Below are 270,460 nucleotides of genomic sequence, written 5' to 3'. Positions count from 1 at the left end.
AAGCTTTAACATCCGAAACACGTTTTAGTGATATCAGACAAAAAAGCATAGTCAATTTTGCAGAAAGTAGCTTAAGAGAAAGGAAAGCAATATCCAGCCAGGCAGAGAACAATTTAAGCACTAAATTAACATCCCACATATATTTTATATTTAGGAGGGGGCGTGGCTGGGCCGGGCAAGATGGCGGCCGCTTAGCACACCGGCTCCCGAGGGGCCTGTTAATTATCCGCAAAAGCAAACCCCATCCCTTGGCCATCCTTCGGAGTGCCATGCATCGGGGTCACTGGAACAGAGAATAGTCGGCAGAGGGGACTCAGGAGGTGAGCTGTGGAGCGTCTCAACCGGGGCCCAGGGAGAAACTGGAGCCGGGGGCTCGAGTGCAGATCCCTCCGGTGACGCCGCAGAGACGAAGGGGGGCAGAGCCGGCCACGCAACCCCATTTGATGGGGGAAGGAGGCGCGTGGCTCCAGGTGGAGGAGCAGGGGGCGCGATCGGCCCTTACGAGCTGGGGGAGCGGTGCTACGCTCTGACGGAATGGTGGAGGTAGTCAGCGCTGGGCCTGCGAGACCCAGATTTTTTTTACCAGAGAGGAAGAGCGGGGGCCCTCCGACACCTCGGGCCCTCCTGACTCCCACGAGCACCGGGGTGAGAAGAGTCGGGCACCCGGAAAGAGCCCCCTATGAATCAGACTTCACCGTGAGGCCTAGACTCAGCAACAAATTGAGAACAGCAGATGGGGCATACCAACAAGACACTGGAGAGGACATTAGGCTCTCTGCAAAGATAATAGGGGCCCAGTGGACGATGAGTTTGCCAAGAGCGAATCAGAGTGGGGCCTAGCGCTACACCTGGCGCCAATTCTTGGAAGAGGTCACATCCGGGCCTGGAGGGCACCCGGGAAGAGCCCCCTATGAATCCAACTTCATCGTGAGGCCTAGACACAGCAACAAAGTGAGAACAGCAGACGGGGCACACCAACGAGATTCTGGAGAAGACATTAGGCTCTCTGCAAAGATAATAGGGGCCCAGTGGACGATGAGTTGGTCGAGCGCGAAGCGGAGCGGGGCCTAGCGCTGCGCCTGGTGCCAATTCTTGGAAGAAGTCATATCCGGGCCTGGAGGGCCTCAACAAAGGGACAGTGCAAACACGTTTTGTATGAACCCCTCGGGAGGAGAGCTGCAGAGCGTCACGACTGGGGCCCAGGAAGAAAAAGGAGCCGGGGCTCAAGTGCTGGTCTCCCTGGTGACGGTGAGGAGACGCTGCGACGCAGAACTGAGGAGGGGCAGCGCCGGCTGCGCGGCCCCCTACATAGGGGGAGAGGGTGCATCGCCCAGAGCGGAGGAGCGGCAGACACAGTTGGGACCTGCAGACTGGGGTAGCGGCGTGCTGCGCTCCGCCCGAGCAGTGGAGCTGGAGTCCTGCCCGGGTGGACCATGCAAACGATGCTGGGCCTGCCGGACACGAACTTTTCTTCGGCGAAGAAGAGCAGAGACCCCCCCATACATCTCGGACCCTGCTAGATCCCTCGAGCACCGGGGTAAGGGGAACTGGACACCCGGGAGGGGCCCTCTATAAAGCCGACTTCACTGCGAGGCCTAGATTCAGATACAAGTTAAGAACAGCAGGAGGGGCACACCGACAAGCCATTGGAGAAGACATTAGGCTCTATTCCAGGCAGGGGGGCCCTGTCGACGATGAGTTCATCGAGTACGAAGTAAAGTTGGGCCTAAGGCTACACCTGGCGTCAATTCCTGGAAGGGGGCATGCACGCTGGGACAGTGCAAACCCGAGAACATGCTCTACATGAAAAACTGGGGTAGCCAGCGGAGGACTTACCGGGCACCACCGTGCTAGTAAAAGAACCTGAACTGAAGGCACCGGATCTAGAGAAAGAAGGGTCCTGCAGGGGTGCGGCTCTGGCCTCGGGCACTGTTAAGATCCCGGGCTCCGAGCCACTCTGGGCTGATGACCTCTAAGGGCCGGCGCGGGAGTAAAGCGATGGAGCGCATCACTAACGCTGATCACGGTGGAGGGGACCTGCAGGACCTCACGCAAACCAAAGTACAAGATACCCTAGACAAAATACTGGGGGCAATTGAGGACACAAAAGCAACCTTGAAGGATGACATCAATCAGGTGGTGGTGGAAATGGGCCTCCTGCGAGCGGATCACCAGAAGCTAGCCGATAGAGTCAAGGAAACGGAGACCACACTTGCGGACAATACACTGAGACAAAAAGACCTATAAGCCTCGGTACTGAGCCTCACGGACAGAGTGATGCGCTTGGAGCGCAGGGCAGAAGATGCGGAGGGAAGGAATAGAAGGAACAATGTAAGAGTGGTGGGGCTCCCGGAAGGAGCAGAAGGCACCAATATGCTAGAATTTGTTGAGGAATGGCTGCGCACCGTGGTAGCACCGGGACAATTGACACCATTCTTTACGTTGGAGAGGGCACACTGATTCCCCTCCAGACCCCTGGCGCCGGGAAGACCGCCCACGCAGTGGTCGCCAGGTTGCTCCACTACAAAGACAGAGACATTCTACTCCAGAGAGCCAGAGAGGCGGGACCATTTAAGGTGGCAAATGGAAAAGTAACTCTTTTTCCAGATTTTACCATGGACATCCAACTTAGGACAGCGTCATTCATGGCAGTGAAGAGAGCCCTTAGAAAGGAAGGGATCCAATACTCCCTCCTTTTTCCAGCAAGATTGAGAGTGATCGCAGAGGACAAGACCACTTTTTTCCAGAATCCAGAAGAGGCATGGGAGTGGATAGAGACCCGGGGAGGACGAGCAGGGCGGGCTACGAAATCGGACAACACTGAGAGAACAACGCAGGGAGCTTCCCGGGGGCGGCGTCGCCGGACCCGCCTCCGATCCTGACCGACAAAATCTCAAAGGGAGTCTGAGAGGACGGAGGCCTTGAGGGTGGCGGCTGCTATGGGCAGAGAAGCTTCCCCTGTAGGGAGCAATGAGAGAGACTCAGATGGCACGACAGCTTCATCAGCGGAGGGCTCCGGCTGCTAACAGCAGATGACTTGGGGTAACTGCATTCGACCCGGTCTGGTGATGGGGCACACGGAGTACTTAGAAGGCCCCGACGGGCATAAAAAACCGGCTTCTCGTCCACTCTGTTAGACTGGCGAGAACTATATTCACTTTGATGACAAAGTTGCACTGTTGCACTGGTTATTTGGGCTACCTACAGTTTAGGAGGCGCCCTGGGGAGGGGGAGTTGGGATTTTCACTTTTAAGTTTTGATGGCACCTGAGGACAAAAGATTATTACTGAGCAACCAAGAATAACGGATAGAGGGATGTGGAGTACCGGGGGTGGTAGGTTAGGCCGACCCTCTTTGATGCTTTTAAATGACAGACTATAGTTTTCTAACGTGGAACATTAGAGGGATGTGGTCACCAGCTAAAAGACACAGAATACTATCTTATCTAAAGAGGAGAGGCATACATGTAGCGATGTTATAGGAAACCCACCTGACAGCAGCGGAAGTGGAAAAGCTAAGGCGTAGATGGAGAGGGCAGGTATTCGCTACTAAATACTCCGCATATGCGAGGGGGGCACTGGTTTGGGTGCGGGCAGGTGTCCCCTTTGAGGTGGTCTCTACTGACATTGATCAGGATGGTAGGTTTGTATTGGTGGAGGGAAACTCCACGGGACCCCATTGGTGCTGGGAAGTATTTACACCCCCAATCAAGAAGAGATTCCTTCCCTTTATGCAATGATTGTCGAGCCGTCTCACACGTCAGCAGCACAGCGAAATATTAGTATAACGAACATAGATTTGGACCGATCCATCCCGCCATTACCCGGAGCAGCGGTCCATAAAGTAGCCCAAAAACTAAGGGAACGGATGCATGACTGGGAACTGATTGACGTCTGGCGCGAACAACATCCAGAGGACAGGGATTACTCATATTATTCAGGGCTACACCACATATACACCAGGATTGACAGAGTGGTGTGCTCAGCTGCCCTAGCACGGGGAATGACCCACTCTGAATACTTGGGATGCACAATATTTGACCACAATCCCCTATTACTCAACGGGAGACTAACGGAGGATAGGCCCCCCATACCGATATTGAGATTAACACCTGCCGCACTTGAAGACCAAGCATACAAGGAGGCGCAACATTCATTCCTGACAGACCACATTAAAATTAATAAAGGATCAGCCACTACTAGACATATAGAGTGGGAAACACTTAAAGTAGTGACGAGAGGTTACTGTATAGGGCAAACGGTGGGGATTAAACACACCCTAGAGCGCGAACTAACCAAACTAGAGGCAACCATACATGAGGCAGAAAAGGCAGGGAGCCGAGGCACGCTGAACCAGGAAGAATATAAGCAGGCAAGGAGGACCCACTCCCAGGTAGAAGAACAGTTGAGATGGCACTGCACACAGAAATATTTAACATCGATACAAACTGAAGAGGGTAGGGCAGGTAAGCTGTTAGCCTGTCTGGTAAGACCGGGAGGGGAGGGATCCCCCATCATGAGCATACGCGATATGAAAGGCGAGCATAGATTCAGACCAGGCCCTATAAACGACGCCTTCAGGGACTATTATACATACTTGTACCGGAGCCCCAACCAGATAGAGGAAGGGCAACTCGATACATTTCTACGACCGCTCCCACTGACTGTACTGGCGCATGAAGGGAGGGACGAGCTGGGGGGACCGGTGACAATAGATGAAGTTAGGGAGGCTATCACACAGCTGGCCCCTGGGAAGACACCTGGCACAGATGGTCTCCCAATGGATTTTTACAAAACATACACAACACTGTTGGCGCCCCAGCTGGTGGAACTATATGCGGGAGCACTGCGCGCCGGACGACTGCCGGACTCTCTTAGAGAGGCACTGGTGGTGCTCCTACCCAAATTTAAATCAGGCGAGGCATCAGTCACTGATTTTCGCCCACTATCCATGCTGAATAGCGATTTCAAAATCCTCAGTAAAGTCCTGGCTAATCGATTGCTCCAGCATGTTCCAGGGCTAATCCACGCGGACCAGAATGGGTTTGTCCCAGGCCGTAGTACGTCACTGAACCTCAGACGCCTCTTTGCCATATTGCAGATGCCAATTACGGAACGACCCCCAACTGGTGCGTTAATAGCTATCGACTTTGAGAAGGCTTTTGACTCAGTCAGATGGGACTATTTACGAACAGTGATGCTTAAGATGGGGCATGGGGAAAACTGGGTAAGATGGGTGGACCTGTTATATACATCCCCACTGGCACGAGTAAGAACTGGGAAGGCTATCTCAGAACCCTATCCAATACACAGAGGCACCAGGCAGGGTTGTCCATTGTCACCATTATTATTTGCCCTGGCTATTGAACCCTTGGCGGCACAATTTCGACTGGAAGGAGCGAGCAGGGGGGTAGAATGGGGACAAACTGAGCACATAATCTCACTTTATGCTGACGATGTCCTGATTTATCTTAGGGTCGGGGAGACGGGACTGCCCTGGGCACTACAAATATTGGATTGCTTCGGGAATATGTTGGGCTTCGACTTAACAGGAGCAAAACGTTTATCTTCCCTATCACAACAGGGTTGGCACGCCCATCCTCATGCCCTCAGGATATGGTGTGGGCCCCACAAACCATCAAATATTTGGGAGTACAGGTGTACCACGATGTTAAGGATCTTCGAGATGGGAACCTGGGAAGGGCACTCTCTTCCCTTCGGGCCTCGGTCAGGTTCTGGCTGACGTTGAAACTACCGATAATGGCCAGGATATCACTATCTAAGATGGTCATGCTGCCCGCCTCCTTTACTATTTTGTTAACCTCCCGGTGACGATCCCAGCATCGTGGTTTAGGGAGTTGAATACCTTGCTCAGGGAACTGGTATGGGACGGAGGCCGAAAGCGCACAGCGCTAGCAATACTCTGCAGGCCAACTCTAGAGGGTGAATTTGGTGTCCCAGACTTCGAGTCCTACTACTTGACGTGCCAGTTACTGTGGGTCACCAGGTGGATGGCAGGAGGAAGCCGACTGGACAGATGTGTCATGAGCAGCGAAACGAGTCGAGATGACATCATAGCACAGATGATACACCGGAAGGTAGAACCACAGGAAAAAAGTAGAATGACGAAGGTGGCTCTGGTCTGCTGGAGGAGATGCACGCGAAGGGTGGGCGTAGGACCGGTTTATTCGCCTGGAATACCATTATCGGTACTCCTGTTGGAATCGAAGGGCGGGGACTGGAAGGGAAACGGACTAGGCACATGGGCGAAAGCAGGAGTAGAGACAATTGGGGACCTCTTTAACAACGGGGTTTTGAGGACATTCACGGAACTGATGGAAAATGGGGGGGTACCGAGTGGACAGTTTCTCCTATACCAGAGACTAACACATAATTTAATGAAACACTGGGGCACGGTAAACGCGGAACCGGCCACTCACCAAGTACTGCACCTAGTGCTGACAGCAGGAGATGACGCTCACTTAATAACGAAGTTATACAAAACACAGGTCGAAAGCGTACTGGACCCACTACAACCTCAAAGGGAGAGATGGGAGAGGGCCTTGGGTAGGGATCTCACGGACTCTGAATGGCGGAAGGGAATGGCATACCCGCAGGGCGTATCAAGGAACACATGACTAAGATATACCCAATTCAACTACTTACACAGGACGTACCTTACCCCACATAGATTGACTTTAATATACAGAGGAACTCCCAAGGTATGCCCTAATGTAATGAGGTGGATGCTGACTTTGACCACATGGTGTGGCACTGCCCTGACATTCAGAGGGGCTGGGGAGAGGTGGTATCCGAACTGAAAGAGTTGCTCGAGATCGAGGTGAACCAGACGCCGGCTGTGTGCCTCCTAGGCCTGAAAACAGGATTAGTAGTGGGGAAGATAAAGGAACGCTTCCTGGATCTAGCACTGGTGCTATTTAGAAAATTAATAGCAATTGGTCACCTAGGAGCCCTTCCCTGAGTGAATGGAGACGCGATGGGCTGAAATGGGCCAGAGCAGAGCTACAAGCCCTTAAATGTGAAGAAGCGAGGGGCATACGACTAACAGCCATTGCTCCAACATGGGAAGAAATATTGATGAAGTGGGAACAAATAGTCAGGGGAGAGGAAGGAGCGGAGAAGGCGACAGTGGACAAATGAGACCTGATAATGTGAAACAGAGGACACGTGTTACGGGTTGGGACAAGCGAGTAGAAAGGGAAGGAAAGGCCCACAACAAAAGGGTGAGACATAATAAGGAATCAGACCAAGATATAGGCCCCCTCAGACCCCTCACCAGCCCGGAGAGTAACACGACACACTGAGGAGACCCCAGACATGCACCAAGAGACAACACAGGGATGTAGACGGTAAGGAGAACTGGGCATCCCCCCTGGTACGAACCTGCCCCACATCCTACAGTAACTATCCTTAGCATGCTCCCACGCGCGCCATCATGTTAATAGGTTGTTAAGAGTTTGGTTAAGATAAATGGAAAGAGAGGGAGGGAGGGATAGCATATTACAAGACAGAGGTTGCTGGAGAAGCTACACTCAAGCACATGACAGAGAAAGCGTAACAACGAAACGCACTCATAGAGACAAGGTAACATAGATAAGATAAATGCCGAATACAAACGTGCACTGTGGAAACATGAAATGTTGGCAAATGATGCAACAAGAAACTGTTGAGTCATATTATTGTTTGTACTTAACCCACGATAAAATGCGAATAAAAAAATATTTTAAAAAAATATATATATGTTATATTTAGGAGATGGAGGAAAAACACATCTTACTCCTTTTAGAAGTTGACAAATGAGAGGATGCTCACCAATCGGCCTGCCATTGACTCTATAGTGTTCAGCTGAAATGGCTGATCTGTAAGTATTGATAGTGCGATAGGCCTTACCCTGGGAGGCCAAGGAAGCAAGAAAATTCACAACCAACACTACATCAGCTGAAAAGGGATCTGAATTCCTGTCCATACACCAGCTGCACCAAGTGGCCCATTCAGATTTAAAGGCCCTGGTGGTACCAGGGGCTCTAGACTGTTGGATGAGTTTGAGAGCATCCTCTGAAATTCCTGGAGTTCTCCAGGACAATCCAAAATCTCCCAAGCAATGAGAAACAAGGAGTTGTCGAGGACCATGTGGTGTTGACGACCTTGGGGATCCAACAGTAAGTTGGGGACATGAGGAAGTCAGACCAGACGGGCAGCTGTTAATTCCAACAAAGTTGGATACCAAGGCTGTGCTTGCCAAAAGGGAGAACCAGAGTAGACTGCTGCCTGCAAGCTTGTGCAAGGACTCGAGGAATCAGAAGGAAAGGAGGAAAAGCGTAAAGAAGAGATGACGGCCAGACCTGAAGGAAAGCATCTGTGGCAAGAGCGTGCGGATCCGGTCTCAAACTGAAAAAGGAAGGAAGGTGGGAATTGAGACGAGAGCAAAAAGATCTATGGACATGTTGCCAAAGATGGAAATAAGATGATTGAACACTGAAGAGTGCAGCTGCTAATCACTGGAATCCTGAAGATGTCTGGAGTACCAGTCTGCGACTGTATTCAGATTCCCTGGCAGGTAAAGTGCCCTGACAGAGATGTTTCGAGGGAGACAATGGGGCTCATTACAACATTGGCGGTAAAAGCCGCTTACCGCCGTGCAGAAGACCGCCAACACACTGCAGCGGCCGTGGAATTCCGCCACAGCTATTATGACCCACATCTCGAAATCCGACAAAATTCAGACACCCACACAAGTCAGCCACACCAAAGGTCAGTGATAAACTGGCGAAAACAAAACCTCCACCGTCACGCCAACAGAAATACGCCCACACTATCACGACACACGAATCCACGCGGCGGTCTTTCAACCGCGGTATTCCATTGGCGGTACACACCTCCGCGCTCAAAATACCCACACTTCTTCAAAACACCGCCACATTGGACAATTCCAAATACACACACCTGATACACATACACACACTACTCCCACACACCCAATACAATATAAAACACACACCCACATCACCCACAAACCCCTACGACCACTATTACAGAGAGACGGCCAGAGAGAGACACCACCATCCACAAACTAGCATCCACAAGCATTCAACACCATCACCCACACAACCTCCACGCACAAAACACCACACACCACTACATATCACCCCACTTATCGCACACACACTACCCAACACAGCACCTACACCACCCCATGGCATGGCAAAGACACCCCAGGTTCCGGAGGAGGAGCTCAGGGTCATGGTGGAGGAAATCGTCCGGGTAGAGCCACAGCTATTTGGAGCACAGGTGCAGCATACCTCCATTGCAAGGAAGTTGGAGCTATGGCGAAGAATAGTCGACAGGGTCAACGCAGTGGGACAACACCCAAGAAATCGGGACGACATCAGGAAGAGGTGGAACGACCTACGGGGGAAGGTGCGTTCCGTGGTCTCAAGACACCACCTGGCGGTTCAGCGGACTGGCGGCGGACCCCCACCTCCTCCCCCACAACTAACAACATGGGAGGAGCAGGTCTTGAAGATTCTGCATCCTGAGGGCCTCGCAGGAGTCGGTGGAGGAATGGACTCTGGTAAGACAAATCTTAACTATTACATCCCCCACCCTACCTGCATGCCATCACATACCCCCACCCTCACCCTCACCCCCATCACTCCAACTCCTCACAAATGTCCCAATATCACAAACCACCCATCCCAACACCAAGCCCTGCATGCAACACCAAAGCATGGACACCCATCACTAAAGCATGCCCGCTGCACATACCCATAACACCCCCCTAAACCATCATCACACAAGCCCCCACACAGGAATGCCAGCACTGGGGTACACGGTCACCCACCCATTGCACACCATGACACACACAGATGCAATAATCATGCTTTTCCACCCCTTCAGGACCACTACCCAACGTCACCAGACAGGAGGGTCCAGACATCTCCACCCCACGCACAGAAGAGGCCCACAGTGATGACAGCAGCTCTGTCCACCTGGATCTAGATGACCAGCCCGGACCATCGTGGGCCTCGGGACAGTCGGTTCCCCTCACACAGGCACAGGCCACCACAGACGTTCCACCCTCTGGTAACACCTGCACAGCACTCACCCAGCGGGCCCATACCTCCATCCCCAGGACACGTCAATCAGCTGTGTGTCCACCACTACAGGGAACCCAGGATAACCCACCCCCCCAACAACAGCAGGGACTTGGGGGCAGTGGTAGTGGGCACACGGTCCAGGGGACGGAGGCCCAGGAACACAGGGGAACTGGGAGGGCTGCTGTGTGACAGGGGGCGGACAGGCCAAGGGAACCCACTCTCCACGAGGCCCTCTCCTCCATCATGGGAGCATACCACCACTCCCAGGAAATGATGGCAACGGGCCTGGCCAAGTTTCAGGAGACCCAGCGCATGCAGGAGGAGCAGTATTTGGGGTTCAGGGAGGAACTCAGAACCATCAGCTCCGCCCTGGGCACTATCGTAGTGGTGCTGAAGGAAATACTCAACGCCGGGAGGGACACTGTGGCACTCCAAGGGGCCCCTGACACTAGCAAACCCCCTGCAGATGGAGAACCACCCCGCAAGCGGTCCCTGAGATCCAGGAACAAGACAGAGCACTTTGCCAAGACCCCCGCCAAGAAATGAGACCACCCTGATTGTCAACCCATTGTCACACTTTCTCACCCTGTCCATATTGGAGCTGCCCCAGCTCCACTTCCTTTGCCCATATGGGCAATGCACCCATGAGACAAATAGACTGGACTCTGCCATGGACACTTCTCTGCCATCACCCCTCACCATTTAACTTTCCCCTCCAATATTTTTCATGTAAATAAACACACCTAAAACACCAGAAGATCTGGAATCTGTCTGTGATTTTGAAATAGTGTATTTGCAATTACAGTGACAAAATGTCCAGGAAATAGTAATGTCAACATACCTCTAGTCCATGAGGAATTTAAGCAGATGACACACGTTGGGACCCACGCCTGTGAAACCGTAAGGGAAAGTGACAACTTAGTGACCATACACGGGGTGAAATCGACAGACAGGAGAGAGGTAGAAGTGTAAAAGTACTTGTAGTAGGCAGGAATGTATTCTCACCTGTGTTTCACTGGAAATATTGCTGGATGACTGAGTCCCTGTTGTCAATGTCTTCTTCCTCTGCTTCCTCCTCATCACTGTCCACAGGCTCCACAGCTGCCACAACACCGCCATCTGGACCATCCTCCTGCAGAAAAGGCACCTGTCGTCGCAAAGCCAAGTTATGAAGCATACAGCAGGCCACGATGATCTGGCACACCTTCTTTGGTGAGTAGAATAGGGATCCACCTGTCATATGGAGGCACCTAAACCTGGCCTTCATGAGGCCGAAGGTGCATTCGATCACCCTCCTTGTCCGCCCATGGGCCTCATTGTAGCGTTCCTCTGCACTGGTCCTGGGATTCCTCACTGGGGTCAGTAGCCATGACAGGTTGGGGTAACCAGAGTCACCTAATAGCCACACCCGGTGCCTCTGTAGTTGACCCATCACATAAGGGATACTGCTATTCCGCATGATGTAGGCGTCATGCACTGAGCCAGGGAACATGGCATTCACATGGGAGATGTACTGGTCTGCCAAACATACCATCTGTACATTCATGGAATGATAACTCTTCCGGTTCCTGTACACCTGTTCACTCCTGTGGGGGGGGGACCAAAGCCACATGGGCCCCATCAATGGCACCTATGATGTTGGCTATGTGTCCAAGGGCATAGAAGTCACCTTTCACTGTAGGCAAGTCCTCCACCCGAGGGAAAACGATGTAGCTCCGCATGTGTTTCAGCAGGGCAGACAACACTCTGGACAACACGTTGGAAAACATAGGCTGGGACATCCCTGATGCCATGGCCACAGTTGTTTGAAAAGACCCACTTGCAAGGAAATGGAGCACTGATAGCACCTGCACTTGAGGGGGTATTCCTGTGGGATGGCGGATTGCTGACATCAGGTCTGGCTCCAACTGGGTACACAGTTCCTGGATAGTGGCACGGTCAAACCTGTAGGTGATGATCAAATTTCTATCCTCCATTGTCGACAGGTCCACCAGCGGTCGGTACACCGGAGGATTCCGCCATCTCCTCACATGTCCCAGCGGACGGTGCCTATGAAGGACAACAGCGAGCACAGAGTCAAACAACTCAGAGGTATGTACCCACAGTCTAGACAGAACACGATTCATACACAAAATCTGGCCTGTATGTGTGTTGAGAGTAGGCCTAGGTATGTGTGACGCAGTTAGTAATTAGGCCATGTGGGACCCTGAAATGACGGCTGCCTGACCTCTAAAGCGGGACAATGGGATGTGAGGTAACTGCGCTGGAGTTGTACACCGTCACAGTAGGTGGTCGAAGACCGCGGCGCAATGCTGCATTGGTTAACATTGGACCCTATGGGTCCCAGGAGCCAATGACGATGTACGCCGGCGGTGGTGGTACGCACCGCCACTGACGTGACTGACATTTTCTATCTGTTGAATCACTCGATACCTGATCTTCGACAGGAGAGGACCTACACTGCAAGAGCTGCTGTGACCTCGGTCTGGGAGAGACAATGGCTTGTGCATCTGGGGAAAGAACCCCTGCCTTCACATAGGAGGAGTTGGAGAAGCTCGTCGACGGGGTCCTCCCCCAGTACACGCTACTCTACGGTCCTCCAGACCAACAGGTAAGTACACAGGGAGCATGCTGTATGGGCTATGCCTGTGTGGAGAGGGCTGGTTGTAAGAAGGAAGGGGGCAGAGTTCTGCGTGCATGAAAGACAGTGTGTGCATGTGCCACATGGCAAGGGTAGGGATGGGGGCCACTCACTTTGACAGTGAAGTTGGTAATGACTTCTCTTCTTCCCCTGTACATTTCATGTAGGTCAGTACCCACCAGAAGAAGGATATTTGGCGTGCCATTGCCAAGGACGTCCGGACCCTGGGGGTCCACCACAGACGGAGCACCCACTGCCGGAAGAGATGGGAGGACATTCGTCGCTGGAGCAAGAAGACGGCGGAGGCTCAGCTGGGGATGGGGTGCCCGTCGAACCATGACCCCCCTGATGTTCCGGATCCTGGCGGTGGCCTACCCTCAGTTGGATGGGCGCTTGAGGGCATCACAGCAGACACAAGGGGGTGAGTACACTCTAATTCTGATGACTTTGCGCGCAGTGGAGGGGTCTGGGTGGGGGAGGAGGGCTGTGGGGTTCCCTAGGCCAGGGTGAGTTCCGTAGGCTAGGCTCCTTCGTGAGGCATGGCCCTGTGGCCCCCCCCCCACCTCTGTAGAGTGCCAAGTACAGCTATCCATGCACCTGTGTCATCTATGTGTGCAGATGTCGTCCATAGCCTTGTAGGCCATTTCTCAGGAATTGCACTGTAGAGCCCAAGAGTGCGATGTAGTGCAGGGGGCTGCTGTGTCTGTCTTGTCCGCCAACGGTAGTGGTAATGCATGCACTCAACATGTCTTTCTTATGTCCCCCCCCCCTTTTTTTGCGGTCTCCCTGTTCTTGTGTGCATTAGCATCATCAGGCGGAGGTGCAGTGGCACCAGAGCACGAGGGAGCTGCATCCCACATGGGCATGGACGCCCACACTACGGACTCAGAATACACCAGTGGGACGGAGGGTGAGGGGAGCACCACAGCAGTCACAGGATCTGCAACCAGCGACACGGACTCGTCCTCCGATGGGAGCTCCCTTGTGGTGGCGGCAACATCTGTGCCCCCCACTTCAACAGGTACAGCCGCCACCCCCCCACCAGCACCGCCCTCCCAGCAGCCCCTCAGCCTTTGCCCCGTGTCCGCTCACCCAGGAGGGTGGGCATCACCTTCGCCCCAGGCACCTCAGCCCCTGCCCCTGTCACCTTTGCTGCCCTCAGTGAGGAGGCCATTGACCTCCTCAGGTCCCTCACTGTTGGGCAGTCTACCATTTTGAATGCCATCCAGGGTGTAGAAAGGGAGTTGCAACACACAAGGGCATTCCTGGAGGGCATTCATTCTGGTCAGGCTGCTCTTCATCGAACCGTTCAAACTCTGGCCTCAGCACTGATGGCAGCCATTGTCCCCGTGTCTAGCCTCCCCCCTCCAACTTCCTCCACCCAGACCCAATCCCCTGTACCTCTGCCTATCCCAAGCACACCATCAGACCAGCCTGCACACACCTCAACACACAAGGGAAGCTCTGGCAAACATAAGCACCACACATCCCACAGGCACTCACACAAGCATCAGACACATACAGACACACCAACATCCACTGCCTCCACTGTGTCCCCCTCCTCCTCATCTCCCTCCTCCCTTCCAGTCTCGTACACACTCACATCTGCATGCACTACCTCTACAGCCACTACGTCCTGCACCAGCACACCCACCAGCACACCCCGCTCACGTGCAGTCGCCACCCCCACTACCATCCACACGTCCCCTGTGTCCTCTCCCAGTGTGTCTGTGACGCCCCCTCCCAAGATACACAAATGCAGGCACACACCCACCCAACATACATCTACCTCACGACAGCCTCCAGCGCATGCACCTGCACCCAAAGCCACAAAAGTTACACCTCCTACAACCACCTCCCCTTCCTCCACTCCCAAACCTTCTCCAGCTACCCGTCCCAGTGTCTCCAAACAACTTTTCCTTTCCACCCTTAACCTATTTCCCACCACCCCCTGTCCAACTCATAGGTCCCGTACTAGCACCTCAGCCACAAAATCACCGGGACCAGTGGTGCCTGTTGTCACAGGTATGTGGAGTGCACCGACCACCAGGCCAGCCAGTGTATCTTGGAGCCAGAGCACAGCCAGTCCCCCCGTGAAGCACCAGAAGTTGGCCAGTGCCCGGCGGGAGAGGGGGAAGACTCCAGCCACTCAAGCCGCTCACAGGGTTCCCGGGGGGTGTGTGGACTCAGCTGTGACTCCTCCCAAGGTGGGGAAGGGGCAGAAGAAACCCACAAAGTCTGGGAGGAGCAACACGGCATAGAAGACCGCCATCATTCCCGCTGGGCAGGAGGGCCCCGTCACCCCCATCATCGCTGCCCAGGGGGGCCCCGCCAGCCCCATCATCGCTGCCCAGGAGGGCCCCGCCAGCCCCATCGTCACTGCCCAGGAGGGCCCCGCCAGCCCCATCGTCGCTGCCCAGGAGGGCCCCGCCAGCCACAGCCCAGCTGCCCAGGAGGGACCCACCAGCCCCAGCCCAGCTGGGCAATGAAGGACTGCCAGCCCCAGCCCAGCTGGGCAATGAAGGACCGCCAACTCAAGGACCACTGAAAAGGGCAAGGACCGCCAAGGCAAGCACCGCTGAACAGGGCAAGGACCACCAAGGCAAGCACCGCTGAACAGGGCAAGGTCCGCCAAGGCAAGCACCGCTGAACAGGGCAAGGACCGCCAAGACAAGCACCGCTGAACAGAGCAAGCACCGCTGAACAGGGCAAGGACCGCCAAGGCAAGCACAGCTGAACAGGGCAAGCACCGCCAAGGCAAGCACCGCTGAACAGGGCAAGGACCACCAAGGCAAGCACCGCTGAACAGGGCAAGCACCGCTGAACAGGGCAAGGACCGCCAAGGCAAGCACCGCTGAACAGGGCAAGGACCGCCAAGGCAAGCACTGCTGAATAGGGCAAGCACCGCTGAACAGGGCAAGCACCGCCAACTCAAGCACCGCTGAACAGGGCAAGCACCGCCAACTCAAGCACCGCTAGTCTATGAGCGGCAGGGGCAGTGACGCAACAGGGACCGTCACAGGGTGAGTGATGCACTCTGGGCACCAGTCCCTCTCCAGAACTAGTGGAGACCTGCATCCACTCCATCTGTCCTGCACAGGATACAGCACTCTGGGCACCAGTCCCCCTCCAGAACCAGTGGAGACCTGCATCCACTCAGTCTGTCCTTGGCAGGATGAAGCACTCTGGGCACCAGTCCCCCTCCAGAACCAGTGGAGACCTGCATCCACTCCGTCTGTCCTTGGCAGGATGAAGCACTCTGGGCACCAGTCCCCCTCCAGAACCAGTGGAGACTGTTATCCACTTGAGAGACTGTGGCTTTGCACTCCCCAGGATGTTACAGTGGGCAAACCACCCACTGGAGAGACTTGAGAGACTGTGGCTTTGCACTCCCCAGGATGTTACAGTGGGCAAACCACCCACTGGAGAGACTTGAGAGACTGGGGCTTTGCACTCCCCAGGATTGATCAGTGGGCAACCTACCCACTGTAGAAACTTGAGAGACTGTGGCTTTGCACTCCCCAGGATACATCAATGGGCATGGAGCCCCCTCGTGGATCTGGCGTTGTGCACTCATCCGGCTGAGGTGCCCACCCTTCCCTTCCCCCTGAGGTGCCTGTTGTATTTCTATCTGATGCCCCTGCAGTGTTCTCTCCGTCATGTACGGGTATCTTGTGTGGGCCTCGCCCATGCATTTTGGGCCCAGTGGTCCACGGACTATGAATGGTGCAATACCTGGACTACTATTCGTGGTGTATATTTTGTTAATAGTGCGTATATGTATATATTTGCTTACTCTATTTTGATATATTACAATGGTTACACTCATTTCCTTTTGTCTTTGCATTCTTCCAGGGGGGTTTGTGGGGTTTTACTGTAATGTTTGGATATGCATTAGTGTGTGTGTTGTAGTGGGTGAGGGTGGGGGTTGGGGTGTTGCGTGTGTGTGTCCCTGTTTTTTGCCTCCCCCCTCCCCTATGTCGTAGATGCAGTACTCACCGTGGTGTTCGCCGCTGGCATTGGTGCTCCTGGTACAGGAGCAGGAAGACTAGTGCAGGAAGAATATGGAGTTCCAGCTCCATGGTGTCGTTGTTCCTCGTGGAGTGTGTAGAGGTGAGCGTTTTCCCTTCGAAATGCCTGTTTCTGCCGTGTTTTTATCCGCGGTGAATCCGCCCCGGAAAAGGTGGCGGATTGGCATGTCATAATAGTGTGGGCGGTACATTGTCTCCCGCCTGTCTGTTGGCGGTGACCGCCGCGCTGTTTGTTTGTACCACCGTGGCGGTCTGAGTGTTAAAGTGGCTGTCTTTGTTGGCGGTTTCCGCCACGGTTGTAACTGCAAAATTTTTACCGCCGGCCTGTTGGCAGTCTTACCGCCGCTTTAACACCATCCACCAAGGTTGTAATGACAACCAATATTCCCAAAGATGCTTTGCCAGGGTAGATAAAATCTTGGACCTGGTGCCTTCTAGATGATTGATGTACCTGACAGCGATTAGGTTGTCCATCCTTAGAAGAATGGTGCAACTTACTTTGGCCCTCATTACAACCCTGGCGGTCGGTGTTGAAGTGGTGGTAAAACTGCCAACAGGCCAGCGGTAAAAAAAATTGGATCACGACCACGGTGGAAACTACTGGCAACACAGACAGCCACTTTAACACTCTGACCACCACAGCGGTAGCAACAAACACCGTGGCGGTAACCACCAACAGACAGGCGGAAATCAATGTACCGCCAATCCCAACACAACCCCCCCATCCGCCAGCTTTTCCGGGGTGGTAGCAACGCCATCAAAAGCACGGCGGAAACAGTACTTGGAAGGGAAACCACTCACCTCTCAACACTCAACGAAGAACCAGGATGCCATGGAGCCCGAGCTGCAGGTCCTGCCCATGCTGGTTTACCCCCTCATCTACCAGGAGTACGAACGGCTGCAGCGGCGATGACCACGGTGAGTACTGCACATAGTGCATAGGGGAGGGGGGGAGGAAAAAGAGAGTGACACACACAAGCAACACCCCCACCCTCGCCCACAACACCATGCACACAAACACATGCATCAACATTACATTTACACCCCGTAACCCCCTGGAAGAATGCAAAGACAAAAGGAATAGAATCAAATCAGTGATATTTTTGAAATAGTCAGATATACGTAATCATTTGAAAAACAGTATTTACAGAAATATACAATATGTACATTGTCCACTCAAAATGTTCGTGGGTCACTGGGCCAAAACTCATAGGCCAAGCACACACTTGACTCCTGCCTCAATACAGAGAGAACACTGCAGGGGCATCAGGTCGAAAACACACAGGCACATCAGGGGGACGGGGAGGGGGGGTACCTCAGCCGGAAGATGGAATAATGCCACTGCTCCTGGAGGGGGCTCCATGCCCACAGCGATGCCCTGGGGAGTGCAAAGCCACAGTCTCTCTAGTGGGTGGTTTGCACACTTCTTGGTCCTATGGAGTACAAGGCCACAGTCTCTCTAATGGGTGGTTTGCCCACTGCTTGGTCCTGGGGAGTGCAAGACCACAGTCTTTCTAGTGGGTGGTTTGCCTACTGCTTGCTCCTGGGGTGTGCAAGGTCTCTCAAGTGGATGCATATCTCCAGTGGTTCTGGAGGGGGCTTTGTGCCCAGTGTGCTTCATCCTGCCAAGGATGGGGTGAGTGGATGCATATCTCCACTGGTTCTGGAGGGGGCTTTGTGCCCAGTGATGCAACACTTGGGGTGTGGCAGTTCACAGTCCCTCACCTGGGTGTCTGAGGCACGTGATTTGCAGGGACCAGGTTGCATGATAGTCCATGGAGGCAGGGCTAGAATCCATCTGGTGGCGGCTATGGCTGCAAACTGGTGCTAGTGCCCAGTGTGTTTTATCCTGCCAAGGATAGGGTGAGTGGATGCCTTTCTCAACTGGTTCTGGAGGGGGCTTTGTGCCCAGTGTGCCTCATCCTGCCAAGGATGGGTTGAGTAGATGCATATCTCCACTGGTTCTGGAGGGGGCTTTGTGCCCAGTGTGCTTCATCCTGCCAAGGATAGGGTGAGTGGATGCATATCTCCACTGGTTCTGGAGGGGGCTTTGTGCCCAGTGTGCTTCATCCTGCCAAGGATAGGGTGAGTGGATGCATATCTCCACTGGTTCTGGAGGGGGCTTTGGGCCCAAAAATGCAACACTTGGGGTGTGGCAGTTCACAGTCCCTCACCTGGGTGTCTGAGGCACGAGATTTGCAGGGACCAGGTTGCATGATAGTCCATGAAGGCAGGGCTAGACTCCATCCGGCGGCGGCTACGGCTGCAAACTGATGGTAATGCCGGTGCTGGTGGGGGTGCTGCCAGTGGTGGAGTGAGGCTCCAGCCCATCTCCTGCAGCCTCGGACGACTGCCCACTGGGGCTGCTGCTGCTGACAGTAGTGGTGCTTGTAGCTGTGCAGGTGGCAGTGCAGGTGGCGGTGCTTGCGGTGGTGCTAGCGGCGGGGCTGCTGGCAGTGCTGCCTGCGGTGCATGTGGCGGTGCTGGCGGTTGTGCTGGTAGCCACCAGGCCTTCACCTGCAGCCTCAGATGGCTGAAGTGCCTTGCCTGGTGTTTTGTGCCCCTTCCTCACCTTGGCAGGTGGTGGTGTCACCTTGGGTCTGGCAGCTGGAGTCTTTGAGGTGGGCTTGCTGGGTGGTTGTGGCCCCTTTCCTTGCTGGATGCTGTCCCCCTCTTCACCTTGCCAGGTTCCGGAATGCTTTTGGTCTTCGCAGGTGTTGGTGGCACACTGGCTGGGCTGAAGGGTGCCCCCTTTGAGCCTCTGATAGCTGCAGGAACCACAGCAGACGTTGACTTGGTGGCTGAGGTGCTGGGCTGGGTTCTGGCCACCCGGGCCCGAGGGGAAGGGGTAGGGAAGAGGTCAAAGTTTGCCAGGAAAAGCTTCTTAGGGACACTGGGGCAGGAAGAGGGTGAGGGTTTGGGAGTGAAGGAAGAGGGAGTGGTTGTAGGAGGTGTCTGTCTGCTGAATTTGGGTGCATGGGCTGGATGCTGTTGTGAGGTGGTTGCTGTTGAGTGGGTGGGTGCTTGTGTTTGTGTACTCATTACAACCCTGGCGGTCGGTGTTGAAGTGGTGGTAAAACCGCCAACAGGCCAGCGGTAAAAAAAATTGGATCACGACCACGGTGGAAACTACTGGCAACACAGACAGCCACTTTAACACTCTGACCACCACAGCGGTAGCAACAAACACTGTGGCGGTAACCACCAACAGACAGGTGAAAATCAATGTACCGCCAATCCCAACACAACCCGCCCATCCGCCAGCTTTTCCGGGGTGGTAGCAACGCCATCAAAAGCACGGCGGAAACAGTACTTGGAAGGGAAACCACTCACCTCTCAACACTCAACGAAGAACCAGGATGCCATGGAGCCCGAGCTGCAGGTCCTGCCCATGCTGGTTTACCCCCTCATCTACCAGGAGTACGAACGGCTGCAGCGGCGATGACCACGGTGAGTACTGCACATAGTGCACAGGGGAGGGGGGGAGGAAAAAGAGAGTGACACACACAAGCAACACCCCCAACCTCGCCCACAACACCATGCACACAAACACATGCATCAACATTACATTTACACCCCGTAACCCCCTGGAAGAATGCAAAGACAAAAGGAATAGAATCAAATCAGTGATATTTTTTAAATAGTCAGATATACGTAATCATTTGAAAAACAGTATTTACAGAAATATACAATATGTACATTGTCCACTCAAAATGTTCGTGGGTCACTGGGCCAAAACTCATAGGCCAAGCACACACTTGACTCCTGCCTCAATACAGAGAGAACACTGCAGGGGCATCAGGTCGAAAACACACAGGCACATCAGGGGGATGGGGAAGGGGGGGCACCTCAGCCGGAAGATGGAATAATGCCACTGCTCCTGGAGGGGGCTCCATGCCCACAGCGATGCCCTGGGGAGTGCAAAGCCACAGTCTCTCTAGTGGGTGGTTTGCACACTTCTTGGTCCTATGGAGTACAAGGCCACAGTCTCTCTAATGGGTGGTTTGCCCACTGCTTGGTCCTGGGGAGTGCAAGACCACAGTCTTTCTAGTGGGTGGTTTGCCTACTGCTTGCTCCTGGGGTGTGCAAGGTCTCTCAAGGGGATGCATATCTCCAGTGGTTCTGGAGGGGGCTTTGTGCCCAGTGTGCTTCATCCTGCCAAGGATGGGGTGAGTGGATGCAAAGCTCCACTGGTTCTGGAGGGGGCTTTGTGCCCAGTGATGCAACACTTGGGGTGTGGCAGTTCACAGTCCCTCACCTGGGTGTCTGAGGCACGAGATTTGCAGGGACCAGGTTGCATGATAGTCCATGAAGGTAGGGCTAGACTCCATCTGGCGGCGGCTACGGCTGCAAACTGATGGTAATGCCGGTGCTGGTGGGGGTGCTGCCAGTGGTGGAGTGAGGCTCCAGCCCATCTCCTGCAGCCTCGGACGACTGCCCACTGGGGCTGCTGCTGCTGACAGTAGTGGTGCTTGTAGCTGTGCAGGTGGCAGTGCAGGTGGCGGTGCTTGCGGTGGTGCTAGCGGCGGGGCTGCTGGCAGTGCTGCCTGCGGTGCATGTGGCGGTGCTGGCGGTTGTGCTGGTAGCCACCAGGCCTTCACCTGCAGCCTCAGATGGCTGAAGTGCCTTGCCTGGTGTTTTGTGCCCCTTCCTCACCTTGGCAGGTGGTGGTGTCACCTTGGGTCTGGCAGCTGGAGTCTTTGAGGTGGGCTTGCTGGGTGGTTGTGGCCCCTTTCCTTGCTGGATGCTGTCCCCCTCTTCACCTTGCCAGGTTCGGAATGCTTTTGGCCTTCGCAGGTGTTGGTGGCACACTGGCTGGGCTGAAGGGTGCCCCCTTTGAGCCTCTGATAGCTGCAGGAACCACAGCAGACGTTGACTTGGTGGCTGAGGTGCTGGGCTGGGTTCTGGCCACCCGGGCCCGAGGGGAAGGGGTAGGGAAGAGGTCAAAGTTTGCCAGGAAAAGCTTCTTAGGGACACTGGGGCAGGAAGAGGGTGAGGGTTTGGGAGTGGAGGAAGAGGGAGTGGTTGTAGGAGGTGTCTGTCTGCTGAATTTGGGTGCAGGTGCATGGGCTGGATGCTGTTGTGAGGTGGTTGCTGTTGAGTGGGTGGGTGCTTGTGTTTGTGTACTTTGGGAGGAGGGGTCACAGACACAGTGGGAGAGGACACAAGGGGACGTGTACATGGATGTGGCGGTGGTGGCTGCCAGTGAGGGATGTGTTGTGATGGGCGTGCTGGTGATGGGGTAGTGGATGAGGATGTAGTGCATGCAGGTGTGAGTGAAGACGATACTGGGAGGGAGGTGGAAGACGAGGAGGGGGACACAGTGGAGGCAGTGGATATTGGTGTATCTGCATGGGGATGGTGTTTGTCTGAGTGCCTGTGAGATGAAGTGTGGTGCTTGTGTTTGCCTGAGCCACTTTTGTGTGTTGATTTGGGTGAATGCTGGTCTGAAGGTGTGCTTGTGTCCCTGATCGTCCTGGATTTGTGGGGTTTCCTAGGGTCCCTGTAGTGGTGGACACACTGCTGATTGACGTGTCCTAGGGACAGTGGCATGAGCCCGCTGGGTAGGTGCTGTGGTGGTGTTTCCTGAGGGGAGAGGCTCTGTGGTGGGTTGGGATGTGGCAGGGTACCCGACTGTCCAGAGGTCCCTGATGGGCCAGGTTGGTCATCGTGATCCAGGCGTGCAGAGCTGCTGTCGTCACTGTGGGCCTGGATGTTGCTGGCAAGTCCTCTCTGGTGACGTTGAGTAGGGACCCAGTGGGGATCAAATGCAATGTTATTGTATCTGCGTGTGCCATCTTGTGCATGGGTGTGTTGCCCTGTATGATTGTGATTTCCCTGTCACCTTTGCCTTGTGTGTGTGGTGATTTTGTGGGCTAAGTGATTCTTTGTACTGGGCATACTGTGGAGATGGGTGTCCATGCAGGTCTGATGGGGGTCCATGGATTGTTGTGGTATGCAGGGCTTGGTATTAGGATGGGTGGGTTGTGATAGTGGGGTATGTGTGCGGTGGTGGAGTGATGAGAGTGAGGGTGGGGGTATGTGATGGCATGCAGGTTGGGGGTTGATAGTAGTACAGATTTGACTTACCAGAGTCCAGTCCTCCTGCTAGTCCTGCGAGGCCCTCAGGATGAATGATCACCAAGACTTGCTCCTCCCATGTTGTTAGTTGTGGGAGAGGAGGTGGGGATCCTCCGCCAGTCCTCTGTACTGCTACCTGGTGTCTTGCAACCACGGAACGCACCTTTCCCCGTAGGTCATTCCACCTCTTCCTGATGTCATCCCTTGTTCTGGGGTGCTGTCCCATGGTGTTGACCCTGTCCACGATTCTCCGCCATAGCTCCATCTTCCTAGCAATGGGCGTCTGCTGCACCTGTGATCTGAATAGCTGTGGCTCTATCCGGATGATTTCCTCCACCATGACCCTTAGCTCCTCCTCTGAAAACCTGGGATGTCTTTGGGGTGCCATTGATGTGGTGTGAGTGATATGTGCGAGGGTGTGTGGGATGCTGTGTTGGGGTGTGTGGTGTGAGGTGCGTGGATGGTGTATGGGTGATGGTGTTTTGTGGCTCAGATTTAGTGAGTGCTCCTGGATTGTCTCTCTCTGTTTGCTATCTTTGTTTTCGCTGTAAGGGGTTGTGGGTAACGTGGGTGTGTGCTTTATATTGGATTGTGTGTGTGTGGGGGGTGTGTATGTGTGTCAGGTGTGTGTATTTTGAATTGTCCAATGTGGTGTTGTTTTGTAAGTGTGTGTGTATTTTGAGCGCGGCGGTGTGTACCGCCAATAGTTTACCGCGGTTGAAAGACCGCTGCGGTGATTAGTGGGTTGTGATACTGTGGGCGTATTCCTGTTGGCATAACAGTTTGGGTTTTGCTTTCACCAGTTTATCACTGACCTTTGGTCTGGCAGACTTGTGTGGGTGTGTGTATAGTGGCGGATTTCTCAGTGTGGGTCATAATACCTGTAGCGAATACCGCCGCGGTCATGGTATGTTGGCGGCCGTCAGCAAAGCGGTAGGCGGCATTTACCGCCAGGGTTGTAATGAGGGCCTTTGTCTTTTGTAAAGGAGCAGATGGCAAAGGAACCTACAAGCATCTCTAAAACTGTTTATGTGCAAGAAGGACTCCTTCTCAGACCATGCACCTCCAGTCCAGAACAGACCACATCTTGCACCCCAACCAGTCTGACTTGCAACGGATTCTAATACAAGATCTGGGGTGGCAGAGAAGATAGTTCTCCCGTTCCAGGTGTCTAGGTGTGTCAGCCACCACAGTAGTTCTTCTCTGGACTCGGGGTCTAGAACAAGTGGATCGGAACAGGCAAGACCCTTGTGAAGATGGCAAATCTTCAAACGCTGGAGGGCACGATAATGCAGCGGACCTGGGAAGATAGCTTGAATTGAGGAAGCGAGAAGCCCCACCATACGAGGTAGAGTTCTGAGAGAGATGTGAGGAAGAGATAGAGATTGACAAATTTCCTTCTTGAGTAGGGAGACCTTGTGCTGGGGAAGTTGAAGAATAGAAAGAGTAGTGTCTATGAGAAAACCGAGGAATTCCAGTTTTTGAACTGGAACAATGGCAGATTGCTGAAAATTGATGAGAAATCCTAACTTGAGGAGAAGATCTTGACAAAAATGCAACTGGGAAAGGAAAAGATCTCGGTCTTGTGCCATCAGGAGAAAATCATCTAGATAGAGGATCAGACGGGCACCTTAGGATCGGAGGAAAGCTGCTACAGGCTTGAGAAACTTGGTGAAACACCAAGGGGCCGAAGAGAGGCCGAAAGGAGGAACTTTGTATTGGTAAAAAGAGTATCCCCATTGAAATTGGAGATATTTCCTGTGAGAGTGATGAATTGGTACCATAAGGTAAGCATCTTGAAGATCTAATCTGACTAACCAATCGTTTTGCAGTAAAATATCCCTGAGATGGAGGATAGTCTCCATCTTGAAATGGCGATACATTACAAAATTGTTGACATTTTTGAGGTTCAGGACTAGCCGAAACTTCTGGTTTTTCTTTTGGACCAAGAAAATGGTGCTGAGAAAACCCGAAGAGTCGAACTTAACTGGTTCTTTGGCCTGTTTGGAGAGGAGGGATTGAATCTCGTTGTGAAGAAGCTGGTGTTGCTCTTGAGAGAAAACAAGGGGAACAGGGAAAAGGGACTGAAATGGGGGGTGATAAAATTCTAAGAGGTAACCTTGAATCAATTGAATAACCCAGGGATCTGAAGTGAGAAGCAACCATGAATTTAGAAACAAGGCCAGTCTGCCTCCTACTGGAGGAAGGCCAGAATTGAATACCCTTACCGGAAAATTGTTCTCCTTTATTGGAATAACCTCTGTTCTGGTACCCTCTTGAGCGACAGGGGTAGAAACGTGGCTTGTATCCTGAGTAGGCATCAGGCTGGGTCTGCTGATTGTAGGAGTCTTGGTTGGTTGACCCCTGAAGGAGCGGCCGGCAAAGTGACTCCTACCTTTGCCGGCCTTGGAGAAAACCTGTGACGAAAAAATATTTTTGAGAGAAAGATGAGCTTTATCCAAGGTAGCAAAGGTGGAGCCATATTTGCCCAGCTCTTTTATGAAGGAATCTCCAAATAATGAGCCTTTAGCCGAAGGACCCTCTTTCTTTGGAGGCCAACAACACCAATTTGGGGTCAATCTTTAGAAGAAGACTCTTCCTTCTTTCAATGGATAATTGGGTGTTCACTTACCCAAGCCTACAAATAGCACGTTGTGCCCAATTGGAAAGAACCACAGGGTCTATTGGAGATAGATCCATTTTGGCCTCTTCTGCTAAATCAAAAATCCTAGTTAGAGGACCCACCAAATCCATAAGCTTATCCTGGCAACCGGACCAGGCTCTATCCACACCTTTCTTAGGGTATTTTCTGAATTTATTAAAAAACATGAGCATGTTTGGGTCAATAACCGGGGTAGCAGTAACCTTACTGGGTAATGAAGGACGGGGATACTCAGATTTTAATTTATTTCTGGTAACCTCGTCAAGAGAGTGACGTAAATAAAATGAAAAGTAGTCTGCAACATGGTCAGCGGGAAACCATTCCTTAGAGTTAGGAAGTACCATGAAGGTTCACCAGAATGGTCTACTAAAATCTGACACTCAGGGTGAGCGACACCACCGTCAGTAGGAGAAATTTTCTGCCTTTTCTCCAGAGGCCCTGATCAGTATAGGGAAAGGTGCGGAAGACATTGTGACGCGAAGGGTTAATTAGCTTGAGAAGTGTCGATGAGCGTGATGCCTGCTGAAACCCCGAACAACGTGGAAAAGTTCATGATGTTATTTTCAAGCTTGTTTGTGTTGGAAAGTCCGTCTCAACCTTGAGAACGAGAGTGCAAGGAGAAGATGCAATGAAAACAAAGGCTGGGGAAGTGCAGAGCAGCCAAGAGACAAGTGCTGATAACATAGCTAGAAAATGCCAGAAAGAGATAGAATCCAAGCTTCGAGTTATTTAAGCACTGAAGTGCGGGTGAGGGATTTGAAGCTCGCAGATGGGGTTGTGAAAGCTGCCATGGACCAGCGCTGCCTCCCTGTTTTTCTGTTCAGAGACCGTGTCGCTTGAGGGGGAGGGAGGTCCAAGCAGGCAGTAGAGGGCTTCCCAGCATTTCGTGGACTAAGTTAAGTTCCACAGACGGATGAAAGGCCTTTGTTTCTCTGCTCTATTATTATGATTGATTATTATGCTTGCACTGTGTTTATAATCTAAACTATTCAGCTTGTTTATAGTTTGCTTTCTGAACATCGTAGTGTGAGCTTGCTGCAGTAATTGAAACATGCATTTTGGTATGCAGTTAATCAAAGCTAATCTAAAGTATTCAGCTTGTTTATATTTTGCTTTCTGAACATCGTAGTGTGAGCTTGCTGCAGTAATTGAAACATGCATTTTGGTGTGTAGTAAATCAAAGCTTATCTGAAGTATTCAGCTCATTTATATTTTGCTTCCTGAACATCGTAGTGTGTGATGCATTTTGGTATACAGTTAATCAAAGCTTATGAAGTCAATGAACTCTTTGCTTATATATATGCATAGATGCTCTTTGTAGTGTACTCATATATAAATAGATGCTTTTCATTGCTATTCTTATTCTACTATTGTTGATGTGCTAAATACATATATTCACCTGAAATTCTAGTAAAGCTAAATTGTATTCATAATTGGCGTGTGGTCCTTCATTTGGCGTCCTTATTGACTTATACTGAACAGGTGTCAACCAGTCACCTGGATAAGACATTTTGGTACCAGAAGTAGGGTATAAGTCAATAATGCCTCTTTGGGGACGTAAGAAAAATGGGACAGAGAGCGGAAGACAGTATGGGGCAGAAGCCAGATCCATTCCCGGGTGGTTAGCAACTGACCTATTCTCTGGTGTGGCAGGACTCCTGAACCAGTGGGCAGCGCAGGTTTTATGGGAAGCACTAGCTGAGAAAGTGACTCCTCTCTTAGTGGAAGATGCGGTCGAGAGTGTGACACTAAGAGGGGCGAAGCTGGAGCTGAAAGCGGCAGGGCAAGTGGGATGGCTTTTCCTGTCTGCGCTCCGTATGGTATACAGGAAGACAAAACTGCGGGATGAGGTTGCAGCCTTGCAGGAAAGGCAGTTACTTATGAAAGAGACCATAGAAAGTGCAGTGACTCGGGGTGATCAAATGGAGGCAAGGTGCACCGCATTAGCAGTACGAGTAGCAAAACAGAAGAGTAGGCAGAAGCCTAAAATGCCCTCAACTGTGCAAGTGAGGGCACTGGTACGCAAACAGAAGAGTAGGCAGAAACCTAAAATGCCCTCAGCTGTGCAAGTGAGGGCACTGGTACGCAAACAGAAGAGTAGGCAGAAGCCTAAAATACCCTCAACTGTGCAAGTGAGGGCATTGGTACGCAAAGAAAATTGGGATCTATATACTTGGGATGGAACAGTCTCAGATAATGATGACTGGAATTGGGAGGATGAGGTGGAAGTATGTGTAACAGAACTAGGTGGAGTTGAAAGTGGAGAAGGAAGTGTAGGTGAAGTTGAAGGTGGAAGAGGAAGTGTAATGGAGGTTCGCCCACTCGTGCAAAACAAATCAAAGGGAGTGAATGGTGGGCAAATACAGAATTCTCGTTTGGTGAGAGATTATACGCAGAGTGAGTTGTTGGAGATAACCCGTATGTTTAGGCAGATGCCCGCAGAGCCTTTGTTTAAATGGTTGGTGAGATTGTGGGACACTGGAGCAAAAGATGCATTACAGAATCCTTTTACGTTAGGTCCCATCACAGAAGGAGACCTGTTTGAGCTGGAAATGATAGTACAGGATGATGTAGATGATGTAGTGATGTGGAGCCTATGGCAGAGGCAGGGAAAAAAAAGAGGGTACCACAAGGATTTTGGTCAAAGAGATTAACACCATCCATAGGCAATTACTCCTCGTTAGGAAAAGAACTAGCAGGGGCATATTGGGCATAAGTGGAAACATAATGCATAACTCATGATCGGCCGGTCACCTTAAGAACATGGGTCCCCTTACTAGGTTGGACAACAGAAGGAGGGGTTGGCACTAAAGTAGGCAGGGCACAGGAGTTTACCATCGTGAAGTGGAAATGGTATCTGCAGCAGAGGGCAAAACCGGGACCAGCAGGAGTGTCGAAGTTACAAGAAGATACACTAGGGGTAGTGGACTTGCAGGCAATGGCCCCTGCACCAGAGCCCTCTGAAATGGAATCCTCACCATTTAAGACAGCCCCGCCTTTTGAACGACTCACTGAAGAAGAACAGCAAAATGCATGGTTCAAAGATGGCACCGCCCGGTACTATCAAGAAAAAAGACAATGGCAAACAGTCGCATTCCAGCCTGCTACAGAAACAATGTTGCTGCGAGGAGGGGATAATGGATCAAGCCAGCTTGCAGAACTGCAGGGGGTAGCAGCAGTGATCGAACAAGCCCCAATCGGAGAGAAAACATTTGTGTACACTGACAGTTGGGCCACTTACCAAGGACTAGTAAGCTGGGCCCAACTTGGCGCAAGGATGGATGGAAAATTAAAGGCACCCCCATTTCGGGAGGCGAGCACCTATGGGAAGAGATGTGGGAGAAAGGGCAAAAATTTCAAATCTTATGTGGGTCATGTGGATGCCCATTGCCCATCGGATACCTCACTTGCATCTCTATTCAACAACACCGCAGATCAAATGGCAAAAACACGAACGGTGGTCATCAATGAGGAAGCTGTAGGTGCTTTAGCAAACAGGGCCCATGCAACATCCGGACATCTAGGAGAGAATGGCACTTATGCATGGGCACAGCAACAACAAAGTCCAGTTACTAAAGAACAAGTGCAACAAGCAGTAAAGGAGTGCCCCACATGCAACCAGATTAGACAAATGCCCCTGCAAAAGAAGCCTAGCAGCCATATCAGAAGAGGAACTGCAGCTGCTATGGTGTGGCAATTGGACTATATGGGGTTGCAACCAAAAGGAGGAGGAAAAAGCTAAGTATTGACCATGGTGGACACCTACTCTGGCCTTATGTTGGGTATGCCCTGTAAGTCTGCAGATCAAAAGTCCACTTTGCGAGGGCTAAACTACCTGATAAAACATTATGGGGCACCTGATGAGATCCAAACAGATAGGGGCACACACTTTTCAGGGAAAACAGTGCAGGGCTGGGCGCAGGAACAGGGTATTTGGTGGATTTTGCAACTTAGTTATTATCCACAAGCTGCAGGCATGATTAAGAGATATAACGGATTGGTGAAAGAACGGCTAAAAAAGTTATCAGCACATGACAGACTTGCACAATTGATTTGTGAACAAGCGTACACCCCCCACTTTGAACAAAGATCTGCCCTCCCGATAACATCCAGAGAGGTGAGGGAGGATTTGGAAGCACAGGAAGAAAAGTATGGATGAATCATCAAGGGAAAAAGCCAGAGGGAGGAGAGATATTGAGTCAAGGGGTGGGGAGTACGTATATTGTACTTTTAAAGAACTCTAATGTACCTGTATTTGTACCTGCAGTGAGACTTACCCCACGGTCATAAACGATGACATCTGCGTCGATGACGTGGTTCCTGTTTGCGGTCAGACCGAATGTAGCAGAGAATGTCGTTACGGACCTTCAAGTCACTTGTGCATCTCAAGCCGCTAACGTAACTGATGACCAGAGAAATGTTTCACTTTGCAACATGAAGGTACCTGGAGGCAAGTGGATGGCTGCCAAAGCTGTGAACTGGAAGGTAACTGGACAGCAAATCCGACATGCCAACGGACTGAACGAGTTGCAGGGGACGCCAGCAACAGTACAGGCTTTGAATTATACGCTAAACATGATATGTAAATATTGTGATACCATTGTACTTTTTACACCAGCACAGGCATACCCGTGTAAACCTTATGATTGCTCTGACAAACAGATTCCTTTACCATGACATATGGCGGTTGTTACAATGAACAATGGAACCAAAGGAGTTCGATACTCCAAACCACCAGCTTTCATGTTTTATGTAACCGAAAGACGCATGGTCAGCAACTTAGGCAACGTTTCCATAGTTCGATATAGAATAGGATGTAAGCAAGCTCTGCATTCAAGCATAATTAACCGTATTTTATTACAGATAAATATTGCCAAGGGGAATGTCTCAAAGTATGATCCATTATGTGCACCAAGGACACCACAGTTAAGGCCCTTGCCAAAATTACGCATTAGAAGCGATCCAGGGTCCTTGATAGCTGCGGCCACCGGAATCGGGGTAGGGGCCCTGAGTTCTTTTGATGTTGAAGCCATTAGGAATAAGCTATCTTCTACAGGATATAGTACAGGAGAGACCATAAAAGTAATCTCTCAATGGGGGCCCACACGCTCACAAGAAGTATGGAAAGTCCTGTGTGGGTTGTATCGCGATTGGCAATGGCATAATTTCACTTATGAACAATTCGGAAAAAAGCTTTTAAAACACACAAACAGTGACTAAGGGCATCCAGTGCATCCTATGGCAAAGAATGGTTAATCAACAGTATGCAGACTTTAAAGCAGAATGGGGACAGCTTCAGGGTGAATATTGGAGACAACAATTGCATTTGCCTGAAGAAATATGGGTAAAGCCCATACAGTTTCACTATGAGGAAGAAATGTGTTATGCTCTTTTTGATATAGCAAGAAGTGATCTTCCTCCTGACATATGGTGCCCCTTTATATTGCTCCCCATAGTGATAAGTAAAAGAATGGTGGATTCCTCACACTGACAAAAAGTAGATTGATTAAACAAATCACACTGTAGATCCCACTAGATGTGCAGATTGGTCTAAGGGGTGGGTATGTACCCACACTGGACGGGTGCTAGATCCATGTCTTCACACAATACCGGGAGAATGTGAATGGTTACGTTATTCTATTAAATGGCACAGACTTATATCAGATAGGGACAGAGAGCATATGTTATGTCACTAATCATCCCTTACTTATTAACGGATTTATACAAACCACCGGAGAGCAAGTAATGTGTATGTGCAATATTACCAGCATTATTGACATAAGCACTCACATCTTGTACCGACCGACGAAGTTCACCATAACCACATTACAGATGCAAATGCGTGTGCAGTTAGAGTGGAACATCTCGCTTGTTGTTAAGCTACCCAGATTAGAGGCAATCAGGTACTACACACAAGTTACCGTTGCTAAATTTGATATGGCAGCTAAATACACCAAGGATACAGCCATACAGATGACCATAAACGCTAAACAGCTTATGCACACTGCTTCATGCATCCAGCAAATAACTGAGCATCATTGGTATGACATCTTCTTAGGCTGGGCACTAGGAGCTATGAAGACGCTAAATATAGTGTTACAGCCACTAATTTGGTTATTGATTGTTTGTGTTACGCTAATGACTATACTATGTAGACTACATGTATGCACAAACAGCTTACTAAGATGCAGGCGCTTAGAATAACGCTGACAAATAATCGTAGCAACATAGCTAGTGGAATGTCAAAGTAAATGATATCTGTTTCGCATGCATCGCACTCATCTAAGGGGTGGAGTGATCAGTATAGGGAAAGGTGCAGAAGACATTGTGACGCGAAGGGTTAATTAGCTTGAGCAATTTAGATGAGCATGATGCCTGCTGAAACCCCCGAACAACGTGGAAAAGTTCATGATGTTATTTTCAAGCTTGTTTGTGTAGGAAACTCCGTCTCAACCTTGAGAACGAGAGTGCAGGGAGAAGATGGAATGAAAACAAAGGCTGGGGAAGGGCAGAGCAGCCAAGAGACAAGTGCTGATAACATAGCTAGACAATGCCAGAAAGAGATAGAATCCAAACTTCGAGTTATTTAAGCACTGAAGTGCGGGTGAGGGATTTGAAGCTCACAGATGGGGTTGTGAATGCTGCCATGGCCCAGCGCTGCCTCCCTGTTTTGCTGTTCAGAGACCGTGACGCTTGAGGGGGAGAGAGGTCCAAGCAGGTGGTAGAGGGCTTCCCAGCATTTCGAGGACTAAATTAACTTCCACACAAGGATGAAAGGCCTTTGTTTCTCTGCTCTATTATTATGATTGATTATTATGCTTGCACTGTGTTTATAATCTGAAGTATTCAGCTCATTTATATTTTGCTTTCTGAACATCGTAGTGTGAGCTTGCTGCAGTAATTGAAACATGCATTTTGGTATGCAGTTAATCAAAGCTAATCTGAAGTATTCAGCTTGTTTATATTTTGCTTTCTGAACATCGTAGTGTGAGCCTGCTGCAGTAATTGAAACATGCATTTTGGTGTGTAGTAAATCAAAGTTTATCTGAAGTATTCAACTCGTTTATATTTTGCTTCCTGAACATCGTAGTGTGATGCATTTTGGTATACAGTTAATCAAAGCTTATATCTGTCAACGAACTCTTTGCCTATATATATGCATAGATGCTCTTTGTAGTGTACTCATATATAAATAGATGCTTCCCATTGCTATTCTTATTCTACTATTGTTGATGTGCTAAATACATATATTCACCTGAAATTCTAGTAAAGCTAAATTGTATTCATAATTGGCGTGTGGTCCTTCATTGAGCGTCCTTATTGGCTTATACCGAACAGGTGTCAACCAGTCACCTGGATAAGAAAGGCCCATAAACATATGGATCTGTAGATCTGTCCAAATCATCTGTATGATTAAGAGAGTCATCATCATCATCAGTGTCTCTTAATTGGGTAATGTGGAGGGGGAAGGAAAAGGGTCGCGATTTAGAAACCTCCCAGGTGGGAGGACAAAAAGAGACAGAAACGCCTTTGGAGGGCCCAGGAAGGGTGGCCGCATGTTTCTTGACTTTCGCAGAAGGCGCATCACTGGCAGAAATCATTTTGGAGAAGGAAGCTTCTAAATTTTTTGAAATGTCTAACATTGAAACAGATACCGCCTGTTGAACAGAGTCTTTTATAAAAGACTTTAAAGTTTCCTTAAAAAATTGAGAATCGGCTTCCTCAGACATACTGAAAGGAAGAAAATATAGCAAAAAAATACAAAAAATGATGAAAAAAACTGGTAAGTTAATTTAGTCCAGCAAACAGGGGGTTAAAACAAATCTAAGAGAGAGGGGAGTGGCCTTGAAGAGGTAGGCGTGTCCAAAAACTAAACAGAATCCTACCGCTACACAGGAGGAGGCGGTTACCTCAGTTTGTGAATCTCAAGACTGTTATCTTCATAAACCACAATAAGAAAGTCCAGATGCAAAGCAGATTGTTAACGGAAGCCAAGCTAACACTACTAGCAATAGTCCTGAAGTATATGTTGTTCTTTCCAGTCATTTAAACGTTATAGCAAATGGGAAAAAAAATTACTTCTTCAAACCACCTGAAGACGTGTAACTGTGGCTCGACACGTGGGAAGGAACATCGATACAACAGACTTAGAACATGTGGCTCCTGTGTAGATTACCGTTCGGCAAGAACAGTCTACAAAAGAGCAACATCATACCATGCAGGTCGATAAATTTATAAAATAGTAGTACAAGAAGACGACAGAATGGCAAGAAATAATGGAGCAGCCTGATAAACCACACAAAACAATGCAATCGCCAGACCATCAACACGAACAGGAGGAACACAACACAGAACTCCAAGGACACATGTAGAAGAGTAAACTTCATTCTACTGAAAAACAATGTACGTTTATATATGTTATTGTTTAGTTGACGCAAATACAATCAATACAATTTTATTTTTTTAATGTTCCATGACACTTTGGGAAAGAGTAGTAAATGCACCATGCTGCTCCCATGTTACCTTGGGTATATTACTACTTCTCTCCACCAGGTGAAAAGACTGTCAGCATTGAGCTGCTGCAGAGAGAAAACATGGCATCCACCATGCACTCCAACTCAGTGCAAATGCCACTGACCAAGGAGCCAGTGGCATAGCGAACTCAAGTGAGAGCTATCCTGGGCCAGCAACCAATCCCTGAGGTCTGTAAAGGGGAGAGAACACTGGTTCCACATACCACCAGAGAATGCCGATGCCAAAGGGTCAATCCCCTTCCAAGAAAAGGACTAGCATCCATCCAGCAAGATGAGAGATAGGGCCCAAACCTGGACCCAGGTGCAACACCTGTCACGGTAAGGAGCACAGCCAGTACAAGAGAAACCGATGTGAGGGGCACAAAGTGACATTAAGAGAAATCCTAATCTTTAAATAATCCTGCTAAAATTACTCAACTTCCCTTTTCAGCACAGACAAGGAAGTGTAATTTCTTATTGAGGCACAGCTGGCAGCTTTTTAGACAGGTTACGAGTGACATTTCTATTGTTTCAGTTTGCATGAGTGACATTTGGCAGCCAATGTGTGATATTTTCTTGCAAGTGGATCCATGTTTTTTGCATTTGGAACGGTCAAGATTTTGGTAGCCACGTACATCCTTCTCACTCTTTCATATAAAATGCTAATTACAGTTTGCACATGTGCCCATCGATTTGCGCGCTGTGCAGAGAGGCCAAGGATAGGATGAGTATGTAGTCTGAATGTTTGTATGCCCCATTAACAGGCACTGTGAGAAACTTGCACAGCTTTCAAGTCCAGCCACAAAGCATTCAATCTTGTCCACCTGTGCGCGGCCACCCTTGACCTGAGCAGAGAAATATGGTGATATTGCATTCTAGTGCGGCAATGCGGGGGGCACACTCCAAAGTGCATTATATTAACCCCAGATGTGTGGCACTTGGCAGGACTGAATGGGGGAAACCAATGAAAAGGGCCTTAAAAACCACTGCATTATTATCATCTTCAGAACTCCATTTGCTTGACCAAAGTTATACTACAATAGGCAGAGAAATGACATTTCAGTTACTTTGCAGTGTTCTGAAATGTCTGACATCCATCTGATCAATACAGAGCCTCATTCTCCACACAACAGTGAAGGTAGGGTTATGTGGTAGGAAATTTCTACTTTGATAGTATTCACTTAGACTCAAAAGTACATTTCATATTATTATTAGGCTCTGTATCTTCTAAATTCTTACTGCCAAACGGTTTTCAGGACTAGGTTACCTGTTTCTTGGAAAAACCTGTCACTTTTAGCCCTTTTCTCTCTGTTTGCTGCACATGGTGGGCAGCATATTTTTAGGTCGAGCATAACAGCGTGCAACCGCTGCTTTTCAACATGTTGTAATCTATTATGAGGGCTTTAACCACACCCATCTCACGCCCATCCTTTCATTCATTATTGGGCCTGCCTTTCAAAAATCCCTTGGTGTTGTTGGTAAATGCTTTAAGTTTGTCACCCTTGAGGCTAGTTTATTACCATTTTGCAGACTGACCCTGTTACATGGATTATTGCACCATTGGCTGTATGCTTTAGTGTGAGCGCGCTCTGTTTTTCTTTTGTCTCTCCTGCTTCACGTCGCGCTCCATGACGGCTATGTGGCTCTGAAGTGTCATGCAGCACGAACTCGATCGGAGGTATGGGAGTTGATCGTTTCCAGGTGTTTGGTGTCGGGCTGTTTATTGAACAGATGGTGTCTGCTGCTCTTTGTGAAAAGCCTCTATTTTACGCTCAGGTTGGCGTTGTCTCTTCTGCCCCCTCGCTCCAGTCTTCTCATACATGCAGCACCTTAAACCTTGTGCATAATGCTGCCTCATAGTTGGCGTCGCTTCTGGGCGCTACACAGGAGGACATGAGCCAGGATCATCTCTGATTACTCAAGTAAGGGTGGCGGCAGAGTTAGTCTCTGCAAGGGATAGCGATTTACTGGTTGCCCTTTTCTAATGATGCCATCTCGTTTGCCGAACATGCGTTTAAGCGTAAACTTTTAAACCATTTCTCTTTTGTATAATACTCCGCATTTTAGTGCAGGTCAAAAGGAAAATATACGCATTTCCTGCATAACTCCTCTTCAGGGGTAGTAAGCGCCATATAAAGCCAACTCTCTTCCATGAATGCGGCTCCTGTCATGCGTTTCAGTGGACGTTTGGGCACCAGCCGTCTGTGCATATTTTGTGGTATATGTAGGTATGTTACTTCTCTGCAAGCTTCTCCCCCTCAGTGCAATTACTTTTAAGCCGGGGGCTAAACGATCCCTTTTCACATTTCTAGACTAGGCTATCAAAAGCATTCCGTGGCAAATTGTGTCATTTTAATCATGAGCTTTTAGTCCAATCGAGCTGTATTTTCTGAGATGTAAAACAGATGGAACATATTAGGCAAAATGGCATTATATTGAAGATGCATTTATGTAGTGCTTCGTACCGCCGACAAGGCGTTAGAGCACATTCTGTGAAAGGGTAGCACGCTGCTTCATATGTGGATAGCAACTACACTGTTAAAATTAAATTGCATTTAGATAGCTCTTACTAGTACCCCTGACTAGGCATTGAATGTCATACAGAATGTACAGACTGTCCAAGGCATAGCGGTATGCAAAATCATCACTCCACTGCATACAAAAAAAACGAAAGTAAAAATAATGCAATTTTCATCGCCAAGAGCTTTAACTTTCACAAATGCGACACCAATTGCTTGTTTTTGTGTGCAGCAACTCAATGCTGGCGACCTTTCCAACAAAGACTGTATAGTGACATCTTGTGGAGACAAATGGTATAGTACCCAGGGAACACGGAAGCGGCATACTGCATGTACCTCTTTAACTTTAATTACCGACCCTTTCTGGTTCTCACAGGATGCGGTGCTTTCATGATTTGACTCCGAAAGGTTCTATTGGTAGAAAGTATGGTTTTATGGCTAGATCTGAACGGATGCAGAGGTCATAAACTGACAGTAGGATTAAATCGCCGTCTTCCCAGAATCACATTGTACTGATCATTGTCAATTTGACATATTTTGGGAGGTCTTATTTCTCCTCATAAATAGTTTTACGATTAACCTACTCATAATAGTGCATGGATTGTATTGTTTTTATATTAGATTTGCTGTCTCAAACCATAGACCACCTGTGTTGCGGAAATAATAAATATTATAAATGTACCAAGGTTACCAAACTAAACAATAAATTGCATCAAATCCAATATGATTTAATTTGCTATCATTCATATTCCACCACCTCACTCTACATCGAATAAATGTAACAGATAATTTAGCAGGCTAAACAGTGATAACTCAGCAAACCGAGTACGAGAGTAACTGCATTTTATTTTGCTTCGACTCCCGCTGGATTTATTTGCCATTTTTCATCGAGAAACAGTCGAACTCATTCTTCACTCAAGTTTAAAATCCTGCGGAGTGTTTACCACTTGGTTAATCACAATAAACCCAACATCTTTATGGATACTTGTCCATGGACATCATTTAAGGGCCGCAGCCGCGAGCCCTGGCTTGCCTTTTGCGACCCCTGGTGCTGTCTTTGCGACCCCTGGCCTTAAAGGTGGCAAATTCAATGCCAGTAACACAGTAGCAGTTCGTCCTTAGGGACATCAGTTGAGGCGCCACTTTTTGTTTTCTGTCAGTATTTCTATTGCACTAATAGTGCACTATAATGCTATATTATTCACAATGTATTAATAAAAATGGAGTACAATTAGCTGGAATATGCCATTCCATGGCAGTTTAAGTAAGCAAAAAATGTTTTTAAAGGATGTTGTGTGTGTGTGTGCGCTTGTGGGTGAGAATGTGTTTATGTGAGTGTGCATTTATGTGTAAGTATGTGTGCATGAGTGAAGTGGAGGTCAAAGGGTGTGTGTTGTCACTTCCGCTGCCGCTCGCATTTCGGTCAGTTGACGTCCATGTACATGTCCTTGGATTCTGCAAATGGGACTGCCATAGGATAAATCCTACAACAGTTCGACTCAGACTATCATATTTGCAAATCCCAGGACGCTGACTGAGATAAAAAAAATTGCTTCACGTCAGTACTACACACAGTGTAATGGAATGGCAAAGCATTAACCAAATGGGTTAAACCTATGCAGTGACGTAAAAACTCTGTGCACAAATGTGCTTTAGTAATATTATACTGTCTAAACCTGCTAATTACCCATTTAATAGCTTTACAAACATAGAATATAGATTTTAACACAAGGGCTTACCAATAGTTTTACCACAAAATTGTATTGAAGTCATGAAACAGATGATCCTAAATTTCTCATTTTCTTTGACTTTAACTGAACCACTCTGGTAAACACTGTTTTTGAAGCAAGCAAAGAAAAATTAAAGATTTATCTAGAAGTCAATGATCAGGATGAACAAGTCATTTACCCTCGGTAACGCTCTTTCTGGTAAAGACCTTACCTAGCCACAGATTCCTCACCTTTTGAGCATTCCCCAGCCCTGAGACTGGATCCCGAAACCCCACTGACTCCCTTCCACTCAGGAAACATGTAGGGCCTACATATAGGCGCCACTCCCATGTACAGAAGTCAGTAGTTTTGAGACTGTCCACACCCAGACTCGGAGCCCCAAAAGCAAACTGGTAGACAACATGCAGATTCCCGAACCTGGGACCTTACTGAAGGATAGAGTCCAGTTTCAGAATTGTGAGGAGGGGAACATCGGTGAGGCATCTGCAGCTAGACCGTCTCCACCATAAAGAACTTAACAGAAGGCAAGTAACTTGTTCTTCTGATGGCAACTTCTAACTGCAGATTCCTCACCTTTTGAATCAATACCAAACCAATACATATTCAGAGGTGGTTCTGAGAATGGAATCAAACTAGAAAGTACTACAGGACTGAGTGGGCAAAAGGCATTCTAAATGAACCTGAATGTCCAGGCAAAATTGCTTTGTGAACTCATGGAGGGACACTCATGTAGCCCATCTGGCAAATATCCAGAACAGGGACACTGCATGCAAATGCCCTGGTAACAGCTTTGGTCCTGGTGGAAAGGGCACACTCTCCTTCTGAATGCTCCTTTTAGGCTGATGCATAGCAGATCTTAATGCAGACCATAATCCAATGAAGGAGGTTTTTCTTCTTTTGTCACTCCAGAGAAACGCAGAAAGCGCTGATCATCCACCTGATGGACTTTGGTATGATCAATGTAGAAGCTTCCTGCTTCTTGAGGTTTTAAGTCTCCCCTCCTCCTTAGATGGGTGAGGCAGAGCACAAAACGCCAGATGGGTGATGGTTTGACCTATGTGGAACGGCGACACAACATTTGGCAGGAAGGATGGCTGTGTCCGCAGAACCTGTTTGTCTGGGAAGTGACACAAAGAGACTCAAGCTCACATAGCGAGCCGAGGTGATGGCGATGAAGAACAGCCTTGATAGCAAATCTTGATTGTAAGGTGCCATAAAGGACAGCTGTGAAGCAGTTGTATGGAATGTCACATCAAATAAGTCAGGACTAGATTAAGGTCCTGTTGTGCATGACTAAGGGAGAAGGGGGAAACATATGTTGCAGTCCTTACAAAAACAGCTTCACAAATGGTGACTTGAAAAATTAAGGCTGATTTTGCAACAATAAACATTTCGCTATGCACAATGCAAAGCCTTGCTGGGTAAGACATAGAACAAATAACACAATGTCAGATAACTTGGCCTGGCGAGGTTAATCTGGTGTGTGACGCATTCAGCCACAAATTTCTCCCAATGACAGGAGTATACAGTTTTTGTTGACAGATGCCAAGCTGCCAAAATGGCATCAACCACCTCAGGAGGAAGGGTTCAGCTGTCGCAGTTCACTCTCCAAGCATTAAGTTGGAAACTACAAAAGGTTCAGGTGCAGGACCCTACACTGTTGCTGCAACAGTTGCTGCAAGAGCAGGTCCTCACGGATTGGCATCCTAATTGGAGTACATATGCTCAAGCCCATGAGTCCTGGATACCATCCTCTCCTTGCCCAATCTGAGTATTAGGATAATTTGAGTCTTGTCTGTCCTGATCTTCCTGAGAACAAGCGACAGAAGTGCTAGAGGTGCAAAGGCCTACAGGAGTCCAGAGTTCCTCTCAAGGCTGAATGAGTTTTCAAGTGAGAGAAGCCTTGGAAACTCCAATGCACTAAAATACTGACACTGTGCATTTGGCCATGGCAAAAAGATCAAGCCAAGGTTCTCCCATTTCAAAGAAGTACCTTCCACTTGTGATATGCTAGGGGTCGATGGCTGAGCTCATCCACTCTGCCACTGGAGGATCCTGCCAGGTGGTTCACCACCAGGAAATTTACTTGGTGGTTCAGCCATTTCCAGAGATGCATGGCCTCCCGGCACAGGGTTCGTAACCCCAGAGCACCCTGTTTGTTGCAGTACCACATGGCAGTAGTGTTGTCCATGGCAACCTGTACAATCCTCTCTTTGATGGATGAAAGGAAGGCTTTCAGTGGCAAGCAGGTGACACCCAGCTCCAGAAGACTTATCTAGGGCCAGGACTCCACCAGAGACCAGAGGTCTCTGATCTCCACCTCTTCCAAATGGCTGTTCGTACCTACAAGCAATGCATCGGTCACCGCTGTCAGTTCCAAGCGGGGAAGGAGAGAGAGCTCTGTCCCTGACAGTCTAGGTCCAGCACCCACCACTGCTGATCTTTTGCAGTCTCTTGAAAAATCTGAACTTGGCCAGAAAGGTCTCCTTCATGTTGGGTCCACTGGGATGTCAGTTCTTACTTCAGAGTGTGTAAATGCCACCTGGCATGCAGGAGGCCATCAGTCCCAGTAGCATCCTAGTTGACCTCACTTAAATCCAAGACTGAGGCTGAAAGATTGGGATCATAGCCTGGATGACTTAGAATCCTTTCCTGTGGAAAGGCTCAAAACCAAACTGTTTACAGAATGGCTTTGATCAAGGGGAGCGTCTGGGGAGTGAGGCACTACTCCAGCAGGTTGATAGCAAACCCCAAAGATGACAAGAGGTGTGCCAGAATCTGGAGATAGTTGACCAGTGCCTGGGGCAAGCCCGCCTTAACAGCCTGTGGTCAAGGTGCGGAAAGACTGCACCCTTGACCTCTGAGCATGTGCTCCCAATACTTTTATGAAAGCCAATGAGCATTGGAGAGACTGAAGGGGAGCACAGCAAACTGAAACGGTTCTGTCCATGAACTGCAGGTAGCACGGATGGGCTGGCAGGATGGAGACATGGAAATAGGCATCCTGCAGTCCAATGCCACCATCCAACCTCCAAGGCTGAGGGCAGACAAGACCTGGGCCAGTGTGAGCATTTTAAACTTCTCTTTCCAGAAGAAGACATTGACAGGACGCAGGCCTAAAATACCCTGGTCCTTCTTGGTACCGGAAAGTAGCAGGACTGGCACCCGCACCCTCTCAACAGCACATTTAGCCAAAAGGACTTGTGCTTCCTGCTGCAAAATGGAGAGATGGTGCTCCATCAGTTACAGAGGGATTGGTGGAAGGTGTGGCGGCCAGAAGAGAGAAAGCGTAAAGAGTAGCCCCTGCGAGCAATCTGTACCACTCACCTGCCCAATATAATTGCTTGCCAGGCCAGTAAGAATCATTGGATTCTGTCTCCCATGGATGGCTGTCTCCCTGTAGGGGCATGCTAAAGAGCTTTCGCAGGTGGGGCTGCAGGAAAGGCAATGGGCAGGGTGGCACATTGACTTTGGTCGCCGGGGCGGTGCAGCAGTGGGTACCACAGCCTCTACTGCAAAATGCTGGGTTCCCGATGGGGGGCTCGGCATGTGGGGGATGAGGGGGCACCTCGTCCAAAGTTGTGAAAGGAGCAATGAAACTATTGCTGCTGGGGAGGAAGCGCAGTAGAAAGTCCCAGATAGCGGGCAGTAGCCCTGCTCTCCTTAAAACGCTCAAGAATGGAATCAGATGTCCTCTATCAGATGAGTCCCATCAAAGTGCATGTCTATCAGGGAGGACTGGACATCGCCAGGGAACCCAGTGAGTCGCAGCCATGCATGGTAGTGAATGGCAGTGCTAGTGCCAATGGCCTGCCTGATGAAATTGGTGGTGTCCAAGCTACAACAAACTGTGAACTTGATGGAATCATGGCCATTTTGAATTGCCTGAGAGCACAGTGTGAAGGTCTTCAGGCACACCAGGGAGGACTTGCACCACCAAAATCCCAGAGGTTGTGTGAGCAGCGTCTCAACAAATAGCTGGTGTTAACAGAACAGAGTATTAAGCTGGTAGAAGAAAAGACATGTTTGCAGACTATATGCACTTGCTTAGATTCCCTTTCAGAGGGAGTGGTGAAAATGTGTTGGGATTATGGAGGTTGGTGAAGGACTGTACGACTAGACTTTCTGGTGAGGGGTGCTTCAAAAGTAAAGCCAGGAGTAGGGCAACTGTGCCAGGCAATTTGTCGATGTACTGGGGGCCAGAATAAGGTCTGGGCAAGAGGATGTAGTAGATTAACTTGAAGATTGAGGACGCTGTATTATGTGAGGATATTTTGTAATCTCAAATCTCTAAATGTTTGGGTAATCGAGATTGTTGTACATAGAGTTTGGTGGCTTTAGCCTATGATTGTCACCCTTTCTGTGTGTTCCCATGAAGGGATTGGTGACTGTTTTTATGTATATTTTATAGGTGCTGATTAAGTTCCTAGGAAGGAACAAAACATGTTGGCTGGGTTGATTTGTAAAGGAATATGAATAAAGGAACCTATTAAATCAACACTGAAGTGCTAGATGAAAATCTTTTTTGACAGATTGGAGTCCTCAAATGCTGTGATAGGGGAAACAGCTCAACAAAGAGCTTATACTTTGATCAACAAATGATCTAAGATTGGGATGAGATCTCCTCTGGATTCATTATGAATACTTGGTTGTTAGAAGTCGCAACTTGAGGACTGGGCACTGTGATTACAATATTAACATTGAACTGACCAGTGCCTCATTAAATGGAAGAAGGGGCTCAAAAGATGTGTGCCCTGGTTAAAAGATTGCAATCAATGCATTTGTTTTAACCTCCAAGGTGGTCATCTGGAGGTAGAGTGCTTTGGCTGCCCTACGCATCACCATGGTGTAGGGAGCTGATTCTTCTGTGCTGGTCCATGAAGCGGGAAAAACCTTCTCCAGGTAGGTATCAAGGCCACAAGCCTCTTGTAAGTCCTCCTGGTTGGGATGACCAAACAGTCATTATCCTAATCAATCCCGAAAAATGAATGCAGAGAGTGTTTTTGACCTTGTGGTAACTCAAGTGAGGGAAGCAACGCCTCAGGAGAATTTAGGAGCGACATTGGTCGAACTATCTTTGGAGAGAACAGTGGGGGAAGACACCTCCTCAGGTGGCATCAGCTTAGACTTGGTGTGGGTCTTGGCATTAAAAGTGAAGTCAAAACAAGAGCTGGAGGCAAGATAGGTCTGGAGGACCTAGCTGGCACAGAGGGAGAACCCACCAGCAGTATCCCAGGTGGAAGGCCAATCAGTTCCTTTGGTCTGAAGAAGTACCAGAGGAAGTCGACAGGGGACCAAAGAGCCGGAGCATGGCTATATATAACTCTTCAATCTGATGCGGAGTGGCTGAAGGCCCTGGAAATTCAGGTGTGCCAGGTAAAGCTGCAGATCAGCTCTGAAGCTGGCCAACTTCGGGAGCAAGATTAAGAAGAGTGGTGTAGCCCCCGTGCTTGCTCAGGGAAATGCGACTGGTGCGAGGAAGCAAAATCCCACTTCAATTTCTTGTGCTTCTTACACCTACTTGAGACTTGGAGCACCACAAAGACCAACCTCTGGAGCGGCTCTGTCGACTCCGGGAAAGGGACCAATATTGAACCTTGGACATGGAAAGGGATTTGGAATGGTCCTAGCACGCAGTCTTTATATTCTGGTTGATTTAAAGGTTCATCTCACATTCTCTAATGGCCTTTGAGGTCATCGACACTCAGTCACCTCAGGCCTTGCAGTCGTGTTTCGACCCCAGGCACGCCTGGTGGGGATCCATCACAGCCATTTGTTTGTGACAGCCCTTAGAGGGCTTGAAACCTTTCCTTTTAGACAGTGACATCCCTAGCAGACAGGAGAAAATGAGAAAATATTGAGGTAAGGGTCCCCGAGAGACAAAAAGTAGCTCCACATCTGAAAGGAACTGATGTCAGTGCATGGAGTGCGAACTATATAGCCCCATGCATCATTTTAGGAGTGAAACAGTGCCAGTGCAAAGTCGCACAACTCGTACTTTTGGTGAGCAGAGGTATTGCTGACCGGTTTCTGAATCTAGTGTGACGTCTGGAGAATATTAAAAAAAGATCAAGAATCTGCAGCTAGAAGTCTTTATCCAAAAATCTATTTTATATGTCACATGACTACTGTGGATATTATCACTCAAGAGCCATTCTACTAAATGTAATTTCAAGAAAGAAATATGAGGCACTTGCATCATGATATGCACTTAAAACTTGCCTAGGACATGTCCTCTCTCAGATCAGTTTTGATTCAATAAAGTACTGACGGAAATAAGTACCAACCTCTGTTATCTAGGAATTACATTTAATGATCTAGGTATTCTCAATAAAACACTTCAATTTATCTACGAATTAGAACATTCTCTATTCTTTCTTATTCCTCTTCAAAGAATTTGGAGCCAATGTGTTCCGCCCTGGTTTTATTTATTGGTTAATAAGAAAACAAGTTACTTACCTGTAACTACAGTTATCCAGTATTGGTATCTTTCATAAATTCACATGCTTGAATCATCCCCGTCGTCGAAGTGGGAGTCCCACGGTATCTAAAATAGCAATAAATAATAAATAAAATGTTTTGCCATAGGCTATAATGGAGCCAGCACTTGCTCACATAGCCTATCCATGTCCTTTTGTGAAAGGACCCAAACCTGCCTGCTGTCCAATCAGGCACCAGCACCCTCTAGAACCTTCTCCAGATAAGCTCCCTTCCTCAGATTTTCCAGCACGAGAGTGAAAAGTTAGAACCTGAGAGGAAATGCGAGCATCAAAGGGGAGGAGGGTGGGTTGCATGTGAATTTATGAACGATACCAATACTGGATAACTGTAGTTACAGGTAAGTAACTTGTTTTCTTATCCAGTATTGGATCTTTCATAAATTCACAGGCTTGAATCTGAATAGACAGCAGTATGGTTGATAAACATTGTATCCAGCGTGGGTGGAGGGTGCGAGCATGAAGACCCTCTATCTCCAATATAAATAATAATAATAATAATAATCATAGTAAGCTCATACATTTCTGATTGTGAGTTACGAAGGAATACAGATACTTTAAGTACGTGTACATAAATACTAACATTCATGCTGTATATACAGATATAAATATATATATATATATATATATATATATATATACACACACATCCATAAATACATACATACACCTTACATATTCACATGGAAGCATAATAGAAACATGGTTATTTGCATTTCAAACCATATGACTATAACTAAAGAAAGGTCTCACCTTAATGAAAGAGATGGCGTAGCACAGCTTGTCCTACTAGAGAGTCTGTTCTTTGTGATCACTCCAAACAATAGTGCTGCGTAAAGGAGTTTGTAGTTTTCCATGTCGCAGCCTGGCAAATTTTATCAAGGGCAATACCTTGAAACAAAGCAGCCGATGTGGAGACTGCTCTTGTGGAGTGGGCTCTCGGGCGCCTAGTCAAGGGTTTTCCTGCCTTGGTGTGACAAAATTGGATTGTCGAAGAAATCCATCGGGCTATAGTGGCCTTGGTTACTCCTGTTCCCTGTCGTCCCAGAGAATAAGATACTAGGAGTTGGTCTGATTTTCTGATGTGTTTGGTACTTTGCAGATAACATTTTAGACATTGTTTGATGTCCAAAGAGTGGAGAGTTTTCTCTGCTATCGTAGTAGGGTTTGGAAAAAAGTTTTGTAGAATAACGGGTTCATTGAGGTGGAATGAAGATGGAACCTTCGGAATATATTTGGGATTGGTTCGGAGCATAACGAAGTCTTCAGAGAAAACTAAAAAGGGTTTGTTAGTAGTGAACGCCCGTATATCACTGACTCTCCTGGTAGAGGTGAGAGCGAGCAAGGTTGACACTTTCCAGATGATGTACTTGAGCTCCGCCCTATGAATGGGCTCAAAAGGAGCTTTCATGAGTTGGGAGAGGACAATATTAAGATGCCACTCTGGCGGAGGTAAGCGTACCAGAGGAAAGGTGCGGAACAGCCCTTTCATAAACTGTTTGATGACTCTGGATGAGCCGATAGATGGCATGTCAGCCGAACGTCTGTAAGAGGCTATAGCTGCTAGGTGAATCTTAACTGATGCATGGGAAAGACCAGCTTTGGAGAGGGAGAGCAGGTAAGAAAGAATTTGCTCAGGATTAATCTGAAATGGGTGAAAAGTATTCTGAGAGCACCAAACATAGAATCTCTTCCATTTGAGTTTGTATGTCTTGTTCGTGCTCTCTGCTCGTGCCTTAGATAATATGTCTACATTCTTGATCAGTGTTCATATCTTGGAACCCTCTGTACTCAGGAGCCAAGCATGCAAGTGTAGTGAAGTTGGGTCAGGATGTAAGATGAGATCCTGATTCTTTGTTAGAAGATTGTGGTTGCAAGGGAGGCGGACTGGATTGGCTACTGACCGGAGTAGGAGCTCCATTTACCAGTACTGCCTCGGCCACTTGGGGGCTATGAGAATGATCCTGCAGCATTCTGTCTTCATTTTCCCTTGGAGCCTGGGAATCAGTGGAATGGGGGGAAAAGCGTATGCACAGATCCCGGACCATCTTATCAAAAGAGCCTTTCCCCATGACCCCGGGAGTGGGTATCGACTGGCGTAAAACTGGCATTTGGCGTTCAGATTGGTGGCGAACAAGTCTAGGATCGGCCGACCCCATTGTTGGAAGATGTCCTCGAGTATGGTCTGGTTGAGTTCCTACTCGTGACAGTTGTTGTCTGTCCTGCTAAGAGAGTCCGCCAGACCATTGTTGACACCAGCCAGGTGCTCCGCCCTGAGGCGGACGTTGTTCAGTGTGAGCCAGTTCCAGAGAGACTGAGCTTCTCTTGAGAGGGAGAGGGATCTTGTTCCTCCCTGCTTGTTGATGTAGAACATGCTTGTTGTGTTGTCTGTTCTGACTAACACTCATGATCCTGCGATGCGTGGCAGAAAAGCTTTGAGCGTGAGATGAATCGCTTTCAGCTCTAACAGGTTTATGTGCATCTCTTTTTGGGGCTTGGACCATCTGCCTTGAATGCGCATGTCCTGTAAGTGGCCTCCCCATCCTTCCAAGGAGGCGTCCGTGGTGATGACGAAATCTGTTATTGGTGCCAGAAAAGTTAGACAGTGGGAGAGGTGGTTGATGTGAGACCACCATTCTAACGCCTGCCGAATCTTTGGTGTGATAGTTATTAAGTCGTCGAAGGATCCTTGCGACTGGGTCCATTGAAGTTGCAGTTCTTCTTGCAGCGGCCTCATTTTGAGTCTTGCTAGCCATACTAGGACTATGGCTGAGGAAATCATGCCCAGAAGCGATTTGAATAGTCGTACTGAAACAAACTTTCTTGTGGAGATTGTGACAGCCAATTGGGTCAGCTTCTGCTGCCTTGCTAGGGTAAGATATGCCTTGTTTTGGATAGTGTCTAATTCTGCTCCCAGGAAAACTCTCCTGCATGCGGGAAGCACGACTGACTTCTGTAGGTTCACTGTTAGACCCAAACCGTTGAATAGTTTTAGGCAGGCGTTTGTAGCTTTGGAAGCTAGTAGAGATGACAGAGCTTTTATGAGCCAGTCGTCCAGGTATGGGAACACCTGGAAACCCTTGCTTCTGAGGAAGGCTGCGACTGGGACAAGGCATTTTGTGAAGATTCTCGGAGCTGATCTGAGGCCAAATGGTAGGACTCTGAACTGATAATGGGCACCGGCTACTGTAAAACAGAGATATTTGCGATGCTTTTGGTGTATTGGAATGTGGAAGTAGGCGTCCTGGAGATCTAGAGTTGTCATAAAATCTCCAGGATTCAGGAGGTGAACTTGTTGAGTTTCCTGAGGTCTAGTATAGGACGCCACTCTCCTGACTTCTTCCTTATGAGGAAAAACCGTGAGTAGAATCCGAGACCCCGTTGTTGCAGAGGAACTGCCTCTATAGCCCCTTTGGCCAGAAGGCTGAATACTTCCGCTTGAAGCAGACGAAGATGGAGAGACCTGCCTGATGTTGGTGGGTGAAGCAGTGGCTTTTGTGTGAATTCCAGGGTATGACCTCTTGTCACTATATCCAGCACCCATCTGTCTGATGTTATTTTCTTCCACTCTTGGATGAAGTTGGAAATGTTTGCTCCTATTTGCTGATATTGTGGGCATTGGGGGAGCATAGCCGGTGCCTGTAGAAGATCATTGTTTTCTGGGTTGATCTCTGGATTGCGAACCCTGCCTTCGTTTACCTCCTTGTCTGGTATAGGAGGCAGTCAATGATTGCCTGTACTGCTGGTGGTATGAAGGCCTGCACTGGGATTGCTGGTATTGTCTATGGAAGGAACCTCGAAATGAGGTGAAACCTCTTCCTCTAGCCCCTCGAAAGGGATGTTTCCGGTACTGCAGGGTACCCAGGGACTTGGCGGTGTCCCTGTCCGTCTTGATGGCTTGAAGTGCGTCATCCACATGTTTGCCAAATAAAGATTTGCCATCGTAAGGCATGTCTAGGATTCGGGACTGCACTTCTGGTCTAAAAGATGTGGCCTTGAGCCAGCCTTGCCGTCGTAAGACCGCAGCACCCGCTAGTTGGCAGAAACCAGTAGAAGTTATGTCAAGAGCGCAGTCGATAATTTCTTCCGACGTACGCTCACCTTCCTGTAGGATCTTTCGTGCCTCTGCCTGTTTATTTTCAGGGATGAGGTCCAGGAAAGGTTGCATGTCGGACCACATTTGGCAGTCATATCGGCCTAGAATCGCTAAAGAATTTGCTGCCCTGACAGTGATTGCAGACATGGAGGAGAATCTCTTGCCTATATTGTCCAGTCTGCGACCTTCCTTGTCTGGAGGAGTAGAGATAGGCGTCAATGGATTTTTGGAGCGCCTTTGAGCAGCCTGTGAGATGACTGAGTCAGGCTTTGGATGGCCAGTAAGGCATGCCGGAGAATCTTGGGTTGCCTTGTATTTCTTATCCAGTTTTTGTGGAACTGAAGGAACCATAGCCGGGTTTCGCATAATCTTTGTGCCCTCGCTCCATATGAAATCAATAATCGGAATGAACCGTACCGACTTCCGTGATTGCTCCATGAAATCATGTAGGAAACATTCCGATTGGGAGACAGATGTTGGAAGGTGAAAACGTACCGCGGCTCTGTCCATAAGATTATGGAAACCACCTATGTCCTCGGGCAGAAAATCAGAGGGGCGAGGAGGTGGTGGAGAAGGAGTGGGAGCCAAGTAATCATCCCATTCCTCTATAGGATGTTGTGCAGTGGAAATTTCTCCTTCTTCTTGTTCCTCTTCCCCTGAAGTGGAACCTTCATCCCTGGGGGGTGCAGCTAACACCGAGTGGGATGTCAATCTTGGAGTAGCTGGAGGAGGAGGAGCATTAACTGGTGTCACCGGAGAGATTGGCGCTGGTGGTTGATCTTCCGCTGGGAACCTTCTCCTATAATCCTGAAGCATGGATTGTAAATCCTGGATTAAGGAGGAAGGCATTTGTACAGTATCTCTGTGTTGAGGCTCTCGTGTTTCAAAATATTGTTCCTGATGAGAGTAGTATGGTTGGTATTGTTCATACTCATCCTCTTCATCCTCATCTTGGTACTTGACATGGAGCTGCGAGGGGCTATGTGCATCTCCGAAAGGACCTTCGTCAGATTCCTCCCAGTCAAGAAGATGACTGGGTACTAAAGCCGACACCTTGTTTGGAGATGTGTCAGTTGGATAAATGTCCGGTGCAGGTAGAGATCTGATCCTGACCATGGCTCGGAGATCCGGAGACCTGGAAGAGGTAGGAGTGGCCTCATTCTGTCTACTAGGCACCAGTGCTGTCGATGGCGTGAAAGTTGATGCAGCCGTGGATGGTACAGATTTTTCCGTCGACGGTGGTCTTGTCGACGATGGTGTCGCCGACGATGGTTTCGCCGACGGTAGTGTCGTCGTCGGTAGCTTCTTTGACGGTGTCCCCGTCGATGGCGAAAGCGCCGATGACAATGGCGTCGCTGACGTTATAGTCGACGGGGCAGTCGTCAACGGTGTTGCAACCGACGATGTTTTTACTATACTCGTGGACGGAGTTTTGAGAGGGGATCGGATCCCTTACCGTCGATGTTAAGGTCGTCGACGCTGACGACGGTCTCGTCGACGATGTAGTGGAGACGGTAGTTGTTGGTACCGTCGTCGTCGTCACGGTTGTTGACGGTGTTGTCGTCGTCGATCTAATTTTTAGAGTCATTTTTCCAGAAGTGGAAGGCTCTGAGGAAGGAGATAGACGGTAGGACTCCTTCTTTTGAAGAGGAGAGGAAGGCTCAGAGGAGACTGAAGTCTGTACGCCCTTCCCATGATGTGATTTCTGCCTCTTCCTGGATTTTTCTGTGTGGCCTAGGTCCTCAGATCTGGACCTTTTGTGTGGCCTCTCTGACCCACTCTCCTCACCTGAAGTACAGGATTTGGCCTGTAACCATGTCAGGAGCCTGCCCTCACGGTCTCGGAGGGTCTTTGTGGAGAAGGTGCGACATATTTTGCAGTCCTTAACCTGGTGTTGTGGGTAGAGACAATACAAACAGTCTTTATGTGGGTCATCCACATGGAGCCTTTTCTTTCCACAGGTCTTGCAAGGGCGGAAAAGGCCTTTCCTAGAAGAATCCGACATATTTTCTACTCTTTTGAGAGAAAAAGTTCTGAAGTAGAAGAAAAACTGAGCAGAGCTCAGGGAGACTCCCTTCACACGACGTGTGGTAGAAAATCTGAGGAAGGGAGCTTCTCTGGAGAAGGTTCTAGAGGGTGCTGGTGCCTGATTGGACAGCAGGCATGTTTGGGTCCTTTCACAAAAGGACATGGATAGGCTATGTGAGCAAGTGCTGGCTCCATTATAGCCTATGGCGAAAAAAAATATTTATTATTTATTGCTATTTTATGTACCGTGGGACTCCCACTTCGACGGCGGGGATGATTCAAGCATGTGAATTTATGAAAGATCTAATACTGGATAAATTACCGTTTCGACCGGAAATGCTATTTATAGTAACAACACAACAGTACATAACAGTAATGTTAGTTTGGGTTGAACACAGAATTGTTGTAGGTACATAGTGCATACTTAAAAATACGGTAATGGTCGTGCTGTGCTGAGACCAGAAGTGTGGTGCTGGGAGTGGCAGCTTAGCACTGAAAAGTGGTAGTTCTGAGTAGGAATCTGCATTGTGGTGCTGGGGGTTGTGCATCAGTGCTGAGGGAAGTAGTGTGGTGGCATAACACTGTTGCTGAATGGTACTGGGGTGGTAGCGTTTGGGTGGTAATTGGCAATGTTGTGGCAGGAAGCACTGCAGTGAGGGTGGGACGTTGGTGCTAAAGCAGTAGTGGGCATGGTGAGGTAGGAGCTGTGCTGATGTTGGGGCCACTAAGACAGTGAAGTAAGATATTTCCATTACAGGTAATATAGTGCTAACTACTGACTTGTGGCTGTTAATTGGCCCAAAATTTTGATTTGGAAATGGGGAACAGGGGAGGGAGAAAGATTTCAGTGACCTCTTCTACAATAAAAGGGTGCTCCAGCTCAGACTAGCCCTTGCCATGGAGGCAATTAGTTAGTTAAAGTTGGACCAGCTGTGTGAAGCCGTTTGTCCCCTTTTCACTCTACAAGTAACAACCAGCCTTCATTTCAAGGATAGAGAGACCCCTGTCAGGATGGTGCATTGGCTGACTACACCCATCGGCAAAGGGATGTCTGACAGGCTCCCAGGATCCTCTTTCCTCCCTTCCGAAGATCGCCCAGGAAGGGCACACCAATAAGGCACCGGAGCAGAGGCAAAGTGTTTCCTCATTTTCACGGGTCCACACCCAGGTGCAAATGAGGGAACGCACCCTTGAAATGTCACTGATGCTACATGTGCACCACCAATATCTGTACCAAAGTGCATCATAGGTGCAAAAAACAGGTGCAGGTTCCAGTTTAAGGGTTTTAGAGAGGAAGGACGCACAATAGTAGGAGAGAGAGGAGTTTTTTCAGCAGGTGGCCGAGTTGAAGCAACTTGGGCAGATTACACAGAAATCGAATGGCTGATAAAGAGGCATGACAAAAGACATATATCTAGGGATTTGAGAATTTAGAGAAGGAAAGGGTCATAGGTAAGCACAACAGGGGGTAGCAGCAGTGATTAGGGATCAGGGGAGCTCATAATGACTGTGCAGGGAGCATATGGAGCCACCGAGCAGGTTGCCGGACATGGACCACAAGAATTTTGTATAGTGGGTTTCTGATAGATGAGATTCTACATGAAAAGTAAGCAGTAAGTTCATTGCCTTCTGGAGGCTAACCTTGCAGTGCTGGGGGGAGACAAAAGGGATTTCATAGAGTGAAAGGCTCTGTGGGTGAGATTTGAGAAATTTAATGGGGTTAGAGTTATATCTTGTGACATGTCAAATGAAAATCTATTCTATGTACTTTTATTTTCATTGTACTGCTCCTGACAAGCTATGGAATGTAGAATGTGGCCGGAGGGAGGATTCCATGAGGGGGAGACTGAGGACAGTTGATGAAGGCTGCGGTCAGGGGTCTTTGTTTGGTGACTTAATAAACAGCTTCAACATATTTCCAAGGAGTGCTTTTTACTTATTTGGAAAAGTGGCTACGAAGGATGGGATATGGAGATTAAGCACCCTATGGTTGGAACTGGCGAAACCTGTATGAATATATTGGACCCCTGACTCATTTCTGAAGACATCGGTGAAGTGAGCAGTGTGCTCGCAGCATTTGTGGCAAGTATTTCACAAGAAAAGAAGATTGGGCTACTGACTAATGGAACGCAGTTTATTGCTGATGTGTGCGAAGGGTCAAGTTGGAGAGCGACCGTGCCGTGGTTGTTTACACATTCCAAGTAGTGTGGAAGTTTGAAATGTGCTGCAGCAAATTCAAGTAAAACTGTAATTTACAAAGGAAAGTGATCATTGTTGCCCTGAATGACTGCTATGATTTCCAGCAAAAACATATTATAACCTAGTTTATGGTTATTGAACAGTCAGTACCTCGGAGGGAGCTTGCGCTGTGAGCACATGAAGCATAACAGAAAAACAGTTGGAGGAGGAAAAAGTGAATCCATAACTCCACAATTCAGACTTAGAATAGAAAATCATCAAAACAATTAAAAAACAAATACAATACTAAACATGGTACTAAACAACAACAGTGGAAAGTGGGGGAATAAGGTTTATGTTAAAAATCCTGTAAGGGTTTTTTGTCCGAATATGCAAGGCACTAAATTTTCCAGTCCTTTTGATACTGCCAAAGTGAAAAACAATGTGGTTACGTTAACAAATGGTCAGTGTTGGAGTATGGACAGGATTGTCCAACAGCCATCAGCCCTCGTGAGGAGTGTAGAAAATTCCATGGAGAATGGCGCGTGAGGAGATTCAGCAGAGACGTGACGTCGGTACAGAGAGTACCAATAGAACTTCTTTTAAAACATCGATGTAGTGTATGTCAAATTATCTATTGAATGTATATATTTAAGATATCAATGTAGGTATGTCAAATTATTATTGAATGTATATATTTTTGATCACTTTGTATATATTGTGTGTGGAAGGGAAGATGTGTTGTAATTTAGTTGTAATATTTTAAGGTAGCAACATGTAATTACATATAGGCAGATTTTGTTAGATTAGAGGTTATGACATAATTAAATATAAGTGGTACGTTCCCCCCTCACCTTCCCTTTAGAATGGAATGTTCTGACTGGTAGGTAGAGGAGGTCACAATAGAATGTTGGGAGAGAGAGCTGAGAGAAGAGGAGATGTGAAGAGCTGATGAGGAGAAGAGGAGATGAGAATAAAGTGTGATTCTAAAGAACCATATTTTTTTGTGATTGTTTTGATGATTTTCTATTCTAAGTCTGAATTGTGGAGTTATGGCATCACATTTTCCTCCTCCACCTAACCATGAAGGGAAGAATTTGGTACTTGGTTTCCTGCACTTTAGAGCAGAAAATGGAGAAATTTTTGTAACTGAATTTGGAGAAGAATGGTACGCCCATAACATGTCTCGAATAGCATTTTCAATGATTATTTGGTTTACACTAGCTAACTGGATGCACTCTTTAATCATGCGGTTGGTCCTTTCGACTAAACCATTTGCCCTGGGACAATATAGAGCTGTAGTGAGGTGGTGTATGTTTAAAGAGTTAAGAAAATAAATCTTTAATTTTTGATGAAGTTAATTGAACTCCATTGTCAGTGATCAAGGTGGCGGGTATTCCTTCCATAGCAAAAGCATATTTAAGGAAACTTATAACTGATTCAGTGGTGATTTGGCTTACCATATTTACATTAATCCAATGCAAGTAATAATCAATCAGTACTAAAGCAAAACGTTTGACAACACCTTTCATGTTGATAGGCACTATGATGTCTAATGCCAATTTTGTCCAAGGCTTGTCTGGTACAGCCACAGGATATATAGGAGTTTTACGAATAATTTTAGTTTTGTCACTGCAAGCACATTTAATGCAATTTTTGACTTCATTTTCTATCATAGAGTCCACATTAGGAAACCAATATCTTTGTCTAACACGAGCTTTTGTGAGGCTCCTGCCTAAATGGCCTTCATGAGCCAGATTGATAATTTTGTGTATCAAACCTGCTGGTGGTATTATCTTATCATTTCTTAAAACAAAATTTCAGTTTTCATTTATTTCATGTCTAACCTCCCAATAGTTTTTTAGTGTTTAGTCCAGAGATGAAAATGCTAGCTCGGACGCAAATGGGATAGAGGAGGATGAGTATACAGATACTTTAAAAGCTTTGGAAGATAATTTTGGAAAAAAAATAAGTGTAGTGGTAGAAAGACAATTTTTTTTCGTGAGCTCAACTGCAGGGTGAAACTATTGAGCAGTATGTTGCAGTGCTGAGAAGATTGTCCATTTCATGCAAGTTTAAAGATATACGTGATGAAATAAGGGATCAATTAATTAATAGAACCAATAATGTTACAATTCAAGAGAAATTGTTAGATTTGAAGGATCCCACTTTAGAAAAAACCATAGAGATAGCCAGACGTATGGAAGACACTTCCCGATATGTAAAAGAATTGAGCAGCAATGCATTCAAGGTCAAAATAGAGCAAAGTGAAAGTGCGGCTGTGAATGTGGTTAAAAGACCTGCACGCACTAGTAGTAAGATAGAGTTGGGAAATGGCTTGATGAGATCACAGGACGGAGATAGAAGAAAGACATGTTATAGGTGTGGAAGTGCAAGACACACTGCAGAAGCAAGTAATTGCCCTGCTGGCAATGCAAAGTGTTTTAAGTGTAAGAAGATGGAACACTTTGCCAGAGCGTGTAAGATGGGTACAAGCATGTATGTGAAAAAAGGTGTGACCCCAAAGGTACATAAAGTACGGAATGTTCCATTAGCATTACGAGAAAAATTGAAGGAGGAGTTGAAGCGTTTATGTGATGCTGGTGTGATTGAGCCTATTGAAGCCTCCGAGTGGCTGAGCCCTATAGTTATAGCAAGGAAACCCAATGGCAAGATTCGCATGTGTGTGGACTTGCGTGATCTTAATGAGTGTATATGGGTTGACCGGCATCCTCTTCCTTGCATTAATGAAATGTTGATGTCCGTGAAAAATGCTGGATATTTCACTACGTTAGATTTATCAAATGCTTATAATCAAATACAACTGCATTCGGATTCCAAGCATCTTACATCTTTTGTAACTCCAGAAGGGGCTTATAGATTTACTTGCATGCCTTTTGGCTTAGCATCAGCTTCGGCAGTGTTCCAAAGGGTCATGCAGAGGATATTGCAGGTCATGACAAATGTGATTGTTTTCTAAGACGACATATTAGTGTGGGAAAAAAATGAAAAACTGCATGACGGAGTGCTAGCGACGGTTTTGAAAAGATTAGAACAGGCTGGTCTTATTGGTTTGGATAAATGCAAGTTTGGGGTGAAAGAGGTTGAATACTTAGGACACACACTGACAAGTGAAGGGATTAAACCCAAGTGCAATTTGGTGGAAGCGATTGAAGAAGCACCAGTTCCTCAAGATAAAGAACAACTGCGTTCTTTTTGGGGGCTTGCAGAATATTATTCGAAGTTTGTGGATCATTTTTCTGAAAGGGTCCATGTATTGCGAGCACTTATGAAAAAGGGAATTATATTTAATTGGACACAGGAATGCCAACGGGCGTTTGAGGATATTAAGGGCTCTATTGTAAAAGCGGTAGTGTTAAAACCTTTTGATCCTGCTGATAAAACAATAATCATAACAGATGCCAGCAATTACGGTCTAGGTGTTAATGCAGAAGTGTGATGGTCGGGAAAGAGCAGTGGCATTTGCTTCTCGTACACTCAAAGGTGCTGAAAGCACATACTCTACCATAGAAAAGGAAGCATTGGCTTGTTGGTGGGATATACAACACTTTAGAACATTTGTGTGGGGTATGGAGTTTGAATTGCGCACAGATCACAAGCCTTTAATTGATTTGTTTTCTAGGAGGGGAGCTAGCAGAGCTACTCCACGCATAGCTAAGTGAAAATATCGACTTCAAGAGTTTGTGTTTACCATAAAGTACATGCCAGGGACAAAGAATGTGAACGCCGACTGATGGTCGAGGCTACCATTGGATGGGGAAGAGTATCCTGAGGACGAGGAATGGATGGTGGCAGAAATAGCTGAAGTGAGCAATGGTGCCGTCAGTGAGGAGGAATGGAAACAGGCCGTATCACACAATACCGATTTGAGTTTGCTTACAAGGGCGTTGTTATCTAAGCAGGGTTGGAAGATGTCGGAAGATTTGTGTGTTTTCAAAAATGTGTGGGATGAATTGTCTGTCTCCAATGGTATTGTGAGGTGTGAAAGGTTAGTGGTACCCAAAAGTTTACGTCATAGGCTAATGGAGTTACTACATGTGGGGCATGGAGGAATGTCGGCCATGAAGCGAAAAGCTCAGACTGATTTTTGGTGGCCAGGCACGGATATACAGATTAAACGTTTTGTCAGGAACTGTATTCCATGTGCGTGTAGTGACAAGTCGCACACATCACAGGACACACCTTTGAATTTCATTCCATTTCCTGATCGAGAGTGGGAAAAAGTAGCCATAGACATTTGTGGTCCTTTTGAGTGTTTAGGTACTAATGACAGGTTTGCAATAGTAATGATGGATTACCACTCTAAGTGGCCAGATAGGCGTTCATGAGGGATATAAAGTCATCCAATGTGATTACATTTTGTGAGGAGGTTTTTAGAAGGGAAGTATGTCTAGGCATTATTTTGTCTGACAATGGCCCTCAATTTGTTTCTGAGGAATTTGAGTCATTTCTTAGCAAGTGGGGTATTAAGCATCACAAGACACCTGTCTATCATACCAGGGGGAATGGTTTGGTGGAGCGTTTCAATAGGGTGTTGGGAGAGTGTATACAACTAGCTATGTCTGCAAACCTGTGTTGGAAAAAACAAGTGAAGGATATGTTATGGGATTACAGAATTACACCACATTCTGTAACTGGGGAAATGGCATTCAAGTTGATGAAAGGTAGAGTGCCGTGCCTGCAAGGATGGAAAGGACAAATCGACAGGGGTTGAAGGAAAAAACAATGAAAGAAAAGGTTAGGAAGTACCAAGACCACTATGTGCAAAGACATAATGAAAAGTTGCTAAAAGGGAGAAGGAGGTGTGAAAAGGGAATGTATGCCCGAGTGCGTGAAGGGGGTATGTTTAAAAAGGGATTTTCCAAATGGTCAGATCCTAAAGAGGTGCTCGAAACCAAAGGAAACTTGGTGAGATTGTCAGATGGAAAGGTGTGGAATATGAGGAAGGTTACTTTGTGCAGCGAGATTGAAATGAGACAATGGTTTGGAACAAAAAAAAAAAAAAAACTGCAACCGAGGTCACTGAAAATAGAACATCTAATCGCGTTAAGATAAAGCCGAAGAGATTTTGTGATTATGAGTGTACTTAAGTATGTTTCATTGATTGGTTAGAAAGAGCATCCTTAACATGCATTATATGGTCCTGTATATATTTTGTTTTGTTAAGTATTGATGTTATATTTTTTTATTTTCATTTTTTTCCCGTTGTTATGTTTAGGAAAGGGGATGTGTTATATCTTGTGACATGTCAAATGACAATCTATTCTATGTACTTTTATTTTCATTGTACTGCTCCTGACAAGCTATGGAATGTAGAATGTGACCGGAGGGAGGATTCCATGAGGGGGAGACTGAGGACAGTTGATGAAGGCTGCAGTCAGGAGTCTTTGTTTGGTGACTTAATAAACAGCTTCAACATATTTCCAAGGAGTGCTTTTTACTTATTTGGAAAAGTTAGTACATCGATTTGGTCGAGCCAAAGGCAGACGTTGATTTGGTGGAGTCAAGGACATTAAGAGTCACATTATAGATGTCAAGATACACCCGTATGTGGGAATTCCTCCGTCAATTTTGGGCACATCTGTGTTTTAAGGGCATAGATTGCCAATGTGATCTAGGGGTACATTCAAAACAGAGATGATATTGAGAACTGAAGATGGACATCCCTAAATTGTTATTGAGCTATGGAGTCAATTTGTCAGGAATTTAGTTTAAAGAAATAGTGCACTGCTCTCCATTTCTGTGCATGACCCAAACATTGACTACACATCCGACAGATATTACTGTTTTCCGCATACAATGCGATGAGCCAATGAAAGAAATAAGCTTAACAGGGTAGTTCTAATAAGTAACAAACTAAAACACTTCCAGTCAAGACCAAACAAGCATGGAAGGTACAACATACATTGTTCCCTCCTTTGTTGCTTGGTGTAAAAATGGCGACTGAGGAAAGAGAGGGGTGGGGAGCAGGATAGTGGAAATACTTACCTGTGTCCTGACTCGGTAAGTAAAGAACCTCTTTCAGTCTCTTGAAGCCGCAGCATCTTTTTCGAAGGGGCGTTTTTGGAGCAAACCACTGGGGAAGCAGGGAGAGCCCGATGGTGTGTAGGAAACTAAATCTATCTTCTTTAAGATGCAACACAGAATCAACGAAAGGCAAAAGACTGTATCACGCCGCAAGTGAAATGTTAGTGAAGAAACGTGTCAAGAACTTGTACCGTGGCGCAGCAGTCTTGTTACGTTTCACAAAAACACTGACGGACTGACAAGCAGTTAAAATACCAACTTGTTTTCAAGTGTTTTATTAGAAATGGCGAACATTCCCTTATGAAAGCATTATAAATGCTTTGCTGCAACAATGTACTTTGCTAGAAAGTCCTTCACTTTAGCGATGTGCATCATTTCTTTGATTGTGGTGTCCCGGTTTCTTAACTGGACCACTCCATTTTCAAGGGTGGTGTCGCTGATCAGAATGGTAAAGAGGACTCCCATCTCATCATACCTGCAGACAGAGAGAAACAGAATGAGTGACACACACCGGCAAGTGACATGGACGAATGCATTATCCTTGGATGTTACTTCACTTTCTCAATCTACTCGATTAATGGGCAATAATTCAGCAGGGATGCTGATAGCGTTTAGTTTCAAACCACATTTCCAACACTGCACTCGGAGGAGTTTCTGTAACTAAGGAGAAAAACATAATGACCTTTTAACTTTTGTAAGTGAGATCTGTACTCAGGGGATTCCCATGTAAGAACACTACTGCTGCAGTCTAAACTGGATGATGGCAGAGTGAAAGGAACCAGCTGCACACAAGAAATTACATTCAACAGTGTAATGGGTGTAAGAAAGGATGAACTGTGAGATACAAAGTTAATGGGAGGAGGAGGCTTTCTAGACAAAATTATACTCACAGAGGTGGACCTCATCACCAACTACAGTGTCCTGTTAAGTTAAAAAGCAAAAATATTTTTCCTTTTACTACCACCAGCTACCTAGAGCATTGACAGCCAATGCCAGCCAGTGCTGTGATAATAAGAGTCACTATAGACGAGGCCAAAATAAGTCAGATAGGCTTAGCACAAAGACAGCCAACACACGCAGACCAAGTACTTACACTTCACCTACTTTGAATGTAAACATGCACTGGGAAAGCCAAAAAGGTCTGGCATTCATGTGGTAGTGCTCGCAAACAGAGGCATACACAAGTGCAATGATGGTGGTACTGAAGGTGGTGGTAATGATGGTGTTAATTGGGTTACTTGTATATGGGGTGGCGGTAATGGTGCAGGTGGTAATGAAAATGGCACTGCTAATGGTAGCAGAGATGTTGGTCTTAATATAGATAGTAAAGTTGTTGCTGGTAATAGGTCGCATAGAACATGACAAAAAACTTTTAAAAAGTGTACTATATTAATGAAATTACAAACTAGAGATCAGGGTATGCATACAAAGAGGTTTGATGATGGAGTGTACTTTTCAGATGCTAAAAGGCTCCCATGTATTGCAATGCAAGATCTCAACAGGATGCAGAAGTATCAACCCCATCCAATCCCCCACAATCCCAATCGGACCAGGCGGTGGGTGTTGTCTCCAACCGGCACTTTGTCAGCTTGTGATGCAGATTGGGCAAACATGCATCCTATTGTGGCCTGGGCCACTACGAGCCTTTTGTGAAGAGCTTTGCTCCTCACTATTTAAAGTGAAGTAGCATGGAACATGACGCAGTGGCCAGGTTTGGTGGCCACCATCTTCAATCTTGCAAGAGTCGGAAGCTCTCGCAAGACTTGATTTAGTTGCACATGTATGAATGGAAGCCACTCCTGAAGTCAACCATTAGTCTATAAGGTTCTGCACTTGAGGAGAAGAGAAGAGAAGGAGAGTGTCCTGAATGCTGCTGTAAACTTGAATTAAGGATAACTATTGTTTGCAAGTTAATCCGTATTCTAAACAAATACATGCGAAACACCCAGAGTTATTGTCGAGAGAACCCTGAACTGCCTTGAAGGTTAGTTGCAATTAAGCTTTGACTGGTTGAAAAGACCCTTGAACATTACGCCTTTTGTTCCTCTAACTTAATATATACTCGTATCAGGTAATTTGATAACATTGATTAATAAAGAGGGGGCATTCATAACACATTTCAAGCAAGATACAAAGAGGGCTGGCTTAAGTGGAACTAACCAGCCTTTCAAATCTTAAAGTGCCATTTCTTATGGAAAGGAATGAACACAAGAGAGAACAGTTATTGTGAAATATGTAACTGGTTGAGAAACATAGCACTCCAAAATGCAAGTTATGTGAATGCATGAAAGAAGGTTTGAAGAAAGTTTGTGTATTTGGAGCTACCTTTGTACACTGAATTGCAAATGGCTAACATGGGTATTATGTCCTGACATGGATCACCAATAGTGATGCTCAGTTTCCAAGAACGGGGTGAGTTCATGTGCATCCCATTTCTACCTATGCTCCACACACATTCAACCACAGTTCCAAGGCTTCACACTTCTGTAAATATTGTTGGATAGCACAAGTGGAAAGAAGCAAAAGTGACCATCTAACTGCAGGATCTACTCCCCAGCGTCCCGAAACCTACCCCTTTCTACTTGCCACAATCCACCAGTGATCCTGGCTGCTAGAACAAGTTGTGGGTGGCAACGTGTTACACTCTTTGGTTATGTAAGCATCGGTGTCTCACAAGAATGATACACAAAACAGCCAATATGGATGAAGCCAAAACCTACTCTGTGTATATTTCAATAACTGTTAGCTATGCTGACATGACACTGGATTCAAACTAGCCTGGCTGATGTGGGGCGAGACTCCAAAACCGGTCCCAGGATGCTTGTTTCTGGTCCACAGACGACCTGGCCTGATGGTTCGGGCTGGACTGTTCCCATAGGGAGCAGAGTCAAGACTGATTTGCATATGGCTGGGTCCAAACTTGGGGGGGCATGGTGAGCAAAAGAACGATGGATTTAACCCAAATCCGGGACTGGGGGTGAGTGTGTGAAAGGTTTCAGCGCTTCGTTCATCATCCTCTTGTGTTACTATAATCCCATCACCTTAGCAACTGCTGTAAACAAATATTCACTAACTTTCAATTCTGAATTAAAAAAAGAGCATGATTATAAGACTATAGATAAAAGTACAGACAAAGCTGCACTGCATGCAGCTATTCCAAGGTCTATGTACCACCTCTCCTGTCCTGCCTGGGCTGGATTGATGCAGTCATGCCAGTGTCTTATGTGGAGCTCTCCTTAGTAAGCAGAGGGGGAGCAGCAGAAGGTGACTTTGGTGCTTGGCATGCCTATTCCAGCAGGTGGAACCTTAACAAAGGCAGATATAAGAAGGGATTGACTGAAGGCAAAGCTACAGGATTGTACATTCTAAAAACAGCAGACATCCACGTTCAAGATGGAAGTAAATACCCCGGCAGCATGATTCTTAATTACAAAGAGCCGACAGACTACCCACTAGCCAAAAATGCAATCATAGACTTTGGGGTATTCGGCCACTTTTGCACCTTCACATACATTTTCACTGGTGCTGAAGACCAGGTCCTAGAGGGCCAAATATGACTTACACAGAAGTATGACTACCAGAGGTCTTTGTTATTCCATGCTTGATTGTGAATGATAAACATGAATCAAGGCACTTCAAACTCACCAAAATACTCTAGATAGCCATATAGTAGGATGTGTTATAAAGGAGGTAAATCAGGGACAGGCAGGTGAGTCACCCTGCTGCAATTAACACTTTGTTGGGGGCATGGCCAAACAGATGAACATGGCGGATGCATTTTGGATCGCTTTGTCAAGCCACAATGAAATCGCCGACTCCTTGGGATTAAGAGACCAGGTGGAGTACACTGAGGTGGCACAAATACCCACATGTTGACATCGGGCAATGGCAGCTGCCTCGCCAGCCGGTGCAGTGACATTAGGACCCAGAGACACCATGGTCTGTCAGGCGTCTGGGGCAGAGGCCGCTTCCCTGAAGGATACATGGATTTGGGCCCAGCCGGCGCTCGACCCGCTGACCAGCATGCCCATAGCGTATCATAGCGTAGCATAGCGGCAGACACTACCGGAGGGGACGAAGCAACAGATCCTACCCTACATCACAGCCATGACAATGCACAGATCAGCAGAGCACGGGGCCGCCGTCCTAGCGCCTGTGAGAGAAGACGAGCCTCGCGCTGCCCTTCCTCCATATAACTGAAGCAGGCCAGAGAGCTGGCAGGAGGCCGATGGTCCCATGAGGACAGCCCACAGGGGCAGCATGCAGACCCCACGACTGAACATGCACAGCTCCCGGTGAGGCCTGCCGAGGAGTGAAGCATGCCTGATCCACTTGCAGGTCGAGGCTGGGGGCTGCGGTGCGACATGGAGATCCAGCTGCAGGTGGGAGAGCGGTGAGATAGATCCCTGAAATGGTGGGGGCTTGTAGCAGGTGATGCTCAGGCCCGCACCTTGCGGTGGTGTGGGGGCTGCGACACCGGTCCCTCCCCCCCCCCCATCGCTTTGTTGGAGCACACCAGACACCCGGAACGACCCTCTTGTTATAACCTGGGAGCCGCCTGCCCCGAAAGAGGGGCAAGAATGAGAGATCTAGCTTCTGCGGCCGCTTGGGGTCCCAGACCTGAATGAATGGCTGCGCCCAGGCCATGCAGGAGGGATGAGTTGGGCACGTGATGGCTGCCCCCTTGCCGAAAGACCTCCATCGGCTCACATGTCGTGGCTGGTTGGAAGGTGGCGGCGAACCCACTGGGAGGGGGGCCAGACAAGCGGAGCCGGTACTGGGCTAGGCCCGCTGTTGAACACCTCTGGTGGGAGACATGAAAAGACACATGCCCCCGCCACCATTAATGGAGTGAGGGACGTGGGTCTGGGAGACCTGGAACAGCTGACCCCAGCGGGAGCCTGCGGATGGCGGGATCCCTTGGCCCCAGCCACACAACGTTCAACTGACCTGGGACACAATACAGTGGCCGCCTCCACAATGAGCTGGCAGACGTCCTTGATGCCCCCTGGAGATCATAGAGCACCCTAAACATCAATGAGCCACAGAGGCGTCCCTGATGGTAGGGAACTGGGGCCGCAACATTGAAGTGGACCGGGGGTGCACTGAGGCCTGAGAACTGGCACCTCTATACTGACGATAACACCCATCTTACCTATAGGATAAAGGCTGAAACAGAGAGAGAAGGCACCCCAACACCACCACACTTCTCATGGGAAACAAAGTGAGTGAGAGCTGGAGCACAGAGGGATAAAGAACCCAATAACCTGACGGCACCGCCTGCAGGACACTGCCACAGAGAGATGGCTAGAGACAAACCCTCCACAGCAACCTCGCAAATCAAAATAGAAAAGTTTGGCAAGCAGGCTCAGCCTGATGGAGTGGGGGGGCAACAGGAAACACAAGGACGTCAAAAGAAAACCCTCCGAACTCGGCAATACTGCAAGCCATCAAGGACCTTTAGGACACGCCAGCGGGAAGCATGGGTAAACGTAAAATTTACCTCTTTTTAATCCGCCAAGTCCTGAGAAATACCACACAACAAGTTACGGAATTAGAAAGTCCCACAACACTCGTTTAGGAATCCTGCAGCAACATGTCAACCTCCTGGAGGCCCGCCTGGGAGACGTGGAGGGACAGTCCTGCTGCAATAACCTTTACATCGTAGGCATCCCTGAAGGACTGGAGTGATCCTCACCCATACCCTTCTTTACAAACTGGCTTAAAAAGTTGAATGCCCAAGACGGCTCTCTCAAACTGTTTTGTGGTGGAGCTGGCTCATCGCGCCCTGGCGGTGAAACCTCCTTAAGGAGCTCCTCCCTGGCCCTTCATTGCCAAGTTGTTGAACTTTGCTGATCACAATGCAATCCTCTGGGTGGCAAGAGAGGTTGGCTCCCTGAAGTATCAGTCGGCCCCCGTGATGGTGTTCCCTGATTATACTCAAAAAGTTCAGCAGCAACGGCGATCGTTCTTGGAGGTGAAAAGAAAGCTCAGAGCTATGAATATGAAATATATGTTGCTCTTCCCATCTAGACTAAAATTCCTCTTTCAAGACAGATTCTTCTTTTTCCATTCCCCCAAGGAGGATTGCGATTGGGTTGAGGAGCGCCCCAACCTCCGCAAATGAAGGGATCCTAACAGAAACGGTAGAGATGAACCGGGTTGGGGGGGGTAAGGAGACAAACAGTGGCCCAAGAAACCTGACGGGGATGGCGGACAAACCCAAGGAAAAGGCAGCGCCGTAGAGAGGGCTCTATCACTGGATTTGGCGGGGGCTCTGAGATACACATTGCCTCCTAAGTCTTAGATGGCGCACAGCTGCATGACTCGCAGGCCATTCCCTGACTCAGCCTTACAAACAGGCTAAGATGCAATCTTCATTATACTGCTACATGCTAATACCCCTACACAAGGTGCAGGCACACTCTTCTATAACACTTGGCCCATGTTAACCCAGCACTTTGACAGCCACTACATGTAGGAGGGGGGAGGCCTGGGGGAATGGAGGTATTGCTAGAGATGGAAGAGAGACACTCCAAAGGCGCATGACATGCACTTCCAATTGGTCAAGTATGGCGAGGGTAACATGGTTGGGGTGATGTTTCCTAGTTATAAATTATTTCACATGCCCTGATTCACTGATTCCCAAACAGAAGTAACAAACAGGATGATACAGACCCTCTGGACCCGTCTCATACTTAACTCACATAACGACCATGACACCCCACATGAGAGGAAGCACTAATATGACAGAGCCGAATTCCATCTCATTCCTATCTTGGAACGTAAATGGCCTGCTCAACAGGCTTAAATGAGGAGCAGTACTAAAATCAGCCCATCACCATGGGGCAGATGTCCTCTTGGTACAAGAGACACACTTAATGGGCAATAAATGCCCTTTCTTGGCTCGTCAAGGTTATAGCCAGGTCTACCATGCAGGATTCCACCAAGGTTAAAGAGGGGTAGCAATCTTAATTCACAGGCAGCTCCCCATGATCGTGTCCAAAGTGTAGCATGATAAAAGGGGCAGATACAGGGCATTCACCAGTTCCTTGGGGGTCTTCCTGCTCTCCGTTGTTAGTGTTACTCCCCCCCTTCTGTCCACATCGTCTCTGTCCACCTTGGGAGCACTCCAAAGTGAGATGCCACAGACATTCTGGGTGATGGGTGTGGATTTCAATGGGGTAAGTGACCTTGGCTTGGTCCGCTCTGGTTGCATACAGGGGAATGGCCCCACCCTACTATCGATATTCCTGGTTTACACAATGGCAATAGACATTTGGAGGGCTCACCATCCCCAAGAACAAGGTTACTCCTTTTACTCCGGGGCACACTACTCCTTCTCCAGATTGGATTATTTCATTGTTCCTCAACGTGAGGGCCATTGAGTGAAAAATACACGCATGATGGCATGGGCCGCTCAGACCACTTACCCCTGTTGATAGAGATGGAGTGACAGCCATACACTGGAAGGTAAATGGGTGGCTCCTACATGACGACGAATTCTGGGAAGCATGTAGAGCAATGGGCCAGGAATTCTCCTACACAAATCTGGGAACTGTTGACTCCTATTGGGTCATCTGGGAGGTGCAAAAGGCCACTCTAAGGGGAGGCATTATCAGTTTCACCAAGGGACGGCGAATTTGCCTCCATCATAAAATCAAGGACCTTGAAACAAGGGTGGTCTACCTATAAAACAATACTTAGACTCGCACTACAACAAGACTCTCCGGGAACCCCTCCATGCGCTATCGATTTTAAAGCAGGAACTCACTCAAGTAGTGAGGGAGGAGTGGATGGCAACCAAGAGCTGCGTTTACCAGTGGGGCTATAAGTCCGGTAGAACGCTACGCTGGCTCTAAACACTATGACAATCCGGCTCCCCCGTAGCATTCCTGGAAAAGAAAGATGGCACTCGGGTCATGGGTATAAGCCAGATAGCAGGGAAATTTGCGACCTATGCTCAACTCTATGCCTCTGAACTAGACAGCCTGCCTGATGACTTAGAGCAGTTTGTCACTGATGTACTATTGAAACAACTCCCACCCAAGGCCTGTGACTCCTTTGAAACAGAGGTGACTGATGAGGTGCGGGGGGAGGGGTAGCGGAAATTCAGGCCGGGAAGGTGCCCGGGGCCAACTGATTTCCAGCAGAATTCTGGCATCTGTTGTGACCCACCTCCGGTCCCCTATTGCTCAAAATATTCATAGAAGCTCTAGATCAGGGAGAACTCCCCCAACCGACCTCCGCACAGCAGAGATAGTGGTCATATCGAAGCCATGTCTACCAGGCACTCGCTGCAAGGAATTTAGGCCAATCTCCTTAATTAATTCAGAGGCAAAGATATGGGCCAAAGAACTAGTGGAAAGGTTGGTGAAAGTCATTCCCCTTGTGGTCCACCCAGATCAAACTGACCTTATGGCCAGAGCCACCAGACACAAATTCAGAGGGTTTATAATGCCGTACAAATGAGAAAGGACTTTCCAGGCCACCAGGCATTTTTGCTGGTGGACTTGCAGAAGGCATTTGACACAGTGGGGTAGGACTACTTGTTTGCCCTGCTCCATCTATATGGTTTTGGCCCTCACTTTATCGACTACATCTGCATCTTATATTTCCGCTTAAGAGCCTGGTGCGAGTTGGAGGTGCAGTGTCCGAGTGGCTTGAGGTTGATCTGGGAACCCACCAGGGCTGCCCTGTATCTCAGCTCCTGTTCGTGCTAGCCACTGAACCTTTGGCAGCGTGGGTGAGAGTGGATGCATTATACTGTAGCCTCCAGTGGTCTGAGGAGATGACGGACAGCCGATGTCCTGATGTTCCTGGATGATCCGGACTGAACAGGTCCACAAGCACTTCAAATACAACAGAATGTAGTCACTTAATCGGGACTATGCAAGAACAAAGCCAAACTGTCTATCCCTCCGACTGACAGCTACCCCCACCTTGCACGGTGGGATTTAAATACCTAGGGATCTTTGTCATCTCAAACAAAACTACTACGTTTAAACTTAATTTGAACATAAACTACTGGTTCTCCATACCATTGTCCTTGATGGTCTGCATAGCCACCTTTAAAATGGTAGCCCTCCCGAAACTGCTATATCAACTTCAAACTTCCCCTTCACAATTAACAGTTACTTCTTTGCGAAAGTCAATGGAATGTTGCAAAATCTGCTATGGAATGGCGAGACCCCACCAGTTTCTCTTGACAAATGTTTTCGACCAGGGTTTACGGGAGGCCATGCCACACCTAATATATGTTCCTACTATAGAGCGGCACACTTACAAGTCATAAATGAGTGGTGGTTCGAGGGCTTTGATGACCCAGTGTATGTCTTAGAGGGCTGGCTCCTAGGCCGCACTAATCTGCGCCACTGGCTCTACGGAGGAGCCGCCCGAGTCAAACACCCTCCGCTACCGACACAGTGCTCACGGTGTGGAGGGAGGTGGTGCGAGGAATGGGTTGGGCCTCCAAACGCACACTTGAGACCCCATTGTGGCATGGGACCAGACTCCCTCATGTCGCTGCTTTGAATGGATTTGTAGCATGGGACCTTATGGGAGTGTCAACACTTGAAGATGTCATGCGGAATGGGGTCTTGAAATCCTTTACGGATCTCCAGGATGAATACCATCTCCACCACTCCCAATTCTTTTGTTACCTCCAATTGCACCAGGCCCTAAAGCAATAATTACCAATGGACGGGAATGTCCCCGAATAATTCCTTCTGGAAGCTCAATTACTCCTAACCAATATAAAGAAGCACAAATTGTCGGACACCCATCGAATGCTGACCCGAAATGCACAAGACTGTAAGGCCCGGGTGAGGGTTGCATGGGAGGCAGACCTGGGGCCACTTGATGACGACGACTGGCTAGACGTGAAGGCAGTCCTGCATAAGGAGTTGATGGCCTCCCAATTCAGGCTTACTCCATTGAAAATCCTACACCACATACAATACACTTGCACTAGGCTACACCAAATAGGACCGATAAACACAGATCACTGCTTGAGATGCGAGCAGGAAGGAGGTGACCTGTTACATACCCTCTGGCAGTGCCCGTCCATCCAAAATTACTGATCGTGCATCCTGAGCACCATAGGAGAGGTGTTGGGTTGGCCAATCTCCAGGATCCCTAAACTAGTCTGAAGACATATTTTGACTCACACAGGGTTAATAGGTACCAGAAAGCATTGTTATGGTTGGACCAGGTGTTAGCTAAAATAGACATTCTCCAGCACTGGAAGTCAACCTCCGCCCGCCACTCACTAAGTGGACTACCAGCATGGACCATTGCACGGCCCTTGAACGGACGATTTATTAGGGTCGGGGTTGCTCACAAAAACACAGGAAGATATGGCAGGGGTAGGTCGAGCACAGAGGTATCTCACTAGATCCCTGCCCTGCTCCACCATGGGCTTTAAACAGACACTATCGGGCAAACACAAGGGAGCATGAGGGGAGCCAACAGAATCCCAGTACATAATTCTGCTCCCAAGTAATTGTGTGATGAGAAATGAATTGGCAACAGGTGGAGAAGCCGTTTGTTACAACTTCAGGGGGGGCTGGGAGGTGGTGTAACTTTACCCTATGTTCCTTTATGTACTTGTAAACTGAATGTGTGGATGTTTACCGCAAAAAACAAAGGGGGTTATTACAACTTTGGAGGAGGTGTAAGTCCGTCCCAAAAGTGACGGTAAAGTGGCGGATATACCACCAGCCGTATTACGAGTTCCATAGGATATAATGGACTTGTAATACGGCTGGTGGTATATCCGTCACTTTACAGTCACTTTTGGGATGGATTAACACCTCCTCCAAAGTTGTAATAACCCCCTCAGTGTTTTAAAACACTTTGGGGGTGATTCTAAGTCTGGCGGGCGGCGAAGGCCGCCCGCCAGACTTCCCCCTCCAAAATACCGCTCCGCGGTCGAAAGACCGCTGAGGGTATTTTGGGTTTTGCACTGGGCTGGCGGGCGACCGCCAAAAGGCCACCCGCCAGCCCAGTGCAAAACTACCTTCCCACGAGTGGGAAGGTGCGACGGGTGCAGTGGCACCCGTCGCGAATTTCACTGTCTGCAATGCAGACAGTGAAATTCTTTGTGGGGCCCTCTTACGGGGGCCCCTGCAGTGCCCATGACATTGGCATGGGCACTGCAGGGGTCCCCAGGGGCCCCACAACAACCCATACCGCCATCCTGTTCCTGGCGGGCGAACCGCCAGGAACAGGATGGCGGTATGGGCTGTCAGAATCCCCATGGCGGCGCAGCGAGCTGCGCCGCCATGGAGGATTCAAATGGGCAGCGGAAAACCGGCGGGAGACCGCCGGTTTTCCACTTCTGACCGCGGTCAAACCGCCGCGGTCAGAATGCCCAGCGGGGCACCGCCAGCCTGTTGGTGGTGCCCCCGTCATTTTAGCCCTGGCGGTCTTGGACCGCCAGGGTTAAAATGACCCCCTTTGTCTACTTTCCACTTTTGATTACATCAGGAAGGTGCAGCTGCTCAGTACTTGCTCATCTACTGATTAACTTAAAGAAAAAGACTTAAAAGCATGTTTGTTTTACAACAGTGGTTAAAATGGACATGCATTAGCCAGATGAACTATTCCGTCATCCCACATAGAGTTGGGTGCCAAGATCTTTTCTCTCTTTTGTCATGCGCTTGTAACTAAACTTCACTCGCACTTCATGTGGCCCCATGGCTGCAGGAAAAGATGTCCTGCAAGTTTGGGACATTTTTCTGGTAATGCTTATTGAGCCGCTAAATGGCAGATGTGAAGCATGCCCTCAGATGAACTTTAAATGGGCTCTTCCAGATGCATGGCCTTTGGGGACATACATTCAAACCTGGATACATGTTAGTTTACAAATGGCCTTGTAAAAAAACACAAGCATTGCCCGCCCATTACCTTTCAGGACAGGAGAATATAGTAGGTTTTGCTCAGTACCATTCTAGGCCTGCTTTTCTTACTTTCAATGGGCGGACTTTTTTTTCTGGGAACAGACATAATTCAAAAGTAGGTAGGTAAGATTTGATTGTATAATTTATATTAAAAATCAATACAATATCATAAATAACACCACAACTTAATTGATCCCAGAAGTATAAATGGCATTTCCAATCATTCATTAACCATTGTTAAAATTCCCGGTAATAGTAATATGTACACGGCACCTAGAACAGTTTATTTAAGCAGGGCCTTAAGGCGAGGCCCCACCCGTGAGCAAAATTTGGTTAGACACCCAAAAGATGTATAGGAACTCCCATTAAAACAGAATTGTGTAATGTCTTTGAGTGTCCTTATACCCACTTGAAGGAACAGGTTTCAAAAATGTTTTCCTCATGCCCAGTACTGAGGGGCATAGACAAAAGATATGCTCTACTGTTTCTGGAGATAAAGTACACAAGCAACAGTCTATTATTGTCCCCAGGTTTGTTTCAAGATCCCTCACACTACAATAAGAGAATATGCTGAAACCTGAAACGTAAAAAGGCTTTTTTGCCCATGCATTTAAGGTGGAGTCTACATACAATTGCCTCTTATTATTGAAAGTTGCAAACGTATAATGAAAATGCGTTAACTTTGTTACAGTGAGGAGATCGCTTTCATACGATATTGCTTTCATCTTCTTTTTGATGAGTAATTTCCGGGTAAAATTAGGTATTTCTGCTAAGGTTTTTATTGTTGGAAGCTGGAGATTTCCAGATAAAAATTGCAGTTCCACATCCATTGCAATCAGTCGGGCTCCTGTGTGCAATTCAAGATCTTCTCTAATTAGACCCTTTCCAAAGATGCAGTGATTTGACAGTCACATAAATAATTAATTGGATTTATATAATTTGAAACTGTTAGCTGAGTTTAGCAGAATTCTAGTCTAACCATTGTGTGAGTGCTCGAAGATCGTAAGTTAAAAAATATTCTTAAAATCTGAATTAAGTCGATGTTAAAAATGTCCATGACTTGTTTATTGAATACAATTGCCCCATATAAAATGACAGGATACACTTTCAATATTAGCACTGTTACGGGTGGACCCATAGCAGCCCCCCAGTATAAATGTGTAAAATGTGCACTGGCTGTAGCAATGGATTTAAGTCTGTTCCTAAATGCAAATGCAACAACCGTACACGCTTAAGGTCATATGTCACACCTAGGTATGTAAGTTCCATGGGCTGTTCAACTGCATTCTGCTACTGCAGGGTATATCTTGACTAATGGTTTCCAAATTACATTATTTTTGTTTTGATATAGTTAATTTGCAATATATTCTCTGCACTAAACTCTTCCAATCATTTTAGCTGTTTTGGAGGTCAACATGACTCATTGAGATTAAAACAAGATCATCATCAAACATTAAATGTGAGCATTTCTAGTTGCCAAATTTAGAGGCAGTCCACCACTGTAACTGAGCAATGGAGTTAGGTCAGCAATGTAAAGTGCAAACCTCAACGGTTCCAATATACAGCCTTGTTTGAGTCCGTTATAGATTGGCGTCAGACTATCGCCTATTTAACTACACTTGGATCCAAGTGGCAGTATGGAGGTCAACAGATAATTGTAAGAAAGGACTGCTGATTTCCCTTTGAGGCAATGTTTGCCATAGTCTATACCTTAAAACCCTACTGAAAGCAATGGAAAAGGCTATTCAAGTAAATCTACGTTTTTCATCAGAAAGAGTAAAAGGGTCAAAATTCTGATCTCCAGATGAGGTCCATGATGTTTCAGAAACACTCCCATAAAGAGATTCAATAAAAAAATCCCATTTACGATACAGTATAAGATGGTGTTGAAACTACATTGCTGTAGGCCCAGTGCTATCAGTGGCCAGAATTTGTGATTATTCTTGGTTTCAATTGCCATGTATAATGCAACCCAACAGTTAGCCCAATATTTTCCTCATATTTGGCAGGTCCAATTTTTGTTCTCTTGTTTTAGTCTTTATATGTATTCAGAGCTAGCCTTCAATTTCTTCATGATTCGCAGTCGTTTCCTAAATGCCAATTTTCATTAATAATCAGCCTGTCAATGAGATTGCATCTTTGAAAAAAAGGCAGCCCACAGTAAATTCCATTTCGCACACCAGTTTACACCTTGCAGAGGTCACTATCTTCAAGTTGCTTCCAGTTATTATGCAGATTAATATCCATGGCTTGAGAAATAGACAGAGGTTCATGGTCGCTCTCAGGTTGGTTAACAATATGAAAGTCTGAACATAAATGAAAAATTGACACATGAATCAGAGTATAATCAATGACTGTGGTGTTATCTGCCTATTTAAATGTAAATTCTGCAGGTTGATCTGTGCAAAATCTACTTAATTTTTGAAAAGCCCAAGTTCCATAGTGCACTGTGGATGTGGTTCCCACTGAACGAGATAGTTGCTTGCTGCTGTGGAATATGATAGTTATCATCTTGTTCTTCTAAGCCAGAGTGGTTACTATCTAAAAGCAAGTTTATATTAAAATCTCCGGTTAAAAGAAGGAAGTCTTACAGAAAGTCAATTATTATTTCCAATTGTGATAAAAATTGTATTATATGATTTCTGCCTTTATAGATTTCTGAGTATATAAATGTTCACCAATGTAAAATATCTATTATCATTGAATCTGAAGGAAATTGCCACAAAGAATTTTGATGCCTGAATAGTTTTGACTCTTGACTTTTAAATCATCCCTTGCTAGTGTTGCAAGTCCTCCACTTGCTCTGCCTCTAGTTGACTTGAATACTGCCAATCAAACATGCAATAATTTGAAAAAAGTAGCTGGAGTACACCCAGTTTTCTGGTAGGCAGATAATACGGAACATGATCAAAAACTGATTAGATCATTTCCATTCATTCTGAGCTGTCTGCTCAGAAGGGCTATATTCCATTAACACAATTTTAAGGACTCCTGGGGTCAAATGTTTGGGTCGACTGCATGTTAGGAAGATGGCAAAAGGCAAGCAGGCACTCCGCTAAGAGTTTTCCAAGTTGGCCAAGCCCTTCTGTGTGCAATTCCATCCAAGAAGATAACTTCTCTTGCAAATGAACTTCCATTAGCAATTTTTATCTTTAAATTATCCATAGCGTTTGATTTGACCAGATTTTTTTTTCCTGTGGTCTCTTCTAACAGTATCTCTGTTGAAGTAGGTACACTGCCTGTAAGAAGCACGTTTCTCAAGATACATAGATATTCCTCCTGCTTGACCAATCTGAGCATGATACCCCACTCAGAAAAATGATTTCCCTTAGACCAGATCAAGTTTGTGATCTCCATGTTGTATCAACAGAAGAGCATAGATTTTGCTTAAATACTATGCTCAAATCCCCAGAAGTGACTCATTTCAGATCTACAAAGGTAGATAACAGTCGTAGAATATTTTGACGGTTCAAGATGTCATATTTGCCTTTAGATTGATATGGAGGACAAAAGTAAATTTGGGGCCTGACTGTGGCAGGTTTACAGCACTCATTCGAATTGTTTTTCACAAGCCCACAGTTTGAATTAAATTCATTTTCTGCATTGTTGATACCCATGCAGAGATGATCCTGGAGGACCTAATAGACTGTACAGAAATACGATCTGAAATGGACTCTAGTTGTTGGGTCAGTACTCTTGAGTCCTCAATCATGTGACCCTCTTGGATTGATGGTGTGATTTTTAGATTGCTAACTAATTTCTTAACTTCCTTGGCTATTCCCAAAAGGATAATTATTCCTGGAGAATATGATGTCTTGTCTGAGGCAACTTGTAGAACTGGGCCTACTTCTGAAGCTATTTCCTAAAACAACTGAGTAAGGATGGGCAACACATTTCTTATTACGGATGGTGACACATTCCAGTACCAATTATAGAGGGTATCTCACGTTTATGGTTAACTACTTCCTCACTCTTTTAGTTGGAGATAATCTTTCACTTCACATTCTCTAAAACAAATAAAGAACACTTTAACAGAAGGGTTGTTAATCATTGGCTTATTTTCTAAATTTGATTTCTTACTTCGTTTTCTCAGCTTTTTAAGGGTCCGCTTAATTATATATTTTTCAAACTCCTCATCATTCTGTCCATTTCTTAGGTCAGTTTCATCTGTATGTGTCTACAATAGGTCTTCCACATTTGCCTGCTTCATATCTGGGGGAGTATTGGTAGATTTTAATGTATTAAGGTCCTGCTCAGTTGACCTTAGCAGAGTTGTTGCTGTGATGTTTATTACTTATTACAGTAAGTGGAGCGTTATTTGATTTGATGTGACTAACATAGTTTCTGCTTAAACTTCCCTTTTTCTGCCATGGGCTTATCGAACTTCCTCCAATATAATCTAATGACTGAAACATTTGAGTTAAATGACCTTCTATCTTGTTTGGGAATAACTGTAATAAGTCAATAATGTCCTCTATTCTCAACAGTGATTTCAAGGTCTCTAAGAGGTAATCCAAGCTTTTTTATGGATGCCCTGAGGGAAAACAAGGGTTGCTTCTTTCAGTTAGAACGTTTGACACTGTTGCTATATCCTTAAGAATGATTGTTTGTTTATTGAGTATAACAGATTGACTTATTAGGGAACCCAAAATGTTTTTCAAAGTTTTACTAACAGTGCCCATTGCTTCTAGAACAAGTAAAGTGAGTGATGTATTGTTGTCATCAGACTCCCGAAGATTTAATTACGCCTTTGCCAGACACATATTAATTTAGTCACTTTATTTGACAAAATTATCAACTTTCAATAGAATGTCTGATCTCTCCAAAGGGTTGTTTGAAAAATGTAACCGCGAGGACGGGATTCTGGAGGCTCCTAATGATTCTCTGCTATAAATTGAGTCTGTTTCATAGTCGGAAAGTAAGCACTGACCAGTAGCTGCCACATGGTTAATTTGTGTTGTAGTTAATATAGCATTATTAGGTAACTTCGGATTGATACTAGTACATCTATACTGGTTGCTTTTCCTACAATAAATGGATGATTGTCTATTAGACTTTTTCTGCAAGTTCAGCAGGTTGAGACCATGTTCACAGAAAAACACTCCTCTACAGAACTTTGCTTTAAAACATTTTGTGTTTTGGGGCAGCCGTAAACAATAGGACTAGGATTTGATCATGTGCTTCTTCCATGTCAGGGTGAATATCAGCAATTGTGTACCCTTTCTGTGTTTTTCTGGCTGAATAATTTTAAAAATTTTACATTTACACAAGAATCCAACGCCGGATAAAAAGATCTGGTTTTCATTACGAGCTCCTCCGGTTAAAGACAAAGACCTTCACGTAGGCAACGCAAAATTTAATGTACAAACCTCTTAATGACAGAGAAATGATGGATAGATAAGTTACGGCAAGCTAAATTAAATGCTAGGTTCGTGAAGAAGCTAATTAAATCCATTATCTTAATATATCTTGTGTATCAAAACAGAGTCTGTTCCAGTACAACACCAGAGGATAATGGTGCTCTTTTTAAAAGTGTACTATGCACTGTACATTTGTTGAACCACTCAACCCCCGCCCCACTCATTCCTGCCCACCTCCGGGCCGCCTTCACATGATAGACCTCCTACTAGCACACCTTTGGCTCAACCCCCTGCCCCAGCCCTGCCCTTGATTTGACCTCAATGGTATTACATCTTCCCAACCCGCCAGCCCTGTGCCACACTCCGCATTCTCACTGGTGAGTCTCTGCCACAAGCGTCAGCAGTAGGCAGGCAGAAGACCCCCTTAGCAAAGATGCTGACTGAACCTTGGGCAAATGCCAGCAGATAAGAACGCCAAGGCCGACCTTAGAGCAGCAGAAAGGCAGACAGGCTGCAAGGCCTGAGTGCACCTGTGCTACAATCCTCCTCAGCAGTCTCCGTTGTATGTAGTGGGAATGGCTCTGTTCTCATAGTAGGTCACAGAATGTTTAGAAAAACATTTCTAAATATTACAATACTGAGGAAGTGGACAGTTTTTCAAAACTCCTTTATTAATTAACAATTCATCTTCAGAGTTTGTGCCTAATTATAAGTTTGGCAGTCTGACTTTTGGACTGCCATGGTGGTGGTCCTTTCAAACAGCACCTGACCAACAGTCGTAGGACCGCCATATTACGAGTTCTAAACAGGGCTGGAGTGACTGGCAGGCGGAGGCCTCGGGCAGTACAATGGAGCTACTGCAGGCCATGCTCTCCTACCTGTCGGCACGATGGGTACCCTGTTTCCCATGCACCATGCCATGCATGGGACACAGTGCACCTCTTAACCCCAAATTCTTTGGGGGGCCCTGCCTTCCTCTCCCCCTCCATGTGGCCGTATTCCCTGGGGTCCCCCGTTTTGGGCTCCTCACCTGCCGGACCACGAAGCTTTCCAGGGTGGTGGATTTTTCAATGAAAACTTGGCAGTCCAGCAGGTTGTAATAGCTATGGCGGTCCCGATGCCATGATCGGAAAACACTGACCGCCGCGGAATCCGCCAAACTGACTAACAGTCAGTATGGCAGGGCCGGGGGACCGCTGACAGTCTTTTGGCGATCCCATAGCCAAACTCTTAATACAGCGACTGGATCGCCAGAGTTGCGGTGGTTGGACTGCCACTGCCAACATGGCGGTCCACGGACCGCCAAACTTGTAATGAGGCTCATAGTCTGCAGCTTCCAAGACTCAATCCAGAGTGCTGGTGGATCATGTTAGTTTTCATGAAGGGCAAAAAGGCTTGTAACCTTCTAGCATCAAGAACGAGATGTATATTCCCTTCTGCCCAAAGCTTTGTATTGGTGATTCAAATATACAGATGAAAACAATTGAAGGTATGACATGGTATTGCTATGACATGACTAAAGAACAGGAATCATCTCTTGTCAACCTCAAATTTGAAAGGAATGAGGCTTAGTGCAGATGAGGCTTTTTCTAGATGACAGGTGTGTTTAGGGAGCTATAACACATGTGCCAGCTGCTAGAAAGAATACTAAAAGAGTGGAATTTGTTTTTGACCCCTAAACATTTGTGGTTAGAAATCTAGTACAAAAAACACATTTTACCCCATACATTTTAGTATATACTTTCAATTATTACTTAGAATAAAGCTGTTCCAGAGAGGTATGCGTTGTTTCCAAATATCCAGGCCATACAGAAACTCTATTTTCCAACAGTTCTCTGAACAGACCTTGACAAACCTGTCATGAGAGAAAGAAAAAGTGCATAAGCTTTATTTTCCTTTAATCTTGATAGTGTCCACAAACCGAGATAAACAACATTGCATATTCAAAGCCCAAGATACAACCTCAGATGTGAAATCACATTGTTCAGATAGAAATAAACTTACTTAGAAAATTAACTTTGTGCCCAAGATCCAAAAAACGAAGGGATCCTGTATAACACTCCCTGGGCCCAGGTGCAGGTAAACAACACTCTATTCACACACCCTTTCTCATCGGGAGGAGCATCCATTAGAAATGTCTACTATCACCCTCCTTTATGTCCTGGCCATCAAGCCCCAAGCCAAAGACAGTGAGATACTGAAGACTGTATCTCGCTATACAAAAACTATATGCGCCTTCATCTTCGATATCCCAAATGGTTGGGACACAGACTGATGAAAATTCTAGACTTATATGGAGTGGCCTCGGGGCTCTTATTCAAATGGGGAAATCACCTCTTGTGCCAGGGCAATGCAAAATTTGATAAGGCACTGGCAATCTAAACCACGTGTCCAAAGAGACTATTTTATTATTCTTGCGTACACAAATAAAACAAATTCACGTAAATGCTGGGAACTTAATATGGCCCCTCGAATTGAGAAGATGCTGAAAGACATGCAGGTTTGGGGCACACTGCTCCTCTCAATACTGTGGTGAGATGCCTTATTTAAAATGACCATCCTCCCTAAAATGATTTATGTACTCCAAAATTACCCTAAGAGATGAATTCCTTTACAACGAAACACGCCCACATATATTAATTCCTCTGGGATAGCAAACAGGTAACAGTGTCATTTGAGAAATGCGTACAAAAAAAAAAAGACAGTGACATAGGTCTGGGTGCAGCTGACAATCAAGTGTATTACTATGTAGCCCAACTCCTTATTACCAATGATTGGACTGATATAACCTTACCCATCACCCAGAATGTGAACTCCTAGAAGGCAATACTTTAATAGGCTTTTTGTTCAACTCTATATTTTCGAGCATACTTCACCCAAGTACTAGGGTAAGCGTGGACTGCTAATGCAAAGCTCTGCAATTGATATTCCGGGACTGCAAGCCCACACATAAAACTCCATTATGGCAAGGTACATAGTTAGCACACAGTTCAGTAGATAGACTTCCAGGCCTGGGGCCTGAATGGAACATGTGGGGAGAGGACTACCTGGAACTGTTCAAAACTCTGAAATAGGTCTCTGTACTTCATATCTCCCAATCCTATCTATATCTAGAACTACGGCATGCCTTAGGATCACACAGACTAGACTTGCAGCTACTCCGCAAATTAACCTAATAGGAGGCAAAATTGACACTGGAGCTCCAAGGTAGGAAATTATTATCCTGAATTTGCAGATCGCTGGTAATAAACACCCAAAACCCCTTTAAGGACCACTGCATACATTGGGAGCTAGCCGAAGATGAGTAGAGAGAGGCAAACATGGCTCCCAATGAGGCTGTAACATCTGTCTCCCTAAGCCTTACACAGTGTAAATAATTAAATCATTTCATACAATACACTACAGTTTAGAGGGGCTATGGTAGATGGACAAAAGCCTTAATGGAAACTGCTTGAGATGTCACACCGGAGTGGCGACCTACCTACATGTAATATGGGACTGGCCTATAATCTGAGAATATTGGACAAAAGTTCAACCTATGCAAAAAATAGCAATGGGCTGGGCATTGACTCTTACTTGGAAATTGGTGCTCCAGGAGAGTATGGATGCACTGGGTGGCCCTCCAAGCTCCTGTACTATTTTTTTAATTTTTTTAATTGTGGTGCTTTCACAAAAGTATATTCATCAAGAATGGCTTATTCTAGTATAATATGTTCTGGATAGGGACTACCTTAGTGGTCTACCAGACCTTATATCATCACAAAAAGAATTGAAATAAGAGACAAGATGGAAGACCTATTGCTCATTCATCCTTTTACTGATTTTGGTTGGTTAGTGGCTGTGAAACTCTGCATGTAAGGAAAGATTAACTCTTTGTCATCCTTAGCATCATGTATTAACCAGAGAGCTGATCCTTAAAGCCCTACTGGTTCTGAATGCCATTGGCTAGTGAGGGGAATTCCTACACCCAAAATGGTCACCATATCAATGTGATGACACAGTGGCCATCTTAGATGAGGGCATTCCCCTCAATCTCAGGGATGAACCTACACTTAACTGAGCACAACTGTTTTATTTCAGTTGTCCGACTATAAAGAGAGAGTTTGCACTCTAAAGCTATAACTTGTCTAATAATAAATTGGAACATTTATAGCTAGAATGGAATGACTGCAAGGAGGAGTCAAAGTCAGGTGTCCTCTTGGCCACAGTAAGGCGAAGGGTATAACAAACTCCTAAATTTGTTAACATCGAGGGGGTATACTCTAAGTGGGGAAGGCCCTGACTTCTGCTCCAATTTCATCACATAGGGGTATTACCTACTATCATCTTCATCAGACCCAATTTTTGGAATGTGATGAAATCCAACTCCCTAAAACAGTTTGCTTTTTAAGCTCCAATGTGGGATAACCTTTCACTACAATTCCAAGGGATATCTGTGAAACAGTGTTGGCTTCAGGATGTTGTAACTGGTGCTGCTGTACTGGTTGTCATGTCGAGGGGGCACCCTTTTTGTGACAGGCTGAGGCAAGACAAGAGCAGCCTGCAGAAATCTGGGTGTGCCCAGACGTTTTTAAGGGATATTAACAACCGCATGATAACTCTGGTGGTCAGTGTACTTGATAAAGAGATGATTTTTCAAGTAACAGTTTTAACTCATGATGAAGTAGCATAGATAGTTAATGTTCACCCTGCAACGCACTACGTATAACACGGAGAACAAAGATTTTTATTTTATGTAGATGCAGTGGTCTACTGCTTTTGTCACAGAGATCCTTTTGACACTTGGAATTTTTAAGTTACAATACCTCTAATACAACACATTGAGCTGTGAACTGGTATCACAGCGCTGCAAGCAAACTGCAATGCAGAGAACCTTATTGTTTCTTCCTCAATCTTTAGTTATTCTAAGGTTGCTAAAAAGGGTTAATTTCAGTAGTACAATATTATTAGCATGGCACCCCCAAACATTGTGTTGCATTTCAAAATCTAAGGCTATGGGACAGATTTATTAACACTTTGTACCAGGTTTGCATCACTTATGTAATGCAGACCGGAAACAACGTGTTTTGGGATTTACTTTGAAGAGCAAATCTTGAATTTCTTTCAACAGAAGCACTAAAATATAATGTAGCACTAAAGGCTCCTCTGTGCCAAGGACGCGTACCGTGGGTGGTACATGGATTTTCCCATGTTTCCACCAATGGATTTTGATGCTAAACCCTATCCACTAACATCAGTTTATCGGGATTTGCATTAAAAGTTAAGCCTCCTCGAGGAAAACAAAGATTTATTTTCTCAAAACCTTCCCACCTTAGCATATGTGCTGCACCACACAGCACACATACAATGTGGCAAAGTATTAAACTTTGTCAAACCGCAGATTTTTGTGGTACTCTTCCAGTATAAAAACCTATGCTTGAGATCATGTCCACAACCTTGCACTGTAGAAGCAAGGCAGCCTATAGTCCTCCAGGGTTAGAGGAGTTCGTAACAGCACCATATCTCACTAGTAATAATGCTGTACTGCTCTCTCCTTTGCACTCAATGCAGCAACTTTGGTTATTGCTCTGCGTGAAAACTTAATAAATCTGCCCCTCCATTTCCCAAGGTCAAGCACTTGAAACATATAATACCTACCAGTATAGATGACATGTAACTCCTACAACTTGTGACCCTTACTGTCTTAATTGACATTTCCTATACATTCTTACACACCTGTATGACTCATTGACCCTGTATAATGTTTGTGATATAAAGAGCTCTGACACTGGGATGAGTAGCGCTATAAATTACATAAATATGACAGAGGGCTAATTCGAGATGAGGAACACCTCTGGGTAGGGGCACTGATCAAAATCACTGAAAGAGGTAATGGAGGGGTGCACTATAAACGCTAAGGTCAGCCCTGTTTGAAAAAAACAAAGAATAAGAAATTTATTCTTTGTCTCCTCTTATAATAAAAGGAAAGTTGGTGCCTTTGCTAGATTTAAAATTGTCATGGTCTATAAAACTTTGACATTATCTCATAGTTACGACAGAGTATTTCCGTACTAATTTGTGACTTATGACTTATGTATACAATCCTCCCATCAAGGTATATGGCTTTAAAATTCAGCATCTCCTCAGGTCTCCCTTTCTTAAGCATGTTATAGATTCTTTAACCTCCCTCAAAACATGAATTTGCACAGTCTATTACTGGAGGCCTCCCTTCCAATCAGTGGGACTCAACTACTCCCTTCTCTCCCCACATAGGCACAGTCCCGATCAGCGGTCAAAGTGCATTAAAAAAGTATGGAGATTGTGATGATGCATGCAGTGGGGGCGGGGTCAGTGAGCATGGGGGCGAGGCCAAAGGTGTGGCTAAAATATATAGTGACAGAAAGCACTGTAAATATGATAGTCTTTATTTTAAGCTTGCATTACCCACAGTATAAGATAGACTATTACAAAATATACAAAAAGGTTTAAGATAAAATGGTGCTTCCAAAATTTTGATTTTAGTAATACCCAGACTGTAGCTAATGCATTTTTCTATTACTGTCCCTTCAACACCTCCAGGTGCAGTAAGTGCTATATACATACAATTACAATTAAAAGCAAGCACTTCCCAGCTCAGTTGTTAACTCCTTGCACTACCACTTAAAGAATACATTTTTGTCATCACACCATTTCAATTAATTTGATCAATTAAAGCCAGTACGACTCTCAAGCACCATTTACATTTGCAGATTACCCTTTACATTTGCAGATTACCCTTCACATTTGCAGATTAACTCATATTGCACATTTGCATATCTTTCAGGCAAGCAGACACCCTGGCAGGAAGGATTGTTTAGCTGTCTGCCTGGCTTTGGTTTCACAGCACAAGAGACTCTCTGAATGACACTTCAGTTGAGAATTTTAAACTATCGGAATTACCCGTCCTGGAAAGTTTGTCTTTTTACAAAAAGTAGGGGAACGGTTTTCCATAAATCAAAATAGTTTGGGCATGTCGTACCCATCCGATCCTGCCCACTTTGACCACCCGTCCTGAAGTCTCCTGTGAAGCAGATACGCAAGGTATCAAATATTCTTCCTCCCACCAAAGCAGCTTCCCTCGCTGTTTATTCGACCCACCGTTCTCTTCTATCTGACCCAATTTGACTGTGAAGCAGAAAAACAGGTTATCAGGTATCCTTTCACCCAAGAAACAGCCTTTCCCTCGCATGACCTGACTGTGGGCTCTTTATAGGTCACTGGGAAGAACAATCCCATCTCTCTTAGAGCCGTTATAAATTCCCAACAGTGCTTGGAAGCAAGAACAATCCCTCTTCCTACTCGGGCCTCTCACTGGTTCCCTAGTGTTATCCCACTTTTGAAATCCTGCCCCCTTAAAAGCTCATCCCTGATTCCTACTTCCCATGTGCTGCCTTGACGGTGGCAGATGCTGATTGCCCCCCAAACATGCAATGGTCCCTCTCAGATGCCACTTTTACGTCTCAGCCGCAGCTTGCTTTCCATGTCACCACACTGACCTAGCCGCCCTTTGCAGCACCTTCACTCCCCTTGCAGTTTGGGCTTCACTGGTCACGTGGATTATGGTGAGCATTGTGACTTTAACTCCTAACCTCTTCTACTCACTCTGTTACATTAGGTTACAAACTGGTCTCTATTTATGAATATAAGTAATTACCTTATCTTAGCTGTATTTAATAAATAATACCTCTTATCACTATTCACCAAGAGCAATACATGTCATTACACACTACTCAGAAAAGGACTACTACAAGACTAAAGATTCTCTCATATACAAAGAAATCACTTTGGATAATCTGCATAGCGTGGAGAAATGCATAACAGACTTGGAATTGGCGCCAAGAACAGCAATATTATAACAATGCTGGCAAACATTTCTTACAAATACTTCAAGTGGCAGTACAAAACCGCAAGCAGTATATACACTCAACTATGGATCTTCCGATCAAAATGGACTTCACACAAAGTGGATAAACTAAGTACAGTAGATGGTGGCAATCTGTGGCACTGTCAAGCCCCCACCGCCAATCTATTGTATGTGCTTATGAAATGTCTTAAATCTGACAACTGGTGTTTTTCTTCTGCCATACTTGCCATGCTCTGGGGCAGCAGCAGGATTTAATCCCCTAGAAGGCCATCTGAGCCCAGGAGCAAGGCTCCAATGCCTGGGGAGCACTTTTCAGTGCACAGGGTTCCCGTGAGCACGGGCTGCTTTTCTTCTGCCACACTTGTCGTTGCCTAGAGGAAGCTACATTATTCCATCCCCCAAAAGGCCACTTAAGCCCAGGAGGAGGGGTCTAAGGCCCAGGGAGCGCTTTCAGTGTACTGGGTTCCTGCGAGCATGGGATGCACACGGGATATGCTAGGGCACATGTCTGGGTACTGGGTGAAGACCGGGCCAAGAGGGGGATTGCTTGCCTGCGCCGGTCCGTGGCCAGTTGAGTCTGGGTTGGGCCCCCCTTTAACATCTTCTTTAGGCTTGAGTAACTGTTCAATTTTTTTTAATTCCTAGCAGCCTACTTGCAAAATTGTTGGGGCTTCAAATTATTAATCTCCTACCCAGTTGTTTTAGCACTGGAGAATGGGAAAACATAAGAGGCATGCAGTTAATGTGGAGGAGGGGGAGAAGAAGAGGCCCAGACTGCAGAACACTATTTTGACTTTTTTTTTTTTTTAATGATGCAGTTGGGGCCTTGTTGGAGGAAATAATCAAGGTGGAAGATCAGTTGGCCACCTTTTACACAAATGTTTCTGTTGCTGAGGCCCGTGTTGAGCACTCGTCGCAGATCTTGCCCTTCCAAACTCTATCCATGGCTGCTACCCATAACAAGTCTCTGGAAGCACTGCCCTTGATAGAGCCTATTGTTATGATTCCCCCTCTTCTGGCTGCCAATACACTGACGACTGTTAAGCCTAAGAACAAAATAAGTGCATCCTACTCCCAGATCCCACTGGCAAAGAACCCAGGGAAAAAGACAAGGAAGACTGCTGTGTGGGAGAATATTTTGGTTACCTTGGGAGGCCCTCAAAGCCTCTCATCTGATATTGCTGTAAAAAGTTTGGATGCAGTGGTTCCCCTTACTAACCATTCGAACAAATTTGAGGAAAGACAGGAAAAAGTAGAAGGGGGACTGGGTTATACAGTTAAATTACTGGATAAGTTGGAATCTCAAATTTTTCATCTGGCTACCCCTTTCTCTAGTACTCCCTCCTCTGCACCTCAAGCTTATAGTCCTTTGCAAACAGGGCTCACTTATGTTTCAAACACCAGAGCCTCCTCAGTCCCTAAAGATAAGGATACGTTAAGTCGCCCTATGGTTCTTTCACAAATCCATTAAGAGGGTGCCTGTCATTCTCACTTGCTTCATATCCCTGCTCATCACACCATGGTTCATGCACCTGTCACGCTTAATGCCCATGAGCATAAGATGGAAGGTTTGTCAAATCCTACTAGGAACACCTGTTCTCAGAATCACTCTAACATTGTGACTCCAGCTGACTCCACTCCATAAAAGGTTACCTTACAGTTATCCCCTGCTTCAACACCTTTTATTTGTATGATGGTCAATGTGCCTCCGCTTAAAAGGGGGGGGTAGGGGGGAGCAGTAGAGAGTTATAAGGAGATTAAAAACAAAGTGGTTTATTGGCTATTGAGTCACTTGGGTTTTTCACATCCAGTCCTGTTTAATGAGATTATTATGGTGCATAGGGTGGGTTGGACTGGTGAAACCAATAAATCAGGCTACGGCGATTGTATTGTGGTAAATGTTAGGAATCGCAGGTAGGTGCAGCAGATTTTGTTCAACCCTAGGCACAATTTTTTACTGAGGTCTGACATATTGATTCACCCCTTGGTATTCTTTTACCCACCTAGGAAAGTTGTTTTCTCCCAGGAGGTGATGGCTGGTACATCCTATCCTGATGGATAGGTGATTGATCCCTTCCTAACAGATTTGTATCTCTATCTCAGCTCGATGAGCAAGAATGACTCCTGGCTATTTAGGTTAGTAGTGAGGTGGACCCTAGAGGGGGCAGAAGCATCATCTGAGACTTACAATAAACGTGGGATATTGAGCTGGAATATTGCAGGGGTAAGAACTCTATGAACTGATGACCATGACGTTAGTTTGTTAAAATCCTCTGGAATTGTTTGTCTCCAAAAGACCTGGGATACTTCAGGGCATTCGCTCCTTGATGGTTATGCTGCATACTATGTTAATGCTACAACTTTGTAACATGGCAGAGCAAAGGGGGGCTGGTGACATTAGTGAACCAAGGTTTAGAATGTGATATGGAGCAAGCTTCCTATAATTTGCTACGTTTTTGGAATGTTTCCTTGTGGCTCGGACTATTTCTCCACTGATTTGCTTTTAGGGAATTTTAACATATATCCTTGTTAACTGTGTGGCTCTACTGCATGGGAAGATGACCCCTTAATGACTTATAGCAAGTGCATTTTACTCATTACGTCCAGGAGGATTTTTTTTTAAATATTCTGCTTTCAGAATGTAATTTTATACAATTTTTGTCTATGGAAGAGTGCAACTTTCCCAATCTAGTACCTATATTTAAGGGAAGAAGCCTTAGCTGATTTGATCTATGCTTGTATATTGCCCTTTCTCACCAACTCAAAAAAGTATGGAATATCCATGATCCGCTTTTGGTGGAGTTTTGATGGTATGACTTTGGTGGTAAGAAAACCAAGTAATATAAGGAAAATGTCACTTACCCAGTGTACATCTGTTCGTGGCATATTACGCTGCAGATTCACATGCTGTGCACTATTCCTGCCATCTAGTGTTGGGCTCGGAGTGTTGTTAAAAGTTGTTTTTCTTCGGAGAAGTCTTTTCGAGTCACGGGACCGAGTGACTCCTCCCTTTCGGCTCCATTGCGCATGGGCATCGACTCCATCTTAGATTGTTTTCCCGCATAGGGTGAGGTAGGAGTTGTAGAATGAGAATACTAAAGATGTCCATGCAATAAAATAGCTATGTATGTACATAGTTTGTGCAAAAGGAATGTTTATTTATATATATACAATCTACAATTGCGATTTAAACGGCTACAGGCTCCCGGGGAGGTGAAAGGGTGCATGTGAACCTGCAGTGGAACATGCCACAAACAGATGTACACTGGGTAAGTGACATTTCCGTTCGATGGCATGTATATCTGCAGATACACATGCTGTGCATAGACTACAAAACAGTAATCCTCCCCAAGTGGTGGTCAGCCTGTAGGAGTTTAAGTCGTTTTAAATAATGTTCTTAGTACAGCCTGTCCTACTGTGGCTTGTTGTGTTGGTAACACATCTACACAGTAGTGTTTGGTAAACGTATGAGGTGTAGACCAAGTGGCTGCCTTACAAATCTCTGTCATTGGTATGTTACCTAGAAAGGCCACTGTTGCTCTTTTCTTTCTAGTGGAGTGTGCCTTTGGTGTAATGAGTAACTCTTTTAGCCTTGAGGTAACAGGTTTGTATGCATTTGACTATCCATCTGGCTATGCCCTGTTTGGATATGGGGTCACCAGCATGGGGTTTTTGGAAAGCAACAAACAATTGCTTAGTTTTACGAATTGGTTTTGTTCTGTCTATATAGTACCTTATTGCTCTTTTTTACATCTAATGTATGCAGTGCTCGTTCTGCTACTGAGTCCGGCTGTGGGAAGAAGACTGGGAGTTCCACAGTTTGGTTTAAATTAAATGGTGAAATTACTTCTGGTAGAAATTTTGGATTAGTGCGGAGAACCACTTTATGTTTGTGTACTTGTATAAATGGTTCTTCGATAGTGAACGCCTGTATTTCACTAACTCTTCGTAGTGAAGTGATGGCTATTAGAAATGCTACCTTCCAGGTTAAGAATTGGATTTGGCAAGAATGCATGGGTTCAAAAGGTGGGCCCATGAGTCGTGTAATTACAATATTAAGATTCCACAAGGGCACTGGTGGGGTTCTTGGAGGTATGATCCTTTTTAGTCCTCCCATAAAGGCTTTAATAACTGGTATTCTAAAAAGTGACTTTGTATGTTTAATCTGCGGGTAAGCAGAGATTTCAGTGAGATAAATTTTGATTGAGGAAAAAGCGAGATTTGCTTTTTGTAGGTGTAGTAAATAACTCACAATGTTTTGTATGGAGGCATCTAACAGTGTGATTTGGTTTGCTTGGCAGTAGAAAACAAACCTTTTCCATTTATTAGCATAACAATGCCTTGTTGGTGGTTTCCTTGCCTGTTTAATGACATCCATACACTCATTTGAAAGGTTTAGATAGCCAAATTCTAAGACTTCAGGAGCCAGATTGCTAGGTTAAGCGATGCTGGATTGAGGTGTCTGATCTGTTGTTTGTGTTGTGTTAACAGATCTGGTCTGTTTGGGAGTCTGATGTGAGGTACTACTGAGAGGTCCAACAGTGTGGTGTAACACGGTTGGCGACCCCGCGTTGGTGCTATAAGTATTCGTTTGAGTTTGTTTTGACTCAGTTTGTTGTCTAGAAAAGGAATGGTGGGAGAGGAGGAAAAGCGTAAGCAAATATCCCTGACCAACTGATCCATAGAGCATTGCCCTTGGACTGAGGGTGTGGGTATCTGGATGCGAAGTTTTGGCATTTTGTGTTTTGTTGCAAACAGATCTATGTCTGGTGCCCCCCAGTGGTGAAAGTATTTTTGTAGTATCTGGGGGTTTATTTCCCACTCGTGAGTTTGCTGGTGATCTCGACTGAGATTGTCGGCTAGTTGATTGTGAATGCCTGGTACATATTGCGCTATGAGGCGAATGTTGTTGTGAATTGTCCAATGCCAATTTTTTTGTGCCAGGAGGCATAGTTGTGACGAGTGTGTGTCCCCCTGTTTGTTTAGATAGTACATTGTTGTCATATTGTCTGTCTTGACAAGAATGTGTTTGTGGACTAGAAGGGGTTGAAAGGCTTTTAGTGCTAGGGAGACCGCTAAAAGTTCTAAGTGATTTATGTCTGTGTAGTTGTCTTTGTTGATTGTCCCATTGTCCTTGTATATTGTGATTGTTGAGGTGTGCTCCCCACCCAATCATTGAAGCATCTGTTGTGAGAATGGCGTGAGGCACCGGGTCTTGAGATGGCCGCCCTTTGTTTAAATTTACAGGGTTCCACCTTTGAAGCGAAAAGTGTGTTTGGCGGTCTATCAACACTAGATCCTGAAGTTGGCCCTGTTCCTGCGTCCATTGTTTTGCTAGGCACTGCTGTAAGGGCCGCATGTGTAGCCGTGTGTTTGGGACAATAGCGATGCATGACGCCATCATGCCTAGGAGTTTCGTGACAAATCTGACTGTGTACTGGTGATTTGGTTGAATGTTTGACACCATAGTGTGAAATGATTGAACTCTCTGTGGGCTTGGAGTGGCAATTGCTCTGTGTGTGTTGAGTGTTGCTCCCAAGTATTGTTGTAGTTGGGATGGCTGCAAGTGAGATTTTTGGTAATTTATAGAGAAGCCTAGTTTGTGTAGGGTATCTATTACATACTGCGTGTGATTTTGACACTGGTGTTGAGTGTTGGCTTTTATTAGCCAATCGTCGAGATATGGGAATACGTGCATGTGATGTCTCTTTATATGAGCTGCTACTACAGCGAGGCATTTTGTAAATACTCTGGGCGCTGTTGTTATCCCGAAAGGCAGTACCTTGAATTGGTAATGTTTGCCCTGTATGACAAATCTGAGGTATTTTCTGTGAGATGGATGGATGGGTATATGGAAATACGCATCTTTTAGATCCAGTGTTGCCATGTATTCTCCATGTTTTAGTAAGGGAACTACATCTTGTAGTGTGACCATGTGGAAATGTTCTGATTTGATGAAGAGGTTTAATGTCCTGAGATCTAAAATTGGTCTTAGTGTTTTGTCTTTTTTGGGAATAAGGAAATATAGGGAATAAACCCCTGTTCCTTTGTGGTGGTGAGGTACTAGTTCTATGGCTTGTTTTGTTAATAGTGCTTGTACCTCTATTTGTAACAGGTCTAGATGTTGTGCCGACAGTTTGTGCGCTCTTGGGGGAACATTTGGAGGGAAATATGTGAACTCTATGCAGTAACCATGTTGGATAGTTGATAGACCCCATGTGTCCGTGATTATTTCTGACCAATGTTTGTGGTAAAGTGTTAATCTTTCCCCTACTGGTGATGTGTGTTGGGGAAGTGTGACATTGAATTAACTGTTTGTTGCTGGGGGCCTGCTTGGTGGGCTGAAACTTTCCCCTTGATCTTGGGAATTGTCCCCTTAAGGATCTGCGAAACCCCCCTCTCTGATATTGGGACTGGTAGGTGGGTTTTGCTTGAGAGGTGGATGCCTCTGAAGGTTGCTGTCTAAAACCTCCCCTAAATTGTGGTTTCCTAAATGTCCCTCTATACTGGAAAGAGTAGAGCGCGCCCAGGGCTTTGGCCGTGTCAGTGTCTTTCTTCATCTTTTCGATGGCTGTGTCCACTTCCGGCCCTAACAGTTGCTGCTGATTAAATGGCATGTTTAATACTGCCTGCTGTATTTCCGGTTTGAATCCTGAGTTTCGTAACCAAGCATGTCTCCTGATTGTGACAGTCGTGTTTACAGTTCTTGTGGCAGCGGAATCCAGTGCCGAACGAATCTGATTGTTGGAGATGGCTTGCCCTTCCTCTACTACTTGTTGAGCCCGTTTTTGATACTCTTTAGGTAGATGCTGAATGATATCACTCATTTCATCCCAGTGAGCTCGGTCGTAACGGGTGAGGAGGGCCTGCGAATTTGAGATACGCCATTGGTTGGCAGCTTTCCAGCCGCGTCAAATTTGCGGCTCTCTTTATCAGGAGGTGGTGCATCTCCTGATGATTGCGAGTTTGCACGTTTCCTTGTGGCACCAACCACTACAGAGTCCGGTGGGAGCTGCTGCATAATGAACACTGGGTCCGACGGGGGTGGTTTGTATTTTTTTTCCACCTGCGGTGTGATGGCTCTTTCTTTTACCGGCTCTTGAAACACTTGCTGTGCATGCTTAAGCATGCATGGTAGCATAGACAGGCTCTGGTACGACGCATGCGTGGAAGCCAGGGTATTGAAGAGGAAGTCATCCTCCAATGGTTCCGAATGCATACTGACATTATGGAATGTGGCAGCCCTGGCCAAGACTTGGGTGTACGAGGTGCTATCTTCTGGTGGAGATGGGTTTTGAGGGGTAGCACTCAGGGCTATTGTCCGAGACAGGGGGGATCGTAGAGGTCCCAGGGGTCTCCATCATCCTGCGTTTGCACAGTATGTGTGGGTGACTGTGCAGTGGGCGTGCCAATTGGTGACCCTGTCCTTAGTGGCGAATGTGGTGGAGACATTTCTGGCGAGAAGTGGCAAGTTGGTGATTTCTCTCTAGCCACTTTAGCTCTTGGTTGATCAGTCTCAGTCTCTGTGTTTGAAAGCCAGCTTTCTCTTAAATTTGAGAGGAGGGGCAGTTTGGATCTTTCCAGTATCCTTATGGATCTGAATCCATGCCTATGTTTGGTCAAACTCTTCGATGTCCAGCTCCTCTTCAAATCTGTGCCTCTCCTTCAGTTGTTTGGAGAGCCCATGTTCCTCTGTGTAAGAGGTCTTTTTCGGCTCCGAAGCCATTTTTCTCGGCACCAAAATGCCCATGGTGATGGTTGGCCTCGGCTACGAAAGGCTCTTTCGAGGCTTAGTGGCTTTGACAAGGCGATAGCGACTTTTTTCGACGCCGGGGTCTCGGCTCGAGTCAGATGACTTCGGCACAATTTTGGCCTTTTTCGATGCCGAAGGTGTTGCTTTGTCACCGCTTTTTTTATGGGTCGAGCCATGGCCTTCAGGCAGTGGTGTCCCCGAGGCCTTTTGTTTCTTTGGCTGAGTTTGGGGTTGGGTTGGGCAGGCGTATTCACTTTTTGGCCTGCTGTCGGTGGTTGGTCCCCGTCGGAGTCGTCCGATTCCGATCCCTGGATGGAGATAGCCATCTCCTCCTCTTCGACGTCGAGGTGTTGCGATGATTTCGACGCCATCTGCATGCTTCTCACCCTCCGATCTCTCAAGGTCTTTATCTATCGAAAGGCCTTGCAGGCCTCACAAGTATCCTCTCTGTGCTCCGGTGACAGACACAGATTACAGACCCGATGCTGATCTGTATATGGATACTTAGCATGGCATGTCGGACAGAAACGGAAGGGGGTCCGGTCCATGAGGCTTCGACGACGGGTGTGGTCGGGCCGACCAGGCCTCGGCTGGGCGCGGAAGCCCCGAGGGGCCACCGAAATGGTTGTCTCGTCAGTGCCGATGTATCGATAAAAGATTTTTCCCGAACGCAACAATACCAATTTTTTTTGGATGATTTTAATACTTTCCCCCGATTCGAATCACGGAGCGAAGGGGAACACGTCCGAACCCAATGGCGGAAAGAAACAATCTAAGATGGAGTCGATGCCCATGCGCAATGGAGCCGAAAGGGAGGAGTCACTCGGTCCCGTGATTCGAAAAGACTTCTTCGAAGAAAAACAACTTGTAACACTCCGAGCCCAACACTAGATGGCAGGAACAGTGCACAGCATGTGTATCTGCAGCTACACATGCCATCAAACATATACTCTTAACAAAGAAGAGCCGCAGGATAGCTTGGGCCAGGGTAATTCTGGGTGACTTCCTCAGGAATCTGATACAATCATGTAGTAATGATTGTGAAGCTTGTCTACAGTGAAGACACCGAACCAAGTTATTTTGGACTTGTTTTCAATTATATGTAAAGAAGTACAGACTGCTCTTACCAGGAAAGGGAAAAGGGTGGACAGCTTCGGACCTGAATGGTTTGATAAAAACTGCTTGAAGGTCCATAAAGTCCTGATGATGGCTCTTCACCAGAAACCAAGGTCTAAAGAGGTATTAAAGGAGGCTAGAAGGCAGTATCACTTGACCTGTAGGATTCAGAAGAATTATCTTAAATGAGGCTGGGGAACAGCCGTAAGTGGCATGTGCTCTAAGGGATTGCTCAGCTGTCTGGAGAGTGGTAAATCAGCCCCTGTTTAGTGAGGCATCTGCATTAGTTATGGATCAAACTATCCCAGCACCGGATTAGGCAGGCCACTTTGAGTCGATTTACAATATAGAATGTCTTTTTCCATCTAACTTATCTCTCCTTAGAGGGGGAGAGCTGCATTTTGACAGGGATGAAGTGGCAGAGGGTATAGCGGCCCTTTTATCCGGATCAGCTCCTGGTCCAGATGGAGTGCCTAGGGATATTTTTAATTCAGGTGTAGATCTTTGAGCCCCTTTAGTTACCCAACACTTGAATGCAGTGGCGCAAGGGCATATTCCCTCTTCCTGGCAAAAATCAGCAATTGTTCCACTTTTCAAAAAACTGAACCGAGCCGACCCAGCTTATTATTGGCCGATCCTTTTAGTAGATGACAAAGTGAGGATTATAGGTGGGTACCACTGAATCGTCTGACAGAATGGACTGAGAATGGTAAGATATTGTCAGATATTCAATACAGTTTTATACCAGGACGGGGGATGATTGAACAAAATTTGAATCTGTATCTATAAATTAACAAGTACTCTACAGTTTAAAAAATAATCTATTCATCTTGCCTTCATGGAACTCAGTACAGCCTTTGAAACAGTGAACCGATTGAAGCTTTGGGCTGTTCAAGAGGTCCGTGGGGTAGATAGTGCCCCTGTGGCCTTTTTTTGCAAGATTTTTATGCTGGGCTTGAAGCTTCAGTAAGATGTGGCCCTAATGGGAAATGTACAATACATTTTAAGTTAGGGTGAGGAGTCCACCAGGGCTATATTTCAGCCCCCTGCTTTTTATCTTATATATTAACCAGTTAAAGCAGTTTTTAGTTAAACACTGTAAGGATGTATAGAAGGTTGGGAACAGACAGGTCCCAGTTTTACTTTACGCAGACGATACAGTCCTTATCATACACACTGCTAACGGATCTTTAGCTTCTGTTAGACCGCTTTTATGAATTCATGGATAGTTTGGCCTGGAAAACGAATTTTATTAAATCGTATACTATATGGAGTAGCATATAGATTTGATGCTTTTTCCAGGCAACTTGGCTGTATCCACATTAAAGCCACACTGAATCTTTAGAAGCCTAATGTGTCCTGGCAGTTTCATTTAGCTCTGGGATCTGGGGCTATAAGCCCTGTTACCACACCCACGGTGCTGAAATCATATTCTTTAGGAGAATTCTGAGAATTCCCCAGAGTGTACCATCAGAGATAGTGCATGAGAAATTGGGAGTAGGGCACATTTGTGATAAACATTTGCCCCTTGTTAATGTGGTTTTCTATTTAGATGAAAAATGATTTGGAATTTAAAAGAAACATTTTAATAGACTGCCTGGGTTTGGATTACTGCCATCTTATCTCCTGGCTGCATTATGCCAGAAGTACTTTTAGGTGACATTTAAAGAACCACACTTCTCTCTGATCCAGAGCAAATTTTGCAAAGCAGCTGTCTAGCTGGTCAAGGAGGCATTTTGCTCCAGTGTGCAAGAAAAAGGGTCTGAACGCATGCGGTCTAACAGGGTGTGTGTTCATTTCGCATGAACTTGGTCCCCCAGGTTACAGCTGGTGGGCAGAAGCCACCTGAGCCACCAATTTGCACATGTGAAATGACTGCTGCACTGGACACTTTACATACTATTTTTATCTGCCCTAAATTCATTATCTTACAATATAGGTTTATACGTCCCCTCTTTTTGTCAATGAATTTTATGCAAGTAAGGCCTGCTTTGATCGAGTCAAATTTTTTGTTTTCATTTATCGTGGTTTTTAGCGGGATGTTTCACTCTTAACGAAATGTGATGTACTGTTTTTAGGTGAATTTATTGCACTGTTACTCGCTGGTACTGTTATGATTTACTGTGTAAAATCAAATAAAGAAATCATCTGCGAATTCCATAGTTTTGTGATTAAAAAAAAAAAAAAAAAAACAATGGATTATATAAATGTCGAATGTCAGAAATTGTGAAAATAAACTTCAAACTGAAAGATAAAGGCTCCTTTCTTAAACACATGGAATAACTTCCTAAAACTTTACAACTGTTTGGGTTCTTCGCAATCACCACAATGTACCTTTCACAAATATTCAACTAAAGGTTTTGTGCTTTTAAGTGAAGTATTACATTTACACTGTAATGTCTACATTTATATCTCTTCATCCCTTCTCCCAATTGCTTCCGCACCCTTCCTGTGTGGCTTGAGAGTTCGCACTTTTCCTGTGCTACTTTGCCATTGCCCCCCCCCCATCATCCACCCACTTATAAAAAGAAACACTTTTTCACGTTGTATTTTCTTTTTAGTTACCGATCCAACCTGGATCTGTAACTAAAAAGACAAAGAGCTCCCAGGTCAATTTGTAGGTAAGCGCATGTGTGGTTTGCATGCCTACAGAACAAACACACTAAAGCAGTGGTTCCCAACCTTCTGATTTCTGTGGACCCCCACTTTAACATTAATGGAACCCAGGGACTCCCACTGAATCATCATGGGAATTCGGGGACCCCCGCCTGAGTCACTACTGGAACCTGGGGGCCTAATTTGTCAATATTTGTTAATATTTTTTTTATTTTCTAGGCTCTCGCGGACCCCCTAAGATGGCTTCGCGGACCCCCAGGGGTCCCCGGACCACAGGTTGGGAACCACTGCACTAAAGTATACAAAAAAGCAATGGGTAGCATGCTTGAACTAATCTCGTTCACTGGTAATTACTCTGGGCCACATTCCAGCCAGTCATTATTTTGCACACTATGCAACCTTAGTTCAGGCCCAGCCATGGCGCTCTTCAGTCAGATGTAGCTAGGTTTCAGTAGCACAGTGAGCACGGGACCCATATCTGGTGCGTACCCATCACACTGAAGTATACATAAAAGGGATGGATGGGTTTAATCTAAGCGGTCATGGGTGGCACAAAATGATGCACTGAGAAGCCTCTTGCTTTTTCATCTCTCTGGAGATCATAATACTTTCCTTCCACACTCCCTTTCTACCTTTAGATTATACGTCCTCGCTGTCCTTCTAAGCATCAGATATATAAAATCTACACAATATTTTGACTCAATATTTAAAACAAAAACTGAGAAAACATTAAAAGTTGCATTGATCCTACCTGTCTCAAGTCCTGTGCTGGTCCTTTTCCCGTGTCTAAAGCAACTGTAAGAGGTGCCAAACAAGGGTGAAGTTTCAATACCTAAGATTAATAAGATTTTTCATGGTTAATTTGTATTGAATTACTTTGCAACAAGACCATTTGCCCATTAACACCCAGATGCATAAATCTAAGAATTGCCTAAGTAAAAATAGAGGTACCACAACATATATTAGCATTGCCATACTGCACACTGGTAGATTAAGTGCGTCACAGTTATGATCTGGAATAGGCTAATGAGATGCTAGAAAGAACGTGGTGCATATTCCATAATTTTTAGAACCCGTGGTAAAAAAATAAATAACGAGTGCTAATTTTCCACTGCTACGGCCAAGGAAGTGCTCACTATAAAAAAAAATTACGCCGTAACAGTGATTTTTAATTTTTTTTTAAGGAAAGACCTGAGATAAAATCTACTATGTTTTCGATGACTGTGCTCAAGAAAGTTTATTTTTAAGTTAGCAAAACTGCCTCAACTTCATTGGTAGTATGAGGGATTTCTGTGAAGGATGGAGGATCAGTGTCTAAATTGAGTACAAGTTAACCACAGATGATATTTGAGCTAGAACGTCAAAAACAAAACAATATAATTACAAAATAAGTCACTGAAATAAAGTAATTTGAAGGAAAGAGACAAAATGTAGTCTTTAGTATTTGAAAAGAAAAGCAAAATTCATACTACACACAGGTCATGCGTGACCAGTTTCAGGTTACTAATGTTTTCAACTAAATATTTCCGAGGTCATGCCAAACACCAGTGATAGAAATACCCAGACAATATAGCCCTTTTTCAGTATACTCTATTGTCAACAAACCATCTAAAGCAATTTACATGAAAAAAAGACTTGCATACAAAGTTAATACCTGCACTCAACTGATCAGCTTTCATGGTGTGACATGTACCAGTTTTGAGTTATTTTATTTATTGATGTGTATGGTGGAGGTAGCTTAGCAAGGTTATTTTGTAGACAAAGTCACAATTTGTTAAAGTTCTCAGCACATTCGCTCCCAGGAAACCATTGGACTGCAGACTAACAAGTGTTAAAAAGAAAAGACAAGACAGCAGGCCTTTTTAGGTCAATGGCAGAGGTCAAATGTCAGACTCTGTCTTCCAAGGGTGCTGGTGTTCACTTTTCTTTCTCCGATTTCAAAGTGAAAGGATTTATCTGACAATCTGAGGGTGTGAAGGGAAAGGTTTTTTTTTTATCTTGCACACAACATAATTTAAATGTCTGTAAAAGAACCGTGCAAATATTTCAGAATATATCAGAATTAGCAAACCATAAATGAAGCACTTTTTTTTATAATTATGAGGAGTGATGGAAACAAATATTTAAGTATGATCAAAACACATGAATCTACTAGGTGATGCCGATTTCCACAAATTATAGTTTGTGCTCTGTATAGTTTTATCAGTAAAGGTGTGGGCCTCTGCACATGTAATAAGCTTTTAGATTGAAAATATGTCATCTGTAGTGTCAGTGCACTACTACAGCATGCAAACTCCACTCTACTGCACAGCACTCCACAACATTCTACTCCACACTATGACCCTCCAATCTACACCTCTCCACAACACTCCACATCACTCTACACTACTCAACACACTATTCTACTAGACTCTACATCATTCTAATCCATTCTATACCTCTCAACGCTACGCCACTCCATTCTTTAACACTCCATTCTATTCCACTCTATGCCACTACTTCACTCTCACTCTACTTCTCTCTACGCCACTCTACCACACTCAGTTCTGACACTATGCCACTCTACGCCACTCCACTGGTACACTGGCACAATCTATGCCACTTTACCCTACTCTAAAACACTCCACACTACATCGCTCCAACACTTTACTCCACTCTACATTACACCACCCTACTCCACTGTACTCTACGCCACTTTACAATACTCCACAACACTTCACTGTGAACCTCTGCTCTATGACAGGCCATACTCTCCTATGCCACTCAATTCTATGACACTACGCCTCTCCACTCAATGAGACTTTAATCCCCTCTGCTCTATGCCCCTCCATGCTACACCACACTACTACACTCCACACCACTTTACAACACTCCACGACACTCTACTCTACAACACTTCACTCCACACCATTCAATGACATTCCACTCCACGAAATGAAACTCCACTCCATATGACACTGTGGCACTCCACTCCACTCTATGCATCTTTACCACCCTACTTTACTCCACGACATACTATAACCCTCCACTCTATGACACTCCTCTCTATTCTACTTAACTCCACTCTAAGCCACTCTACTCCACTCCTCTCTACGCCACCCAACTCTACAACACTCTACGACTATCCTCTCTATGACCCTGTACTCCACAAAACGCTGTACCTCTCTACTCCACTTTATGGCACTCTTCTCTACAATAGCATACTCTACCCCACTCAACTCCACTCTACACCACTCCATTCTATGCCACCCTACTCAAGGCAACTCCCTCCATGACAATCTATGACCCTCCATTCAACTGTACTCTATGACACTCTATGCTACTTCACTCTTGGCCACTCTACTCCTCTCTTTACGCAACCCCACTCTACAACATTCCAGTACATTCTATGCCACCCTACGACAGTCTTCTCTGTCACACTATGCCAATCTATGACACTATTCTACTCCATGTCACCCCAACCTACTCCACAACACTTAACTTTATGACACTCCATTTTGCACCCCTCTACTCTACACTAGTCCACTCTGCATCCCTCCATTCTACATGACTGTGTACTACTCCACTCTACACCACTCCACTCTACGACCCTCCACAGTATGACACTCCACTTTACACCCCTCTTCTCTACACCTCTTGACTCCGTTCTCCTCTAAGCCATTAACTTTTAGCCATGATGAACTGCAGCCACGCTGGTGTACAACATGGCTAAAAGGCAATAGCTCTTGCATTGCGAGACATATTAGCTTTGCCAATGCTTATTCTTCCAAACACCCAAGATCTTTAACACCATCCCAGTATCCATCAGCACTGCCCTAAATTAACCTCTACAGTGCTGGTGTCAGCCACTGGCCGGCGTTAACACTACCTCCCTGATGCGGGTCACAACCAGTGGCCGACACCAGGGAGGGGGTTAATAAATACCCCGGGAGACACAAAAGATCTTCTGTGTCTCCCCCCCCCACCCAACCTTTTGTGACATCAGCGTGCCACGAGGTGCGCTGACGTCACAGTTTGTTTTCTCCACCAGAGCAGGAAGCGGCCTTGCAGCCGCTTTCTCCTCCTTTACAGATACGGCCTTACCGACATTCAGGAAGGCCTTGTTTGAAAGGGGAGACTCTCTTTTCAAACAAGGCCTTCCCGAATGTGTGAGGGCCAGGAAACCCCCACTAGACAACAGGGATTTCACTTGGGGGAGGGGAGGTTGGCCCCCTCAGCAAATGGGCCACCCCTCCAACTCCAAGGCACATATATATTTTTTTATTAAAAGGTAGGTTTACCCCTGGGAGGTACGATCATGCCCAATTGCGCCCCCCTAGGGGTGTAGAAAATGTGAAAATGTAAAAAAAAAAAAAAAAAGAATGGACAGGGGGGTCGCCTGTGAGCAGAGCGACCTCCTGTGGGGACAATATTTTTTTTTTTTAACAGCTGTATGGTTTCCCTGGGGGCCACTATGGCCTGCAAGGAAACCATACAGCTGCTAAAAAATATATATATATATATATCTATCCATCTATATGGATAGATATATCTATCTATCTATCTATATATATATTTATTTATTTTAGGCAGCAATTAAAAAGTCAAGTAACTTTTGTGATTTTGTTTCTGCTAGAAAATGATCTGAATTTTGTCTAGTGGCAGTTTTGATGCCATAAAGTAGCACAAAAGGTTTATATGCCTACTGAAAAGATCAAAACTGTGCTATAGGTGAATAGCTGAGTAGATTAGTAAAGCCAGCCATTACCTGCGCTATAATACACATGAAATGTATGTGAGAGGGGGGCTATGGAGAGAAGAAATGCTGGGTGGTAGTGAGGGAATTGGAGGAGGTAATGGGAGTGTGAGAACCAATAATGATTGTTGGACGGGGCACTAGAGGCGCTAAAGACTGCGACAATTGGTATGTGACAAGGTGATGTAATAGTGTGTCTTTTTTGGGTTTTTTTGAGTGTCTTGAGAGAACATGCTGATTGAGGAACGAAGCGAAGGTAAAGTGACCTCTACTGTTGCAGGTATCACACACACTCACCAGCAATTTTGTGACTGTCTACGTAGGCTAGTGTTTTAGAGCGATCGTTTAGCCAGTAGCAGAGATGGTATCCCGTTGGATGACTGATGCTCAAGCCCTAACTCGGTTTGTAAAGGACAGCTCTGACGTAGGATGAGATTGAGACCGCATCTGAGGGATAGGGCAATGGTGCAGACTCTGGGAGTGATTTTTCAGTTGGAGGAGTCCCATTAGATAACTCCTCTTCCAGTGATTATGAGGGAGGTGATGAGGACATCCCTTCTGTCCCTCCGCAAGCACAGTCTGTGCAGCTGGACAATTCCGGGTTAGCCCAACTCAGAGAGCAGCTGCCTGCGGCAGCAAGCACAGAGAGAGTGCTCTCTTGGGAGCTCCCCAATTTAGTTCAGCCCCAAATTCCACTGCCCAAATCGTATTGTGGAGACATCAAAATTATCTATCACAAAACAAACTGGTTTTATAAAGCAGGCACCTCCGTTTTTGGTCCTGTGCTCGGCAGCCATGTAGGGAAACATACCAAGCCCAGACATTTCAGGAAACTAGACACCCGGGGGAGTCCACTGAGGTGTGACTTGTGTGGATTCCCTAAAGTTTTCTTATCCAGAATACCCAGCAAAGCTGAAATGTTGAATAAAAACTATATTTCTTCTTGCATTTCTGTCACACAAACTACAGGAATATGCTGGGATCCACAAAGTTCCTACCACCCAGTGTTTCCCCACCCGTCCTGATAAAAACGCTACCCCACTTGAGTGCCTGTACCTAGTGCCTGCATCAGGAATGGCTCACCCCAGGGTCAACAGTTGCCCTCGTGTAAGGACAAGCATTGACCGTTGTGTGATCTATTCCTGTCGCGGGCACTAGGCCTACCCACACAAGTGAGGTACCATTTTTATCAGGAGACTTCGGGGGAGTGCTGGGTGGAAGGAAATGTGTTGCTCCTCTCAGATTCCAGAACTTTCTATCACCAAAATGTGAGGAAAAAGTGTTTCTTTTGCCAAATGTTGGGGTTTGCAAAGGATTCTGGGTAACAGAACCTGGTGAGAGTGCCACAAGTTACCCCATCATGGGCTCCACTAGGTGTCTAGTTTTCGAAAATGTACAGGTTTGCTAGGTTTCCATGGGTGCCGGATGAGCTAGAGGCCAAAATCCACAGCTAGGCACTTTGCAAAAAACAGTTCTGTTTTCCTTGGGAAAATATGATGTGTCCACGTTGTGTTTTGGGGCATTTCCTGTCGTGGGCACTAGACCTACCCACGTAAGTGAGGTGCCATTTTTATCGGGAGACTTGGGGGAACGCTGGGTGGAAGTAAATTTGTGGCTCCTCTCAGATTCCAGAACTTTCTGTCACCGAAATGAGAGGGGAAAGTGTTTTTTTGGCCAAAGTTTGAGATTTGCAAAGGATTCTGTGTAACAGAACCTGGAGAGAACCCAAGTCACCCCATCTTGGATTCCCCTAGGTGTCTAGTTTTCAATAATGCACAGGTTTGGTAGGTTTCCTTAGGTGCCGGATGAGCTAGAGGCCAAAATCCACAGCTAGGCACTTTCCAAAAAACAAGTCAGTTTTCAATGAACAAATGTGATTTGTCCATGTTGCGTTTCCTGTCGCGGGCATTAGGCCTACCCATGCAAGCGCAGTACCATTATTATCGGGAGACTTGGGGTAACATAGAATAGCAGAACAAGTTGTAATGCTCCTTGTCTTTCTCTACATTTTGTCCTTCCAAATGAAAGACAGTGTGTACAAAAGATGTCTATTTGGGAAATACCCTGTAATTAACATGCTAGTATGGGCACCTCAGAATTCAGAGATGTGTAAATAACCACTTCTTCTCAACATCTTATCTTGTGCCCATTTTGGAAATACAAAGGTTTTCTTGATGCCTATTTTTCACTCTTTATATTTCAGCAAATGAATTGCTGTATACCCGGTATAGAATGAAAACCCATTGCAAGGTGCACCTCATTTATTGGCTCTGGGTACCTAGGGTTCTTGATGAACCTACAAGCTCTATATATCCCTGCAACCAGAATAATCCAGCAGACGTAACGGTATATTGCTTTAAAAAAATCTGACATTGCAGGAAAAAGGTACAGAGTAAAACATGGAGAAAAATGGCTGTTTTTTCACCTCAATTTCAATATTTCTTTATTTCAGCTGTTATTTTCTGTAGGAAAACCTTGTAGGATCTACACAAATGACCCCCTGCTGAATTCATAATTTTGTCTACTTTCCAAAAATGTTTAGCTTTCCGGGATACAGCACTGGTTTCACACCCATTCCTGTCACTAACTGGATGGAAGCACAAAAAATAGTAAAAATGGGGTATGTCCCAGTAAAATACAAAAATTGTGTTGAAAATGTGGTTTTCTGATTCAAGTCTGCCAGTTCCTGAAAGCTGGGAAGCTGGTGATTTTACCACTGCAAACCCTTTGTTGATGCCATTTTCAGGGGCAAAACCACAATCCTTCTTCTGCAGCCTTTTTTCCCCATTTCCTTTTAAACAAACGAAATTGTTGCTGTATTTTGGCTAATTTCTTGGTCTCCTCCAGGGGAACCCACACCCTCTGTGTACTTTTAGAATCCCTAGTATGTTGGGAAAAAAAGGACACTAATTTGGCGGGGATAGCTTATGTGGACAAAAACTTATGAAGGCCTATGTGCGAACTACCCAAAAAAGGGTTCAGCACGGGGGGCGGTGAAAAGGCTCTGCAGCTAAGGGGTTAATAAAGAGTTTTTTCAATGGATCGAATAACCTGAGCGCTCCTTGCTGGTTAAAGACAGGAGACACAAAAGCAGCTTCATTCAATGACCTAATTTATTTCCCTCCCAACACTAAGAGAAATGTATCCCATAAAATCCAAAAGTTACAAATAACATGAAGAAAGAAACTGTAAAAATAAACTTTAAATAAATGCAGAACTTGACTTAAAGCGCGGTCTTTTCATTCGCATAGAAGTTACTTTGCTAACAATGCCTTAAGTACAACACATAGGAAAGAAAAGGTATCTGAGCACGAACAGCCTCCTTTGTTCCGAGGTTGGGGATACTCCTGCAAATATCCTGTGTGGAGATTACCTAATTGTAGTAGACGTGGCTGATCTGTTGCTAGCTGTAGTTCTGGGGTACAAAGGAGAAAGATGTGATCCGGGATGGCACCCCCCCCTCTAGGAGCCAACACCCTTCAACCCTGGGCCCTGACCCAGTATAATCAAAGGATGCTGTCACAGTCAAGCTGAAAGATTTACAACTGTGAGGGAACGGGAAACGACTAACCTGCCCCGTGTCTGCGAAATACAATTACATGAAAATCTTCCATTTTGTTTTTTCTGTCTCTGCGAATGGAAGATACGGGAAGACTGGTCCAATATCTACCCCAAGAGGAGCAAGATGGACCCCAGACTTCATGAGGTCAGCCTTCAGCAAAACAAACAAGCATTTGCAATGCAATAGGTCTCGCATTTGCAAGAGTTAGAACCACTGGCGTTGTAAATGCCTAAATGGACTTTTCTTCCCACATAAATTGGTCAACCCGCCTCATCATTTGGTCCTTAATCGCTAGTGAGAGCCAGCATTCCCAGAGCTGATAGAAGACCAAAGCATTCAATCAATTTGCAAAAACAAGTACTGAAAAACACTCATCATTAGGCGTGGCGGGAACGGCGAGTCAGCGCCACTTTGGATGGGAAACAGCCCCTGCATCCTGTTATCGAAAGAGTAGACACCACTTCCGACAGAGTGGAGAACACTTTGCCGTCCACGCAGTCTTTGGAAACGACAAACGAAAACTTGATTATGAAAGCTGTTAAGACTGTTAAGACTGGCGTTTCAGTTCTTTACTGCATAAACTGCCCATAGGATGATAGCTCACAGTGAGGCTCTAGTTAACACATTACATTAAACATGTAAGCTTGCACGACTTAAAACATTCGATGTGTTTGTCCACTACACACAAAAGAAGTGCTCTCAAACAGCCGTGACCACAGTGAAAAGAAAGAGAGCCAGAGGGCGTGACATCATTGTGAAAACGTTATGAATAGGGCAAAACCAACAACGTGCCTTTTTCTCTGATTGTCTTATGTTGATATATGGCTGTGGCATGTGACTGTTTCAATTATTATTTCAGATCACGTGGAATAGTTAACATGAGTAAACGCAGTAGGAATTATCAGGAGACGGAAAGAAAGATGAGAATTGCCACTGGCCCGTTGCTGTCACCGGGAGTTGCTATCCTGTCTGATTTCCAACAATGAAGACTTGTGTCACATATTCTGTCTGGAGAGCACAACTGGAAGCCACCGACAAGGGAAGTTTATTCCGCTACGTAAGAACCATGCATCCCCAGGCTGTTGCATGACTTATTCAGAATCCTTGGGCTGACACTGAAGGAGTGCGGTGGGCAGACCATACGTGCCTCCACACTGCTTCCAAGCAGCAGTGTGTGCACATCTAAAGCAAAAATTGGAGAGTTCCAGAAGGAAAACACTGCACAGTGTGCTGGGTTCTCTGTCTCCTCTTTGCATGGGCTTATAGGTGAGGGGTAGAGATTGGGCAGAGCGACTTGGTACGGCTTTGTGCGCTTTCTTTCAATACAGTGAAATATGCAGACAATGTATTGTGCATCCCAACCACATTACATGACAACTGTAATTAAAAAGTAAATATAGGATTGTCCTTCATTTCGATTACTCAAAGATGTATAAACTTTTATGCAGATCTTTAAGATGACCCAGCCCGCTCTGCTAATACTGCCAAAACTTTAAAAACAAATCATATGCTGCTGGTCTGTTTTTCACTGTGGGAAGGTTGGTTCCTGCAGTTCCCGCTGATCAAGTTCGCCCTGTATGAAATTTCAAAGCACCATAGGGTGTCACGGTTTACATGTCTCTATTACAGCTGTAGTCTGCAAGTCTTGGGGTACAACCTGGTTTCTTGCTTGTTCTGGATTGACCAAGATAAGGGTGACCCCTTCCAGTAGCCACGGTGCTGCCGACAATACTACTCCAAGCAGGCCTTACCCTCCAGAAGGATTCCTAGAGGAAAAACCCAAAATATGGGGAAAAAACATCAAACCACAGGAACCCTGAAATGAGGCAAAAAGAGAAACAGTGAGAACTCGGAATCTGGAACAACAAAACTACGGGGAAAAACAGGATAGAGATCCAGAATATCTGGGAGCAGGAGAAAGGATCACCACCAGGACGAACGTTTATGCAACACAAAGAAAGGAAGACCTTCTGTGCTTTTATACTGCCAAACAGGAAGTGACATGCAGGAAGAACTAATGATACCATCTTGGACTGAGAAAGCCACATAGAGATGAATAGGGAAAATGCCATATCAGAAAAGGAAGTGAGCAATGCATGCAGGGAAGGAAATAGACACCTAGGAAAAAAGAAAATATGGCCACAAGAAGAAAAAGAAAGAAAGAAAAAAAGAAGAAAGAAAAAGACTCCAGAATAGCAGGTGATCAGTATAGGGAAAGGTGCGGAAGACATTGTGACGCAAAGGGTTAATTAGCTTGAGCAGCGTGGATGAGCGTGATGCCTGCTGAAAACCCTGAACAACGTGGAAAAGTTCATGATATTATTTTCAAGCTTGTTTGTGTAGAAGACTCCGTCTCAACCTTGAGAACGAGAGTACAGGGAGAAGATGGAATGAAAACAAAGGCTGGGGAAGGGCAGAGCAGCCAAGTGCTGATAACATAGCTAGAAAATGCCAGAAAGAGATAGAATCCAAGCTTCGAGTTATTTAAGCACTGAAGTGCGGGTGAGGGATTTGAAGTTGCAGATGGGTTTGTGAAACCTGCCATGGCCCAGCGCTGCCTCCCTGTTTTGCTGTTCAGAGACCGTGATGCTTGAGGGGGAGAGAGGTCCAAGCAGGCGGTAGAGGGCTTCCAAGCATTTCGTGGACTAAGTTAAGTTCCACACAGGGATGAAAGGCCTTTGTTTCTCAGTTCTATTATTATGATTGATTATTATGCTTGCACTGTGTTTATAATCTGAAGTATTCAGCTCGTTTATATTTTGCTTTCTGAACATCGTAGTGTGAGCTTGCTGCAGTAATTGAAACATGCATTTTGGTGTACAGTAAATCAAAGCTTATCTGAAGTATTCAACTCATTTATATTTTGATCCCGAACATCGTAGTGTGATGTATTTTGGTATACAGTTAATCAAAGCTTATATCTGTCAATTAACTCTTTGCTTATATATATGCATAGATGCTCTTTGTAGTGTACTTATATATAAATAGATGCTTTTCATTGCTATTCTTATTCCACTATTGTTAATGTGCTAAATGCCTACATTTACCTGAAATTCTAGTGAAGCTAAATTGTATTCATAATTGGCGTGTGGTCCTTCATTGAGCGTCCTTATTGACTTATACCGAACAGGTGTCAACCAGTCACCTGGAAAATACATTTTGGTACCAGAAGTGGGGCATCAGTCAATAATGCCTCTTTGGGGACGTAAGAAAAATGGGGCAGAGAGCAGAAGGCAGCATGGGGCAGAAGCCAGATCCATTCCTGGGTGGTTGGCAACTGACCCGTTCTCTGGTGTGGCAGGACTCCTTAACCGGTGGGCAGCGCCAGTTTTATGGGAAGCACTAGATGAGAAAGTGACTCCTCTCTTAGTGGAAGATGCGGTCGAGAGTGTGAAACTAAGAGGGGCGAAGTTGGAGCTGAAAGTGGCAAGGCAAGTGGGATGGCTTTTCCTGTCTGCGCTCCGTATGGTATACAGAAAGACAAAACAGTGGGATGAGGTTGCAGCCTTGCAGGAAAGGCATTTACTTATGAAAGAGACCATAGAAAGTGTAGTGACTCGGGGTGATCAAATGGAGGCAAGGTGCACCGCATTAGCAGTACGAGTAGCAAAACAGAAGAGTAGGCAGAAGCCTAAAATGCCCTCAACTGTGCAAGTGAGGGCACTGGTACGCAAACAGAAGAGTAGGCAGAAGCCTAAAATACCCTCAACTGTGCAAGTGAGGGCATTGGTACGCAAAGAAAAGTGGGATCCATATACTTGGGATTGAACAGTCTCAGACAATGATGACTGGAATTGGGAGGATGAGGTGGAAGTATGTGTAACAGAACTAGGTGGAGTTGAAAGTGGAGAAGGAAGTGTAGGTGAAGTTGAAGGTGGAAGAGGAAGTGTAATGGAGGTTCGTCCACTTGTGCAAAACAAATCAAAGGGAGTGAATGGTGGGCAAATACAGAATTCTCGTTTGGTGAGAGATTATACGCAGAGTGAGTTGTTGGTGATAACCTTTATGTTTAGGCAGATGCCTGCAGAGCCTTTGTTTAAATGGTTGGTGAGATTGTGGGATACTGGAGCAAAAGATGCATCACAGAATCCTTTTACGTTAGGTCCCATCACAGAAGGAGACCCGTTTGAGCTGGAATGAAAATGTCACTTACCCAGTGTACATCTGTTCGTGGCATCAGTCGCTGAGATTCACATGGTCTGCATAGCTCGCCATCTGGTGTTGGGTCGGAGTGTTACAAGTTGTTTTTCTTCGAAGAAGTGTTTTCGAGTCACTGGACCGAGTGACTCCTCCTTCTGTGCTCATTGCGCATGGGCGTCGACTCCATCTTCGTAGTACAGGATGATGTAGATGATGTAGTGATGTGGAGTCCATGGCAGAGGCAGGGAAAAAAGAGGGTCCCCTTACTAGGTTGGACAAGAGAAGGAGGGGTTGGCACTAAAGTAGGCAGAGTGCAGGAGTTTACCATCGTGAAGTGGAAATGGCATCTGCAGCAGAGGGCAAAACCGGGACCTGCAGGAGTGTCCAAGTTACAAGAAGATACGCTAGGGGCAGTGGACTTGCAGGCAATGGCCCCTGCGCCAGAGCCCTCTGAAATGGAACCCTCACCATTTAAGACAGCCCCACAGCAAAATGCATGGTTTACAGATGGTACCGTCCGGTACTATCAAGGAAAAAGACAATGGCAAACAGTCGCATTCCAGCTTGCCACAAACGATGTTGCTGCGAGGAGGGGATAATGAATCAAGCCAGCTTGCAGAACTGCAGGGGGTAGCAGCAGTGATCGAACAAGCCCCCATCGGAGAGAAAAACGTTTGTGTACACTGACAGCTGGGCCACTTACCAAGGATTAGTAAGCTGGGCCCGACTTGGCACAAGGAAGGATAGAAAATCAAAGACACCCCCATTTGGGGAGGCGAGCAGCTATGGGAAGAGATGTGGGAGAAAGGGCAAAAATGTCAAATCTATGAGGGACATGTGGATGCCCATTGCCCATTGGACACCTCACTTGCATCTCTATTCAACAACACCGCAGATCAGATGGCCAAAAGACGAACAGTGGTCATCAATGAGGAGACTGAAGCTGCACTAGCAAACTGGGCCCAGGCAACATCTGGACACATAGGAGCACAGCAACGACAGATTCCAGTTACTAAAGAACAGGTGCAACAAGCAGTAAAGGAGTGCCCCACATGCAACCAGATAAGACAAATGCCCCTGCAAAAGAAGCCTAGCGGCCATAAAAGAAGAGGAACCGCAGCTGCTACAGTGTGGCAATTGGACTATATCGGGCCACTACCAAAGGAAGGAGGAAAAAGCTACGTATTGACCATGGTGGACACCTACTCTGGCCTTATGTTGGGTATGCCCTGTAAGTCTGCAGATCAAAAGTCAACTTTGCGAGGGATAAACTACCTGATAAAACATTATGGGGCACCTGATGAGATCCAAACAGATAGGGGCACACACTTTTCAGGGAAAGTAGTGCAGGGCTGGGCACAGGAACAGGGAATTTGGTGGATTGTGCACCTTAGTTATTATCCACAAGCTGCAGGCATGATTCGGAGATATAACGGATTGGAGAAAGAACAGCTAAAAAAGTTATCAGCACATGACAGACTTGCACAAGTGATTGGTGAACAAGCGTACACCCCCCACATTGAAGAAAGATCTGCCCCCCGATAACACCCAGAGAGGTGAGGGAGGATTTGAACGCACAGGAAGAAAAGTATGGGTGAACCATCCAGGGAAAAAGCCAGAGGCAGGAGAGCTAATGAATCAAGGGGTGGGGAGTACGTATATTGTACTTTTAAAGTACTCTAATGTACCTGTATTTGTACCTGCAGTGCGACTTACCCTATGGTCATAAACAATTATATGTGCATTGATGATAGCAGAGAATGTCGTTACGGACCTTCGTGTCACTTGTGCACCTCAAGCCGCTAAGGTAAGTGATGACCACGGAAATGTTTCACTTTGCAACGTGTAGGTATCTGGAGGCAAGTGGATGGCTGCCAAAGCTGTGACCTGGAAGGTAACTGGACAGCAAATCCGAAGTGCCAACGGACTGAACTGCAGGGGACGCCCGCAACAGTACAGGCTTTGAGTTATATGCTAAACATGATATGTAAATATTGTGATACCAGGACACATGGTGGTTGTTACAATGAACAATAGAACCAAAGGAGTTCGATACTCCAAACCACCAGCCTTCATGTTTTATGTAACGGAAAGATGCATGGTTAGCAACTTAAGCAACGTTTCTATAGTTCGATATAGAATAGGATGTAAGCAAGCTCTGCATGCAAGCATAATTAATCGTATTGTGTTACAGATATATATTGCCAAGGGGAATGTCTCAAAGTATGATCCATTATGTGCACCGTGGACACCACAGTTATGGCCCTTGCCAAAGTTACGCATTAGAAGAGATCTAGGGTCCTTGATAGCTGGGGCCACCTGAATCAGGGAAGGGGCCCAGAATTATTTTGATGTTGAAGCCATTAGGAATAAGCTATCTTCTATAGGATATAGTACAGGAGAGGCCATAAAAGTAATTTCTCAATGGGGGCCCACACCCTCACAAGAAGTATGGAAAGTCCTGCGTGGGTTGTATCGCGATTGGCAATGGCATAATTTCACTTATGAACAATTCGGAAAAAAGCTTTTAAAAACACACAAACAGTGACTAAGGGCATACTATGGAAAAGTATTGTTAATCAACAGTATGCAGACCTTAAAGCAGAATGGGGACAGCTTCAGGGTAAATATTGGAGACAACAACTGCATTTGCCTGAAGAAATATGGGTAAAGCCCATAGAGTTTCACTGTAAGGAAGAAATGTGTTATGCTCTTTTTGATATAGCAAGAAGTGATCTTCCTTCTGACATATGGTGCCCCTTTCTATTGCTCCCCATAGTGATAAGTAAAAGAATGGTGGATACCTCACACTGACAAAAAGTGGATTGATTAAATAAATCACACTGTAGATCCCACTAGATGTGCAGATTGGTCTAAGGGGTGGGTATATACCCACACTGGACGGGTGCTAAATTCATGTCTTTACACAATACCGGGAGAATGTGAATGGTTACCTTATCCTATTAAATGGCACAGACTTATATCAGATAGGGACAAAGAGCATATGTTATGTCATTAATCATCCCTTACTTATTAACGGATTTATACAAGCCACCGGAGAGCAAGTAATGTCTATGTGCAATATTACCAGCATTATTGACATAAGCACTCACATCTTGTACCGACCGACTAAGTTCACCATAACCACATTACAGACGCAAATGTGTGCGCAGTTAGAGTGGAAAATCTCACTTGTTGTTCAGCTACCCAGATTAGAGGCAATCAGGCACTACGCACAAGTTACCTTTGCTAAATTTGATATGGCAGCTAAATACACAAAGGATACAGCCATACTGATGACCATAAACGCTAAACAGCTTATGCACACTGCTTCATGCATCCCCCAAATAACTGAGCATCATTGTATGACATCTTCTTAGGCTGGGCACTAGGAGCTAGGAAGACGCTAAATATAGTGTTACAACAGCTAATTTGGTTATTAATTGTTTGTGTTACGCTAATGACTATACTATGTAGACTATATGTATGCACAAAACAGCTTTACACTAAGATGCAAGCGCTTAGAATAACGCTGACAAGTATTAGTAGCAACCTAGCTAGCGGAATGTCAAAGTAAATGATATCTGTTTCGCATGTATCGCGCTCATCTAAGGGGTGGAGTGATCAGTATAGGGAAAGGACATTGTGACGCGAAGGGTTAATTAGCTTGAGCAGTGTAGATGAGCGTGATGCCTGCTGAAACCCCCAAACAACGTGAAAAAGTTCCAGCTTGCCACAGATGCACAGATGGAAAAAGCCCGGTGTCTTGCTTTTTCATTTTTATACTATTTGGTCTTGTTCTGGCTGCAGGTGTTCAGGGACTCACTAGAGATGGTGCGCTTGTCTGCAAGGTAAGCAGGGGTGCTGGGCGTGATAGCTTTGTAAATAATGCAACTGGTTTTGAAAATGTTGCCGCTGGCAAGGGGCGCCACTGAAGTTCCATCAGGTTGGGAGTTATCGGACCATATTTCTTCAGGCCCTGGATGAGACATACTGCATGGTGTAGGATGCCCCTAATGGGAGCCAGAGTGGAGTCTGAGAGGCCATGGAATAGGGTATTACCACCGTCCAGATGCAAAGGCAGAAGGGCTTAAACACCAATTCTGTCATTTTCTGGAACAAACTGATTGACTTTCTTTAGAAGGGAGAGCTGGTAACTCGCCATCTGTAGGTTCTTTGGTAATCTGATCCTTGAGGATGAGGTTGGCGTACAGGGTGAGCTTGGACCGGAGGGAAAGCTCGAAATAATCCCTTCATGAATTGTTTGATTATTCTTGTGGAACAAAGAGAGAAAGTGTGATGAACATCTGTACCATGAGATTGCTGCAAGGTGAACCTTGACAAACACATGCACTAATCCTCATATAGCGAGTGATAAGAGATAAGGCAGAATCTGTACAGGTGATGCTTCCAACAGATGTCAATTTGATTGTTGACACCATGAACTGAATCGCTTCTATATCAATCTGTATGTTCTGTTTGCGGATTCAGCTCTTGCTTTGGATAGGATATCTACAGTCCTGAGGAACGTCTAGGTCTCCAAACTCATAGAATTCAGGAACCATAAACACAAGTGGAGAGAGGCTGTTTCTTTATGTATGAACTGGCCCTGGCTTATACTCAACATTGCTCGCATTGCCAGGAGGTGAATGGGATTCCATTCCGACAAGAATGAGATTCGTTCCGACAACAGGAGGAGCTCTGTAAACCAGTGTTGCCTGGGCCACTTGGGAGCAATCAGGATGAGGCAACTGTTAAGTAAATACTCCAGACCAGTCGTAAATGTCTTATTTTATTCGAAATAAATCTCAATTAAGGCCATCACATCTGCTTTCTATCTGTCAACGCTCTCCATTTCAAATCCGAACATTCCAGCCCCACAACATTCTCTGCTACCTCATCACATTCTATCAGCACCTAGCTATTATATATCTTTATAGAAGACATAACACATCTCCTCTCTTATATAATAAACATGAACACATAACTAGAACAAAATTTACAAATGTGTTTTAAAAAAAAAAAACATCCCTCTAAGAACAGTCTAACTTGTTATATAATCTTTCAAATAGAAAGGTCGTTTGATAATTCTACCTTGTTTACTCTTATGATTCCCTCTTCATATCATGTCTTGAACTTTCCTCTAAAGTATTAGCATCCTCTTGCGTACTAATTTCTTCTTCAACTCCAATCCTAGACTCTGCTCTAGTTGTCATGCTACTATCAACCTTTTGCTGCAAGTCTAACCAACAATAACTTTTATTGAATTATCGCACGGAATTCCCTTACTCTCTTTAAATTTTACAAAACGACTCATGCCAAACCCGACCATCACTCAATTTGGCAGAGTTATTATAAACTTCAACCACAACCCTCGGTTCAGAATATTTACTCTCCCCTTCTTCACTTGGTAGTTTAACACGCACTACTTCTCCCTTCTTCAAATCAATCTCCTTAGCTCCCTTCTTTTTGTCCACATTCTCTTTATAGTCATCTTGTGCTTTTTTAATATTACTTATTACTTCAGAGGGTGACCAAACCTTTAATCTAGAATTATTTAACCACCCCTGAATGTCTTTCATGAATGGTATCCTTCCCCTCATGATAGTAAATGGGCTGTACCCAGTAACAGTTGGTGTGGTCCGATACATCCAAATCATTTTTTTAATACTGGATTTCCAATCTAGACTTTTATATTTAGCCAATTGTAACGATTCTTTAATGACACAATTAAATCTTTCCACTTCTCCATTGCCACTCGGATGATAAACAGAAATTAACTTATGTTCTATACCATCCGTTTAAAAAACACTGTATTTCTTTACTTTTTAATTGTACACCACTGTTTGTAATTACTTTTTTTGGCAGGCCCTCCCTTTGGAATAGTTCACCCAAGAATAACAAATCATATCCAGAATTAGGCTTATTCACTAATGTAACTTCTGGCTATTTGGAAAAGTAATCTATAGCCACTATTATAAACCATTCTTCATTTTCTTCAGCATCTGGACCCATAATATCTACACCAATAACCTCCCACACCATCTTTGGGCAGGGAACTAGGTGTAACATTTGTTTCAAAGGTACAAGAGATTTATCTGGATTCAGACATAAGTCACATTCTCTAATAACGTTTTCAATCTCAACATCCACTCCCGGCCACCAATAATTTTCCTTAATTTTCTTTTTTGTGTTTACGATACCTAAATGCCCCTCATGACATATTTTGATAACAGTCTCTCTCAAACTTTTTGGTGGAAAAATCCTGTCTCCTCTTACTATGTTGTTTTGAATTACAGTTAACTAGTTGCATATCTCGAAAAAGTTCATCAATTCTAAATCAACATTCTTTTTCTCTTGCCATACGTTCTGAATATAGTTCCTTAAAGATGATAACGATTGATCATTTAAATTAGACTCAATCTAATCCTTGCTATAAATGGCATCCCACTCCATACTTCCTGTCCATGCTACACTTATCTCTTCTACTGCTTCATAATTTTCTTCAAGAGGTAACAACAACCTACTCAAGCAATCTGCAATTTTGTTTTTAACACCCGGTAAATATACCAGCTTATACCTAAAGTCCAATAGTGTTATAGACATCTTAGGTATTCTAGGCGTAGCTTTTGAAAGACCCTCAGTGGACAGCACTTTTAATAAGGGCTTATGATCACACCTTACCTCAAGATTAAAACCCCAGAAAAATTCCTAAAATGTTCTAATCCCCACACTACTGCTAGAGTTTCTTTTTCAATGACGGAATATTTTTCCTCTGCAGGTGATAATGCCCAAGAGGCAAAAGCTATGGTGACGTCTTTACCATTGGTATTTTTTTTACTCAAAACTGCACCAATACCATTATTACTAGCATCGGTAGTTAGTTCAGAGGTGAATTTAGGATCAAATCCAGATAAAGTCCTTGTGAAGCACATTTCAACCTTTAATCCTTCAAAATCCTCTTGAAGAACATCTGACCAGACAAACTTACATTGTCTTTTAATAATTGCCTCATATTAAATGTTTTTTCTGAAAAATTCAGCATAAAACTCTGCAAGCCCAAGGAATGATTTCAACTCATCTTTGTTACCAGGTGCTGGTGCATTTTTTATAGCAGCCATCAATGCTTGTTTAGGTTTAATACCTCCAGCTCTAATTTCGTGCCCTAAGTAATTTAACTTTTGCACTCCAAATTAACATTTTGAAAATTCCACTGTCAACCCTTACGCTCTCACAATACTTAAAACTTTATCTACTCCGGTATCATGTTGCTCCTTATTCATCCCCATAATCAAAGTGTCATCATGGAAAAAGATCACTCCCTCCATACTCTTGAAAAGTTTATGCATCAATTTGTGAAAAACTGCTGCAGCAGAAGCAAACCCAAAGGGTATGCAAACAAAACGATACACCCCTGAGGAGTCATAAATGCAGTCAAATTTTTACTAACATCATGCAGCTTAATTTGATGACACACGGACGACAAATCAATATATGTAAACCACTTCATACCCTTAGTCATAGCAAGCATTACATTTATCTTACACAAAGGAAACTTTTCTCTACGATGTTGCAGTTCTGTTCTCTCAAATCAATTTACAATCAGATTTTTCCATTGGCTTTACGAACTGCCACCAGTGGAGAAATCCACTCAGATAGTTCCACTTCTTCAAATATGCCTTTTTTTTTTTTTAGAAGACTTTCTAGTTCCCTGTCAACTTCTTCTCTTATCACCCAAGGTATGCTTCGAGATTTATGTACGTTCGGTACAGCATTTTTCTTTAATATGATTTTATGGGAGATCTCTTTAAGAGTGCCAGTCTCTCCAGAGAACACATCCGGAAACTTGGCTTTTAACTTGGCATTATTTTCCTCAGTACCACACACCACCTTCACTTGCTCTACACAATTAGGATCCAAGATAAATTTAAGCGCTCTCTGATCCAACCCTCCCAGAACTGCTGGTCACTCTTCGGCAATACAAAATTTACCTAATGCCCTTCTCCCTTTGAAATAAAAAAAAACTTTCCTGTAACCAATCAGGGGTATAGATTCTCCTGTGAAACTCTCTGGAGCAACATCTGATGGACACAAGGAGAAACCATTAACACTTATGAATTTTTCCTCCAACAACTTCCTATAAATTATTGTAAATGGGGAACCAGAATCAGCCACTATAAATATTTCCACACCTCCTAAACAAATTTTACAAACAGGTTTGTTTCTGGATTTTCTATTCAGGTGTTTAACACAAGAATCTTCTTCAAGTTTAGATTCCTCTCCCTTCTCAATGTCATCAGAACTATTAACACCTAGAACACACTCCTGTACTTTTGAGCAATTGCTTGTCTCATATTCTGAATCAGAGTTGGATTTGTTGTTGATCATAGAAACCTTCCTACTTCTCCTACAAACTTTAGCGAAATGACCCTTAATTCCACATACTCCACAGAGTTGGTTATGTGCAGGACATATTTTACTATATGCTAAATGTTCCTTACTCCCACATCTATAACATTTTTTCTCCATTTTGCCTTTATCCTTATCTATTGTAAAGTTGTCATGTTTTTGCATATCTTTTTCTGTCTTATGTTTTACTCTACTAATGATGTAATTCTGTAGCTCTTTTGTTTCAATAATAACAGCTCTTAACTAAGGTAATACCTGCCTCTAATTGAGACTCTCCATGGAGCCATAACCTTTCTTGAACATGGTTATTGTTTACATGCATTATGATTTGATCTTGTATCAGTTCATCATGTAAAGATCCAAAGCTACATGTTATCACAAGTTTTTCAAGATCAGATACATATTCTTCAAATCGATTCCGTTTTCCCTTGTTTCCTATTAAAAAATCTATCAATGGCAATACACAGTGAAGTGGAGTAATATTTGTCTACATCTTCTAATGCATGCAAGAAAACATTTGAATCATCATCTTGCCAAATTTTCTTCTCTATAGAATTATACACCTTAAGGCCTTGGGGTCCCAGACAGTGCAACAGAAATGTCTTCCTTTTGACTGGTGTTAATTCTTCATCTTCAATAGTCTCTATGTAGTTTATAAAGTACTCCTACCATTCATGCCATTTAATCAGGGGTTCCCCTGATCAACTTAAAAATGGCTGTGGAGGAGTGAGAGAAAATGTCTGTGACGCACACATTTTAATAAATTTATGTTGATAAACACTTGACTTTGCCTGGTGTGTTCTCCTTATAACCTACAGTGCTTAGACGCTCCAAAATGGACGATGAATAGCACTCAATGTCAGAACAGGTTAACGTACTAGCGTCTATACAGGAAGTGAGTACAGGAAGAGAATACCCCTAAAGCACACTCCTTCGGTGTAGACAAGGAATCATAAAGCAATCTAAGCCATTGGAAACATCTTCAGCGGTAAGTAATTGTATTGCTCGTAATCCGTAATGTATGTGCGATGATTCGCTCACGCTGAAACCAGCTTTTTTAAATAATATCCGCTCGTGCTCCAGAAAGCGAGTGCCGTATGCGCAACGAGTCACTCGCGCTGAGGTTTAAATAATAACATCTTGTGCCTGAATTGTTGGTTGACTCATAATGCGCGCGATCGCTCACACACTGGTTTCTCAAATTGATTGCTCTCTTGTAGATATCATGTGTGTAGCCACCTAATGCCGCAGAGTAATGCGGAGAAGACTGTTTGCACAAGTCAATTCTTTTATAATTAAATCCCCAAGTGATTGTCGCGCCTGGCAGTCTCTCTGCGGAAAGTGTTGGCCCAGCGCGTCGCAAAATCACATCACATCACTGATTACCAACTCCATTATTTCCGTGCCTTGGATGTGACCAGCTGCCATTGGTTCCTTACTTACACTCCTCGCCAACTCTTGTTAAGTAAATGCTCCAGACCAGTAATAAATTTCTTTTTTTATTCAAAATAAATCTCCAGTAAGGGCAACACATCCGCTTGCTATCTATCAAAGCTCTCCATTTCAAGTCCCAACATTCCAGCCCCACAACATTCTCTGCTACTTCATCACATTCTATCAGCACCTAGCTATTATATATCAACTTTATAGTAGGAGACATAACAGCAACAGTGTTCCCGTTTTATTTTCGTGAGAACCTTCCATATGTGAAGGAGGCGGGGAGCGTATGTCTAAATCCAGACCATATGATCAAAAAGGCATTCCCCATGAGCCTGGGAGCTGGTATCGACTGGCGTAGAACTGGCATTTGGTGAACTATTGCGAAATGAGCCAATGCTGGTTTGCCCCAATGTGAGAATATCTTGTCTAGCTCCGTCTGATCCAGTTCCCACTTGTGGCAACTGTCTTGTGTTCTGCTCAGTATGTCTGCTAAAGTATTGCTTTCCCTGGACAAATGCTCGACTCGCAGAGATCTTTTGTGATTTGGGAGGCAATTCCACAGATCCGGAGCCTCTCCTCGGACAGCAAAGCTTGCAAAGTGCGAAGGATGGCTTTCAGTCCTAGCCTGCTGATATGCATTGTCTTTTGTTATGCCGACCACTTCCCTGGAATCTGCAGGTGGCCAGCCTAGCCTTGCAGAGAAGCATCTGTTATGACAAATTCGGGTATCTGAGGCAAAAATGTGATGCCCTTTGAGAGATGAGAGGGTTGAGACCACCACTCTACCATCTCCATCATTCGTGGAGTGATAGTTATGATGTCCTCAAATGATGCTTCTGTGTGGTTCCACAGTTTTGTAATTCCTCTTACAATGGTCTCATTTTCAGTTGTGTGAGAAGTACTAGATTGATTGCGAAGGACATCATGCCCGGCAGGGACTTGTACAGACGCACTGAAGCAGAGTTTCTGTTTGAGAGTTTGGCTGCCATATTTCTTAGTCTTTGTTGTCTGTACTGAGAAAGATAAGCCTTGTTCTGGATTGAATCCAGATAGGATCCTAGGAACATCATGTTTTGTTTTGGAATAGCTGTTGATTTCCAAAAACTGACTGTGGGACACACCTTGTGAAATAACAATAACAAGCTTTTGTGGCTCTGGTTGCTTGCGGTGGCGTTCGAGCTTTTAGGAGCCAATCAGCCAATTAGGGAAACACCTTGTGACTATAGCTTCTGAGAGTGGCTGCTACTAGAGCCAGGCACTAGGTGAAGATGCGAGGTGCTGAATTGAGGCCAAATGGGAGGACTTTGAATTGGTAATGGGTGCGGGCTATGGTGAAGCGAAGATATTTTCAGTATTTAGGATGTATGGGGATGTGGAAATATGCATCCTGCAAGTCCAGAGTTGTCAAAGACTCTGTGGTTTAGGAGATGCAGGATGTCGGAGAAATTGACTATCTGAAATGATTGCTTGCATAAGAAGTTGTTCTGTTTCCTTAGATCTAGGATGGGCCTCCATTCCCCTGTTTTCTTTTGTATAAGAAAGTAGCAGGAGTAGAAGACTATGCCTTTCTGTGAAAGCTTAACTTTCTATAGTGCGCCCTTTGAAATCATGCTGAGGGCTTTTTTTCTCAATAAGTAAAGACCAGGGGTGTAAGCTCCCCTTGGGGAATTGTATGGTTGGCCATAAGTGTTTAGGTTGAATACCCATTTGCCTGATGTTATATCCCTCCCCTGAGGTAGGTAGTCAGAAGTATTCACACTTACGGGATAGAAAGGAGTATATGTAGCTGGCACCTGGTCTAACTTACTGCGTACGGCCTGTGTCTCCACCCTGGGAGAGCTGCATCCAGCAAAGGCCTTGTTTGGTATTGGCCAAACTGCAGGAGGTTGACAATACATCTGTTTGTAGGCAGGTCTAAAGTGTGATTGAAAGGGCTGGTATTGTTGAGAGCGTTAATAACCACCTCTGTACGTGGAAAACTCCCCTCCACAAGACCCCCAAAAAGGATAATTTCCTGAACTAAATGGTGCTGAGGGACTTACCCGTATCTGTGTCCATTTTTATTGCCAATAGCACTTAATCTATATGCTTCCTAACAGTGTTTCACTGTTATAGGCCATATCTAAGACTTTAGATTGTGCTTCAGGCCTAAAGGATGTGGCTTTGAGCCATCTCTGCTGTGTCAGGACCGCTGCCCCAGCCAGTTGATGAGTGCCTGTGGCGGTGATGTCCACAGCGCAACCTATAACCTCAGAGAAGTGTCCTCACCTTCTTGCAAAAAAAAGTTGACTTCTTGTCGTCAGGCACTAGGTCGATTAAGCTGCTGATATCAGACCCCATTTGCCGATCGTAGCAACCTAGGATCACCATAGAGTTGGTTGCACGAATCATGATGGCAGACATGAGAGAAAACCTCTTGCCTATAGAATCTAAGCACCTTGCCTCTCTGTACGGTGGCACTGAAATGGGAACGGAAGGGTTCTTGGAGCGAAGTTGCGCAGCTTGTGAAATGTCAGAATCTGGCTTGCGATGACTTGTGAGGCAAGCGGGGGTATCTTCTGGAGCCTTGTATTTTTTTGTCTATGCAAGGCAGCACTGCAGCTACTGTAGCCAGGTTCCTCATTATTTTTATTCCCTCCTCCCAGATGTATACAATGATGGGGATGGCTCTAACTGACTTTCTTGCTTGTTCCTTAAAGTCAGAAAGGAAATAGTCTGACTTTGATGGAAGTTGGGAGGTGGAATCTTGTTGCCACACTGTCCATTAAATTGTGAAAGCCCCCCTGTCCTCTGGGGGAGTATCTGAAGGCTGTGGCGGAGGAGGTGACAGCGTGGGGATAAGGTAATCATGTTCCAGAATCTCCCCTTCATCTCTTTTATCTTCCGATGAAGTTTGGTCTTCACTTGGTGGCACAGCTATGTTTGTCACAGGTGTCATCCTGGGCATAATAGATGGAGATTTGTGCCATGGTGTAGTAGGAGAAGCAGGCTGAGGTGGTATTACTGACTGCTCTTGTTGAGGTTCAGAGAACCTTTTTTTGTAATCTTGCAGCATAGCCTGTAAATCTTAGAAAAATTATATGGGCGCATGTACATCATCATGCCTAGGTTGTGAATGATATTGTTATTGCTCATAATGCCTCTGACGTAGGAGCATAATATTGGTGATAGTATTGATCTTCTTCCATGCCCTCGTCATCCTGGCACTTCACCAATAGCTCTATGGACTGTGTGTTGGCCCAAAAGGCGCTTCATTGTCCAACTCTTCTATGTCTAGTAGATAAGATGGGGGAAAAGGTTAAACCTTATTAGGAGATGTTAACTCCAGTGCTAGTGTTTTTGCCACCTTTGTGATTTTTATCATCGTCAAGGGTCCTGTCAACGATGTCCTCGATGATGTGTTTGTCAACCTTATCGTCAGATCTGTGAATACCGGCGTTGATGGGAGGAATCCCGTCGACAGTGTTGCCGTTGATGGTATTGTCAACATTGACTGTGTCTTCATGGCTGACAAAGTCCTCATTGACAAGATAGGTGCGTCGAAGGTTGTCATCGTTGTTTTCTTGGCTGACGATGGTCTTGTAGACGAGACGGTGGTGAATGTCATCAACAACGACACTGCAGTCAATGGTGAAGTTGTCGTTGACGGTGTTTTAGGAACAGTTTTAGTTTTCCTTGTCAATGGTTCCCCAGACTTTAGAGATGGAGTGCTGGGTTGAGAAGAGGCCTCCTCTGTGGACATATGTTTTCTTTTCTCTTCTTTTTCAGGGAATCTTTAGGATGGGTCTTTAAGACCTTCCTGCTCTCCTCAGATGTCCCCTGGTCAGAGGAACTTACTGTCTTACGTGACCTCACAGAAGTGTCACTGTCTTCCTCAGAATTGGTGGATATCTGAGTCTTAGCCTTCTGTAGTTACAGAAATAGCCTCCCTTCCCTGTCCTTCAAGGTCCTCGATGAAGTGTGAAATATTTTTCACTCCCTTACATTTTGCTGGGGGTAGAGGCAATAAGAACAGTCCATATGTGGGTCGTCCACATGCAGCCTTTTTCTTGCATAGGTTTTGCAGGTTCTGAAGAGACCTTTCTTGGAAATATCAGACATGACAATTTAGGATAAATGTAATGCTTTGAAGAAGAAAAAACTGAGCAGAGCTCAGGGAGTCTCCCTTTACATGACGTGCGGTAGAAAATCTGAGGGATGCAGTCTCTCTTGGGAGTATTCTACAGAGTAATGTTGCCTGATTGGTTATAGTTTAAGTTTGGTCCTTTGTTTTAAAAAGGGCACAGATAAGCTATTAAAGTGGCTGTTCATTGCCATCATGGCCTCCGGTAATGATACATACTGCTTTATTATGGTACTGTGAGACTCGCACTTCAATGTTGGAGAATGACTGAAGCATGTGAATCTATGAAAGATTCAATACTGGAGAATATGTGGGTTCGACAGGCAGCTGATGCAAGGCTTGTTTGTCTTAAACAGCACTCAGCTTTTGTTAGTGGCTTCATTTGATGGCCTTAGTATAGTATATTGATTTGGCTGATGTGAGAACTTGTCTGTGTGTTGTGCGAGGAAGATTGAACCTGCAGAAGAATGATACTGTACAAGAAAGTTCCTGAGAAATGGTTAAACCATCTAGGCAACAGCCTTAGTATATGAATCTAGACATTATTCATGGCAATGTTTTTTTCGGATTTCAACACTGAGGAAATTACAAAAGAGTGCTTAAGTTACAGTCTTCCTCTGGGAAGGAGATGTTGTGGAATTAACAGACTGAGATGACTGTCAGACTCTGCTTTACTTGTGTCCCCATCTTCATCTTACCACTCTTCTCAGGTTTGCTGTTTAATACCAATTGCAAGACGTCCCAGTTCAGATGCTTATTTCATGGAGATAGTACTCCTGCCAAGTGTGTTGATCGAGGTGGCGGGGGTAGGTGATCCAAGGGAGCTCTGGGATTGTTACTGACGTGTATCTCACAATGCTTGGGACCTCTGAACAATATCTCTGGTATTACCTACCAGCCAAGTGCATTGCTAGCTGCAATGACGGTCAGAGCCTACTCAGGGATATTATAATTAGGCCACATTTTAGTTTATGGTGACCTCGGGTACTACTGCACATGCTTTGGGAGTATTTTTTGTTGCTGGCTAGATAGGTGGCCAGCCCCAGTTTGGAGTGCCACACGCTCATTTGATCATTGCCTCATCCTGGTGGATCTTCTTCACTAGCCATCCACTGCATCTGGAAGGGGTTAGGAATTCTTGGTATTCAGATTATTGTTATCAGAAGACACACTTTCTGGAATTTCAGTTTTAAAATTCTCAGTAGTGAAATTCAAGCACTGTGAATGCCAACTGTATTATTGTTTGAATTAGTAAATCTAATTCCTCATCCCAACCCTCTGAATGGGACTTCTATCACTGTAACTGTAATGAATTTACTTTTCCCTCTCATACAGCAGGTTCTAAGCAGCCCTTTTCCCTCAGATATTTCACTGCATATAGCTAATACATTGGTAGTGTAGAACCGCCTAGGCTAACCCTTCTATTTGTTTTCCTCTCTTCATACAGGGTCTGGTGATAGCTCTTAGGGTCTCCGCTAAATTTAGTTATCAGGTGATCCTCATTGCCAATGCTCCTCAAGTTTAGAGTTGGTATTCAGGGTCATATACCAATTCAGGCTTTTCACAACTTATCAAGATGGCCGCCACTACCCTAATCCTCAGAGGAGGGACGCATTTGAGGGGTACTGGGAAGGTGGGGGTAACCAAGCAGGCCAGCAAGAAGCCCTCCAGAATTCCAGCATTCAGTGAGCATTTGGGATATGGTTTAGTCATATTACCCGACAAGATCAGTGATGTGCAGGTGTTTTAAATGAAATACCCAGAAGGCATTTAACAAATAATTTACCTTCTCCAGGAAAACCAATATGCACAAATGACCTTATGCAGCGCTAACACAGAAGGGCCCAGAAAATTATCCATATGAAAAAAACTCTATAAATGCCAAACCAAAGGAAAGAAATATACATGGAGGGAAAAATGTTGGTACCTAAGTTTCAAGGCCAAAATACCCCAAAAAAGCTTTCAAATCCTCTGGCCAATTATAAGCTGTTGTGTATAATAAACGACTAATGTCGGACAGTATTTTATGACCACTAGAAGGATATAGTTAGTACCAAATAAGTGAGGTTTCCAAATTTTCAGTGGTACTGCATAAGGCTAGTTCTCCAAATTAAAAACCCTGCCAAGCACCTAACATCTACATAGCAGAGATCATCTTCTCCTAAGCTACAATCATCTCATTAGTATGCACTCTTTCAGTCTCTGCTTCTCTTCTGTAGCAAGATTGCCCCTGATGGAATCGGAGTTTAATTATATATATATATCCTCAAATCCATCCCTTAAATGGTTTAAATGGAGCTATTATTCCTACAGGAAAAGGCAAGGAGACAAACATGACAGTTGTGACTCCTTTAAAGCCATCATCACGGTAGTGGAGCCACTGTTTTAGGGCTCATCTGACTTCTGACTCTTGCTCCTTATTATTGTAACATGACACAGGTTTATTCATTGTTTTTAGATTCTGTAAGTTTTTAATATGCTTGTAGAGAGGATTACGTATGAGTTTTTCTTACTAATGCTTTGTTTAGCAATAATTTTTGTATGTCTGCAAAGTGCTTAACAATGTGTCCAATTCGAATGTCATGTTCTCACTGAGTACACTTTCCGTGAGGCATTCCCATATACAGTTTGAGAACATAAAAAGACTGTTTACACGTTTTTGTATCAATAAATCTTTCTCAGAGTTGGATTCTGGGGGGGGAAGGTTGTCCTAAATTGAACAGTCTCATTTTGTTGATGGGCTGGTGTAACTCCCAAGGGGTATCAAAAGTGTTTCTGAAGTAAATAACCCATCTGGTATTAAGGATACGGTTTTATACAGAGGTTAAACAATAATGCTGACCCATTTAATAACTACCCCTCCCCAGGCACCAGGTTCCTTGAGAGGCAATTTGCCAGTTTCTGGACTACAATGCATGACCAAGAGGTGGTCAGAAGGTCAGACTGCTTGTGTCCCAGGACCACAACATTGAACAGTTTGCCTGACATCGTTGTATAGGACTTATTTTGCAGACGAGGACATGGATATAGAAGAAACTTGGATGATACATTTCTTCATTAAGCTGGACGTCAATGAAAGGTTTTGAGATTAAATTGGAGGTGAGTACAGAGTACTGCCTTACTCAGATAGAAGGCGGGGTACCAGACTTGAGGATGACTAAACGGCTGCTATTTAGTACAAAAGTCTCAGTTCAAATGATACCATCTTCTCAGGTATCTGATGAGCAGGGTGTGCTACAAGAACGGATTGAGATCCTCCACAGACAAACTTGTTTTAAAGAAAAAAGTTGAAGGAGAACGTAGGTTTAAAATGAATGGCCATATTACAGGTGAATTCCTTTGGTCTGTTCCTGTAGACACCAATCGCCAGAGAATCTATCTCACTCAATGTCATTTTACACCCAGGACAGAATTAGGTGGTTTGGAAAAAAACATGACACTGTCCACACAGTAAGGCAAAATATTAAGGTTTTATTCAGCAACCACTAGCAACATCTGAGCCACTGACTCCTGCATTGGGATATTGTAGAGGACTTTCTGGAAAATGCTAGAACACAAACGTTTTAGATGAAAAGCTATACGAGTGTATTTTGCTTAAATATGGGCCATATGTTTAAGCAGGGTGACTGTACAGATGTGTGAAGGATTCTCTCTACCTTTCTCACTGATCGACGAGCCTAGTATCTGAGGTCTCTTTCCACCACATGAAATTTTGGAATTTCTCTAAAGTTGACTAGCATTGGCAAGGCCAGGTTGCAGTAATAAGGTTCCTGGAGTAACAGACTTATTTCTAGTACCTTTTGATGAACCATTAAATTGGAGGGGCAGAAGCAAAGGGAAACTATTACTCAGAAGTAGTAAAAAAGGAGAATGGTCATGGGTGAAAGTAAACAACTGTGCATCTTAGAGTATCATACAAGTCAATCTTCTTATATAATGGTAACAGTGCAGACACGAGGGACAATGTCACTCCAAAGAAACTTATAAATCACTGATAAGAAGTGTTGGATGTGAAGAGTACATACATTAAAAACACCAATTATTTAAGAATATCTTAAACTTATATAACTATATAAAGTGTGACAAGCTTTAACAATACATCTGTTTAGGCACACTCAAGCAAACTAGATCAGCATTAAATCAAAAGCCACACAATTGTAGAGAAAGCAGTTAACAACAAGGGTACTGTTCCAATAACTGCTCAGGGACAATGGTTCAAGATCTACAAAGCTACACAAACAATAACATATAAAACAATATGCAGACACTATGTAATTACCTTCCTTTCCTGACTTTTCTTCCTTGCTGAGGAGTTACCTATCAACTGAAGTGAATCAAACAGATATGCCAGAACTCCACGGTCAAGATCTCCGCTCACAGACAAAGCTGTAGGAAATACATTCTTCCTTCCATCTCGGCCCTGCATGAAAAAAAACAAGATAACATTTAACCACATCCTAACTTCAGCACTATGCGTACACTTAGACGGGTTCTTTCATGTTTTACAAACTTTCTCTATTTTAAGCACTTATCTGTGCTTTCTTTCTTCATAGTCATGTAACGAAAGTCTTTCAGTAAGTGAGAATAAGGAGTTCAAGGAAAATTCTTGGATTGGTAGACCATCTTTGTTACTTGGTTGGTGGGGTTTGGCTTTTATATAGATTGTTTCAGAAAAATAGATGTTTGGGGCATGATGAGAGTACATAAAAGCACCAAGTCCCATGTGAATAGTTTGACACCACAGTCAATAGCATTGCATGGGACTAGGGCACAAGCTTTCTGGAAACGGGATTATACGCATCAGGCTAATGTGCTCTGACAGAGTTAAAGCAACCAAGAGGTTCCACTGAAACTGGATATAAAAACTACACCAGGAATCTAGTACAAGGCTATCATGTTAGACTAGATAAAACTGCAAACATAGCCCCAGTGGTCCTTTACCCACATTTGGGAATAAATGTTCTATATGGTAATAAAATAATCTTTTTTTTGTAATTACCAAATTTTATTGATTTTCAAACTGAACAGTACGCAGTCAAATGCTGCCATCTTGAGGTGTAAAATACTAAGCATCATCTCATCAGCAATCACACAATCACGGCCCCCTACTCCACGATATTCTCACCATTTGTTTCTGTGGACACCCCCTCAACTCGTAAACTGGCTGTTCCAGGTGAGAAAGCATGAGATTTCATAAAAACATGTTTTTGAATAACTCCCCCAGCACCGGCAATGCGAGTCAGTGAAATGTTTTTTCCGGAAGATGTCTCAACACAAGTCCACCACCAGCAAAATTTGATTAATAATGGTCTCTCTCTCTCACTGTTTCCAACGACAGACCACCGATTTCTTTTGCTTGTATACACTGATAAAATAAGAGAATGTATTTTGCTTTTTATGTAAAGAACCCCATCATTTCGGCTTAGGAAAATTATGATGATAAAACCTCTAGGTGAATGCCATGCATACAACTTTACTTTAGCATTCCTGAGCAGCAATGGAAGAATTAAAAACAGCGCAATGGAGATTAAAATATCCAGGAGTTAACAGCACCCCTTCCCCCCAATCTGCCCTCTTTATTTGCCTGTAGATCTGCTTCGGATACACTTTTCTTTGCAGCGTTTGCTATTTTACAACTAACGTGTCAGTCAGGAGGCAGTGTAATAGTTCATTTGGACTGCAGGTCATTTCTCCCTTGCAAGGTGTGGGTGCTGAGGTGTTGCACTTTTGTTCACAGAGTAAACAGACATGCACAAGGCAGGGACCTCCAGTCAATCTGTTGCATGGCCCCGTGGACTATGCTCTGGCACACACATGCACAGAGTCGAAAGCAAACATGAGGCTTAAGCCAAACCGAAGTATTAATGATTACTGAGTAACTGTAACACACAGCCGGCATTGGTGGTGGCCAGGCAGCAACACAGTGTGGACATTTTGAGTTCACCGCCGGTAGGAGCTGATGCAAGGCCGCTAGAATGCTAGATTGGTGTGGCACATGGTAGTGCTGGCGAGTCGTCTGGTTGCCAGGCAAAAACAGAATCATCTCTCCGACTTCTGGTCAGCAGCAAACCTTCCTCCACAAAAAACGAATATGTGATCTTAATGACGCAGCGTCATCCTTCGGGAACTGAGTTTCGTTTATTTATTTGCAGAAGGCAAGTGCTTAAGTATTATGGAGCATGAAGGAAGGAGAAAGAAGGCAAAACTTCAGACTCCATGTTTAGGAGAAACGAAAGCTTCTGAGTGCAGAATTTTCGAGACTGTCATCTACAATCTCAATGATAAATTGAGAATTCCCTTAAAACTGTTTTAGTCTGCTTCATTCCAAGTCTGGCTAGCGAGGCCATGCTGGTACTCATCTCCTCTCTTTCCAAGGGTTAAGATTGTTATGTGCACCGAGGAGAGGGACTTCAGTGACAAGGCACCCAAAGGCAAAAAGGGACAGGCGACTGAAAAAATACTCCTGCAATTAGGAAGTAAAGTTTTGGTGACAGCCATTGCTTGCCAAAGCAGAGGTTTTGCCTCAGTGGAAACGACCACAGACAAGCAGGCAGGTTCAGTGAATTGGCACAGTAGATACCTAGTTAAGAGGCAGTGGATTGCTAAACCTACAGCAGCTCTAGATCCGGATGAGGAGTCAACAAATAAACTTTTTCGGCTTAAGCCATAAATGGCATAAAATATACAAACACAATTAAATGCATTTAGAAATCACATCATAAAAACACAATATTAAAAAATATTCCAATGTAAGACAGTCTATGAAAGTATCGATAGTATCATGTGCAAAGAATATCATCACGTCTCACGTTCTAATATGAACCCAACTAAGAAAAAAAAAAAATGTCTTATGTGCAAAAACAGTACAAAATGTCAACATGGCACAATCAACCTGATGAGGCAGTGTGAAGAGGGGGCGGCTAGAGGTCCCACGACTAGACCTATACTATTATGCCACTCACCTACAATGCACACCCCGATAGCCGGAACCGGCTGATAGCCTACTGGCTGGCAGGATGGCTGTAGGATGCTTACCCAAACTCCTGATGGAGGGTGCAGGGCTTTCGCACGACATCCCACACACAGTTAGACTCACGGCTACAATTTGGCAACAATTTGTTCAGCCAGTGCTGAAACCGAGAATGGCACATATGGATACTGAAACTGGTCAGACAGATGTTGGGCAATACGTCCTTCCAAGCATGGCGTGAGGGCGTGTGCTCCCCTTGGGGATCTGGACCCGCGAGATCTTCATATCTTTTGAGGAGGCCTGTCTTGCATTTACACTTGGGCCGGGGCACTTCTTTCATCATGCTGGTTTTGCAGACATAGCTAGGGAGACCTGGCCCTCTTATCTCGCTGCACCCAAACCTACACAAACTTTCTGCATCACTTCATTTACACTTGTCTTGCAGTTCAGGCTGTCACTTGATCATGCTGTTATATAAGGCCAAGCAAACAAATGCCGCGGGGCCCCCTCTGCGGTCACGTGCAGCAAGATAAGCCGACCTGGATGTTCCACTGGATGATGGGCACATTGAACGCTTGTCAATGATCTCACACAGTTTCCTGTAATGCCCGCTTCATGCTGGTTCACTACAATTTCCTGCACAGGGCCTGCCTTACCCCTGAAGACCTGCACCCTGTGTCCTACCAACCGGACACTTTCCCACAATGCAGTAACAGTGGGTAGGCTTTTCACACTTAGCCTGGCAGTTCCAGGAGGTGCAGTGCTACTGGACCAGGGTAGTTGCAGATATAAAGAGGACCGCACGCCTGCACCTTGAACTTACACCACAGTGCTGTCTATTGGGCAATGTCAAAAGACCAAAGGGCAGGAAGGTGGCATACAAAATCTTGCAACTGTCGCTAGTCCTGGCAGACGCAGGATCGCCATTACCTGGATGTTTTAGAGGGCACCTGAGTTCGACCGCTGACAAAGTGGTATAAAGGAATTGTCATTAGATGAGGTAACACACATGAAGCTCAGTAGTGAGACAACAAGGTGGTTGAGGACTTTGCAGTCTGGAGGGACCTTTGTCACACACGAGGCTGCCACGGCCTCCAAAGCCAGGGAAGGCACAGAGGACAATGGAGCACTTGCAAAGAGGGAAGGGGACTCCTCTTAGAGAAGTGACGCAATTTGACATGTGTATGTGTGGAGAGAGGCTGTCTCCTGGTTGGGCTCGAAGAAATCATGTATGGGATGACTGGCTGCTAATGTACTCTCCAGGGATGTGGCCGCTATGCGTTATGTCTCATTCTCCAATTACTGCGGTTTTCTTGTTTATCACAAAAGTGAAAATGATCAATTATGGTTAGACGCTGATTCGTAGTATCCGTGCATAAGAATAGATGCATTTCCAGGTGAAACAACTGTTACTTGAAATGCCAAATTTCCTATGCTTCAAAACGTGCTGAATGTAACATACAATGGTCAAACAGACACTTATATATGGAAGAGATTGCAGATAAAGCGTAGCTGTCTTATAATCTCTGTTAGTATCCTTTAAAAGCGTGAGTAAATTGTACTTCCTAAAAGAACCATAACATTTACAGAACAACATTAAGTCCAAAGTAGATTCTGCAGACAAATTATTGTATGGACACGGGACAAGAGTCATGGATTTTCTAACAGGCTCAGGAAAAGTCACCATATAGAGCAAGGGGCTGAATCTCAGTCTTGTTGACAAGACCCGCTGGTAGTTGTTACCTATCCAAATGAGGTAGGGTTCAAGGAAAGGTCCGAAATTCAAAGCGATAAGCAGACAGATGGTACTTATCTAATTCAGTGCAAACTCTAGTACACCTGGTCCACTTCCAAAAGTAATCTTTAATGGTCAGACGATTAGCTGAAGAAAGATCCTCTGGACACTTATAAAAATCTGGAAAATCCAGAGCAATACTCATGTTTTTGATGTACATTAGCCAATGGATAAAGGTAGCTTTAGCTAGATGCATACAATCCCCAATCACACTACAGCTGAAACTAGTTTCGACTTTGTCCAGACATCTAGCCACAAAAGAAGTGAACAGATTCTAATATGATCAGTGACATAGTCAAAGCCTAGTTCTGTGCGGCTTATATCCTTAGCTGTGCTGTGTGAGATCCCTAGCAGCCTTTTCAGGTGGCTATTTTAAATGCTCTGTATGTCCTTAAAATGTTTTGTCTCCCAAACCCCAGGGCCGTAGGTAGCTACTGACAGACTTTAGCTTTATAAACTGTAAGAAACTCTATTGGGGGTTTGGAACCAACATTTTTAGTAAACTTGAACAGGCCTTCCACAGTACGAGCAAACGTGGCTTCAATGACAATTGATTCCAAGTACTTCAATCGCCGAAAAGTATACCCAAGCAAGGAAATGATGAGACAGCTCCAATTTTGGTGGCATTGATAAAAAAAGGTATTATGCTTATTTGTTTGCGGCCCACAAATCAAATTGTGGGTTTTGGAGTGATTAATGATTTTTGGAGCTCCAACTCATTCATGAACCTCACATCGTTTTCCAGAAGCTTCGGTAGGTGGAGTTTGGTCCTGGCACTTAAAACTGCATCATCCGCGTAGAGTAGTAAAGGGACCAGAGGAGTACCTACACATGTAACGTCAGAGCTTAAAATTGACCAGGTGGTGTTCAAGACCACTGGTATAAAGCGTAAATCAAATGGGCTGCAGTACACAACGCTGCCATAAACTATCAGTAGTTTCCCCTGCCGGGCGAAATCTGACAGAAGCAGAAACTTCACTGTGTAGTTCTTTCAGAAAATTAACAATATTGACTTCAACTCCCAGTTCCAACTTGATACTCCAGAGTTTAGCACAAATCACGTGATCAAAGGCAGACTCTAAGTCCATCAATGCTAAATAAACTTGTCTTGGCTTCGCCAAAGTGTATCTGATAATCATTAACTGTCAGTTTAGGCATTGTTCCACAGTGCCTAATCCTGCCCTGGATCCAAATTGCAGATCAGACACAATATTGTTATCCTTGGCCCAGACTAGAATGATTCTACCCATGATCTTTGCTGTTGAGTTGATTAGGGAGATCGGCTAGTAACAATCTGGACTACCTCGATCCCCTGTTTTGAAAGCTGGTACTGTAACAGAGTGTTACCAAGATTTCGGTGGGCCAACCATGGATATACCGTTCAGAACAACTGTTAAAAGAGGAGCCCAAAAATCAATATTATCTTTAAAGAGATCGACAGGAACCCGCCATGGCCTGGTGGCTTGTCTGCAGGACATCTGTTAATAGCTGCTGTAACTTCATCCAACTCAATCCTGCGTCTGGAACCAATGAGTCACCCATCAAGTACACTCAGAGCAGACGGATGGGCAGTGCCATAAATGACTTTAAAATGCTCGACCCAACTAGTGGAGCTAACTACCAAGGCAGTCTCAACTTCATAGAAATCTCTGTCAAAGGGAATGTTAATCACTACCCAAAAATGGCGAGAGCCCCAACTATTACTGGAGACTATCAGGGATTTGAAGGCCTCTGCTCTGATCTCGTTCTTTCTTGTTTAAAGTGCCAACTAATACAGCCTGTGACGTGACTTTACACGATCACTGTCATGGGGACCATTTTTATGACTTTGGGTAGGGCTGAATTAGCTTTAGTGCAATTAGTGTCAAACCACCTAGGTGGTTTTTGAGGGCGATTCACAGCCTAGATAGAAAGCAAATCCTTGACTGAAGTACGAAGTGCCTCAAACAATGTTACAGTATCAGAAGGGGCCCCGTTTGGATCCAGGCATAGAAGCAGTACATCCTTGTTATTCTTCATTAAGTTAGGGAACAACTGAACCTTGTCGACTTTGGCCCATTTTTGGAGGATACCTTTATCCTTAGTGATATCTAAAGGGGTAACTACCTTACATTCGTTCCTGAGACAATTGCAGCCCAGAAGGTAAACAGCTAATGGGTTGTGGTCCCTAAATGCATTACCCTCAACATCATACCCTGCAAGTAAATCTGTCAAATCACAGCTAAAGAACATAAAAATCAATAATGCAGTGACCGCCTCTACCAATGAAGGTGGCTTTAGGAACAGGGCACTCAACAGTTGAATCAAAGGCAAAAAGTAATTGATATTTCACAATAAGCTCATTAAGAACCACTCTGTACGGATAATGTAAGAAGTGCATCAAGGGTACGCCGGGGATGTTGCCTAAACCACAAGCCACTGTATTGCTTAGATTACAACAGCAAGTATTACAATCGCCCATCCATAAAATGGAAGGACAAACCCCAGCCCCTGATAAAGAGCCCGCAGGTTCGCTTCTCAGGATATTAATAATGGCGCAATTATTAGTGTCAAAGCAATTGTTGTAAGAGTTAATGATAAGAAGCTTCTTTGCCCAAAAATTCAGCTATAGGAAATTGCTACCGCTCAAAAACGCTCTGATGATGCGCTCAGAGAAGGCAACCGATGTAAAAGCTAACAAACCGCCTATGGCTCTTCCAGAAAAAACAGGAGTTGCTGGTGTAGCGTAGGACACCTAACTTTGGATGTGGCATGGATTAACAATCCAGGTCTCTTGCAGAGTGTTAGAAATGGGGTCTTTGGTTGACAGTCAGGTTACCCCCTGTTAAAGCAAGGACCCTCACTCTAGTCAGGGTAAAAGAGAATCACCCTCAGCTAACCCCTGCTTACCCCCTTGGTAGCTTGGCAGAGCAGTAGGCTTAACTTCAGAGCGCTAGGTGTAAAGTATTTGTACCAACACACACAGTAACTCAAGGAAAACACTACAAAATGACACAACACCAGTTTAGGAAAATAGGAAATATTTATCTAAACAAAACAAGACCAAAACGACAAAGATCCGACATACACAAGTCAAGTTATGAATTTTTAAAGATTAAACTCAAAAATAGCGCTTAGAAACAAAAATGCTTCAATGAGATGTTAACACGGCGTCGTGACGGAGTCGTTCCCAACAAGCCGACACCAGCGGCGCCGGACACGGAGTCGTGTAGACCCCCAAGTACAGTACCTTTGGTGAAGAGTGAAAACAAGCCGAGGCGCGAAGTCAGGAATCGCGGCGTCTGTGCGAAAAGTTGAATCCGTGCACTTCAAGCGGCGTCGGTCACGACGTGGTGCGGCGACTTCCACGGAGTCGCGGACTTCAGCGGGGCTGCTGCGGCGACGGGCCTGCGAAGAGTGTCGTGTTCCAGCGAAGGTCACGGCGTCAGGTGCAGGCGGCGTTACCGGATTCAGCAGCAGCGGCGGTCCGGAATCGTCCGAAGTCGATTTCCTTGGATTTCCACCAGCTTTCCTTTCAAGGGCCCAGGGACTGGATAGGGCACCACTTGTCAGAGCAGGAGTCTCTCCAGAGACTCCAGGTGCTGGCAGAGAGAAGTCTTTGCTGTCCCTGAGACTTCAAACAACAGGAGGCAAGCTCTAACTCAAGCCCTTGGAGATTTCTTCACAAGATGGAAGGCACACAAAGTCCAGTCTTTGCCCTCTTACTCTGGCAGAAGCAGCACTGCAGGAAAGCTCCACAAAGCACAGTCACAGGCAGGGCAGCACTTCTTCCTCAGCTATTAGCTCTTCTCCAGGCAGAGGTTCCTCTTGGTTCCAGAAGTGTTTCTCAAGTCTGTAGATTTGGGTGCCCTTCTTATACCCATTTTAGTCTTTGAAGTCACCTTTCTTCAAAGGGGACTCACACCTACTTGTGAAATCCTGCCTTGCCCAGGCAAGTCATCAGACACACAGCAGGGGGTTGGAGCCGGCATTGTCAGAGGCAGGCACAGTCCTTTCAGCTGAGAGTGACCACTCCACCCCTCGACTCCTAGCAGAGATGGCTAATCAGGAAATGCAGGTTACACCCCAGCCCCCTTTGTGTCACTGTCTGGTGTGAGGTGAAAAACAACCCAACTGTCAAACTGACCCAGACAGGGAATCCACAAACACGACAGAGTCACAGAATGGTTTAAGCAAGAAAATGCTCACTTTCTAAAAGTGGCATTTTCAAACGCACAATCTTAAAATCAACTTTACTAAAAGATGTATTTTTAAATTGTGAGTTCAGGGACCCCAAACTCCACATGTCCATCTACTCTCTAGGGGAATCTACACTTTAATCATATTTAAAGGTAGCCCCCATGTTATCCTATGAGAGAGACAGGCCTTGCAACAGTGAAAAACGAAGTTGGCAGTATTTCACTGTCAGGACATATAAACCACATTACTATATGTCCTACCTTATCCATACACTGCACCCTGCCCTTGGGGCTACCTAGGGCCTACCTTAGGGGTGCCTTACATGTAAGAAAAGGGAAGGTTTAGGCCTGGCAAGTGGGTACACTTGCCAAGTCGAATTTACAGAGTAAAAATACACACACAGACACTGCAGTGGCAGGTGTGAGACATGATTACAGGGTTACTTGTGTGGGTGGCACGACCAGTGCTGCAGGCCCACTAGTAACATTTAATTTACAGGCCCTGGGCACCTCTAGTGCACTTTACTAGGGACTTAGCAGTAAAACAAATATGTCAATCATGGAGAATCAATTACGTACACATTTTAAACAGGAGCACTTGCACTTTAGCACTGGTTAGCAGTGGTAAAGTGCCCAGAGTAACAAAAACAATAAAATCAGAGTCCAGCACCCATCAACAACCTGGGGAACAGAGGCAAAAAGTTAAGGGAGACCACGCCAAGGATGAAAAGTCTAACACGTGTCCCCCCCAGCTAAAAGTGGGGAGCAACTACCCAACCTCTTGGGAGTTCTCATCACTAAGGCGGAAGAACCTGGACAGACCATCAGCATTGGCGTGCTCTGTACCAGGATGATGTTCCACCGTAAAGTCCATCCCCTGTAGGGAAATGGACCACCTCAACAGTTTTGGATTCTCACCCCTCATCTGCATTAACCATCTGAGGGGCCTGTGGTCGGTCTGAACTCGGAAGTGAGCCCCAAACAAGTAGGGTCTTAGCTTCTTCAGTGCCCAGACCACAGCAAACGCTTCGCGTTCTATGGCACTCCACCTACGTTCCCTGGGTAGTAACCTCCTGCTAATGAAGGCTACGGGTTGATCTAGGCCCTCTTCATTAAGCTGTGAGAGTACTGCTCCAATACCATGCTCTGAGGCGTCTGTTTGCACAACAAACTCCTTGGAGTAGTCAGGTGCCTGCAGCACCGGTGCTGTGCACATGGCAGCCTTCAGGGCATCAAAAGCGTTCTGGCAAGCCTCTGTCCAGATCACTTTCTTGGGTTGCTTCTTAGAAGTCAACTCCGTTAAGGGGGTAACAATGGTACCATATCCCTTAACAAACCTCCTGTAATATCCTGTGAGACCTAAAAAGGCTCTCACTTCAGTCTGGGTCTTGGGAGGCTCCCAAGCCAGAATCGTGTCAATCTTAGGCTGTAGGGGTGCCACCTGGCCACTCCCCACCTGGTGTCCTAAGTACACCACAGAACCCTGCCCTATTTGGCACTTGCTCGCCTTAATAGTGAGGCCTGCCTTCTGCAGGGCCTCTAACACTCTCCAGAGGTGTTGCAGGTGTTCCTCCCATGTGGAACTAAACACAGCAATGTCATCCAGGTAGGCGGCACTGAACTCATCCAGTCCTGCCAACACCTGGTTGACCAACCTCTGAAAGGTGGCAGGGGCATTCTTCATCCCAAAGGGCATCACATTGAAGTGGAAGTGCCCATCTGGGGTAGAGAATGCTGACCTCTCCTTTGCCCCCTCAGTTAAGGCAATCTGCCAGTACCCAGATGTTAAATCAAACGTACTGAGGTACTTGGCAGCTCCTAACCGATCAATGAGCTCATCAGCTCGGGGGATGGGGTGTGCGTCAGTCTTGCTGACCGCATTGAGACCCCGGTAGTCCACACAGAACCTAAGTTCTGGAGTGGCACCAGGAGCAGCAGCCTTTGGGACCAAGACCACTGGGCTGGCCCAAGGACTGCTGGAGTGCTCAATAACCCCTAGGGTTAACATTTTGGAGACTTCCTCCTTAATGCAAGCCCTGACCCTGTCAGTCACCCTGTAAACCTTATGTTTAACAGGTGTACTGTCCCCAGTGTCCGCATCATGTGTGCACAGGTGCGTGACTCCTGGGATCAGGGAAAACAGCGAGGCGAACTGTCCCAGCACGTGGCGACAGTCCCTCTGCTGTTCCTCAGTCAGGGAGGGGGAGAGGATCACTCCCTCCACAGACCCATCTTTCTCTCCTGCAGACAAGAGGTCAGGAAGAGGCTCACTCTCTTCCTCTACCCCGTCATCTGTCGCTAGGAGCATGGATAGCTCAGTTCGCTCAAAGTGTGGTTTAAGGCGGTTGACATGTAGGACCCTCAAAGGGTTTCTGGGGGATTGCAAGTCTACCAGATAGGTGACCTCGCTCTTTCTTTCCACCACCTCAAAAGGCCCAGTCCACTTATCTTGGAGAGCCCTAGGCTCCACTGGTGCCATGACCCACACTTTTTGTCCAGGCTGAAACTCAACCAGAGTGGCATTCTGGTCGTACCACCGTTTCATATCCTCCTGGCTTGCTTCCAGGTTCTCCTGAGCGAGACTCCTGAAGCGGGCAGTCTGGTTTCTTAGTGCCAGCATGTAGCTAAATACATCCTGGGGTGGTTTACTAGGAGCTTTCTCCAAAGCCTCCTTCACCAGACTGAGCGGTCCCCTCACAGGGTGGCCATAGATGAGCTCAAAGGGGCTAAAGCCAAGTCCCTTTTGAGGCACCTCCCTGTAAGCGAACAGAAGGCATGGCAAGAGAACGTCCCACTTACGCCTCAAGGGCTCCGACAGGCCCTGAATCATGCCTTTCAAGGTGCGGTTGAATCTCTCAACCAGACCATTACTTTGGGGGTGGTGAACTTGTAGGTTACCCCACACACCTTCCACAGAGACTTCATATAAGTGAATATGAAGTTTGTACCTCTATCAGATACCACCTCCTTGGGGAACCCCATGCGGGTAAAAACCCCCATCAAGGCACGTCCCACCACGGGGTCAGTGACCGTCCTTAGAGGAATGGCTTCTGGGTACCGTGTGGCATGGTCCACCAAGACCAGGATGAACCTGTTGCCCATGGCTGTCTTGGGATCCAGAGGCCCCACAATGTCAATTCCTACCCTTTCAAAGGGAGTGCTGACTACAGGTAAAGGTTGGAGGGGAGCTTTGCATTTCCCCCACTCTTGCCACTTGCCTGGCAAGTCTGACAAGACCTACAATAAGCAGCTGACTGCTTGTGCATCAAGGGCCAGTAAAAGTGGGAGACAAGCCTCTTATAGGTCTTGTCCTGCCCTAGATGTCCTGCCAAAGGCACATCATGAGCCAAACCCAGTAGGAAGGCCCTGAAGCACTGGGGTACCACCAGCATATGAGCTGACCCAGGCTCAGGAACCTTAGGCTCACTGTACAGGAGGCCACCCTCCCAATAAATCAGGTGAGTACCTGGCGCCTCGCCAGCCGCTGGGGCTGCAGCCTGCTGCCGCAGCCCCTCAAGAGTAGGGCACTCCTTCTGCGCTGTGCAGAATGCTTCCCTGGTGGGTCCCCCTTCCTGCCGCCACTGCGACAGCTCAGGGATCTCCCCCAGTTCAGCCACCTGTTCCCCTGTAGGCTCCGGGGCATCACCCTCAGGCTCTGCCTCCTCCCGGACCGTGGGAACTTCTGGGGCTGGTTTCCCGTGCCCCCTGCCCTTCCTCTTCTTGGCGGTCCCCTGGGCCACTGTTTCAGGCTTCAGGGGCTCTTGACTACCCTGATTGGCTGCCATAGACCGGGTGTATACGCATACCCACCCAGGCAGGCCCAACATCTCCAAGTGAGACCTGTGTTCCACCTCCTTCCAAGGGGAATCCTCCAGGTCGTTACCTAGCAAACAATCAACAGGCATGGTTGGACTCACAGCTACTTTCCAGGAACCTGAGACCCCCCCCCAATTCAAAGGGAATCTGCGCCACTCTGCAGAGGCGCTCAGAGTTGTCTACCGCAACTACTTGGTGAAGTACCCGGGGATCAATCTGCTCTTCAGACACCAGGTGACTCCTCACTGTAGTCACACTGGCTCCTGTGTCTCTCAGAGCCTCCACCCTCTGTCCATTGATGGTCACCCATTGCCTGTACTTCTTAGTGTTATCAGGCACTAGGTTTCTCTGGACCATCTCACTGTCCCCTAGTGAGACAAGGGTCATTTCTGCTGGTTCCCACCCACCTGAAACCAACTCCTCCCCAAGCGCTACACTGGCCAAACCCTGGGACGGTGCACCAGTGGGTGCCGGTGTACTTTTGGGGCATTTGGGGTCCCCCCTCACATGACCCACCTGGTCACATGCATAGCACTTACGTGGGGGACCACCTGCCACTGGCTTCCCTTTGGACAACCATGGCTTCTTTTCACTGGGGGGTTGGGAATCCTTACCCTGGGAATCAGTTTGGGGCCCTTTAGAGAACTCCCCCTGTTTGCCCTTACCCCCCCCCCCTTTCTTATGAGAGGGACCCTGCCCACCCTTGGCGTGGTCTCCCCCATACCTCTTTTGGACCCTGGTGCTCTCCCAGCGGTCCGCTTCCTGTGCAAGCTTCCTGGGGTCAGTCAGCTTGCTGTCAATGAGGTGCTGGTGCAGCTCTGGAAAACAAACTGTACAAGTGCTCCCAAGCAATTAAATTGTAAAGCCCCTCATACGTGTTTACCTTACTGCCCTTCACCCAACCATCCAGTGACCTGCAAAAAGAATCAACACATTCCAACCATGTTTGGGATTCCTTTCTCTTGTAGGATCTAAACTTCTCCTTGTACTGCTAAGGGGTGAGACCATAACTGGTGAGTAAGGCCTCCTTCATGACAGGGTAGGTGAGATCCTGAGCATCCCCTAAGGCTGTCAGTGTGTCCCTCCCCTCTGCCTCAAAATGCTTCCACAGGGCTGCCCCCCAATGAGCTTCAGGGACCAGGTTCATGTAGAGAGCTGACTCATAACCCTTGAACCACAAGTAGATATCATCCTCCCTCTTATAATCCCTCACAAGGTCTTTTGGGATGTGTACCCTTCTCTCAGGCTGCACTGTAGGATTGCTGCCACCATCCCTACTGGGCTGACTCCTCTGATCTATCTCTTTTAAACTGAGCTCATGAGCCATTGCTAACTTCCTTTCCTCAATGGCCAGCCTTCTCTGTTCCATCTCTAGACTGAGCTTTTTCAGCTCCAATTGGTACTCCCTCTCTGCCTGTCTGTCCTGTAACTCTCCAGGTGTCAGACCCTTGGAGGATACACTGCTACTTGCCCTAGAGACTCTTTCCCTGGGAATAACAGGTCCCCCCACTATACCATTATGTACTGATTGCTCTCCCTCCTCATCCTCCTCCTCATCCTCAGTGTGCCCTCCAGTGCTTCTGGTTGTCACCCAGGCCCTCAGCGCCTTTTTCAGCTCATCCTTCTTGGAAGAGCTCTTAATGGGACAACCAAACTTTTTACAAAACTGCTTTAGCTGAGCCTTGTTATAACTATCCAATTGCTTCAGGTCAAAAACAGCTTCAACTAATGCATCTCCAAGTAGAGACATGATAAAAGGTTAAAAGAGTGCAAAGTTCCAAATGCAGAAAAGCAAGTTCTCAAATGAAGTTCCAGAAAAGTCAATCACCGGATCAGCGAAAAAAGAAACTGAATGCAGAGCAAAAACAGTCCAAATAGAAAAAAACAAAAATCACAAGACTAGTAGTATGTGGTCACGTAGTGGTCTGAACTCAAACAGTAGTGTACACTTAATTACTGTATGTCAAGCACAAATACAAGTCCAAATCCCGTCGCTGCTTCCAATGTTAGAAATGGGGTCTTTGGTTGACAGTCAGGTTACCCCCTGTTCAAGCAAGGACCCTCACTCTAGTCAGGGTAAAAGAGAATCACCCTCAGCTAACCCCTGCTTACCCCCTTGGTAGCTTGGCAGAGCAGTAGGCTTAACTTCGGAGCACTAGGTGTAAAGTATTTGTACCAACACACACAGTAACTCAATGAAAACACTACAAAATGACACAACACCAGTTTAGAAAAATAGGAAATATTTATCTAAACAAAACAAGACCAAAACGACAAAAATCCAACATACACAAGTCAAGTTATGAATTTTTAAAGATTAAACTCAAAAATAGTGCTTAGAAACAAAAATGCTTCAATGAGATGTTAACACGTCGTCGTGACGGAGTCGTTCCAAACAAGCTGACACCAGCGGCGCCGGACACGGAGTCTTGTAGACCCCCAAGTACAGTACCTTTGCTGAAGAGTGAAAACAAGCCGAGGCGCGAAGTCAGGAATCGCAGCGTCTGTGCGAAAAGTTGAATCCGTGCACTTCAAGCGGCGTCGGTCACGACGTGGTGCGGCGACTTCCACGGAGTCGCGGACTTCAGCGGGGCTGCTGCGGCGACGGGCCTGCGAAGAGTGTCGTGTTCCAGCGAAGGTCACGGCGTCAGGTGCAGGCGGCGTTACCGGATTCAGCAGCGGCGGCGGTCCGGAGTCGTCCGAAGTCGATTTCCTTGGATTTCCACCAGCTTTCCTTTCAAGGGCCCAGGGACTGGATAGGGCACCACTTGTCAGAGCAGGAGTTTCTCCAGAGACTCCAGGTGCTGGCAGAGAGAAGTCTTTGCTGTCCCCGAGACTTCAAACAACAGGAGGCAAGCTCTAACTTAAGCCCTTGGAGATTTCTTCACAAGATGGAAGGCACACAAAGTCCAGTCTTTGCCCTCTTACTCTGGCAGAAGCAGCACTGCAGGAAAGCTCCACAAAGCACAGTCACAGGCAGGGCAGCACTTCTTCCTCAGCTATCAGCTCTTCTCCAGGCAGAGGTTCCTCTTGGTTCCAGAAGTGTTTCTCAAGTCTGTAGATTTGGGTGCCCTTCTTATACCCATTTTAGTCTTTGAAGTCACCTTTCTTCAAAGGGGACTCACACGTACTTGTGAAATCCTGCCTTGCCCAGGCAAGTCAGACACACAGCAGGGGGTTGGAGCCGGCATTGTCAGAGGCAAGCACAGTCCTTTCAGATGAGAGTGACCACTCCACCCCTCCCTCCTAGCAGAGATGGCTAATCAGGAAATGCAGGTTACACCGCAGCCCCCTTTGTGTCACTGTCTGGTGTGAGGTGAAAAACAACCCAACTGTCAAACTGACCCAGACAGGGAATCCACAAACACGGCAGAGTCACAGAATGGTTTAAGCAAAAAATGCTCACTTTCTAAAAGTGGCATTTTCAAACGCACAATCTTAAAATCAACTTTACTAAAAGATGTATTTTTAAATTGTGAGTTCAGGGACCCCAAACTCCACATGTCCATCTACTCTCTAGGGGAATCTACACTTTAATCATATTTAAAGATAGCCCCCATGTTATCCTATGAGAGAGACAGGCCTTGCAACAGTGAAAAACGAAGTTGGCAGTATTTCACTGTCAGGACATATAAACCACATTACTATGGCCCTCATTCTGACCTTGGCGGTCTTTTTGCAAGACCGCCGAGTTACCGCCGCGGTGAAGACCGCCGATCGCGGCGGTATGCCGCTGTGCGCATTCTGACCGCTGGGAGCGTTCTGCCGGAAAACCGCCAGCAGCCACACTGGCGGTCGGCGGGAAAGTGGAGACTGGTCAACCTCCACCGCCACGCCAGCAGAACACCGCCCACAGAATTACGACCCACATTTCTGTGTGGCGGTCTTCTGTTGGCGGTCTTCTGTTGGCGGTCACCTCCCCATGGCTCCTGTCACCTCCCGGAGGACCAACGCACAAGGTAAGTTGATCGTCCGTGAGGGGAGGGGGTGGGAGGGTGTTGTGTGATGTGTGCGTGCATGGGGGTGTGAGTGTGTAGAGGGGGTGTGTGAGTGCGTGCATGCGGGCGGGGAGTGCTGCTGTGCCTATGGGCAATGTGTTTAGTTCGGCGGGTGCGCATGTCGGCATGTATGTGTGCGGGTATGTGTCCCCGTTGTGTATGTGTGTGTGTAGGGGGTGTGTATATGTGCATGTTGGGGGTGTGTGCATGTCGGGGTGCGTGTATGTGCATGTCGGGGTGGGGGTGGGGAGGGGGTTCGTACCACCTCTGGGGGGTTGCAGGGGGGTGGAGGGTGTGGGGGGAGGACTCGGGGGGCAGTGGGGGGTGGGAGAGACCCCTATCAGTGCCAGGGAAGGAATTCCCTGGCCCCGATAGTGCCTACCGCCATGGTTCGCATGGCGGTTCCCGAACGCCAGAAACCGCGGCGGTAAGCAGGGTCATGATACCGTTGGCGGTCTTGGGTCGACCGCCGGACCGGAGTGCGCAGACTCCAGCCCGTCGGTCATGACCGCCGTGGCTGTCGGAGTGGGGAAGTGGCGGTCGGTCGCGGCGGTGACCGCCGCGGTCAGAATGCCATTTTTAATACCGCCGGTCTGTTCGCGGTCCGACCGCCGCCTCTCCGCCGACCACCAAGGTCAGAATGAGGGCCTATATGTCCTACCTTATCCATGCACTGCACCCTGCCCTTGGGGCTACCTAGGGCCTACCTTAGGGGTGCCTTACATGTAAGAAAAGGGAAGGTTTAGGCCTGGCAAGTGGGTACACTTGCCAAGTCGAATTTACAGAGTAAAAATACACACACAGACACTGCAGTGGCAGGTGTGAGACATGATTACAGGGTTACTTGTGTGGGTGGCACGACCAGTGCTGCAGGCCCACTAGTAACATTTGATTTACAGGCCCTGGGCACCTCTAGTGCACTTTACTAGGGACTCAACAGTAAAACAAATATGCCAATCATGGAGAATCAATTACGTACACATTTTAAACAGGAGCACTTGCACTTTAGCACTGGTTAGCAGTGGTAAAGTGCCCAGAGTAACAAAAACAATAAAATCAGAGTCCAGCACCCATCAACAACCTGGGGAACAGAGGCAAAAAGTTAAGTAAGACCACGCCAAGGATGAAAAGTCTAACACAGAGCAATAATATCATAGCCGAAAATAATGTCTAGCCATTGTGAATTGTTCATTTTGGACCCCAAATCAGCCACCTGCCATGTACCAATTTTCCCTCTAGACTTTGGTTCGGTAACCACCGTTAGTGTCCAGAGCCTGAGAACAGACAGCAACAGAATTATGATCATGAACGTACATGCTATTATCCGGGTGCCCACTCATATCACAAGTCCGCAATTCAGATGTAACATTATGATTAATTACTTGTCAGTCTACAGTATCACGTGAAGCAAGAGGAGCAAATCTGTTGTGGAATGGAAGGTGGTGAATTTGACTAGGGTCTCCATGTTGGTTGCAATCCCTAAAAAAGGTCGGACTGCACTAAAAGAATCTTGGCCTGTTAAAACAAACAAAGGGGAAGCTGCCACACTATCTGTAGGCTTGTGAATGTTACAAAGTCTGCAAAAAATGCTACTAACTAGGATCTCTGGCCTAAATTTGGCAAAAACGCAGTCACAATTGTCCAATGTGGGCCTTTTTACAACCCAAGCAACTTGTTGTACAACATTAATGCCATAATGAGCAATAAGGGCTCTATTCAGCTGTGAGTTGAACCAATGAGTCACTCTATTGAGTAGTTGGTTATAGCCTTTGGTCTTACAGAGGCCCATGGAAGGACACCTTTTAAAACAATAGAATATGGAGTAACAGCTGGTGGGATGTCCAAAACATGAAGTTTCTCTACTGTTGGCCGGTGATTCAACTGCTTACTACTGATTTAGATATTATCAGAGTGAATTATGGGGTCCTGGGTAACCTGAGTATCTGATGATACTGTACTCATAAGACCCCCCTTGCTGAGTGGGGGACTTGAAGAGGTGGGATTACATCCTGTACTGTATAAGTAACTGCGAGTTTCGACAAGACTGAGCCTATAGATGAATGAAGATTAAGCAGTAAGCTCTAGATTGCCCTGGGATGATTCAACACTTCGAACATAAAGCCAACTGACAAGTCTTCCAGCTTTTCAAGCGCAAGGTGAGCAGAATCAGACCCCCTATTAGTTGCAGCCACTTTCGAAGAAATTGTACTTAAGCAGATAGTCTGTAAAGCGGAGGCTGGGGGCTTTCGTTATCCCATCCATCAAGGAGCTTTAAGTGTCTTGGCAGGTGGTGAAATACAAAGGGAATCAGTCCATTGAAGGCCTTTAGGCTCCACTCAATCAATTATAGAAGGTGAAACAGATACACAAGAATTCCCCGTACTAGGCTATGAAACAGGTTTACCAGGATGAGGCTCTGAGGGTGACAGAACACCAGATGGATGGGAGTCCATAACGGCCTAAATTAACTCTCTTCTCATTTTTAATCTGCATCCAGCTCGTGTTCCATAGTCCCCATTGCCCAAGATTCATTCACTACAAAAGGACACAAGTGGCAAGAATTTTTAACAGATAAGCTTTATAACAAAGTGTGATCGAAGGGCCAAGAGGGGCTGCCCAGCCCCTTCCAGGTGCGTTACACGTCAAACCTTAGTGCTGAAGAGGCCCCTCCTGCTGAGTTGGAAATAGACTCCTGGGAGAGGGAGTCCCAGATGATGATATTAGCAGCAGTGGCAGCAGAAAGCGGGTGAGGAAGACGAGAAGTCGTTGGGTGGGGCATAGTTAAAATTATGAATCCAGTTTTCTGAATGTTTAGGCTTAAAAGAATCGATACAGTTTTTAATCAGGGTTTGGTTTCCCAATCCTTATGTTGCTGCTACATGTAAGTTGTAGTGCAAAAGCAGTGACTCAAAGAAGCCAGGAAAATTGAGGGAAAATGTGCACTTGCTCCCCCTTACCAAGAAAGACTGTGGACAAAGCCTTAATAAGTATACTCAATGGAAATATTTTTTAATTGTCTTTGGAGACACAAGATATCCTACCCTCTTTACAAGTTGAACATCTCTTTGGAGAAGCTCTCTCACCCCTACTCACCAGTGTCAAAGCCTCCCCTCTCCCCCAAGGCACCTTCACAGCAGTTCTCAAGATAGGACATCACAATAGAGCCTGACGACCTCACCAGCTACTAGCCCATCATTTATTAACCTTCATTGGCAAGCTCAAAGGAAAAAAAATCCATGCTTAGCTCCAAGATCACATCAACCGTCTCCTGCATAACTACCGATCTGGATTCAGATCAAACTGCAGTAATGAAACAGCTACTTTATGTCCTCCTGACCACAGATGAAGATGATGCCAACCCCCTGATACTGCTGAGCTTCTCAGCTGCATTAGACACTGTTGACAATACCACCATCACCATCACCCAGAAGTTGTGAATTGGACTTACTGTCAACGTTCTTCAATGGTTCTCTTCCTACCTTTCCAACCAATGCTAATTCCTTCACATGTGCACAACACATCCCAGACAATCCTGATCACACACATAGTCCCCCAGGAAGATGCTCCCAGTCATCTTTAACCTCTACATGAGGTCCATTAGGGTTCTACATACGATAACCACATCAGATGTACCAATATTTTGATGATACACAACTCTACTTGAATCTCTGTACCAGATATCCAATACCTCAAATGCTGCCTGCATCACATCTAGGCCTGGATATCTAACTTGTACCTGAAAGCTCAACCTCACCAAGATTGAACTGGTTTTTTTTGCGCCAAAAATAAAATGTCCGAAATAAAACAAACCCAGTTCAAGGACAGGAACCTTGACAATTTCAAACCTCAAGCTTCACCCACTGTCATGTCACATGGATTCACCCTGGACACAACATCATCCTAAAGGAACACATTGAACAGAATACAAAGATGGCATGATAACACCTAGTTTTCAGAAGAAAGCAAAACCATTCATCCCAGAAAAAGTATTCAAAACTAGTGTTCAAACTCTCAAGACTATTGCATCTGGATAATGAAATCATCCTGTTCCATGATGTCCCAAACACCATAATGCCCCCTCTCCCAGAAGCATTCTACAAGCCACAGCACATCTCATCCAGTGCAGAAAGAAATATGATCACATAACTCCAATCATGATAGAACTTAACTAGCTGCTCTTCGTGGTCTACATCGTCTTTAAAACAAGCTGCATCATTTACAAGACATCATGACCTGCAACCTTCCTATAAGGCTGACAAACTTGCTATCTCTAGTGGCTTCAGCACTCCAGCAGACAGGAAACCATCAGAATACAGGCAAGTAGTGAAAACATAGGAAAAAGAAGGCAACAGGCCTTTTCTATCAATGCACTTAGGATCTAGTACAACATTCCTGTATCGATCAAGACCACCCCAATGCTACTCCAATAACAAGTTCAAGATACACTTCTTTAAAAGAATACTAGATCATGATGCAATAACAATCCTCAAACCAGGTATCTTTCAAGTCACTTGACTGTATCTGTGCCTTTCACCCTGTACAGTGTTCCAGTGCCTTTGGCCAGGTTTGTGCTATACAAATAGCATATACATAAATTCCTACATATACAAGGGAAACAGAGAAGTGGCACCGCTCCTTGTCAGACCCCATTCAGGGGCCACGGCCAAGTAGGGGCTACTGGCCATCACCAATGGGGCTTGAGTCCTTTTGGACGCACTTCCAGACATTGTCTTGGATAGCTGGAAAGCGGGAAGTTTCTCGTGAACACAGTAGACAATTTTCTGAAGGCAGCAGCTTCACATACAACAGTATAGTACACTCAGGCATACTTGGGACAAGTACTGGATCTATCCACTCCAAGTGCATTCAGGCACACTTTAGCAAGTGCTACAGGTTTAGCACCAGACAGTTATTCAGTGGTGCAGGCCACTCAGCCACACTTTGGCATGTGCTGTGGGCGGCAACAGCAGGGGCACACTTCAGGCAAGTGCCAGGGACCAGCAACAGGCAGATGTTTTTTAGGATGATCCTCTCAGTAACACTTCAGCAGTGTCAAAAATCCTTCTCTTCAGATCGGGTGATGGGTTCTGAGACGGACGCACACAGGTCACATTTCTGTAACTCTGAGGTGGATTGACCCTCAGCTCTGGGGTCAACTGCTCCTACCCAAAACTATCCAAACATGTGAAATGAATAAGAATTGGGTTTGGGGCGTTATTTAGTACATTGTAAAACCCTGGAGGATATAATTAGGAAATTAAATCACGTATGAATCACTGACTGATTTAATGTGTTTACATGAAGATTATCCAAACACGCAGAATGAAATGAATTAAACTTGGAACAATTAGAAATTAATAAAGTTTGGAACACAGTTACACTTTGTGTGCTCGAAGCTATTACATTTGTAAATGACTTAGGAAGATTAGGGTGGTTTTATTCTCTTCTTGAGCACCACGTACTAAGCTTGTAGCTTTTACACTTACGTTACTGTTGAAACTAGGGGAGAGCGCCATTTATTCCAATCACCGATTGCACCTTTAATGTAGGCGCAAGAGGTGTGAACATTTTGTACTTGGTTATCAACAGCCACAGTGCCAATTATTGGGAAGAGAGTGAAATGGTTGGCCTTTCGGAAGGACTCTTCACACTCAACAACAGAGATAGCAGTCCCACCCTATATCAAATTGCTGCACTTCCGGAAAACTAATCAGCAGATCTTTGCAGCAAAAGGACCTTACTGAATTGATAAGGGGAAGAATCCCTCCTCTTCTCTACTTCAGTTTCTAGGACCCCTCCCTCAAGTCTCAGAAACGTCAGCAACACACAACCACTGTTTGGAAAGTAATCTCACCCCTGCATTCATCAGATGAAGAGATCAGGTATCCAAAATGGAAGTCCTCCTTCACTCTGGTTCATTCAGACACACACAGTGTATGTACCACGCAGACTACACATACATGCGCTGGAAAGTCCTGGGTCTAGCTTGTAGCAACGGAACTTTACAAAGGTGAGCCTTTAGGCCACCACTCCTGTGACACAGATAAAAAGTCCTGATCATGACTATATGATCACTGAAACACAGTATGCTGACACCACTGCTCTACATGCTTGTACGGTAGTCCACTATCATTGAAGAGAGTGCTTGGTATGCTCATTCTGTCCAGGACTGTACCAGAATCAACAGATTAGCACCAGGTTGTGGCCAAAAATCTAGAAACCAGCTCACCAGATAGTTGAGGTTGGGCACTCTGGGCATTGGGCACGGCTGTATACCATGCAGGGGACATTCTTGTCCCAACATTATTTTGCTAAATTCAACATGTTCCATGTCACAATTAATACTTCTTATGAATATGGAGATGTGGCTTGAACCCCTCTTGATTGGAGCTAGCTACTACATGTGGCCAATATTGAGCCACCAATCTCTTCATTGATTATTTTATTAAAATACATTCTTAAAAACCTTGGCACTATCACTGCTCTAGTTTAGGCCTTGCGTTTTCATTTGAGCATAAAAAGAAAGGGATGGCAGGGGGGAATGATCACAATTGTGTGCTCCAGCTAATCCACAGAGGGAAGGAAACACTTCACTGTCTTTTTGGAGGCACTAAACCATCGCTGACTGCGTCAGAATATGGTTTCTTCATGTGATCAGCAAGACTGGAGATGGGTATTGTAGCTAATTCCTACAAAGTCTGATCTTGGGCATGCATCAGGCGGTGCACAGAGCTAGACTGCCTGACACGAAGACCTCATTGCTGGGAACATCAGCATGTAGAAGCAGTTGGTAAAGCTTTGGGGTTCAATTTGGTTGTACCACCACCATGCCAGATGAAGGGTTGGTTGATGAAAATGTTGGTCCAAAGACCCAAGTCTATTTCACAAAAAATGTGCCTGTGGACTGCAGAGTCCAAGAAATAATTTCTCCCAGGGCAGCCAGAACTGGTTCCAAGAATGCTATATTGAAAGGCAACAAAGGTTCTAAACCCTATGAGGATGTCTGTAGGATTTCAGTCAATATATTAGACTTTGACTCAGCAGTAGGCCAGACAATTCCTGTGTTTCCGCTGCCCTTCTAACCATAGTTGTAAATGAAGAGATCTCTTATGAATGCAGCCCGAGGGATAAGGAATGTTCCCTTCATGAAATGAGTCAAGGGAACTTGCATTTTGTACATCTAGGAAAAGGCCAGGATCTACATTGTAAAGAGTAAGGAAGTTGCCGGTCGTCGAATCCTCTTCCTCTGTGCACCCATAATTCCTATTGGACATTTCCAGAGCATCAACATGCAAGTTGTAAAGTTCCTCCATCCAGGCAGATTTATGGGCCACTGGAAAATGCTGTGCCATATATTTGTCATCAAAACAGGCAGAAATCATTTCTCTGGCCGCTCAGATATTGTTTGGTGACTTCGAAGATAGCAGTAGCCCAGAAATTAGCTCCAACTGCAGCACGAGTGATTTTGCTATTGTTAGTGCCAAAGGCCTGACAGACAGGGGATGGCACCATAGCAGGCAGGGGCTTCTTTAAAGTGTTGGTGCCAAAGCAAGGGCCTATGGAGAAATGGGGTCGGATGGCATTCAGAACAGAGCTGCTGTAATCGCCAAACCCGCAGGAAAAGACCCACTTTTGGTAAGTGGCTGTAGAGCCGCTAAAATTGCCAGGCAAAGTGACTGGATTTCAAAGTACTTTTAAAGCCACAGTGTACAATTGTTTCAATCCAAAACAATGTTTTACATCGATATTGGAAAGAGTCAATTGATCCCTTCATAAATTGTATCATTCATCCAGAGAAAGGCCATTCTCTTGAGGAAAGAAGAATAGAGGTTAGGGTCTCCTGAATGCTTCCAACTTCCTCCCTTTATCATTTGTACTTAAAGAGGCTTAAGGTGTACTTCCCACACTCCCTTTTGCGCCTCCTTTCTAGGAGAAAAGAGGTAGAGTTTAGGACATCCTGAATGCTTTCAAATGCCTCCCATGCCCGTCTTTGCTGGGGGTCTGCGAATGGAGCACAGGTTTGCTTTTTACCCTGCCTACCTACTGGAATTGGTTACATGTGGAGACCCATTTCCACTATTGGTACATTCCTGTCTAGGAGGAGTGAGTGTTTCTCCCTAGCAGAGGAAGCAGGGTATGAGATGGAGAAAAGCCTGGCTTCCTGTACCTCTCAAGGGCTGCTGTGAAGTTAACTAGAGAGAGGTTAGGTAAAACGTGTCATCCTTTTCAGGGAAAATAAGTGAACTAGGGTACTGAATCAATTGTTACTGTTTCACGATGTTGACTCCCTATCCACAGGAGCAAATGAATAGGCGCAAGATACCAAATCTGATTCAACTCCTGTGGTGACCTCTTGTAAATACCTAAATAAGGCTCTTTCATAAGAGCATTCTGACAAGACACCCTCCATGTAGGTTCTATTTCCATTTCATTATGACGTGAAGAGAAGACGGAGGAAGGGGCCCTGGGATGGAGTACCAAGACTATACCTTCTCTATTCATGTTTATGGGGAAGTTCTCCTAGAAGGCAGGGTCTCTGACACAGTGGCCCAGAGGTTAGTGAGGCTATCTTGAAAACATCCAGCATGGCCCGGGCCTGAGGAGAGTTGCTAAATGGAGACAGGAAGTCTAGTTTGATACATTTTCAGAATTGGAATCGGGTTTAACAATGAAGAACTGACTGGCATCAAGCCTCAACTGGCCCCAGGTGTGGAACAGTTTATTTAAGAAAGAAGAGCATTTCTTCTTATGGTGTTTTTTGTGTTTCTTTCGGGAAGGTCTGCTGGGGGACTGTTGCCTGTCTAATAAATTACCTGGGGGCTGGTAGAGGGGTAGTTTTAGGCTGTCCTTGAGGGTCCAGCCAAATATAACTTAGTCCCCCGTTCACTAAAGGCCTTCAATATGCACAGAAGAGCAAAAGTCATGCAACAAGGGGTTAGGATCGGATTCATGACTCTACAAGCAAATGCCTTATGAATCTGATTAGGACACCTTATAGCATTATCAAAAGGGTTTACATCCCAGAGCCCTAGGTGATAACATGAACTAGCTGCTGTTGCCGAGAAATTTGAAACACCAGGAAAAGCTGTAGACTGTGTTGATGAGGATAGAGCAACAAAAAAAAAGAAACTGAAGCCAAGGTGCTGGTTAGTGCCATAAATACCATGACAACATCACATCCAGGTCAAATGAAGTCATGATTGAAGCTGTTGGAGCCTCCTGGAAATGCCAGAGAGGTACTTATGGGGAAATATTTCAGGATCCAGTCTGGTTCCTGGAAGATATTCATAAGGCGAGGAGTCTGGGTTTGAAGTAGCTATCAGAAAAGGCTCACAGGCTTGGTGGGCTATCCAATTGGCTTTGAGGTGCAGCATCGAGGGAAACCCTGCATCTTGCCAAAGGCAGACCCAGTCAGGGCTTTTCTAGAAGAAAAAAAGCTGAATTAATTTTTATGGATGTCTTTGTAGGGGCTGGGATTGATTCTGGGTTATAGGGGTGTGGTCAGGAAAAGGTCCTCTCTGGAATAAGAGGTTAAGTTGAGAGATAGTTTACAGCTGGTGCTTAAAACATAATATTTGGCTAGTTTTTTCTTTGTCGTACATCTACTTTTGCTTTCCTTCACTTAGGCTAAGTATGGATTGCGACACCCTATGGTTATACTAACTGTACATGTTACTAAAGTAATATTTTATTAGTAAAGACTTTGGGGTTTCCCAAGCCGAGTCTACTAAGATTACATTTTGGAAAAGGTTGTCATATGACTGCTGTATGTCACTATCATGATACATGATAATAAAATAAAAATTAACAAAATAGGATTCAACATCAGTTCTAAAAGTGATGAAAAGCTGAGTATTGATCATTACCAAGGTGAAAACAGTACATACATATAACTTACATATAATTTTGACTCATTCCCGTGGTACATCTGTAAGAGCTCATTTTCTCCGACAGCCTGTAGTGTTTCAATTTCTTCTTTTCCCCATGGGAAACTGTAATACAAGCGAGATCCTTTGTTGCCATTTTCATCCTGGTAGTCACTGCTGCTTATGTTTGATGGACTTAATGCAAACTAAAGGATCAAAAATATAATCAACCTTAACAACTTCCAATTGCAGGCTCATGTTACCAAATGGGTTCATTTCATAATGATGAGAAATTGGTTTGCAAACTTCATTCTACTACTACTACTACAGCACAGCTATTTCAATAGGGCCTAGGGCTGGAAGGTAAACAATATGGTATATCAAAAGTATTAATCATAAGTGTGGCGAATTGAGTTACTGGTTGAGGAGGTGAAATCCTACTCAGGCTGCAACCATAATTTCTGTCAGGGTAAAGTCACAAGCAATCCCAAATTAACTGTTGCTTAAACCCGAGTAGCTTGGCACACAGCAGACAGGCTTAACTTAGAAGCAATGTGTAAAGTATTTATGAGCACTTCAAACAGTAAGAGTGAAAACCCAACACAACAAAAATCAAGCACCAATTTAGAAAAGTAGTGTAAAATGTATTATATTTTTTTAGACGAAAATGAAAAAAATCCATTTAGTAAAACCAGAGATAAGCAGTTTCAAAGTTTTACATAAAAATAGTGCTTAGAATCGTCAAGCACCAACTGCGGTTACCTGGTCGTGCTAGACCGAGTCAAAGTCACAAGTTCAGACTGACTGTGATGGAGCACGGGCCGGATACATGGACCAAGCTAGGCCAGCTGATCAAAGTACCCTGGATCATGGTTTGAGGAGCACTACGAGAGAACCTGTGTCAAGGATGCGTCAACCAGCGGTTGTTCCCAGGTGGTTGCGCGCTGAGATGCAGAGTCCTACATCACCGTGAAGGATACCACTGTGGTGCGATGTGAAGTCATGCACTAAAGATGCATCGTGCACCGTCAGTTCGGAAGAGGCTGGGATGCACAGTCCTGCGTCATCATCGTGGATGCCGTTGACAAGGGCCTTGCGATGTGAAGGCCTGCATCGAGGATACGTTGTGCAAAGTTAGTTCAGAGGAGACTGTGGGCTACATTGCAAGGTCCAGCATCAGAGATGGGTTGAGCTGTGGCGGTGCTGTTCACAAGGCCACAGCTGGCCTGGCAGACCACCTGCAGGCCCACCTCCAAGGGTCCAAGACTGGGGTGGCACCACTTGGAGGGCAAGACTTACTGGAAGTAGAGTCCAGGCACTGGGTTCAAAACAGTAGGACCATTTTCTGTCCCTGAGGCTCTGAACAGGAGTTCAAACAACTGGCCCTTGGAGTCACTCTGGTGGGCCTGGGTTCAAGATGCAGGTCTAGTCCTTCTCTCCCAGGGAGCAGGGCAGCAGCAAAAGCAACCCTTCTTGCAGAGCAGCACAGCCAGCCTTCTCAGTGTCTTGCAGGTCCAGAGGTGTACTGAAGAGTTGGGTCTGAGTGCCCACTATTTATACGTGGTGCCTACTTTAAAGAAAGATGTTCTGGAGGTTTCCATTCTAAGAGTTGTTTGGCATTTCCTGCCTCCCTGCCCTGGCCCCAGCTTGTCTTGGATCACAAAAGAATAGTGTCAAAACTCTTTGAGAGTGTGTTGGGCAATTGATATGCAACTGTGATAGGTGAATGCTCCTCCTCAAGTCAGAGATATCCCATCCTGCTAAAACCTATTCACTATTTGTCTCACTGCCTGGGCGCAATACACAAAGACCAACTGCCAGCTACACCTGTTGTGAGGCCTTCTAAGGCCACCTCTGGTTCTTCATCTTACCTTCCACACATTTTCGGTTGACATCACTTTCTAGCAATGACATTTTACACACTTTATGCTTGCACAATATTATTCTGAGAAGATGCTGTACATGTTGCTGGTTTTCAGAAAGCCGTTCTTGCTATGTAATCTGTACACTCTGTTCAAGGCTCGGCACACAGAAGAAGATATCCTAGTGCTTGCATTGTCCGTTTGGAGACAGGTTCTAACATTTAGACATTCCCGAGCTATGCCACTAACACAGTGTGGATTTTATTCCATTAACAGTGCACTGTCTTACAGAGGTCAGAAAGGCAAGCAGGCCACTGCTGTCCTGTGTTCGACACGCAGTTCTGCTGATGCGGATCTTCCATCTTGCAGAGGATTGCCAACTTCACTCTAGACCGGCTCCCTAGTTCAGCTCTCCAGGTAAGGCGGTCTCAGGCTATCTTCCTAGATCAGGCAAAAGCAGAGGGAACACCTGCTATGCTCTCAGAGTGTAGGTAGTTATGTTTATTCTTTTCGCCTTTTAGAAATGCTGGTTACAATGCTTTGTTTCATCTGCCTAATATTTGGAGTGCATTCTCTCTGTGAAAGAATAAGATTGTTTCAAAACCTTTATTTGCATCTTTCTTGTGTTTACCCCTAGGCATGCATGAGTAAAACAACAAAAGAGTGAGATCTGTTTCCATGACTTTCTTGAGAGTAAGAGCATCATGTTTGAGGCTGCTGAAATCATCTGTTGCCCTGGGAAGGTTGGGGGTTAGGTGGGGCACTGTGACCTAGCCAGGAATTGGGCCAACAGTTTCTACCGTCCTGAAGTTCTGTTGTCCCAATACACAGTCCTACCTTTTAGTGCGAACCATATAAACACACTTAGTCATGTGGCCCGGGTTACAGGCAGTAGGCACTAAATGGTTGGGACAAGAAAATGGCAACTTTCTAAAAGTGGCATTTTTAGAACTGTGACTTAAAATCAGACTTCACCATTAAAGAGGATTTCAACTTCCTTTAGAAACCAAACTTGACATCCCTACTTGCTCACAACTGAAAGTCGGCCTTGCAGTAGTGAAAAATGAATGTAAACGTTTTTCACTACCAGGACATGTAAAACTTAAAAATACATGTTCAACTTTTTAAATACACTGCAACCTGCCCAATGGGCTGTTTTGAGCCTCCACTATGGATGTCTTATATGTATTAAAAGAAAGATTTAGGTCTGGCAAATGGTTTATTTTGCCAGGTCGAATGGCAGTTTAAAATTGCACATGCAGGCTGCAATGCCAAGCTTGAGACATGTTTAAAAGTTACTTAAAAGGGAGACACAATCAGTGCTGTGGGCCCACTAGTAGCATTTAATTTACAGGCCCTGGGTAAATGTAGTACCACTTTACTAGGGACTTACAAGTAAATGAAATATGCCAATTGGGTGTAAGCCAATGTTACCATGTTTTAAGTAGTGAGCACACGCACTTTAGCACTGGTTAGCAGTGCTAAGTGCACAGAGTCCTAAGGCCAACGAAAAAAGGATCAGCAAAAAAACAAAAAACAAAAAAACAATGGAGGATTCAGGGGTTAGAAGGACTAGGGTGTGATCTTAACTTGACATCATTACCTCGATGGAATGTAGTGACAGGAATAATACCTCAACTTGGTTGTAGCACCCAACTCAGATCAGAGCAGAGTTAGTAAATCTGCACTGTCAAAATAATGGCAAGTCGAAGCTGTGGTCATGCTCGATGAAACTGTCATGGTGAAACAAAGGGCAGGTCCACGTAGTGATCAATCACTGTAATTAATGACGGTCAATATTGCAACATACATCTAGTATCTGACATGAACAAGGAAATAGAAATGGATTAGTCTTGGTCTAGATCGATACCAATCCTAAATCAGTTTGTTCGGATTGAACACTTATCAGAAGAAAATCCAACAGGAAACAAACCTGCAGGCTTTTCTCTATTATTGGTTAAACGTTAGATTGCCATGTAGTAGAGATCGTCCAGTACCCTCAGACTGAATTGAAATAAAACCTACTATTGTGGTTGACTGGCCAAAGTGCAGCCTTGAGAGAACAGGCTCAATGGACAGGTGAAACAGACCTAGGCGGTGTTTGACACACTTTCCTTGTATCACTTTCAGGGGTATCGAGCAAGAGTGCACTGGATGTTGGAAAATCGAAAAACCTTCAGGCTGAGGAATGCAATGGCTCTATCTTGGAAAAAAGTCTTCACCTGCAGTACTCCAACACCCTTCTTCTGTCAGGAAACAACTGAAAACTTTTTTTCCCCATTTGGTAGGTCCTCTGCTCTCCCAGTTCTCTCACACCACTGCCTAAAAGCAATTCAGTTAAAATAATAAATAATAACAATCAAGAAAAATATAAGAAACTCTCACTAAAAGCTTATATCTCTTTTACAAGTCTACTTTCACTGATTCAGAGGCTCAGCACAGGATTGTGGGTCGTCTGCTGAAGCAGAGTAGATCAGTAACAGAGTAAAGCAAAATGAATTTTTTGGACACAGGGGTGAGCATTTTAGGAGGCCTCTGAAGCCACCAGACTCTAGGGGAAAAGCATGAATGGATGTGACGAGATGCATCCAGTGGTTTTCAAGCTCTCACATGCACAGCTGTACCAATACAGCACCTGAATATGGGTGGTGCTGAGGTGGCATTTGTGTATACTTGGATTTGCTTTCAAACATCTGAAGTTGAAAATAGTAATGGAATACTAGAGGCAAGAGAGCCCCTATGAGAACAAAACATTCAGGTGGCTATGGTAAAGATGCAAAATGGCAAACCAAGAACAAAGACATGAACCTAGCACTGGAAGATTTTCTAGAGTTGTGGAAGTGTGCTGGCACAGAAAAGAATTGTGAGCAGTAAGACTGCCTTTTTCCAGTGCAACTCCATCAACATAATTTTAATAAAAGTGGGAAGGATGTGGCGGAGAGGCAACGCAGTCCTCAGAACTACTATGTCTCTCTCAGCGGAATATAGTGTATGGCCCTAAGTGCATAGTGCAGGAAGTACATTAACAAGTTTAGCTGAAGTTTTGGCAAATTATTGAAGTCTTCAAAGAGAAGTCACAGGGAGGCATGTGCTCAAAGGTTTGAGCAGCAACCTACCTAGAAACAGATAAAAATATCACCAAAGGGCACCAGTCAGAAAAGAACAAATGCAAATGGTTATGGTTCATCAGTTGTTTTTGACAAACTCATTGACAGTAGAGAATTGTACCCCTGGCCGTTCCTGAAGTCCCCTATGACCAAAATGTGTTTTTTCAGGTGTTCATATGAATGAACGATGAAGCATGGTGCCTGGAACAGGACACACAATATCTGCTGAGCAAGTGAGCAGGTTCATAACATGTGGCTGATAGACAGAAAATATGCACTCAGACCATGTATAATACATAGCATATGTACAAGCTAACAGTCTAAATTCAAAACATGGATGCTGTATTTTTTATCCTTTGTTCATTTTTTCTTTACTATTCTAGCCATAACGACTGTTCAAGCAGCCAACGTCTTCAGGATCTGCAAACTATAAGTCTTTTGTCTGAATTTGGAGGTGCATGTACGAACGTTTGGAATTGCGATCTCTTAATTGCGATTCCATGTGAATCTTAATTAGGAAATCGCAAGTCCAAATGTATGAAACTCCACTGAATTTCTTTTGCGACTCCCAGTGGGTTGCAAACAGACCTACCTCATTGATAACAAGGAGGTAGGTCGCAATTTGCCATTGCAATTTTTCTGTGACTGCTTTTCAATAAAGCTTTTTTTTTTTTTTTTTTTTTTAAATGCACCCCGTTTTCCAGAAAGGAAAACGGGTTGTGTTTAAAAAGCAATAAATGAAACGTTTCAGTTCCATTTTATAAGAGTAGGCAGTGGCAGAGTACCGCCTGTTCCTAAAAACGTTTTTGCTACCATTCACAAAGGGGAAGAGGTACCTTTGAGACCCCTTCCCATTGGCGAATGGGTTAACACCAATTTAAAATTGGTGTTAACTGTGATTGTTTTGCAACCACATTCACAAAACAATTTTACATACCACTGAGACTCGCAAGTAGGAAGGGACACCCTCGGCACTCCCCTTCCTAATTGCGACTTGCAAACCTATTTTGCGATTCCATCATAGATTACCGAATCGCAAAATAGCATTTGTACATACCAACATGCTTTTTTAAGTGCACAAACATGCTTTTTTAAGTGCACACACGGGCCGATTCTCTGAATCGGCCCGTTTGCGCAAAGAAAAAGGCTTTGTATATCTGGCCCATGGTTTTTAACATTTATGGAGCAATTGTTTTCAGTCAAAGCACAGTTTCAAATCCTTTCAATACTTGTGCAAAGGATTGTACCTAAATTCTCATGGCAACATTTTAAGCTTTTAGGCAGTATCAGGTTGGCCCCCTTTAAATGAAGACTCAAGGTTGCGGTCCCTGAAGAAGTTACTAGATGAAACTCGTTAGCTGTTTAAATTATGGTGGCTGGAATAATGAGGAATGACTAAGGATCAAAAATACAGCATCTATGTTTTGATTTGGACTATCACAGCTCTTGCATACATTACTTACTGTATCTTTCTGAGTGCACACTATTGATCGTTATCGTATATCTGCCACACAGCCTTGACGTTCCTGTACAGACAGTGGGTTCTATTAGTAGCTGTAAACGGTGCTTGATTCAGGCCGTGTGCTTGCTAGGAGCCGAAAGAGAATGTGGTATTTCTTGGAAGCCTACATACTACTGTAAATTGTTTGGAATATTTGGCATGGCACAATAACAGAAACTTAGCCACTTCTAGGAACATCTAGGAACTTCTTCAGGATCCACGAACACTGTGTTCTCACGACAGACTACTGTGAATGAGATCAGTGAGGTTGGTTTAGCAAAGCCAAGATGGGGAAACCAGAATGACCAAACTACTGGTAATTTTAGTAAAACCAATGAGCATAGAGAAAAGGCTTGAAGTCCTCTCCAACGCAACATCTAGCTGCCCCACCCCCCAAAAATGGGCTCCATCGCTTCCATTACGCAAATCGCTCACACCTAACGTTTTTGTGGATGGCAAAGGTGTTGATGGTTGTATGTGCCGAGAACTGAAAAAGGAAGTCAAGCACTCCAACTCAACTGCATATGGTGCCCGACCTGTAGTTGTTCAATAATCTTTGCTACATGCAGAGGAAATGATCTTCATAAGACCTCAGTTTGTTGCTCATAGGCTATATTCCACGTTGACAGTAATAATGCCCTACTGATGTACAGGTAATAGTGGCTATCTACATCAAATGTGGAACAGCCACAGTGAGAAAAGCAATCCTCTGTTTCACTAAAAGGACAGTGAGGAGACGTCAGTTCACTGTAATGTCAGCTGTCTGTATAAGTAGACAGTGGTAAAATGACCATGAAAACATGGTCAAGTACCCTCTTCTGAGGACCAATCACAAAAAAGGACATTTCTTTTGGATCTAACTATAAATATCAAAAGTGGCCAAGGTATCATTACCATTTCCTTTATATATCGAAATCATTATATATTACTAGCTCATGTTTCCGAACAAACGCTGCTTGCACAGCCCATATAACACACAGTCCTCAGAAGTCCACATTCTGGACAGAGTTTAACAGAGCGGAAACAGGTTTGAGTAAAAATACGGCCCCTAAATCCGGTAAAGGGATATGATAAGGTCATCAGGGGAAAGCACTGTAGCATAAGTATGCATTTTCTACCTCCTACCTCGCCCAGAAATGCTGTATTCACAGTTCCCCAAACCTCTGAGCCATAAAGAGCTGTGGACATTACCGTAACTTAGTACAGTTTAATGGATGACAAGACAGCGTGATCGCAAAATACTGTGCAATTTTTATGGCGCCAACTAGCCATCATGAGATAACATTTGTGAGATTCTCGGATGTTTTCATTGTATACTATCAGATAAACAGTAATAATTTCAGTGATCTCAGTCTAATAGATTCTATGTAGAAGTATGTCAATTATTTTCTATTTAGTGATATAAAACCATCTGAAGAAATTGGGACTTTTTTCTTTACCAGTATATAGTACCAACTACACCCGAATATGGGATTATCCTTTGTTTGGTGGTTACTAACATTAGATTTATGAAATTTACTGAATGCATTTCCATTCTTCCTTAAAGGATTTGTCTCTTAAGCATCATCCCAGCCCTTCAGGGGCAAAGGTTTGCTACATAGATCTCAAGTCGCCTAGTCTATAAATGGTTATTAGTCTCCTAGGGCATGTCAAGGATGATGGGAATCATGGAAGTTTCCTGATAACTTTCAAGACCATGCCTCTTCCATGTGGACTCTTGAAAACATGATCCAAAGTCTTAATGAAAGTAGCCCAAGCTCACGTGTTCTGGCATATTAAAATCCACTTTCACTCTTCAAAGGATTTAAACTTTTCATTTCCAAATAGGTCTCCAATTACTGTGCACCCTCCACTTCTTCATTCCTTAATGGTCATTCTGTCTAGCACTGGTAAAAATCTGGATTCATATGGATTGGCAGGAAGGGTGCAGGGTAGTCCATTTTTTACTTCCTGCAGGTACCTCCTTTTCCTTGATTCCTCCTTCCAAGCATGGGAAAACCAGAGTGCAGTAATCTGGACAACAGCAAGTGTGTTTCTCCAAGCTATTCAGGAGCGGAAAGTATAAACCCTAAATGACTACATTTGTCCACCACCGCTTTAAGGCATTTTGCCTTTTGAACAGACACAAGGCAAAGAACGTCAGCAACTCCAATTTTGATGAAGGCAATCACCTCATGCCTAATAGATTTCCTGACTAAGCACCACAATTTTCAAAATGTTAAATAGCATTCAAATGTTACTTTTGGTCTTACAGTTGCAACTCCTTTCCATTAGGCTCCACGTAAATATCTTGCAGGAAACAGGTAGGTAAGTTGGGAAGAACTCTTTATTGGAACGTATGCTTTGTTGGAGTAGGCAGCACTCCTTTCAGATACTACATCGTGCCACCAATTAAAATATAGTACCCAAGATGAGGTTCTTTCCTCAATAATTAACTTTGTACTCACACTTTATGGACCCAACCTTTCTTTCAGCTTCATTCAGTGACTTTAAATTCCTCTCCACCCTGAGAAGGAGAGAAGGCAGCAGTCAGGACATCTTGCTTGATTCTAGATTTCTTTTTCTAACGCGTCATTCCAGTTCTTCTTCCTATTAACATGACACCCACTGAAGAGAACACATGCCTGGCAAGGCAGCAGTCAAGAGGGTGTGCTAGATTCCTGGCTTGTTTTACACAGCTTAGCATCCCTGTTCTCCCCTCCTATCACCCTGGTTACTGCTTAAGAGAACATCTACCAGAAAACGCATCAGACAGGATACCTTTGCTGGATTCCAGATCTGTTCTCCCCACTCAGTATTCTCTTTTCTCCCACTAAAGAGAACATTTGCCTGAGGAGGAGAGAAGGCAGCAGTCATGACTCGCTGCTGGATTCCAAAGCCGTTCTTCTGCCTTCATCTAACTTTCCCTTTATATAGGAATCCTATACATATCCTATTTGTCAGATTCACTTCCTGGATGGAGTGCTTAACGGCAACCAAAGAGAGGTCCAATCGTAAGAGTAACAATAGCTGAATGCTGCCTGTGTAGGCCGATTCTCTACCTGGCCTCCCCACTCCTGCGTGCGGATTTCTGTCCTTAGCTGGCCCACCTCCCTTCCTTGGCACTGCCCCTCTATAGCGCACACCTCTGGACATCCTATGGGGGTCTGTATGCGACCAACGGTGACAATTATGTTAAGGACACACATTTTAATAAAGGGCTACTGGTGGAGAGGAATACATGTGTGTGAGGTTTTGCCAACAGCTGTGAGCCTTTTGAAGGTTTCCCAGCCACCACTGTCATCTGTGCAATTACTATTCCTGCCGCAGTTTGTGGTTATTTTGACGTTATGGAAGGAGTTCATTGTTTTTGAGAAAGGTTCTAAATACCTTAAGATACTCATGGATTATTATTGAGATTGGCGGAAAATGTGTGGTACAGGAGGAAAAGACCACTGATTTTCTGAACTGTGCCTAACAGTAATGATGTTCAATTGGTTCTGAAAAATGGAAGCTTTCTACACATGCAATGAGACTAAATGCAAGATAACAGTCTTGTACCATTCCAAGGTTAGTGGGTTCACAGACAGGTTCAGCTGGACCATAAAAGAGAAAGCGCAGGCAGCAATACGGTCAAGAGATACTTGGCTCGGAGCATTGGATAAAAAAAAAATCATATTTTATTATCATAGTGCTACTGGTTTGTGTCTCTTCTAAGTGCTGACAGGAAGGGAGTATAACACGGGAATTGGTTCAGGTTGGTTGCTGAAAGCAGGTATAAAATACTATGCGTAAATTATTTGAAGCCGTAAAGAAAATGGCATGCGATAATGGCAGACATACTGCATTGAGGGCAGAAAGAAACTACTGCAGATTGAGGGAAATAAAAATAAAAACTGAAAAAAATAGCAGAATGTTTATGGGAGACACTAATGGCCAGATGTATCAAAGGATGTTACCCATTCTGTGTCTATGGGAAAATGTTTTAGTACATACAGGGAGTGCAGAATTATTAGGCAAATGAGTATTTTGACCACATCATCCTCCTTATGCATGTTGTCTTACTCCAAGCTGTATAGGCTCGAAAGCCTACTACCAATTAAGCATATTAGGTGATGTGCATCTCTGTAATGAGAAGGGGTGTGGTCTAATGACATCAACACCCTATATCAGGTGTGCATAATTATTAGGCAACTTCCTTTCCTTTGGCAAAATGGGTCAAAAGAAGGACTTGACAGGCTCAGAAAAGTCAAAAATAGTGAGATATCATGCAGAGGGATGCAGCACTCTTAAAATTGCAAAGCTTCTGAAGCGTGATCATCGAACAATCAAGCGTTTCATTCAAAATAGTCAACAGGGTCGCAAGAAGCGTGTGGAAAAACCAAGGCGCAAAATAACTGCCCATGAACTGAGAAAAGTCAAGCGTGCAGCTGCCACGATGCCACTTGCCACCAGTTTGGCCATATTTCAGAGCTGCAACATCACTGGAGTGCCCAAAAGCACAAGGTGTGCAATACTCAGAGACATGGCCAAGGTAATAAAGGCTGAAAGACGACCACCACTGAACAAGACACACAAGCTGAAACGTCAAGACTGGGCCAAGAAATATCTCAAGACTGATTTTTCTAAGGTTTTATGGACTGATGAAATGAGAGTGAGTCTTGATGGGCCAGATGGATGGGCCCGTGGCTGGATTGGTAAAGGGCAGAGAGCTCCAGTCCGACTCAGACGCCAGCAAGGTGGAGGTGGAGTACTGGTTTGGGCTGGTATCATCAAAGATGAGCTTGTGGGGCCTTTTCGGGTTGAGGATGGAGTCAAGCTCAACTCCCAGTCCTACTGCCAGTTCCTGGAAGACACCTTCTTCAAGCAGTGGTACAGGAAGAAGTCGGCATCCTTCAAGAAAAACATGATTTTCATGCAGGACAATGCTCCATCACACGCGTACAAGTACTCCACAGCGTGGCTGGCAGGAAAGGGTACAAAAGAAGGAAATCTAATGATATGGCCTCCTTGTTCACCTGATCTGAACCCCATTGAGAACCTGTGGTCCATCATCAAATGTGAGATTTACAAGGAGGGAAAACAGTACACCTCTCTGAACAGTGTCTGGGAGGCTGTGGTTGCTGCTGCACGCAATGTTGATGGTGAACAGATCAAAACACTGACAGAATCCATGGATGGCAGGCTTTTGAGTGTCCTTGCAAAGAAAGGTGGCTATATTGGTCACTGATTTGTTTTTGTTTTGTTTTTGAATGTCAGAAATGTATATTTGTGAATGTTGAGATGTTATATTGGTTTCACTGGTAATAATAAATAATTGAAATGGGTATATATTTTTTTTTGTTAAGTTGCCTAATAATTATGCACAGTAATAGTCACCTGCACACACAGATATCCCCCTAACATAGCTAAAACTAAAAACAAACTAAAAACTACTTCCAAAAATATTCAGCTTTGATATTAATGAGTTTTTTGGGTTCATTGAGAACATGGTTGTTGTTCAATAATAAAATTAATCCTCAAAAATACAACTTGCCTAATAATTCTGCACTCCCTGTATGGTCCCAAGTTCCCTGGATCTATACTTGTTGAGTTTTTTCGAGATGCAGCAGAACATCAGAATATAAAGAACAGAATACGGACTGGATTAGTGACTTTAATGCAAAGATACAGTTTCCATCCAGAATCCCTTTAAAAAATATCAAGAGTTACATTCTAAAAACTTGATAAGGATGCAATGAGAGAACAGACAACTAGCATAATATATAAACAACTGTTAGACAATGTATTTTTATGTTATCCTCCTAGATTAATTTTTATGTTTTGCACTGATGCGGTTTTTGCCAATTTCTTTTAAAAGGTTTCATAAAGGAAGAGAGATGTATGAATACTGGCAAAATCTTGTGTGTGAAAGAAAGTGCTTGTGAAAGTGTATGCATGTGTGTTATCTATGCGTAACTGTGCTGACTCATGACAGAATATAATGTTGAATGGCTTTGGGGTTAGAGTGTCAATTTAATGTCAGTACAGCTTACCTTCCCAAATACTACTGCTAAACAAGATGCAATGGAATTTGAATAAATTCTAATTTAATTGAGCGCCAAATTGATTTACTGAGTTGCCTCTTTTGCTTGTTGGAACAAGGGTCGAGTGACAGTCACAGGTTTATTAAGCACACCGGCATGCAGATACGGGTATGTGAGGATGAAGTCCCATGTCTTGCTTACATAGTCAAGATCGGTGGGTTTTTTCCCTTTATTATTCAAATTTGCTCATGTAGAAGTTCCAGCAATATGAGCTTGTAGTTGTTTTAGAGCGGGTGGGTGCATCTATTAAGTTTGTTGACCACTAGCAAATTCATAAGTTAACATACATTATACTTTTTCAGCTAGTGCCCCACCTCTGCAAAAAACGTTGTAGACTTACTCCTGTCAAAGTCAGGCAGCGTATTTCTGTTTTCAGGCCGGAAATGGGAGTAACAACCCTAGAAATTGATGGGTTTTTAGGTGAACAGGCCAAAAAAAGTCACATACAAATGCATGTTACCCATCATTTCCCACATGCAGAAGTGTATATTTTCCTGAGGTCCGTGGATACAGTAAGTACTCATGGGAATCAGTGGCATTGTTTGTGAACACCGTAAAAGCTGAGAATTGATGCAAAGCACAGCAAAAAGCCTATGTAACTTTACAGATTTTAAGCAAAGGGTTGTGTAAACCAAGTCCTAGGTAGTACATTTCTTTTCAATAACTACTATTTTTTTGCCCAAGTAGTACTGGGGCGTGACTGCACTTAAACTATGTCGGATTAAATATATATATGAAAAAAAGGTTACCGTGGAACTTAGTCATGGTTTCTCGAAAAGACTGCAACTCGTCACTTGTCTTGAACATGTTTTCAAGCGGAAGCTGGGCCATATCATGCTAGAGAGAGAGAAACAATGGCTGCCGAAAACACGGAGAGAAAACAATCTAAGAAAGTTTACCTTTCTCCACCAAAGAAGTCGCTGGCGCAGCCAGTAGTCGAGCCACTGTCCTGATGTTCGTGTAGAGCTAAACCACACAAGCGAACACACTGTTCTTTCTCCTGTTCTTTTAAAAAAACACACAAAAACTGAATGAAAAAGGGACCCTGATGAATCCAAAAACACAATCACAGCTTTGGTGTTCTGCTGTGCTTTCTTAACATTAGCACATTCTGAAGCAAAAAACAGGGCACTAGTTTACCTGACTGAGTGGTTGCCATTTTGACACACGGAATCAGGAACAGGATGGAAGCATATCCCAACCTCAGCAAGGCCGAAAGGCAGTCGTCTGTTCACCAAATCTAAACATTGAACATACTGTTTCAAGGCACCTGAAAGAGAACAACCTCATTATAGCCACTCGCAGGTCATGCAGCATTTCAACGCAATTGAAGTGAGGCTGGTAGAACGGCTAGCTACGAAATAATTAGATGGCTTCAGTTCTAGGACAAGTCAGGACAGGCTGAATGCAGTGCCAAAGCAAAATTCAGAACAACTCAGCAACTTACGGTAAGTTTAGGTACATTCACAGAAGTATGGGTCAGATGTACAACCTTTTGTTTTGCAGTTTGCAATTTGCGATCAGTCAACCACACTGATTCACAAATGGGTCTTAAGAGACCTGCCTCATTAATATTCATGAGGCAGGTCACAATTTGTGACCCATTTGGGAATAGCCGCATTCGCAGGGATGGTGGCCTGCTGGGGTCGGCAGACCACCATGTCTGTGACTGCTTTTTCAATAAATCCGTTTTTAGATCTCGGCTCTAGTCAGCGCACATGCACTGTCTCGATTTGGAGACTGCTGTATCTAGATCTTGGGCTTCAGTTCACCCACAGCCTTCCTATGTGCTGGCTCCATTTTGCAGGATCTCCATTCATGAAGGGCATTCATAAGCCATGCTATTTCCTGTGTTTTTTCCTCCCTAAGAGCACATCCCAACTACAATTAACATACACAGGGGCCATGTTTTAAGCATTGTTACCACACTACTTTTGGGGTTTTCTATGTGTTCAGCAGATGGACAAGCAGCCTGTGGCGGTGGTTATTCGTAGGCTCTCAAGTCAGTTTTTTTCCCACCACTGTGTGTGTCATGTTCTGTTTATAATGTCTGATTCTTACACGTTTACCCCGCGGTTGCTCCTGAAACAGAACAAACATCCGAATAATTCCGACTGCCTGGACTGAAGCTTGCAGTCCCGTCAAAAAAGTGAATGTCTATTAAAAATCCTTCATAAGACTGAATTACTAATTGCCCAGAATGACTTACTGTCACGTCTGGTTGACCTTTCAGACTTGCAAATGGTTTTTTCATAGTGACTAGATCTCATTGTGTTTATTTTGCTCTTGGTGGATAATTCCAGTGTGCCACTGTGTTACAGAGAGTGTAATCAAACACTCAGTGATGTCAACACTAAAGCGCTGCATACTTATAAACGAGCTGCATCTTTTTATTTGTCCCGGAGAAGTAGCTAAGTAAAAAGCTGAATGCAATGTAAAACCTAGAACTTCCTATTCAGAGGCCCAGAGATTTCCTGGTACTGCTGGAGACACTTCACCTGAACACAAAACAGAAACTCATGAGGGAGTTTTACATTGGCAAAATCTTTGTTATCACAACTACCAGACAAATCTTTCACTCCATTAAATCTCCACGTTTTACTCTGTAACTTTTTCCTGAGATGTCAGATTTTTTAAAGCAATATACCGTTACGTCCGCTGGACTCTTCTGGTTGCGGGGATATATAGGGCTTGTAGGTTCATCAAGGTACCCAGAGCCAATAAATGAGCTGCACCTTGCAATGGGTTTTTATTCTATACCGGGTATACAGCAATTCATTTGCTGAAATCTATTAAGTGAAAAATAGGTATCAAGAAAACCTTTGTATTTCCAAAATGGCCACAAGATAAGGTGTTGAGAAGCAGTGGTTATTTGCACATCTGTGAATTCTGGGGTGCCCATACTAGCATGTGAATTACAGGGCATTTCTCAAATAGATGTCTTTTTTACACACTGTTTTACATTTGGAAGGAAACAATGTAGAGAAAGACAAGGGGCAATAACACTTGTTTTGCTATTCTGTGTTCCCCCACGTCTGCCGATAAAAATGGTACCTCACTTGCGTGGATAGGCCTAACACCCGCAACAGGAAATGCCCCAAAACACAACGTGGAAACATCACATTTTCTCAAAGAAAACAGAGTTGTTTTATGCAAAGTGCCTAGCTGTGGACTTTGGCCTCTAGCTTAGCCGGCACCTAGGGAAACCTAGCAAACCAGCGCATTTTTGAAAACTAAACACCTAGGGGAACCTAAGATGGGGTGACCTGTGGGGCTCTGACCAGGTTCCGTTACCCAGAATCCTTTGCAAACCTCAAAATTGCAGTGACAGTAAGTTCTGGAATCTGAGAGGAGCCACAAATTTCCTTCCACCCAGCGTTTCCCCAAGTCTCCCGATAAAAATGGTGCCTCACTTGTGTGGGTAGGCCTAGAGCCCACGAAAGGAAATGGCCCAAAACACAACGTGGACACATCACATTTTTTCACAGAAAACAGAGGTGTTTTTTACAAAGTGCCTACCTGTGGATTGTGGCCTCTAGCTCAGCCGGCACCTGGGGAAACCTAGCAAAAACAGCACGTTTTTGAAAACTAGACACCTAGGGGAATCCAAAATGGGGTGACTTGTGGGGCTCTGACCAGGTTCCATTACCCAGAATCCTTTGCAAACCTAAACATTTGGCCAAAAAAACACCTTTTCCTCTCATTTCGGTGACAGAAAGTTCTGGAATCAGAGAGGAGCCACAAATTTCCTTCCATCCAGCGTTCCCCCAAGTCTCCCGATAAAAATGGTACCTCACTTTTGTAGGTGGGCCTACTGCCCGCGAAAGGAAATGCCCCAAAACACTATCTAGACCAGTGATACTCAAAGTACGGCCTGGGGGCCACATGCGGCCCTCTCGACCTTGAGATGTGGCCCCCTGGTGCACAGCAGCACTCTGCTGCTGTTTACACTAATAGATGCTAACAATAAAAAAAGATGTTAAAGAAACAGACAAGCATTTATTTAAAGCATTATTAGTGTTAAAAAAAGAAGGTAACTGTTAAGTCCTGCATCATTTAACTTTAGGAGCACCTTCATTTTAAAGTAATCTTGCAGCGAAGTGCAAACATATTATAAAGTTTCAAAATTCAAACAGTGTATTTAATTAACATGCAGAACCTTTTCACTTCAGTACATCAGATTATATCAGTAGATTGAGAAATATTATTTTAAAAGTGGTAGTTTTCAAACATGAAGTTAGAAACATCAATTCTTCCCCCTACCCTGACAATATCACCTTTGGGTGACCTGGGTTCCTATTATACAAGTAAAACATTATAGTTTTTTTTAAATCAAACATAGGAGAAGTTTTTGTAAAGCGGACATCATGAAGTCATGTATTTTTTAGGTCCTGGTTATGTGATAATGAAGGGAAGAGAAATAAAGCTATTGCTTAGGATCACACAATTTGGTAAAGTGGAGAAGCCGGGATTAATCCAAGGTTTTCTAGTTTTACATTGTGCAATTCAGCAACTACATGTATATGCTTTGTTGAATCTGCACCCATCTTACAACCAGTGCTCCCCTCAATGCCCCCACCCCAGCCACACCCCGCTGACATCATTGCGGCCCTCGGACTCATAACAGACCACATCTTTTGGCCCCTGGGAAAATGTTTGTGAGTACCCATGATCTAGACACATCAAAATTATCAAATACAAAACTACCTGTTTTTGCAGGGGGGCACCTGCGTTTTTGGTCCTGGGCTCAGCAGCCTTCTAGGGAAACCTACCAAACCCAGACATTTCTGAAAACTAGACACCCGAAGGAGCCCAGTGAGGTGTGACTTGCGTGGATCCCCCAATGTTTTCTTATCCAGAAGCCTCAGCAAACCTCAAATTTAGTTTTAAAAAAAATCACATTTTCCCACATTTCTGTGTGGGATCACCGCGCTAGGACACATTTCATACCACCCAATGTTCTCCTCAGTCTCCCGGTAAAAATGATACCTCATTTGTGTAGGTGGGCCAAGTGCTTGTGAAAGGGAAGAGCCAAAAACATGTCGATATTGAGGGGGAACAAAGGGGGTCCAAAAGGGCAGTTTGCAAAAAAACATTTTTAGGCTGACAAGTGCAGCAGAATTTTTATCGGTATAGATGAGACAATGCTGGGTGGTAGGAATTTTGTGGATTCCTGCAGATTCCGGAAGGTTCCATCACAAAAACGTGGGAAAAATGTGTGATTTTCAGCAAAGTTGGAGGTTTGCAGGGGATTGTGGGTACAAAAATGGTGCAGGTGCATATGAAACACACCACCCTGGAATCACCCAGATGTTTAGTTTTCAGATGTGTCTAGGTCTTGTGGATTTTTCTACATGGCAGCGTCCCAGAGTCCACACAGTGCAGCCCTCACCATTCCAAGTGGGACGATTTTGAGTGTAAGCCAAGCTCTCATGGCCCAAATGTAAAACTAAAACACAAAATAATCAAATGCCTTCTTGCTTGCTGTGGGATAAGATGTTTTAGAGTGCAGGGAACAGCTGAAAGACTGTTACCCCCTTCAGTTGAAGTGGGGGCGTAACCAGGCCCATACTGGTTGGTAGCCACCACCCCAATATTTTTTGTTTTTTTAAAATTCCCTGGCATCTAGTAGACTTTCTGCCCCCCGGGGTGTGGATCAGGGGTAATTGCCCCATCTGCCCACTGGTGGGCAGAACAACTCTGGTCCCATTTATTTGGGGTGTGGGTATAGCCATACCCTCACCCTCTTATTTTTGAAAAAAAAAACTTCCCTGGCCTCTGGTGGGCCTTCCAAAAATAGGCCCATCTGCCCCCAATGGGGGCCAGATATGGCCAACAGTAATGTGCCCCCAGGGGCTGCCCCCCCTAAAGAAAACACACGCATACACACACACCAATCCCTGGTGCCAAAGTGGTTTCTGCCCCTATGGGGGCAGATTTGCCTAACAACAATCGGCCGATCTGTCCCCCTGGGGGGCAGAAATGGTCTAAATACAATTTGCCCCCCAGGGAAGCGACCCTTGACTAAGGGGTCGCTCCCCACCTCTAAAAAACAAAACAAAAAACAAAAAAAACAACAAAAAAAAATTGTATCCCTGGCGCCTAGAGTCTTCTGCCCCCCCCGGGGGCAGATTGGTCTAATAGCAATAGGCCGATCTGCCCCCGGAGGCAGAAAAGGCCTAAAATAAATTCCTCCTCCCTCCTCCCCAGGTAGCGACTCTTGTCTAAGGGGTTGCTCCCCACCTCTAAAAAACAAAACAAAAAAATCCCTTTTTTTTTTTTATCCCTGGCGCCAAAAGGCCTCTGCCCCCCCCGCCCGGGGGCAGTTCGGCCTAACAACAATAGGCCGATCTGCCCTCGGGGGGGGGGCAGAAATGGCCTAAAATATATTTGCCACCCTGCTCCCCCACCCCCCCGGGGAGCGACCCTTGCCTACGAGGTCGCTCCCGTTGCGTGACATTGGCGCAAAAAAAAAAAAGATCCCCGGTGCCTAGTGGTTTAAAATTGCCCAATCTGCCCCCAAGGGTGGCAGAAATGGTCTAAATACAATTTGCCCCCCAGGGGAGCGACCCTTGCCTAATGGGTCGCTCCCCATCTCTAAGAAAACAAACAAAAAAACAAAAACACAAAAAAAATATTAGCCCTGGCGCCTAGAGGTTTCTGCCCTCCTTGGGGACAGATTGGCCTAATAACAATAGGCCGATATGCCTCCAGGGGGGGCAGAAATGGCCTAAAATAAATTTGGCCCCCTACCCCCTCCAACCCGCCCACCGGGGAGCGGCCGTTGACTACGCGGTCGCTCCTCTTGCGTCACACTGGCGCCAAAAAAAAAAGATCCCTGGTGCCTAGTGGTTTCTGCCCCCCTTGGGGGCAGATTGACCTAAAATTGGCCGATCTGCCCCCAAGGAGGGCAGAAATGGTATAAATACAATTTGCTCCCCATCTCTAAAAAAAAAACAAAAAATAAAACACAAAAAAAATTGCCCTGGCGCCTAGAGGTTTCTGCCCCCCCCCCAGGTGCAGATCGGCCTAATAACAATAGGCCAATCTGCCCCGGGGGGGGGAGGGGGGCACAAATGGCCTAAAATAAATTTGCCCATACGCCCCCACCCACCTACCAGGGGAGCGACTCTTGCCTACGGGGTCGCTCTCTTTGCGTGACATTGGCGCAAAAAAAAAAAAAAAAAAAAAAAAAAGATCGCTGGTGCCTAGTGGTTTGGGGCAGATTGACCTAAAATCGGCCGATCTGCCCCCAAAGGGGGCAGAAATAGCCTAAATACAATTTGCCCCTCCAGGGGAGCGACCCTTGCCTAAGGGGTCGCTCCCCATCTGTAAAACAACAACAACAAAAATCCCCGGTGCCTAGTGGTTTCTGCCCCCCTTGGGGGCAGATCGGCCTAATTAAAATAGGCTGATCTGCCCCCCAGGGGGGCAGAAATGGCCTAAAATAAATGTGCCCCCCAGGGGAACGACCCTTGCCTGAGGGGTCGCTCCCCTTGTGTGAAATTCATGAAAAAAAAAACTCCCAGGTGTCTAGTGTCCCCCTTGGGGGCAGATTGGCCTCATAACAATAGGCCAATCTGCCCCCGGGGGGGCAGAAAAGGCCTTAAAAAAAAATGCCCCCCTGGGGAGTGACCCTTGCCCAAGGGGTCGCTCCCCTCATGCCAGTTTCCTATCAAAAATAAATCCCTGGTGTCTAGTGGGTATTTTAGCAGCCGGATTGCTTTGCAATCCGGCTGCTAAAACGCTCTGAGAGACTTCCAAGGGAAGGAAATTCCTTTCCTTCCCTTTGAAGCCTCTCAGGCCTCCTCCACGTGATCGGAAGAGAAATGTTGAGCATTTCTCTTCCGATTGTGCTGGAAGCTGAGATTCCAGCGCGATGGAAGGAGGCCTCTGTGATAGCGCGCGGACGTCACAGCGGGGGGTGTAAGAGCTTCCCCTTCCATCCCTGCATTGGGGGGGGAAACCCCACAGAGGGAGCGCTAGCGCTCCCTCTGGGCTCTGTGCCCAGGACGTAATGGTTACGTCCTGGGCACACGAGCACTGTGCCGCAGGACATAACCATTACGTCCTGGGCACAGAAAGGGTTAAAAAAACGGGATGCATTTCAAAAATAAAAAATAAAAAGTTCTCTTTTCACTTTTTCAGAGTAGTCATTAGCCCACTGGACCACATCCTGCTATGAAAAAACATTTTCGCTGCCTTTCAAAAAAGGAAGGGGTCCTATCGGGACTCCTTCCTATTTGTGAATGGGTTGAGACCAATTTCGAACTTTGTGTATGTGGTTGCAAAACGATCAGTTAACACCGTCAAAAAATAATCATACATCCCCCTGAGTTGCGATTAGGAAGGGAAGCTCCTTCCTAATTGCGAGTCGCAATCCGTATATGTTGTGAGTCAGTAACTAGATCCCGACTTGCAAAATAGGGATGGTACACTGTACAAGGCCATTTTGCAGGAGCAAATGGTGATTTTCACCTTTTGTGACCGCAAAATCGCGACATACATCTGGTCCTATATTTCTTACTGCTAAAGATTGCTATTAATCTGTGTAGTCCCAATAATGAAGCAGTCCTAATTAGTGGATGTATTACCTACTTTTCTCCACAAATAATATTCACAAAAATGCTGTGAATTACATTGGGCTGCTAACTGCAGGAAAACTGTACACAAGTGACGTACAAAGATCACACAAATTAATTGTTCATTGTACTAAGCAATCGTGCATATAAACTGAACTTAAGGTACGCTCACAAAAATTACGCAAGATTCCTGATCAATAGCTTTGGGGTTTGTCTAAAGGAAAAACTGTACTTAAAGCATGCCCTTGGATAATAAACTCAAGCAAGTGACTTGCTTAAAATAGTGAGTGACTGCCTGAATGAAAACTGTACTCTAGATATGTCGGGGTACAAATATTAAAGGCGATATCTGCTCAATATATACAGTACTAGTTTGGAAGGCATTTTCTGCTCAAAACAGCCTGTTGCTTGAAACATTTAGTGATAAGCATAAGCACAATAAGAAACCAAAATTATGCAAAATTCAATAATCTACATTTATTTAAGATTATAGTCACCTAAAAAATTGGGCCTGCTGGTGAGACAGTGGTTAAGACTGAGAAGCTGTGCATGTATGGTGGTCTTGCCCAGTAATATAAGCCTTTTGTAAGGACATTATAAATCACATATGCAGTATTCTGGGCTTCCCACTACCTACTTACTGATCCAGCTGTGATAATTATAGGTTTGACACTAACTGAGATGCAAGGGCTATCTAGAGCCAAGTGCAGGCTTATAACGAACATATTAGCAGCAAAACAACTGGAAACATTAAAGATGGAAACATAAGCTATCTCAGAGTGCCCAGGACTGGGCAAGCAGAATGTGGTTGTTGATAGTGATAGTAAGATTGACATGGATCTGCATAATTGGAGGTGAGGGAGATTACTAAGCATAAAGAAACGAAAAGACTATAGTCAATGGCGCCAACAGACACAATTTTTAATATCTGATTGAATCTTTCCTGTTGTTTATATTGCAGGATACGATGCTGTAGATTCTTGTGGGGAGATGGAGAGAGATGGGTGCAGCCACTTGGTAATTTGAACCTGTACAACAATAAATATGTGTTGATTGACTGATTGTGGCATGTGTTGCACCTCATGCTAAAAACATTAAAATATTTTTGGGGAAAAAATCCATCACATTTATCAAGCATTTGTGATATTCAACACTGATTAGTTTATTCATGTATTTATTATAAGTAACAACAATAGTTATCCATCAACATGCCCTTCAATGAGGACACTTTACACACAGCAGGAGGAGCAAGTAATAATAGCCTACACCACTGCCTTAAGAAGCTCAGGCAAGACCTTTTTCATCTCATGATGCACTGAATAAGATTCAAGCACTTTAAATTTTCGAAATGCAAACTGATCTCCTTGGGATGCAGATTTAGGTTATTTAATGCAGGCATGAACGTTGGTGGTGTTCTTTTTGATGAGACAATAGATCATCTTCTCCCGAAGCTGTTTCTAAGATAAAAACCACTCCGGGATTGTTCTGCTCCGTGCTGCCAATTTACCAGATCACACGCCTATTACCAGTAGTAAGGCCACTTGAGGTTCCATCACAGTCTTCATCGAAGAGGGTTTTTTTTTTTTACGCACATTCAAGTTTTGTGTCCAGGTTCCTGGTTCAAATGCTTCCTCTCGTTCCACCATTCTCACAGCTGAGTTAGTCCATGTTGGTAAACATCGAAAGTATCAGGATATAGCTATCATCTCTCATCCATAGTGGCCTGGGGGTGGGGGGTTCGGGTATCAAGAATCTTGACTTTAACAGCTCCAGACTGAGTTGCCATTGGGCTACTAAAATGTTGATTAGTTCTTTAGGGGCCTCTTCTGTTTGTAAGAAATTAGTTGTAAATAACACCGTAATAGAGTAAGCGGTGTAGAGAAAGAGCTGTCAAACAAGCCAGTTGCAGTGAGGAGACAGAGAAAGAAAAAATATGAAAACAGGAAAAAAGGATAAAAGGCAAATAAATCATGCAGGACAGAGAAAGGTAACAAAGAAAAAGTAAGAGAGAAAAGAAAAAAGGGTGACAAATGTGGGAAAAAATAAGCTGAAAAGGGAAGGAACAACTGAAACAGGAAAAGGGAAGGCGAGGTGACACGAAGTGTGAAAGGTAGGATGAAAAGAAAAAAGGGTGAAAAGGCCAAAGGAAATGGTGACAATCAATTATAAGAGATATAGGCTTGACTGGTGTGCGGTGAAATGTTATGCTAGATGTCACAGGTCTGGCACGTTTATTATGAAAAGTTAATACAAAGGAAATGGGTCTGGCTTATATATTGTGAAACGCATATGGTTAAGCAAATGGGCTTCTAACAGTGGATTATCACATTATTTTACAGGCCATGGAAGGGATCTGTTTACATATTAATCTCACAGATTACCATAGTAGGCAAGGTGTTGATCACCCACTCTCACAAGCCCTAGGAGCACAATTTCAGTGTGAAGATTCCTGTTAGGCCCTGTTGGAAGGGGCAGTATATTGTTTTGCTAACAGTAATTTTGTACATATTTGTAATTGTATAAATGTTTGCCTGATAGTTGCCAGTTTATGCACACTTCAGTAGGCCTGTGCAGTATATAGTGTCCAGCCATTTGCACAGGCTAGAGGCCATATCATTTCAATGTGAAAAATTGTCACATTCCTTAGGTGTGATCTGTTAATGATGGAAAGTTATGACAATGCAAGTAGACATTACTTGCTTATTGTGAAAAGTATGTGTTAAAGGCAATATGTTTTTAAGGTTGGATTGTCATAATACTGTGCTAAAGCCCGTAGGCAGGTATTTTGTTACATGGAATTGTTCAGATTTACGTAATAGGCAAGGGTTTTGATGTTGGTGACCCACTAGAACAAATCATGAGGATAGAGCATTTGCACAATGGTAATCCTTACTCAGGGTCACTGTAATTATCTTCAGAGCGCAGAGAAAGGGATCGTGTAGGATGGTGAAAGTGATTAATACATTCAAACTATTCTCAGCCATAGACAAGCAGGAAGGGTTAACAAATTATTTTAAAATTAACATAGACATAGATATAGTTTGTTGAAGATTATATTTTTAAATATTTTATGATGGGCCATATACCAGCCACTTTCATGCACATGACCTGGAATTGCGTGAGGTTAGGCAGGTTCTGGACAGCGGTCATCGACACTCTGAAAGCACTTATGACATTACAAATTAACCTGTTGCTCAAGCACTGCCTCGTAGGGGTTCTCCCGAAGAGGGGGAAGAAAATGCATTACAGATTCACGCTCTTAGATCTAGTACTGGCAAAGCGCAGGATCGCCATACACTGAACCCAGAATACACCCCCCACACTACGCCGTTGGAAGGAAGACTGTACAGAATGGGGACTTGCACAAGAGCAGAGACTGAAAATGGCTCGCACAGCTGAACACGCCACGAGGAGTCTGGGGAGACATGCTGGAGGGCCTGGGTGACCGGGAACTCACAGGAGACTCTCAGCCCACACAGAAGGCAGCCTCAGACTTGGGGGAGCCCCAGGATGGGGCACTGGAACCCTCAGTGACTGGACAAGGGATGGGGGACCTCCCACTCTACCCTCGACACAGTCTAGATCTCTCCACATTTCATAATAGGTGTGAACCAGAATACCACCAGCACCTCAATAGAGGTGAGTGCCACCACACATACAGCACACGTACCCACATCACTAAGACATGCCACTATGTGATCAATCAGGAGGCACATGAGATGATAACAAGCAGCCTGTGATCGGATGGTGGTGGTGGTGGGGGCAGGGGCCTTGGAGGGGGGTGGGGGGTTGTACAGACGAGCCGTGAGTTGAGTTGAATTGCAAATGTTGTTCCGTTGCTCATCTGTTCACATTCATTGGTAACCATGCAAGCTACGAGTATTAAGTATGACACAATGGCAACAGGAGAACAGAGCTGATGTGAACCCCCTACTCGGAGAGATGTAACCCCACGAAGTTGTGGCGTTTCACAGGGGAGGGGGGACCGACAAATTATGCAATTGCGAAATTTGCTTATACTCTGTTGTATTGATCTGCTTCATGAATAGCGGGTACCGTGCAAAAAATGAATAAAGAATGTTCAACAAATATTTTATGATGGACCTTCCTTTCCATTTGATCGGAGGTGATTAGTTTCTCAAGTTGTCCGAGTCAGTCTATGAAGTATTCACTGATTCATGACAGACGTGAATGAGAATGCACAGGCGACATACATACCGCAAAATGATGCCTCATGAAAGAACATAGCCATTAAACAGATTTAAATATGTGCAAATGTTCAGGGAGTGCCCACATCATAGCCCAATGTCTTTTCTGAGCATGCCCTGCTGCCCAGTGTTTTACTCCTGAGCATGTAGTAAAAAGTTCCTTCTGCCACGTGTGTTCGGTCTTGTGATTTGCTTATATTCTGACTTGATCACAGTTGCTTGGGGTATATATTTTACGCACTGGGTGATAAATAGGATTTATCTTTGGAGTAGATGGTAATGAGCTGTTTCTATTAAAAATGTTCTAGTGATGCATTTACTTCTCTCTCTAGCATCGGAGCATAACTGAAAAGATCAAAACTGGCCATCAGGGAACAAGCATGGCCAGGACAAAGATACTGATCACAAAAGGATACATTATGAAATAACAGGCCCACAACACAGACTGACATTTTTTGCAAATGCTCAATAGCTGATCAAGTCTAGTGCTTACAATCTATTGTGAGCATGCACTGGTGATCAGTCTCCCCCTGAAGGTGAAGATATAAGCTTCTTGTGTTCCGTCTAGGGGCTTCGGCCACTGGACCCCAGAACTGCATAAACAAACAGACATTGCAGTATAACATGATTAAGAGATGCAGGCCTGCGGCTTTCAGAGGCTAAAACTACGGTGTCCGTTGTGACACATCCTTGTAATTAGGCTGATCTCAGCAATCACGGCGCGTCCGAAAGGAGCAATCAAAAGAGAGACACAGAGAAGTGCGTGGAGTCAGCATTGGAGGGACATAAAGAGGATTTTAATGCCATGCTAAAGGCTATATTGGACTCAAATCTACCTTACAGAATACAATTGATGCTGTGAATCAGTGTAATTTTGCTAGGCACTTAGCAGACATGGTGACGCAAAACAAATTTGCCCTGTCGTCCTTGCATCCTACTTGTCAAGGCTTACAGACTAAAGCAAAAGAGTTAACAAGGGCTGTAGATTTCTATGCGATGAGGGGGAAGATCTAGAGGGACACTTCTGTAGAAATAATGTTTTCTCAGTGGGTATCCCAGAAAAAGTAGGAGGACTGAACAAATCTCTTTTTATTGAGTGGTGGCACCTTACAAGTGTTGATGTGGCACTACAGCTTTTCCTGGTAGAGAACTGACCCTGAAAACCATGATCCCTTCACTCCTGTCTGGACCCTGGCAACACCCTTGCCACACAAACCATGGTATGCCCTTTTGCCCAATGCTCCCCATGACATGGGCCTACTTGCACTCTTTATACAATAGGACCAGGTCTGCTATGGTTTGTTTTTGTACGGTCTGCTACTATAATTTTTTTATCTCACTATTTCTGTTACTCTACACATTGTGGGCCAAAAGTACCACCACATACTGCCATGCATCACTATGCTAATGCTGTATAGGATCCATCTTGTACTGACATAATTTTACTAGTTATTGTGCACAGAGATAACCCCTAATATTGTGTATAATGATTACTGTACTGCAAATTTGTATAAGCATGTAACACATAAAAGTTTTTAAAAGCCTGTTTCATGCTGGAGAGGGTACACAGGCTCCAGGGGCGCCCACTGGCCCTGGAGGCACCTCCTGACCCATGGTGGCTACACTGCTGTTTTTTCCATAATGTGACCACATCATGAGGCTGGCCAGGGAACTTAGTCCATCTACACTTAAGAATTAAAAAAATACACGTATTCCCACATTTTTAGCAATGAACCACAGTGCCAAAAACATGCCTTTCTCATTGTTACACCTGCGCTCCACCAATGGGATCTCAGGTATGTACTGCTGCATCCAGCCAAGCTGAGAGCCATACTGGATGAAACCACACGTTTCTTTGATGTGTCATTGGAGACCTGGGCATGGATGTATACAATGGGGATCCCTAGAAAAATAGCAGAGGGAGAGCTCCAGATTCTGTTGATCAACTGACAGGACCAACAGCAATGCAGAATCGCCCGACTATGGAACAAGCCGCAAAAGGAGACAGCAAAACTGGTTCATGATGTGATGAAGTTCAGAAATCAGAGGAACTAGGTCTCAGGTCATATTGTGAATCTCACGATAAAGCTACTAAATTGAAAGGGGCATCTGCTTTTGAGATCTTGTGTCCTGGTGCTGAAGTTATGCCCATGATGGCACAACTTACTGCTTAATTCTTAAGAGAGAGTGGCAAGTGACTCAGAAAGTGGGTGACATGCTCAGGGGTCTGACTGTGGAGTCCTTACCTGCCTTTATGAGATCATCAACTTAGATTCATAAGAGGTTGAGCAAAGATCTGGACAGCTTTCTGCAAAGGGTTTTGGGGTGGCATCACTGTGACAGAATGTATTAGCTGGACATATACTCTTATCTCACATGCACGTGCACCTTTTGTTCAGAAATAAAAAAAAAATGGTTCATTAATTGGGGGACAGGGGTGGTGACGTAGTTAAACAAACCTAGGCCTTGGGGAGGGAGATTTCACACCCAGAGTGCAACGTCTGATGATGACACAGATACATAAACTTGTGAGACATGGTGTCAGCAGCAGCGGCTGAGATAAAATAATTCAGAGAATGAGCAGTCCTCCCTAGTTCAGGCTGTCTATTTGACGATTTCTGAGTGGGGTATAGTGAATGAGGGACTAGTCCGACTTAGGTACTTCAAACATCACGAGCTGTGTTTACAGTTTCTCAACCTGGAATGTCAGGGGGCTTACGACACCTGTTACATGTCAGAAACTGTTGTCCTATCTGAGATGTTTGTGGGAGATCCCCCTCTCTCATAGAAAATGACAGGTTACGAAAAGATGGAGAGGCCAATCGGTGGGTACAGTGTACTCGGCATACTTGTAAGAGGCCTTAAATTCGACAGCCCAGGTGTGCCCTATAGAATATGAAAAACATTATTAGATGTAGAGTTGAGATATGCTATTTCCAAGAGGACTCGATGGTGTTGCGAGAACTACAGTTGGAAGGAGTGACTACTTTAGAGGGGCACAAAAAAAGGTGGAGCGGTAGAAAAGGAGTACTATGATTTGATGAACAGAAAGGGAGAGGGTGTCCGCTTGCTGGCCTGGTTGATCTGCTCAGACGAGGAGGGGAAACCCATCTGCACTATTAGGGATGATTACTGTAACGAGATACATACACAGATGGGTACTAACCGTGTCTTTGCAAATTATTATAGGGTTTTATATCAGAGGAGAATGCAGGTGATGGACTAGAGCAATATTAAGCTGGGATACAGATGCTAATATTAACTAGGAAACAAGGTGTTCTCCTAGAAGGTCCTTTAACTGTAGAGGAGATCACATTGGTCATAGATCAGCTAGCAAAGGGAAAGACGCCCTGACTGCATGGACTACTGCCTGAATGTTATTCTACTTATAGAGAGATGCTGGCCTCACATCTAATGACCAAGTATGAACATACTTTTCCCAAGGGTGTTATGTCGGACTCCACTTGTGAGGCCACGACTGTTATATTACTGACTTGGTATGTCCAGACCAGAATGGGTTTATTCTGGGGCAAAGCAAGCATCTGAATTCAAGGAGGCCTTTTCTGGTTCTCCAAAGGGCTCCCTGTGCTTACCCAGGTTTGGTAGTGGTATCTCCAGACATTAAGAAGGCCTTAGAAACCTTAGGGTAGCCATTTTTAAGGTCAAGCCTGCGAGAGCATGCGCTACTGCATGCAACTCGCTTGTGAGACACTTTTCTATAAAAAGGGCTTGGAGCCCATCCAGTGCTTACCTTTTGTCTGCTTCTGCGTCACTCTTCTGTGCAGCTGTTTTAATATGCTTGTAGAGCCAAAAAATCACTTCTGCTGCTTGCTGTGGAGCAGGGACCAAGCACAGATTGATTCAATTTAATCAGTGCCTGTCCGCTGCTCCCGATGTGATTCAGGGACTATGTTTTTTTTTTGGGCCAGCTGAATCGTCACTTCTGATGCTACACTCCATCACAGTGCATGCATTTTCATGGCATTTCAGCCTGTCACACTGCATTATCTCTTCCCTCTCCAACCTGTTTTGTTTGCCCTCAAATCCGTCATTACCCCAAGTTTTACTTTCTTGCTGCTGTTTTCATTCCCCATGCCATCCCTCGTTGCTGCTTCACCCACCCTCCCCCACGTCCATCCCTCCTACTATCCCTCTCAGTCACTGCTTGCAGGTCTCCCTCCCCCATTGTAGCCCCCGTTTTTGTTTTTAAAGGAGGCCCCGTGCTTGTTTACATTAGAAGTTGCATTTTCCTAAAATGAATCCGTGATATCAATCCCCAGCCTTGGTTTTGTTTTGTGAGTGCAACTTTTGTTCCTAGCTTGCCTAGAAATACTAAACATTGCTTGACATTTCAAAAAATCTGTTTGCATCTCAGTATGGCACAATGCCAAACTGCTATCATCAATTCTACATAGATATGCTGCCACATTTGCAAGCTACTCATTATATGACCCATGCAAGAAATGGATGGATGGGTGGATGTTAGTGCCATGTTTTGGTATTAATCACTGTATTATATTTCACTAAACATTGCCACAAATGTTTACTTCTTTAAGTTTATGTACTGTCCGACAAAACTCTTGTTTGGTTTTCTGCGCACATTTTCACTATCAAAAAAGTACCTTTTACAAGTTTTTGCAGAAATATTCGATATTGCATTTTCGCCCTACTGTGTTTTCTCTACTCAGTTGTGTTCGTTGCTCACCTTACTCTTGGTTTCTCTTGTTCTGCTACCTCTAGAGGGCTAGATGTTGGTATGCGTGTACATAATAATTGGTATCAGCTTTTAAAGATACAGATGTGTGGTATGAAAACAGCTTAATGATCCTAGTTTCATTCTTGTTCTGCTGTCACTGATCTTGTCCTCGATAACTGTGATGTTAATCATTTTCTCTCAGATACCCCAAAGCCACACCAGTCACAGCAAAAAATGGAAAGTGAAAATGATGAGGGTTAAAAAGACCCCTCTTGTGGGAAGTTATTAAGTGGCGTTGTTCACCCTGACACAATCTAACTATTGCGTTAAAAACCTGTCCAGATATTGGGTGCTTGAATGTTCATGTAGTATAAGATAATGCTCTTTCTGTCCTTTAAATTCCTTTAAAGAAACCATTTATGCATTTATTTTTTTTGTTTGGACATAGAATCCCCAGACCAAAAACGTGCAAATATTACCCTTACTTCATAAAAAAAAAAATGGCAAGGGCAGTGGTTTTCTCTGATTTTGATTTAATTTGCATACTTCATGAGCACGCAATTGCCCAAGAGCATCTTGGCACTAGCATAGTTAGCATCCAATCACAAATCTCGAATATACGCACATAAAGTAACCCGTGTTATAAAGGGGGAAGGGAACAACCAGGCTTTTAGATGTTTACGAAAACAAAGTAAATTAGTTTGGCTTTTTATATGCTACGGCAACCTGTCCCAAAGAGCACCTGTAGAGTGAACAAAACTACAGCCGCCCAAGTCACCCTCTTCATTCTAGAAACTGTTACAGAACAGGACAAGGCGGATCATAGGAGTCTATTAGGAACATACCATCTAAACTTGCTTCTGAGATATTCTGGGCTGACCCATGTAGTGTTTCATGTGCCCGGCACAGAGTCTTAAAAACAACTCGCTTCCTCGCCAGGAGCCAATGAAGCTCTTCCACAGCGCCCGCTACAGACTTGAACCGGGGAATGTTTTTCAGCAGAAGACAGGCCGCGTTTTGAAGCATCTGCAGCCTATTCAGTGATCTCTGTTTAATATATGGCATTACAATAGTCAAGTCTACACAAGACTAATGAAATGACCACTATTTTCTTAAAATTGGAGGGGATAAAGGGTGATATTTTCTTCAGCAAAGAAACAAATGAAGATAACGCGTTAGTCTGAGCCTCAAATGATAGTGCTACATCAAAATAACACCTTGGTTCCTTGCTTTAGTTACTCGCATTGGAAGGGTGCCAAGAGACTCAGGCCACTATGCGTGACCCCAGAAATTTGCCTCCTTTCCGAAGTTGAGAACTTCAGTTTTCTCAGCAATCAATTTTATACAGTTTTTGCTCATCCAGTGATCTACTGCTTTCATAAATCTATTAAATCGGTCTGCCACCTCCATCATATTGCTGGAAACAGATACCACAATTTGAGTATCATCTGCATACACAACTGTGGCAAAACCGAAAGAGTGGATAAGCTTGGCTAGGGAGGGCCACATAAATATCAAACAGCGTTGAACTGGGTAACCTATTTTGAATTAAAATCCCCAAAGGCCACCCTCTGTGTGCAATCTTCCAAGAATGATAAAAGAAGTTTCAGCACTGGCCCAGTAATCCCAGTGCCTGCCAACCTTTTGATAAGCACCGCATGGCTCACTGTTTAAAAGGCAGTGGAACGATCCAAAAGGATCAGTGCAACCTTCCCACCCTCATCCATGATAGATTTTATTTCTTCTGAGGCTGCTACCAATGCAGTCTCAGTACTATGATTCGGCCTAAAACCAAACTGTGCTTCGTTCAGCATTTTGTGATCTTCAAGATAAGCCATCAGTGTTTTATTAAGATGTTTTTCAACAACCTTTGCAGGGAATGGTAACCGCGAGATGGGCCTGTAGTTTTTTTCTATCATCGGATTTAGGGAGGGCTTTTTTAAAAGTAGAAGAAGCTTTTTTTCCATTTCCCAGGTGAGGTTCCCTCCTTAATAATACTGCATTGGGTTGTCAACGTTGGGGCTGTTTTGTAAACTACATCATGTATTATGTTTGGAGGACAAGGATCAGAGGGAGCTCTTGACTTAGTCTATCTGATCAGCTGGACCACCTGCTCTGTTGTTAAAAAGAGGAAATTACTGAGCTCGCCCCTATTGCCCTGCAAAGTGTCAAACTCATCATCACTACCTTGTAAAGTTCCTGCAGTATCGAAATCACTGTAGACAGCTTCCACCTGATCTTCAAAAAATGTAGCCAAGTTGTCACAAAGGAGCTGACTGGGAGGAGGACCACATGGCAGGTGAGGACTTGTGAGCGATTTTACAGTTGTAAACAGCTCTTTAGATGAATTAGCAGCAAGGGTGATTTTTAGGGTCGAGCCCGCGTTGCATGCGCTCGGAGCCCTGTCAACTTCACGTCAGTGTTTTTTATTGGTTCGTGGGCTTGCCTAATAAAATCTTTTTGCTTTCATTAGTCGAAGGCAAGCATGCGTCATGCCTTTTCCAGTGGCTAGCCCTCCTCGAGCGCAGCGACCAAGCACAGAAAACATGCGAGGCTCGCTGTTTTCCATCGGGCTCGTGGACTTCTTTTTCTCTAATTTACGAGCGCGATCTCGCTTGGCAGAAGTCGAGCGCTTTACATAGTTAATTTCACTTTTTCAGGTTGTGTACACAAATGCACTTTTGCCCAATAGGTGAAAAGTCGGGTTAGGAGTTTACAACGCAATCAGCTCTAACATGAGCAAACACGAGACCCGTTGCATTGTAAATGCTTGTTTCAGTTGTCATGTTGTACAGCAGGGCGGCTGGTTTCTGTGCAGCAAAACTAAGTGAAAAAAAATTGCTATGACACGGCCAGCGTTGGTGTCAAATCGCTTTTTTTTCCCTTTACTCTCAGCAATGCTGCTGTACAACATGTATAAAAACATCAAATGAGAAAAACAATAGATCTCACATAAGCAAGACCTTTTGGCTTTGCCAATGCTTGTTATTTGTGATGCACTAAAAAATGGGCTCAAGGGTCAACATCCTTAGATGGGCCCAATCACTGAATAAGGACATGAAGGCGAGAGTTCACACCGGGCAAGTGTTCTCAAAACCTTGGGCGATTAAGTGTGGTACCCCACAGGGGTGACAATTATCCCCATTGTTGTTCACACTTACCTTTACTTTATTTACTTTACAGGAGAGAGGCATTGGACTGACCTGGAGAACACACATTATTTCTATATACGCGGACTATGCCCATTTGTACGTAAGGGAATCTTAGTGGAGGGTTCATGGATGGGAGAGCTCGGGATGCATTCCGACTTCGGGCTGAGAGTGAACTGGGGAAAATCCGGTTTGTTTCCGGTATTTCCAACAGCTGAAAAGATGGATTTATCATATCTGGATGGGATCCGATTGTCTATCCCCTTTTGGACTCGGTCCGCATTTTACCAAAGGGGTGGGTAGCCACAGCAAAAATGGTAATTTTTCTAGGATTGTTATATCATGTTGTGGTCTGTAGTTTTGAAAAAAACGCTCTACATTGCTATTAGCTTGTTTGTAGACCTAGTCTGGGCAGCAGAGGGTAGGGGACTGTCTACAGCGAAGACAATACGACCTCTGACTGAAGGAGCGATGGGAGTGCCAAGCATGTAGGAATATTCCTGCAATGGACTGCAGAGGCAGGGGACCGGAAAGGTTGAGGGATACGAGCTGGAGCAGGTAAAGGGGGTACGGAAAGGATATTGCTGGGAAATTGTCATAAGAATCATACTAGAACTGCCTGCTTAGCTACATGTTGTTGGGATAGAGATGGGAGCAGGATCGGAGATGGGGTGCTCTGTGCAGATATACCATTTTGGGGGTTACCGGAGCGGAGCTGGTGCTTCACAATGATAAGATGGAGAGGCGGGGATTCAGACTGTACAGGGGGGGCACAATGAGCGCCTTTGAGAGTCCAAGAGTTGGCATTGGTATTACAGCTGGCAATTCATGGCTAATTCATCTTTAATAAAAGCCCTGCAATAAACGTAAAGGGTAGAAGACACAGAACCTGACCGATCTGAGGCTCTCTCGAGAATACTCAGACTGGTAAACAGTAAACATGCAGGCAGCGTGTTACAAGGCACTATAGCTCCTGCTTTTTATGCTGAGATATCCTCAGTTAAGAGGCAATGGGAATTAATTTTGAGGACAGAACGGTTCAAAACCCAAAGGCCAAAGATGATGTCTTAATAGAAGTTTAGGGAGAGAAATTATGGATGATGAATGGACTGGCACACTGAGTTAACCAAGGTATGTTACGACAAACACCCAGTTTAAATATACTCAGCTTAGATAAATTATTTACACCAGCAGTACCTGTTCCCTCATAGGAGTGCTAGAATGTTCCAAGGGCGATCGATTGTTGCCCCAGATGCTTTCAGGTACAGAGTGATTTTTACCATACCACCTGGAACAGCCCTCAGATTCAGAGCTGTTGACCCGTGATAATAGATTTTTTTGCTGATACTGCAAGTCGGACCACTAAATCCTTATGGTGTGTTTTCTGGAACAGATGCAACAATCTAGAGCGCTAATGATTATATGTCGATTTATGGATTTGGCCTTGCGTTGACTAAGAGAAACATAGCTATAGGGTGGAAGACATGTACCACACCTGAGATTAAGCCATTGCTTAGCGACATAAAGAAGTGGACATTAGTGGAGATAGACGCCCTAAGTGCTTTAACAGGGCGGGGAGCTAGGACTGATACAGTTGGGATGGATGTTTGGCGGGCATTAAAGCAAAATATGATTGTCTGTCGCTGTAGTGCGAAGAGCTTTACAAAAAGTTTGCTGGGGACTGATGCAACTGCCTGAAATTTAGACTATGGACAGATTGACCCATAGCAGTGGATCAATGAGTGATATTGGATATATTCTGTCCATTGTGCTCTCAGGATATTTAATTGATAGGACCGTTCCTTTAGGGGGCTGGCTATGATTAAATACTCCTAAATTCAGCACGATTCATAAGTGGAAAACTGTGCTCTAGGTTAAATGTTGCAGCTCTGGGCTTGGTGGTTGGGTTTAAATGGTTGCTGTTGATTTTATTTATTGAAAAACTCACTGGGTCATCCCGACAGGTAGATGTCAAGATCTTTTGATGCACATCTGTGTAACTCTACAATGACTTGCAAAAAGACGTTTCATATATAAGTAAAAACTGAGAACTAATAATGAACAATTTAAAATTAAAAACAAGAAAATTCAGTTATTTATGAATCAAGTTTCAGAAGGGCACATTTTGATTGCTTGCACTGCAATTACTCTTGCCAGGAATAACTTAGCAGAAACACATATCACAAAAGAATGGTTTACGAAAAGAGCATGCATACAAGAGAGATTGAAATGATCTGTAGGTTCTTAAGTGCTGCTTATATCTAATGCCTAAAAGGTCTCTCTGAACAGGTGCCAGCAATTAGTGTTTTTCCTCTGAGCATTTAGTAATAGGTTTGCTCTGCCATACCTGCTCAGATCATGCAGTTTACCTCTATTTTGCCTCAGTAAGAGTTGCCTGCTTTCCATACTTTAAGTACAGACTAGGATTAGTATCTCTCCTCTGAGCATGTGATAACATGCTGCTTCTATTGGATAGGCTCTCTTTGTATATTAAACATGGCAGAGCAAAGGGAAATAAATGGCAAAAGGAATGTGTTGTCAATGAAACTATGTTAATCAGTGTCTCCGCTACGAAGAATAAATTAGGTTCATAATAAACAGACGCTAGTGACCGTGTACAGATTACTGCCATTGCACAAAAAAAAATTATTTGATTCATCCTGCACACAGCAGAAAGCACGGACAGATCAGAGTCCCTTTTGAAATGCACTAAGCATGCTTTATTGAGCAATGCTGTCTATTTAAGCAGTAAAGATGTGTTGTTTTTCACTTCTTCATAGGTCCTTTTTAGGTCCGGCGTAACAAAAGCTTCTGAAATCAATATCACAAAGAAATGTGCGCATTGGTAAAGCTTATAGGTCAGGCTTGTGTTTATGCACAAATGAACTGTTATAGAATGAAATATAAACAGAGAGCAAACCATCTAAACCAGCACGGTTTAGAGGGTGTAAGACATTAAGACAAAGAACCCCTCAAATATAGGGCAGTTTGCATATTGTGCAAGAAACATTACAGACCTACAGAAATATATGCATTTTGTTAGAGTTTTCATCCTTGGCGTGGTCTCCCTTAACTTTTTGCCTCTGTTCCTAAGGTTGTTTATGTGTGCTGGACTCTGATTTTGCTGTTTTTGTTACTCTGGGCAATTTACAACTGCTAACCAGTGCTAAAGTGCAAGTGCTCCTTTACAAAATGTGTATGTGATTGGTTTATCCATGATTAGCATATTTGATTTACTAGTAAGTCCCCAGTAAAGTGCACTAGAGGTGCCAGGGCCTGTAAATCAAATGCTACTAGTGGGCCTGCCGCACTGGTTGTGCCACCCACATAAGTAGCTCTCTAATCATGACTCAGACCTGCCATTGCAGTGTCTGTGTGCAGTTTTACCTGTAAATTCGACTTGGCAAGTTGCCAGGCCTAAACCTGCTCTTTTCTTACATGTCAGACACCCCTAAGGTAGGCCCTAAGTAGCCCCAAGGGCAGGGTGCAGTGTATGGTTAAGGTAGGACATATAGTAATGTGTTTTATATGTCCTGACAGTGAAATATTGTTAATTAGTTTTTTCACTGTTGCAAGACCTGTCCCTCTCATAGGTTAACATGGGGGCTACCTTTAAATCTGATTAAAGTGTAGATTCCCTTTGGGAGCGGATGGACACATGGAGTTTGGGGTCTCTGAGCTCACAATTTAAAAATACATCTTTACATACTTTTAGAAAGTGAGCATTTTCTTGCTTATACCATCTCTGTGACTTCCTGTTTGTGGATTCCCCGTCTGGGTCAGTTTGACAGTTGGGCTGGTTGCACCTCACACTAGACAGTGACACAAAGGGACCTGGGATGTAGCCTGCATAGCCTGATGAGCCATCTGTACTAGGAGGGAGGGGGGGGGGGGGGAGTGGTCACTCGCACCTGAAAGGGCTGTGCCTGCCCTCTCACAGAGCAGTCTCCAACCCCCTGGTGAGTGTCTGGGGCCTGGCCTGGGCAAGGCAGGATTTCACATTCCAAAGAAACATTATTTTGAAGTAGGCCTACTTCAAATGAGAAACTGGGTATATGAAGGGCACCCAAAACCACAGACTTTAGAACACTTCTGGAAACAAGAGGAACCTCTGCCTGAAGAAGAGCTGAAGAGCTGAGGAGAAGTGCTGCCCTGCCTGTGACTGTGCTTTGTGGAGCTACCCTGCAGTTGCTGCTTCTGCCAGAGTAAGAGGGCAAAGACTGGACTTTGTGTGCCTTCCATCTTGTAAAGAAATCTCCAAGGGCTTGATTTAGAGCTTTCCTCCTGTTGTTTGAAGTGTCAGGGACAGCAAAGACTTCTCTCTGCCAGCACCTGGAATCTCTGGAGAGACTCCTGCTCTGACAAGTGGTGCCCTATCCAGTCCCTGGGCCCTTGAAAGGAAAGCTGGTGGAAATCCAAGGAAATCGACGTCGGACGACTTCGGACCGACGGCGCTGCTGAATCCGGTGACGCCGCCTGCACCCGACGCCGTGACCTTCGCTGGAATCCAGCGCTCTTCGCAGGCCAGACGCCGCTGCAGCCCCGCTGAAGTATGCGACTCCGTGGAAGTCGCCGCACCATGTCGTGACCGATGCCGCTCGAAGTGCGCGGATTAAATGTTTCGCACAGACGCCGCGATCCCCGACTTTGCGCATCGACTTGTTTTCACTCTTCACCAAAGGTACTGTAATTGGGGGTCTACGCAACTCCGTGTCTGGCGCCGCTGGTGTCGGCTTGTTGGGAACAACTCCGTCACGACGCCGTGTTAACACCTTATCGAAGCATTTTTGTTTCTAAGCGCTGTTTTTGAATTTAATCTTTAAAAATTCATAACTTGACTTGTGTATGTCGGATTTTTGTCGTTTTGGTCTTGTTTTGTTTAGATAAATATTTCCTATTTTTCGAAACCTGTGCTGTGTCATTTTGTAGCGTTTTCATTGAGTTACTGTGTGTGTTGGTACAAATACTTTACACCTAGCACTCTGAGGTTAAGCCTACTGCTCTGCCAAGCTACCAAGGGGGTAAGCAGGGGTTGGCTGAGGGTGATTCTCTTTTACCCTGACTAGAGTGAGGGTCCTTGCTTGAACAGAGGGTAACCTGACTGTCAACTAAAGACCCCATTTCTAACACATTTCATTTATTGCATATGAAAAAAATGTTATAAAATTGAGATTCCTGACATGTCTTTTTTTTTTTTAAACAATAGATGGTAAAAAACAAAACATAAAACAATCTAAACACAATTAATTGCTGTGGTCTTCTACTGACAGATCATTATATACGAGAGTTGATAGTATCAGTCTTTGAGGCCACGGTGCTATTCCAGTATGAGTTTGGGTGAGGGGGCAGCCCCGAGACGCAGGGGCATCTGGTGCCCAGGTCCCGTTATGATCGTAGACTCGTTCACACAGCCCTCCCCTCATGGAACAGTGAGTGATGCAGTGGGCTGCCTTACTCATTGCCGACGTCCACAGCATTTTCGCAAGGTGTTGTGCGGGTGTGTGGTGGACCGCCCCCTGCCCGGAATCTCGGCTGAGGGTACACGGGGGGCCTCAACCCCTTCCTGTTGGTGGTGGGGATATGGCAGCCTTCTATTCGGAGACCGCAGCAACATTGAGGACCTGCAACCACAGGTGCACACGTTGACGGCTGGCTCAGGCTAAACACCCAGCCACTCCTGCCTTTGCTGTACAGGAGCTTGCCCCCGACCGCCGGCTAACCACGCATCCTTTTTAACCGGTGCAGGTGGCCGGCTCGCAGGAGGGGCCTGCCCTCTGCAGCCACCATAGGGAAAGAACAGACGCTCCAAAAACTCGCAGCACAGCAAAACTGATCACTACACCACCTTGGGGGCAGAAATACTAGCTGCTATAGAACACTCCAGTGCACTGGTCCAAACCAAAATAGAAGTGGTGTCATTATATGTTGGTCTGTTCAGGACAGATCTCCATGCAATGACTGAGTGCTCCAAGATCACTGCACAGCACGTATCTGAATTGCAGGGGAAAATGGCAACCCTCAATACAGCTCTCTCGCCTCCAAAATAGACGCCCTGGAACAGAGAGCTGAGGATGCAGAAGGTCATTCACGAAGATGCAACCTCTGTTTCCTATGATTCCCTGAGGATGCTGAGGGTAATGAGCCAGAATTATTCCTTGAAAGATGGATACGTAAAGTGTGTCTCAAAGCCTGAATTCTCAAGTGTTCGTGGTGGAGAAAGCCCATCAAGCTTTGGCCCCGAAACCAACCGTTGGGGGCACCCCGCACCCTTATTACAAAGATACTTAACTACAGGGATCATGACACCATCCTGCGAACTGTACAGCAAACTGGTGACCCCAATTTTGAAAAACACATGATCAGAATATTCCCGGACTACACAAGGCAGGTCCAACAACTCTATGCAATCTTCGGGGCGTCAAACATAAGCTAAAAGCGATGGGATTGTACTATATGCTGCTATTTCCTGTGAAATTGAAAGTAATACACGCTGACAGAGCACACTTTTTCAGCACCACAGAGGCTGCTTGCGACAGGCTCGAAGTGCGTGGGGATGGGCGCATCCCTGCATCAAAACCACGCAAACTGGGTGGTGGAGATACTGGGGCTCCCCGAACAGCCCGGAGCAGAAGGCAGAAGAGCTATGGACTCTCCGGACCCTCCCAGAGGGTACTGGTGCAAAAAGATGGAACACTGGCCTTCGAGTCCACTGTGACAACGATAGAGGAGCAGCATAGGCCTGGCTTGGAGCCTAAGAACCTGCGGAAGGAAAGAGAAAGAGTCAGGTCCCTCGCTGAGGAGGCCACTACTCTAAGCACTGATGACGGAGCCACAGAGTCCATGCTCAGGGATGAGACTGGGGAGTGAAGGGCAGACGACATCCTGCGTGGCCACCATTCATCACTGCCTGGCCCTTCCTTTGACTTACGAAGTACTGAAATACTGTGGGGATGCCCATTCATTTCGGCAGAACTTACAAAATCATGGGCAAGGACTCTGGAGGGAAACCACAGTTGGGGCTGCCTTTGATGATTGGTACATACCCTCAATCCCGCACAGGGACAACCTTGGTGTGACTGCTGACAGAGTGCATACCACGTAGCATGCAAGAGAGAGTGAGAAACAGGACTGTTGGTATGACTGGGACCCTTCCACTGTGAGATACAAAGCACGGTCTCGCCTGTGCATAAACTTCTGGAAGGCAAGTAGGGGTTGGACATGGATGCTTTGGCGTGAATGAAATGCTTGTGGACTTTGGTCAAAATGTTGTAAACGTTAATTTCACAATTTGTCTATCGTTACATGACAACACAATGTTGGGTTCTTTGGCTCTAATTGTAATGGGAGGGACTGTAGGTATAGCTGGGAATGCACAGTTTGTTTTCATGTGTTTACCCGAGGGCGGGTGGTACAACATGGCTAGCTCTGCACCATACGCTACAACCAACATGGCTGCATGGACACGCTGATCGGACATACGGGGCATCACTCCCCTCTCATGACATGGAATATTCAGGGGCTGAACTTACATGTTAAACATCACAATTGCCCTTCCAGCTGCTGGGACATCAGGCGGATATTAATGGCCAATATCTACTGATACATGGCCGACTAGATGGCCTGGAAATCTGTCTGTTAAACATGTACGCCCCGAATGTTGACGATGAAGAGTGTTTTCCAGCTATAGAAAATGAATTAATTCCCGACTTGGGGATACCATTGGTGTGTGCAGGTGATTTTAATTGTGTACTTGATGGTGGCACTGACAGACCACTTCTGAGGCCTCTCTTCAAACCACACGGCACGTACACTACAGAGGGTGACGGACAGACTGCAATGCGTTGACATATGGAGGACTCACCACCCAGAAGCACGATAATTCATGTGCTATACTGCCACCCACTCCACGCACAGACGTCTGGACAGACTGCTTGTGTCGCGGGACATCGCCACAGAGATCATGGACACCTAGATCATGGGCAGATTCTTATCCTGCCATGCCCCAGTACAGATGGACTGGCAGGTTGGAGGGCTCAGGCCCCATGTCCCTCTCTGGAGACTCTGCCCTGAAAGACTCCAAGTTTAGAGAAGAACGGAGTACGGTTATAAAGGATACTTCAGTTCGAATTAGAAATCTGCTGGAAATAGAGGCATAGAATAGGACGCTCTCAAAGTGGTTGCGCAGGGGAATGTATGGCACGGATATGCAGTACACGTAGACAATTAGAAATGGACCTCAAAGAAGCAGAGAACTCCTTGGCTGCAGTACTGAGACACCCTCCAACTGTAGACAATCAGGAAGCCAAGTTACAGATCAGCAGATGAATCACTGAGCTGTGCGATAGACTAGACAAGGTGACAAAAAGAGACTACTGTCAATTACTGCACAGAGGGAGACAAGTCGGGTTAGCTATTGGCCTGCCACCTACATCGGTAACAGCTTCACCCTCTAATTCTATTATTATAGGGCCCGGATGGTGTAAGAACGTCTATGCTAGGGGTGGGATCAATCCACCCACAGAAATACGGGCCTACTTGGCGAATCTCAACCTCCCTCGCCTTAATCATAATGTGAGAGCCTAGACGAGGAACTTCAGCTGCAGGAGCGTAGGGAGGCAGTTGAAGCGACGGCATGCCTGAAGGCACCTGGCCCTGATGGGTGGCCTATCAAATAATATTCGATTAACAGGACGGTGCTGATGCCCAAACTCCTTGACATGCTCAGGGAATCGAGGGAAATAAGTTCCCTGCCTCCCCCATGAGAGAGGCACAAGTCCACATGCTCCATAAGCCAGGGAGAAATCCGGAAGACCGGAACTCATAACACCCCTTGTCCATGCTCTGTGTGGACACCAAGATCCTATCTAAAGTCCTCACCACCCGGCTTAAGCGGGTCATCCCAAACAAGTAAAAGTCGACCAATACGGCTTTGGGTCAGGTAGAGGGAAACATATGAACCTCAGGCGGCTATCGCATGTGTTACACGAAATGTCTGAGGCAGATATACCAGCAGCAGTGGCCGCTAGACAGAGAAAGCATGTGACACAGTGTGGGAGTACATGTGAACGGTATTAGAGGATAAGCGGTTTGGAGCGGATTTCCTGGCGTACTCTATACCTGCCCGGTAGCTCGTGTGCACACATCATTGCAATCGAGAGAGGAACCAGACAGGAGTGCCCACTATCGCCACTCCTATTTGGACTTGAATCGGATGCCTTAGCACACAAACTGAGAAGGGAAATGAAGAGATAACAATGGAGGTGGCTGGTCGTATGCATATTGTCTCCCTTTATGTGGGTGAAGCTGATCTATCTGACGAACCCGGAATGTTCTGTGCCTAAACTACTACATAGCCTAGCAGATTTTGGCAACCTGTCGAGACTGCGGCTCAAACAGCACAAGTCCATACTTTTCCTGATGGCGGGACTCACTGACCGAGCATCGGGTGACCTCCTCCGAACGTCACTAGCATGGAAATGTGATCACTTTAGATACTTGGGGATACAGGACACCCACTCAGAGCAAGCCCATTACGACTTAAATATGGGAACCACGATACAACATTTAGAAAACTCAATTGGATTTTGAAATAAACTTCCACTTTCCATAATGGGAAGGGTTGCTCTAAGCAGGATGGTCCTTCTCCCTCGCTGTCTGTACAAATTGCAGAATTCACGTTACCTTATCCACCTGGGCCACGTTCAAAATACTTGATCAGCTACTGATGAAAGAAGAGCAGAGTGAAACTAGATATCCTGAAGTTAGACCCATAGTTCGGCGGGCTGGGAGTACCAGATCTGCAATTATACTACTGCACGGGCATACAACAATATGTGATCCAGTGGTGCGCAGATGACATGACCACTGAGAAGGAACTGTTGGGTAGTTGGGAAGGCGCTGGAGATCTTCCGGGACACCTGATGATGGGCAGGTGGGTTCCTGGGGGGAGCACCCTATGCTGTACGACAGGTTGCAGACGTCCGGGAACGAGCATTTACCTTCGCACTAAATCATGCTCCTTATGCACTGGCTCCCAAGCTTTAGACAAACTCAAAGGGTCATGGACCTGACAAAATGGTATGACCAGGGGTGTTTGACCGCAAAAGACCTGTACCAACAGGATAACTTCCTGACTTTTGCCAAGGCACGGGAGGTCTTTGACTTGCTGCCGGGATAACACTTACAATACACCAAAATAGCATACATGATCAGAGGCATGTGGCCCACAATTCCAGAGGAGCTGACTAAGTCTCAGACCTTACGTACCCTCATCGATCCAAGGACAGATATGGGGTTGATATCCCGGATATACAAAGCCCTCAAATCAGATCGAAAGACAGAAATGCTGACAGTGCAAAATAGATGGGCGCAGGATCTGGAGGCGCCGCTGAGCGATTAGGAGTGGAAGAGGGCCTTTGCACAGAACAGAGAAGTGGCAGCAATGCACACTTTAAACTCACATAATTTCATTACTTCCACCGAACATACTTCACGCCTCAGAGGCTTCACAGAATTAATCTTGCACACACTCCTGACTGCCCTCGCTGCAGCCAGACACCAGAGACTTTCATACACATGAGCTGAACTTGCACAAAACTGGACGGATTCTGGACGGAGGTAACTGACATTCTGAAAACACTTACAGCAATACAGATTGACAAGTCGCCCAAGCACTACCTATTGGGAGTTCTCCCCCTTCCTAAGAAGGGGAAGAAAATGCATCACAAATTCGTGCTCCTGGGCTTTGTATTAGTGAAGCGCAGGATGGCCATACACTGGACCTAGAATACATCCCCCACTCTACTCCGTTGGAAGGCAGATGGTACTGAATGGGGAATAGCAGAGGAACAGAGGTTGAAAATGACCAGCACAGATGAACAAGGCAAGCGGGACATGCTGGAGGGCCTGGGAGACTAGGAACTACTGGGTGACTTGCAGCTCACACAGATTGCAACATCAGGATTAGGAGGGGCCTCAAGATGTGGAGCCAGTGCATGTAGCGACTGGGATAGGGGAAGGGGAATCTCCCACTGTGCCCTCGACTTTGCCTGGGCCCCTCTACATATTATGGTGGGTGTAGGCTCAGAAACACTGCCAGAGCATCAGCCGAGGAGGGTGCCACCACAATTGCTGCACCCCCCCACATTACTAGGACATGCCTCTATGTGACATATCGGGAGCCCCATGAGAGGAGAACGAGCGGCCTGAGAACTGGTGAAAGGGAGTACAGACTAGCCACGAGGTGGGTTGAGCTGAACTGTAACTGTTGTTCTGTTACTTATTTGTTCATATTCATTGGCACCCGCACAAGCGCTGAACATCGATTATGATACACTGACTACTGGACAACGAACCTGCTGTGGCCCCCTACCTGGGGAGACATAATTCCATGATTCTTTGTCGCACCACAGGGTGGGGGGACCGATATGTTATGTGAAATATGCTCATGTTTTGTTGTATTAATGTACTGCTGAACTGTGAACGCCGTGAAAAAACTAATAAAGATAATGTTAAAAAAAAAAGATGGCATATGTGCATAACTCAGCCAGGTGAAAGTCTCCTTTTTTTACCAACCCATGCAACAGCCTTCTTTGACCCCCAGTTTATTTGTCTTCCGATTATCCTTTTTAAGTCCAACATGGAACTTTTCAGTTTCTACCATTTGCACTATTTATTGTACTATTTTTAAAACTTAGATCATTTGCCTTACTGCCAATAATCCATTCTTCTTCCAATATACAAAAAAAGTAATTCCATGCAAATACCCAACTACAGAATAATTGTATTACTTGATGTAGAAACCCAGTACTATGCAAACAAATTTACTAGGGGAACTTGCATCATAAACTCAGAGGCACAAACAGGGTTCAGAAGGTAAAACCAGAAAGGGAGCACCCTGCTCACACTCCAGCATACAGTCAGCCACAGTGCATCATGGTAAGTGCAGTACAATTTTGTTCTTAATCCATAAAGTAAACTAAAGTTTTTCACCATAGTAGGTGCAGCAAGTGCTGTAAATCCCTGGACATGTGTTTCTGGGCAATCCCTTTATCAGCAGAGAGAAGCTTTGTCTGTGGGGTTGCTGGAAATGCTGCCAAAAGTACTCTCAGGTTTGCGTACCACTCAATGGCACACAGGTGCTTCAACCAGAGCTCGTCAGCTCGTTGGCTCAAGGGAGCCTTCTTAAACAGAAAGAAAACAGAAATGGAGCACTCTGCTCACACTCCAGCGTACAGTCTGCCCCAGTGTATTATGGTAAATGCAGTACAATTTCGTTTTTAATCCATAAAGTAAACTAAAGTTTTCACCATAGTAGGTGCAGCAAGTGCTGTAAATCTCTGGACATGTGTTCCTGGGTAATCCCTTTATCAGCAGAAAGCAGCTTTGTCTGTGGGGTTGCTGGAAGTGCTGCCAAGTGTCCTATAACGTACCTTTAAAAGGTGTCCACAGCAAAGCCATGCCTGCCAAAGATAATACAAAAATGAGGACTTTGCACAATTTACCCTGTCCTGGATCAATCTGCTTAGACCAACATACGGAATAAACTGACTTTGCTTCAGAGCAGCAAACAACAAAAAAGAAATCCACTGCCTCTCAAAGCAGCGTAAACTCTCTCACCTTGTTCCACTCAAACTCCAAGCATTATGTTGTAGAGTTGCAGATGCAGTTTACTGGTCTGCTGCTGGTGGAGGAGGTCTCCCCTAAGAGACAGCTGAAGAGGAAAGCAGAAATGAGGGTCTTCAGTTTGGGGTATGAGACCTGTACTGCCCCAATCTGGGGGATATCAGGATCAGCTGCTCTCGGTCCTAAATTACTTTCATCACGACCCACAAGATCACAGGCTGTGGAAGAAACGCACGTAGGAGGATGAGTCCTTATCAAAATCAGAATGTATCTAAGAGAGACCAACAAAGAGGAAAGTCTAGAGGAGAGGCGGCCCGGCTGTCAGTGTTTTCTGGAGCAGCATACAGGTCTATCGAGGGCACGTCCCGCTAGTCAAAGATAGCCTGTACCGCTTTCAGGCGTAGAAGACAGTCACGGTTGGCAAGATTAAGGCCCGCATTACCATCCTGGCGGTCGTTGTTAAAGAGGCAGTAACTCCGCCAACAAGCTGGCGGAAAAAAAAAGAAATGGGATTACGACCGTGGCGAAAACCGCCAGACACTAACACTCCAACCGCCACGGCGGTAGAAACAAACAGCGCGGCGGACACCGCCAACAGACAGGCGGTAGACAAAGTACCGCCCACTTTATTACAAGAGGCCTATCCGCCACCTTTTCCGGGGCGGAACCAATGCGATCAAAAGCATGGCAGAAACAGTACACAGAAGGGAAAACACTCACGTCTCGACACCCAACGAGGAACCAGGACGCCATGGAGCCCGTACTTCATATGTTACCCATGTTGGTTTACCTCCTCTTCTACCAGGAGTACGAACGTCGGCGGCGCCAGCGACCACAGTGAGTACTCCACCTACAACATGGGGGAAGAGAGTGACCCACACACACGCAACACCCCCACCCTTAACAACATACACACAAATACATGCAGCAACATTACATATACACCCCCACCACCTGGAAGAACGCAAGGACAAAAGGAAATTATTGTAGCAATTGTAATCAATAAAAATCCATTAGTCAAAAGTCAAAATTCAGTATATACAAATATGTACACCAACTACACAAGTCTGGATAGTGTACTAATCATGGTCCGTGGACCACTGGGCCCAAAATGCATGGGTGAGGCCCACACATGATACCTGACTGGAAACAGAGAGAACACTGCTGGGGCATCAAATCGAAAATAAACAGGCACCTCAGGAGGAGGGGGGGGAGGGCACCTCAGACTGATGAACGCCCAACACCACTGCTGCACGAGGGGGCTCCATGCCCATTGATGTATCCTGGGGAGTGCAAAGCCACAGTCTCTCAAGTCTCTCCAGTGGGTGGTTTGCCCACTGCTTTATCCTGGGAGTGCAAAGCCACAGTCTCTCAAGTGGATGCCTTTCTCCACTGGTTCTGGAGGGGGCCTTGTGCCCAGAGTGCTTCATCCTGCCAAGGACTGAGGCAGTGGATGTGATACTCCACTGGTTCTGGAGGGGGCTTTGTGCCCAGAGTGCTCCATGTGTAGTGTGGCCAGTACAATTCCCTCACCTGGGTGCGCGTGCCACGAGATTTGCGAGGTTCAGGTAGCATGATACGCCATGGAGGCAGTGACATACCTCACACAGCTGCGGCTTCGCCTTCCACCTGCAGGTGCAAACAGTGATGGAAGAAATGCCTCATGGAAGCAGCTCAGGGTCCAGGAACTCTCCTCCAGCCTCAGACAAATGACCACTGGGGATGGTAGCCATGTCAGCGGTGGTGCCTGTGTCCGAGGACGCCGCAGGGCCGGTGGCGGTGCTTACAGCAGTGTCTGTTGCGGCGATCCTGGCGGCGGTGCATGGCTCAGCACCTGCTGAGGGACACAGCAGGATGTCTCCTGCAGCCTCGGACGGCTGCCCACTGGGGAAGAGGCTGGGGACTGTCGCTGAGGCTGTAGATGTGCCGGGGGCGTTGCAGGTAGTGGTGCTTGCGGCAGTGTCTGTCGCGGCGGTGCATGGGTCAGCACCTGCTGAGGGACACAGCAGGATGTCTCCTGCAGCCTCGGACGGCTGCCCACTGGGGAAGAGGCGCTGGGGACTGTCGTTGAGGCTGTAGACATGCCGGGGGTGGTGCAGGTGGCGGGGTAGCTAGCGGTTTTCGCCGCCGTACAGGTTGGCGTGGTCATGGACAGAAAGTGTGACACTGGTCCCTCAGTCAGTGCCACCATGCCCTCTCCTGACCTGCTCTTCAGCTTTTGGCCCTTCCCCAGTTTTGATGCCGCAGTTGTCTTGCCACTATACCCTTTGTTTTTTGCTGAGCCCTTGGTGGCTGGTACTTTTGACTTCTCCCTCTGGGATGTGGGCCCCTTTTTCACCTTGGCAGGTGTCGGAATGTCCTTGGCCTCGCTACGTGGCACACTGGCAGCCCTGATGAGTGGCGCACTCAATGACCCCGCAGTTGCTGGCACCACTGTGCCTGGGGATTTGGTGGCTGAGGTGCTGGACTGTGACCTGGAAAGCCTGGTCCTAGGGAAAGGACAGGGGTGGGGGGAGGTGAAGGGAAGAGGTCAAGGTTTGCCAGGAAAAGGTTTTTAGACACACTGGGATGGGAAGATGGAGGGGGTTTGGGAGTGGAGGTAGAGGTAGTGGTTGTAGGAGGTGTACGTCTGCTGAATTAGGGTGAATGTGCATGGGCCAGAGGCTGTTGTGAGGTGGATGGCTGTTGGGTGGGTGTGTGCCTGCGTTTGTGTACTTTGGGAGGAGGGCTCACTGACACACTGGGAGAGGACACTGGGGATGTGTGAATTGTAGTGGGCGTGGTGAGTGCACGTGAGCGGTGTGTGGTGATGGGCGTGCTGGTGATGGAGGCAGTGGCTGAGGATGTAGTGCATTCAGGTGTGAGTGGAGACGAGACAGGGAGGGAGGAGGAGGACACAGTGGAGGCAGTGGATGTTGCTGTGTCTGCATGGGGATGGTGCTTGTGTAAGTGCCTGTGGGATGTGTGGTGCTTATGTTTGCCTGAGCCACTCTTGTGTGTTGATGAGTGTGCATGCTGGTCTGATGGTTGCTTGGGATAGGCTGAGGTACAGGGGATTGGGTCTGGGTGGAGGAAGTTGGAGGGGGGAGGCTGGACACAGGGACAATGGCTGCCATCAGTGCTGAGGCCAGAGCCTGAAATGCTCTCTGTTGGGCTGCCTGCCCAGAATGAATGCCCTCCAGGTATGCATTTGTTTATTGCAAATGCCTCTCAACACCCTGGATGGCATTCACAATGGCAGATTTCCTAACAGTGAGGGATCTCAGCAGGTCAATAGCCTCCTCACTGAGGGCAGCAGGGCTGACTGGGCAGGGCCAGAGGTGCCTGGGGCGAAGGAGATGCCCGCCCACCCTCCTGGGTGAGTGGGCACGGGACACACGCTGAGGGGCTGCTGGGAGGGCGGTGCTGGTAGGGGGATGACGGCTGTACCTGTTGATGTGGTGGGCACAGAGGTGCCCGCCACCGCAAGGGAGCTCCCATCAGAGGAGGAGTCGCTGTCACTGCTGTCTGCTCCTGTCCCTGTCGTGGAGCTCCCCTCGCCCTCCGTCCCACTGGTGGCTTCAGACTCCGTTGTTTTGCCCTCCAGGGCCAAGTGGTTCGCAGCTCCCTCCTGCTCTGGTGCCAATGCTCCTCCGCCTGATGATGCTATTGCACACAAGAAGAGGGAGACCACAAAAGGGGGGGGGGGAGGGGGGGAAGGCAGAAGAAAGACATGTTCAGTGCATGCAACACCAACACGGACACAACACACAGGGAGCAGCCCTCTGCACTACGCCATGCACTGACAGTTTCTAGAAATTTCAGCTGACCATGGGGTACGAGGCCTAAGACCAATTGCTGCACACCTGGAAGTCACAGGAGCCTGACTAGGTGTTGATGGCTATTACCACTGGTGGGTTTCGGGTGCCACATGGCCTGCCTCACAAGGGACCTTGCCTACCAAGTTCACCCTGGCCTAGGGGAACTCACTGCCCACCTCCCCCACCCAGACTCCTCGTAATGCGCGCAGAGTCAGCCGAATGAGTGTACTCACCCCCTTGTGGCTTCTGTGATGCCCTCAAGCGCCCATCCAACTCCAGATACGCCACCGCCAGGATCTGGAACATCAGGGGGGTCATGGTCCACGTTGGGAGGCCATCCCCAGCTAGGACTCCTCCGTCTTCTTGCTCCAGCGGCGCAGATCCTCCCATCTTTTCCGGCAGTGGGTGCTCCATCTGTGGTAGACCCCCAGGGTCCGAATGTCCTTGGCGATGGCACGCCAAATACCCTTCTTCTGGTGGGCGCTGACCTAGTGGAATGGTACAGAGGAAAGGAAATTACTTACCCGTCCGGACCGTCATACTCATTGCCCCCCAGTTCCCACCCTTGCCCTGAAGCACATACACTCCCCATCCGCACATGCAGGCCTCAGCCCCCCCCCCCCATGTATCTTCCATCCACACCACTCCAAACAGGCATTGCCCATGCAGCATGCTCACAGTGTACTCACCTGTTTGTCTTGAGGACCGTACAGTTGTGTGTACTGGTGGAGGACCCCATCCACTAGTTTCTCCAACTCCTCTGAAGTGAAGTCAGGGGCCCTTTTCCCAGACACATGAGCCATTGTCGCTTCCAGACACAGGTCACAGCATCACTTGCAGTGTAGGTCCTCTCCTGTTGAAGGTCAGGTATCAAGTGAGTGAACAGACAGAAAATGGCGGTCACGTCCGCGGCCATGCGTACCATCACCGCCGGCGTACATCGTAATTGGCTCCTGGGACCCATAGGGCCCAATGTTAACAAATGCAGAATTGCACCACGGTCTTCGGCCGCCCACCGCGACGGTGTAGAACGCCAGCACAGTTACCTCATATCCTCTTGTCCCACCTTACAGGTCAGGCAGCTGCCATTTCAGGAGGCCACATGGGATGGATGTTAACTGCGTCACACCTATCTAGGCTAGGAATATAGACAGATACCAGCACATTGCAGATTAATAACGTTTCTGCAAATAACACATTGTGATACCTCAGTGTTGGATGACTCTCTGCTCGCTGTTCTCCTCCATAGGGCATGTCCGCTGGGGCAGGTGATGAGATGGCTGCATCCTCCGGTGTACAGACCCCTGGTGGACCTGTCGACAATGGAAGAGACACATCCTAGTCACCTACAGACTTGATCGTGCAACAATCCAGGAACTGTGTGCCCAGTTGGAGCCGGACCTGATGTCAGCTATCCGCCATCCCACAGTAATCCCCCCTCTAGTGCAGGTCCTGTCTGTACTCCATTTCCTGGCCAGTGGGTCTTTTCAAACAACAGTGGCCATGGCATCAGGGATGTCCCAGCCAATGTTCTCTAACGTGTTGTCCAGAGTGTTGTCTGCCCTGCTGAAACACATGCGCAGCTACATCGTGTTCCCTAACGTGGAGGACTTGCCCATAGTGAAAGGTGACTTTTATGCCCTGCCCTGGGACATATCCCCAACATCATTGGTGCCATTGATGGTACACATGTGGCATTTGTCCCATCCCCGCAGGAATGAACAGGTGTACAGAAACCGGAAGAGCTACCATTCGATGAATGTGCAGATGGTGTGTTTGGCAGACCAGTACATCTCCCATGACAATGCCAAGTATCCAGGCTCAGTCCATGACACTTACATTTTGAGGAGTAGCAGCATCCTTTATGTGATGGGGCAACTCCAGAGGCACCGTGTGTGGCTAATAGGTGAGCCTTAAGTCCCCACACAGTTTCATTTGCTGTCTGGGTATGGGGCTGTCCGTAAGGGTTAGTATGTGTCTAACAGATACCCCTCGATATTTGCAGGTGACTCTTGTTACCCCAACCTGTAATGGCTACTGACCCCAGTGAGGAATCCCAGGACAAGGGCAGAGGAACGCTACAATGAGGCACATGGGCGAACTAGGAGGGTGATCGAACACACCTTCGGCCTCCTCAAGGCCAGATTCTGGTGCCTCCATCTGACAGGTGGCTCCCTATAATAGTCACCGAAGAAGGTGTGTCAGATAATCGTGGCCTGCTGTATGCTGCACAACCTGGCTTTGCGACGCCAGGTACCTTTTCTGCAGGAGGATGGGCCAGATGGTGGTCTTGTGGCAGCTGTGGAGCCTGTGGACAGTGAAGAAGAGGAGGCAGAAGAAGAGGATATCGACAACCGAAACAACATCATCGTGCAATGCTTCCAGTGAGACACAGGTAAGAAGATGCCACTGCTTCCCACATCTCATTCTATTGTTGGAACTAGCATAAGTCTGTCATTTTCATTTAGTGTATGCACCCTGACTTGTCACTTTGTCTTTCCATTTCACAGATCTGGGTCCCACTTTGTGCCCTCTGCTATGTTTACTGCTGGCCTACAGCTGTGTTACATTGGTATGTGAACAAGTAAATTGACATTGCTATATTCCATTGTTATTGCAATTACACATTTGTGAAAGCACAGACTGACTCCAGAGTGTTTTGTGATTGAAGTGTGTTATTCCTGTGCTAATAAGTGGAGGGGGTTGTAAAATGGGCTGGGGGGATGGTTGAAGAATGGCAGAGTCCAGTCTATTTGTTTCACAGGTGCATTGTCCAAAGGGGCATAGGAAGTGGAGCAATGGCAGTTTAAGGATGGACAGGGTGACATAGTGGGACAGAAGGGTGACATTCAGGGGGGTCTCATTTCCTGGCGGCGGTCTTGGCAATGTTCCCTGTTTTGTTCCTGGATCTCAGGGACCGTTTGATGGGTGGTTCTCCATCTGCAGGGTGTGGGGTGCTGGATTCCTGTTGTTCCTGAGGCGGTGACTCCTGTTGACTAGCGAAGGCAGGGGTGGAGGGCTGTTCATCGTTCAGGCTAGTGTCAGGGGCCCCTTGTTGTACCACTGTGTCCCCCCTGGTGTTGACAAGGTCTGCCAGCACCCCTGCAATGGTGACCAGGGTGGTGTTAATGGAGTTCGGGCCAGATGTAGGTATCTGTTTGCATGTCGCAAACTGCGAAAAATGCAGTTTGCGCCATGCAAACAGCCTAACGCGATGTACATCCCCAAATTAATTTGGGGATGCGACTCGCAAATAGGAAGGGGTGTTCCCTTCCTATTTGCGACCGCATCGACATGCTGAGTTGCTTTGTGACCGCGAATGCGGCCGCAAACCAACTCGCAGTTACCACCCATTGAAGTGGGTGGTAACTCATTCGCAAAAGGGAAGGGGTCCCCATGGAACCCCGTCCCCTTTGTGAATGCCGAAAAAAATGTTTTTTCAGAGCAGGCAGTGGACCACTGCCTACTCTGAAAAAAACGAAACCAAACGGTCTCGGAAGTTTTTCTTTTTGCAACTCGTTTTCCTTTAATGAAAACGGGCTGCAAAAAGAAAAGAAAAACTGCTTTATTAAAAAGGCAGTCACAGACATGGAGGTCTGCTGTCTCCAGCACGCCACCATCCCTGTGAGTGCATGGACTCGCTATGGGGTCGCAAAATGCGACCCACCTCATTAATATTCATGAGGTGGGTCTTTGCAACCCCATATCGAGTCGCAGAAGGTGTCTGAGACACCTTTCTGCATAAAATTTTGCGAGTTGCAAATTGCGAGTCGGAATGACTCGCAATTTGAAACTCGCAAAATTTTACTTTGCTACATCTGGCCCTTCAAGTCCTCCCTGATCCCAAGGTAGTGTTCCTCCTGCAGCCGCTGAGTCTCCTGAAACTTGCCCAGTACCGTTGCCATTGTCTCCTGGGAATGATGGTAAGCTCCCATGATGTTGGAGAGTGCCTTGTTCCCTGGGCCTGTCCTCCCCCTGTTGCACAGCAGTCCTCCCAGTTTCCCTGTTATCCTGTGCCTCTGTCCCCTGAACCAAGTGCCCACTGCCACTCCCCCAGGACCCTGGGTTGGTGGATTTGCCTGGGTTCCCTGTAGTGGTGGACACACTGCTGACTGACGTGTCCTAGGGACAGAGTGATGGGCCCGCTGGGTGGGTGCTGTGCTGGTGTTTTCTGAGGGGGGAGGCTCTGTGGTGGCTTGTGACAGTGTCAGGGGAACCAACTGTCCGGAGGTCCCTGATGGGCCAAGCATCTTGATCCAGTTGTGCAGAGCTGCGGTCATCACTGTGGGCCTCTTCTGTGGGGGGACTAGAGATGTCTGGCACCTCCTGACTGGTGATGTTGGGTAGGGGTCCTGTTGGGGTGTAAATGTATATTTATTGTATCTGTGTGTGCCATTGTGTGCAATGGGTGGTTGACCCTCTACTCCAGTACTTGCATTATTGGCTTGATCCTTGTGTGATTGGTGATTTTGGGGCATGAGTGAGTCTCTGTAGAGGACAAGCTTGGGTGATGGGTGTCCATGCTTTGGTGTTACATGCAGGGCTTGCTTTTGGGATATGTAGGTTGTGTTGATGGGATATCTGTGGGTTGTTGGGGTGATGGGTGCGAGGGCAAGGGTGGGAGTATGTGATGGCATGCAGTGGGGCGGGGGGATAAGGTAGTAAAAATTTGCCTTACCAGAGTCCAGTCCTCCTGCTACTCCTGCGAGGCCCTCAGGATGCAGTATTGCCAAGACTTGCTCCTCCCATGTTGTTAGTTGTGGGGGAGGAGGTGGGGGTCACCGGCAGTCCTGTGTACAGCAATCTGGTGTCTGGAGACCACAGAACGCACCTTCCCCACTTAGGTCGTTCCGCCTCTTTCTGATGTCATCCCGTGTTCTTGGATGGTGTCCCACTGTGTTGACCCTCTCGACAATCCTGCGCCATAGCTCCATCTTCCTAGCAATGGATGTCTGCTGCACCTGTGATCCGAATAGCTGTGGCTCTACCTGGACGATTTCCTCCAAGACCCTGAGCTCCTCCTCAGAAAACCTGGGGTGTCGTTGAGGTGCCATGATGTGGTGTGGGTGATGTGTGAGGTGGTGTCTTGTGATGTGTGAGGGGGTGTGTTGGTGTGTGTTGCTTGAGGTGCGTGGATGTTGTGTAAGTGATGGTGTTGTGTGTCTGTGGATGCTGGTGTTGTTTTAGGTAGTGTCTCTCTCTGGCCTGCTTTCAAATTTCTGGTAGTAAGGGTTTGTGGGTAATGTGGGTGTGTGCTTTATATTGGATTGGGTGTGTGGATGTGATGTGTGTATGTGTATCAGGTGTGTGTATTTCGAATTGTCCAATGTGGTTGTGTTTTCTATATGTGTGTGTATTTTGAGCGCGCTGTGTGTACCGCCAATGGATTACCGCAGTTGAAGGACCACCGCGTTGATTCGTGGGTCGTGATAGTGTGGGCTTATTCTTGTTGGAGTGACGGTGTCAGTTTTGTTATCGCCAGTTTATCACTGACCTTTGGTGTGGTGGACTTGTGTGGGTGTCTGTATTGTGGTGGACTCCGGGCTGTGGGTCGTAATACCTGTAACGGAATTCCACAGCCACAGCGGTATGTTGGCGTTCTTCTGCACAGCGATATGCAGGATTTGCCGCCAGGGTTGTAATGAGGGCCTAAGTCTTCTGAAATTCCGAGTTAGTATGTCCAGATGGTGAGGGAACCTACCAGGTGACTGGCAGCCTGGGAAATCTTTTGAAGTTCCAGCAACTGCTACTGCCTCACAACCACATACTGAGGACACAAGACAACATTCAGCCCAGCTTGCTGCAGTAGTATTTGGCACTCGTCACGTGGGTGAGAACATTGATTGACCTATCCTTGATAAAAGGCATAATGGCTTTTATGGCCAGACAGATATTGCACAGCACCAAAAGATTTAAGTGAGAGCACGGCTTCGTCAGTGGGCCTATTCAGCCCAGAGTTGATGCAGTCATCAGCACAGTGAACTCTGAATGTGGTAAGGAGAACGGTCTGCCCTATGTCAGCGTGCATCCACCATCCACCACACACCACTGAAGGTTCTGAGCCACTCATATACAGATGTTGTTCGAAAGTCACCCCCAATCGTATGCACACTGAAAGCAATGGTTTCACCATAGTGCTCACATATGCCAACAAGCATGAGGCACCACCAGGGTCCACGAAGAAAGGAGCCCAAAGCCTCCAAGCCATTACAGCCAGAATAAATGCTCACACTAAACATTGGGATCAAAGTCTTAAAAGAGTAACCATTTTCTAGACTCAAGTAAGTCTGAATTTGAGCCAAAGCAAGGGACTGAAACTAAGCTGACAGTTGCTATGTTTGATTTGAAGATGGCGTTAGATAAAACACAGACAACATTCTTAGTACTATTAGATATACCAGCTGCTTTTGGCACTACCTCCCAACCCATACTTACCTGCCAGTTTCAACAGGTGACAGTACTAGGCAATGTCTTAAAATGCATCTCCTTTTCTAAAGGACACAATGTTGGCTAACCAATTAGGATCTTTCAAATCAAATCTCCGCCAAGCAAATCACTTGATTATCTTTAAGTACTACTTTATTTATTATCTATGTCAGACCTTTACCTATACTCATACTCTCTATTGGTCTTGATTTTTATGGTTGTGCTGATGACACTTAGCTAATCGTTACAGTAGAAAGGAGGCTGGAATGGGTCCTGGAGAAGGTCAGTGAAACACCAGGTGGCATTGCAGGGTGGATGATAAGTTTAAATTTAAGTTTAGTTTTACGAAGCGTGCAAATGCCCGTGGACTTCTTGGCGCTAGAAAGCTGTCTGAATCAAGATAAGGCCTATGGAAGAGTTGGAGAAAAGCCACGTTTTTAGGTCTTTCCTAAATTGAATCAGATTGGACTGGGTTTTTAAAAACATGGGTAACTTGTTCCACGTTCTTCCAGTGGGCTGTATAAAGCTCTTCCAACCCAGCGACCCGTTTTAAACTTTGGAACCCTATGGACAGTTGTAGTGTCAGAAAGCTCTTCAAAGTGACCATGCCCAGGATGGCCCCTGTAAACTTAATACACTGCATAGGCCGGACATGGTACTTTGGTTCACTGATAGAGAGTTTCAGGGTAGACAGCTGCAGCAAAGTCGTCCATATAGACTTTCTGAGGTGCGCCTGCCCTCAGTACCCAGTCATCAAAATACGAAAATGTGTGTATCCTCAACCTGCAATTCTAGAATACAATGGTAAACTGAAACTACTCTGACCTCACCACAAAATGGAGACATTTCCTGTTGGACTGGAGGGGATAAACAAACACCAAAGCCCAGGGACAACAAAAGGCATTTGAGAACACATACAAAGGGTTGGAAAACACACTTATTACTCATGGAATGATGACTATCATGAGTGTGTTTTGAATTTGATCTTTCAGACTCATCTTTTTCACCATATAAATATTGTCCAGATACACCTTAAGTGACATGCTCCATCCAGACCCAGGATACAGTAAACAATTGAGAGGTTTCATCCAAACCCGGCCAGATAGCTCTTCTGCACTGAAGTCGTCACAAGAAAAGGAACTGAGAAAATCAAAGACCTACCAGCTATGACAAAGGCTAAAACAAAACAAATAGCATAGACATAGTGGAAGAAAACAGGACAAAGTCATAAAATGAAGTCATGTCGTTTAGGTATGATATTTGATACTCTTGGTGACTGACGAAAAGTCGACTCCGTCAAGTGTAAGCTTGCAGATTCCATTGCAGGGAGCAGGTTTATTGGAACATACAAAAGAAAGCTGCAATACTAGAAGACAGGAACAGGAGGGATAATATCAGATTCTCTGGAATACTTGAAAAAACAGAACAAGTCAACATGCTGACCCTCATGATACGCTTCATACTACAAGTTTCAAATGTTAAGTTCGAACCCACCACTAGAAGTGCAGCAAATACACGTCAGACCCAATCAAAACACAAGAGAAGGACTGAGACAAGTTACGGCATTATTCCTTAAGCATTACTTCTTAGCCTTCAACAAGCTCATGAGTTATTATGGCAGCAAGCAGGTACAGTCCATTTCAATGGGGTCTGATTCTCAAGACCACTCTCGAAACCAACTTTAGAAGTAAACAATTACGAGCCTTACGAGGGAGGCTGAAAAAAATAGCATGCTACGGTCTTATCAATCCAGCAACCAGGATTGTTACAGTGGATGGAACAACCGGAGAGTTCAAAGAACCAGACGATTTAGAGAAATTTCTAGACACTCTAAAAGAAGAAACAATGGACATCGCACCCCCACAGACCTCAGCATAGCTGCAAGAAACTCTAATGCAAGGCCCAAAAGTCATAGATTGAGTAGCAAACAAACAAAACTAGAATCAGCTACAAAATATTGGGATGTAGGAAACCAAGACAGAAATACCAAACCAGCAGAGCCCAGATCCAGACCTGGGGTTTATGTAATGGATACCAGTGGTAAGAATCGAGTTGTAGAATAATGTATAAAGACATTAACTCAGGCAGTGCAACCCAAAGAAAAGAGCACATTACTTAAATTGGGAAACAAAAGAGACTAAGTAGGCACACATAGCACATTAGATGTTATGGCTTGAACTAGAGGACACAGCGCAAGCTAGGTACCTCAACCCCCCTCGACATCTCCCCTTTATATTTGGAGGCCCCCTCCTCTCTCAGAGAACACTTTAATTACTAGCCTTATATCCGATATTTGATAAGTCTGGATGTTCCCAACACAGTTTCCAATCATGGCACTGTAACTCTATTACTAAACCTACATCTATTAGACCCCCATTATAGCTCCTGGAGGATGAGCACATCTTGCTTCAAAATGCCAGAAGACAAGGTGCACCTTTGCCCTTTTCTCAAAACATATACAGAGGGAAATTAATATTCTATCTCATCAGCTACACTAACTGGAAACTGAAATTACCAGATTGATTAAGCCCTACTCCTTCACTAGGGACCCTTAAGACTACTGGTTAAAACAATGTATGACCACAACATATTTTACACATCCACTGCGGATCATGCGTTAATATACATTAATTAGAAACACTATGAACTGGGCGAAAAAGGGAGCAGCTTATTAGCTTTGCAACTTAAAAAAAAGACTTCAAACATATGATCTCAGAGAATAGACACACTAGGGAATATTACTTGCACATCTGCAAGAAACTGAAAACACTTTGATCTCCTTCTATAATGATCTGTATTACTCAGAACAGGGAGATCTGTTGGTTGCAGAGTCAAAAGTTGTGGCAGAATTTCTGCCAACTCTGCTCTCGAGAGAACTGGAGAAAAAAAAAAAAAAAAAAAAAACAGTAAGGCCACTGAAAGTCTGCATTCTAACAAAGCCTCGGGGTTAAATGGCCTCACATCAGAGTTTTGTAAAAGAAACAAAACAAAGCTACTCCCCTTGTTACGCAAAGTATTTAAAGAAATGAATAAATAAAGAAAATAATGTAGTATAGCCTTCACTAATTTCAAAACCGGTTAATGGCCCACTAGGATGGTACATCAGACTCAGCACAGACGTTTCCATCATACATACACTGCAAGTAGGCTTTGTGCCCAATCACTCCTCTGTAGTAGATTTGAGACCACTAACCCATATCCTTCGGCTAACCAAAGAGGGGTGTGTGGCCGGACACACCTGCTGAGGCTCCATCCACCAGCATGCAAATTGCAGCTCTTCATGGCCGGGGACCCCGCATTGTGGCAACTGGGGGACAAAGACTGCTTCCTGCAACCCCTGCCCTGCTATCTGCTGATTTTGGGTGCCAGCTTCTGCTCCAGCGGACCACGCTGTCAAGCCTGACTGCTGCGAGACCCCTTCGTGACAGACCGAGCGGGCTCAGACTGGGGTCACTGGTGGGGAGAAAACCACACTGGAGAGACCTGCCCTCCCCGTCTCAGCAGCATTAGTCATCCCGGAGATGCTCCAATGAGGCCCTGATCGCTGACCCATGGTGCTGCAGCGGCAGGCAGCCAGAGAATCCCAGCAATCCTCAGGGGAGTCACTGCAGCATGGCCCGCTGAAAAGCCAGACCTCACCGGCTTCTGCACGTTGCCCCCTCCACCCGCCTAAGACATACATAAAGAGCCCCCTACACACCAGCACTCATTTCAAGATGCGTGCGGGGGGGCCTCACATTTCCACAGGGAGGGGACCCGCAACAAGAAGACCACTCAACGGTCAGCACATCCTGGATCAATCACTTCAGGCCTTCAACCCACTGTAAATAGGCCCCCACCTCTGCATCACTATCTGAATGCAAGGTGGTTCAGTATCTGGCCTACACACCACTTGGCAGCTCACCCATTGAGGCCCAGTGGGAAGCCCCCAATGCCAGCAAGCCAGTGACTCCAAGGGGGCCCCCCTCATCACGCCACCTGTAACATGGCACACTCCCGGGGGGGGGGGCTACAGCACATGACCTGAGGCCTGGTGGGCCATAGCAGGGAACCTGCTAGGCCCCTGAGGCCTACCAAGCTACCTCAGTGGCCTACACAGTTGTACAAAAAGCCTCCTCCACTTCGGCGCTCATACTGGGGCGCGTGGTAGGAACAACATCCACAGACCAGCATCTTCCAGTATCAGCACCTCGACTAGGAATTACCTTGCTTGAGCGACCTTTTTCTACCACTGCTGTGACTTGTGACCGCCCCACCCAGAACGCAGCAGAACTGTGCCTCTGAGAGCGCTGTGATTGTGGAGTGGGTTCCCTGAGAGAATCCAAGCGTCACACAGAGCCCACCGGGTGTATTCCCCTGGCAATATGTGCCTGAACTATTCCACTGCCTCGGCATCATGTTTAGGGACGCGTGCAGGAGGGACTCCGTAGCGCCACATCCAGCCTACGGCATCTATTGCTGAAACAACCTTGAGGACTGTCAACTCACCCTAATCTAGTTGCAGACTACCTCACCCACCTTGCTCCCCTATACACCTGATCCCCACTAATCCACAAACCACGAAGGCCAGTCTCTTCCAAATCCGCACCATGGGTAGACTCCGCTCGGCCACCTCAGCTCCATCCTCAGCAACAGTGATTCCTCCTTCCCCATTTCCGGACACACCATCAATGGGACTTACTCCATGGAGGTCTACATCAGACAAGCTGGATCAAGTTCTGGCTGCCATGGAACACACGTGGGTCTCCATGGGGACACGCCTAAGTACTCTAGCCACCAAAATCAGCTTCTTTCGTGGTGACAATCACAAAACTCTCTGACGAAGTTTCAGACAAGGAGAAAGCACTGGCTAGCCTACGACCTATCCCGACGGGCAATCAGTGCACTAGTCGCGACTTGAAGGAATGAGTTTGTCAACTGGAAGATAGAGCGGAAGACATCGAAGGCTGATCGCAAAGGAACAACACACGAATCATGGGGCTGCAGTGAATGGTGGAAGGCCAGGACCCCATAGAGTGACCTAGAAACCTGGTTCAAATCCTTTACTCCTGCATCAGAGCCCCCACCTTTTTTCTCCTTGGAGAGAGTACATGGAGTACCTATTTGTCATCCCCCTTTGTGGGGGGCTCCCGTCCAAGCCAGAAAAACTTCTGCACTTCAAGAACAGAGATGTTTTCCTTCGTGCTGCTCACCAAACCAGCCCGCTTCGAGTGGAGGACAAAGTGATTATGCTTTTCCCAGACTACCCCTGAGCGGTCCAACAACAATGTGCCTCCTTCCTGGAGGTCAAACGCCACTTAAGCCAGCTTGAAGTTCAATACTCGCTACTGTTCTCAGCACGCCTCAAGATCATAACTGATGGAACCACAATCTTCTTCACCGATCCAGCAGACCAACACTACAGAACTACTACTTAGGCCATCCCAGATCCCCTCAGCCCCCATCCTAATCACAACGGAAAGGGTGAAATAAAGCTGGAACAGGAGCCATGCCACGACTGTCCCCCGATATCACCCCTGAACCTTGAGCAGGTAATTGGAAATAGAAGGTGACCTGGGGACTAACACTGCCACTACAGATGATGCGAAAGGCCCACACTTTTTCACAACCGATGAGGACACTCTCCCCTCCAATGATTCACAGCAAGGTTCTCACACCTCCCCACCCCCCAAAAGGGAGACACCACAAACAGCGGATAACCTTATTTGACCGCACTCCGCCAATGCTGCCTCTGATTGAACAGTCTGTCTGAATATAAACTGGTGATGGACTTTATGACCTATTGTTTTCAACAGTACTCCTGATCAATACCACTGTGCTCATCTCCTCTAATGCAATGCATTCTGTCCAGATCACCATTCAATACCTTCCCTCTTCGCAGCTGTGCAGCATGGCACTCCCGCACACCCTGCCCATGGCCTCCACCCATCACTCCATTCCCCAGCCACATACATTCACCCCAGCACCCCTGATCTTGGTCACCCCCACAATACACTAAAGTCTTTACTACTACATATAGTTTGGGCATATTTCCGATTGCAGTAGGCTCCTCCGTTACACCTACCTAGTTTCATATGGTTTTAGACCCCACGATATCCCCACCTCTTAGGCCAGACGCAGCGGCCACAAACATGCAACCTATGTACTGAGGGCTAGATGGGCCGGTGGATTTATGAGAATGGAAAGAGTACTCCCCTCCTATTCTCTCTGCCACCTCTAGTCACCATGAAAACCACAAATGCGAACATTTGCCTCCTTACACTAAATGTATGCAGCATGCAAACTGCTGGATAGCGATACGCAGTATACTCCAACATAAGGTGCCAACGTGCACAGACAGTTTTCTTAAAGGAGACGCACATACCGAGAGAAGAACTAGAGCCCCTGCATAAACGCTGGAGAGGCCTTTTACACACAGCCATTTATTCAGCATACGCGTGAAGTACCTTAATCTGGGTCAGACCTGGCGTCCCCTTTCAGGCAGTGTACACCATTGTGGACAAAGATGGTCACTACATGCTCCCGCACCTGGATGGCCAGCCCCTACTCTTTGGGAGCATTTATGCCCCCAGCTCTGATCAGGGAACTTTCCCGGGTGCCCTCTCCACTGCGCTGGCCCTCAAAACCGCACTTTCCTGGATCCTTGGAAGGGACTACATTTGTGTCCTAGACCTCATCCTCAATACATCTCATCGCCCCCACGTTTCCTCTGTCCCAAGCAGGCCACGTGGCTCCGAAGCTGTCCTCACCACTGGTCCCTGATGCTTGGTGATCTCACAATCCTAACGGTAGAATATATTCTTTCTACTCAGCACCCAATAAGCGCCACATACACCTTACCCACTTTCTCTGCTCAGCCCCATTGGCACTGGTGATACACCAGACTATTTAGGCTGTGTCATCTCTGGCCATGATGTTCACATCATAGACTTACCATGGGCAGCCTCCCAGCCACCGACTCCTACATGGCATCTCCAGCGTGACTGCTTGGAGGACCCGGTCTTTTGTGAACATGGAAACCACATTCGGCAGTACTTTACCAAGAATCACAATACAGTCTCCATCTGAGCACTGGAATGGGACGCCTTCAAGGTGGTAACACTGGGCATCTGCTTCCAACAGATTGTAAAGAAATCACAGTAAATAAAAAAAACATCTTGCAGCCTTGGGTAAAGTGGTGGACCCCAACCCCACAAACATCACACATTTTACAACTGCGAAAACATCTTACACTGCACTCCTGGAACGCCTCCTGTGCTACTTCACTGCCCACACGCCAAAGGCTCACAGGGAGGGAGATAATCCAGTCGACTTCTGGCTAGCCTGGCTGATCAGGCAGGACCATGCAATGACTCCCATCACAGAACTGGCTGCGCCCACAGGTACCACCATTCACACACAAAAGGAAATACTGCAATTATTTTACACTTATTACTCCTCATTATACCGAACCCTACATGACTTATTGGAGGAGCAATCACACAAATTCTTAGCAGGGGTTGAGTTGCCCCACATTATGCTTCCCCTAGATGCCAAAATAACTGAAGACGTAGCCCAGGCGATTCAGGATCTGGGCTGAAACAAAATGTCGGGGTTAGATGGCTTGCACTCGAATACTACACCATCTCCTCCACACTCCTGGTGCCCTGCCTTGCAGAAATGTACGAGGAGTCACTACTTGCTGGTGAGCTTTTCCATTAACTTTGGGAATCAGTTCTGGATAACTGGGTACAGATCATGTACAGCGGTCATCATATAGGCCCATAGCAATATTAGAATGGACTACAAAATACTAGGGAAAATTTAGGCGGACCAGTATGCCCATGTCCTCTCCGAGCTCACCCACGTACACCAAAACTGATCTATTTCCAGGTGCAGCACCTCCCAAAACATTTGTTTCTTCTACGTACAGGATTGTGTTCAGGGGCAACGCCCACAAGCAGCCTGTCTGATGCTGGTCCTAAAGAAGACATTCGACACACTGACGTGGCACTACCTTTTCCAGGTCCTAACTCGCATGGTAGCCAGGCCACAACTCCTAGCATACACTGTGCTACTTTACACCTAGCCACCCTGTTGAATACAGCCACCTCGTTTCTGCCTTCTTCAAAGTGAGCCGTGGGATCAGACAAGAATGCCCTTTTTTGCTACTACTTTTTGTGCTTGTGATGGAGCCTTGGCCATAAGCCTGAGGGGAGAGGGTCACGAGTGTGGTGTCCTTGTACACCAATGATATTGAAGAGATACCACATCAATTCTCTCCCCACTATGAGACACACTGACCAAATTCGCTGCAGCTGCCGGGCTCTGCGTGAATGGGTGGGGGGTGGTAAAAGGGTGGGGGAAGAATTCGGGCATATATCTGCCCAGCCACCACGAGCTATATACCTAGGTGACACCCCTACCCCCGCCACTGGCAGGAAGCAGCAATCCGTTATTTAGAGATTTGCCTCTACCATACCCCATCAGACATATGAGCAACTCTGTGGGGCATTACAACACAAATACATTTCAAGAGGCCATTGCCCCTCGCCCCAAATGGCAAGATAGCCTTGGCAAACATGGTCATACTGCCTGCCTCCTCTATTACTTTTCCAACCTCCCAGCTGTTCTGCCACTCTCCTTTTTCAAAGAACTAGACTCCTTTTTAGACAGCCCCATTTGGAGCAATAAGCGACACCACATAGCTCTCTGGAAACTGCAGCTACAGATAGACCGGGTAGGGCTGGGTGCCCAGGCTTTCAAGGCATACTATTTAGCAGCCCAGCTGCAGTAGATGTCATTTTGGACCGCTGAGAGATATATGGGCAAGAACCTGTGGTGACAGGGGCACCCTGCCAATACTAACGGTTCCCAGTCTACTACCTCCAAAGGTCCCGCATCCCTTCCCTTGGCATCTACAAGTGACAGTGGCTTGGAAGAGTATGACCCCGCATGCACCAGCATACCCCCCCACATTCACCCTTGGTCGGTCTCCCCAATTCCTAGATTTCTACATGGAGCCCTGGAGAGGACACTCTATACCAACACTGACTGACCTCTTTATAGACGGCCAGCTCCTCCCTTTCGACCAATTGACAGAAGATTACGGCCGGCCACCGGGACAGTTTCACTTTCACAGGCAGCTCATAAACACATGCCGCACTCTGTGGAACACCACAGAGGCGGAAGCCACGATACACCCAGCAGTGCTAACTACACTTATAAAGAGTAACAGCCGTCACCTTATCACCTGGCAGTATAAAGTCATTTGAGATCAGACAATGCCCCCCCCCCTTGACGCACTTCTGCATAAGTGGGAAGACAAGTACAGACTATTGAACAACAAGGAACGGGCACAGACCCGGGATTTACCCCAGCAGGTATCCCATAACTCCCACTTTAAGAACATACAACTCTTTATATTACACACAGCATACCTCAAACCAGCCCAAATAGGTCTCTACTCTCCTCAGGCACATTCTAGTTTCCCATGCTGCCAGACCCTAGATGCAGAACTGGCACACGTTTGATCCTGTCTCACCCTACACCACTTCTGGAAAGCGGTACACAATACCCTGTGGGAAGTCACAGAGCTGCCCAAAATTCACACCTTGGAAGATTGCTCACTAGGCATTTTCAAAAGCCGCAAACAACATAACGTACGCATCTGTTTAGCTTCCCTGGTGTTCCTCCTCAAACGTGCACTCAACACTACACTGGTGCTCTCCAAAAGTCCCACCACTGGCAACCTGGCACGGAGGGGTACACAAGTGGGGGTCGGCCAAAAAAAGAGGCCCCGTTATGAAGAGGAACGAAACTTGTGCAAATGACCCATCTCTTCCGACTGGGCTACCCTCCTTTCACAGTTCCTACAGCGAGCTGGGAATTATATTCTCCCCCAATGACAAGCACATGTCGACCCAGTAGACTATCGCTGCTGTCAAGAAAACTTCTACACCTCACCATGCTCGCAACATACATCCTCTTCTTCCCCTCGCCAGGAGTCCCCAATCACACACTTGGGTTATCATATAAATTGGGATAAACGAAGACACTGCTCATGACTAAGAGCACCATAATGGTGTGGTTAAAGGCTTCCCAATTTAGATGGAAACTGTAAGGACTTTTACTTGGGAATGCTAGTAAATGAGGTCAAGAGAACATGGTAAGAAATAACATAAACCTAAATCTAGCTAGAGTATCTATCACAAGACATGTCTAATTGGTCAAGATTATAGAGCTCTTTATTGCAGAACGAACGGGTGATTAAAATAAAAGCAGCACGTTTTAAAACCCTATTTGTTATGATCCTGTTAAAATTGCCAGTGGATTTATGCATTTCACTAAAGAGGAAATGAAATCATTCATCTGCAGTAGCACCAATATGAGGTTGAGAGATGTGAAACTATATGCATTTACCAAAAGTGGGGAGCTAAGCCTTCCAAATAGGGAGCTTTACTGGCTGGCTCATCAACCGACTCAGATCGGATTTCAACACATCAGGATGTCCCAAGTTGCATACACACAGATGGCCAAACTATATTAGATTGGAGGTATGGAGATACTATACACTATGTGCCTGAAAGATGCTGAGCACCTCTGTCACTTATTCACTCTGGTGTTCACTGCATGGGATGCATAGGAAGCTGGGTGTCAATAGTAGACAGAGAGCATCTCTCTGGCACAATGAAGAAATCTCAATCGATAAATTAGAATTAGCATGGGAAGTAAGAGAGAACAGGGGCATACACCAAATAAATCAGTTTAATAAAGAGAAGCGGTTTAAAACATTTGCAGAAATCTACCAGCCACAGAGCATTATTTCCAGTTGAAACATTGTCTGAAAATTGTACTCAACTCACAGTCCACAGTAATAGATACAACAACAATCTTTACCTACTTACACACAAGGGCCTACACAAAGGCCTGGTATTGAGGCATATAGAATACTAGGTGGTCACATTTTTTAGAACAAATATTACAAGACCTAAGGGAACGGTGGTCACAGCCTTACCTGTAGGCTACACATGGGAAAACTGGAAGGATCCACTAGCCCTGCACATTAACAATATGCAAGAGGTCAGATTTAAGTTTGGATACTTTAGGATTTTGCATTTTTGGCACTGTTCACCACCAAAATTACAGAAAGCAGGTCACACCCCAACAGCATCACAATGGGTATGTAATAAACCCAACAGCAATAGACTGAACCTACGTTACTGAGCAAACGTCAGAGCCACCCTAAATGACATCCAGGGGATGTCACATTGTTTGTTCGTTCAAATGGTAATGCTGCATGATTTATCAAAGTTACCACAGATTATATAGCAACACCGCAGATGGTTCACCAGTATCTTAGCATAGTTCAAACTGCCTATATTGAGGATATGGAAGATAAAAAAAGATTCCTTCATTTGGCACATAATTCCGAGACATTTATAACACAGCATAATTTAAAATAAAATCTTTTACCAGGTGAACAGTCAAAAAGGTAAATTTCAAGGTACCCTGGGAGTTTATGCCTCAATAAAGAGTCTTACATAGACACTATGAACAACATTGGGCAGAGACACAGGGTTAGGTGATTTAATCGAACATGGACAGTAACAGTGTATTGTGGAAATGATTGATCGAGGCTGTTCACCTTTCCTCCCTCTAGGTTTCCTTTCAAGATTGCTTGCTTCTATTTAGTTTTACTGTAGGTTATTTACACTTTACATACTCTTTGGCTAATTCTTTTGATGGAGCAAATTAGTGGGTTTTGAGTAAAGTGAGAAAATGCAGGAACAGGAGTATAAATGGAATAGGTTAAATTTGACTGGCATCTATGTTAAAACGGCTGAGTCCAATTTTGTCCGACTAATCACAAGCATGTTTGTTTCTTGTTTTTGTTGTTCTAACATTTGGGGAAAAGCCAAAAAATATTAGAAATACATAAGAACATTGGTTCAGCTGCCGTTGGTCTATGTCATCAGGCAATAGGGTGCCTTACTGGTAGGTGCTTGCAAAACTCAGGCCAAGCAGCATCTAGGGATTACATCAGGACCGATGGGAAATTGCATTAGGAAAACATGTTTTCTAGCTATAACTACCTACTAGCTAGCACCAGCAGGTGATATATACTTATTACTTAGTGGAAGTCGCCACAAGGAAGTTATAGTTAGGACATAGTTTCTAAAGAAATAAAAATGTGTTTTTTTGACACGCCTATATCTTTGGCGCCCATTGATGAATCATGAAGTTTTCTGAAGAAGAAAAGGAAAAAAAAAAAGGACACTCACTTCAGCTGTTGTCCGGAAAGTTTCTGGGTTTTCTGTCAATTGGGAGCCAAGAAAAAGGGGGGTGTTAAGTAATAAGTCCACAGTAAGAGTTTCCACAGATTTATTGGGAACTGCACGGTACACGACTGGACAATCCGGTATTTCAATCCAGTCTCCACAAGAGTTCCACACAGAATCAACATAATCAACTGGCAGCGCATGCCCCAGTTAAAAGATAATACACAGAAATAAAAGGCACAGTATTAGAATGCAACTCATCTCTCTCCTTAAGAGAAGAAAGAAAAAATTTAGGCACTGGTTCCCTCCCTTCAAATGACTTAAAAGGACTGACCATAGTAGTAGTATGGTGTGTTTTGCGATACAACCATAACTTTTCCCTGAGTTTATCCTTCCAGACAGCTCCAAACTCTGAGCCTATAATATGTCCTGTTTTAAAATACAGTTAAATCTCTCTACTTGACCATTGCTTTGAGGTTCATATAAAGCAGTAGTAGCATGGTGAATGTTGGAAACTAAGAAAACTTTCCATTTCCACTGACTTCAACTGTACTCCATTGTTCGTAACTAGGACCTCCTGATACCCTTCTCTGGCAAAAAGATCTTTTAAAAACTCAGTGACATATGCAGTTTTGACTTTAGGTACAAACTTTACTTCAGGCAACTTGGAATGGTAATCTATCAAAACAATGGCAAATCTACAATCCTGTGGTTAAAAAAAAAATGGAAAGGGCCTGTAATATCCAAATCCACCTTTTGCCAGGGAAATTTCAGACACTCAACAGGAATTAAAGGTGCAGGTGAAACTTTCAACATCGTCTCACTATTAGCGCACGTTTCACACTCTCTAACTAACCTGTCAACAACCCTATCCAGACCAGGCCATCAAAATACTGTTCCTATTAATCTTTTCATGGACGGCATACCTAAATGCCCTTTATGCGCCACAGATAAGATGTGATCTCTCAGACCAACGGGAGGTATACACTTCCCATCTTTAAACAACATGCCCCTTCAATCTCCAAACTCTCCGAAATTTTCCAGAAGACAATTCAAGAGAAATTTCCCTATGTGGGGGCCAACCTTCTCTGAGATTCTGCATGACTGCTCCTAATAGTATATCCTTTTCCAAAGGATCTTCCCAAATTTCCTCTGTGATGAACCCCATTTACCAAGAACCAATTCTGTGACATTCACCATTATCTCAGTTTCCTCTAGACAATTTGCCTCCTCAATCTTACCACACAATAACCTTGATAGACAGTCTGCAGTGACATTTTTTCCCTGGAACTTACTTCACAACAAAACTACAGTCCTGCAACCTTGACATTAACCGTGCAATATGAGCAGTGGCATTCCTACTTTCACCTGGTGACAAAATTCCCACCAATAGTCTGTGATCAGTCCTTAATTTAAAATTAGATCCCCAAATGTAATTGTGAAAATGCTCAACTGCCCACACACATGCCAGTAACTCTTTTTCTATCACTGCACAACGTCTTTCAGTGACATTTAGGGTACAGGAAGTAAAAGCAACATTCCATTCCTCTTTACCACTACATTGCGACAGAACACTTCCAATGCCATACGGACTCGCACATACAGTAATGATGCATGTCTTATTCACATGAAAAGGCTTCAATGTAGGTGCTGCCATCATTTCTTTCTTAGTCTTCTCAAATGCACTGTGCAGTCTCTGTCCATTTAAATTCTGCATTCCTCCTAGTAGTTTCTCTCAAAGGTTCCATCTTTGTGGCAAAATCCTTGATAAACTTGCTATAATATTCACAAAGACCAGAAAACAATAAGTTTTTCTTAGTTGTCTGGTGCCGGTGTCTCCATGATAACATCAATTAGAGATTGTTTTGGAATTACATCTTCCTTGGAAAGCGTAAGACCTGAATACTCCACTGTTTTTAAAACCTCACACACAATTTTCAAATGTTTCTGATGTTCATAAACATCTCTTGAAAAGATCAAAATGTCATTCTGAAAGCATTTGACAAACGTTCCCATACTTTCAAACATAGGAAACACAGCTCTTTGGAAAACAGATACTGTGGAAGCTAGACCAAAGGGCATCCTTTTAAATCGAAACAAACCCTGCGGAGTGATGAATGCTGTCAAGTCTCTGGAGTTTTCAGTAAGTTTAATCTGATGATAGGTGGGTCTTAAATCTAACATGGAAAACACACTTGCACCCTCTAACAAACTCACCAGTTCAGTAATGTTTGGCAAAGGGTGAGAATCTACCACGATGTTAGCTTTCAGTGCTCTAAGATCACCACAGAGCCTCAAAGATGTGTCCTGTTTCTGTGCTAAGACAATGGGCGAAACCCATTCAGAAGATTCAATTTCTTCAATAATGTCTCCCTTTAACATCTCATCCAAGCAATTTTTAAGTTAATCTTGCACATTAACAGGTACCTTTCTACGCTTCTGTTTGACAGGTACCGCACCTTGCTTAAGTTTAATACAGTGAGCATACCCTTTAAGTTTTCCTAAACTGTCAGTGAAAACATCAGGAAACGTCGACATAATATTCATAGCATCATTTTGTTACTTGCCACTCAAATAGGATCCGCATAATGAGGACCTTTTCCCTTCTGTTATTCAGTTACTAAAACAGGGTCTTTGCTGTGAGGATCAAGAATAATACCTAATTTCCATGGATCTTTCCATCCCAAAACATTAACACCTTTCCTTGCCACGTATAGTTTAAAGGATGCTTCCCTCCCTTTAAAACTCACTTCAACAGGTACAAAACCCATAAGGTCTATACTTGACCCATCCAACCTTTGAGCTACTACATCAGATTCCTGTAAATCATCCACAGAAAAAATATCTTGAAATGTATCCAAAATATATTCCACAGTAAGTATCGTCCATGGAGAACCTGAATCCGCTATGAGATTTAACTCTCTTCCCAAAATTTGAACATCACACTTTGGAGGTCTATTAGCCCCCCTATTCCCTTCAACATATGTACAAAGTGAAAGCACAATTCCTGTTTCCATCTGATCATTTCCTACCCCACACACGCACAAGACCCCTCCCCACTCTAGGAGATTTCTCCTTATTGGACATGAAACTCTTTCTTTCATGTTTACATACAAAAGCAAAAGGTCCCATTCTTCCACACCTACTACATTCTTTACCTACAGCAAGGCAATTCACAAAGGGTGCTTTAGCACTTGTGTCTTGTATTGACTTCATCCACTTCTCTGACTGTTCTAAAGATTTAGCTGTCATTATGGCATCTTGTAAATTTGGATCACCCATGACCCATAAACGTTCCTGTATTTCTTTTTTACTTTTTACACTCACCACAATCTGGTCTCTAATCATGTCATCACACACAACCCCAAAATCACAATTCACCGATAAAAAGCAGTTAAAAAAAAAAATCAAAGGACTCCGCTTCACCTTGTCTTCTAGTATAAAATTTAAATCTATTCAACGCTATACTAGTAGTAGGATTGAATCTGCGTTCCATGCGTAATAAGGCCTCATCAAAAGTATGAATTTCTCCCCCATCTAGAACTTGTGGTAAGGTTCTACATACACCTGGACCCTCAGAACCCAAACAATTAAGTAATGTGTTTTTTTTTTTTCTTTCTGAACCCATTCTGCCCCCATCAATTGGTTTCATATAGGTGAAGAATTACTCCTTCGATCTAGTCCAAGGAATGGGAGGATCACCTTTACAATGTAAGAATTTGCTTTGAGCTTCAAATTGCATAATGCTTGTTAGTGTTGCTAAAACTAAAAAATACAATCACAATGTACAAAAGCTCAGAAATATCAAGTAAGAAGTAATGAATCTGCAAGCTATAACCGTACAGCTCGATGTTCCAAATATGCACAATAATGCTGTATACGAGAAAATCCTGCCATGCAGTAAAGCTGTGCATGTCAGCATGTAATAAAAAATCCTATCATGCAGAAGAAGCTGTGCGTATCAGAGTGTATAAGGAAATCCTGCGGCTCGGAGTTCCACCCGTCTGTTGGTGAGGAAATCGCAGTTGCCGATGAAGTAACAAAACAATGGCAGCAGTACGTAGAGATGATGTCAACACATCGGCGTTACCAAGGAGAACGATGACGTAGGTACGTTCATAAACACAGTTATGCGTTACAAAGGAAACTGGCGGTACGAAGCATTACCAAGGACTACGTCATCAAAAAAGCATTGCTAAGGTGGCATCGATGTATACAAATAATCCGGCGGTCTGTAAATAAAAGTCAGGGTGTAGGATGCCCATAAAGTGGCTCGTAGTAGTTTACCTCGATCAATTTAAAAGCTGAAAGAAACGGCATGTCTAACACGGACTCACAAGCTGACTCCAGAACTCCACTTGGGTAGATATGTTGTGCAAAACTTTGGACTCTTGTTGGATAAAAGGGCAGGTGAGATACCTTTGAGGCCGAATTACTCACACTTCTACTGACACACCCACACTGACACTCACACATCCACTAACAGACACACTCAGACACTCATGTACCCACTCAGACTCATGTACTCACTACTCACAGACCCACTCAGACATTCACACACTCACTTAAAAAGCCACTCAGACTCATGCACCCACACACATATTCATGCACCCACTCGGACTCACTCACAGACTCAGGCTCCCATTCACAGATCCACTCACCCACCCCAGACCCAATTAGAAACTCATGCACCTACTCAGAGATCCACTAAGATATTCATGCACAGATCCACTCAGAGACTCCTTATAGAAAGCTGGATCTTAATGTGGTATGTGAATACCATGTAAAGGGCCCACAGGTTTCCCAGTGAGTGGAAAGGGCTTGCTATGCAATCCCAAAGTGCTCTATTTAGGTACAGTGTTGTCTAACAGCCTTAGGCCTAACATCGAGGAGTGTGAGATATCTACATATACACACAATAGTCAATAACTGAGACAAGCGACTCAAGAAAGAGATCCATACCAATTTATAAAAAAATAGCAATTATCTTTATATATGCTTAGGCAACAGAAAAAGAAAAAAAAACGGTCAAGTAAGTACGTTTTTTAAAAATAGGAATTCTTTTCACTGTAAAAACAAGTTCTGACATTGCAGCGAACTGGAAGGCCAGGACCGTCCCTGCGATTGTAATGTGGCATCGAGGGGTGGACTGGTGCGCTCAGCAGGAGAAATTGGTCTACGAAGCACGGGATGCCCAACCAAATATACAAAGGTGTGGGGGAGCTGGGACGGGGCAAGGAGCATAACTTTATCATAGGGTGGATGTGCGCAGCTCTGCGAATGTCGTTATGGTTCCCGTATGTACATCAGTTTGTTATGTGCTGGATTTGCATAGTGCATTCTCTTAACTGTGCCGATTGTACTAGTGACCTGTCGGGTTTTCTTGCTGTTCCACATAAAACGAATAAAATTGGTTTATTAAAAAAATATATATATAATAAGTTCTACAATCAGGTAGAGTACAGCGACTTACAAGACCAATGTTAACGTGAGTAGTGGGCAAGGTCCAAGGCAGAACCCAGAATACACTATCAGCAGAGTAGCCGGTTGCAGAGTGCAAAACAGCTTTGGGTGCCCAATGCGTTCCTATGGAAATTGGTCACTGTGTAAAGAGGCTGCAGGTTAGGACTGGGTGTTCTGTTTGGGTGAGCCACTGAGTGGGCTCAGGTCTTGCGATGCTCGATGGCTTAAGGACACCAGTGGTCCTTCTTCTCCTAGGTCCAGGGTGTACGGGTAAAGAGAGTTCTTGGACCATCGCATGTCCACCACCGGTGGGGGTCGTGGTGGAAGGAGACTCACAGAACAGCCTGCAGGTGTGAACTGGGAACCAGGCCCTGTGGACCAACAAGTGGGCTCAAGTCTCACGAGCCTGGGGGATGGAGAGACACCAGTGCTTCTCTTCTCCTCGGTCCAGGACCTCCGGGTGCAGAGGTGCAGTGGACCATCTGGGTTGCTATCACCAGAGGCGGTTGAGGGGGGCCTGCACAAAGAGGCTGCAGGCATCAGTATGACGGTCGCATGGGAAAATCCCACAATACATTTTGTTTCTGGAGAGGCTGGTTACCAGATTGGTGCCGTTGGCCCACTTCAACATGGGCTGAGAGGCTCAGTGCAGTGGTCCTGTCCTGTGGCAGTTTTGGAAGTCCTGAGGCCTCTTCATCGGTTCCTGGGTGCCTGCAAGGAACCAGTGGAGCAGCTCCTACACTCCACGGGTCTTCCTTGTGCTGGGGTGAAGGCTGGCAGTTTTACATGGGCTTTTGGAAGATTCCGTAGTTGGAGTACAAGGCGTCTTGCTTGCAACTGTCTAAGTCCACAGACAGCCTGGCAGGGTAGTCGCTGAGTCTGTCACAGATCTTCATTTCTTGCCTTTACCGTCTCTGGAGTGTCCTTCTTCAGGTCAGCAGGGATCTGCTTCTCAGGTGCCAGGGACTCCCCCAAATACTGAATTTAGGGGCATTAGAGGTGTGTAGGGTACTAGCCAATGGGCTACTGACCCTTTGGGTCACTACACCCCGCCCCCCCCCATATGACCACCTCCTGTGGGAAGTGGGAATAACCCTGTCCCAGAATTCCAAAGTATGCCATCCCAAAGATGGCTACCTCTGAAAAATTGGTGTCTTGGGTGGCAGGCTGGCAGAAACTAGTCAGTGAGCACACCAGACATTGGTAAGGTTTCAGGGGGCACCTCTAAAGTGTCCTCTGGGTGCATGTATTTGTAAATCTAACACTGGCATCAATGTGGGTTCACCAATACAGGATGTTTGATACCAAACATCCCTATCTTCACTGAAGCCATCATGTAGCTGGGGAACTCATACTGACCAGTGTCCAGGACATGAATTTAAAATGGCTTGCCTGGTCACTCACTGTGTTTGAGAATTGACAAAGACATAGCAGGAGCATATCTGCTTGTGCATACATGTCCTCACATGTAATATAATGCACCCTGCTTTAGGGCAGCAAGGCCTGCTAGAGGTGTGACTTACATATATTGCATGCAGTGTTAGAGGACACGGCACACAAGCTGTGTGCCATGTTGTGTTTTCACTTCTGTCTGTACCAAAATATAAAGCTGGCAATGGCAGCCTGTCATGTGCTTGGTGAGGGGGTCCCTAAGGGTGGCACAATGCGTGCTGCAGCCCTAAGGGACTCTCTTTAGTACCTCAGGCCCTAAGTAACAGGGGTAACAACAATTGGGGTAACAACTGTGAAGTTTTGGGAAAGAGATCTGGCACTGGGGACTTGATTAGCAGAGACCCAGAGCACTTTCAGTCAAAATCACATCAGAAACCAGGCAGAAAGTGGGGGGTAACCATGTCAGAAAGTGGCACTTTTCTACACTGAATAACTCACTCTCAGACCCACTCAGAGACTCACACACCAACTCACAGATCAATGTACCTACTCACAGACCTACTCAGACACTCATGCACCTACTCACTGACCCACTCAGACACTCATGTAGCCACTCACAGACCCACTCAGAGACTCATGCACACTCAGACTCTAACACACCCACTCAGAGACACTCTCACAAGCACTCATACCTCGAGACACCCTCTCACACCCAGACAGACACACCCACATAGACTCTCTCACACCTAGACAGGGACACTCACACAACCATACAGACCCCCTAACACCCACTCACACACCCAGAAACACACTCCCACACCTATTCTAACACCCAGAGAGACAAGCCCTGCAGCCAACCACCATGGCGCAGGGTTGCCTGCAGCCAGTCCCTGCAGCCAACTACTGCCGCGCACAGCATTAGACCATGCCGGGCTCAGGTTGGGAGATGGCAGGGGTTGGCCGCAGAGCCTATGGCCATGCACAGAGGTGGTTGGATTAATGTATAGTAATTTAAATTACTTTACATAAAAAAAAAAAAAAAACATTGACATACACTGAAAGAACAAAAGTTTACAGGGATGTTATAGTTAAGAAAAGGTTCTGAATGTACTCGCAGAAAACCACAGAAATTCAGCAGTTGTAGTTAGAGTTATTTCAAGTAACTATAACTCGCGCCCTCCCCATGTTCTGCTAATTACCCAGGATATTACAGCACTCATGACAACTTTTAAACGTCAACACACACATCAGTGAAACATCGGCAGTCAAATTATTGAAGAAAAAGCTCTGCATAAGAAGGGCAAGAGTTATAGTTACCTTAGGGTGCAAGGTATACTTACTTGAAATAACTAACTAAACTGCTGAGTTTCTATGGTTTTGTGTGAGTAAATTCAGAACCTAACTATAACGTCCCTGTAGCCTTTGGTTTTTGTAAGTGAAAAAAAATAATAATAATTATATATATATATATATATATACACACACACACACACACACACACACACATATACATACACACATACATACATATACACATACACACGCCCATGTATGATTATATAAAATAATCTCGTCAGGATTAAAAGCCATCTATTTTCCTCCCAAACACTTGATCCAGTATGGACTACAACATCCACTTTTGAAATAGGCAAGCAAACTACCATGAACATTGAAAACATATTTTAAGATTTTTTCTTCTAACCTATAGTTTCAATATTGTATCCTATGACCCAGACTCATCAAGGTTGGATACCTGATGCCTGTTGAGTACATTTTGATCTGCTTGCATACCATGTCTCTTGCATTCCTTTTACAGTGTTTTCATGAAAAATCATTTGTAGTAATGCAACACTTTACAAACAATCCTTTAAAAGTAAATATAAAATTGTTGAAATTGCCCATGCATTACGATCAACGCATTATGCGGCACAGGAGCTTAAATATAGCTGCAAACAAGTGAAAATTTGGACCAGATACTGCTTAGGCTCACATCACATTCTTCCACAGTGTTCCTCTCGTGCAACTTTAAACTGCTGATGTGAATGTCAGTGCAGAAAAATGATTAAGTTCCCACGTGCATAAAATTATCTTACAATGAAAAGACTAATATGTGTATTTTAAATAAAGAAACTACTGAATCAGTGTGTGGCCAGAAAGTTAATTTCATAAGGTCAAATGAACAACCTCTGACTCTTAGATTGCATAAACCAATAATGAGCTCCATCAAATACAATATTAGGTTACCACCCATTTGAAAGGAACCATAGCCAGCTAGCCCAGCAGTAAAATAACATCTAACAATGTTAAAAGCATTGTTGACATTCTTTAAAACAGATGTTAACATTTTTGTCAGTAAAGCTTAAATAATAATTACCGTGCAAAAGGCTTGTACGCAGCAATTCAGAACTCTTTGTTTGTGTTTCAATGATTAAAAGATGATCCTCTTTGGCCAGCTCTTTGTTTTGAAGATTATGTCTCAGCGCATCACATGGAACAGACATCGTAGTCCTTTCGCCTGGATGTACGACTCTCGATATATGATGCCGGCTATTAATTGCAAATACCTGCTCTCTGAATGCTACTACAGAGTTCCACCATTCAGATATTAAATTATTCCTTAATTCGACACCAAGAGGCCCAAAATCATGACAGCCATTCAAAAGTGTTCCCTTTGTAAGTGGCCCCTCTGTCAGAAAGTGTCTCCGTTGGCACAGGTCGAACAACATCTCATCTATTCCAGAGTCCCCATTTCCAGACACTGTATAATTTCTCTGTTTCAAGCAAAGTAAATGATCAAGATTCAACAATTTTGACTTTAGAATTTGTCTTTGAAGACTCCAGCATGGTAGTTTCAGCCATTTTCTGATCAACATTATTCATTTCAGGCTTTTTCAATCTTAAAAAGGATAAAATTCATTTGAGACGTTATGTTTGGACGATAGTCAGCTTTGAGCCATTTTCCATGAAGAATCTAGTTCAAATCTAAAAAAAACAACACGAATAAAACAAGACAATGAATAGTGACATTGAGAAAGCACTGGTATCTAAACCCCCATGTGAATTACCTGAGATTACAATGGCATGAAAGGTTCGAGTAGCAGGGTGGCGTTGGTGTTCAGGTTCTTATCTGACATTCTGCTGAATCGGCGCACATGTCCTTAGCTCCGACCTCTGCTTCCACTTGGCCATTCTCTTGATCTACTTAAGGGCTCCTTTCTGTTGAACAGGGGGCCATGAGGGTTCTGTGGGTTTCTTGCCTTGAACTTGGAGACTCAATTCTGCTCGCACTAGCCCTGTCGCATCTACTTTCAAGTCACGGCCCTATCATTACTGAATTAAGGCTTCCAGTCAATGCTGAAATGAGAGAAATGAACTCCAAGAACCCACAAATTAGGCGACAGAAAGAGGGGGGTGGCAGAATGGAGAGGAGCCCCAAGAGAATGGCATTGTAAGGAGCAGAATGAAAGGCAATCAGCCCGTGGAATGCCAGGGTAAACACAATAATTATTATTAGTCTGCCCTTAAATAAATTGATAAGAAAAATGTGATAAAACGGTTGTGCCTTAATTTGTAACAAACAAATGCCATTTTAAGATAATTCACGGCAGAAATTAAGGTGTATCCTGCAAATATCATCTTATACTTGTAAGACAGATCAGGTGCTTAATGCACATAAGGGAGAGATGTGTCTTTTATCCACGACCACAGATGGAAATCTCAAATAGCTTACTTTACAGCATTACGTACAACTTCAGATTTACACGAGGCATGATAGCTTAGAGAGTTATATCGACCTTACGTAATTTGTAGTTGACAAGTTACAAAGCGGTAAATAAGCTCACAGAGTTTTGCGCCTTCTGCAGACAACTGCTTATAACTGCCCATAACCTGCCAAGTAACTGAAAGTTTCATATTTTTAAGGCTGGTGAAATGTGTTCTCTTGGGTGATATTACAATGTATTAAGTGGCATAATACAGTCTATTTGCAATGTGATGCCACGGTTCAGCCAGTTGAAAATGTACAGTAGACACATTCGGTCATCTACAAGTCACAATTTCTAAGTTACTCAGAGGTGAAATCAGTGTTGTTCTTAGCACATAAAAAGGAAAAGAGAGACACCTCTTATTTACTGTGATTAGAAACACAACAATTAAGATATATATAGAACAGCTTTTCGGGTCGGTTTGTCCTCTGTTAATGTATGTCTTGACACAGCTTTTCTTGGTTCCCCTGATGGGCTTCCCAGCATATAGATGGTGTGAGATTCCAGGTGAGTGTTCTGTTGAGGTAATCTTATCATGATTCCACATGGAATGTACTGGGTAGAATGTGTATATATAGAGTGGGGATGGAATGTTATGGGTGAGAAGGAGATGGGGCAGAGTTGGGAGCAGTTCCAGATGTAGTTACCCAGGACTCAAAAAATACTGGTGTTATCTTCAAAACGTGTGGAATGATCACTACAAGCAATTGGCGACGAGTTGAATCCTGGGGTAATCCAGTGTACAAACAGTTACATTGACACTGCAACGTCAGAAGTTTCTTATTCCTGGAAAAAGGAACCATCTTCGTGTGATCAGTGATTTTCACATGAACAGTATCATATATAATTGGAGTGATTCATTTAACGCCCTCCTAACAATACGTTTTTGGTTGTTGCTGTGAACTAATTTATTGCTGTGGCCGGTCAACTCATTTAAGAGAGCTACTAAGAATACCGTGGCCCCCTGAAATATTTATATCAAAATACTATGTGTTAGCAGTCTGTTCAATTGAGCAGTTATAGTGTGTTCGTGGGCCAGAGGAGTTTGCACATGAGCTCCTGTTCTGCTTACCAAGACGTGTAAAGAGATCCGTTAGGTGGACGGTTGGCTTCTGGTCCACGAGCCATTGTGTCTTTTGGAGCTGCATTCTTCAAGTATGTACACATGATGTACGTACGTCAGAGAACGTTATACGTGCAAGCCACCATCTTTAGTGGCTCCTAAGGTGATCCACATACCTGATCTTGCTAACTGTGATTTGCACGCCAGGAATGGATGTTGCATATGGTGATTCGCACACCTAAATAAATAGCGAATCATTTACCATAGTGATTTGCACACCAGGAACTGATATTGTATACAGTGATTCACACACCTACATAAATAGCGAATCATTTACCACAGCGCACGGTGATTCGCACACCAGACTTTGGGCGCAACTGATTGTATGATCCACACTCGTCATCTTGCGAGCCGTGATTCCCACACCAGACATTGGTTATAACTGAACTTGCGAACAGTGATTCACCAGTCAGTTGTAGTGGGGTACTTTGAGTCAGACGTGTATATGTGTGTGCATATATAGATATATATATATATAGAGAGAGAGAAGAGAGCGAGAGAGAGCATGTCAATTTCAACAAAGAATGGTGATCTGCACACCAGACGTTTGACACAGGTGATGCTGTGAATGGGTGCGTGTCAATCTCTACAGCGAATGGTGATTTGCACACCAGACTTTGGTACAGGTGATTCTGTGAACAGGGGCGCCCACAGAACAGTTGGAAAAGTGCACAGTGATTCGCACACCTAAATGCATTTAGTGTCATAACTAATGGTGATTCGCATTCCAAAAGCAATTTAACTGCAGTTTATAAAACCTTATTGGACATAGTTACTTGTTGTAACTTATAAGGTATTTTGTCCATTATATTTTGTATATTATAGAGTTACATACAGTGTAATGTGTGCTTCCCAAACATTCTCTTTAACACCTCAGCAGCCCTTCCTTGTTACCTCCAGTGATCCACCTGTCAAATGGGCAGATGGAAAGAATATTTTTAAACTATATGCAAACTACTGGTGATGAAGAGCTTATCCAGGAACGGAAAAAAAAAAATTGTTACATTCACTGGGGCCACAAGAGTAGAAGGTATATAATAGAATAGATAAGAAAACAAGACCATCTACAGAAGCAGATGTTTTTAAGAATGCCTTGGCGGTCTTAGATGAGTATTATTCTCCATGTGTTTGTACTGCAATCAATAGGTCTAAAGTCTCCAAAGAAAGCAAAAAAATTATGAACCTATTGAGGAGTAAGTTTCCTGCACTTAAAAAGTTAGCATTTACCTGTAAGTTTGGTTTGTTACATGATAAGATTATAAGGGACCTAATTAGAAGTTCAGAAAAGAGTGGTAGGTAACTGTGTACTGTGCAATACTGGTGAAGTGAATGGAAACCCTGTATGTGTACTCTCTAGAGATAGAAGAAATAAACCATTATGTGAAATTAAGTTAGGTGGGATTGATACGCTGATTGTTGCAGATCCAGGATCCCAATTCACTATTGTGAATGAGAGTGGTTGGCAGCAGAAGTTTGTGGAAAAAAGTTGGGAAGTGATCTGGATCCTCCTGACATTTTTCCAGAAAGTTTCACAGGAAAACTGTTCCTACTTTGGGGTTTACAGTGCTAATATTTGACTTTAAAAACAGAAAACCATAGGTGGCCAAGGAAAGTCTGTGTATTTTGGGGTGGAAGGACCAAAGAGAATTGGATATAACATTGAATCCTAACAGAAGGGAACAAGCATTGTTGATGAATGAGGAATTGTGTGTGGATATGGAAGAACATACGAAGATCTTTTTGCCACAAAATAATTTTAAAGAAAAAGGCCGAACCTAAAATTCACAAAATGAGGGACTTACCTGCAATTGTGAATGATGAAGTTAAAAGTGAAGCAGAAAAACCTTTGAAGGCTGGTATGATTGAGCAAGCAGATGCTACAGAAGGGATTTCACCATTAGTGGTAGCAAGACAACCCGATGGCAAAATATGTTTATGTGTTGATTTGAGGGATTTGAATAGAAACATTGTCATGGAAAGGTTTCCGCTTCCGAAAATAAATGAAATGTTGTTGTTGACCAGTGGTATATGGGAGCGGTACCAGATGTAATTACTCATGACTCAATAAATACTGGAGTTATCTTCAAAACGTGAGGAGTGATCACTACAGTGAGTTTCACTTTTATCTCCTACACCTGCTGCCTGCCCAAAAATACACTGCAAAAAAGGGGATTTTGTTTGTCCTTAATGTTGAGCCTTTGCAGCAAGGCCATCCTTGAAAGGGAAACAATGACCATCATCCTTCCAATGCAAGTTGTCCCTCCACAAAACACACATATAGAATTCATGGGGGCTGCTGCACGTGTCCTTGCGTCAGTACTCCGCACTGGGACACAGGTTGGACGATTTGCTGGGGCCGGGCAGGATTCAGCTTAAGAAGGAATAGCAGGAAGAATAAACAATGTGATGGAAGTAATGTTTGAAGTAATCTCAGCCACTTGTAGTGCTAACAGTCGATCGTTTCTCCCCCGTATACCACTCTGAAAAGAAACCAGCCATGTACAAATCACTGTTGGTCCTGCTACATTAGGCACAGTCCATGCCGAACTACTGTTCTTAGTCCCCTTCAGGTGGTTAAAACAATAGACTAGAACGAGGCCCAAGCGATTGCCAGATTTATTCATGAATTCCTTCCATTACTTTGTTGTTTATTTCAGGAGACACCCTCAGTGTGAAGGGTATGTCCAACTGTGGTTTCTGTGCTCACTGTGCCACAGGGATGAAGATATACCTCACTGGCAAGTCGAAACCAGTCTGAGGTTCCTTGGGCTCCTGTCAGGAGACCATGCATGGCTGTTTTCCTTAACCGTTATTGGAGTAGGACCAAGACTCACTGACATGCCACAGGACCCTGTCTGGAGTGACACTGTGGGTGAAAAATAAAGGGCTGAAATGTGCCCTGAGCAAATGCCGGTGACGGAGATTAATTGAAACTTTGTTCCCAACACCTTGTAGTCTGTTGCAACAGTAATAAACTTGGTACCGACCCTTTACTTTTTGCATGCCTGCTTCTGTCCTTATGGGTTGGGTACGCAACGATGCTTGCTGGGCAATCGAAGACGCACACCCCCTAACAATACCGACTAAGATAGGCCCGAGGTCACGTGTGTGAGAGAAATATGCACATTTATTCCCCATACCAAAATCCCTAATAATAAAGCTGGAAGTTCTCGAACGTAAAAAAGCCTTACCTTAATCCTCACAAAAGCGCAAAATACGATCGCTTCCGACTCTAACCAGTTTCAATAACTGAACGCAGAGAACATGAAAATGAAATGGAAATGCTTGTTTTAAAGCAAGTTCTATGAGACTGACCTCCTAAGTAAATCTTGCGATTGGTTAGAAAAAACACACAACCCGCCCCGATAAAGACGTCTCACCAATCCTCAAAGCAGTTGCTCTGCCACCGGAAAAGATTACTCATTTGCTCCGGAAAACAGACAACGGACAGAACACACGTGGGCCGGCGTTTTCGGCTGTTTGTTTTGTCTTTGCACATTATGATCTGAGGACTCGCAGGCTTGAACCGTATGTGCTGCAATAACAAATGAACTGCTCTTGGCAAAGCTGGTAGGGCTTGCGATCGCCCAGAAGTCTGCAGTAATGTTAGCAGAAAAGCGTGGATTCGGTCGAAAGCTGGGGCAGGGCAGCACCACACAGTGAGGTGGCAGTGTTGTGCAATCAGTTTATCTTCGCTTTACGTTTACTCTAGGTAGTGTAAATGTGGGGGATTTAGGGTGTACTTTTTGTTGTATCTCTCTTTGGGCTTCTAACCACGCCCATGTCACGTCAGTCCCTTACATTGGTTCGTGGGCTTGCCTTTTAAAATCCGCTTGCTTTCATTTGTGAAAGGCATGCATACGTCATGCCTTTTCCGGTGTTTAGCCCTTCTCGAGCCGCTGACCAACTGGAAACATAAGAGGCTCCATGTGGTTTCTGGACTACTTTTTTTCTTTATTTAGCAGCGCTCGTTTTTTTTCTCCATTTAGTGAGGCAAGAAAAGTCTGGTTGGGAGTTTACAACTGCTAATAGCTCTAACTCGGAGAAATGCGAGACCCGTTGCATTGCAAATGCTTGTTTGCAGTGCTGTTGTGCTTAATATACCGTCTCAGTGTTTGTTAATGAAGCATGGTACATTTTTCATTAATCTACATGGATTTTTAGGTTTGACTTGAGGAGTTCATCTCTCTTGACATTTTAACCTTCATTGCTTCTACACAAATATGGATTTCCATGCTATTTACTTGTTATGCTTTTACCATACAACATTCCTTTGAAACCAGACCTGTTGGCATTGCCAATGCTTGTCTTCCTTTCATTCTCTTATTTTCTTGAGGCCTCCATTTACGTTTCTTTTTTCACGTTTTGTGTTGTAATATTTTATTAAGAAAACCAATAAGACATTACATAGTCCTTCCACCATGCAAATTATACGAAACTGGCAGTACAAATATAGCAGTTCAGAGATGTAAAATCACAAAGTACAGAAACACATGAGCATTCCATCAGGTAAAGAAGAACATAAGAATCCAACATGGCCGGCAACAGATCAGAGTCTCCTTGAGGTAGCAGGTGCGGTGAGCCCTAACGCTTTGCGCGGTGTTTCCCTAGCTCCACCTCGTATTCAATCTAAATGCTATGAAGAGTCTCCAGGAAGCGGGGAACGATACTGTCGATTGACTCGTCTCAGAACCACACGAGGTTCCTTTGTGTTTTGTCTAGGCCCAAATGAATTTAAGAGGGCCGGAATATAATAAGGAGTCATATAGTGGAGAGATGATCCAGCCCTCCAAGAGACTCTGAGCCTATAAGTGCGGGGATGGGCAGTAGGGGGGTTCTACATTTGCGTTTCGTGGGGATATTAGCAACATACCATGGGTTCACGGAAGTTGGGGTCTTGATCCAGCTGCGGGTAAAAGAGCCAGGACAGTAGAAGGAAGGATATAATAAACCAACAGGAGAAAGAAGTGGGGGAAAGGAAGGATAAGTCAGTAGGGGACTCATAGGGGAACGTGGAAGGGAGAGGGGTGCAAGGGAGAGAACCAGAAGGATGGAAAGACGGGGTGAAGTTCAAGGGGGGGGGGAAAGAAGGGGAGTGCAAAGTAAAGGAGAAAGGCCACAGTGGTCTTATAGTGTGTTGCGGGTGAGTGTTAAAGGGTAATACATGATGCAGTGGTGGTGAGGGAGAACAGGAGAAAGAGGGGTTGGGGAGGAGCTAAGAACAAGGGGGGTAGCAAGAAGCAAGAGTACTCGTCTATACGTGGTTCAGAATTAAGAAGAGGGAGGGGAGTAGTAGAGTGGAGACAAGTGTGAGAAGGGGATAATAAAGTGAAAGTGGAGAGAGAAAAGTGAAAAGGAAAAGTGAGCGAGGGGGGTATTCTGTAAAAAAAAAAAAGGGGGGAGGGAAGTGAAGGGTGGAAGAGGGAGTTGGGGGAGGAGATGTGGAGGCTGCCTGTGATGAGGTAAGGCTAAGCCCTTACGCTGCCACACACAACTATTTCGGGTATATGTATTCACAAATTATGTTACAGTACAATATATTATTTTAGAGTGGGATTTGCGCATGTATGTGTGTAGATCCCGAGTTGGAGGAATCGCCGCAATGCACCTCGGAGCAAGCCGACTATAATGTAATGGAGCGCTCAATCTAGCGGTGTTGAGAGGAAGGGGGCCCACGTCTTAAGGAGGACCTCTGCCCTGTCCTGCAGGCTCTAGATAATCCGTTCATGAGAGGCAGCTTGATACATTGCAGAGATCCATTTCCCATGGGTAGGGGCAGTTTCCAAGCGCCAATGTCTGAGGATACATAATTTGGCCGTGGCTAGTGCTGTGTGTAGTAAACGTTGCTGTGGTCGGGACAGGTCACACAGGTTACTGGTGTCATGCAACAATAAAAGGGAAGGGGTGAGGGAGGCTGGCAGGGCTAACGTTTCCCTAAGGGTGCACCCCACCGATCGCTAGAAGGGTTGGATAGTGGGGCAATCACGCAGGATGTGAGGTAGGTCACATCAAGCATGAGGGCACCACCAACAGGAGGCATAAGGTAGTAACCCCGCAGACCGCAGTTTCTGAGGGGTCCAGTACCAGTTGTGTAGGGTCTTGAAGAGACTGAATTTTGAGCGAGCCTCTTGAGCCCCGCAATCTCTTGCCTCAATCAGACCCGCCCAATCTTCTAACTCATATTCTATCTGAAGACGTGTCTGCCACTTGTCCTTGAGAGAGACCAAAAGGAGGAGGGAGAATATATGACGGTTCAGTATGGCATGCATTTCAGAAATGACTCCTCGGAAAAGGCCCCAGGTTTCCAAGTAGTGAAGCACTGGGGATAGGGAAGGCGCCAGGGATGAGTACCCAAGTGTCTCCCAAGACAGTGTTTGAGCTGCAGAAAGCGCCACGAGTGATGGGCGGGGAGATCAACTTCTTCTCAGAGAGCTGCGAAAGATTTTAGCTGGCCATCAGTTAGAAGTTGATCAATTCGCAAGAGGCCCTTCGATCGACATTCCTCCCAAACAATAGTATTTCCCCCTATCCTGAGACCTGTGTTGCCCCAAATCGGGGCACGATCATGAATCAGAGGATCCACTCCCAATAGGCGGTGCGCTTGCCGCCAGGAGTTCCGCATGGCTCTAATCATGGGGTTAAACGGTTGAGAGGGCGAACGTCCTGAGTTGTAGAGCACATTGAGGCCCGGTAGGGTGTGCAAGAGTGTCCGCTTCATCTCCACCCACAGCGGCGGATCCTGTACTCCCGGAAGAAGGAAGGTCAGTTGTGAGAGGTGTAACGCAAGGGCATAGTGTTCCACGGAGGGTAGATCCAGCCCCCCACATCCCTGTTGGGCAAGAAGTGTAGCCCTGGGTAATTGGGGGCGTAATGTCCCCCAGACAAAGGCTCGGATGCGACGGTCTGTCTCTCTAATGAGTCAAGGGCATCTATAGAGCCAGCATGCCCAGGACATGAAGGAATCTCCACAGTATCACCATGCGCACCGCCTGCGCTCTGCCCCACATAGAGAGACCCAAATGTGCCCATTTATCAAAATCTCTTTTCATGCTGGTTAACAGCAGGACCAGGTGATCAGCTACTATATTCTCTAATCCTCTGTTGATGTGGATGCCCAGATATTGTAGACGCGACTGCTTCCACTTGACCGGAAGACCCTGCACTGATGCGCTTACTGTCACAGGGGACAAGGGCAACGCCACACTCTTGTCCCAGTTAATCCTGTAACCCGAGAGGAGTTCAAAATCAGTTAAGATGGTTTGGAGTGCCGGTAGGGACCTAGCCAGGTCTGTGAGTGTTAGTAAGATATCGTCCGCATAAAGGTAAATGGTGGAACTACTGCCTGGTATGGGCACTCCGGTTATAAGACTCGATCTACGGATCACTGCCGCCAGGGGTTCTACAGCTAACAAAAATAGTAGTGGCAATAAGGGGCAACCTGGACGGGCCCCCTTTCTGATGGAAAAGTTGTTGGATAGAAACCCGCCGCAGTTGACTTGTGCTCATATAACAAACGCACCTTGTTGATAAAGCTAGTCCCTATGCTAAATCGTTTTAGAGTTTCACTCTATACGATCGAACACCTTTTCTGCGTCCAGGGAAAGAGCAAGGACCTCCTCTCGGGAGTCAAGTGTCGCCCAGAGAGTGTGTAGCAAGGTACGTAGGTGATTACTAGAAGATCGGCCGGGTACAAAGCCTACCTGCGTGTGAAGCATGAGGGAGGGGATGACCTTCTTAAGTGTGTGTGTAGATCCCGAGTTGGAGGAATCGCCGCAATGCACCTCGGAGCAAGCCGACTATAATGTAATGGAGCGCTCAATCTAGCGGTGTTGAGAGGAAGAGGGCCCACGTCTTAAGGAGGACCTCTGCCCTGTCCTGCAGGCTCTAGATAATCCGTTCATGAGAGGCAGCTTCATACATTGCAGAGATCCATTTCCCATGGGTAGGGGCAGTTTCCGAGCGCCAATGTCTGAGGATACATAATTTGGCCGTGGCTAGTGCTGTGTGTAGTAAACGTTGCTGTGGTCGGGACAGGTCACACAGGTTACTGGTGTCATGCAACAATAAAAGGGAAGGGGTGAGGGAGGCTGGCAGGGCTAACGTTTCCCTAAGGGTGCACCCCACCGATCGCTAGAAGGGTTGGATAGTGGGGCAATCGCGCAGGATGTGAGGTAGGTCACAGCAAGCATGAGGGCACCACCAACAGGAGGCATAAGGTAGTAACCCCGCTGACCGCAGTTTCTGAGGGGTCCAGTACCAGTTGTGTAGGGTCTTGAAGAGACTGAATTTTGAGCGAGCCTCTTGAGCCCCGCAATCTCTTGCCTCAATCAGACCCGCCCAATCTTCTTTTTCTGCGTCCAGGGAAAGAGCAAGGACCTCCTCTCGGGAGTCAAGTGTCGCCCAGAGAGTGTGTAGCAAGGTACGTAGGTGATTACTAGAAGATCGGCCGGGTACAAAGCCCACGTGCGTGTGAAGCATGAGGGAGGGGATGACCTTCTTAAGTGTGTGTGTAGATCCCGAGTTGGAGGAATCGCCGCAATGCACCTCGGAGCAAGCCGACTATAATGTAATGGAGCGCTCAATCTAGCGGTGTTGAGAGGAAGGGGGCCCACGTCTTAAGGAGGACCTCTGCCCTGTCCTGCAGGCTCTAGATAATCCGTTCATGAGAGGCAGCTTGATACATTGCAGAGATCCATTTCCCATGGGTAGGGGCAGTTTCCGAGCGCCAATGTCTGAGGATACATCATTTGGCCGTGGCTAGTGCCGTGTGTAGTAAACGTTGCTGTGGTCGGGACAGGTCACACAGGTTACTGGTGTCATGCAACAATAAAAGGGAAGGGGTGAGGGAGGCTGGCAGGGCTAACGTTTCCCTAAGGGTGCACCCCACCGATCGCTAGAAGGGTTGGATAGTGGCGCAATCACGCAGGATGTGAAGTAGGTCACAGCAAGCATGAGGGCACCACCAACAGGAGGCATAAGGTAGTAACCCCGCTAACCGCAGTTTCTGAGGGGTCCAGTACCAGTTGTGTAGGGTCTTGAAGAGACTGAATTTTGAGCGAGCCTCTTGAGCCCCGCAATCTCTTGCCTCAATCAGACCCGCCCAATCTTCTTTTTCTGCGTCCAGGGAAAGAGCAAGGACCTCCTCTCGGGAGTCAAGTGTCGCCCAGAGAGTGTGTAGCAAGGTACGTAGGTGATTACTAGAAGATCGGCCGGGTACAAAGCCCACCTGCGTGTGAAGCATGAGGGAGGGGATGACCTTCTTAAGGCGGGCCGCGAGAATTCCCGCCAATATTTTGACGTCTCCGTTGAGGAGGGATATATGGCGGTAACTACTGCAAAGGAGGGTGTCTTTCCCAGGTTTGGGCAATACTATTATAGAGGCTTTGTTAGAGAGGGGGTGTAGAGAGCCCGACTGAGCCACCCCACGGAAGGCCTTTACATAGGGCATCGATAGGATCCGCCCCAGTCCATTTATAGAATTCTGTTGAGAATCCATCCTCTCTAGGGGCTTTGTGGTAAGGAAGTTTGGCTATCGCTTGTTGGATCTCTTCTTTACTGCTGTTTCCGTCCAATAAAGCCCTGCCAGCCTTCGAGAGACTAGGCAGGTGAGCCTTCTCAAAGAAGGTGGTCAACTTACCCTGATCTTCCACTGTTTCGGGGGTGTAGAGGGTTTGGTAAAAGCGACCAAATTTCTCTGCGATCGCTTGGGGGTGTGTAATAAATTTGCCATCAGTGCCATGCAAGCCCGGGATGGCCAACGCCACCTCCCTTTGGCGTAGCTGAGTAGCCAATAATCTCCCTGCCTTCTCTCCATGCTGATAGTGGCGACCACTCAGTCGCTGCAGCGTGTATTCCGCTTGTGATGTAAAGAGGGCATTAAGCTCCATTTTGGCCCGTTCCAGGCGGTGAAGGATGATAAGGGAGGGAGTCAGGGTGTATTCACGGGTAGTCTGAGCTAGGCAGTCTACCAGTGCTCTTTGGTTGTCACGCCGCTGGGCATTAGCAATGGCAGCGTCCCTCATGAGTTGTCCTCGTATCGTTGCCTTCGCTGCAGCCCATACCATTTGGGGCGAGGAGACCGAGCCCTTATTGTTGAGTAAATAAGTGGCAACGTGGGATCGGAGTTGCTCATTCCCCCTCGGAGTCCTATATCTAGAAGTCTGAAGCCTCCAGGGCGTAGGTCCCGGGGACGCCACCCCCAGCTCCAGGGCCAGTAAGACCAGGGAGTGGTCAGGCAATGCGGCCGGTAAGATCTGGGACTCCTTGACCGTAAAAGCCTGTGGGTAATGAGGAAGTTATCTAGTCTGGATTGGGTCCCATGAACTGGTGGGACAAAAGTGTATTCACGGTCCGATGGATGGGTGAGGCGCCAATGATCCAGTAGACCATGGTCAGAAAGGATATCACCCATGAGGGCCCGGTCGGCGTTGTTGCCTACCTCAAGGCCCCCTGATCGGTCCAGGATGGTCCCAGTCCCCACCTAGTAAACATTGGGAGGCTCTGATCTCCGTCAATAGGCGGTTCAGAGAGAGGAAAAAAGGACATTTGGAGCCTGTGGAAGTGTAGACTGAGCCAATGCAGACTGTGGAAACACCCAGTTTGAGCTTGGCGAGAACATAGCGTCCCTAAGGGTCTGACCACATATTGAGAAGTCTTCACTGTAAAGATCGACAAATGAGAATCGCTACCCCACACTGCCTTCCCAAACCCTGCGGCGCACAGTGCAAAGACGGGGCTCCGCTGAAGAGTACCTTCCCCACCCAGTCTCTGCGCAGTTACTCCGACTCTGAGGGAGAAAGATGTGTTTCCTGTAGAAGGGCGAAGTCTGCTCTTTTAGATCCCAGGTAGGATAAGACCTTTTGCCGCTTGATATAGTGTGTCATGCCATGGACGTGCCAGGAGAGAGCCGTCAGTGGAACTGTGGATCCCATTCACAGGCATGGACAAGCAGGTCGCAGTGAGTGTGGAGTCTTCCTAGCTCAGGCACGCCTATCAAGGAGTCACTGTGGTAGTGAAGAGACTAAGGACGTGAGGGCGCTGGGGGGTATGAAGGGACTGTTGGTCAACCCTCAGTCGGGGTGGGTGAGCAAGTCACTGTATGGAGATTTGGAGAGAGGGAGAGACAGGAGAAAACAAGACATGTGGGGAAAGTAGGGTACGGGCAGGCCAACTCTGTAAGTAACAAAGTTAGGATAGAAAGGAATGAATGGAGGGGGAGGCTAGGGAGGAAAAGTGGGGATATAGAATGAAAATCAAAGAATACACAAAAGACAAAGAAGCATGGACTATAGAAACCGAGGTAATTACCTCACTACAATAAACCCTGTTGAACTGCGGGTCAGAACCTGCATGGCTCGCGAGCCCGAAGGGGCCACCCACAGACAACCAGGAGTGAGTATTGTTAAGTGGAAAACTCGGACATCGCAAAGGGCTAGGGAAAGCGCATAATGTATAATGTATCAGGGAGAAGAACAGAGAGAGCATCGAGGAGGGGGTCCATGACCAAACCTGGACGTTGTTGCGCAGTGTGCACTGGGATGGAGGTGTGAGGGTGTAGGAAAGTACCATCTTGCCTGGCATGTTACCCCCATATTTCACTGTATATATGTTGTTTTAGTTGTATGTGTCACTGGGACCCTGCCAGCCAGGGCCCCAGTGCTCATAAGTATGCCCTGTATGTGTTACCTGTGTTATGACTAACTGTCTCACTGAGGCTCTGCTATCCAGAACCTCAGTGGTTATGCTCTCTCATTCTCTTTCCAAATTGTCACTAACAGGCTAGTGACCAATTTCACCAATTTACATTGGCATACTGGAACACCCTTATAATTCCCTAGTATATGGTACTGAGGTACCCAGGGTATTGGGGTTCCAGGAGATCCCTATGGGCTGCAGCATTTCTTGTGCCACCCATAGGGAGATCTGACCATTCTTACACAGGCCTGCCAGTGCAGCATGAGTGAAATAACGTCCACGTTATTTCACAGCCATTTACCACTGCACTTAAGTAACTTATAAGTCACCTATATGTCTAACCTTTACCTGGTAAAGGTTGGGTGCGAAGTTACTTAGTGTGTGGGCACCCTGGCACTAGCCAAGGTGCTCCCACATTGTTCAGGGCAAATTCCCCGGACTTTGTGAGTGCGGGGACACCATTACACGTGTGCACTATACATATGTTACGACATATGTATAGCGTCATAATGGTAACTCCGAACATGGCCATGTAACATGTCTAAGATCATGGAATTGTCACCCCAATGCCATCCTGGCATTGGGGAGACAATGCCATGATCCCCGAGTCTCGAGCACAGACCCGGGTACTGCCAAACTGCCTTTCCCGGGGTTTCACTGCAGCTGCTGCTGCTGCCAACCCCTCAGACAGGTTTCTGCCCTCCTGGGGTCCAGCCAGGCTTGGCCCAGGAAGGCAGAACAAAGGACTTCCTCAGAGAGAGGGTGTTACACCCTCTCCCTTTGGAAAAAGGTGTTAGGGCTTGGGAGGAGTAGCCTCCCCCAGCCTCTGGAAATTGTTTCATGGGCACAGATGGTGCCCATTTCTGCATAAGCCAGTCTACACCGGTTCAGGGATCCCCCAGCCCTGCTCTGGCGCGAAACTGGACAAAGGAAAGGGGAGTGACCACTCCCCTGACCTGCACCTCCCCTGGGAGGTGCCCAGAGCTCCTCCAGTGTGCTCAAGACCTCTGTCATCTTGGAAACAGAGGTGCTGCTGGCACACTGGACTGCTCTGAGTGGCCAGTGCCAGCAGGTGACATCAGAGACTCCTTCTGATAGGCTCCTCCAGGTGTTGCTAGCCTATCCTCTCTCCTAGGTAGCCAAACCTCCTTTTCTGGCTATTTAGGGTCTCTGCTTTTGGGAATTCCTTAGATAACGAATGCAAGAGCTCATCAGAGTTCCTCTGCATCTCTCTCTTCACCTTCTGCCAAGGAATCGACTGCTGACCGCGCTGGAAGCCTGCAAAACTGCAACAAAGTAGCAAAGACGACTACTGCGACCTTGTAACGCTGATCCTGCCGCCTTCTCGACTGTTTTCCTGGTGGTGCATGCTGTGGGGGTAGTCTGCCTCCTCTCTGCACTAGAAGCTCCGAAGAAATCTCCTGTGGGTCGACGGAATCTTCCCCCTGCAACCGCAGGCACCAAAGAACTGCATCACCGGTCCTATGGGTCTCCTCTCAGCACGCCGACCGAGGTCCCTTGAACTCAGCAACTCTGTCCAAGTGACTCCCACAGTCCAGTGACTCTTCAGTCCAAGTTTGGTGGAGGTAAGTCCTTGCCTCCCCACGTTAGACTGCATTGCTGGGAACCGCGTGTTTTGCAGCTACTCCGGCTCCTGTGCACTCTTCCAGGATTTCCTTTGTGCACAGCCAAGCCTGGGTCCCCGGCACTCTAACCTGCATTGCACGACCTCCTGAGTTGTCCTCCGGCGTCGTGGGACCCTCTTGTGTAACTGCGGGTGAGCTCCGGTTCACTCCACTTCGTAGTGCCTGTTCCGGCACTTCTACGGGTGCTGCTTGCTTCTGAGTGGGCTCTTTGTCTTGCTGGACGCCCCCTCTGTCTCCTCACGCAATTGGCGACATCCTGGTCCCTCCTGGGCCACAGCAGCACCCAAAAACCCTAACCGTGATCCTTGCAGCTAGCAAGACTTGTTTGCAGTCTTTCTGCACGGAAACACCTCTGCACGACTCTTCACAACGGGGGACATCTATCCTCCAAAGGGGTAGTTTCTAGCCCTTGTCGTTCTTGCAGGATCCACAGCTTCTACCATCCGGTGGCAGCTTCTTTGCACCCACAGCTGGCATTTCCTGGGCATCTGCCCACTCCCGACTTGATCGTGACTCTTGGACTTGGTCCCCTTGTTCCACAGGTACTCTCGTCAGGAAATCCATTGTTGTTGCATTGCTGGCATTGGTCTTCCTTGCAGAATTCCCCTATAACTACTTCTGTGCTCTTTGGGGAACTTAGGTGCACTTTGCACCCACTTTTCAGGGTCTTGGGGTGAGCTATTTTTCTAACCCTCACTGTTTTCTTACAGTCCCAGCGACCCTCTACAAGGTCACATAGGTTTGGGGTCCATTCTTGGTTTGCATTCCACTTCTAGAGTATATGGTTTGTGTTGCCCCTATCCCTATGTGCCCCCATTGCATTCTATTGTGACTATACATTGTTTGCACTGTTTTCTATTGCTATTACTGCATATTTTGGTATTGTGTACATATATCTTGTGTATATTTGCTATCCTCTTACCGAGGGTACTCACTGAGATACTTTGGCATATTGTCATAAAAATAAAGTACCTTTATTTTTAGTATATCTGTGTATTGTGTTTTCTTATGATATTGTGCAAGTGACACTAGTGGTACTGTAGGAGCTTCACTCGTCTCCTAGTTCAGCCTAAGCTGCTCTGCTAAGCTACCTTTTCTATCAGCCTAAGCTGTTAGACACCCCTCTACACTAATAAGGGATACCTGGGCCTGGTGCAAGGTGTAAGTACCTCTTGGTACCCACTACAAGCCAGTCCAGCCTCCTACATTGGTTGTGCAGCAGTGGGATAAGTACTTTGCAACTACTTACCACTTTGTCATATTGTACTTTTCTTAAGAGAAAAATATACAAAACAAGTTCAGTGTATGTACGCCTAACCAAAAAGTTTTGCTTTTCTTCTCTCACTTCTTTGCTAAGTGCTGAAAAGTACCTCTAAACTTTCTAAAAAGTTCTTAACAAGTTCTAAAAGTTTTTTTTCTGTTCTTTAAAAAGTTCTAAAAACTTTTTCTTTCTTTTTCTGTCCCTTAAACACTTTCTATAATGTCTGGCACAGGTCAAACAGTTGATCTGGCCAAACTTGCTTATGATCACCTTAGCTGGAAAGGAGCAAGGAGTCTCTGCATTGAAAGAGGTTTAGGGGTAGGGAAGAATCCCTCTAGAGAACTATTGGTTAATATGCTCATTGAACAAGATAAGACCTTAGTTGGCACTTCTGTTGAGAAATTAGCCGATGGTCCCCAATCTGACCCTGGGGCACCCCTAGCAAAAGATTTGGAAGGGAACCTTCCCAACCTGCCCATTAGCAGGCCACCTAGCATTGCTGGTACCAATGTGAGTTCTCATCACAGTAGGAGTGTTACTTCTGTTAGCCAGGTTGTTAGAGTGTCATCTGTTAGGGACAGGTCTCCCTCTGTTCATTCTCACCATACTTCTGTGTCAAGGCATGCCCCACCCACCCACCCTGATGACAGAGTGTTAGAAAGGGAACTCAGTAGATTGAGAGTGGAAGAATCCAGGCTGAAGCTCAAGAAGCAACAGCTGGATTTAGATAGGCAAGCCTTTGATTTAGAAAAAGAAAGACAGAGGTTGGGGTTAGGACCCTGTGGTGGCAGCAGCAGTATTACAGATAGTAATCCTGTCAAAGAGCATAATTCTAGGAATCTGCATAAGATAGTTCCCCCTTACAAGGAGGGGGGTGACATTAACAAGTGGTTTGCTGCAGTTGAGAGGGCCTGTAATGTACAAGGGGTCCCTCAAAGGCAGTGGGCTGCTATCCTATGGCTATCTTTCATTGGAAAGGGTAGGGATAGGCTCCTTACTGTTAAGGAAAGTGATGCCAATAATTTTGCAGTTCTTAAGAATGCACTCCTTGATGGTTATGGCTTAACCACTGAACAGTACAGGATCAAGTTCAGAGAGACCAAAAAGGAGTCTTCACAAGACTGGGTAGACTTTGTTGACCATTCAGTGAAGGCCTTGGAGAGATGGTTACATTGCAGTAAAGTTTCTGACTATGAAAGCCTGTATAACTTAATCCTGAGAGAGCATATTCTTAATAATTGTGTGTCTGATTTGTTACACCAGTACCTGGTAGACTCTGATCTGACCTCTCCCCAAGAATTGGGAAAGAAGGCAGACAAATGGGTCAGAACAAGTGTGAACAGAAAAGTTCATACAGGGGGTGACAAGGATGGTAAGTCTTCTGACAAGGGTGGGGACAAATCTAAAAATGAGTCTTCATCAGGCCCACAAAAACACTCTGGTGGGGGTGGTGGGCCCAAATCCTCTTCAAATCAAAACAAAGAAAAGAAACCATGGTGCTATTTAGGTAAAATAAAAGGCCATTGGACAACTGATCCCAGTTGCCCAAAGAAAAGCACCAAGCCTCCTACCACTACAACCCCTGCTGCTACACCTAGTGCCCCTAGTAATAGCAGTGGTGGTGGGAGCAAACCTACTAATAGCCAATCCAAGGGAGTAGCTGGGCTCACTTTTGGTAATTTAGTTGGGGTTGGTCTGGTTAGGGAGACCACAGAGGCTGTGTTAGTCTCTGAGGGGGCCATTGATTTGGCCACCTTGGTTGCTTGTCCCCTTAATATGGATAAGTACAAGCAGCTACCCCTAATAAATGGTGTTGAGGTTCAGGCCTACAGGGACACAGGTGCCAGTGTTACAATGGTAATAGAGAAACTGGTCCAACCTGAACAACACCTACTTGGTCACCAGTACCAAGTGACCGATGCTCATAACAACACTCATAGCCACCCCATGGCTGTTGTGAATCTCAACTGGGGGGGGGAGGTTACTGGTCCAAAGAAAGTTGTGGTTGCCTCAGATTTACCTGTAGACTGTCTACTAGGGAACGATTTAGAGACATCAGCTTGGGCAGAAGTGGAGTTGGAGGCTCATGCAGCAATGCTGGGCATTCCAGGGCATATTTTTGCTTTGACCAGGGCTCAGGCCAAAAAGCAAAAAGGACAGGGTGACTTGGATCCTGGAAGAATGGACCAAGTGCTCCCTAAAGCTAGGGTTAGTAAAGGCAAAACATTACCTACTATCCCTCCCTCTACAGTGGATTCTACTTCTGAGGAAGAAGAATGTCTACCCTGTGCAGAACCTACACCAGAGGAGCTGGAAGCAGACACTGCTGAGCTTTTGGGTGAAGGGGGGCCTGCCAGGGAGGAGCTGAGTGTGGCACAGCATACCTGTCCCACACTAGAGGGTCTAAGGCAGCAAGCTGTCAAACAAGCAAATGGGGATGTCAGTGACTCTCATAGAGTTTACTGGGAGGACAACCTTTTGTATACTGAAGCAAGGGATCCAAACCCTGGAGCTGCCAGGAGATTGGTGATTCCTCAGGAATACAGAAAGTTCCTCCTAACTCTAGCCACGATATTCCCTTAGCTGGACATTTGGGGCAAATGAAAACTTGGGACAGGCTTGTCCCCTTGTTTCATTGGCCTAGAATGTCAGAGGACACAAAGGAATTTTGTAAGTCCTGTGAAACCTGTCAAGCCAGTGGCAAGACAGGGGGCACCCCAAAGGCACCCCTTATTCCACTACCTGTGGTTGGGGTTCCCTTTGAAAGGGTAGGGGTTGACATAGTTGGCCCCCTTGACCCTCCTACTGCTTCAGGCAATAGGTTTATCTTGGTGGTAGTGGACCATGCCACCAGATATCCTGAAGCAATTCCTCTAAGGACCACTACAGCTCCTGCAGTGGCAAAGGCCCTCCTGGGAATCTTTTCCAGGGTGGGCTTCCCAAAAGAGGTGGTATCAGACAGGGGAAGCAATTTCATGTCTGCTTACTTAAAGGCCATGTGGAAGGAATGTGGTGTGACGTACAAGTTCACCACACCCTATCATTCACAAACAAATGGACTGGTTGAGAGGTTTAATAAAACTCTCAAAGGAATGATAATGGGACTCCCTGACAAACTCCGTCAGAGATGGGATGTCCTGTTACCTTGCCTCCTTTTTGCTTACAGGGAGGTACCCCAAAAAGGAGTGGGCTTCAGCCCCTTTGAACTTCTTTTTGGTCACCCTGTGAGAGGTCCTCTAACACTTGTTAAGGAGGGTTGGGAACAACCTTTAAAAGCTCCAAAGCAAGACATAGTGGACTATGTACTTGGCCTCAGATCAAGGATGGCTGAGTACATGAAAAAGGCCAGTAAAAACCTTCAGGCCAGCCAAGAGCTCCAGAAGCAATGGCATGACCAGAAGGCTGTTTTTTTTCAGTACCAACCAGGGCAGAAAGTGTGGGTCTTGGAGCCTGTGGCCCCAAGAGCACTCCAAGATAAATGGAGTGGACCCCACACAATTGTTGAGAAAAAGGGTGAAGTCACCTACTTAGTTGGCTTAGGCACTGCCAGGAGTCCCCTTAGGGTGCTCCATGTCAATCGCCTGAAACCCTACTATGACAGGGCTGATCTCACCCTGCTCATGGCAACTGATGAGGGACAGGAAGAAGACAGTGATCCTCTCCCTGATCTCTTCTCTTCCACAGAACAAGATTCTCTAGTGGAAGGTGTTGTACTGGCAGATTGTCTTACTGCTGAGCAGAAAGACCACTGCATAAATCTCCTGGGTCAGTTTTCTGAACTCTTTTCTACTGTGCCAGGCACCACTTCTTGGTGTGAGCACACTATAGATACTGGAGACAGCTTGCCTGTTAAAAGTAAGATCTATAGGCAGCCTGACCATGTCAGAGACTGCATAAAACAAGAGGTGCAGAAAATGCTTGAACTGGGAGTGGTTGAGCACTCTGAAAGTCCATGGGCCTCTCCTGTGGTACTTGTACCAAAACCTCATTCCAAAGATGGTAAAAGGGAAATGAGATTTTGTGTTGATTACAGAGGTCTCAACCAGGTAACCAAAACTGATGCTCACCCTATACTCAGGGCAGAGGAGCTCATAGATACACTGGCATCTGCCAAGTATCTAAGCACTTTTGATTTGACTGCAGGGTATTGGCAGATCAAGTTATCAGAAGATGCAAAAGCAAAAACTGCATTTTCAACCATTGGAGGCCATTACCAATTCACAGTAATGCCTTTTGCATTGAAAAATGCACCTGCCACTTTTCAAAGGTTGGTGAACACAGTCCGGCAAGGGCTGGAAGCTTTTAGTGCAGCATATCTAGATGATATAGCTGTCTTTAGCTCCAGCTGGGATGATCACCTGGTCCACCTATGGAAAGTTTTGGAGGCCCTGCAAAAGGCAGGCCTCACTATCAAGGCTTCAAAGTGCCAGATAGGGCAGAGGAAAGTGGTTTATCTGAGACACCTGGTAGGTGGAGAACAGATTGCACCAGTTCAGGGGAAAATCCAAACTATTATAGATTGGGTTCCCCTACAACTCAGACTCAGGTGAGAGCCTTTTTAGGCCTCACTGGGTACTACAGGAGGTTCATAAAGAACTATGGCTCCATTGCGGCCCCTCTTAATGACCTCACATCTAAGAAAATGCCTAAGAAGGTATTATGGACAGCAAACTGTCAGAAAGCTTTTGAGGAGCTGAAGCAGGCCATGTGCTCTGCACCTGTTCTGAAAAGCCCCTGTTACTCCAAAAAAATCATTGTCCAAACTGATGCATCTGAATTAGGGGTAGGGGCAGTCTTATCACAACTTAATTCTGAGGGCCAGGATCAACCTGTTGCTTTTATCAGCAGGAGGTTGACCCCTAGAGAAAAGCGTTGGTCTGCCATAGAGAGGGAGGCCTTTGCTGTGGTCTGGGCACTGAAGAAGTTGAGACCATACCTGTTTGGCACTCACTTCATTGTTAAGACAGACCGCAAACCTCTACTTTGGCTAAAACAAATGAAAGGTGAAAACCCTAAATTGTTGAGGTGGTCCATATCCCTACAGGGAATGGACTATACAGTGGAACATAGACCTGGGAGTACCCACTCCAATGCAGATGGACTCTCCAGATATTTCCACTTAGACAATGAAGACTCATCAGGTCATGGCTAGTCTTATTGTCCTTCGTTTGGGGGTGGGTTGTGTAGGAAAGTACCATCTTGCCTGGCATGTTACCCCCATATTTCACTGTATATATGTTGTTTTAGTTGTATGTGTCACTGGGACCCTGCCAGCCAGGGCCCCAGTGCTCATAAGTGTGCCCTGTATGTGTTACCTGTGTTATGACTAACTGTCTCACTGAGGCTCTGCTATCCAGAACCTCAGTGGTTATGCTCTCTCATTCTCTTTCCAAATTGTCACTAACAGGCTAGTGACCAATTTCACCAATTTACATTGGCATACTGGAACACCCTTATAATTCCCTAGTATATGGTACTGAGATACCCAGGGTATTGGGGTTCCAGGAGATCCCTATGGGCTGCAGCATTTCTTGTGCCACCCATAGGGAGATCTGACAATTCTTACACAGGCCTGCCAGTGCAGCATGAGTGAAATAACGTCCACGTTATTTCACAGCCATTTACCACTGCACTTAAGTAACTTATAAGTCACCTATATGTCTAACCTTTACCTGGTAAAGGTTGGGTGCTAAGTTACTTAGTGTGTGGGCACCCTGGCACTAGCCAAGGTGCTCCCACATTGTTCAGGGCAAATTCCCCAGACTTTGTGAGTGCGGGGACACCATTACACGCGTGCACTATACATATGTCACGACATATGTATAGCGTCACAATGGTAACTCCGAACATGGCCATGTAACATGTCTAAGATCATGGAATTTTCACCCCAATGCCATCCTGGCATTGGGGAGACAATTCCATGATCCCCCGAGTCTCTTGCACAGACCCGGGTACTGCCAAACTGCCTTTCCCGGGGTTTCACTGCAGCTGCTGCTGCTGCCAACCCCTCAGACAGGTTTCTGCCCTCCTGGGGTCCAGCCAGGCTTGGCCCAGGAAGGCAGAACAAAGGACTTCCTCAGAGAGAGGGTGTTACACCCTCTCCCTTTGGAAAAAGGTGTTAGGGCTTGGGAGGAGTAGCCTCCCCCAGCCTCTGGAAATGCTTTCATGGGCACAGATGGTGCCCATTTCTGCATAAGCCAGTCTACACCGGTTCAGGGATCCCCCAGCCCTGCACTGGCGCGAAACTGGACAAAGGAAAGGGGAGTGACCACTCCCCTGACCTGCACCTCCCCTGGGAGGTGCCCAGAGCTCCTCCAGTGTGCTCCAGACCTCTGCCATCTTGGAAACAGAGGTGCTGCTGGCACACTGGACTGCTCTGAGTGGCCAGTGCCAGCAGGTGACGTCAGAGACTCCTTCTGATAGGCTCCTCCAGGTGTTGCTAGCCTATCCTCTCTCCTAGGTAGCCAAACCTCCTTTTCTGGCTATTTAGGGTCTCTGCTTTTGGGAATTCCCTAGATAATGAATGCAAGAGCTCATCAGAGTTCCTCTGCATCTCTCTCTTCACCTTCTGCCAAGGAATCGACTTCTGACCGCGCTGGAAGCCTGCAAAACTGCAACAAAGTAGCAAAGATGACTACTGCGACCTTGTAACGCTGATCCTGCCGCCTTCTCAACTGTTTTCCTGGTGGTGCATGCTGTGGGGGTAGTCTGCCTCCTCTCTGCACTAGAAGCTCCGAAGAAATCTCCAGTGGGTTGACGGAATCTTCCCCCTGCAACCGCAGGCACCAAAGAACTGCATCACCGGTCCTCTGGGTCTCCTCTCAGCACGACGAGCGTGGTCCCTTGAACTCAGCAACTCTGTCCAAGTGACTCCCACAGTCCAGTGACTCTTCAGTCCAAGTTTGGTGGAGGTAAGTCCTTGCCTCCCCACGCTAGACTGCATTGCTGGGAACCGCGTGTTTTGCAGCTACTCCGGCTCCTGTGCACTCTTCCAGGATTTCCTTTGTGCACAGCCAAGCCTGGGTCCCCGGCACTCTAACCTGCATTGCACGACCTCCTGAGTTGTCCTCCGGTGTTGTGGGGCCCTCTTGTGTAACTGCAGGTGAGCTCCGGTTCGCTCCACTTCGTAGTGCCTGTTCTGGCACTTCTGCGGGTGCTGCTTGCTTCTGAGTGGGCTCTTTGTCTTGCTGGACGCCCACCTCTGTCTCCTCACGCAATTGGCGACATCCTGGTCCCTCCTGGGCCACAGCAGCACCCAAAAACCCTAACCGTGACCCTTGCAGCTAGCAAGACTTGTTTGCGGTCTTTCAGCACGGAAACACCTCTGCACGACTCTTCATGACGGGGGACATCCATCCTCCAAAGGGGAAGTTTCTAGCCCTTGTCGTTCTTGCAGAATCCACAGCTTCTACCATCCGGTGGCAGCTTCTTTGCACCCACAGCTGGCATTTCCTGGGCATCTGCCCACTCCCGACTTGATCGTGACTCTTGGACTTGGTCCCCTTGTTCCACAGGTACTCTCGTCAGGAAATCCATGGTTGTTGCATTGCTGGTGTTGGTCTTCCTTGCAGAATTCCCCTATCACTACTTCTGTGCCCTTTGGGGAACTTAGGTGCACTTTGCACCCACTTTTCAGGGTCTTGGGGTGGGCTATTTTTCTAACCCTCACTGTTTTCTTAAAGTCCCAGCGACCCTCTACAAGGTCACATAGGTTTGGGGTCCATTTGTGGTTCGCATTCCACTTCTAGAGTATATGGTTTGTGTTGCCCCTATCCCTATGTGCCGCCATTGCATTCTATTGTGACTATACATTGTTTGCACTGTTTTCTATTGCTATTAGTGCATATTTTGGTATTGTGTACATATATCTTGTGTATATTTGCTATCCTCTTACTGAGGGTACTCACTGAGATACTTTGGCATATTGTCATAAAAATAAAGTACCTTTATTTTTAGTATATCTGTGTATTGTGTTTTCTTATGATATTGTGCAAGTGACACTAGTGGTACTGTAGGAGCTTCACTCGTCTCCTAGTTCAGCCTAAGCTGCTCTGCTAAGCTACCTTTTCTATCAGCCTAAGCTGCTAGACACCCCTCTACACTAATAAGGGATACCTGGGCCTGGTGCAAGGTGTAAGTACCTCTTGGTACCCACTACAAGCCAGTCCAGCCTCCTACAGAGGGCGACTGCCCTATCGGGGGTGATGGCATCTGAGAGAAGTTATGGGACCTCCATGTCATCGGTATTCCTGATGAGGGCCTGCATTAACGAACCAGGGCCGGCAGGCGAAGAACCAGGAGGGAGCGTTAAGATAAACTGAGGTGAACTAAGCTAAGTGGTGTGAAGTTGGGGGGCTCCGGGATGTGGAGGTGGGAAGAACTGTGCTGTGTCGCCTGAGGTACTCCCCAGTGTGATGGCTATTAAGGTGGACGGGGGGAAAGAGAGAAAGCAGGAAATGAGTCACACAGACTCTTGTAGCAGCCTTCATGATATGGTCTGGTCTCCAGCAGGTTGTTGGAAGTGGTAAGCTCGGACAGACATGACTGGTGGGGGGAACCTCAGAAGGAGGGTAGATGGCAGAAGGTGGGTCCCCGCCCCACAACATAAGACTAACAACGAATTCAAGACAAACTGGCTCATACTGTACTCATAACACTGAGCATATATAACATACTAGCTGGAGCAAATCGTAACCAGAAATGTAAACAGAGGGGGGAAACAGGAGGCAACTAGCCTGTGACACATCCCACAGCCTTGTTGTCAACAAAGCCCTAGAAAGGATGGGAAGCGCCCTGCGAGCCAGATGCGCTAGGAGCTCCGTGCGAAGGGCAGACAACATCAACAGAAGCGGCAAAGACAATAGTCACAATAGTTATAATAGTTACAATACTGGCAGCTCCTATCATAACGGGGGTAGAGAGAAGCAGAAACTAGGGAACTAGACACTTATATGTCCAGCATGAAGTACGTGCTTCTGGCTGGAGGGCAGGGGTTCTTCGCTGTGAAGAAATATCAGCAGTACGGGCGTTCCGCGATCGTTGATGGTTTCAGAGGGGATTTGTCTCTGTCTTGATCCTGAGTGGGGGCAATCACAGCCTGAAGAGCATGTTCTCTGCCTTCTTTTGATTTTAGTGTGCGGTCGTAAGTCTTTTCTCTGTTCTGCAAGGCGGCGTGGTGGTGAGAAGTAGCAATGGAAGAAGGATCCTGCAGGGTCGGAGAATCTGTTCTCGGGTGAGCAGGAGTGTGGTCCATGGGATGCATAGTGAGGTCATTCAGGAAGGAACTAAGGTCTGCAGGATCAAGGAAGGCTCTTGATTTACCATCCAGGGTAATCCCCATACAGGTGGGCTTGAAAAGGCCAAAGTTGATGTCCAGCTGCCTGAGTTGGGGCTGTAGTGCCAGGAATGCTTTCCGCTTCTTGTTCGTTAGTCTGGAGTAGTCCGCGGCCACCCAAATCTCATGACCCTCTAGAGAGCACGGGCCCTGCGATCTGCCCGCTGAGACAACTTGGCGGGCCTGCTCATGGCGTAGGAAACATGCGATGATGGGGCAAGGCCGCCCAGGGGGTGCTTTATGCAGAGGACCAATTTTGTGGGCTCTTTGAAACTCCAACGGCGGGGAAAAATCAAGGCCTGTGAGTTCAGGGAGGAAGTTTTTAAGATAGGCCTTGACGTCTGATCCTTTTTTGTGTTCCGGTATGCCAAAAAAGCGGACTTTGTCTCTCCTGCTTCTGTCCTCCAGGTCTGTGATCTTCGTCTGCAAGGACCGTATCTCCACGTCCCGGGACGGCATATCCGCAATGTGATCCTCGACGATTGTGAGGTGGTGATCGAGTTCCATTACTGCTACTTGAAAATGGGCCATATCTGCCCTTATTGAAGTTGAGGTCGCACAGAGGTCTGAAATCTTCAAGTCCATTGCCTCTAGACACCATCCCACTGCTGTGATTTCCTGTAAGATGCGGTCAGTGGCTTTGGCTGGGTGAGAGTCGGCCAGCTGAGCCGCGGAGCTAGGAAGGGTCATGTGTGCCGACATGGGTCTCGGTAGTGCAATGGCTTCTGAGAACAGTACTTGGCGGGAGTGTCTGGCCGATGATTTCCCCCCTGGCATCGCCACCCAGAGGAAGAAGGGGTCCTGGAGCGGAACTGGAGGAGACTCTCACAGTTATGGGGCTATGTTGTGGCTGTGCAGAAGGTGTAGTTGTCTCCTAGGGATGGAAAATCCAGCACAGGAACCCCTCCTATGTGGATGTAGCCACCCCTTAAGGTGGTAGTCTGAGCGCGCTGCACTCCTGGTGTGCCTGCTCCCCAGCCGTGACCCTCCACAGTCAGGCCCAATCTTGATGAACAGTGCCGAACCAGGACGTATGTGGAGACGGGGTGAGGGGGAATGCCCTAGATACGAGCCGTTGAACTGAGGTAGAGTGCTCACACAGAGAGTCCATGCAAAGCGTCACTCCCTTCAACAGCACCCAGTTCACGCAGGCTGCCACTTTACTTTGGTGGACCCCCGTCCCACAGGTCCCACCACTCCAGGGGTTAGGCATAATCCTGCGAGGCCAGACGTGATCAAGGCTGGCAGACGGTCCTTACATCATGTGTGGTAGAGAGCTGCAGCGCGCCTCCTTGAGATTGTTGCGAGCCTCACTGGCCCATCCAGCGAAGGTGTACTCCAGTGGCAGAGGACGATCTGTCTCCCTCCTTCCACGGTATAGATTGGGACTCCCAATTTGGGAGGCTGCTGCTAGTCCCCCTCTGACACTGCCCCGCTCCCTCGAGGGCTCCAGGAGTTCGGGGGGTGTTCAACTGCAAGCGCTGGGGGGGGATTGGGGAAGTTACTGACCGTGGGCGGGCTTCAGCCTAATTTCTGCGGCCGGAAGTGATCCGTCCCAGCCGCCCGCACTGATAATAAAGACCGCGGCTCTTCCGGCATCGGATGGCCGCGAGGCCGCTGCACTGCTCTCGCCGATTTGTGGGGAGAAACAGCCCCCTCCGACGCTCGCCGTCAGGGTGAGCAGACTGTGGCCAGCTCATGGAAGTACTCCCGTCCTCTGATAGCCCCTCCGGGCCCCTGGGCTCAGCTTCGGCGCAAAGAGTTCATTTACTAGGCGGCCCTTTCCAACGACTGCCAGACCAGGCCCCTCTTTTTTCACGTTTTATTCTTTGTATTTATCTTACTTTTCAGCCTGCCTGCTCTACAGCAGTAAACCGCTGCAGCACTAGACAAGTTTCAGATAATTTGTAGCTGAGTTTAATATTAAACACAGCCTGGAGACAGTCTGATTGGGATCACAGTTAGCCCTAGGCACTCCTCAAAAAAAGTGGCCCGCGTTTCCGAACAGGTATTATTTTTTGTAGTTCTATATAGTGTGATCTTGAGACAAAGGCTGTGGAGTAAGTTTACGCATGCACCCGTTACATTGCACAAGATCAAATTAATTTTTAGTTTAGAGTAGGAAGATTAAGTAAACTGCCCAGAATCATCGGATATTGCGCTGATGCCGGAACTCGAACCTGGTTGCCCTATTTCTGTGTCAGTTAAGGGCACCTACGCTCCCAGTTAACGGCAATAATTGATATTTAGCAGGAAAGGAGAACAGCCGAGACTAATTTACTCTTGGTCCCATGGAGGAAAGGGAGGTACAGACAACCTGAGGACGTTTTTTGCGGGTCCTCATCAGGCTCCCATCACCCTAACTCTCCAGTCTTCCTACCCCAGTCCTCTGCAAAGTGAGCTGCTCCTTGAGGCCTCTGTCACACCTGGGGTGGCCAGAGGGCAGGCACACCCGATGCTGTGACAGAAGGACCCATCCATTGTCACTCTGCCTCTAACAATTAGCTAGCCTGATAGGTGTGACTGGTGACTTTTAAAAGTGGTGGGGCGTAAAAGTTATTTGCGATTGTGACAGAACAAGTGAGCCCAAGTGGCAAAAAGAGAGTTAGTGGGGAGAATTTCTTTTGTCCCCCTGAACATTTTGTGACATAGAGTGCAAAACGATGTATTTTAAAGCTTTTTGGAGAAGAATTTGAATAAAAGGTAGTTTAAATATAGAATTTTACCCAAAATGTAAATTTACAGCTCTTGGGGCCTCAAGAATCTGATAGCTTAACTATCTTAAATGGTTTTCCATGGGGCAAAATGTGTCCCTATATATTGTGCACTATCTTGGCTGATAATTTAGTACAACAAAAGTAGTGAATTGATTTGTTCTCAAACTTGTTCCCCTCTAGTTAAGGGAAACAAATGTATTTGTTCTCTATAAGGAAATAAGTCAAAATAGTACAAATCATGCCTTTTTTTTTGCACTAGCACAAAAGTTTATGTAATGTGGCTGATTCTATGACTGGAATCAAATCTGTTTGCGCCATATCTTTTACACAAGAAGAAAAAAATGTTCACAATATTTTTGCTTCATTTTTTGCACCAACGCTAACATTTACAAAAAAAGTCACTATAGTTTGTGGCTAATCTACCAATCATATGTAGGAAACCTTCATACAGCTCTACTCTGCTAAGTGTTATGTGGTAATACTTACAGCGTTCCCCAAAAACATGGTTTCTATGTTGTGATTATACATACATCATTGTGTAGAGTGGAAACAATAGGGTGCACTGTTCCGCTCAGTTCTAAGATAAACTAAACTAGACTCTGGAGATACGCATTTTTTATTGATAAAACTACCTCAACAAGCACAAACAGCAGTAACGAGTTGTTGGATTTTAGCGGACTTCATCGCAGACTTACCTTCCCATATAGTAAGTTTGTATTATAAATGATCTGCAGAGCACGTGTGCAGCTCTTGGCTCTGTCTGCAAGGCAAAGTTGAATATTTATATCCTACGAATTAGTTGGTTTGAGTGGCACATATTTGCCGATACTGAAACAGTACCAGCTAATGAACATATCACCTTAGTTTATGAGACAAAATGTAAGTGAAAAAATACATCTAACACAAATGAGATATGTTTAATGTTTGGCACAACGTGGTTGTGTATATCTTTAACCATTACTATAAATATTTTCCCCTAGAACAAGGTGGGAAAACATTTTGGCACAAGTGAAAGCGAATAGAATCAGAAACATTGTGAATATTGCATTTGGGGGCAAACCCAGACAAACAGCTCCTAAACTGGGAAGCACACACATTATGCAGTTCACAATAAATGTATCGCAATTTCACTGTCAGGAAGTGCTGCGCATCTCCTGCAGTTACAGGAACAGTGTCCTCGAACCAGAGGGGCAGACTGTAACTGAAGAGTGAAATAAACAGCCAGTGGCAACCCATGCTTTTGGGAACACAAGGTGGGTGTTACTTTAAACAAAAAAAGGACCCTTACGTAGTAATAAGAGGTGTACACTGAAGGTTAAGGTCTACAAGGATATACACAATGCTCCAGGTTAGCATCAATGTCAACATGTGTATAGTCCACAGTTAGATATCCCGGACTTGCCTAAAGCACATTCTTCACACTACATTAAGATTCACAGTTTTTGGTCATTAGCACCAAAAGGTGACAGCCCCCCTTTCTCCACCTCGATCCAAACCCAACAGCCTTCTGTTGCTACCCGGCCAGTGTTCACAATTAACAGAAATAAATAGGGAACTGATCTTTCATTCTACTTACTAAAACTCTAATTTTTTAAAGAACTACACGCACCAGTGGGCAAAAGGCAATAACAGTAAACTTCGATGTCCAGGCGAGTACTTCAGGGAGCAAGGACAGCCACATGTAGTAGGCATGTGCAAAGTGCTCAGCGGTCCTGTGGACAGGCTCATGGTACACATACTTTGCTTTACCCCATCCCTCCATATCCTTGTGGAGAACGTTGCATTGTTTAAAGGGAAAGGTCCCACAGCAGATCCAACATGAGGATCAGAAGAAACATGTTAAATCGGTAAATTGGCTTCAAACTAAAGCCCCACACTGACTGGCTATATCGAAGGGATCTTCATGCCCCTGCACTGCCTGCTGCATACACGCTGTACGAAAGCACGCTGGGGTACCTTCCTCTTACAGAGAAGATTTAGCCAATCCAAATGCTGCTGTCATGCTATGTCTTTACTGAAATAGCACAAGAGTAGCACTTGGATTGGCTGGCAGGTGCACCCACTGCTCCATTTGAGACCAGGTGGGTATCTCTCTATTTCACAATGCATCGTTTCAAAATGCAGAAGGCTGAAGTACACGTCGGGCTGGTCGTATCAAAGAAAGCAGTCAGTTCGACATGCGCACTTCACTTTACTACAGAGGACAGATTGCACTGCTGTCACTCCATGTCAGTGTCGTGCCCCGCTTACTAAGCAATGGGATGTCAGCCTGATTATCAGAATGGAATTAAACTAGAATACAAATAAAGGTCTAAATAAATTAAATATGTTTTGTTTATAGTGCGTGTAGTAGGAACATGGGGTCAACGTCCAATACGCTCCTATAGACCAGTGCCCAATGTAGGTCAGGCTCGGTTTGTGTATGTAAAGGCTATAACAACAGCCTTTTACGTTGTGCGCTTGCAGTGGAGACTGGGACGGCCCTGGTTGATTGGACTGCTTAGTGCACCAAAACAATGGCCCACCAACTAGCCTCGGCCACAGGCTCATTGACCCAAGGCCGATTGCCCGCATTGCCAATCCGAGCGTGCCTGGAGAAGTGATCCACTGCTTCTGTCTATTGCTGCCGAGGAGGAGTTTTTTTTCCAAAGACAACCAAAGGGCAGGGGATACACAAATTCTAGGAGATACCAAATATTAAACAATGCTGGAGTTCTTTTGGCTCTGCCATAGTGTGTATTGGATCCAGTGGTGGCATCTTAAAAAGTTATTCTGTGAGCAGAGGGTTTAGGAGGATGACCGCAAGGAAGAAGCTTAACAGGATGGGCGCAGTCAGTGGTTGCCAGCTTGCTTTTTAGGGGAGAGTGCAAAGCGCTCCGTCCCTCTTCTAATGTCTCTTTGGGGGATTTTAACAACGCCCATGTTACATCAGTCACTTTCATTGGTTCGTGGGCTTGCCTTTTAAAATCTGCTTGTTTTCATTCGTGAAAGGCATGTATACGTCATATCTTTTCTGGTGTTTAGCCTTCCTCGAGAGCACTGGTAAACTACTGGAAACATACGAGGCTCCATGTTTTCCGTATGGTTTAAAGACTACTTTTTCTCTTTATTTTCCTTCTTCTAATCTCTCATTAGGGGGATTTCAACCACACCCATGTTACATCAGTCACTTTCATTGGTTCGTGGGTTTGCCTTTTAAAACCCGCTTGCTTTCATTCGTGAAAGGCATGCATACGTCATGCCTTTTCCGTTGTTTAGCCCTCCTCGAGAGCACCGGTAAACTACTGGAAACATACGAGGCTCCATGTTTTCCATATGGTTTCCAGACTACTTTTTCTCTTTATTTCGCAGCACGATCGCACTGTGTTTTACACAGCGCGATCACAATCGTTTTTTTTTTCTCCATTTAATGTGGCAAGAAAAGTCCAGCTTGGAGTTTACAATGCCATAGCTCTAACTCGACGTAATGCGAGACCCGTTGCATTGCAAATGTTTGTTTCACTTAATGTGCATTACGTTTAAAAAGTGTGTTCTAAAGGAATTGGCTATTGTATTGGAGTTGCACCTCTGTGTTATTTCATAATCCTAAGGAGGTGCTGAAGCGTATTTGCTGATGGACAGGGCACATGCTTGAATTTTGTGTGCACTGTGGCAGAAACAGAACGTAAAAGGCAGTCTAATTTGCCTATAATGTGACATGAATGGAAAGGGTATCAGAGGAAGTGATATCAATTGACCATTAAACTTTTTGGTACAGACATCCATACCCCCACCCCCACTGTGTCTGTCGGCATTGGCCAATGCTGAGTTGGGCATAAAGAATACCTCTAGTGCTTAAACCGGAGTTTTCCTTTTTTTTTCTTCAAATGTCCGGGGATGAAACTGAATGCTTCAGCCCTTGCATCCCCTCCCACCCATCTGTGACACCACAGATGTCACAGATCCCCACCAGATGCAGAGGAGTGAGGAAGTAAGTGCTTTCTCCACTGTCCTATGGGTTTTTGGGGTACATGATGCCTCCCCAGGTTTTGGGGGGACATCGTTAAAAAGGGAAGACTTCCCTTTCCAGCAATACCGTCCTCAAGCAGCTTCCTACTCGTGGGTCTATGAGCAGGAAGCCACTAGACAGCAGTGATGTCTCTGGTTTTGGGGAGAGGGGTTGGACCCCCTAGCATGTGGGTTTACTCCAGTTGTGCCTCCATGGGAAAACAAAGTGACAGCCAGACATTGCGGGTTCAGCCTTCCCAAGAGACAAACTGACAACCCCCCCTTTACCTCAGAGTAATTTATTTATTTATTTATCAACATATGTTTTCCACTGGGGGGCAACCTCTCCAGGGAAAAAAATTATTTTTGACACAAAAAATGACAGCAAGCACAAATGCATGCAGTCTTCATTGGTTTTATATATATCTATGTGTATATATATATATATATATATGTGTTTTGTTAATTGGTTTTATAGAGCGCTCGAATATCCAAGGGTGTCTTGGCACTAAACTTTACTGGCAGGGCAGAGGAACATGGAGAGGAAATGTTATATAGTATTAAACAACCAGGTCTTCAGAGCTTTTCTGAACGCTAAAAGATTAGGGGACTCTTTAATGTGCAATGGCAGGGCATTCCAAGCTTTAGCTGTCCCCAGCATGAAACGTGTGCCTCCCCAAGTACCCTGCCTAAACCTGGGGACAATTACAAATTTGGCTGACGCGGAGCGTAAGGATCGCCTGGAGTGTACCATTTAAAACAGTGTTGTAGGAAATCAGGGCCTAACTCATGTAGTGCCTTGTAGGCGATGCAGAGTGCCTTAAAGGTAATTCTCTGTCTTATGGGAGCCAGTACTTGTTTTTTCATAGATTTGGACACAGAGTGAAATTTGGGAATCTTCAGTAGAAGTCTGGCTGCCGCATTTTGCAGAGTTTGCACTTTATCCAGTAAGTATTGGTATGTAGTGAAAAGTAGACCATTTTATTAGTCTGGTTTTGCCATTACCAGCGACGTAACCACAGTTTTCCGGAAGTTCGCTGGGATGAAAGGTAATATCTTTTTTATTGTCCTGAGGATAAAAAAAGGCAGGGGAGGTCCTGGGGTTAATATACAGTTCTCTCTTTCCATTGGTCTGTTGTGTTATTCACATTAATCTTCTAGCATAGGGCAGTGCATCTCCCTACTTCTGCCGTTAGCTGCCTTCACTGTGAGTGATATCATTGTGAGTTTTTACAGTGAGCACACCTGTCTTCAGTTGCAAGGTCTACTGTGTGAATGTGTCATTCTTGACAGCAAAGTTTGATTTTTGCCTTCAGTAAATAATTGTTATACTGGTAGTGGCCCAGCATCTCCCCAACAATGAAGTTTTTGCATAACCAATGACAAAAAAGGCATTGACAAATAGATCTGGCAATTGCTTCTAGCCTTTTGAATTTGCAAGTAGTTGGTCAGCTATCTAATTGCTAATGGGGACACATGTTGTCATGCATGAGGCTAGTATTTGGCCCTGTCTCCCACCTAAAATAATCTCTGCTGCATGTCAGTGCCAAAAAATTGAACAGTTCCTGGAGTGGGCACACCCCTTGTACTTTGAAGTATGGGGTGGCAAGGTGAAGTAATACTTTGTTTTTTTGTCTCTTTTAGCATCTTTGGCGAAGTTACTATAGGAAAGTGCCATCTTTCTGGCATAGTTACCCCCCCTTTGTGCCTGATGTCAGTGCGTTTGCACTGTTGTTCACTTGGATGCTGCTAACCAGGACCCCCAGTGACTGTGCTCTCTCTCCTAAATGTAGTTACTGGTAACTTCTTACACTCACAATTGGCATACTGGAGCATCCATGTAATTCCCTAGTATATGGTACTTAGGTACCCACAGCATTGGTACACCAGGGGTCCCCCCAGGGCTGCAGCATGTATTATGCCACCCATGGGAGCCCATGCAAACTGTGACTGCAGGCCTGCCATTGCAGCCTGCGTGAAATGGTGCATGCACCCTTTCACCACCAAACCTGACCACTGCTCTTAGACATTATAAGTCACCCCTCTGGTAGGCCCTTCAGCCCAAGGGCAGGGTGCATGTCTCTAAGTGTGACGGTACCCCTGCATGAGCAGGGTGCCCCTACAGACCCCAGGCCAATGCCTGGACTCTGAGAGTGTGGGGAAGCCATCTTAAGGTATGTAGTGGATACTGGTAAACATGAGTGGTCCAACTACATCATGGCTTCTCCAAACCTAGGCATGTTTGGTTTCAAACATGTTGTAATCATGCAACCACACCGATTCCAGTGTTAGTTGCATGATAGCATGTACTCTGCTGGGTTCCTTTCAGGATCCCCCAGTTCTGCCTGTGCAGCCTTACGGGGTCTAGCTGCCAGCCAACGCTGCTGCTGATCCCAGACACTGTTCTGCCCTCCTGCTGGTGATCCAGGCTCAGGCTCAGGCTGTAGGAGCAGAACAAAGGATTTTCTGCAAGGGAGAGGTGTGACCACCTCTCCCTGTGTATTAGGTGTCTAAAGGGGGGCGTGGCCAAATTCCCACTCTGGTGTGAAACTACACAGAGGACACAGAAGTGACCACCCCCCCAGTTCACTTACTCCCCTAGGGAGGTGCACCGAGCTCTGCCAGGTGGCCACTTGATTCTGCCATCTTGGAAACAAGATGGGCAGAGGCCGCTGGGGGCATCTGTTTAGGCCAGGTAGATGACATCACTGACCCCCTCATAGGTGGGTCACTGCAGAGGGTGACCAACCTGCCCTTTTAGGGTTACTTAAGGGCTACCTCGCGGGTGGGTCCTCAGATTCGTCAAGCAAGACTTTCCAAGGAACCCTCTGCTAGACATCTTCTGCTTCTGGCCTCTGGACCCGCTGCCAATCTTCGTTGAAACAAAGAAGTCTGCTTCTGGTGAAAAGACTCCCATTGCAACATTATTTCTCTGGATCCTGCAAGAATTCTGCAACATCAAAGGCTGTGCATCCTCCAGGGTCACAAGAACTCTGTTTGCACCAGGAAGCACAAAGGAATCTCTCTTAGAGGGAAGGAGTCACTCCCCTACATATGCAGGCACCTCAAGACAACATCGACCGGCTGGTCGGGTCTGCTGTCCACGGACATCTGAAGATCCTGCAACACAGGTGGTGAGTCTTTCGCCTCTTCTGGGTCCTGCATGTCTTCTAACCAACTTGGGAGACTGTGAGCCCCTGCTCCTGCCACTGGACTGGAATCCTTGTGCACTGCGACTGTTGCACTTGCCAAAGCTTGTTCACGCTACCTCCAGGAGATCTTCAGGCACCAAGATGCTCCGGCCTACCGCACTCTGCATTGTCAAGATCAGCCCTTGTCCTACAGCTCCTGCAACATGGGACCTCTGTTTTTTTGTGCGGGTGAGGCCTCCTCGTGACTCCATGTGTCCATCGCCAGTGGCTCCATCGACTTCTGTTGGCCTTCCTGTGTGCCAATGGCTAGCCCTGACTACCCCTCATGGGTCGAATCTCCTGGACCTTGCTGGTACCCAAAACTTTGCAAACTCTTCTGCAACTCCTGTTTGCATTTGTCAGTGCTTGCTGGTGACCTGGCTGGTCACTAATGTAGGAGGCTGGCCTGGTTCATGGTGGGTACTTAAGGTACTTACACCATATAGGCCTAACTATGAGACATGCAAAGCTCATGCAATACCATTGTAGTCACACAGTACTCGCACATGAAAGAAAATACTCAGTGTTACAAAAATAAAGGTACTTTATTTTGGTGACACAAATGCCAAAAAATACCATAGAGACTATACTTCCTTAGGAGGTAAGTAATACACAAATTATATACACTAGTATGCAGCAATAGCTGTAAAAACAGTTAGAAAAAAGGGCAAATAGCAAAAATCATAATAGTTAGAAATGGGCCTGGGAGGAACACAAACCATATACTAAGAAAGTGGAATTCGAATGTCGGTTTCCCACCTAGGCAAGTGTAGTGTGTAGAGGGGTGTTGGGAGTATTATGAAACATCAAAGGTAAATAATAGAACCCACCCCAGATGCCAGGAAATTAGGAGTAAATCACAGTAACTTTCCTAGAACACACAAGAACAGGAGAAAGAAGATAATGCAAGAACCAGAAGAGACTGCAAGACGCCAACAATGGATTCCTGGACCTGAAGACCTGTGGAAGAAGGGGACCAAGTCCAAGAAGCACAGAAGAGTCCAGGGAGAACAAGAGCCCATGCTAACCTGGATGAAGGTGCAAAAGAAGAACCACCTGTGAATAACAACAGTCAGTACTGCACCCAAGAAGACGGATGTGGGTTCCTGGTTGGTGCAGAAGATGTCCCACACCGGATGGATGATAGCAGTCTGGTTTGCGTCACTGGATTCCACCAACAAGCCTTGGCACACGCAAAGCTTGCGGTTAGCAGAAAATGGCGCTGCCTGGACCAAGAGGGCCTTGGATTGACTCTACCCAGGAGGGAGAGTCAGAGGGGGGGCCTCAGCTACTCAGAGAGCCCTCAGAAGACCAGGCAGCCTGCACAGGAGTCCCACAGCCCGGGGACAAACAAGGTGCAAAAGATGGCCCACGCAGCACTGCAACAAAGGGTCCCACGCTGCCAGAGAATCAGGCAAGAAGCTGTGCATTGCAGGATAGAGTGCTGGGGGCCAGAGCTTCACGGTGCACAAAGAACTTCATGGAAGGATGCCAACACGCTTTGCAGCTGCAAAACATGCGGTGCATGGAGGTACTATCTTGCGTAGAGAGGGAAGCTCTTACCTCCACCAAAGGTAGACAGTAGGACATCAGGACCACTTCAGTCAACCACCTGTGATGCTGGATCCACTCAACTTGTCAGGAGAGGGGACCCACGTCGCTGCAGAGGGGTGCCTGCTAAAGCAGTGGAATGACTCCTTCACTCCAAGGGGGATTCCTTCGTACCTCTGGTGCAGGCTGAAGACAGGCTGTCCTCGGAGGATGCACGACCCGGAAACAGTTGCAGTTGCTGGCAGGAGCTGAAGATACAATGTTTCCGAAGTCCTCTTTGCTTCTTTGTTGCAGTTTGTAGAGTTCCTGGAGGGTCCAGATGTAGTTTCTTTGGTAAGAAGGTGAAGTAAAGGATGCAGAGGATTCCTGCTGGACTCTTGCAATCCAAATCTGAAGAACCACCCAAGAGAGAGACCCTAAATGGGGCATTGGCCAGCTAAACAGGTAAGCACCTATCAGGGGAGGGCTCTGAAGTCACCTGCTGGTACTGGCCACTCAGATGCTCCCAGAGTTTCCTGCCAACTTGGAATCCAAGATGGCAAAACCTAGGGACCCTCTGGGGTAGCTTTGAGCACCACCCCTGGGGTGGTGATGGACAGGGGAGTGGTCACTCCCCTTTCAACTGTCCAGTTTCGTGCCAGAGCAGGAACTGGGGTCCCTGAACCAGTGTAGACTGGCTTATGCAAGGAGGGCACCAACTGTACCCTTCAAAGCATTTCCAGAGCTACGCCTCCCAAGCCTGTAACACCCATTTCCAAAGGGAGAGGGTGTAACACCCCTCTCCCAAAGGAAATCCTTTGTTATACCTTCCTGGGCATGAGCTGCCCAAGCAACAGGAGGCCAGAAAACTGTCTGAGAGGTGGCAGCAGCTGGGGCTGCCTGGAAAACCTCAGAAGACTGGAATGGCAATACTGGGGGTCCTTTAAGGAGCCCCCAGAGAGCATTGGATCATACAACCAATGCTTGCAAGAGCCTTGGTGTATGATTCCAACATGTTTGATACCAAACATGCCTATGTTCTAAGTTACCATTATGTCGCTGGACATAGGTACTCACCAATGTCCAGTACACGCGTAAAATGGCGTCCCTGCACTCACGAAGTCCATGAAAGTGGTTGTGGGGGCACCTCTGCTAGTGCAGAGGTGCCCTCACACACAGGTACTCTGCATCCTGCCCTCAGGGCTGGAGGGCCCTGCTACAAGGATGACCTACAAGTGACCTGGTGCAGTGTAAATGGCAGTGAAAGGGTGCATGTACCTTTTCACGCTGGCTGCAATGACAGTCCTGCAGAAGCCTTTGCATGGGCTCCCTATGGGTGGCAAAAGTAATTCTGCTGCCCAGAGGGATCCCCTGGAACCCCAATTCCCCGGGTACATACACTAGGGACTTATAAGAGTGCACCAGTATGCCAATTTTGGGTGAAATACTGGATTAGCAGTATCCTACAACCACAGTTTAAAGGGGGGGAGCATAACTACTGGGGTCCTGAATAGCAGGATCCCAGTAGACACAGTCAAACATACTGACAAACAGGCCAGAAGTGGGGGTAACCATGCTAGAAAGATGCCACTTTCCTACAACTAACCCTCCTGAAATCCGGCGACCGTCGAGGGACAGCTCGTAAGCGACTCCTGGGATCTTCTGCAGCTCCTGGACCCCAAAACTAGACTTCTCCTTCCACCGACTTGCAGGAACTTCAGGAGGTTGGGCATTGCCAATTGCATCACCTGGGCATCTCCAGGGGTGCTGGACTCTGTCCCCTTCCTCTGCAGGTCCTCCATATCCGGAATCCGTCCCTGAGTTCCACTGGCCTGGTCCAGGAGTCGTGACAGCAGCTGGACAATCCGAGGCAGCCACTGACTTTAGAGACAGTCCCTTCTCCCCTCTGCATCTGGGTCCCTGGTGTAGTTACTCTTGTCTTCTGGGTATCCTGTGGTTGGGGGACTGGCCATCCCTCCTCTTGTTTGCTGGTTTCTTAGGGGTCCACTGGGAAGGGTCCTGAATTCCACAAACTCCAACCACTACTATCTGTGTTAGTCTATGGGACAACTAGGTGGTTAACTACCTTACTCCTGGTTGCTGGGGTCACCTACTGTACTTACCTGTGGCGTTTCTAACTGCCCCAGCCTATAGCTAACTACCACACTTACCTTGGTTGGGGTCACTGTTTCACATTCCACTTTTTTAGTATATGCTCTGCCCTCCCATAGGGCTCTGTGTATTTATATGCTATTTCTGCTGGTTATTTTTTTGT

The 270,460-nt window shown here is 45.9% G+C and overlaps 1 protein-coding gene across 2 annotated transcripts; it reads right to left on the bottom strand.

The window, feature by feature from the left end:
* Window positions 1-59,400: 59,400 nt before the first annotated feature.
* On the bottom strand, window positions 59,401-236,172 carry POLG2 (DNA polymerase gamma 2, accessory subunit). 2 transcript variants are annotated; one of them, XM_069199924.1, is made up of 9 exons: window positions 236,017-236,172; window positions 230,313-230,920; window positions 166,479-166,608; window positions 166,238-166,343; window positions 152,836-153,009; window positions 126,460-126,600; window positions 96,523-96,603; window positions 78,159-78,259; window positions 59,401-59,616 (listed from the first exon to the last, which is right to left on the bottom strand). In XM_069199924.1, the coding sequence occupies exons 2-9, from the start codon at window positions 230,809-230,811 to the stop codon at window positions 59,451-59,453; spliced, it is 1,398 nt and encodes a 465-aa protein (XP_069056025.1). In that variant the 5' UTR covers window positions 230,812-230,920; window positions 236,017-236,172; the 3' UTR covers window positions 59,401-59,450. The 2 variants fall into 2 exon arrangements, with proteins under 2 accessions (XP_069056025.1, XP_069056026.1); XM_069199925.1 differs by having other exon boundaries at window positions 230,313-230,834; window positions 236,017-236,169.
* Between the last annotated feature and the right edge of the window lie 34,288 nt (window positions 236,173-270,460).

Source organism: Pleurodeles waltl, chromosome 7, assembly GCF_031143425.1.
Source record: "Pleurodeles waltl isolate 20211129_DDA chromosome 7, aPleWal1.hap1.20221129, whole genome shotgun sequence".
Classification (NCBI taxonomy): domain Eukaryota; kingdom Metazoa; phylum Chordata; class Amphibia; order Caudata; family Salamandridae; genus Pleurodeles; species Pleurodeles waltl.
The sequence above is the reverse complement of the archived record's forward strand: the minus strand, read 5'-3'. Positions and strand labels throughout refer to the sequence as shown.

Excerpts from the sequence above, each read along its gene's own strand:
- POLG2 (XM_069199924.1), bottom strand. The coding sequence starts at position 230,811 with ATGTTGATCAGAAAATGGCTGAAACTACCATGCTGGAGTCTTCAAAGA. Across the intron at positions 166,609-230,312 it reads GCGTACAAGCCTTTTGCACG|GTGCCTTGAAACAGTATGTT; the intron begins GTAATTATTATT and ends GTTCTCTTTCAG. Across the intron at positions 126,601-152,835 it reads GGAATGAGTCAAAATTATAT|GGCCGAGATGGAAGGAAGAA; the intron begins GTAAGTTATATG and ends TTTTTCATGCAG.